Below are 249473 nucleotides of genomic sequence, written 5' to 3'. Positions count from 1 at the left end.
CGGCTGCTTCCCACTAGTTATCTATTTTACATTTGGTAGTGTATATATGTCCATGACACTCTCTTACCCTGTCACAAGCTTCTTCTTATAGTAAGTTACTTTAGAGCTGCAGAATTCTTAGCAATGCAAAACGTGCACAGTGCCTCTCAGTTGCAGAGTATGAAGTGGGGAGAAGGTGGTTCAGGGCCAATCTGGAGTCTCTTGTTATAGGTTAATTTTGGGGGGATTTTCCATGCTTCAATAGTTGTGTCTGCTGTTGGTGGGTAACTAAATTGGTACAGCCACTATGGAGAACGGTATGGAAGTTCCTCAAAAAACTAAAAATAGAGCTACCATATGATCCAGCAATCCTACTCCTAGGCTTATATCCAGAGAAAACCATACTTCGAAAAAATACATGCACCCCAATGTTTAGTGCAGCACTATTCACAATAGCCAAGACATGGAAGCAACCTAAATGTCCATCGACAGAGGAATGGATAAAGAAGATGTGGTAGATATGTGCAATGGAATATTACTCAGCCATAAAATAGAATGAAATAATGCCATTTGCAGCAACATGGATGGACTTAGAGATCATCATACTAAGTGGAGTTAAGTCAGAGAAAGACAAATATCATATGATAGCAGTTATATGTGGAATCTAAAAAAAATGATACAAATGAACTTATTTACAAAACAGAAATAGACTCACAGACATAGAAAAGAAACTTATGGTTACCAGAGGCGAAAGGTGGGGAGGGATAAATTAGTAGGTTGGGATTAACATATACACACTACTATATATAAAATAAATAATCAACAAGGACCTACTGTATAGCACAGGGAACTCTACTCAGTACTCTGTAATAACCTATATGGGAAAAGAATCTGAAAAAGAATAGATACATGTATATGTGTAACTAAATCACCTTGCTGTACGCCTGAAACTAACACAACATTTTAAATCAAATATACCCCAATATGAAATTTTAAAAAATAGTTGTGTCTGCATCAAAAAGAAAGTTTCCTGCAATTAAGATTTAGAGCCTTGTGCGAGTAGCCAGAGGAGGTGGTGAAATTATCTCCTTGAGTCTCTGCAACTGTTTAGTTTCTGGATGGAGGAAGATGAAAGAATTAGGTCAGCTCTAGAAACCACCCAGCCTTAAGATATTGTGATGCTGTGAATTTCAGATTTTATATCACAAGTTCTGAGCCTGCTTTCTCATACGTCAAAAAAGAATAATATAAGTGCCTCTGTCGTCGTGTTGTTTACGTGCTCTGGAACTTACATAAGACAGTGTACATGACGGTAGAATGCCTGGTATGTACTAAGTACTCACAGATGTTAACTGTTATTATTCTTATTTCTGAAGCTAAGGTCACCAGGCTTAGAAGTAAGAAACCAACATAAGAAATATTTTAAAAATATAAGAAAAAAATTTAAAAAAGAAATGCCCACACATCCTCCTCTGGGTCCCCGGCCATCGTACCCCCTCCAACCTACATCCTTAACAGTAGAGAGTAGATAAAGTAATGGCACAAAGTCGGCAGTGATGAAATCTCCTAAATGGGTCAGGGGATGTCTCCCAAAGAAGCAGTTCAGGGACTGTTACTGCATAGGTTTCCGAACACGAAGTTCCTTAAACTCTGCATGGTGCTGTTTAAGTAACCTAGAGATGTCCTAAAAGGAAGGAAATCCTGCAACATAGGGAATATCTTACAAGCCAGGCTGTAGATTTGAACTTTATCCCACAGGCCATGGGGAGCCTCAGTGTAGCTGCCCTCTAAGACTCGTGACCTCTCTATGAAAATCAAAGCAATTGATCTGCTCAGATTGGCACTTCTTGTTGTGGGAGATTAGATGTTAAAAATAACTTCTACAGTTATAGAAGCAGAACCTGGGGTCATGGCATTGTCCCTAGAAGCCTGAGGGCTAGGGCTTGTAGCCCAATGACAGGGCTAGTCATTGGTGTTCTTGGACCAAGTCACCTTGCCTCCCCATCCTCCATCTTCTCATCTGTGAAATGACATTTTCCATTAAGCCCAGGCTGTTCTCCAGGAAACCTTTGCAGACTCATGTGCTGACCGACACTGCCATCTAGTGGGAATCTTTGGAAATCATCTTGCAGGATCAACCCCGGCTGCCTCTGTACCTCATCAACCTATCTAGGAGTCAGGGGCACCCCATCCTCTCTGCCTGGTCCCTCAGTGATTGTCTCTTTTTAATCAAGGTTCTTTTGCCCTAGTATTCCTAGTTCCATGCACATGAACACAACTCCTCCCATGGGAATAGGGCTCTACAGCTTACAAGCTATGCTCCTTTACCAGCCTCCACGGTCATCATCATTAACAGAGACATAGGATGGCCATGCTAGCAGAACATGGCGTTTCTCTGGGTCCCTCCCTGGCTATTTTGAATGACCTCCAGCCCCCTCATATTCCTCCTCGATGGTTTTGGGAATTGTCGATGCCAGCTGATAACTCCTGGCATCTTGCTAACAGTAATGTCTGCCATATTTGCTTTTAAAAACAAAACAAAACAAAAAACCCTACCCTAACTCACTGGGCTGATGTGTCCTTTTGCAGTTCATTCATGAATATCACCCCCCTCCCCATGCTTGATGAGCTACCAAAGCCTATGGGGGATATCAGGAGCCCTGGTATCTATGCTGAAAGGGCCACCATCACCAGATATCCCATAATGTCTGATCTATGGGTGCCAAAGTCAAGGACACTGGATATGCCCGAGTTGCTATTACCAGGACAACACCCCTCCCCATGTCTCCTCCACATCAGCGGTTGTCACCAATGGCACTCACACACGTCCTGTGAAGACATCAGAAAACAAGGTATCTGCTCTACAGTCCAAATTTTGGCAAAATATTCCTAATGGGGGAAATTATCCCTACTTCCAATTCTTCTAGCTTATTTCTATACCCCACCTTCTGTTTACTTCTCTTTTCAACCTGGGGCCAGAATAGCAACACCTCTATTCGCAGCCTTGGGCACAGTTCCACCAAAGCAAGCTGCGATTCTTGCATTCCCCAAAACATAAATCTGGAGCATGGCCAGACCTGAGGCTGGCTAGAAGAGCAACCAGAGAGCCATGCCTTAGTGGTTTGTCTGTTCCTCATCTTGGGAAAAGGGCAGGCGATGTAGGATCCACTAATCAGGACTCCTGGCACCACTTTGGTGGATTTCTAGAACCAGGAAATTCCTTGAATATCATCCACTTCAACCTGGACCCCAGTTGGAGGGGGAGGGGAGAGAAGAGCTGGCAGAAGGGAGAAAGAGTAAGGACAAGTAGGATATAGTCAAAATTCCATGGAAAAAAAAAAAACTATCCACATTTTCAGGTCATTTGTTGGTCCCTTAACATGACTCCCTGCCTTCTTTCACGTAATGTGGAATTGAAGTCATTGAAATTGACTGACTTAGCGTCTGTTCAATCCTGCCAGCAGTGAAACAGATACACACACAAAAACAACAAAAACACCCTTCCCTCTATTTTTGGTAATGCATTTTGCAAGGTTGCTGCTGTCAGTATAAATCCCAAGGATTATGTTTATTCTCTCCTGTGGGTGCAAGACTCCACCCTGCTTTCCTGAGAAGCTGGGTCTGTTTTCTCCACCCATCACTTGGGATGGAACATGGAGGGAGGGGACGGAAGAGGAGGGGAAGGTTGAAAGGCTTTCCAGAGGTAGAAATGGGACTGGCCTGAGAGGAGGCAAATGGTCAGCTACATAGAACTGAAGGCCTGGCTTTTAGCTCACTGCCCCTGTGTTGAACACTGTTCAGTTCCATCAGCAAGCTCTCACTGCATGCCTACTGTGTGCCAGGGACTGTGTTGGGTGCAAGAAACCTATACCTCAGCAGAGAGCGTCCTGGTTATGAGGAAGTACCTAGAAGATTAATCTGGATGCATTTTGCAAAACTGTAGGATCAACGAAGGAGGAAGCTATTCAGTAGTGAGGAGAGAAGTAGCCTGGAACAGTAGAAATGGGAAGGGCAAATTCAAAAAGAAATCTTGCAGAGGCATTTAGAACTAGTGTGTGTCTGAAATCCTCCAGTGTCAAAAATTGAGGAGAATTTGGGGAACACTAGTGGAATCCACTCATTGTGCCAATGAGGTGACTGAGTCTTGATGCTGCCACCAGTTTCTGGGCAAGATCAGGCAAGTTTTTCTACTTCCAACTCAGAGGGCCTGTTTCGCTTCATCCCGGATTCCTCTAAGAAGAAGGGAAGAGCCCAGGTGGCAATGAGTAGAAGGAATCATTGACTGTAAGACATGAACACGGCATGAGAATGTGGTGTTCTTGTTGCAGCATTTGGAAAACACAAGGAACCAGGATAAAAATGTACACCTGCAGAGCCTGGAAATTGGGTCTCTTCGTTCACCAGTGGATTGAGTGTCTGGTATGTGCTAAACTCTTTACAGAGGTTAAAAAAAAAAAAAAAGTAGCTCCTGTTCTGAAAAAATTCATAATTACTCAATGTATTCACATTTTCTTTTCTCCAGATTATCTGACGCCAGCATTTGAATTTTGACTAGAGCTCCTTTCTTCTGTTCCTCCCTCTGTACACACTTACTGATGCCCGATCACCCCCGCCACCCATCACCAAGTTTACCCAGGCTCCTGACCTCTCCCCTTCATATCTGCCTTGGAATCCATGGCCAACTGTGCCAGCTGTATTCTCACCAACTCCCTCAACTCCCCAGTGCCCTTGACCTTTGATCTCTTCCCTGCCAGTTTCCAGTTTGGGCCCAATCATACTTCCGTCTGTTATTCGAATAAGTACTCCTTAAATACCTATCACGGGTCAGATACTTTTCTAGGTGCTGAGGCTACATCAGTGAGAAGCAAACTTCCTCCTGGGGCTTATGTTCTTGTGGTGGCAGACAATTTTCATTGAAGGAATAAATATATAGTAAAAAGTAAACATGTAATATAATGTTGTGTAGTGATTAGGACTACAAAAAAATAATAAAACCAGGTAACAAGAGTGGTAAGGGAAAGACTCTTCGACCTGAATGAAGTAAAAGAGTGAGCCAAGTGAATATCTTGGATAAGAACATTCCAGGAAGAGACCCTGAGGTGAGAAATGTGGTTGGAATGTTTAAGGAACAGCAAAATGGGGGGTGGCTGGTTGAGCTAATGGAGAGGAAGCGAGGTAGGGAATGGAAGCTGGGGCAGCTCAAATGGGGCCTTGGGGGCCATATTGAGTTTCTACTCTAAATGTGATGGGAAGCCATCCCCAGAGGGAGTATTTGAGTAGGAGAGTGACATGATCACTGGAGAACAGATTCCTATTGCCGGAATCCTGGGGAGAAGCGTTGTATTGGCTTATTCTAGGAGGTGGCCGTCATTGGGAGTGGTAAGATGTGCTCAGGGGCAGGACAGAGATTCATAGGTAGAACTGACAGCATCTGCTGATGAATTGAATATGACTCAGAAGGGAAAGATGACCAGGTAGACCGGGAATGACTCCAAGATGAAGAGAATTGTCATTTTATGAGATGGGGAATTATGGGGGAGGAGGGGTAGGTTGGTGGAGGATGAAGGGGGAATCAAAAATTGTTCCTTTTACTTGTTTGAGTTGCCTATTAGATATCCAACTAGAGATATTGAGTAGGCAGTTTGATAGATAATATAAATAGGAGGTCCTCAGGTTACCAATGACATTTAAAGCCAAGATGCTGGAAGAGATCATCCAAGGAGTGGAAGTAAACAGAGAGGGGGTCCAGGGCCTGGGCCTCGGGGATACCCCGACATTTAGAGGTCTAGAAGAGTGGAACCACCTAACCAAATAAAGAGACTGAGGCCAAGTAGCCAGAGGGGTAGAAGGAAAACCAGGTGAACACAATGTCCTGGAAGGAAAGGAGAAGATGTCAGAAAGGAACCTTTGATTTTCTGCACACCTGCTTGGCAGCCACTAAGATCATTTGCAACCCACAGAGCTAGGAAACTTGCTTCTCCCACACATTCATCTTTTCCTGCCCCAAGTGGGTTCTCTTCTTAGTCCTTCCCAGGTAGTTTTCTTGGCCATGTCCTACAGCTTTTCTTCCACTTTCTCCATCTTCCGTGCCTTCACAGCTCACAAATGGCCTCTTCCTTCTCTCTCTCTGTTGGGGGAGCAGAACAGTACTCTCCTAGTTTTCTTCTCTGGGCTTTCCTGGCTTTGCCTCCTTGATTCTCATTTTCCCAGCCTCCCAGCTACCAAAATCCTGGACAGATAACTAACTGCTCACCCTGCCCTCGACTGGCTGCCCAGTCCCAGCCTTGAAAAGAGAAATACTGGTTTGCCCTAATGTGGACAGTCTCCTGTCTCCCTTCTCTAAATTTACCTTCCACCAGCAGCATCTTAATAAAACCCAAATATGGCAGTCATGGCACTTCCCCTTTCAAAAACCTTCAGAGGGTTCCTTCAGGAGAAAGTCCACATTGATTGCAGGGCATTCAGGTAAGGACCCCCTGCAATCTGACTACCCAGTTCTCCATCCCAGCCTTGTCTCCTGCTGTACATGAATCCCCCACTTACATAGGGGAACATAACCCTCTCCAAAACTACCATGTACTTTCTTGACCACAGGCCAAGTTAATCCCTATGCCTGGGTTCTACAATGGAGCCTTCAAATGCCAGCTCAGACGTCATCACCTTTGTTTTCCAGACCATCCCCTCCCACAAAGAGCTCAAGCTCACTGGGTCCTGAAAAGAGGGGAACACGAAGGCTTTCAAATACAGTGAATTTCCCCCATCACTCAGTTATATATTCTCCATAAATTTAGAAAATATAGGGACTTCCCTGGTGGCGCAGTGGTTAAGAATCCGCCTGCCAATGCAGGGGACACGGGTCTGGGAGCCCTGGTCTGGGAAGAGCCCACATGCCGCAGAGCAGCTAAGCCCGTGCACCACAACTACTGAGCCTGTGCTCTACAGCCTGTGAGCCACAACTACTGAGCCTGTGCACCACAACTGCTGAAGCCCACGCGCCTAGAGCCCATGTTCTGCAACAAGAGAAGCCACCGCAATGAGAAGCCCACACACTGCAACGAAGAGTAGCCCCCGCTCACTGCAACTAGAGGAAGCCTGCGCAAAGCAATGAAGACCCAATGCAGCCAAAAAATTAATTTAATTAATTAATTAATTAATTTTTAAAAAAGAGAGAGAAAATATAATTTGTACTGAAAGAAATTCTCCCATAATCACAAAGGGCGTGTTTCCAAGCTCACAACTATACCGGGTGAGAATCCAAAGCCACACACACCTGGCCTGTTATCTGCTTTCCTGTGGTTCTCAGGGCTTCTCTCCCGGCAAATCCTGTTCTGGTTCTACAACCTGCCCTGGGCTTCTCATATTCCAGAACCAACTACCACAGAAGACAAACAAAACCCAGCTCTTTTGCCAAAACACGTAGTTCTCAGGAGTGTAAATCCAGGAAGTTCTAAGAGAAGTCTCAGAAGAACAGAACAGAGAAAATGAGGGTGGGACAGAGGAAAGGAAATTATTAAGAAAGTAACAGCTAAGAATATGTCTTTAAATTGAAAGAGCCCATCAATTATTAAGCAGAAAATAAAATCTAAAATACACACATCTAGGTATATACTAGTGAAATTTCTGTATCTCAAGAATGAGAAAATTTCAAAATATTTTTTTGAAAAGAAACAAGAATAAAGACCTCATCAGCAGTTCTGGATACTAAAGGACAATGGAGCAATGCCCTCAAAAATCAGAAAATGGCTGGGTATAGAAATCTAGGTGCCAAAAAAACAAATCAAATGTGAGGAGAAATAAAGATGTTATGCAAGTTCTGGTCCTGTAAGAAACATGCCAAGACAGAATTATGTGTGTAAGAAGTGTATGAGGGCAAACACCTAAAGAGACAAAGGAGCCCAAGAGGGTGGGCGAGCTGTCAGACCTCAATGCTGATCCTCCAACTCCAGGGAGAGGGGAGAGGGAAGGAAGAAAGGGTGGGTGGGAGTGTCTTAGACTGCAGTGCAATTTTAGAAGAGTTCAAAAAGACTTCCAGGGGAATTCCCTGGCAGTCCAGTGGTTAGGAGTCCTGCGCACTTCCTCTGCAGGGGCCTGGGTTCGATCCCTGCTCAGGGAACTAAGATCCTGCAAGCTGCACGGCGCGGCCAAAAAAAAATAAAAAAGACTTCCAGGAAGTCCTTAAGCCCGAGTGGGGTCCCGGATCGCCCTACTCATCATTAGCTGGAGGCAGCCTAGGGGAAGCCTCAGCCTGAACTCCCTGAGGGATCTCTGGAGGCAGCAGTGGGGACCACGGATCCTTTATTCTCTCTGCAGCCAGAGATCCAAGGGGCGTGCACTCATGGCAGCCACTGGTGATGTACAAGGATCCAGAAAGTTTGCCACCCACTAACCCTGTGTGTTAAAAATGAAAGATATATGGTACTTTACGAAAAGGATTCCAAAAAGATGGAGTGAAATATGAGATATGGTAGGAGCTGAGTACATCCCAGAACCAGCAAAGGAAGCTGAATAATTACAAAAAGAAAGTGTCTGTAACATCAGTGCCTGGTCCCGTCCCCTTCAAGGGGCACCGATTAAGTGCTGCACTTCCTTCTATGAAGGGTTCAATCATACTCCTTGGGATTCTTCTACAAATAAAAGCTAAATAATTATAATTTTATAAATAAGTTGATTTAGTTTCAGTTTTCAGAATCTGTAGAAAGAAAACAAGTAATTTTAAAAGAATAACAATGTAAATCTTGACAAAGTGAAAAGGATAATAAAGTCAAATGGGGGAAAGCGAGAAGGGACATGGAAAGAAGTATAAGCTCGCTAATTTTCTCACCTTTATAACACAGGTCTGTCTAAATGTGAGCAGTCAAGAATATTTTACTACTTAAAATGACATATAGGGACTTCCCTAGTGGTCCAGTGGTTAAGCATCCGCCTTCCAATGCAGGGGACACGGTTCGATCCCTGGTCGGAGAACTAAGATCCCACATGCTGCAGGGCAACTGAGACTGAGTGCTGCAGCTACTGAGCTCACATGCTGCAACTGGAGAGCCTATGTGCTGCAACTACAGAGCCCATGCGCTCTGGAGCCCATGCGCCACAACTAGAGAGAGGCCCATGCACTGCAACGAAAGATCCCACGTGCCGCAACTGAGACCCGACGCAGCCAAAAATAAAAAAATAAAAAAAAATATTTTTTTAATGACATATAGATAAATACCAGAAGTAAAGTCAGAAATTTAAGTGGTGGTTCTGGAGAAATAAGGCTGAGGAAGGAGATTCTAATTTGTTTTGTCTACAGATCTTCCTCAACTTACAATGGGCTTACGTCCTGATTAGCCCACTGTAAATTGAAAATATCTCAAATTGAAAACACATGTAATGCACCTAACCTACAGAACATCAGAGCTTAGCCTAACTTATCTTAAATGTGCTCAGAACACTCACAGTAGCCCACAGTTGGGCAAAATCATCTAACACAAAGCCTATTTTATAATAAAGTGTTGAGTATCTCATGCAACTTAGTGAATAATGTACTGAAAGTGAAAAACAATGGTTGTTTGTTACGGAATGGTTGTTGATATCATGGCTGACTGGGAACAGCGGCATCAAGCGAGAGTATCATACCACATAAGTCGAGCCCAAGAAAAGATCAAAACTCAAAATTTGAACTTCGGTTTCTATAGAATGCATATCACTTTCTCACAATTGTAAATTGTAAGTCAAACCATTGTAAGTCAGAGACTGTCTGTACGCTACATTACTTGGACTAGGTACATGGATTAATTTTTGTCATTTTAAGATGTTAACTATATAAAAGGCCTTCTAGGAATAATAAAGAAATATATATATATGTTATTTTAGAAAAAGTATAGGGAATTCCCTGGCGGTCCAGTGGTTAGGACTTGGCGCTTTTACTGCCCGGGCCCGAGTTCGATCCCTGGTCGGGGAACTAAGATCCGACATGCCTCACAGTGCGGCCAAATAAAAAAAAAAAAAAGAAAGAAAAAGTGTAAAAATAGAACCTTTAATTACTCAAACCTCAACCCATCTATCATTCTTAGAAAAAATTGAAGTCAACCTTAACCTGAGTGCAGACATTTTAGACTGAGTAAGATAGAGATGGTAAGTGGTCTGATTACTATTGCTAAGTATGGTATTGTTGGAACTTCTTTTTGTCTGCACCTGTTAGCAGTTTGGTTTCTGGAATACTCAGCTTCAAATCTGGTATTTATGAGGCAAAAAGAAAACCCAGGAAACTGACTACTTTGTGGTTCCTAGCTGATCTGCCTTCTTTCAACCTTTCAGAGTCATCTTATGTTTGTTTTATGTTTGATGTTCAGGGTTCTTAGTTGTACTTTGAATATAGAATAGGGAACAGTATATTTATTCTATCATCTACTCCATCAGAAGTCTGAATTACTAGTTAATTTAAAAAATAGTTATACACTTATTCAGATTTTCTATTTTTTCTTTCAGTTGATTTCAATAAATTGTTTTTCCAGGACATTGTCTACTTTGTTTCCAAATTTATTGGCATAAAATTATTCACAGCATTCTTTCATTTTAGAGCTCACTGATATATTTATAGCTATGTCTCCATTTTTATTCATCATTTGGTCATTTGTTTCTCTCTCTCTCCCCTCCCTCTCCTCCTCCTCTCTGTCCCTCCCTCCCTCCCACTCCTCCCCCCACCACTCTGGCCCCCAATCTTCCATTATGTCTGGCAAAGGTTTGTAATAGATGTCTTTTCAGAAGATCGGATTTTATGTCTGGCAATGCTCTACTATATATTTTCTGTTTCATGAATGAATTAGCTATTGCTGCAATACTACATATCAAACCACAACTCAGCATTTAAATAACAAGCATTTATTCTTGCTAAAGGATATGTGAGTCAGCTACATCAGCTGGGCTAGGCTGCAATCCAGGCTTCAGACTCCAAGTTGCGGGTTATGTTCATGTCTCATCCTTCTCAGACCAGCAGCTGTGTGAGGCTTGCTCTTCTCATTGGGAATGGCAGGCATGCAAGAAACCAAACTAAATTGCACAAACCTATTTAAGTCCCCTGTTCCTATCAAATTTACTAACTTTCCATTAGGTAAAGCAAGTCGATGATAAGGCCCCTTTTCAATGAGGCAAGGAAGCATATTCTGCCTGATAACTTTGCAATATCCTCCCATTGTGGGTAAAGGGTGTGGATGTATAATCCTATTACAGGTGAATGAAGAACTGAGACCAATAATCCAATCTACAACAATTAATTGCAGATCCTATCTTTATTATCCTCTATTTAATTTCTTTGAACTCTGTTCTTTCTAATTTCTTGAGTTGGGTGATTAACTCATAAATGTTCAGACTTCTTTGAGCATATGAGGATGTAAATTTCTCTAAAGGTACTGCTTTAGCCATACCCCATGAGTTTTGACATGTAGATTTTCCTTATCGTTTAGTTGAAATATTTTTTAAATGTCCCTTACAATATGGTCTTTCACCCCAAAACTACTTAACAGTGTGGTTTTTAAATTTCCAAATATATTTTTATATGATCTTTGTTATTGCTTTATAGCCTAATTGTACTACAGTCAGATAATGTAATCTGTATGATATTCTTTTAGTATTTGTAGAGATTTGATGTGTGGACTAATATGTAGCTAATTTTCATAAATGTTCAATTTATGTTTGAGTAAAATTTATATTTCTCAATTTGAAGTATAAGGGTTCAATATATGCTCATTATATCACAATTGTTATGTCATTAATATCTTCTAAATATTTATTAATTTTTCATTTGCTTGCTCCATCAAAACCAATATATGCAGGATAGAAAGCCCAGAGATAAACCCACGCACATATGGTCACCTTATCTTTGATAAAGGAGGCAAGCATATACAGTGGAGAAAAGACAGCCTCTTCAATAAGTGGTGCTGGGAAAACTGGACAGGTACATGTAAAAGTATGAAATTAGAACACTCCCTAACACCATACACAAAAATAAACTCAAAGTGGATTAAAGACCTAAGTGTAAGGCCAGACACTATCAAACTCTTATCGGAAAACATAGGCAGAACACTCTATGACATAAATCACAGCAAGATCCTTTTTGACCCAGCTCCTAGAGTAATGGAAATAAAAACAAAAATAAACACATGGGACCTAATGAAACTTAAAAGCTTTTGCACAGCAAAGGAAACCATAAACAAGACCAAAAGACAACCCTCAGAATGGGAGAAAATATTTGCAAATGAAGCAACTGACAAAGGATTAATCTCCAAAATTTACAAGCAGCTCATGCAGCTCAATAACAAAAAAACAAACAAGCCAATCCAAAAATGGGCAGAAGACCTAAATAGACATTTCTCCAAAGAAGATATACAGATTGCCAACAAACACATGAAAGAATGCTCAACATCATTAATCATTAGAGAAATGCAAATCAAAACTACAATGAGATATCATCTCACACCGGTCAGAATGGCCATCATCAAAATATTTAGAAACAATAAATGTTGGAGAGGGTGTGGAGAAAAGGGAACACTCTTGCACTGTTGGTGGGAATGTAAATTGATACAGCCACTATGGAGAACAGTATGGAGGGTCCTTAAAAAACTAAAAATAGAAATACCATACAACCCAGCAATCCCACTACTGGGCATATACCCTGAGAAAACCATAATTCAAAAAGAGTCATGCACCAAAATGTTCATTGCAGCTCTATTTACAATAGCCAGGACATGGAAGCAACCTAAGTGTCCATCATCGGATGAATGGATAAAGAAGATGTGGCACCTATATACAATGGAATATTACTCAGCCATAAAAAGAAACGAAATTGAATTATTTGTAGTGAGATGGATGGAGTTAGAGTCTGTCATACAGAGTGAAGTAAGTCAGAAAGAGAAAAACAAATACCGTATGCTAACACATATATATGGAATCTAAGGAAAAAAAAAAAAAGTCATGAAGAACCTAGTGGCAAGACGGGAATAAAGACACAGACCTACTAGAGAATGGACTTGAGGATATGGGGAGCGGGAAGGGTAAGATGTGACAAAGTGAGAGAGTGGCATGGACATATATACACTACCAAACGTCAAACAGATAGCTGGTGGGAAGCAACCACATAGCACAGGGAGATCAGCTCTGTGCTTTGTGACCACCTAGAGGGGTGGGATAGGGAGGGTGGGAGGGAGGGAGGTGCAAGAGGGAAGAGATATGGGAACATATGTATATGTATAACTGATTCACTTTGTTATAAAGCAGAAACTAACACACCATTGTAAAGCAATTATACTCCAATAAAAAAACAAAGAAACAAAACAACAACAACAACAAAAAAAAAAACTAATATATGTGAAAAATTCCCTTCTATTGATTTCACATTTTTCCTTGTTGGTCTCTCAATATTTTTGTATTATATATTTTGAGGCTATGTTTTAGGTGTATAATATTTAGAAATATATCTCATGAATTGAAAATTTGTCATTATGGAGTGACCCTCCTTAAAGCAAAAAGCATTTCTAGAGACAAAGTCTGTCTCATTTTGAGTTAGCTGTACCAGCTTTGTTTGGTCAGTATTTGCCTGGTGTTATCTTTTTCAGTTCTTTTACATGTGACCTTATATTTTATGTCTGAAGTATGTCTCTTATGTACAGTTTCAGCTAATTTTTTTAAAAATAGAAACTAATTAGACAATCTGATCTTCTACATGATTTTAGTCCCTTCATATTGTGATTATTGAATATTAACATTTATTTCTAAAATCTTACTTTGCACTGCCAAATTTCATCAATTGTAAGACACATATTTTTCCCCACATTTAAACATCTTTGAAATTAGAATACCTCTATAATTGAAGTCATCATTAGAAGCTTTTTTCTTCCTTAGTAGCATGCAAAATTTAGGTGTATTTTACAAGTGATGTCATCTTACAGTCTATGAAATATGACATCTATTCTCTTAAGTTTCTCTCCCCCTCATCCCTTTTCTATCTTTATTGACTTAAGGTTGTTTGTTTGTTTTTTTTTAATTTCTCCTTTTCACCTATATTTGTTTGGAAGTTACACATTCTGTCTGCACCATTCTAGTGATTACTCTTAGAATTGTAACAAGCATACATGAAATAAATTCTAAAACTAATCAGTGTCTCAGGTTGGATTCTCCCAAAAGCTGCCCTTACGACCTGACCTTGAGTACAGGCATTTGGGAAGTGACATCAGGAAGCACAAACAAGGGAAGGGGGAAGTGAGGCAGGGAAAAGAGAAAAGCAGGTCTGGGAAATGCTCATGAGCAGGTTATTGTGGGTAACGGGGTCTCAAATCCTCTGAACAACCAAGTGGAACTTGTTTCAGAGTTGTCCTACAAGGAGATAAGGAGGTGGAGTCATTTATCTACTGACTCCCCCATTGGTTGAAATTTATCCCTGGAAGTGTTAATGCCCCTGCACTTCCAGATTACACCTGCTTAAGTCAGAGAAAGTTCTATGATGCAGGAGAAAGACATCAGGCATAGAAGAGAGACACATGTGCTTGAGCAACACCTGGCAGCTTGTTACACTGTCTACCCCATTGATAAGTGAACTTAGGTGGACAGAGAATATGGGTCGGGTGTCAACAATGTCCACTACAATCAACATTCCTAAACTCCGCCTGCTCTTTGCCAAACATTGAAGTTGCTCATTCCTATCACCTATCCTACTTTACATGTTCATCAGTATATACTTTATTTGCATAGTTTTTGTATTCCTCTAAAAATAGTTGTTTTTTATTATTTTATTATTTTAATCACTTAAATTTACCTATATGCTTATCAGTTTCCTTGCTCATCAGTCCTTCATGAGCCTCACTTCTTTCTTTGTGAATTAGTTTCTTTCTTCCTTTAGTATAAGTTTTTTTCGTCATCTGAATTTTTTGGTTCCTAGATTTGGATAATGAGTTTGAATACTGAGATTGAAAAGTACACCATCTATTTCATTCCTGAGTTTCAGATAGCAAATAGCAAGAGTTTTCATACAGAAGGATCTATGTAGTTCAGCAGTTTTTTCAGTGTTTGTTAATGAATTTAGTCTTTGCCTTTCTGAAAATGACTTGTTTCCCCATTCCTGAATGATAGCTTGACTGGGTATAAAACTGTAGATTCATTGTTTCTCTTGCTTCAAAGATATTATTCAAGTGTTGTTGATTAGAAGTCTGCTATCTATTTATCACTTCACTTTGGTGATATGTCATTTTTCTATTTTTTTTAACTTAACCTCAAGATTTTGTTTTCTTCATAACACCAAAAGATGAAGCTTAGAACTGAATTACTTGGCCCTTTCTCTTCTTAAATCCTCCCAGTTCAAAGTGTTTACATCTCTTAATAGCCAGAATTCTTTGATCTGCAGCCTCAGCACAATCTTTGTAGTTTTAGCTTTTTCCCAGAAAATTGGCTTAGTCTGCCCACCATATCCACTGTGCTTCCTGTCATAATGCCACTTTCCCTGGGCATATGGATAATCCTTGCCCTTCTTGTAGCGTGCCACTTTGTGGGATTGGAGCTTGCCACACTTCCTACAGAAAGTCCCGCCGGTTTTAGGCATGTTCACCATGTTTGTAGGAGCACTATTGGCACAAAAAGCTGTGGTTGTTTCAAGATGTTCTCTCTGTTTTTGTTGTTCTTCTGCACTTCAGTGTGTCTTAGTGTGCATCTATTTTTATTTATGCCACTCATGATTGCTGTAATCATAAAGCCAGTCAAAGACTATAGATAAGGAAAGTCTGACTAGATTCTGCCAAAACCTTGTGGTCCAAAGACAGAGGAAAAAAATAATGAAAATAGAGTTCAGCCAGACAGTAATGAGATGAATGAACAAAATCAGGTGCAATCTGGTTGGAGGTTGAAGAATTCAGATGATAAAATCTTGTCATCCGAACAGAAGGAGGTTACAAAAAGTATTGTGTGGTTGTGTAATTGGAACAGGAGGTATCAACCCCACCTGAAGGGTATAGATTTGGGGTCTCCTATAATTTCAAGATTACTGAAACTGGACTCAGTATGTCAATCTGTGATGCAGGAAAGACCATACTGGACATAGGCAGCTGCAGGTCTGGCATCCCTGTACCAAATATGTCTGTTCAATATGCACCTCCAACTTGCCTCAGGTGACAAGCATATTGTCATCATGAGTTTATTGGCTCAGGAATTTAAAGTCACAGTAAACCTTACTGGATTGTGTCTCTTAACCCCAGAAATATGAAATTATGAAGTATGTCAAACCCATGGCATTAATCATTTTGGGTTACAATCAAGATAATCACTGTGTTTGGCATTTAAAATACTTGTAAAATATAATTGAATTTGGCATATTAAAATGTATAACAAATTGGCCTGCAATTCCAAATTAAATGCTTGATTCGAAGTTGAATGGTGTAAGTGATTTAGTTCATAAACAGTGGTAGAGTGGTTAAAAGAACTTGCATTAGAGAGCTGTTGATAATGTGGGAAGGATTAGCTTATTGGGTCATAAGTTTGTTGAGTTTAGACATTCCAGTGTCTTAAAGAAAATTGAATACATTAATGTATACATATTATTTGAAGTAGTTAAAGGTAATTAGCCTGTCCTATTCAAGTTTACTTAACATTAATTAAAATCTAATTCCCTTAAGTAATCAGTCCAATTTATGTGAAAGTTTCCCTGAAAATTATTTCTATTTTATATAAAATTTACTGGATTTAAAATCGTGTAATAAAACTTATAAGATGAATTTAGGAGTTTAAGAAAATCTAGACTTTTAAATTTATAATTTTAGTAAGTAAAGTTTTAAAAACCAAACCCAAATAAATGAAAATAAACTTCTCTGTGTACAGAAGCTGCCCTTGGGCATCAAAAATATCACATAGAAACTGAATCTAAGGATGCATGCTCTTTATCAGTGTAACCTCTTATTCTCTAATCTCACCTTCTGAAATTCCTATTGGGTATAAATTGGACTTTTTACTCTTTCATGCCTCTTTTTTTTTCCCCCTTTTTTCTTTATCCAGAATACAGCACATAGGTATAATTTAATTTATCTCTTTATATCCACAATTTTGTCTTCATCTGGATCCAATATACTGTTTATCCACTGGAGAGTATTTCTCAATTTCAATGACTGCATATCTAATTTAACATCAGAAACTAACCTTGTTCCTTCTCAGAGTCAAACTGCCTCCCTATTCTCAAAGTTCTTCCAACTGCCAGTAACTCACACAAGTGTACAGGTACTCTGCTGAGCTCCCCAGGCTGGCTGGAGGCCTGGGATTGCATTGCTTCACCTTCCACATGCCAGGGTGTCTGCACCAAGTTGCTCCTCTACTTCTGAACAGAGGATCTGGTTTCCTGAGTGACATCAAAGGATGAACAGTGCAACACCTATGGGTTAGCTCTCTATGGAGTGGATTTGAGCAATAGGAAATGGGAAACAGGAGGGAGCTGGGCAGATAAATTCTCCTTCCAATCAGAAGTCTGTTTCCTTTTGAAAACCTTCCAGAGAAGTCCTGGGTGCTAGGCAAAGAGACAGTGGCCAGCTGTCTCTTCATGGCTTATCAAACAGAGACCAGCACTGTAATGTATCATATCACCTTGCTTCACATCTTTCCTTGCCCTACTTCCCCTTTTCTTCTTTGCCTTCATCTCAACAGGCTTCATCTCAACAGGCTTCATCTCCTGAATAAAAAATCAGCATCCTAATCCTTGCCTCAGGCTCTGCTTTCTAGAGAACCTCAGAAAAGGGAGTCTTTAAAACTTTTGTTTGGTTCTTTTTGAACCAAAAAAATTGAGATTTTGAGAATCTCAATCTTTTGTTATGTTTTTTATTTTTTATTTAATTTAATTTTTTTAAGCATCTTTATTGAAGTATAATTGCTTTACAATGGTGTGTTAGTTTCTGCTTTATAACAGAGTGAATCAGCTATACATATACATATGTTCCCATATCTCTTCCCTCTTGCACCTCCCTCCCTCCCACCCTCCCTATCCCACCCCTCTAGGTGGTCACAAAGCACTGAGCTGATCTCCCTGTGCTATGTGGCTGCTTCCCACTGGCTATCTATTTTACCTTTGGTAGTATATATAAGTCCATGCCACTCTCTCACTTCGTCCCAGCTTACCCTTCCCCCTCCCCATGTCCTCAAGTCCATAATTCAAAGAGAGTCATGTACCACAATGTTCATTGCAGCTCTATTTACAATAGCCAGGACGTGGAAGCAACCTAAGTGTCCATTGACAGATGAATGGATAAAGAAGATGTGGCACATATATACAATGGACTATTACTCAGCCATAAAAAGAAATGAAACTGAGTTATTTGTAGTGAGGTGGATGGACCTAGAGTCTTTCATACAGAGTGAAGTAAGTCAGAAAGAGAAAAACAAGTACCGTATGCTAACACATATAAATGGAATCTAAAAAAAAAAAAAAAGGTTCTGAAGAACCTAGGGGTGGGTTAGGAATAAAGATGCAGTTGTTATGTTTTTTTAAATTCTGTTCTTTAATGTGATAGCTCTATCAGCCAGAAATTATAAAATATTTAAAATAACTATCTTAAGTTGTTGGAAATCTAATCCTGCTCCTCATATTGCTAATGCTCACTCATGGTGGAGTATTTCCTTGTTTGTTCTGCAATTTTGGATTGTGAGTTCATCTTCAGCAGGGCTATATTGAAGAGAATCCTGAGAATCCTTAGCTGAGGATTTGTCCCTCCAGAGAGGACTTGTATTCACTTTGTCACAGATATTATCAGCTTGGGAGTTCTCGGCCACAAGACTAGTATTAATGCCAAACTCTGCCTTCAGTCTTGAGGGATCTTTTCCCTTTATCCAGATACAAGTGAAGATGGACAAGCTTCCTTTATATCTCTCTTTGCTGATGGTTTGGCTTTTAGTCCCCACCTTTTTTCTAAAGCTCTTTGACAATTCTCAGCTTTATGTTCAAAGGCTCCATCAAATTCCCTGGGGACAGCTGCAGTGTGAACTCAAGACTACTGCTCTGTTTTTTAGGTCTCTCTCCATTTTGCCCCTAGGATTTATATTTTTTATAAACTCAGCTATGCAGGTAGAAGACTATTTTCTATATTTCATCATACTTTTATGGTATTTAATAATGGAAGATTTTGGGGGTTATCTAATCTGCTATAATACTAGAAATGTAAGATCTGGTCTCTCTTTAATAACTGAAATGGATTGAATTATTACTATCTGTCAAGCACTATTGTAAGCACAGTAAATGAATTAACTCATTTATCCTCTCAACAACTCAGTGAGAGGTAGGAACTAGTATTATCCCCACTGTGTTAGTCCGGGTCCTCCAAGAAGCAGATGCCAAGATCAGAATAAGTGTGCCAAGATTTTATTAAGGAAAATGTCTGTGAAAAAGGAAATGAAGGGGAGCTGGTAAATGGCTGGGAGAGTCACTAGACCACAGCCCAAGTCTAACATTGAGTGAAGAAGAAAGAGAAGGAAGGTTGGTAGAAGTGTCTTAGACTGCAGAGCAGTCTTAGTGAAGTTCATCAGAACTCAGGGAGGGGGTTGTCTTCGAGCCAAAGTTAGCTGATGGAGTCTAGTGTCTTCCAGAAATGGGTCTGCCTTGGTCTTCCTGCCATATTACATCATTGGTGGGGAGATGCCCATGGGAGAAGTGGCTCTGTCACAAATGTCACAGTGGATTCCAAAGTGCAGCAGCAGGGGCCCTCAGCCAATACGCTCCCTGAACTAGAAGGTCTGCCAAGTGCCTCCTCGTGGCCACCCCACCCACTTTATGGATGAGGAAACAAACACAGAGGCTAGGTAACTTGCTCAAGGACACACCACTGGTACATGTGGAACCAGATTTCAAACTTAGGTAGTTTAGCTCCAGGGTACAACTTCTTAACAACTATGCTATGCTTCAAAAAAAAAAAAGATTTTATTGCGTTGGATCTTTGTGTAGAAAGAGTATTGTTAAACAATTGTGCGTATGGTTTATGTGTGTTTTTTCAGAGTTAAAAAAGTCTATTTTTAATCAGATTCTACAAGAGGCTCTTTAAGACGGGGGAGAAAAAGACTTTCAAAGTTTGGGACTTTCAAGGGCAGTCACCTATGAATTTGACAGTGACCTTTAAAATGTGACTGTTACTGGAAATTCAATGATTGATGCATTGTCCCTCCATCCTCAGTCTGGTTGATTGCAAATTAATATTGTTTCTCACAGGGCATCTTTATTTTTCCCTCTAGTCCCTCCTATGACAGAACCATCTAGCTGCCTACTCAGTATCCAACTTTCCTTCTTCATTACAAATGACCAGGCCCGAAAAAACCACCACCAACAATAAGCCACCTGTATATCCCTCCCTCCCTTTGTAAGGATGGCCATCTAACTTCTAACTACAAATTGTTGGGTGAAACTTTTAGGAAATTTTCTTAAAAGAGGCTGACTCAACTAGCTTGTGACTTGTATCATTCAGAATCCCAGCAAGGGAACAGCGGGCACACTATGTATAGAAATCATGAAGGATACAAGATTCGGGTCAGCCAAGCTGTTATCTCTATTTCTGAACTGGTAAGGAGAGGGTTGGGTAGAGCAGACTGCCTTGAGAACAGTGGCCTTCAGGTAAAGAGAGGCAGCCAGCCAGATGTGACTTTGTAGGAGGGGAGTCAGGGGGAAAGAAATCCTGAGCTCATTCTCTTCTCACATTCTCATCTCCTTCCATGGATCGTATTGGCTGAACCCATCACAATGCCAAAGGCAACAAAGCCACTGATGTAGCCCACACAAGCCAGCCTGCTGAAACAGAGAGCAGATAGAAAAGCAGAAGGGCAGAGAGTTGATACGAATTAGGATAAATAGGAGATAGCAAGCACATGCACTGTTGCCCTTCCTTCTGTCTTTGGTATATGGATATGATGGCTGGAGCAGCACTCGCCATTTTGCTACCTTGAGGCAACCTTCTAAAGATGGTAGAGCACAAATATAGAAGAGGCTTGAGTATTAATGACATAACTGAACAGCTACATCAGCCCTTAAATGCTCACTCAGACTTCTTTTATGTGAGAAAAATATAAATCTTTGTCTTAAGTCACTATTATTCAGATTGCTTGTATTTGTAACTAAGCGCAATTCTCAATGATATACATACCCACTATCTGAATCTATGTCTTCATTTCCTGCACCCCCACCACCAGACTCTTGTCATTTCTTCTTAGTTGACAAATGGCCTTTTGTTCCTCCCGCTTCTTCAGTCTCTGCCTTGTTGCCAGAGTGATCCTTCTCAAGCAGTTCAGACATAGGGGACCCCCAACAGTGGTTCTCTCTCACGGAGGGAACTTGGTGTCTGAGGGTCAGGGGTTGGACGGAGACTTATTTTTCACTGTATTCTCTGTTTCACAGTTTGGATTTTGTATTGTGTATACATGTTACCTAAAATAATTGAAAACATAGTTCTCTGAAAAAAATTACAACACTAATTAAAAATAGTCCGCCATGTCACTGTCTTTGACAGGATTTTCAAAAGGGCCTTTGGAGTCCAGCTTCTCCGCTTCTCCCAGTAATAATATCTTATCAAATGGAAGATGAGCATTTCTCACATTTTAATACCCCTGAAGTTGACATTCGTGGAATTGCTGTTATGCATGTGGCAGCCACAATGTAGTTGTTGTTGTCTGCCTGTGCACAAACGTTAGATGTTAACCCACATTCACATTGTCTTTAAACGGTCTGTTGACTAAAATGTACAGGATTTGCAATTGACCAATATGCCACCGGAAATATGAATCCTGATTGTTGTCTGCAAACCTTCTATTTGACAACTGTTAGTAAGATCAATAAAGACCCAGCATCAAAGCTTGTCAGATGAGCATCAGCAGCTTGAAAGAAAATCCCAGAGACAGTAGTAGAGCCCTCTTAAGAATATTACCGGGGCTTCCCTGGTGGCGCAGTGGTTGAGAATCTGCCTGCCAATGCAGGGGACATGGGTTCGAGCCCTGGTCCGGGAAGATCCCACATGCCGCGGAGCAGCTAGGCCCGTGAGCCACAACTACTGAGCCTGCGCGTCTGGAGCCTGTGCTCCGTAACAAGAGAGGCCGCAATAGTGAGAGGCCCTCGCACCGCGATGAAGAGTGGCCCCCGCTTGCCACAACTAGAGAAGGCCCTCGCACAGAAACGAAGACTCAACACAGCCATAAGTAAAAATAAAAATAAATTAATTTTTTTAAAAAAGAATATTACCAAACCTGCTGATTCCCCAGAGGATGATAGAGCGTGAAAAACTCTGACATCAACTCTCACTGAAAATAATTCGCTTTGTTGTGCAACAGAAACTAACACAGTATTGTGAAGCAATTATACTCCAATAGAGATCTATTAAAAAAAAAAAAAGAAAAGAATTCAGAGGACTTGGATTCTATGGGGAAAAAAATAGGGATTCCTTAACCAATTTTTAAAAATTTAAGTCAGATTTATTGAGGTATAATTTACATATCGTAAAATGCACCCTTTTTAGGTATACAGTTCTATGAATTGACAAAAATGTGTAATGTCATGTATCCACCACTGAAATCAAGAGATAGAATATTTTTAACATTTCTTAGTGCCCCTTTGTATCCAATCCCCAACCCACACTCCCAGCCCTTGGCAACCACTGCTTTCTATCTCTATCGTTTTCTCTTTTCTATAACATCATGCAGCATTTTGTGCCTGGCTTCTTTCACTTAGCATCATGTTTTTGCATTTATCAGCAGTTCATTTCTTTTTATTGTTGAGTAGTATTCAATTGTGTGATTATACCAGGCTTTATTTATCTGTTCACAATAGAAGAACATTTGGATTGTTTCTCATTTTTGGCAGTTATGAACAAAGCTATAAATGTTTAGGTATAGGTTTTTGTATGGATATACAGTTTTATTACTCAGGGGTAAATACATAAGAGTAGGATTGCTGGGTTGTATGATGAGTCTGTGTTTAACTTTATAACAAACGGCTGAACAGTTTTCCAAAGTGTCTACACCATTTTACGTTCCCACCAGCAATGAATGGAAGTCCTCATTACTCTGCAACCTCTCCAGGGCTTGGTATGATCAGCTTTTTAAAAGTATAGTCATTCTCCTAGTTTGTAGTGGTATCTCACTGTGGTTTTAACTTACATTTTCCTAATGATGTTGAGCATCTTTTCGTGGCCTTATTTGCTATCTATGTATCTCCTTTGAAGAAGTGTCTGTTCAAATCATTTTTAGTTGGATTATATTCTTACTGAGTTATGAGAGTTCTTTATATTCTGGGTATCCTTTATCAGATGTTTCGTGAGTACTATCTTAGTTTCTGGCCTGTTTTTCATTTTCTTGACAGTGTCTTTCCAAGAGCAGAATATGTAATTTTCATGAAGTCCAATTTGTCAAGTTTTTTTGTTTTTTTTTCTTTTATGACTCATGGCTTTTTGTGTCCTATCTAAGAAATCTTTGCCAAACTAGATGTAACAAAGATTTTCTCCTGTTTTTCTGTAGAAGTTTTATGAGTTTTAGGTTTTTACAATTAGGTCTATACTCCATTTCACGTTAAATTTTGTATATGGTACAAGGTATAGGTTAATGTCCAATTATTTCATTACCATTTGCTGAAAAACGTTTTCTCCATTTAAATGCCCTTTCAACTTTATTGAAAATCAATTGAACATATAAGTGAGCCTATTTTCTGTTCTATTCCACGGATCTATTTGTCTATCCTTTGGCCAATTCCATACTATCTTGATGGCTTCAGCTTTACAGTAAATCTCAAAATAGTGTAAGTCCTCTAAACTCATTCTTGTTTTTCAAAATTATTTTGGCTATTCTTGTCCCTTTGCTCTTCCTTATAAATTTTAGAATCAGCTTTTCCTTTTCTACAAAGAAAAAAAAGCCTAGAATTTTGGAATTTGGGGATTGTGTTAAACTTACAGATCAGTTTGAAGAGAATTGATATCTTGACAATATTGAGTCTTCCAATCCATGAACACAGTATTTCCATTTATTTAGGTTTTTTATTTCTTTCAGCAATGTTTATAGTTTTAAGCATAAACCTTTCATATATTTGATTTATCTCTAAGTATTTCATGGGCCTTTCTGGATGTTATTGCAAATGGCATTAATTTTTAATTTATAATTGTTCATTGGTAGTATAAGAAAATAAAATTGACTTTTCTGTATTCATCTAGTATCCTCCAACCAGGATAAACATACTAGGAACTTATTTTAGATTCTTTGGGATTTTCTGCATAAACAATCATGTTGTCTGCAAACAGAGACAGTTTTATTTCTTCCTTTCCAATTTTTATGCCTTTTCTTTTTCTTGCCTTATTGTACTGGCTAGACCCTCCAGTAATGTTGAATAGGAACAGTTATTTTTCTTCCTATGTGTACACAAGGTTGAGATATGATAAATCCGTCTAAATAAGTATCAAAGAGATCTTTCAATAAATATACAGTAAAACATCAAAATAATAGAGAACATTTTTGTCATGGTTTAATTGGCAGGTTTTTTTTTTTTTCCCACAGTGGCATCTAAAATAATGGTGTATTTTCCCATAGATGGTGTTAGAAACAATGAAGTATTGCAATAGTTAGAGCAGCCACATTGCATATTTCTAGACTATGATGTGAATGGTGCCCTGGGGCTCCACGATGCGGAGACCCTGATATTAGGTTACACGTGCCTATAGGGGCTTCACTGTCACCACTGATGTCATTTCATTTAACTGAGCACAGGGTGTTCAACTTAAGTGTGAGTCAGGTCTGCTACTTGGGGTCCCATAAGTCTAGAGAAGGTTAATGAGCCAGAGGCATCTACTAGATGTTGACCACGATGCATTTGATCAGGTAACTCTCAAAAACCAAAGGGTCTGAGATTTAACCTTACTTGCAAGCTGACAAGTTAGCCTGGCAGTTTGATGGTTGCTTCCAGAAGACACAGAATGCCTGGCTGGAAACAAGGGACTTTATTACTCACAGCGCAGCAGGCAGCATGAGCTTCACGTTAGCACTGGTTCTCCTTGCCCACCAAGTGCCATGGGGCAATGCAGGGCTGAGCCCAGGTGGATGCTGAGCTCATAATAGATTTGCATCACACCTGAGAAGCCCCAAACTTAGGAAACCTCAGTCTTTAAAGGGGCTGCAAGCAAATGTGTCTAACCTTTGCCCCAGAGGGATGCACTATCTTTTTAATCCTGGACATCAAACAAATGTGCCCTCTGCTCTGGAGGGAGACACTGTTTCCACCTTCCAAGGATCTGTAGGACCTCCATGAAAAGATAGCCCAGGGTGCTGTCAGTTTCTCTGCTCAGAAGACGAGACCCATAGAGAACTGTGTCCCAACAGGAACACAGACTCAGTTGTCAACCGGGAAAGTAATTCTGAGTAGAGAGTAATGTCTGTCACTCAGTTCATCCCCACCTGTCATAGCCTTCCTATATGTTCAACAAACCTGTTTCTTCTTTGTCTGGACCCACAGTTTGACTACATTTCCCAACCTGCTTTGCAGCTAAGTTTGGCCATATGAATTGGTTGGCCAAGGAAACATAAATGGAAGTGATGTTACCATCTTTAGGCATGACTCATAAAAATCTCCCTACAAAATTCTCTACTCCCTCCTTCTCCCATCTTTTTCCAGCTCTGGTTGAACGCAGAGAAAGGCAAATTCCTAAAAGATGGTGGCGTCCTATGATGTAAGAAGATTGGGTCTTTGAATGACTGTGTGGTTTGCCCCAGAATGCATCAAACTGTGATGTAGATGAAAAATAAACCAATGACTTTTTAGTGGCTTGACAATAGAAGTTAATTCTAGCAGCTAGCAATAGATATTCTAATACATCAGCCTTACCCTCATGCCATCCCCACATTAAATCTCTCTCCCCATTACATCAGGCCTAAATGGACACCAGTTTACCTGTTTTCTTTTTAATAGCCCTCTATTAGATGTTAATAACATGAGAAGCTTTCAACCCTATTTGCTATGAACATAGTGTAATTTGTGTAGTTTTTGACAGCATACGATGCTACCATCTGGTAGTGCAGGGTAGTACTGGGCACAGGTGAGGGCAAGGGGGTGAGGGGCTTGGCATCTAAAGGGCTGAGGGTCTTTCACCTGTCAGAGCAGGCCTTAGTTACTAACAAAGTAAAGGTGTGTGTGTGTATGGGGGAGATGAGCAGGAAAAAAATAGTCTGTTGTATTTATTAGCATCTTTGAGACAGCCACTGGGCCTCCCAGAAACATCTAGGTGAGAGAGGTTGGTTTAGACCACAGAGGTGATGAGTCCCCATTAGTGGCCAAAGCTAGGTCAAAGGGACCCAAGAAACAGGTTATGTGCTCCCACATTGCCCTTTTTATACTTCAAGGAGTCAAATCCTGCCTGCTGCCTGTTTTATTTTATTAAGACTTTAATTTTTTAGAGCAGTTTTAGGTTCATCGCAAAAAGCCAGGTGAAGGTACAGAGATTTCCCATGTAGAACCTGTGCCCACTCATTCACAGCCTCCCCATTATCACCGCCTCCCACCAGAGTACTGCACTGATCCATCAGAGTTACCCAGAGTCCATAGTTCACGTTAGGGTTCACTCTTGGTGTTGTACGTGCTACGGGTTTGGACAAATGTATAATGACATGTATTTACCATTATGGGATCAGAGTCTTTTCACTGCCCTAAAGATGTTCTGTGCTCTGCCTATTCATCCTTCCCCAACCTCTGGCAGCTGCTGATTTTTTTTACCGTCTCTATGATTTTGCCTTTTCTATAATGTCATATACTGAGAATCATGCAGTATGTAGCCTTTCCAGATTGACTTCTTTCACTTTGTAACATGTATTTAGGGTTCTTTCATATCTTTCATGGCTTGATAGCTCATTCCTTTTTAGCAGTGAATAATATTCCATTGTATGGATATACCACAGTTTATGTATTCATTCGCCTACTGAAGGACATCTTGGTTGCTTCCAAGTTTTGACAATTATGAGTAAAGCTTCTAGAAACATCTGTGTACAGGCTTTTGTGTGGACATAAGTTTTCGACTCCTTTGGTAAATGCCAAAGAGCACAATTGCTGGATCGTATAATAAGAATGTGTTTAGTTTTGTAAGGAACCACCAAACTGTCTTCCAGAGTGGCTGTATCATTTTGCACTCCTGCTGTCAATGAATGAGAATTCTTTTTGCTCCACATCCTCATCAGCATTTGATGTTGTCAGTGTTTTGAACTTTGGCCATTCTAATAGGGGTGTAGAAAAATCTCATTATTGTTCTAATTTTCATTTCCCCAATGACATAGGATGTAGAACATCTTCTCGTATGCTTATTGCCATCTGTATATCTTCTTTGATGAGGTGTCCGTTATGCTCTTTGGCCCATTTTTTAAGTTGGGTTGTGTGTGTTCTTACTGTTGAGTTTTTTTGTTTTGTTTTGTTTTGTTTTTTATAATTCTTTATTTTTATTTATTTATTTTTGGCTGTGTTGGGTCTTCGTTTCTGTGCGAGGCCTTTCTCCAGTTGCGGCAAGTGGGGGCCACTCTTCATCGCGGTGCGCGGGCCTCTGACTATCGCGGCCTCTCTTGTTGCGGAGCACAGGCTCCAGACGCGCAGGCTCAGTAGTTGTGGCTCACGGGCCTAGTTGCTCCGCGGCATGTGGGATCTTCCCAGACCAGGGCTCGAACCTGTGTCCCCTGCATTGACAGGCAGATTCCCAACCACTGCGCTACCAGGGAAGCCCCACTGTTGAGTTTTAAGAGTTCTTGTATATTTGGGGTAACAGTCCTTTATCAGATGTGTCTTTTGCAAATATTTTCTCCCAGTCTGTGGCTGATCTCCTCATTCTCTTAATATTGTTTTTCACAGGGCAGAAATTTTTAATTTTAATGAAGTCTGTATTTTTCAAGGATCGTGTCTTTGGTGTTGTATCTAAGAAGTCATTGCCATACCCAAGGCTATCTAGTTTCCTCCTGCATTATCTAGGTTTTCTCCTACGTTGTCGTCAAGAGTTTTATAGTTTTGCATTTTACAATTAGTCTGTGACTGCCTGTTTTCGTAAATGGAGTCATATTGGGACACAGCCACAGTTACTGGTCGGCATATTGTCTGTGGCGGCTTTCCTGCTACAGCAGCAGAGTAGGTGTAACAGACACTGTATGACCCACCAAAGCTAAAATATTTACTCTCTGGTCCTTTTCAGAGAAAGTTTGCTGACATCTGGTATAAAGCCATAATTAAGCTCATTGTGTATATGTAGTAACCGAGGGTCTGTTTATTTAAATAATTGGATTTAATTGACAGAGCACGTCAGTGGTCAAGCCAGTCAACTAGAACTTTAGATTCCACCTAAGTCTCCTTTTGCCTGCTCATCCTGTAGAAATTCTGTGCACATCCCCTTAGCCCAGAGTATGTGTTTGATTAAAAAATAAAAACGTTAGAGCATACAGTGTGTTCTATTCCTGGCATCCTTCCTTTCCATTCTTTTCTGTCTCAAGAACCAAGGTGCTCTGAACCATCCTGGAAGAAAAAGGCAGAATAACAATAACAACAAAACAAAACAAACTCTTCCAGAGCCCGTGGCTGAAGGAAAACTGTGAGGTGGTCTCAGAGTTATATAGACAGTTTCGGAGACAGGGAGATGGCCAGTAGCCCCCAGTGGCCCTTCTGCCCAAAGAGCCCAGCTGGACTGACATTTGGGGGACAGGACACCCAGGCAGATGAAACCTTGGTGATATGTCTCAGATTCCTGAGGCTGGTGTGGGTTTTTTGTTTTCGTTTTTTTTTGGTGTGGGTTTTTAGATGTTTACTATGTTGCTATCGAGCCCACTCTGACTTGTCATACGTGTGTCATGATGTCTTCATTGAGAAAATAGAACCCGGGAAACCCCTTCCCATCACTGCCTCCCTCTGAAGTTTAAATGCCAATATGTCACCCTCATTCTTTCTCGCTAGCTTTCTCTGTCTAGCCCACTGCGTCTCTCTTGCCGTCTCCCGGGGACACTTCCTGTTCCTCCCAACCCAACCTTCTCTGAGTTCACCTGCAAGTTCAGTCCCTGAACCGCTCCATTTAAGCTTAATCTCTCAGCTCCTTTCCAAATTCCCTGCTTCCCCCACCATCACTTCAAGCCCTCTAGTACCCTCGGCTCACATCTTGCCCAGTTGTCCTCACAGGTACCTGGCAGGCCTCTAACTTTGGATCAATCCTGTTGTTCACTTTCTCCCCTCCTACCACCAGGCTGCCACAGACAATCATAAAACCAAGAGGCATGAAGCCACTACAGATTTCTCTGCTCCACACACATCAAAACCCCGCCTGAGCACAGCACGCCTTTGAAACCACACTCCCTCTCGGGTGGGACTCAAATCCAGCCAAAACTCAGATTGGGACTTAAACCTATGGGCTGCGACTTGAACACCCGCCCCCGCAGCTCAGATTGAGACCTGAACCCACGATCCCTGACTAGGAGGAGATTCGAACCTAGTGTCTTTTTTTTTTTTTTTTAAACATCTTTATTGAAGTATAATTGCTTTACAATGGTGTGTTAGTTTCTGCTTTATAACAAAGTGAATCAGTTATACATATACATATGTCCCCATACCTCTTCCCTCTTGCGTCTCCCTCCCGCTCACCTGGTGTCAGGACTTACTGAAGCTCAGGTTCTTTTGTCTCAGCACCGGAAGAATTCAGCGTGAGGCAAAGCAGCAGGCAAAGAGTGAGTTTATTAGCATAGGATGCATGTGAGAGATACAAGCAGGCAGGCAAGGGAGAGCAGCCCTGAGAACAAAGAAGGCAACACTTTTATAATCAAAGAAAAAGCGGCAGGGTTGAGGGGAGAAGGCCACGTTCTTCCTCATTCTTGGGCAGATGTCAAGGCTTACATCATTAATTCCTCCTTTGGCCCTATATGGTTAAACCAGGACCATCATGGTGCTATCTAAATCATATGTATATTAGCAAAAGGGTGGTAACATATACTAAAATACAGTAGTTCATCTCAGGTTTCAGTATAATGTCCCCTTTCACCTATATTTCTGTCGTGACTACATGTAGAAATGCTACTCTTCAAGGACAGTTAACTCTCTGACTTCATGTAACAAGACTCAGACCCCATATCTACTGTCTTGTGTTTTAACTATCAGGGTTTGTGGCCTGAGTGTGTCTGGCGCTTGGGTGCACCTGGTCTTCCTTCAAGGTAGTGTAGATGGTTGCTAGGTTACTGGATTCTTTTCTTGAGTGGTCATTAGTTTACAACAGTCTCCAGAACTCTCTTAAAATTCCCTTTCTGTCCTTAATCCCCTAGTGGGATTTCTAAACTGACTATTTAATTATCCTACTCTATCCCTATCACCTTGACAAATGTTTCAACAATTGCTTCTCACATTTTCCTCAGAAACGAACTATGGTGGACCTTTGTTGGTTGACTTCCCAGCATCTGTTCCCCCGGCTCCCCCACCTCAAGCATTTCCTCCCAAAAGCACCCAAATTTTCCTTTGAGGCAGTGCCCCTCCCCCATTCTCAACCATGTTGTTTGGGTGGGTTTGACTTCATTCGCATTTCCAGGGGTGGACCCTGATGGGCTTCAGCCAATCAGCTCTCCCATTTCTCTGGCCACAGTGATTGGTTCGTCATGGATGAGCCCACCACCCAATTTGGGCCAATGAGACACCAGGAGACAATTGTAGAGGCATCTGGGAAATAAGCTTCCCTTGTCTTCTGCAGGAGCCCCAGAGGAGACCACCTGGCTCTGGGTGTTGCAGTGAGGGTACGGTGTCTATAACTGCTAAAACATGAGGGGTGGGGGGGATAAGAGAATCGCAGGAGTCAGATGGAATCCTCAACCTCTGGGCCAAAGGATGCCTGCATCCAAGTCTGCCTTTAGACTATCAAGTTGTATCAGTCACTTAATCTCCTCCTTGTTTTCTTGAAGCCAGCTTGTGTTGTGCTTTCCATTGCTTCAGCCTAACTCATGCCCCATTCCAAAATTTTACCTCCACTCTCAAATCCTCCATTTCACTCCACCCCCAGCAAGTGATCTTGCCCCCTGGTTCAAGGAGGAAACAGGCCAACTAGCAAGGATGCCATCAGCGTATTTCCCTGGCACCTGCAAGTATTTCTGAATCTGAACCTTTCTTCCTCCTTCCTTCTAGTCTTCCCACTCTGCCTTCTCAGAAAGCTTCTCCTGTATCTTTGCTACCTTTCTTTTCACTAGTTTTTTTCCATTCACCTTTCATTTTGCTTAGATTGCTTCCCAAGGTAGAGACGATCATAACCTTGTCCAACCCCACTTCCTCACATTCCTGCCTTTTTTCTATCCTTCTCTGACAGATTTCTTAGAGGAAAAATGTACCACCACAGAGACGTCAGTTGGGAGCCTGCCTATCTGAGGATCCATGGAACATAGAAGAGGTTCGATCCAATAGGCAGGTTTGCACAGGAGGGGGCTCAACACGGAGGCCTGGGTGGGATGCATGGATGGGGGCGTTGCTGGCATTTGTGGGAATGGAAGCCAGTGAAGTTGGTGGCCCCCAGTGAGTGTGAGGAGTGAGAACAGAAGAGGGTTAAGGAGGGGCTTTGAGGAATGTGGACGCTTAAGTGGGAAGTGGAAAAAAAGGGCATCTTTGAGACCATGACAGAAAGCTCAGTGGTAAGAGGAAAATAGGAGAGAAGGCTGTCCCAGAAACCAGGAAAGGAGCGTGCTCCAAGGAGGAAATGGTCGGTTAACTGCTACCAAGAGGTCAAGTGTGAGAGGACAGAATCACTGGATTTGGCAAGATCTGGAGTTTCAAAGTATCAGGGACGGAGCCAGCTCTCCGTGGGATGGAAGAGTGAATGAGAAGTAACAGGAGCAGAGAGCAACTGTAAATGACTTTTTTTTTTTTTCCTTTCCAACTGTCTTAGTTTATCGAAAACAGACCCTGGACAGGTACTTGGGTACAGGTAGTCTGTTTGGGAGGTGAACCCCAGAAGCACAGCGAAGTAGGGTAAGGGAGGCAGGGAAGGGAGAAAAGGCAGGACAGGGGGCACCCATGGGTAGCACAGCCACGCACAGCCAGGGTGCAGGCCTTCCGGGGACCCCTGGGGACCTGTGTGAACCAGGCCTCAGGATGGTTCCCCTGGTCATGGATCTACCGCCTCCCGTGCCCCGCTAGGCGAGGGGCGCCTCCGGAGGCGTCCCCTCACCAGTGCTCACCCCCTCACCCTTGCCAGTAAGCTCTTCTGGCATCTGAAAAAACCCTCAGGCTCCAGGTGGGAAGAACTTCCGTGCTGCAGATGAAAACCACAGCTACTGTGTACACTGGAGGGTCCAGGGAGTGTGGGCTACGGTACCGGCCTGGTGTCTGCCACACCCACCCAGCCACGGCCCCTTCACCAGGTCACGTGGCTAAGTCAATAGAAGTCACATGGCTAAGTCAATAGAAGTCACATGCCTAAGTCAATAGAAGGGGGCCTTTTGAAGCGTAATTAAAGGCAGGCATGAGATGGAGGTTTTAGCATAATCAAGGAGAGGAGAAATGCAGTGTGCCAGCAGGAGATTAGTCCTTGCAGAGATGGGAGATGTCTGGTCCGGGATGTATTGACAGATAAAAGCTTTTCTCAGCCTCACGTTCTCGTCTTCGAATGGGGGCAGGAGGAGAGAGAGGTGCAGGTGCTATGGCAATGCTTTGCCCTTTGACCCTCCGCTGCAGAAGCACAAGGAGGGACACGGTCATCCCCATGCTTGTTAGGACATCTTCCTGCATTTTTCCTCCCTATGACTGAGCTCTATCTACTCTGTGTTAAAATAGAGAACCCGATGACTTGACCTTTCTTCTGTTGCCTGTGCTGCACCGTGTGCTAGGAGCTGGGGAAACAGTTTGTCCTAAAGTTGAGCAGTGAACCAAGAAACGGCTGGCTGCGAGACCGTGACAGAGCAGCCTTGAAGCAAGCATGGAAGTCAGATGGACCAGCAGGTATCAGCTACTCCTCTTTCTCTCTCTCCTCTTATCGCTTTCCCCAAAGGTCAAGGGTAGACGAAAAACAAGGTGTGATTGGGGAAAGAGTAGAACAGGGAGGGCTGGAAGGGGCTGGCAGTGCCGGAAGCTGGTAGAGTTGTGAGTCCCGTGAACAATCTCCAGTTGCCCAGAGTTAGGTCTCCCTTCTAGTGTATTGTAGAGGCAGAACTCTGAGGGCACATCCATGCCTTCTGAATACAGTCACTCTGGGGGAGGGAAAGGCAGCCAAAGAACGAAGAGCCAGATGACCAAGGAGTCATCTCTTAGGAAAAATGATTCTTGCAGAGGCCATAGGAAGTGAACTGAATGATGGGATGCCTGCCATCTTGGGTCTGCTCTGGATGACCTCGCCCTTGACATCTTTGCCTGATCACCCGGCCCCTCACACATTTCTGGGGGCCTTTCTTGTGTCTCAAAAAATGGACCCATGGGTAACAGCACACAGGGAAGAAGCATGCATATTTATGAAGTTTCGAATGCTGAGAAATGGGAAAGGGAAAGCATAAACGTAAAGGTGTAGGGAAACCCCAAGGGGAAGTGCAGTATCCTGGAGCTGGAGACTCTGTGTGTGTGTGTGTGTGTGTGTGTGTGTGTGTGTGTGTGTTTGAAGGGTGGTAACCACTCCTAGGCCTGAAGGAACAAGGACGGGGGAATGGATAACCGACCCCAGGAAGGAGAGAGCCACATGGGGAGGACACCTTGACAGAGGCTGTGACTGCAATTGAAGGACACGGCCATCCCAGGGCAGCCACTCAGGACCTGAGAGACTAGCACCCGGCCACTGTCCTTCCCTTGCTCTGATCTCCTGCCAGGACTCCCCGCTGGACAAACTCAGTCAGAAACCAGAGGGCACAGGTCGCCTCTACAGGTCAGCCTCCTGAGGCCCGGAGCAAGGTGGAAAAGATGGAGAAGGGGGTCTGGAGGTGCAAACAGAAGCTATCCCCACCCCCAAAAGCAAAAACTCTGATTTCTTTCTTAGGGTCAGTGTTTCATAGCATAAGGACAGCCCCAGTGCACCAAATCTCAAGGGGAAAAAAAAAAATCTCTTTCATCTTGACCTGGGGAGGCAACAGAGCTGGAATCTCCATCCTCCTCCCTGAGGAAGTAACCAGAACTAGAAGGGGAAAGTGTGTACTCCTCTCTCTGATGACAGTTTATTAGGTTTACTATCCTTGGCCCGATTCTGTATTACTTCATGTCCACAAACCTTTATCTCTAATACCAAAAACCAAACTACTTCTGAAAAATAAAGTTTTTCCATCCTTCATTTGTCAACAAAACGTGACCTACTGGCATGAACTACTTATAAGCATTATCTATCCCGCTTAGTGTGAATGTCTGTTTTCTTGCAGAAAATTTGTTTGATTCCTGAAGGCTTTCCTAGACCCTGTGTTATGTAATATATTCAAACACTTTTGCATACACATACAGTGTGTATAATATATTAAATAAGACTTTTCAAAACTCCAAAACATTTTAAATTCCAAAATCTATCTGGCCCCAAGGCCTTCAGATAAGAGATTTTGGACTTGTGTTATCATTCATGTTAGCTTCATAATATTCTTTAGAAAAGAGCTAGGGAATGGAATTATTTTTCGCTTATAATTAACAGACTTTCTTTACCTAGAATCTGGTTTTGATATAAAATATAAAGTTCTTTTAACTCAAAATTAGTTTCTTAAGTATGTCCCAGTCCCTTCTGAATCTTTTGTAAGATTGTGAAAGACAATAGACTATAGTACAGAATTACAGCAGGAAGGAGGTGAGAGCTCTAAAGAGATACTCAGGGAATTAACTGAAGGGACTATTTGAGGGGTGTGGTCAGGATCAAGGCCACCAACGGGGCATAGTGCTTAAGAGCATGGATTCTAGAGCCGGACTTCTGGGTTCAAATCCCAGCTTCACACTGTCCATGTGTTCTTGGACTAGTTGCTTAACCTCTTTGTGCCTCATCCTTTTTTTCTAACAGTTTTTTTTTTAATAAATAAATAAATAAATTTATTTATTTATTTATGGCTGCGTTGGGTCTTCGTTGCTGTGCACAGGCTTTCTCTAGTTGTGGCGAGCAGGGACTACTCTTCGTTGCCACGTGTGGGCTTCTCATTGCAGTGGCTTCTCTTGTTGCGGAGCACAGGTTCTAGGGTGCACGGGCTTCAGTAGTTGTGGCAAGCGGGTTTCAGTAGTTGTGGCTCTTGGGCTCTAGAGCGCAGGCTCAGTAGTTGTGGTGCAGGGGCTTAGTTGCTCTGTGGCATGTGGGATCTTCCCGGACCAGGGCTCGAACCCGTGTCCCCTGCATTGGCAGGTGGATTCTTAACCACTGTGCCACCAGGGAAGTCCCTGTGCCTCACCTTTTATTTAATAATCTAGCAAAATCCTATTTAATTGATTTTTCACAACCACCATCCTGTGCAGTAGATAAGACAGGCCACTTTACTTCTGAAAATCGAAGAAGTTATTTGCCCAAGGTTAGGCAGTGAATTGCCAGTGAGGACAGGCAGCCAGATCTTCCTGCTGCCAAGCCAGGCCTCTTCCCAGTCTGGCAGCTGTCTTATCACTAACACTTGCCCCTCCTTGACTGCTCTAGGAAGGGAACATGTCACATGCAGTGTTCTCAGCCCAATCAATTTTGGCTGTGTCCCAAACGAGCGGGAAACACCTTCTGAGGTGTTTCTAGAAATATCAGCCTTTGATACACTTTGTTTCATTTCTCCACCCCGAAAATTACCCCAACTTAATTTAATAAGCAGCAATCATATAATCCAGACAGTGGGACTTGATTTTGCTAGCAGAAGAATCAGGTTTGAGTGAGTGGATCTGATTGTCTTCGGGGAATTAGAGGCTGTTTTCTAATTCAAAGGAAGAACGAAGAGGGAGTTGCTTTCTTTTAAATACATGGACCTTAACATAGTGAACTCCACCTCTGCAGGTTTGAGTAGAATAAAGTCAAGTGTAATATCATCCCCTGCCTCCTAGGCTGGTGGGAGGGAAATCAGAGTCAGAGGGGTAGATGTCCAGACCTCTCTTTCAGCCTGCCCTCTGCTCCCCTGCCAATGTTTTCCATGGATAGAAACCAAACAGAAGCCCAAGGGCAAGGGAGTCCACGGAATCAACCTCTTACAGCAGAGAGCGGGGCAAAACGAGGTGAAAAATGATCCCAGGTAAGGGTGGAGCAAATGGAGAACAAACAACCCAGAATTCTACTAATACAGATATCAAAGGGCATTCCTTTCCTGTAATGGGGCCAGGCAATATCTTGAAAGAAATAGTAACTCACAGGAGAAATTCATACTTATTAATTATCCATTGCTGTGTAACAAGCTACCCCAAGTGTAGTGGCTTGAAACAAACATTTTCTCACACGGTTTCTGAGGATCAGGACTCTGGCAGTGGCCAGCAGTGTGGTTCTGGCTTGGGTATCCCATGAGATTGCAGTCAAGATACCCACAAGAGCTGCAGTCAAGCTTCGATTGGGGGTGGAGGGTCCAAGTCCAAGATGGCTCACTCACACGGCTGTTGGCTGGAGGCCTCAGTTCCTCACTGGCTGTTAGCAGGAGGTTTCTGTTCCTGGTCTTGTGGGCCTCTTCAAAGAGCTACTCACAACATGGTAACTGGATTCTCCCAGAGTGAGTGATTCAAGAGAGAACAAGGAAGAAGCCACTTGTCTTTCACAGACTGCCCCCAGAAGCCTAATACCATCACATTTGCCACATTCCATTTGCTAATGTTCCTAAGTTCAGCCCACATTGAAGGGGAGGGGATCTAGGTTCCACCTTTTGAAGTGAGGAATATTTAAGAATTTATGCACTGATTTTGAACCACCATACACTCAGAAGGAGATTCGGAGGAGAAAGAGTTCAGAGTGATCTCACAGTAGTGATGAAGAGCCAGTGTACAAAAGGTCTGGGAAGGTCTCAGAAGAAGGTTCTCAATGCCTTCCCATGCCGTCCTCTTCTCCCACATGCTGAAGGTCCCAGGGCTCCCTGGTAGTTGGGGTGCTGTTGGGACCCATCCTTTTTGGCAATCCCTTCTCAATCTTCCCAACTCATTATTATACCCACCTCATTTCCCATTATTGCTCTCAGCGACCTATTCTTGGAAAGCAGCTAAGCTAATTTGATTTGAGGTATTCATGGTTTATAATGGACCCACAAATCCCTCATGGGGATTACCTAATTCTAATAAGAGCTCGCCTGGAGGCTTAATGAACCCGACGTAATCAATCTCTCTAAGCTCTTTCATGTGGGGCAAGGATGGTTTTGGTGACCTAGTAAGGCACTCCTTGCTCCCCAACAATATCATAAAAGCAATAGAGCACTTGCTTATGCATTATATGATTTAATCCCAATAAAACTGAAGACCCGTTTATGATTCCTAACTGATGAGGAACCTGAACCAAACCAATAGAAAGAGACTAAATCCCAGAGGTTACACCCGAGGTGTGGGTTTGGTTCCCCGTGTGGGGCTCCTGCATTGAACTTGGTCTGCTAGGGAGGAACCCCCTGAAACCATCGTTTCAGTATGCAATGCAACCCACAGGGATGAATAAAGGGAAGACTTGCCCAGGGGAGTAGAAGAACCTGGATGATACATTAAAGCACAAGGGGAAGTTTGTTCCCTTGGTAAGATTTTTATTGTTCACCAATATCTGCTTCCCCTCTCTGCCAGAGGGCTAAGCTTCTCTTCCCTTTGAAATTAGATGTGGCCACGTGACTTGCTTGAGCAGAGTGATGTGTGGCATTTCCAGGAAGAAGCTCTAACCACCAGTTTGCTCTTTTGCACACTCCTTCCCTCTTTATTTATTTGTTTGTTTATTTATTTACTTATTTTTAACATGTTTATTGGAGTATAATTGCTTCACAATGGTGTGTTAGTCTCTGCTCTATGACACAGTGAATCAGCTATACATATACATATATCCCCATATCTCCTCCCTCTTGTGTCTCCCTCCCACCCTCCCTATCCCACCCCTCTAGGTGGTCACAAAGCACCGAGCTGATCTCCCTGTGTTATGCGGCTGCTTCTCACTAGCTATCTATTTTACATTTGGTAGTATATGTATATAAGTCCATGCCACTCTCTCACTTTGTCCCAGCTTACCCTTCCCCCTCACTGTGTCCTCAAATCCATTCTCTACGTCTGCGTCTTTATTCCTGTCCTGCCCCTAGGTTCTTCAGAACCATTTTTTTTTTCTTTTTTTAGATTCTATATATGTGTTAGCATACGGTATTTGTTTTTCTCTTTCTGACTTACTTCACTCTGTATGACAGTCTCTAGGTCCATCCACCTCACTACAAATAACTCAATTTCATTTCTTTTTATGGCTGAGTAATATTCCATGGTATATATGTGCCACATCTTCTTTATCTATTCATCTGTCGATGGACACTTAGGTTGCTTCCATGTCCTGGCTATTGTAAATAGTGCTGCAATGAACTAACGTTCTCTGTGGATATTAGCTGCCTCATTAGCTTGGGGCTCAGAGTGAGGACAACACTGATGGGAAACAATTCCAAGCTAACCCTTGCTAGACATGTAACACACATGAGAAACATTTGTGGTTTTCAGCCATTGTGATGTTGGAGTTGTTTGTTATAACAGCACAATCTAGCCCAATCTGACTGACATAGACACCTTGTTGGAAAGGCAAGTCAAAGATGTAGAATGTACTATTTAATGCACATTTATTGGGAGGTTATTGTGCATTAAACACTATGCTAGGTGCTGTGATTACAGATGACTTAGATTTGGCACCAACCCTCAGAGGGCTTATATTGCAGAAGGCATATAGGTAAATATGGCCCTTCATCACTATTGTGAGATCACTCTGAACACTTTCTCCTCCGAATCTCCTTCTGAGTGTATGGTGGTTCAAAATCAGTGCATAAATTCTTAAATATTCCTCACTTCAAAAGGTGGAAGCTAGTTCCCCTCCCCTTCAATGTGGGCTGAACTTAGGAACATTAGCAAATGGAATGTGGCAAATGTGATGGTATTAGGCTTCTGGGAGCAGTCTATGAAAGACAAGTGGCTTCCTCCTTGTTCTCTCTTGAATCACTCACTCTGGGAGAATCCAGTTACCATGTTGTGAGTAGCTCTTTGAAGAGGCCCACAAGACCAGGAACAGAAACCTCCTGCTAACAGCCAGTGAGGAACTGAGGCCTCCAGCCAACAGCCGTGTGAGTGAGCCATCTTGGACTTGGACCCTCCACCCCCAATTGAAGCTTGACTGCAGCTCTTGTGGGTATCTTGACTGCAATCTCATGGGATACCCAAGCCAGAACCACACTGCTGGCCACTGCCAGAGTCCTGATCCTCAGAAACCGTGTGAGAAAATGTTTGTTTCAAGCCACTACACTTGGGGTAGCTTGTTACACAGCAATGGATAATTAATAAGTATGAATTTCTCCTGTGAGTTACTATTTCTTTCAAGATATTGCCTGGCCCCATTACAGGAAAGGAATGCCCTTTGATATCTGTATTAGTAGAATTCTGGGTTGTTTGTTCTCCATTTGCTCCACCCTTACCTGGGATCATTTTTCACCTCGTTTTGCCCCGCTCTCTGCTGTAAGAGGTTGATTCCGTGGACTCCCTTGCCCTTGGGCTTCTGTTTGGTTTCTATCCATGGAAAACATTGGCAGGGGAGCAGAGGGCAGGCTGAAAGAGAGGTCTGGACATCTACCCCTCTGACTCTGATTTCCCTCCCACCAGCCTAGGAGGCAAGGGATGATATTACACTTGACTTTATTCTACTCAAACCTGCAGAGGTGGAGTTCACTATGTTAAGGTCCATGTATTTAAAAGAAAGCAACTCCCTCTTCGTTCTTCCTTTGAATTAGAAAACAGCCTCTAATTCCCCGAAGACAATCAGATCCACTCACTCAAACCTGATTCTTCTGCTAGCAAAATCAAGTCCCACTGTCTGGATTATATGATTGCTGCTTATTAAATTAAGTTGGGGTAATTATCGGGGTGGAGAAATGAAACAAAGAGTATCAAAGGCTGATATTTCTAGAAATACCTCAGAAGGTGTTTCCTGCTCGTTTGGGACACAGCCAAAACTGGCTGGGCTGAGAACACTGCATGTGACATGTTCCCTTCCTAGAGCAGTCAAGGAGGGGCAAGTGTTTGTGAATAAGGCAGGTGCCAGAGTGGGAAGAGGCCTGGCTTGGCAGCAGGAAGATCTGGCTGCCTGTCCTCACTAGCAAGTTCACTGCCTAACCTTGGGCAAATAACTTCTTCGATTTTCAAAAGTAAACTGGCCTGTCTTAGCTACTGCACAGGATGGTGGTTGTGAAAAATCACTTAAATAGGATTTTGCTGGATTATTAAATATAAGGTGAGGCACAGGGGCTTCCCTGGTGGCGCAGGGGCATTACTCTGTTGTAATTACCACTGTCAACAAGGGTGAATCTAGGGTACTACGGGAGGGAGAAGTCCTTGAATCCTTTATCAGTCATGGAACCAGCAAGAAACAGACAGCACACTTAGGTGGGGTTTTTGAAGGGACCATTTTTTGAGGTGTGGGCAGAGTTAGAGTGCCCAGGGATGTTGAGGCATCCGTGACTATCAACAGAGGAAAGCCAACCCCCCCCCCAACCTGAAGGGTAATGTCTAGAAATGGTGTTGTTGGACCTGATTAGAGCTGGAGTCATGGTAGAAGGGCCATGCAATGCCAGGTGTAGTTGTAGAAAAGCACAGTCAGTGCCAAGCCACAGCAAAACAGGCAGGAGAAATAAATACTCTGACTTCTCTTTCTGCTCTCTAATCTCCTGCCTGTGCCTCCTACTAGCCAGATCCACCTGGAAACCAGAGACAAGGGTGCCTGGGTGATGCCATCCAAGCAGTTGGTAGACGTCAATGTCCTAGTCCCCAGAGCAGGGTGGGGAGGGTCAGGGAGTGGGTCTGGAGAGGCAAATGGAGAACATCGTGAACAAGGTCCAAAAGAGGAGAAATGATAGGAATTGTTGAAACAGTATTTTCTAAAACTTTTAAAAATTTCATTGCTTAATTAAAATGCCTAAATTAGCAAAGAGAGTCCACAGCTACTGGTGGAATGAGGAGGGATCTGAATGAGTATAGAAGGCTGGATACTTGAAGCTCCTATTATGAGAGAGAGGCAGTGACGGGCATATGCCCAGAAAACCAATCCTGGATTGTTTTAAATAAAGGCTTTAGTTTTTAAAGAAGTTCTGAGTTCCAGAAAAATTAAGAAAAAGCTACAGAGATTTCCCACATACTCCCTGCCTCCACACATGTACAGCCTTCTTGGCTATCAACATCCTGCACCAGGTTGGTACATTTGTTACAACTGATGAACCTACATTGACACAACACAACTACCCAAAGTTCATAGTTTACAATTGGGTTCATTCTTGGTGTTGTACATTCTGTGTGCTTGGACAAATGAATAATGATCTGTACCATCACTGTGGTATTACAAAGAATAGCTTCACTGTCCTAAAAATCCTCTGTGCTCCACCTGTTCATCCCTCCCCACTAAGCCCTGGCAACCACTGATTTTTTTCCTGTCTCCATAGTTGTGCCTTTTCCAGAATGTCATGTAATTGGAATCATAACAGTAGGGAGCCTTTTCAGATTGGCGTCTTTCACTTAGTGACATGCATTTGAGGTTCCTCCATGTCTTCTCATGGCTTGATGTCTCATTTCTTTTTAGCACTGAAATAATATTACATTGTCTAGATGTACCGCATTTTATTAACCCATTTACCTACTGAAGGACATCTTGGTTGTTTCCAAGTTTTGTCCTGGATCCTTTTGGATGGGGGGTGGGGGAGGGAAGACAGGCATCCAACTTAGCCATGGACAGAGCTTGAACAGTCCTCCATGGTCCTCGGGCCCTTTGCAAATAGACTTCTGTGAGGCCTGTCCTACTGTTTCAAATGTACTCAGACACACTCTCACCCCCTGCATGTATTGTCTGAAGTTTGACTGAAATATACTAGCTGCCAAGTGTATATTAGGAAATAAGGATGTAGATCCTGGTCTTGAAGAATTGATAGACCAGTGGAAAGGAAAAGATAACTGACTACAACTGGCTTGTACAAATGCAATGAGACTTTCAGAAAAGCTAGGATTTTAGCATCAGACTAAAGGTGAGTTTCCCATGATGTTATTCAGTGTTTGGTTCTTGCAATTCCGTGGTGATAGTTTTGGATACAACAGATAGGCCTATTTGAGCATAAGATTCTCAGTACATAGACTCATTACTGAGCATGCATTCCATGAAAAACCTTAAAGACTATAGCTCTTTGTTTTTGAGAGAGAGAAAGGGACACCCCCCACCCCGCCCAATTCCTGATACATACTGAATCTTGACTCTAGGAATCATATTGTCCTGGGTTTAAACCCCAGTTTTGCCACCTATCAGCCAGGTGACTTTGGGAAAATTACCTAACCTCTCTAAGCTTCTGTTTCCTAAGTTGCAAAATTGACATTCTAGTAACTGTAGGATTATTGTAAGTATTAAGTGATGCTTACCATGGTGTTTGGTGTGTAGGAAGCATTCCAAAGATGATATCCACTCATTTTATGACTTCTTGCTACCTACTTTTTTAAACAGAGAGGCCAAGATTGTTAGCTTCCTTTGGGGGCACAGTTGGAGAAGTGCATCTTTTTTTTTAGCTTTTTTGGTTAAAAAAAAAGCATGTGGGATCTCAGTTCCCCTACCAGAAATGGAACCCACAGCCCCTGCAGTGGAAGTGCAGAGTGTTAACCACTGGAATGCCAAGGAAGTCCCTGGAGAAGTGTATCTTGAAGGAGGGAGCTGACCATCCTACAATCAGGGCCTAGACAACAGCGAAGGGAGTTAGGTAAGTCGTAAACATGCAGGATCAGTTATTGTTTTTATATAAAATGTTGATATTTTGTTCATTATGGATTTTTTTGCATTGATTCTATTTTTTAATTTATTTTTAAAATTTTTATTTATTTATTTTTTGGCTGTGTTGCATCTTCATTGCTGCACAGGGGCTTTCTCTAGTTGCGGTGAGCTGGGGCTGCTCTTTGTTGCGGTGTGCAGGCTTCTCATTGCAGTGGCTTCTCTTGCTGCAGAGCACAGGCTCTAGGTGCCCGGGCTTCAGTAGCGGTGGCATGCGGGCTCAGGAGTTGTGGCTCAGGAGTTGGGCTCTAGAGCCCAGGCTCAGTAGTTTTGTTGCTCTGCAGCATGTGGCATCTTCCCAGACCAGGGCTTGAACCGTATGCCCTGCATTGGCAGGCAGATTCTTCACCACTGTGCCACCAGGGAAGTCCCTGACTTTTTAAAATATTGCATTAAAATATTATTTATCTTGATAACCCGCTTTTTTGGTACCTCCTTAAATTTCATTCACCTGGCCCTAAAGCACTTAGGTCGTGGTGTGACTGGCACAAAGTCCAGAGCTGCCTGTAGGAAAAGACTCAAGATCTTTGGGTGAGTTTGAACTTGTGCTTTGCAAGGCCTAGAACACTTAGCCTCCTGGGATAGGAGCAGACGGTGTGGACTACAACTCCCAGAAGGCCGCGCGGCACGGCGCCCTCACCGATTGGATGGTATGGCCCCGCCCCCACCACGCCCCTGCCGCGAGGACCCGGGGCAGCGAGTCCCGGGCTAACGTGCTTCCGAAGCCGGCTACCCCGTGTAGTCTCGCCCGGGCCGACAGACTTCATGGCGGCCCAGCCAGTGTCCCGGATGCTGCGGCGGGTCCTGAGGTCCAGCGTCCGGAGCTGCAGCTCGGGCGCTCCGGTGACGCAGCCACAACCCGGGGAGCCCTCCCAACCTGCCGTGGAGGTGAGCCTCCTGCATCCACACTTTCCTGGGGAGGGGGTGGCCTGGCAGCTGCACCTTTTGCCCAAAAGCACCCCGGCCCGTCCGCGGTAGCTGCTTCTGGGCGGGGTGTCCGCCTCTGCGAGGGACTCCTCAGCGCTTATTTAGGGGTGGGGAGAGGAGTGGAATGATGTTTTCTAGATAGACTGACCGGTCTCACCTGGTATCCCAACGAGGGGTGGCGGGGTGCGGCGCTCCTTGGGGCCTGGCTTAAAAACCTCCCTGCCAACCCATCCGTGCAACTCCCTTCCAGGTCTGAGTGACTCCCAGAGATGGGGGAGCAGGCGGCAGGACTCTGGGACCAATGAGATGTTATTAGTACCCCTTTCAGCCCTGCCTCACACCCAGCCTCTTCTTTAAACATTTTCCTCCCTGCCCTCCAGTGGAGGTTGTGTGTGATCAGGTGTTTTTGTGACATCCCACTTCATAGTGTGGCACTGACTAAAAATGTCACCTTGGTGCTGCCAGTAGTCAATTGTCACTTTGTAGTCACAGGGCTGTGTGACCCGTCCTTCACTGACTCTTTTTGTTTCATCGTCATTTCCCTTAGGAGGGTTCAGTCTCTTTCTAGAGCAGAATGGAGTCAGGACCTGGGCCCTTGCAGGTTAGGGACTCCGCTGTCTCTTTAGGGTTGGGATAGTCCCCCCTCAGTCCTTAACAGCATGTCAGAGGAGTTTACGGCATAAGAAGTTTTAAATTTGTTTTGCCCATGTTGTCAGGGAATCAGTTGGGGAGAAGCATCTCTTTTCATTTGGTGACACCTTTTCTAGGCTGATCTGGTCATTCTTTTCCCACCTCCTGGCTCAGGGCTTCAAGTTCTGGGATTCATCAGATCATGCACCTGAGGGTGAGGGCCTCAGCCTAACTTGCTTTCCCCAGATCTGATCCCCCCCTTCCCCTCACCCCGCCGGGATCCTCAGATAAGCAGATCCCATTTCTGGGAGGTGGAGAAGTTTGTCAGTATCCTTGAACTCTGAACTTCGTGGAGGGAAAAATGGGAAAGCAAAGATGAGAGATCTTTAAAGAATTCAGGAAAAGGGAAGTTTCTTCTCCCCCTTGCCTCTAATTTACTTTGTGCCTTTCATCCTGTGCTAAGTGGCTTCATTCGTGGTCTCTCTCAGTCCTCACAATAAACCATGTGAAGTGAGTAGAGTTTGTATTTTCAGGTGAGGGTGCTCATGGAAGTTAACTTCCCTGGAGTCCCTGAGCTGTAAAGTAAGGGAACCTGAGCTCAAACTCTTAACACTTGTGCTCCTGCTTCTTTTCTGCGGGGAGAGTGAAAGAGAGGCTGCTCTTACCCTTTCCTTTACACCATGAGGGCAGGTAGAGTTAGCAGGTAAGAAGGTGGACTCAGAATGCCTCGGTTTGAATCCCAGCCCTACAACTTATTAGGTGTGTGAACTTGAGCAAGTCTTCTCAGTGCCTCAGTGTTCTCCTCTGTAAAATGGGAATAACAGTGTCTACTTCATAAGGTGGTTATAGGGCTTAAAGGAGTTAATATAATTTATATATATATATACTTAGAACAAAACCTGGCACATGTACGTGCTGTGCACGTGTATTGCACATGTTTGTTGTAATTATTATGCTTGCCGCCATTGCCACATACTGTGTCCCCTAAGTCCCCTCCCACCTGGACACTCAGGATAGTCATTCTGTCAACTATCTGATCACAGACTTCCCACCCTGGACATTCCCCACCAGGGTTATCCTCAGCAGACAGGTTGCTCCTTGGGTGCTGGGTGCTCCCCTGCCTTTCTTGGTACAGTGCTTACCTGGTGCTCTGCAGGCAGTAGAGTTAGCAGGTATTTTTTGGCTGTTTGAAACAGATCTGGTGAGGGTGCACGTGACAGAGCACTGGACAGGGACCCCCAGGCTTTCATGCTCGCTTTGCCCCTAGTTTGACGCGGCTCCTGGGCCTGTCTCTTCCCCTCTCTTCCTGTCTTTAAAACCAGTGGGATGGACTAGCCCATCTGTACTCAGTGGGGGAGGGCACAGAATGTCCTTAGGAGAATCTCAGAGGTATGTTCAACCAATCCACCGAGCTTGCCAGTTGGCAGGAGCAGGGGTGGGGGCATCTGGAACCCCTGTCCTCCCTTCCCTTCCTGTAGGGTGCCTTTCCCTATACCCTACACGGGGCCCTGAGGTCTGGTTTGGGATGGGAAGCGCTTGGAGAGGCGGGGGAAAGCCCCTGGGTGTTGTCTGTGTGTCGGGGTGTAGGTGTGGGAGAGATGTACAGTGAGGGGAGGGAGCTGGCTGTGAGGACAGTGGATGGGGGCATTGGGCTTGGTCCCGGGGCAGATCGAGGAACTTCTGCAGGGGCAAAGGGGAGGCGGGTAGGGGAGACACAGCTCCCTCCGGCCTGGTTGGGGCAGCAGGACAGAGGGCTTCCCCCAGTTGCAAGCACTACACCCTTGTTTCTCCCTCTCAGGCTCCCTGCAGGCTTTGTTGGGATGACAAGGGGCTGGCCTCGGGTCCGGGGCCTGCTTCCCTGGGGCAGGGGCAGAGGAAAGGATGACTCTGTGTCAGGCAAAGGCACCCAGCTGTTCGGGGGGCCAGAGAGAACACACGTGGGAGAGGTCTGTGCAGGAAGGGACTGGTACATGAGGAGGGCCGGGGCGGGGCAGTCACACGCGGAAGGAAAGGAGACCTTTCAGGGGGCTGCCTGGACTTCCAACCTGCCCAGCTCCTCAACAGCTTTGTTTCAGCGAAGCGTGACTTATCCTTGCTGGGAGCCACAGGTGTGAAGGCCTCACACTTAGGGTGGGGCTGGAGGGGGAGCAGAGGTCAAGGCCTGGGGCTGGGCACTTTGCCAGGTCCCCTCATTTAATAGAGATTAATTTTGAGCCACCCTGGGTATACATCCTCCCAAAGAGCAGGTAAATCAGGGCCACTGATATTTGGGTTTGGCCTGTGCTCTTTTTCTCCTGCTCCTCTAGTGTCTACACTCCAGACCTGTTTGGGGGTTGGCCTTTATCATTCAGATCAAAGGCCCAAGGTTAGTGAATATTAGAGAAGGCACTCTGAGGGCAGGGTCCCTCCTTTAACTAACTCCTTCCTACCACTTCCCCACTCCATCCCAGTCTGCACTGGGTCGGTAGACAAGATATAACCAGTAGCATGTGGTAGGCTGCCTAGTTCCTGGTTGTAGCACTAGTATCTGTGGTTCTTGGGAAGCTCAGACCTCACTTGTCCTGCTTTGAGTGGTGTGACAGCAGGTCTGAAACCCCAGCCTTGGGCCCTCTCCCATTGAGTAGGGCTTTGCAAGACGAGGGAAGCTGACAAGAGTGGGAAAACTAGTCACAGCACACACACACAGTGCCCCTCCATGGATACATGGTGAATGGATGTTTGTACGTAGGAGTTAGATTAAGAGAATGGGAACAGTCACTTCCCGAACACCTGCTGTGTGACAGGAGCTCCTCCGGTTGAGTTAGGTAGGATCATGTCCACACTTTATGGACGAGGAAGCTAAGGCTTAGAGAATGGTAGGCGACTAGCTCTACAGCTAGCTGGGAACAGAGCCAGCCTTCTAATTCAAGTTTGCCTGCTCCCCAAGCCTATGCTCAGAACCGCAGCCACCCGGATTAAAATGGCACTGGGTCCTGGTGTGGCAGGGCCAGTGGTTCTCAGCCTGGGCTGCAGAGCTGAACAGGGACGTTTCAGACAAACCACTAGGGCCCCATCCCAGAGAGCAGTTGAGTCCGCGTCTTTGGGCTGGGGCTCTGGCATCAGCACGTCTTAGAAGGTCTTCAGGTGATTTTGATGTGTAACAAAAGCTGAGAACCACTGTACGAGGCTAAACCATTTTGACAGTAGAGACCAGCCTAGAAATGAATGGCAACCCCAGTGTAACTGGGTTTTCCACGCACCACCTTTCCCTCTGGATTAGGGACCTGCCTGTCTGTTCATTGACACAGCGGTTCGACACCTGCTATGACACCGGGAAACAGAGTCAGGCAGGAAGGCTTCCCACCCAGGGGAAACAGCCTGGTCCAGGGCCAGGGCCGGGAAATACGAGCAGCTAAGGATGTTCTGCTTCTGACATGTCCCAGCCCCTCCTGGGCAAGAGGCATTGCCGTCTAATCAGCCCAGTAATTCTCCCAGGATTCTGGGCTCCTTTGACTGGTGCTGATATTTTTTCCTCCAGGGAGTTTAAAGGGAAGAAAAAAAAATGGAAGAAGGAAAGTAGGGCATGCAGTGTTGGAGGAGAGAGGAGGCAGGGATGAGGTGTGTTAATACCCAAGTGCGGAGTTTGCAATCCTGGCGGGGAGAGAGGGCGAGAGAGAGAGAGTGTGTGTGTGTGTTTAGGAGGCTTCGTCAGCTACTGGCTGTACAGAGTCTGAATGAATCTAGATAAGGTTACTCCAGGTCTCAAAAGTGAAATCTGGCCTGCCCCTCCCATGGCCAGAACAGAGGGCCTAATTCCATTCTCCGGTTTCTGCTGAGTCATGCTCCTTGGTCCTCTCACTTGCTCCCTATTCCTGGCTTTATTTTGGCTCCTCCCTCACCCAGCCACCTCTCCCAGGATGTGAAGATTAGGGTGAGGAGGGCATCTTGGCAGGTGAGGAGGTGAGGTCTGGGGGGACTAACAAATCACTGACTTGTGAATAGCTGCTGATTCCCAGGTGTCTGAGCTCCTGGACTGTGGTGGCCGATGGGGATGGGACTCTTTTTTTTTTTTTTTTTTAATAAATTTATTTTATTTATTTTTTTGGCTGCGTTTGGTCTTCATTGCTGCGTGCGGGCTTTCTCTAGTTGCAGCGAGCGGGGGCTACTCTTCATTGCAGTGCGCAGGCTTCTCACTGCCGTGGCTTCTCTTGTTGCGGAGCACGGGCTCTAGGCGCATGGGCTTCAGTAGTTGCGGCGTGTGGGCTCAGTAGTTGTGGCTCGCGGGCTCTAGAGCGCAGGCTCAGTAGTTGTGGCACACGGGCTTAGTTGCTCCGCGGCATGTGGGATCTTCCCGGACCAGGGCTTGAACCCGTGACCCCTGCATTGGCAGGCCGATTCTTAACCACTGCGCCACCAGGGAAGTCCCGGGATGGGACACGTGATTCTGAAGCGTCCCTGCCCCACCCCCAGGGGTACTGGTGGAAAGGCTGTGGGGTGAGTAGGGAAGGAGGAACACTGTTGTTATTATTTCAGACTGCAGTTCAGAGAAATGACGGCTACTTTCTCGTCACGGGGCTGTGAGCAGGGTTTCTTAGAGGACGTGGGAAACTGGTCTTGGGGCGGGCAGAGCGAGGTCAGTTTTATGGACCCAGGAGAGTCATGAAGCACCCCCTGCTCTCTCTTGTATCCCTTCCACCTCCTGAGTCAGTCAGTGGCCCTTGACTATACATTAGAATCACCTGGAGAGGTGAAAAATACAGCACCTGGAGATCTGAATTCAGCTGGTCTCCAGTAGAATTTTTTTCTTCAACTCCCCAGATGGTTCTAACATGTAGCCAGGGCTGAGGAGGTCTCTGAAGTAAATGTTTCTTCTTCCTGGACCTTAGGAGGGCTGGAGGCCTGCTTTCTTAGGTTACAAGATCATGAGAATCCTGGGTGTTTCCCTACCAGTGTCCTGACTAGCCCCGTCCTTTACAGCAAGACAACCTTAGCCCACAACTGTGTTCTTATTTAACAGCTGGGAGAGCAGGCCTGGAGGAGTTAGAGAACTTTCCCAGTGTGTCCCCAGTCCAGAATCTTATCCATAGACCTCACGGATGACCACCACAGTCATGATTTCTTTGTTCTAAAGATTCTAGAGAAATGACTTCTCCCCGCCCTATGTACCATCCCGTGTACCTTCTTGGACACACCCTATGCAACTACGGGAAAGAATTTAGAACTTGGAATCAGAAGACCTGGATTTGCATCCTGGTTCTGCCAGGGGTGTTCTTGGACCCCATTCAAGAGTTGGTTATAATAATCCCTTTAGGTGTGGGGATGGAACAGAGAACATTCTTTGGAAACCTTAAGATGCCTTGCAAACGTTAACTTCTGTGGAGCAGTTATCTCATCAACATGTCATGACCCAGGGCTGTGTTCTAAATGGGGGGGTGGGGAAGGGGGGAGAGAGCAAGCTAGTTCAGATTTAGGAAAGGATAAGATTGGCTGCCTCCTTTCTCTCCCCAGGATGAGTTTGGGCCTTGCGGGGAGCCTCGGGCAATCTCCTCCCCTTATACCCCAAACAGTGGGTCCTTAATCCTTTCTTCTGGCTATGGGTGGGTGAAGGATAAGGACTAAACTGGGCACGGGGTTAGTGTGGTGGCCATCCTGGCACCTCCATTCTCCCTTCCTGGGGGCTGGTGGCCTCATTCCCTCTGCAGGTCCCTCTAGTGTGGTGTCCTCCCCGCAAGGCCTTCTGTGGGAGGGGAGCCTTCCCCGTGGGTTTACCCTCCCCAGCTGGGCGTGGCCCCCGGCTGCTCCTGGGGGTGTGGCCTGTTGGGTCCTCCTGGGTGGTGAGGAGGCCCCAGAGAGCCCCCCATCCCCAAGGGGGAGGCAGCTTGTGTGACACCCCCTCCCTCACAGTGAGTGACTGTTTCGAGCTCAAGGTAAGGAATAGGAGGCCTGGGTTGGACAAGTGGCTTCCGTGTCCCAGGCCACCTTCCCTCTCAGCTACCTGCTGTCTCCCTCCTCCTTTCTGGACATACTTGTCTGGTGGCATGATTGCCAGGTGCCAAATGGTACCTGCCCTCCCAGTGACCCATCCAAGAGATGCTAGAGATGGCTGTTCCTGGATAGGCTTCCTTTGAGGGAGGGGTAACAGGGAGGAGGTGGGGGCCGGCTGGGGCTTAGTGCCCTTCCCTCTGCCTTGCTGCCCAGCCGGTAGGCAGCTGCACCCCTGCAGGGGTCCTCCACCCTGGGGCTGAGTGTAGGACCTTGGAGGGGCAGGTCCTTCCCTCCAGGCCTGTTTCCCAACCTGTGAATAAGAGGAGAATACCAGACCCCCAGGACTGCGGAGCCCATGTGGATGGAAAGGCTAGCAGTGTGCGCGGGTGTCAGAGAGGAGGGAGGGGATGGTCGAGGGGAGGGGCTTGCTCTCCCCAGGTGGGCTCCCCTCGCACCTCTCCCCCAGCCCCTGTTGTCGCAGGTGCCGTCCGGACGGAGGCGGTTCCTGAGGGAGCATGCAGCCCCCTTCTCTGCCTTCCTCACCGACAGCTTCGGCCGGCGCCACAGCTACCTGCGGATCTCCCTCACCGAGAAGTGCAACCTCAGATGTGAGTCGCCCTTCTGGGCTCCTGTCCCTCTGCTGCAGTAGCCCCTCACATCACCCCCTGTCTAGGAATGCTTCTCAATCCTCCCCATTCCTCTTTCTAGAAAACTCCACCCGCCCTTCTTCCTTGCTTGCCAGGTGGGGTTCAGGGGCAAGGTAGGGGTCAAGGGTGAGTTTTATGATCCTGGAAGCTGGGTTCTACTTGGGATTAAGTTGGAGAACAGAATTGCTGTTGGGTTTAGGATTGAGGTTGGCCTGGGATCTCCCACTCTTCGGGGCTCTTTCCCCTCCCTCCTGTTTCCTTGCGGTCCCCACGGTTCAGGACGTGGCATGGGGACTGCTGGACGGTGTAAACAAGTGAGATAGGCAGCAGTGCCAGCTATAAAGACACCCCAACCCCAGTCCCATGAGACGAGTTGTCTGGGGCCAGGCTAGTACACAGAGTCCTTGTTTCATAACCCCACGCGGAGTGCTCTGGGCCAGATCCACTGCTGGAGGGACTTCCGAAGTGTGTTTGTCCATCTGTCCTGCCTTCCTTCCCTCCCTCCTTCTCTTCTTCCTTCCTTTCTCTCACTGTCTCACAGTAAGAAATATATTTACTTCATGGCCCAGTAAATACGTGCATGTGTAGTAAATGTTTAACCAAACAATATTCATTACGTGCAGTACCGATGTTCTGATGTTGTTACCTAATCTGTTCCATCTTAAAAGACCAATTCTGGACCCTTCACTGATTTGACTGAATGAGCCCCTAGCGGATCCTGACTGCTGGTACTGATTAAACCCGTACCATGGGATCTGATGGGAGGAGGTGGTGTCCCCCTCACCGGCCAGGGCTCGCCTCATTTATCCCCTTCTGCTACCTCGCCCTGAACAGGCGGTACCTCAGTTTTCCAACCTGTGAAATGGGACTGATGATCACCTGAAGGAGATAGGCTGGGTGTGAGAACATGTGTAGCCACAGAGGAGAGCAGCTTTGCCCAGGCCAGGGAGCACCTCCCAGCCTCCTTCACCTTAGGACACACAGAGAAGGGTCCCTGTTTGTCAAAACCAGATGAAATGAAGGAGGTGAACGATGGCAGAAGGAATGGGCCCAGGGCCCTGGCCTTCCAGGCAGACCCCGCCCAGCGGCCCCTCGCTGAGGGGCCAGTGTCTCGGCCTGCCCTACCTCCAGCCAGGCTGAGCTGTCAGCCTCATTTATCATCTTTAAGCCCTGAGGGACAGCAAGGCCAGCTGGGGAAGGGGTGTTAAATTCTGTAGGTGAGAGTGGTGAGCCCCAAAGAGAATCTGGCCTAGGGTTTGTGCCACCTCAGACTTGGCCGGGTCTTTCCTCATGGCTGGGGTGGGGTTCAGGAGACACTTGTGGCCTGGTGGGGGAGTTGGGGACTGGCGACATCGCAACCTGATTGCTGCAGTCACTTCCTTCCTCCACGTCCCCTCCCTCCCCTCAGGTCAATACTGCATGCCCGAGGACGGTGTCCCTCTGACCCCCAAGGCAGACCTGCTGACCACAGAGGAGATCCTAACCCTGGCCCGCCTCTTTGTGAAAGAAGGCGTAGACAAGATCCGACTCACGGGCGGGGAGCCGCTCATTCGGCCGGACGTGGTGGACATCGTGGGTGAGTTGGCAAAAGTTGCCACCACCTCTCCCAGCTCGTGCCTCATCCAGCTGGACTCCAATATTAATATCAGAAGCTAACACTCCTTTCAGGCGTTATGCTCACAGAGTCCTATGCCTTCTGAGACAGGTACCATTATTATTCCCATTTTGTAAAGAATTGAGGCACAAAGAAGTTCAATAACTTGCCCAAGGTGACAAAGCTAGTAAGTGCCAGAGCCCAAGTGGTTTGATGTCAAATTTAGACTAAAGTCCTCACCAGGGCTTGGAGGCCCACGTGATCTGGTTCCCGTCAACCGCAGAGACCTCTCTCCTGCCACTTGGCCTCCATCCTCCCCTCCATTCACACTGCCAGGCCTTTGCACATGCTGTTCCCTTTGCCAGGAACACAGGGCTCCCTGCCTGCCTCATTCAGGGGTCTGCTCCAGTGTCATCTGCTTGGGGAGACCTCCTTGGCCGCTCTGTCTAAATTCCCCCTCACATACCCCAGCTGCTCTGTCTCCCAGGAGTTGGCACAGTACAGCCCATGGGCCAAAACCGGGCCACCACCTGTGTGTGTGCGGCCTGCAAGCTAAGAATAGTTTCTATATTTCTAAATGATTGAAAAAGAAAATCAAAAGAATAGAATTTGTGGCGCTTGAAAATTATATGAAATTTTAAATTCACTGTCCATTAATAAAGTTTTATTGGCACATAGCCACACCCACTCATTTACATATCTCCCCTGTTGCAGAGCTAAGTTGCCACAAAGACCATATGGCCAATAAAGCCAAAAGTGTTTACTGTCTGGCCTTTTAACAGAAAAAGTGTGGCGATCCTACTCTACCACGTGGTGTTATTTGGTTGGTTTTTATCTGTCTCCTTATTAACTAGCATGAAAGCTCTCACAGAGCTGGGCAGGTTCTGTTCACAGCTGTGTTTCGAGCACCTAGGGAAGCGCCTGACACACAGTTGGGGCTCACTGGTGTTTGCTGGATGAATGAAGGTGGTTCAAAATACGATCTCTGAAGGATGACGTGTCCACGTGTGAATCTCAGCTGCACCTCATACTAGTAGTATATCTTGAGCAACTTTTAAAGTCCATCCTAAGCCTTCAGACAGAGAGGGTAACCTACCTTATAGGGTGGACCTTGGGAGGAAATGAGAAGGAAATGCCCAGCTAGTGGCGAGTGCTGTGTGTGACCCAGCAGAGCCTCTCGCCATATGCTGGTTCTAAGCCCCGAGGTCAGGCAGAGACCATGAGCATTTAATTGTAAAAGATGGAATCCGAGGAAAATAAGTTTCCATGTTCTTGACTGCTGAGGCCCCGGCTCCAGCTGCTCGGGGTGGGATCTCCCAGCCCCCAGCTCTCTGCCTCACTTGCTGGTTCAGTAAACGTTCTCTGGAACGCCTTCTTAAGTGCCCGGCACTGTGCTGGCATCAGAGGGGAGTGAGCCGCAGGCCCTGCCTTCAGGGACCCCAGCCTATTGGTGGAAGCAGCCTCTGGAGCCTGCCGCCATCTGGTGAGGAGCCCAGGTGCTGTGGGAGCCCCGAGGAGGGGCCCAGGGACCCTTGCAAGCTCTTTCCTCCCTCCTTCCCTGTGGCCAGCTCCCTCCCACCCCCACCGATCACTTGACCTGGAATCCTGCCATCATTCCTAGGCTACACATGCTGGCCCAGGGGAGTTGACCTGACCCCCTCAGAGCCTGAAAAGCAGCCTGGGTTCCAGGAAAGGGCCAGACCTGGCTGGCTGCCAGGCCCCAGCCCCCTCGGTCAGGGCACTTCATCTGCCCTCTGTCCAGGGCCTGTGGGCGAGCCTGTGATCACTGCTGGTCAGAGAGGGGTGACTGAGCGCAGACGGGAGGACGCAGAGTCTCCACGGAAGCCACCACCTTGCTCAGTAGGAGGCCAGGGAGCCAGGAGAGGTGGCAGCCCTGTTCCCGCTCTGGGCTCTTCCACCCCCTGGCCGTGTGAGCTTGTGCAGGTTCCTGCCCCGCCCTGGGCCTCAGTGTCCTAATCTATGCGCTGGTCACCTCCCAGGCTTTCCTGCTCTGATGGCCCTGGGTTGTTGGTCCTGGCTGATAGCGTGAGGCTGGCAAGGGTTTATCACCACACAGATGCTGGTTAGGACAGGGACCAGCTGCAGTGACTGACCTTGGAGGATTTATCTCTTGCTCTAAGGGTGTGCACTGATGGGGCAGGGGTTGGGGGCTGGGAACTCTACCCCTCCCCAAGCCCTCCCCCAGTGCTCCAAGACGAATGGCAGCTGCTGTGCTTGCTAACACTTTGACATCTCCCAGCCTAGCTCCTTTGATCCTCCCCAGAGGTACTTCTTCAGAGCAAAACCACCCCGAAGGGCAGGGCAGGTGGGGCTATTAGGGAAGAAGGGCTGGGGTAAGGGGAGGGGGATGTTCATAAGCACTTGTCCCGCCCTCCCAGCTGAGAGTTTCGAGGGACCCCATCCTGGGGGCGCAGAGTGAAGGGGCTGCCGGTTTCACCGAGCAGGCTGTCCTGGTCACTCCGGGTCCCTGCCTGAGGCTGTCAGCCTCGGGACGGGTGTTGTCGATCTCCGCCTGAGAAGTCCGCTCAGCTCTCTGTCAGCCATCTGTGATCCCCTCCACCAACCCCAAGACGCTCCAGCACTCCTCCAGCCCGGCTTGTGTATGAACAAGTTCCTCTCCTCTCTCCTTTTCATGGGTGTAAGGCAGCGCTGTCCAATGCAACTTTCTGGGGTGATGGAAATGTTCTCTGTGTTGTCTGATGAGGTAGCCAGCCTTGGGCTTCACAAGCGGCTATTGTGACTGAGGAACTGAATTTGGAACTTTATTTTCATTGATGTAAGTGCCCACGTGTAGGTAGCAGCTGCCACGTTGGATGGTGAAGGTTTGAGATTTTCCAAAAGAAATTAAAAGAGGGAAACTATAGGCACACCTTACTTTATGGTGCTTTGCTTTACTGCTCTTCACAGATACTGCGTTTTTTTACAAATTGAAGGTCTGTGGCAACCCTGCATTGAGCAAGTCTATCGGCGCCGTTTTTCCAACAGCATTTGCTCACTTTGTATCTCTGTGTCACATTTTGGTAATTCTCACAATATTTCCAACACTTTCATTGTTATTATTTTTGTTATGGTGATCTGTGATCAGTTATCTTTGTTACTACTGCAACTCCCTGAAGGCTTAATAGTAGTAAGTTTTAGCAATAAAGTATTTTTTAATAAAAGTATGTACATTTTTTTAGACTAATGCTATTGCACACTTAATAGACTAAAGTATAGTGGAAACATAACTCTTACATGCACTGGGAAACCAGAAAAATCCATGTGACTTGCTTTATTGTGATACTTGCCTTATTACAGTGGTCTGGAACCAAACCCACAATATCCCCAAGGTATGCCTGTAAACATACAAGTATCAATACTGTGATAGTGTCGGCAGTGTTTGCAGAGGACTTATTTTGGATTCTAATTTCAAGACTGACTTTCGCTGTCAGATGACAGCTTAGTTGGAGAATCAGTCAGTCCTGCAGGCTTTCCCTGTTTTGTTGTTTTGTCCTTCCTTCCTCCTTTCCTTTCTTCCGTTATGTTGAAGAAATGAATTATGGAGTATCCAGTTCTCACAGCTTAGAGCCCACAAGAGGCCTAATGCAATGGAGAGCCATTAAAGGTTTTTGAAATGGCGTGAAGTTTTTTGTTTCATTTTATTTTTGATGGACTCTAGTTACCTTGAATTAGATTAAATCATAATCCTGGGTTTGTGAAATAATCTCATTATTGATCCATGCATGGCCTTTTTTACTTTATTCATACAAATTTATTTACATGTTTTAATAATGTTATGAATTCCTAAGGAAACCCACTACCTCATCAATTTTTTTGGAAGAATCAGAACCCTGGCAAGAATCTTTAACCACCTCTGTGGACTTTCCTACCCTGTACTTCCTCCCTCCCAAGGAAACACTCCTAAATGTGGTGTTTATCATTCCCTTGCTTTTTAAAAATGAGATGGTGTTTTTGAACTTTATAAGAATCGTGCTGTGTGCAGTCTTTCAGGAATTACTCTTTTTGACGCAACTGAAACTAACATACGTCATCCAGAGTTGCAGTTCATTTTCTCTGCGATCTCCTGTTCCATTAAATGAATATACCACACTTCCTGTTAGTGAACATTTGGGTTGTTTCCAGTTTATTGATATTATAAACAGTGCTGCTTTAAATGCTTGTATTCTCATTCATGTGTCTTGGTACACAGTTTCTCTAGGAGTGGAATTTGCTGGGTTACTGAATATGTGAATGTTTCATCTTGGCAAACAATTTGGCATTGTCTTATAGTGGTTGTGCTACTTTACACTCCCCCCAGCAGTACATAAGAATCCCCTGGATCCTCCCCAACATTCAGTATTATCATTCTGGACTTTCGCCAGTGGACTGGGTATAAAATGCTATTTTATTGTGGTCTTGATTTGTACTTCCTTGTTTAGAATGAGGTCAGTCATCTTGTCACCTATTAGCCATGTATATTTATTTTTCTCTTTAATACCAAATCATATCATGTGCCTATTTTTCTATTTGGTTATTTATCCTTTCATATTGGTTTGTTCCAAGTTCTTGATGTATGTTGCAAATGTCTTCCAATTTGAAAAACAAGCCATACTTTGTGTAACAATTCTTTTGACAATAGTAGTTCTTGAATTTGTCAGTTCTGTCTTTTATGGTTAGTGCTTTTTTTTTTTATTATTAATTAATTAATTTATTTACTTTTGGCTGTGTTGGGTCTTCGTTTCTGTGCGAGGGCTTTCTCTAGTTGCGGCGAGCGGGGGCCACTCTTCATCGCGGTGCGCAGGCCTCTCACTGTCGTGGCCTGTCTTGTTGCGGAGCACAAGCTCCAGACGCGCAGGCTCAGTAGTTGTGGCTCACGGGCCTAGTTGCTCCGCGGCATGTGGGATCTTCCCAGACCAGGGCTCGAACCCGTGTCCCCTGCATTGGCAGGCAGATTCTCAACCACTGCACCACCAGGGAAGCCCTGGTTAGTGCTTTTTGTACTTATTAATGAAACACCTCACCCAAGGTCAGAACAACTACCTGTGTTTCTACTAGAATATTTAGTTTTGCTTTTTGCTTTTAAGTCTAGTTAATCTGTGGATAATTTCAGGGAATCCAGTTTCATTTTTTTCCATGTGAATGGTCATTTTTTCTAGTTCCTTTCATTGAATAGTTCCCACTTCCTCCATAAATCTACCATGTGTGCACTGGTCTGTTTTGGGTTCTGTTCTAATCAGTTTGTCTACCTCTATGCCAGTATCATACAGTCTTAATCTCCGTAGCTTCATAGTAAGTCCATTATCTCATAAGGCAAGTCCTTTTTATTCTTCAGCAGTGCTTTAGCTATTCTAAGCTTTGTCCATCCATGGAAAGTTTAGAATCTGCCTACCAAGTTCCCTGGAAAATTCTGTTGGGATATTTTTTCTTTTTTTATTGTGTTAAAATACACATAACAAAATTTACCAGCTTATTTAAATGTACAGCTCATTGGTATTAAGTATTCACATTCACATTTATGCAGCCATCACCACCATCTATTCCCAGTCTCCTGTAAATCTGAAACTCTATACCTATCAAATAATGACTCCCCATTCTCTTCTTCCCCAGCCCCTGGCAACCACCATTATACTTTCTAGCTTTATGATTTTGGATACTGTAAGAACCTCGTATAAGTGGAATCATGCAGTATTTGTCTTTTTGTGATTGGCTTATTTCACTTAGCATAATGTCCTCGAGGTTCATTCATGTTGTGCCATATTGAGGAATTTCTCTTTAAGGCTGAATTATATTCCACTGTATGAATACGCTACATTTTGGTAATTCATTCATTGGTCAACTTGGGTTGCTTCTATGTTTTAGCTATTGTGAATAATGCTGCTATGATCATGGATGTACAAATATTTCTTTGAGACCCTGCTTTCAGTTCTTTTGGGCTTATACCCAGAAGTGGAATTGCTGGATCATGTGGTAATTCTGGGGTTTTTGAGGAACTTCAATACTGTTTTCCACAGTGGCTATACCATTTTGCATTCTTATCAGCAGTGCAGAAGGGTTCCAGTTTCTCCACATCCTCACCAACACTTGTTGTTTTCTGGGTTTTTTTTTTTTTATAGTAGCCATCCTAGTAAGTGTGAGGTAGTATTGCATTGTAGTTTTGATTTGTATTTCCTTAGTGGTTAGTGATGTTGAGCATCTTGTCATGTATTTATTGGCCATTAATATATCTTCTTTGGAAAAATGTCTCTGAGTCCTTTGCCCATTTTTGAATTGGGTTGTTTTTGTTGTTGTTGAATTTTAGGAGTTCTCTATTATTCTAGATATTACTCCCTTAACAGGTATATGATTTTCAAATATCTCCCCCATTCTGTAGGTTGCCTTTTTCCTCTGTGGATAGTGTCTTTTATGTACAATTTTTTAAAATTTTCATGAAGTCCAGTTTGTTTTTTCTTTTGTTGCCAGTGCCTTTGGGTCATTGGATTTGGCAGCGATTTCTTGGATATGTTATGAAGCTTTATTCCTATGATTTCTTCTCAGAGTTTTATTGTTTTACATTTAGGTCCAACTGCATTCTTTTGCATGCGAATATCCAGTTTTCCCAACACCATTTGTTGAAAAGACTGTCCTTTCTCCATTGAATGGTCTTGGCACCCTTGTCAGAAATCGTTTGACCGTGTATGTGAGGATTTACTTCCTGGGCTCTGTTTTATTCCATTGGTCTTTATGTCTGTCTTTATGCCAATACCACACATTTGATTACTGTAGCTTTGTAGGAAGTTCTGAAATTGAAATGTGAGACCTCCAGTTTTTTTGTTCTTTTTCAAGATCATTTGGGGTCCCTTGAGATTCCATATGAATTTTAGGATGGGTTTTTCTATTTATACAAAAAATATCATTGGGATTTTGTTAAGGATTGCATTGAATCTATAGATTGCTTTGGGTAGTATTGACATTTTAACAATATTAAAAAAAAAAACAAAAAACAAAAAAACAATATTAAGTCTTCCAATTCATGAACATGGGATGTGTTCCCATTTATTTATGTCTTTTTAAATTTCTTTCAGCAGTGTTTTGTAGTTTTCATTGTACAAGTCTTTCACCTCTTTGGTTATGTTAAATCCTAAGTATTTTATTCTTTCTGATGCTGTTGTAAATGGAATAGTTTTTGTAACTCCCTTTACAGATTGTTCATTGTTTGTGTATCTGTTGGGATTTTAATTGCATTGTATCAAGTTGGGGGGAATTGACATCTTTTTTGTTCACATACCCACCTTCCCACAGCCATTTCCCTCCTATGCCCTGTTCTTTGCTCTAGGTAGTTGGCCCCTAGGCTCTACATCACCCAGGGTCCCTTGCCTGTTGGGTTCCTGATGGGTTTGGCCAATGAGATCAGGTTTTGTTTTGTTTTTTTTCTGCTCCTTGCTCTATTTCTACACTGGGTTTTTGACTGTAGCTAAGTTCCCTTCAGAGCTGAAACTCCTACAGGGCAGCCGATCTTCCATGGTGACTTAACTGGACTCCTAACTTAATTTCCTCCCCAGGTCCTTTTGGCCCAAGGCATGGTTATGGATCCCTAGTGTTGCTAGTCTGAGTGCTGTACTATTCATTGTTGAGACCATTAAGTCTGCCCACACCTTCGTGAGTAGTCCTTTCATTAAATTCTTTATTTTAACCATCTGGGATGAATTCTGCTTTATGCTAGGATCCTGAGAGTTACAGTGCCATGTTTAAAATCATATTTTCTATTATTGTCGTGGTTGATATTCTTATCACTCTCTTATCAATGCTGTAATATGTCTGTTTAGAGTCCTTGGAGTTTTCTCCACTAGCAACCACATCATCTGCAACTAAAGACAATTTTTTCTCCTATCTTTAGGCCTTTAATTTCCTTTTCTTGTCCTATTGCAATATCTAGGATCTCAAGTACAATTTTGAATAGTAGTGGTAATAGAAAAATACTCCTAATGTTTCCCCATTTAGAATGATGTTTCTTTCTTTCTTTTTTTAATTTTTATTGGAGTATAGTTGCTTTACAGTGTTGTGTTAGTTTTAGAATGATGTTTCTCAGAAGTTTTTTTCACAAATTACTTTTTTTTCACAATAACTTTTAGGTAATGAAGTTCCCTTCCTAGTACTAAGTTTGTTTTTTTTTAATTATATACTTTCTTAATGTGTGTTAGGATGATCTATGATTTTTCTTTTTTACTCTGTTACTCTGAATGACATTGATAGCTTTTCTGATATTGTACCTGGAATACACTCAACCTAGGCATGGTCTGCTATGCTTTTGTCTACTGTTAGGTTCAGTTTGTTAATATTTTGTGTAAGTTTTTGCATTTATATCCATGAGTGAAATGGGTGTATGATTTTTCATTTTCATGCCTGCCTTAACTGATTTGTGGTATTAAATTTCAAAGAATGAGTTAGGTAGTGTATCAGGCTGCTAAAACAGAATGCCACAAATTGGGTAGCTTACGAACAGCAAATGATTTCTCACAGTTCTGGAGGCTGGAATTCAAGATAAGGGTGCCATCATGGTCAGGTGTGGGCTTTCTTCTGGGTCACAGACTTTTCATTGTATTATATCTTCACAAGGCAGAAGATACTGGAGAGATCTGTAGGATCTTTTTTATAAGAGCACTCATCCCTCCATCCTTATGACCTAATCACCTCCTAAAAGCTCCACCTTCTAACACCATCACATTGGTCGTAATCACTTCTTTAAAAGTTTGGTAGAGCTCACGTGTAAATTGTCTGTGCCTGGTATTTTATTTGCAGGGAGATTTTTAATTGCAGCTTCAATTTCTTTAATAGTTACTGTATTATTCAAGTTCTCTACTTTTGGAGTCAGTTTTGGTAGGTTTTTTTTTTTTTAACTTATCATTATGTCAGATTTGTTGTTTGAAATTGTTGGTAATATTTTCTTATTATCTTTTTATCTTAGTTTTACTTGTTTTGTCTTTTTTATTCTTAATATGGTTTATTTGTGTCTTTATCTCTTTTTGTTGTTAAGTCTTGCAAGAGGTTTGTCCATTGTGCTATTCTTCAACAAACCAACTTTTGAACTTGTTGAACCTCTTATTGTATATTCGTATTCTATTTCATTATTTCTGTTTCTGTCCTAATGTAGCCTATTGTTTTCATAACATTTAGTTCTAAGTATTTCTTAATTTTTATTCTGATTTTTTCTTTGATCTATGAGATATTTAGAAGTGTTTTTAATTTCAAAATATGAGGATTTTAATTCATGTTTTTATTAAAGTGTAATTATATTGTGGTCAGAGAATCTTATCTCTATGAAACTTATCCTTTTAAATTTATTGAGAATTGCTTTATGACGTAGTATATTGGCAGTTTTTATAAATGTTTTTTATATACTTGAGGAGCTTGTCCTTTAATTATTACAGAAGAAGTCTATATTTGTTCATTGGATCCAGCTGGTTAATTTTATTTCCCAAACCTTTGGTTATGTCAATCTTGGCTGGCTTTTTATCTGCTTGGCCTGCCAATAATAAATAAGTAGGTGGATTTGTTAGTTTCTCCCAGAGGTCCTGTTGCTTTTATTTTATCTATAGTTGAGGTGGTTTTATTAGGTTCATATGTGGTTAGAATTGTTATGTCTTCTTCATAAATTGGATCTTTTATCACTATGTAGTAGGTCTCTCTCCATAATGATACTTTTAGTGTTAAGGTCTATGTATTTTATTTTACTAAAGCTATATCAGCTTGCTTTTAGCTTTAGTATGCTGTTTTATCTGTTTTCATCTATTCATTTTAAACCTTTCTGTATCCTTATACTTTAGATATGTCTCTTATAATAGCACATAGCTGTTACTTTGATCAAATTTGACAATCTTTGACTTTTAACTGGCAAGTTTATTCTAGTTGCCTTTGTTGTAATTATTGAAATAGTTGGACTCATTTCTACACTTTTTTTAGCTGTCATACTTTTTTTGTGCTTCTTTTTCCTCCTTTTTGACTTTTAAATAAATGACCCTCCCCCTTTTTTCTTCCTAACAAGGCAAAAAGTTTAGCACACTCTTAGGCCCTTGATTTTTTCAACCCTCCCCCACCTGTATTGTTGATATTTTCTATAATTTTTCTTTCAGGTCATTACAAATAGTCTGCCCCTCTGTATCTCTTGTAAGCACATGCTCTGCCTTTTTTTTTTTTTTTTAATTTACTTATTTATTTATTTATTTTTGGCTGTGTTGGATCTTCGTTTCTGTGCGAGGGCTTTCTCTAGTTGTGGCAAGCAGGGGCCACTCTTCATCGCGGTGCGCAGGCCTCTCACTATCGCGGCCTCTCTTGTTGCAGAGCACAGGCTCCAGACGCGCAAGCTCAGTAGCTGTGGCTCACGGGCCCAGTTGCTCCGCGGCATGTGGGATCTTCCCAGACCAGGGCTCGAACCCGTGTCCCCTGCATTAGCAGGCAGATTCTCAACCACTGCGCCACCGGGAAAGCCCCCACACGCTCTGCCTTTTAAGATAACAACAAACTTTACCAAGGTATTTGATCATTCATAATTTCCATAATTCTTACAGCATCTCCTGAATTTGTTTCTCTTCTTATTTGAATATTTCCTCTAAAAGTTTTTTGATGTGGGTCTAATGGTGACTCTAATTTTGATGGTGAATCTAATTAAATCTGACATACCAGGTAGTTTTTAAAATGTTTTAAAGTAGTAGTTTTATAATATTTTGAATGCTTTTAAAATCTTATGTTCAAGGTTCATTCCTTCATTATGTTAAGAATGTCACTGCATTGTCTCCTTACAGTCAGTCTGGCTGTTGGGAAAAGTCTGATGTCAGTATGGGTTTTGCTCTTGGTAATATACTCTTCTTCTCTGGAAGTTATTAGAGTGTTGCCTTTGTTATTTGATTTTCTTAAATTTTACTATAATGTGTCTAGGATAGGCTTTTCCTCATCTGTCCTGTTGGCATTCAGTGAAATCGTTCTTTCATTCTATTACATTTATGTTACATTTGGGGAAATTTTTCTTCATTACTCTATTATGTTTTCAGATATTACTTCCTTCTCTCCAGTTTAATTTTTTTCTGGGACTTCTATTATCTGGTTGTTGCTCCTTCTACTTAGGGCCTCCACAGTTCTTAAAATATATTTTGGTATCTTATTCTCTTCCTCTTTTTTCCTGGGAGAGCCCTTTAATCTTACCTCCCAACTCATCAATTTCTCCTGTGTTGATATTACCATTTAACTTATTTCTTGTGTTCTTTATTTCACAATACTGTTTTTAACTACTACTTTCCCTTGTTCCCTTTTATAATGAAAAATTTTGTTTCATATTGTTAATATCTTCTGTTATTTCTTTTATTGTATTTATGTTTATCTTAACATTCTTGGTCTGTTTGATCATTTCTTTTCTATTGATATATATAGAGGGTTGGGGGTGTTTTGGGTTTTTTTGTTTTGTTTTGTTTTTGGTGGGGGAAGCACTGGTTGTACTTCTCAAAGGTCTCCTTAGTTTAGCCAGTAAGTTTGTTCCCCTGAGGATATTAGCTATTCTGTATGGCACTGCTTAATGGGAAAAGGTTTAAGACCAGATCTTGGTCTTCAATAGGCCCAGTGAGCTGAAGATCCCAGAAAATCCCAGTTATTCACCTATGTTTGTAATCTCCCCACCAGTGACCAGCCTGGCCACGTAGGACAGCGCAGGTTGTTTACTTGCATAACTCTGGGAGATGCTGTTGACTTAGAATATGATGAGAATGGCACCTCCTGGAGTGATATAATATGACAGTCTGCAGACCTTCACCTTCAAACCCTCAGGGAGAAACAGATTTGGAAGGAGGCAGTTACTCTCCGTTTTAATCCACCAGTCCTGGGACTTTGGAGGGGGAGGGTGGAGGAATGAATCCCAGCAGGGCTTTGGCAGTTTCCCTGAGCTGACCTCCTAAGCTAGTCTCTGGAGCTCTTACCACCAAATTCTTCAGGAAGGGGACAGCATTGATTGTTCTGAGGCATCAGTGGATGAGGGTAAGGAGAGAGCTTGAACTGCTTTGCTTTCCTTTAACTGCTTCCATTCTCTGCCAGTCTCCTTCAACCCCAGGCTACACACCCCCTCCCCCATACCAGCTCAAAAGGACTGTCCATCTTCCTGTGAGTTTCTCGAGATTGTCTTTTTTTTAAATTCCTGGATTCTGTGTTTCTTCAGGGTTGATTTGGTGGAGGGAGCCAAAAACTACTACAAATTTTCCGTATTGTCAGAGTCCCAGAGGAAAGTTCTTTTCTTTGTTTTTAAAACAACAACTTTTATCTTTAAACTTTCATTTTCTTGCTACAAAAGTAATACATGTTTATTTCAGATAAGCAAAAATAGTATCACTACTGCCCAACCGTAACCACTGTTAACATTTTGGTTTGGCGACCTTCCTTTCTTTTTTCTTCGCACCTAGTTTTCAACTACTGTTTTTAACCTGCCCTCTGGATTTAATGTGACGTGTATTTCCCGACATCCTAACTTATTCTTTTACAGAGTCATTTTTAGTTGCATAATACTCCATCATCATTTAGACAAAGCATAATTTAACCAGTTTTCTGTTGTTGGCCATCTGGATGTTTTCCTACATCCCTTTATTATGTATTGCTCAACGATCAACATCCTTGTAGATAAATATTGTTCACATCCATGACTATTGTTTGGTTTGGTTTTTTGGTGTGTGTGGTTTTTTTTTTTTTGGTTTTATTTAGATTCCACATACAAGTGAGATTATACGGTATTTGTCTTCTCTGTCTGACTTATTTCATTTAGCATAATCCCCTCAAGGGTTATCCATGTTGTCACAAGTGGCAAGATTTCCTTCTTTTTTATGGCTGAATGATATTCCATTACACACACACACACACACACACACACACACACCACGTTTTCCTTATCCATTCATCCATTGATGGACAAATCTTGGTTATTATAAATAATGCTACAGTGAACATAGGGATGCATATATCTTTTCGAGTTAATGTTTTCACTCTCTTTGGATAAATACCCAGAAGTGGAATTGCTGATCATATGGTTGTTCTGTTTTTAATTTTTTAAGGAACTTCTGTGCTCTTTTCTATAGTGGCTGCAGCAATTTACATTCCCACCAGCAGTGCACAGGGGTTCCCTTTTCTCCACATTCTTGCCAACACTTGTTATTTCCTGACTTTTTGATCATAGTCATTCTGACAAATGTGAAGTGATATCTCATTGTGATTTTGATTTGCATTTCCCTGATGATTAGTAATGTTGAGCACCTTTTCATATACCTATTGGCCATCTGTGTATCTTCTTTGGAAAAATGTTTATTCAGATCCTCTGCCCATTTTTTAATAGGTTTTTTTTTTTTATGTTGAGTTGTATGAGTTCTTCATGTATTTTGGATATTAACCCCTTGTCAGATGTATCATTTGCAAATATCTTCTGCCATTCATTAGGTGGACTTTTCATTTCGCTTGCTGTGTGGAAGCATTTTCGTTTGATGCAGCCCCACTTATTTTTGCTTTTGTTGCCTTTGCTTTTGGTGTCCAATCCAAAACATCACCAAGACCAATGTCAAAGGGGCATACTGCCTGTTTCCTCTTAGGAGTTTTATGGTTTCAGATCAAGAGTTAATCCATTTTGAGTTAATTTTTGTGTATGGTATAATATAGTGGTCCAGTTTCATTCATTTGTACTTGGCTATGCAGTTTTCCTGGCACCATTTATTGAAGAGACTGTCCTTTCCATTCTTGGCTCCTTTGTTGTAAATTAATTGACCATATGTGCATGGCTTTATTTCTGGTCTCTCTTCTGTTCCATTGATCCATGTGTCTTTTTTTATGCCAGTGCCATACTGTTTTGATTGCTATAGCTTTGTAATATGGTTTGAAATCAGGGAGTGTGATGCTTCCAGCTTTGTTCTCCTTTCTCAAGATTGCTTTGACTATTGAGAGTCTTCTATGGTTCCATACATATTTTAAGATTGTTTGTTCTATATCTGTGGAAAATGCCATTGGAATTTTGATAGGGATTACATTGAATCTGGAGATTGCTTTGGGTAGTATGGGACATTTTAGCAATATCAATTCTTCTAATCCATGAGCAGAGAATATCTTTCCATTTATCAATATTTGTGTTGTCTTCAATTTCTTTCATCAGCGCGTTACGGTTTTCAGTGTACAAGTCTTTCACCTCCTTGGTTAAATTGATTCCTAGGTATTTTATTCTTTTTGATGCAATTGTAAGTTGTAAATTGTTTTCTTAATTTCTGTTTCTGATAATTTGTTATTAGTGTATGAAAATGCAATGAATTTTTGCATATTAATTTTGTATCCTGCAACTGTACTGAATTTGTTGATTAGTTCTACTGGTTTTTTGGTGGAGTCTTTGGAGTTTTCTATGTATAATATCATCTGCAAATAGTGACAGTTTTACCTCCTCCTTTCTGATTTGGGTGCCTTTTATTTTTCTTTTCCAATTTCTGTGGCTTGAACTTCCAATACTATGTTGAATAATAGTGGCACAAGTGACCATCCTTCTCTTGTTCCTGATCTTAGGGGAAAAGCATGTAGCTTTTCACTGTTGTGTAAGATGTTAGCTGTGGGCTTGTCATATATGGCCTTTATTATGCTGAGGATCATTCCTTCTATACCCACTTTATTGAGAGTTTTTAATCATGAACTGATGTTGAATTTTATAAAATGCTTTCTCTGTATCTATTGAGATGATCATATGATTTTTATTCTTCAATTTGTTAATGTGGTGTATTGCATTGATTGATTTGTGGATGTTGAGCCATCCTTGCATCCCTGGAATAGATCCCATTTGATCATGGTGTATGATCCTTTTAATGTGTTTTTGAATTTGGTTTCCTAATAATATTTTGTTGAGGATTTTTTCATCTATGTTTATCTAACTCTGATTTTTGAAAGAGTCATCTTCTGTTATCTCTGTCCTTCCTTCTTCCTCTTTCACTCTTCTGTTGGGTTGGCCAAAAAGTTCATTTGGGTTTTTCTGTAACATCTTACAAAAACCTGAATCTCCTCCCTCTTGCGTCTCCCTCCCACCCTCCCTATCCCACCCCTCTAGGTGGTCACAAAGCACTGAGCTGATCTCCCTGTGCTATGCGGCTGCTTCCCACTAGCTATCTATTTTACATTTGGTAGTATATATAAGTCCATGCCACTCTCTCACTTCATCCCAGCTTACCCTTCCCCCTCCCCATATCACAGCATTCTTTTAAAATGTTTGCTGATTCTTTTTTTTTATATTTATATTTATATTTATTTTTATTTTTGGCTGCATTGGGTCTTCGTTGCTGCGTGTGGGCTTTCTCCAGTTGTGGCGAGCAGGGGCTACTCTTCGTTGCGGTACATGGGCTTCTCATTGTGGTGGCTTCTGTTGTTGTGGAACATGGGCTTTAGGCATGCAGGCTTCAGTAGTTGTGGCTCACGGGCTCTAAAGCGCAGGCTCAGTAGTTGTGGTGCACAGGCTTAGTTGCTCCACGGCATGTGGGATTTTCCTGGACCAGGGCTCGAACCCGTGTCCCCTGCATTGGCAGGCAGATTCTTAACCACTGCACCACCAGGGAAGCCCATATTTACTGATTCTTAGCTGTGTGTTCATTTCAGTGCCCAAGGCTTCTGTTGGCCTGGCTGTCAGTGCTATATCTGTTTATGCTGGTTGCCCCTGAGTTTGTGGAGAAGGGAAGTGAAGTTCTTCTGGACTCCAGGGATCCTGTCTCCTGAGTATCTGCAGCTACTCAGGGCTGCCCGCACCCCTTCAGCTCGCTTAAGTACTGTAGCCTTGGGGTAAAAGCTGCTGCCTTCCTCCTGCTCACAGGCATGGGAGAGAGACCAATGCACCCAACTCATCCATATATAGTTCCCCAGACAGGCACCCTCCTTGACAGGCCCAGGGCCCCTCCTGCTCCTTGCCTAGGTGACTGCTAAGCTGGATGCAGCTAGTTACCCTCCCACTTTGTATAGAACCGTCTCCTGAGTGCACTTTGGGCTCTGCTCTCCTTGATCCATCTGATCCCATCTGCACTCTAGCAAACTGAGCACTCGGTGTTTGATCTTTTGGAGTTTCTCCTTCCAGCCCTTCTCCTGGCCTCACCAAGAGCAAGAAGGCTGATACCCCTTCCTGTTCTCTCTCCAGCACAGCTCCACCAGCTGGAAGGGCTGAGGACCATTGGCATCACCACCAACGGCATCAGCCTAGCCCGGCTGCTGCCTCAGCTTCAGAAAGCTGGTCTCAGTGCCATCAACATCAGCCTGGACACGCTGGTACCAGCCAAGTTTGAGTTCATCGTCCGCAGGAAAGGTGATCAGATGGGGTTCATGGTGGACGGTGACCCTCCCAGGCCCTCGTAGCTGGGGAGCTGTGGCTGGTGCAAGGGGCCTGGTCTCCCTCTTGGTGTCTGGGCTAGAGCTAAGCCTAGGCATTTACACCTCACCCCTCAGTCTTGCTAAAGGCCCCTTGTCTCTGTAGCCACACTCTTGGGGACATTTTGGGATCGGATGCTAATGAGCTGTGGTGACCAGCCTCCCCCTACCCTGCCCCCAGTTTGCCCAGGACTGAGAGGGTTTCAAGAACACAGGACATTCCGTTTTAAAACCAAGACAGTCTCTGACAAACTGAGACAAGTTGGTTACCCTATAGTGAGCTCTGAGGAAATGTGGGGCAGCCTGGGGTGAAAGCAGCTGCCCTGGGGTTCCAGGGACAGGGCCAGCACTGCCAGCTGAGGGTCCCCCAGCACCTAAGGATGCTCCCTGAGCCCATCCTTTTGTAAGCCTCTTCCTGCAGCAAGCACACCCACAGCCTCCTCCTGCCAGACTCCATCAGAGAGGGTGGCAGTGGAGAGTGGAGGGGCCCGAGCCCCGGGTCTCACTAGGCCAGTGCCCACCATCCGTGGGCCCCAGGTTGGGATGGGAGCTTCTGCACGGGCTCAGATGCCCTTTGATTTGGGGAGGGTGGTGCATTACTGAGACCTCTCTGGAGGATCAGAGAGATGCCGGGGAGACCCAGCTCTCCCTCTGCTTCTCTGGAAACAGCCTCCAGCTTTCAGCCCCACCTCCTCTTTCCCCCCTCCCCCAGCATGTGACTTCCTGTTTATATCTGGCAGTGTGCTGAGGAAGTGCTGGGGGTGGGGGGGGGGCGGGTCTTTGCCCTCTAAAGGGCTGCTCCAGGTGCTGTGGAGGGGACAGACGCACAGGACACTGTCCTGCCTTACAGGTTACAAAGGGCCGAAAGGTTTGATGCCACGGAACCACCTTTGCTTGTCTTGTGGTGTCAGTTCAAGCACTTCAGAGAGGAAGAGAGAACTCTTTCTCTCTAGGGCTCTCTCTCCCAGCAGGGGGAGACTGGGAGGGCTTCAAGGAGGAGGCATTCATGCTTGCCCTTGAGGAATGGGGTGTTCAGATCAAGGGAGCTTACTCTGAGGAGGAATGTCAGTCGAGAACCGCAGGGGCTCTGAGGTGGGAAAGTGGAAGGTATAACTGTGAGCTTTACCCACAGAACCCCCCTGCCCCACTTCCCCATGCGCCCTGCCTCCTTGACTCCTTCCTGGAATGAGGATCGGAGGCAGTAGATCCTGATGCCAGATCTGCCTTCCCGTTCATATCCCTGTGTCCCCTGCCTCCTTTTGGAGGGAGAGGGCTTGACGGAAGAGAGAACTTCTAGATTATCCTAACGGCATTCTGTATAAAAGCTGTACAGTCTTTCCTTTGCCGTCTCTTCCTGCTGTCTTACTCTGACAATGCTGCAAGGAAACGGTGGAGGCTGGCTGGGGGTGGAGGAGGGGCCGGTATGCCGGAGGCGCTTACATGTTTGGATACATGAGTGAGCTGGGCTGGGGAGGAGAAGCCAGCCTGGGATTACATTTACTGCACTAACCACAGAGATAGGAGAGAGCCACGTGCACGGGAATCGCTCACCAGCCCTGGCCCAGCACCTATGCTTGGTAGGTGCTCGGTGTGAATATGAAGAGTGGGTGAACGGACTGGTGAGCAGGCGCCGGGAGGGAGTTGGGGCACCTGCCTTCTGTGCGAGGCCTCCAGCTGAGCACTGCCTCTCTCTGGACCTCGGTTTCCTCGTCTGGACTATGAGAGGGTTCACCTAGATCAGGGTCCACACACTACAGCCCACCAGCCAACTCCAGCCCCCTGCCTGGTTTGTTTTTTTTACAGCCTTCGAGCTAAGAATGGATTTTGCAGATAACATTTGCAATGAATTTAATGATAGGGAACATTAACCATGAATCCCGATTAAGCAAAATATTATCCCTGCAAAAAGAATTCCACTCTTTCATTCTATTCTAGAGTGGTGTTACAAATATTATACTCAATTATTACCATATTCTGAATTTAGTCAATAAAATATGATGTATATCTACATAATATCCTCAATTTTGCCTCTTGGCCTCCAGAGCCTAAAATATTTACTGTCTGGTCCCCAGACTCGGCAGTCTCTGAGGTTCCTTGTGGCTCTGGTGCTTTCTATGGGTGTGAGGACGTGGGGGAGAGGAAGGCAGTGCCTGGACCCTGTTCCTCTCCCTCCCCACAGGCTTCCGCAAGGTCATGGAGGGCATCCACAAGGCCATTGAGCTGGGCTACAGTCCTGTGAAGGTGAGGACTTCCTGGCCCCAAGACAGCCCCCAGCCCTGGCCAGTGCACCTGCGGTGTACCCCTCACCACTTCCTGGCCCGCTCCATCCAGCCCTGCCCCCCACTCCCCACAAGGGAGGGGAGAAAACCAGTGAGCCATGGAATCTTCCAACCCATGGAGAATTGGGGGAGGGACACAAGGAACGGGACCCTGGATGGAGAGCCTTAGGCAGGTGTCAGATCCCCGACAAGGGTCATCCCTGGAAAAGAACGCAGTGGGGATAGCCCTTGTGGTCCCCTTATCCCTGGGCCAGGTGAACTGTGTGGTGATGCGAGGCCTGAATGAGGACGAACTCCCGGACTTCGTGGCCTTGACCGAGGGCCTTCCCCTGGACGTGCGCTTCATAGAGTACATGCCCTTTGACGGTCAGTGCTGCAGGGCGGGGTGGGTGGGGGAAGAGGAGGCCAGGCCTGTCGGCAGAGCTGGACCAGAGCCACGCTGAGAGCACGACGGGGGGCTGTCAAGAACCCTGGGAAAGGCTGAGTAGGGCAGACAAGGTCTGGCTGCCCCTGTGGGTGCTGCTGACCCCGGAACCCGCTGTTTGTGTAGGAATTTCTCCAGGGATGGTGGGGAGGGGCCTGGGCAGGCACCGGGACTGCGATGGGGGTCGGAGGCTTCTCAGAGTGGGCATGGCTGTGATTCCATCCACTCATTTCAGGCACCTTGTGCCCTCCTGGCCCGGCGGCGGAGAACTGGTTCCTGGGCTGTGGGAGGGTGAACTTGAAGCCCCTGGGTCCCCGCAGCCTGTGACTCAGTAGCTCCCACTCCCCAATACAGGCAACAAGTGGAACTTCAGGAAGATGGTCAGCTACAAGGAGATACTGGACACCCTCAGGCAGCAGTGGCCGGAGCTGGAGAAGCTGCCGGAGGAGGAATCCAGCACAGCCAAGGTTGGCGGGCGGGCAGGGATGGGGCCGGGAGAAAGGTGGTGCTTCCACCCTAGGACGGGAGAGCTGGCAGGGCTGCTTTGGGGGTGGAGTCAGTGATGCAGGACAGTGCCTCTTAAGCAGGAAGTGTTACAGGGCCATCATAGCAGCCTCCCTGCTTCACTGACGCAGAAGCAGGCCCGACGTGGGGCAGGGGTTAAGGAACTTGTTGTAGGATGCACTGGACTGAGTGGTGGAGCGGGTGCTTGTCTGACTCTTCCACGTGGCTGTCCCTGGCCGTGCTGCCCTCAGGTTCCTCCTGCATCTTTAGTAGCCTTTGTTTTGGGCAGGCCAGGTGCAGGCAGAGAGCTCATGGGCTTCATACTGGAGTCTTCTGTTGTCCGAGGGCCTTGGGGGCGGCTTTCTGCAGGGCTCCTGGGGAGAGGGCCGAGAGGTAAGGGCTCTGATGTCAGGGAGAGAGCTGGCACTCAGCTGCCCATCCCCCTCCCCTCCGCTGCTCACCCACAGGCCTTTAAAATCCCTGGCTTCCGAGGCCGAGTCAGCTTCATCACGTCCATGTCTGAGCATTTCTGTGGGACCTGCAACCGCTTGCGAATCACAGCTGACGGGAACCTCAAGGTGAGTGTCCCCTTCCCCACGGGCACCCCTGTCCCTTCTGCGCTCTGTTTATGTCTTCCTACCCACGCCCCCTGATTGGAGGTGAGGCTAGCAGGGTACACGGGGTGATGGTGAAATAGTGTCAGATATGGGGGGATCGTGGGAGCAGCAGATCAAGGTGAACTCGTGGCTCCCATGGAACCATCACCCTGGTTCTTTCCTTCCTCGGGTCCCTGGTTGATCAGGAGCCACTCTCCAGGACTCAGTGCTGTGGAAGGGCTGGGCGGGGGTCGATGTGCCCTTTGCCCCCAGCCCCCACCCTGGTTGGCCCCTCCCGCCAGGCCAGGGGTTCATTCCTGAAACCAGCATCCGTTACTCGTATCTAATATCTCATCAGCACATGCTGTGCGTTCAGCCCTGGGGATGGGTGGGTGGAAGGGAGGTGTGGACATGCCCATCTTCTGTGAGGTCACAGAGACTCCCCGTGACACCAAACAAAGAGCTAATGGGTGGCAGCACGGGATTCTTCATCAAATGAGGGGTCGGAGAGGCCTCTGGTGGTGAACCTGGAGGGAGCGCAAAGGGACCTCAGTGAGCCATGGAGACTGGGCGGGGGGTGGGAGGGAGGATGGATGCGTATCTGGGGTTCATCCTGATTTGGCCAGAGCAGATTAAAGTCAGCTATGGGGAGGCCACCTCGTGGAGGGCTTGAGTGACCCCATGCAAGGTGCAGAGTGTGTCCTGTTGACAGGAGGACACTGGGCAGAGTTTTTATACAAGGGGGGGAGGCAGGATCCCCCATTCATGTTTTAGGAAGAATAACTCCCGGGTTGAATTTGGAAATAGAAAGACAGTTAGATGGCCACTTAGTGATGTTCCAGATAGGTAAGAGTTAAGGTGAAGGTGGGAAGGAAGAGTGAAAGAACTTGGAGCTGCAGGTGTGGGTGGAGAGAGAGGTCCCCGGCTGTCTGGTCAGCTCTGGGACCCGCTTGGGATCGGGGGCGAGGGTGCTGGTGGGTGGGTTTGGACCGTCAGGCTGGACACCCGCTAGAAACCGTGCGGCAGGTTGTTGTAAAGCGAGGGGGTTTTCTGGGCTGGAGGCCCAGGACTAAGCAGACAGTCGGTGGTAACTGTGTCAGTCAGTCCCGTCCACGCCCCTGCAGGAGGTGGGGGGAGGATTCTAAGGAGAATGTGAGGAAGAGGCTGTTTATAGCGCACGGTTAAGGGGGCCTGTAAGGGCACTGGATGAGCAGCAGCAAACTGCCGTCCCACCCCTGGGAGGAAGGGGCAGGGGCGGAGTTGGCGTCACTGGGCTCCCAGGAGAGCTGGAGCGGCCGCCTGGCTGGGGCTGTGATTGTGGACGGAAGCACCACTGCCGAGAAGTGCCCGGCCTTCTTCTGCTCTCACCCTCTGACCTCCCATCAGCCAAACCCAGGCGGAAGCCAGCAGGAGGGGGGCTCTGGTTGCAGAGAAGGGCAGAGAGTGGAACCTGGGGGCTGGTGGGGAGCGAGGAAGGGGGACTGACCAGCTCGGGGAAGTGGATGTATCTTCCGCTCAGATCGCGTTCATAGCTTCTCTGATGGTCTCTGCTTGTCAAACGTGCTTCTATGCCCACAGCACCCTGTACAGAGCTGACACGTGGCAGGTGCTTTGTGGGGCTTCATGGGAGGAAGTAGGTGTCCCACTTTCTGGGACTGCCCCATCCACCCCGAGCCCCCCAGAGCTCCCAGCCTCTCCCAGAATCAGGGGAGCCTTGAGTCAAGTTTGAATGACCTCAGGATGCCATCTCCACCAGCCCTCTGCTGTTCAGCCCCCAGTCAGGGACCAAAGACCAGAGCAGGGGCAGGCGGGCAGGGTCCGGGCGCAAAGGGACTGGAGGAGGATGGGGGGAAGTGGATGCACGTGCCAGGCCTGGAGGGGCTGCCAGGACTCAGCTCCCACTGACCGGGGTCCGTCCTCATGGCAATGAAGAGGCCTTGCCACGGAATGTCTCAGGAGAAGGTGTGGATCTAGATTTTGATGTGCCATATCTGCCACTGGCAGTTATTTGGTTTTTTTCAAGTACGCGCCACGCGCTGAAGGAAACATGACCGGAAGTCAGATGCAGGCCTTGGGGTGTGTCTGCTTTTGCCTCCTGCTCTTCCAGCCCCTCCGACTCCTCCATCTGGCACCTTTGGCCCCTCATTGCAGGAAGACCTGCTTTGAGTATGACCAGCCACGGGAGGCCCTCATGCCCAGCCCAGGGGGGCTCCAAGGATGGAGGCCAAGGCTCAGGATGAGGGGGGCATGTTGGCCTCACCGCAATGTGACCTCTCCAGGTCTGCCTCTTTGGGAACTCAGAGGTTTCTCTACGGGATCACCTGCGGGCGGGGGCCTCTGAGGAGGAGCTGCTGAGCGTCATCGGGGCTGCCGTGGGCAGGAAGAAGCGGCAGCATGCAGGTAAGGGGGTGGGGAGGCCAGGCTGGGTGGTGAGTGGGCCGTTGTCAGCAGGAGGGAGGTCTGGAGTGAGCCAGTGGCACTCAGTGTGGTCCGTGCTCTCCATCACTCGTGCTGGACCTCTAGACTTGGGGTGCGGTGATGTTTCTCCTTCCCAGGGGAAGCTGGCAGAGCCTGCACAGGACGGGGGACCCCACACTCTCTCGGGCTGTTTCACTGGGTGGTGGAGAAAGAGGGGTGTCATTGCCCCTCTCTCATCCCTGACAGGGAGGGCAGAGTCCTGGCATCCAAAAACTGTTACGGGCTCCATCATGGGCGACCTTGCGGTGTACGGCGGGGGTTTATTGTCGGGGTGTGGTAGGTGAGTGCGTGTCCCCGGGGCTGTCATACCGCTGTGTCCATCGTCCGTTTCAGTGAACTCTTTTCCCCGCCCTCTTTCTCTCCCGCTTCCCTGCTCTCCTCTCCCTCCCCACCCTTCCCTCGCCCCAGGCATGTTCAGTATTTCCCAGATGAAGAACCGGCCCATGATCCTCATCGGTGGGTGACCCATCAGTACGTAACCACTCACCCTTGTCACGGGGGAATCCCGTGGGGCGGGGCCCCTGCTGTAGGTACCCCCCCCCCACCCTGATCCTGCACTTCATCCTGAGGTTCTCATCCTTCACCTTTTCCTACCCCTTCAAGCCTTTACTGCGGCTTTTCTTCCCTTCCCTGGCTCCCTCTTACTGCACATGCCACAGAAATCATCGTTCTGTCTCACCAGAAATCCGGTCGGGGGGTCCTCCGGGTTGATGATCGCTATGTTAGTTGTCCCCTGAAAATGGAGCTTCTGGGTAAGACAGAGATCTTGTCCTCGGCTTTAGAATCTCCCAGCTTGGATACGGTCACAGGCGTCCCTTCCCTTCCGTCCTGTGGGTCAATCCGCGTGCGTGTCCGGACCGTTAGTGCCCGTTGGTCCTTGTGTTGTTACGCTTCTGTGTGGGCAGCGCTTAGGCAGCAAGCTAAGAGTGCTACTCAGCTTTCTAGAGAGGACAGAGCCAGGATCTCAAACTGCCCAATTCCTTAACTCCCGGGAACTTATGTGCCCAGGGCGTCTCTTATGCGCACAGGATGCTTCAAACAGAAACACCTTTTTATTGAGCCATATGTGGTCTCTAACCCTGGGGAACTAGCTGGTCCGGGCGGAGCTTTGGGGATGCTGTTATCGCTCTGGCGCATGCCCAGGCTAGAGCAGGGGAGGCCTCGCCCCCTTGGCCACAGCCAGATCTGGGCCCCTGAATTGTGCCCTAAGCAAGAGAAAGCAGTGAGAACAACCAGGGGAAGGGATTCTTTTCTCCAGCACTTGGAGCAGAGTGAGCCCTGAGGCATGTGGGCCGGAGTGGGCCAGAGACAGCCCAGGGACCACACCAGCCACCCAGAGAAGGAAGGGCGGCTCGCCACAGCATGCCATCGGGAAGAAAACTGTATCACCTCTCTTCTGCCCTCACCTCCGCCGTCCTCATCCTCTTGTGTTGGGCCTTGACCCGTGCTGACACGCCTTGATGGCAAGGAGTGGGGGGTGCCTTGATAACTGTACCTCTGACACTGACAAGGTAGGGGGGCCAGAGCATGATGGAAAGCTGGAAGTTGGGAGGCCTCATTGCTTCAGAAGGAATAATAATACTGTCAAGGATATCGAGTAACTAAAGTGGTCTGATCTCTGTAAAACCCAGAGTTGCCTAGAACGGGGCCTCTTAGACTTTCACGTGCCTGTGAATCCCTTAGGGATCTTGTTATTTCAGATTCGGATTCGGGAGGTCTGGGCTGCATCTCTAACAGTCCTCAGATGGTGCTGGTGCCGCCGGTCCCTGGACCACCCTTTGAGTAACAAGAGCCTACAGGGTCCCCGAGGCCCCTGAGACCATTCAAGTCAGCCTGTCGTTTTGTGTATGCTTCTGATCTGCTTGAGACGTTGTTTGAATAGATTAAATATTTACCTTAGTATGTTGTCCATAAACTATATGATTTCTGTTAGCCCTTCCCGGAGGATGTGAAGATGAGAGTAACTAATTGGTAATTCAGGCTGAGGCCTCGCTATCGTTTTAAGAAAATGAAGGGACAGAGCAGTCATCTGATCGAGGCTTCAGTCTTCAGACCTTAGGGGTTTCTTAAGAGAACTTGGGCAACGGGAAAGTTGTGAGGAGGGGAGCCCAGGTGGGAGCACCCACAGACCCCACTGCAGGGCAGGCAGAGCCTGCGGGCCCCTTGCCCTGTGCACCTCCTGGTGAGGAGGGCTGCACGCTCGTATTCCGGGGCCCCCTCTCTGTGTATCGTCTCTTTTTCTCTCTCTCCTGGCTGTGCCTTTCACCCCTCATTCCACTTTCCCCAGCGTGAAAGGGAGAACTCGGGGTTTGGTGGGGAGAGGCTTGGGGAGGGAGGTGGGAAAAAGACCTACCTTTTGGACTGAGTCTTTCTTCTCTTTCCTTCTTCCTTCCAGAGTTATTTTCGATGTGCCAAGATTCCCCACCAGCCATTCCAAGCATTTCCTTCAGGGACTCCCTCCATGTTCAGGGTCTGAGACACAGAGTGAGTTTCTCCAGCCAGATGGTGACTTTGTGGAAAGGGGGCCGGCTCCCCCAGATCCCTCTCCTCGCCCAGCGGTGGCTGGGGTCTGGCCTCCCTCAGAGACATTACGGTTCCCACCTCGACTCAGATGCCAACCCAAAGTGCCTTAGCCCAGAGCCCCGGGCTCCTGCCACCCCCTCAGGACCTCTGCCCACCTCAGACCAACTGACCCACGTGGACAGGGAAGGACAGGCGGCTATGGTAGACGTGGGTGGGAAGCCAGACACAGAGCGGGTGGCCGTGGCCTCGGCCGTGGTCCTCCTGGGGCCTGTGGCCTACAAGCTCGTCCAGGAGAACCAGCTAAAGAAGGGAGACGCCCTGGTGGTGGCCCAGCTGGCAGGTGTCCAGGCGGCCAAACTGACCAGCCAGCTGATCCCCTTGTGCCACCACGTGGCCCTGAGCCACGTCCAGGTGCAGCTGGAGCTGGACAGCACGCGCCACGCTGTGGTGGTCCGGGCGTCTTGCCGGGCTCGGGGCCCCACTGGGGTGGAGATGGAGGCCCTGACCTCCGCTGCCGTGGCCGCACTCACCCTGTATGACATGTGCAAGGCCGTCAGCAGGGACATCATGTTGGCGGAGATCAAGCTCGTCAGCAAGACCGGGGGTCAGCGGGGGGACTTCCATCGGACATAGAGCTCCTGCCCCCTCTCACCCCTGGCCCAGCAAGGTCAAGAGATGGGATGCGATTTCAGCCGAGGGAAAGATGTCAAGTTCCTTTCACCCCATCACCAGTTACCTTCAACCGGTAGGAACCCCAGGTCAGCCCACCCCTCCACTGCTCGATGACCTACACTGACCTGCGAGGTTTCCTTTCTTCCGAGAGGAAACCAGCAGGCCCGTCAGCCTTCCTGGACCCTCACTAAGGTCGTGGGAGGGGGCTGGCCGCAGCGAGCAAGGCTAGATAACCCCAAAATCACATTGAGTGACTTGTGGACTCTCTCCGACAGTCGAGCCCATAACCTCCCCTTCTCTCTTGGGTTTTCTCTTCTCCTTCCTTCCCCAGGAGGGAACAAGGGCTCCTAAGCAGGAGCCTCGTGGGCCGCAGCCCTGAGGCCTCCTGACCAAGCACACCTCCCACACCTGCCCCACGCATGGCCTTTCCACCTGCACCCCTTCGTCCTGGGACACACCAGGGGAGGAGGAGCGATGGAGCTCGCCTTTACCCTCACAGTGCACAAAATAAAGCCACGATGCCCATTTTGGGGATGCAAGAATGAGGACTGTGTCTGTGCCGAGGGCACTGAGCCGCTGTGATGGCAGGCCCACCCCTCAACCCGACGCCCCCTGGGGGAAGAGGAGCAGGAGAGACGCTGGAAAAGCAAAGGGGCGTGTTCTCCGTGCACCCCCGCCTTCCCTGGGGGAGAAGGTAGGAGTGGAGTGGGAGGCCCAGAGATGCAGCACTGCCAGGTAGGGGTGTCCGAAGCTCATCCCGTCGCCGGCTGGTAGAGGTCAGGGGGTGCAATTAGAGGCTCCTGGTTTTCACATCCCCAAACGCTGGACGTGCTTGCTGGGTCCTCTCAATGTGAGTAGGTGTCTCTAGTTCTAGCCTCAGTCCCCCCACCCCCCACCCCCCCCCAGCCCCCTGCCTGCCTTTCCTCTGCCCTGCACCCAGGTGTGCTGGCAAATGTTTAACAACAACTAGCTCTTGGAAAAGAAAAAAAGGCCAATTTCCATGGTCTAAGTCCTCCCACCTTGGCCGATTTCAAGCTACCGTGCGACGTGAACTGGCTTGCGGAATTGCTGAGGATGTAGCAGTCGGGGCTCGCAGAGCTGGTAGGATCTGCGTCCAGCACACCGTGGGCTATGCCGCCCCCCAGCACGCCTCACGTCCCCGCGTGGGAAGAAGGCACAAGTTTGAAGGCAGGTTAGGTAGGGGTGGCGTGGATTTAATATTTTTTAGTATTACAATATATTCTTATAAAAAAGGTGCAGGCGAAAAGGACACTGCAGATTTTGTACATTAGCCTCATTTGTCATCTGAAACAGCTGGTGAGAACAGCCTTGGCGTGGAGGTGGTAGAGGTGGGGGGGAGAATGGTCACGGCTCCCCCAGCGGGTGGAAAGGGGATGGGGGTGGGGAAGAGCCTGGACCAGACCCTTCCCCATCCACCCGGAGAATTTTCTCCTCCCGCCGCCCTAAAGACGCCTCCCTTCCCTCACAGGGGAGGGGGAGCGGGTGTTGCTGCTGAGAAGGGGACAGGTTGCATCCGATTAACTGAATTTTACATTGTACACAAAATTAGCTGGAGAAATTAACCCAAAGGTGGCAGGAAGGGCACCTGGGAACGACCAAGGAACAAATACAACAGGCGTAAACGTTTAGGGTATCAAGGACCAACTCAGCCATCTCCTAGGCACCAGCACTTCTTGCTGAGTCAGCCGTGATGGTCTGTGGTCCAAGGCACTGTTGGCGATCTGGCTACAGTGGCGTCTGGTGTCAGAGCCACTGGCCAGATCTAGAAAAATAATAAATAGAGAAAGCAAAATCTTTAGAGGTGAGAAGCCTGAGCCCTGGAACAATCAATATACGTGTCCTCTGTAAACAGTTAAACCGAACTGTGCTTTTCTGTGGATCCAACGTGTCTCGAACGTCTTCCATATTCCTTCTTCCCTGGTGCGTATCCAGTCTTCCACGGTGGGTGGGAATGCCGGGGTTTGGGCAGGCCTGTTGGCTAGACGTGGAGCCCTCCCTATTCCTGGTCCCAGTGGGTGAGGTGGACCTCAGCCTGGCCAGTCTGGGGGAGGACCCTGCGAGGTCCCACCACAACCTTCCCATTGTCCCAATGCCGGTTTCTTCCAGCGGAGGCTTGTGGGTATCACACAGCTCTGCGGCCACTCTTCCTGGTAAGCCTGCACCTTACCCTCACCTGGACTCCAGGATGGCTGCTTCACACTGGTCCCGACCAGGCTTACACTTGCTCAATCCCTCCCCCTTGAACCAACACACATGTTGGGCTCAGCAACCCTGTGTTTCTTCCCCTGCAGCTACTGTGGTCCCACCCCCAGAAAAGATAGGCAGCTGAAGAGTGGGCCCAGCCCACCAGTCTGTCCACTGGCAATAACCCTGAGCTGGAGGAGGAGGTCAGAAGGTGAGAAACAAAAGGGAAGGGCAGGAGGATAGAAGGGCAGGGAGCCTGTTGATATGGGGTTGCAGGGAGGGTCAGGCAGGTCTCCCAGATACAGAGGATGAGAGGTTAACTCTGGGGGGTTGGAAATGTATTAAAAATGAGCCTTGATGGAGTTCAGCTCACCTCTGTCCTTTTAGAAAATTTGTGTAGATACCAGCCATCATCCTGCCCCACAAGGACAGCTCCTGGTGGACAGAATGAAGGTGAGAACGGACAGGAGAACCAGAATGGAAGTCGGCTGAACCAAGTCAGGTCCCAGAGCTGGGGGGTGGGACCCCCTCAGCTTTCCACCCCTGCCTGCTCTGCCCGCCCCCCCCATCTGAATGCCCCTGAGGAGGTCCCCTTACTCCCTTAGAGGTGGCATGTAACTGCAGAGGGCAGCTCTTGCCCTTGGAGCCCTCGGAACCGGTGCCCCAGGGCCAGCCTCAGCCAGACGAACGCAGTTGGAAGCGTCTCCTGCAGGCTGGACGGAGCAGGAGGTCACTGTGCCTACTGCTTGGCGGCAGATGTCAGAGGAGTACGGGGTCCGAGTAATGTTCAGTGGTAACCCAGGCGCTCTGGGTGGAGCTGGCCATTCAGGTGCTGCCCCCTGGAACCCCGAACCAACGTGTGAGGTCACTGTCTCGCTTCAAGACAATGGTCAGGTTGTACAGGGTGGGGGTGGGGAAGGAGAGTTTCAGTCCAGGGTCCCTGTGCCCAGCATACGAGGTGTGGTGATGAATGGGGTCTTCTTTCTTGAACCCCTTCCCTTAGCAGATCCATCAAGTACCTGATAGTGAGCCCTAATGGGAACCCAAAGGTGAGTTTTCCGGGATTCTGGATTAGTATAGGATGGAGATGGCAGGAGGGAAGGGAGAGAGACTTAAGACATGCAAGAGAGGGGCCAGAGGGCTCGTGATGTAGGAAACGGGCACTGTCACCCTGTCCTGATGACTTGGTCCCTGCATCATCCTCCCAGCATCTTTTTTTTTTTTTTCCTGGAACACATCTAGCTAGCATATGTCACGCCTCTTCCTTTCAATAGGAAACTTCGCCCCAGATCAACGTTCCATTACGCCTACTCTTGAGAGATGGGAGCCTGGGTGCCCCCGCCCATTACTCCCCACGGCACGTGAAATCTGGACAAGGTCCGTGGACCTCTCTCCAGGCTAGATATGGAACAGCTCTGTGCCAACATTTGGGTGTCCATGCTGGGGGTTAGGGAGCAGGGTCCCTTCAGCCAGGGCTGGCCAGGGATGTCCAAGTCCGCCTCAGAGAGTGACCCCTGGGGCCAGGGTGCAGAAAGAATAATGGGAAGAGGAGATGAGGGGAGCCCCTTCAGGTGGGGAGACACCGGGTCCTGCCACACAGCCCCGCTCCCAGGACCCAGCCCAGGGCTCTAAATCCAGCACCGAATTGTGTTAAGTATCACTAGCACGGCCTCCTCCACTCCGCCGCCCTGGGCCCGTCCCTGTCTCCCGGCCTCCCACTGCGGCCAGTCCCCAGGTCAATAATTTAGCCTGTTTATGGCCCGCTCCCGGGTGGCTTCCAGGGCCTGGCTCCCTGATCGCTTGCGGCTGCGTTTGAGTTTGCACAAGTCCTTGTCGAAAACTTCGCCCGAGCGCAGGGCTGACACCAGGTCATCAAACTCGCCGCCCTCCTCCAGCGCGCTGCCCGCGTGCACCTTCCGCTGGCGCTGCCACCGCTCCCTCTCGCGCTGCTCCTTCAGCTGGAGGGGCGAGGGGGGTGGGTGAGAGGCCGCGGCCCAGCACATCCACCACGGTCCAGGTCACAGACACCTGCTTTCCTTCGCGGGTGGATGCCTGGCCTGGGCTGGGTCTACCAACTGGCCCCACTTCCCTCCTTGCTAGGGCACCCTGAGCCTCCGCCGCCCACTGCACTCTCCCCTCCCTCAGCCTTGCTCAGGCCCCGGCCCCGGCAGCACCCTCACCATGGCCTCCATGCGCGCCCGCCGCTCCTCCTCCTCCTTCCTCCTCCGCATGGCCTCCAGGTCCTGCCGGGCCTCCGAGAAGGCCTGCAGGAAGGTGTCAAAGATGCCAAAGAATTCATCCGGCTGCATCTTGCTGTCCTGCTCCCCAAAGTGCATCAGGGCCTTGGAGAACTGTCGAAGAGAAGGGTCGGTGAAGAGTCACCCCCAAGCCTGGTGGGCAGTTGAGTTCCAGCCAGAGCAGAGTTCATCCAGGTGGGGGGGGCTCGGGGGGCAGGGCTAGAGAGGGGAGACGCCCTCCCCCAACACACTGTCATCAGGGTAAGGACAAGGCTGAAGGAAAGGCTTGAGGCTGACACCTGGGGAGGAGGAAGACGCAGGCTGGCTGACAGAGGCTGCCCAGAGTGACCTCTGGGTCTGTTAGCTCTGGGTCTGTTAGGTACAGGACCAGGAGCTGCAGACCTTGGGAAGCACTTCCTAAGGTCAGGACCAAAAGGATGTCAGATCATCTAGTTATCGGGCTAGTTATTTAACCCCTCTGTGCCTCGGTTTCTTCATCTGTAAAATGGGGATAATAATAGGACCTACTTTATAGTGTTGGGAGGTGTTAAATGAGTTAGTGATGCAGAGTGCTAGCTACATGCCTGGCACTATTACTGACAGCTACCATCTCTAATTCAACCCACTGAAAACCCTTTAAGAAAGCCCTCACTACTCTTAAGTGTGCTCCCTCGACCAGCAGCAGGGGTGTTTCCCGGAAGCTGGTTAGAAAGGCTGAATCTCAGGCTCCACCCCCGAACTCCTGAATGAGGACCCACATCTCAATAAGACTCCCACAGTTGGGGTCCAGAGGCATGTCAGAGTGCGAAGCGGGAAGAGGCAGAGCAACCGAGAGCAGAGTCAGGCTTCTAACCCAGCTCTGTCTATCACAGCTGGGCAACCCTGGGCAAGTTACTTAATGTCTCTGGAGCTCAGTGCACGTATCTGTGGAATGGGATAATAGCCTTTCAACAAGCCCAGAAGGTAGGTGGTGGGACAGAGGATGGAAAACACTTAATGGGGCGCCTGACATCTGGTCAATGGACTGCGAACTTTGCAACAACGTTGCTGTCGCTTTTCTTGTAGGAGTGAGGAAACCGTTTCTCCTCAAAGCTCTGTGCCTCTGGGTGTGTCCCTTCTGGGCCACCTGTGGTAGGACTGGTGAAGACAGAGAGGGGTGGGGGCGGGGTCAGCCTGGGGGCTTGGGGCGCCCTTACCTTGGCCCTGGCTTCGTTGAGCTGGTCCTCCAGCTCTGAGAAGCTGAAGCTGGAGACCGTGATGAAGTCGCTCATGACCGGGACAAACTTGTCATTCGGATCCCACACCTGGCGTTTCTGATATTCCAGCTCCTGAGGAGGGAGAGCCAAGTGCTGGTCGGACCAGTGCCAGGACAAGAGTCAGGGATGCTGGGACTCACCACATCCTCCACCCTCCTTGCCAATCGCAGGACACTGAGCCTTCCTTTGGAAGAGGGAACACCCTGAGTCTCAAATTCTAAGGGTGGCAAAGATTGTGAGGTATCACCCAGTCCCCCCTGCCATATTTCTTTCTCTAGATCCTGCTACCCAAAGAGTGTTCTGGGACCAGCAGCGTGAAATTTTAAGAAACAGCCTCTCAGGCCCCACTCAGAATTAGAATCTGCATTTTAACAAGACCTTTGGGTGATTTGTGTGCCGATTAAAGCGTGAGATGCATTTCCAAATCTCCCAGTTGATGCGATGCTGCTGGTTCGTGGACCATGGACCACATTTTGGGTAGCACTTTAAAGGGCTATAAACTAGAAAGCAGCCCCCTGCCTCATCCCCCCACCGCCATAATGGCAACAAAAGGCTCCTTTTCTCATACTTCTTTCTCGAAGCCCATTATCCCCTTAGCCGCCTCCCCACACATGCCCAGTGAAGATGAGAAGGCTCTCTAGTTCCTAGATGGGAACAAAGGAGTGGGCCACCTCCACACTGGGCTAGAGAGAGTATCATCTGAGAAGCCCTTAGATCAGGAATAGTAGAGATCTGGGTCTCCAGCAAAAAAAAAAAAAGTATAGCCCCTGGGTCCTCTACTGGCCCAGGGAGGAGGTGAAGAGACATAAGGAAAGAACTTCTGGGGACAGTGGTCCCCAGTGTCACACTAGGTGTTACCTGCCCTAAGTCAGCCTCCAAGGCATGCAGATCCTCTGTCCCATCGATTTGAATCAACCTTAAACATGTGGCAGATTTCTCATTCACTCCACTCCACTGTACAGTGATAGGCTACAGTCTCAGGTGGATGTCCCCTCTTCAGGAGTCTAAATTTAAGCCTTGGGTAATTCAGTTATCCTTTCCTGAGCACTCACTCTATGCTACAGGCTGTACCTGCTGTGCCAGCTGTCCCCAGCCAGGAGCTTTGGGTCACATAGGCATAGATGATGTACTCACCACCTCGACTGCTCTGAGGCCCCTCCTGAGGTTGCCCACCTCCTTCTCCAGCTCTGCCAAGCTATGGGGGGGGGGGGACACAGAGGGAGGGAGAGGAGCTGGGGTTAGTACAGGACAGAGCAAACCCCAATGGCTTTGGGAGTCAGTGCACCTGGGTTCCAGCCCTGCCTTGGCTATTAACACATTGCCCTGGCAAATCACCTCCCCTCTGTGGTCTGTCTGTGCTTCTATAAAATAACGGGTGAAACTTATGTCCTATAGATCCTTCCAGATCGGAAATATCATGCTGCGTATTGGAAGGTTTCCAACACACTGCCTCTGGCTTGGATTTATTTTTATTACCATCAGGTAATGTTCATCAGCTCTTAACATGGTATCTTGCAAGCAGTATGCCTTTGATGTGTATTAGCTATTTACCTCTGCGTTTCTGCTTCTATTGGAGATGCTTCTATCAGCCTGTATACGTTCAGGTCTGACGTCTCGCCTGTAGCAGATGCCCCTGGAGCCCGCCACCCCACCCCCACCATCTCCTTGGACCATCCGTCGTAGTGGATAGCCCTGACTTCCAACCACTGAGCACTTTTTCTGCGGGCCAGAGCGTTACTGCCCGCCCCCAGCCAGTGAGTGACAGGAGATGGTAGATGATGCCCATCTTACCCCTTGTGGGGATAATGGAGTGAGTATCCTACACTGTCTCCCACACCCTGCAGGCAGGATTAAGCTCTGATTGCCTGCAGTGGTAAGTGGCTTAATAACAACCCCATTGCCGGCATTCTCCCCATCCCCGTTGCAATTCCCCACTCCCCACTTTGTTTCCTGAGAGCATCTCTGAGATGAGGATTTGAGAGCAAAGACTGTCTTTTGTTGGGTTCTCCCAGAGCAAACCCTCAGATGCTGTTCATTCTGAGGCAGCTCAGGGTAGCCCCGAAGGAGGAAGTTACGATGAGAGAGCGCGGGATCACAGGGAGAAGGAAGCCTCAAGAGGACCCCTTACTTGACTTTGGCGGCTTCTGGAAGATGCTGCAGCTCGGAGGGCATGTTCAGGATGTCAGGGAAATGCTTCTCCAGGATCATGATCAGATAATGTAGCAGAGAGATGTTTCTGTGGGTGAAAGTCGGGTCAGGGGTACGGGGCCAAGGGAATTGGGAACGAGGGTCCGGCGGAAACTAGGATGAGGTGTTAGGGGAAAGTTGTGACATATTTTGGGAGAGTAACGGGGAGGAGGGGAGAGGCCAGGGTGGGGCGAGACGGGGGCTCCAGAAGCCGGCAGGTCCCCACCTGTCGATGCTGGACTTGGTGTCGGCAATCTTGTTGAGGCTGGCCACCCGGAACCCGTAGGCACTCCCACGCTGCCCTTTGTTCATGAAGTTGCCGATGGCCAGGACGACCTCTAGCATCTGCGCTAGACGCTTGCTGCGGATCAGCTCCCGGGAAGCCAGCAGGATGGCTGGGGGAGGAGGGACAGGTGAGAGCCCCACATACACCAGGCCCTTGAACCCTAGGATGATGCCACCACAAAGTCCAGAAAAGGCGCCGTTAAGTATCAGCTTCAGAGGGGCAGAGGCTATGCCCACCGCCCAGCAGACGATCTTCTCCACATCTGCCCGCCTCCAGGGGAAGCAAACTCGCAAAAAGCCAATTCACCAAATAACCCTTTCTCAAACTCAAAATGTGCCAACTCTTCCGAAGACTATATTGGAGAATGTATCTTTCCTTGCATATAGTTAAAGACTCTTAACATATTCTTTCTGTGGATATATGCAAGAATATAATACTTTGGGCTTCCCTGGTGGCTCAGTGGTTAAGAATCCGCCTGCCAATACAGGGGACACGGGTTCAAGCCCTGGTCCGGGAAGATCCCACATGCTGCAGAGCAACTAAGCCCATGCACCGAAATGACTGAGCCTGCGCTCTAGAGCCCGTGAGCCACACCTACTGAGCCTGTGTGCCGCAACTACTGGAGCCTATGTGCCTAGAGCCCATGTTCCGCAACAAGAGAAGCCACTGCAGTGAGAAGCCCTCGCTCGCCGCAACTAGAGAAAGCCCGCACACAGCAACGAAGACCCACGCAGCCAAAAATAAATAAAATAATTTATAAAAAAAAAAAAAAAGAATATAATACTTTTACTTTTCTAAACCTAGTGATTAAAATTTTTAATTTCAGCATTTTACATACTATGGGACTGTTTCTGCCTCTTTTGAAGTGCTGAATTTTGTTGATTTTTTTGGAAAGAAAAAAATCCCTGTCAAATTATAACATCATCAATTGCAATATTTTCATATTTTTGTTTTATAAGATAATGGTGTGCTTTGCAGTTGATGGTGTCTTAGATTTGATTAAATAGGTTACTAGACAGCCTACTGAATATCATTTAAAAGAATTTTCCAACCTTTAGGCATTTAAAAATTTCCCTCCAATTCCTTAAATGATACCTTTCTTGGAAATACAAACTAAGGCTAACAGTAGCCAAAACTTCAGTATTTCATTCTGATGTGGGTGCTCTGGCCCTTCCTCAGTTATTCTGTATTTAATGGTGGATGTGCAGAATTAGGATACAATCCTACACTGAAAATTTGGCTGCCACTTACTTATAGAATATGATTTTGGATTATTAAATGTGGTGGTGAGAAGATCAAACCATTGTATTATGATCTTTGGCTTCTGCCAAATTGAACATTCCTTAAGATGTTGCTATGAAGATTAAATGTGAACCATTTGACTAAAAGTTTGCAAAACTGTTCAAAAGCAGTTAAAGTAACTTAAAAAAAAAGCTGTACAAAAATGAGTAAGAGGTAAGGTTGGTCAGTGGCTTCTAAACTCAAACATCTGCCTATTCTGTGACCTAACAGTGGCAATACTCTTGATGAATAATTGAATGGTTTCTAGTTTGTGTTTTTAAAAAATTCCATCTAGATTGCTTAAGTAAATTATGGTATATTCATAAAATGGAATAAAACGCAGCACTGAAAATAAATAATCTACTGCTCCCTGTAATAATAGGGATAACTTACAACATAATGCTGAACAAAAGACCAGCATAAAATTATTTGTACTATGTTATTCCATTTATAGAGAGTTCAAGATAGACAAACCTTCAGAGGATTTGGAGGAAGTAATGTTTGAGAGGGGGACATGAAGAAGGGCTCTGGGGGACTGGAAACATTCCATTTCTTGACCTGCGTGCTATCACACAGGTGCATTCACTTTTGGATGATTCATCAATTAGGACTCTTAGGATTTGTGTACTTTTCTATGTGCATATTTCAATAAGTTTTTTTTTGTTTGTTTTGTTTTGAAGTAAACTACTTCAGAGTTTCCGGCAACGCATATTGGTTGGGATAGTTTTTCTAAGGTTGATACGCTGCTATTTGAAAAATCTGCAGAGGAATCCTAAAAATGCTAAAATGTTGGCAAAACAGAAACTGACAAGAGTTCAAAGGGAATCAGTGTAAATGGGAAAACTCCCATACGCAATGCAGACATTTTAGATATAGTCCTAAGAATAATATATTCATAAGAATGTTTACATGTGAAGCCATATTCATCTTGACTACACTCAGTGCATGTGTTCATAATGAGCATTGGTAAATTTGGCATATTCAGCAATGAACATATGCATAAGAATATATTCAAGAATATGTTCATGAATATATTCATAGAAGAATTGGTAAATTTGTCAGATTTGATGAATTGGCTTTTGGCAAATTGACCCAGAGGCCCTGCCTGGGGATGGAGGGATGCTGGGGACAGGGGTCAACAGCTCACCAACCAGCTGGGACAGGCCACATCTTAGCTCTTCCAGGAATATTTCCTGGGAGAACTGGAGGGAGAAGCGTGGACCCCAACTCCTGCACCATCCTCACCTCTCTGCCCCCAGTCAAGCCCCCTGACCTGATTCTGTCAAATACCACTTCAGCCACCTCCTCCCAAGTCTGGGACAGAAGAGACCTCCAAACCATTCTAGAACAGTAGCCATGGCTATAGCAGAGTGACTGTTACTTTCCTCAGCAGGCTCTGCCATCCCAAACCCGTCTCACTCTGCTTAGCTCGATATTAAAGGGAAGCTCTTTCCTGAGCGTACACTGACAACCTCTTAGGGAGAGTTTAGGAGTGAGCTCCTAGGAGCAGGAAATTATCTGAGAATAAATCTACCTGGTGGCTAAACTGCTCTGGTTCCACAGATCCAAATGACAGGCGATTGCTCACATTTGCTCCACTGACCCAAGATACACAAATAGTTGAACACATGCCTTGGGCTGAACCCCTTTATCTGTGCCTGACGCCCCGAAGGCAGTCAGCAGCAGGACAAAGAAGGCTGTGTGAAAATAAGGGCTCACCCATCACCAGGGAAGGAGGTGCCTTCAGACCTGCAGAGTCACTGCTGAACCCTTTCCTTCGCCCTCAGACCCGTTATCTATGACAACACAGCCTGTGGACCCCTTATTGCATGCATGCACATGTGTACGTGTGTGTGTGTGTGTGTGTGTCCGTCCGTCCAGATTACAGAAAACGTCTGCCTCTAACCCTGCCATGCTCCACCTTACCCCGGGAATCCTCCTGAAGCAGCTCATCAAACTCCAGGAAGGACCATTCTCTGGCCTGGGCCTCCCAGGGAGTGCAGGCAGCTTGGTGTCCAGCAGAGGGGGCCCATGCTCTGCTCTGCCCCCAGCCTGACCCCCAGCATCCTGGACACTGGCTCTCTCATTCCAATCTGCTGATCCTGTTTTCACCGGAGATCAGCCTCACAGCCTCTCCTGCTTCTTCCCTCTGGGGTCCTCATGGCTGCCCACCCTCCTGACCACCTGCCTTTCCCCCCAGCTCCCTGTGCCTCCGTCCTCTGCCATCCCCAGGCAGTTCCAGGGACATGCCCTCTGGGAAGTACTACAGGACAAGAGGGAAGGGATGGATTCTGAAGAACGACATCCGCGTTCCTATCCTGGCTTCACCACCTACCAGTAACACAGCCTTGGGCCACTAACATAGCCTCATCTTAGAGATGAGAGAATGGCCCCCATAGCGTTGTGAGGACCAAATGAGACCATCCACGTGGAGTGTTTCACACAGTACTTGGCATGTGGTTCTCGTTTAATTACCAAGTTCTCACCTGAAAAAGGGTGGGAGGGGTTCTCCACCCCAGCAAATCAGATACCTCTGGGGATCCCGTTGCCCAATTTCCTACTTTCTTAGTAGCTCACTCTTAAAATAACGTGTCCAGAGGTCTTCTCTGCACCTAGGACCTCTCAAGCAGAACAATCTGTGCCAAGAAGTGTTCTAGGTGCTTACTGCCATCATCATTTTTTCAGCATTTCTGTTCCAGGCTGGGGCAGATGTCAACGGATCCCCCCGCCTTGGGGAGCCTGCATGCTGAGGCACAGGGAATGGGGTGCATGGCCGGCACGTGTGCCCATATGCACAAGTGCACACGTCTGCAAAAATCATAGATTTACATCTTGTCCTTGACTTTGGTTTTCTGGGGGGAACCAAGAATAAGGAAGGAGGTTTCCTCTGTGCCTGTCCATTGCCTCCCACCCCCAGGTCTCCTCCCCAGCCCTCAGCCATACCTTCCACTTTGGGCTTGGCCTCAGCCAGCCGCTCCTGGAACTTCTTTTTGAAGAAGAGGGCCTGCAGCCGCTGCTGGTAATGGTCGATCCTGTGGACAGGGAGGGCTGCATCGTGAGGCAGGGCCCCCTCCCCCCACCCCGCCACCAGCCCCAGAGCAGCTCCAGCCCCCTCCTTGGCCCGCCCACCGCCGCCCCCTCCTGGCCGCGCCTGCTGCCCCCGACCTGCTCATCTCATAGAGGAAGCGGTCCGCACGGGCCATCCGCTCTATCTCATGCTTGTGCTCCTCCAGGAGGTCAATGTCACTCTTCTCCGGGATGAACTTGAGGAGCTGCAAAGAGCAGGCGAAGGTCAGACAGGAAACAGGTGAGAAACTGACATGGGGGGTGGGCAGCCCATGGAAGCCCACACACTGACCAGGCTCAAGATGGGGAGGGCCCCCCATAAAAGAGAGGTGCATCATCATGGGGGTGGTTTATGTTTCACCTGCCCCACCCAAGGAGACACAGGACACCCAGCTCTAGACTTCTTTTTATTTTTTTTTACTTTTTAAAATTGAGATATAACTTACTTACAGTAAAGTGTACTGTTCTTAAGTGTACAGCTCAATGATTTTTTTCTTTTTAAACCAACTTTATTAAGGTATAATTTATATAAAATAAAATGCATCCATTTTAAATGTGCAATTCAATGAATTTTGACAAAACTACCCACCCACTGAACCACCATCCAGAGTAAAAGAAGAAGATTTCCATCCCCGCAGAAAGTTCCCTTGTGCTAGCTACTTCAGTAAGCCCAGCCACCCCCGTCCCCCAGTGTAGCCTCTCAACTGAACTCTATCACCTTAGATAAAATTTGGCTGTTCTTGAACTTCGTACAAATGGACTCATGCTGTGTGTTCTCCCTGGGGTCTGGCTTCTTTCACTCAACGGAATATCTGAGGCTCCTCCGTGTAGGTATTGGCCATCCATTTTTCATTCGTTGCTGAGCACTATTCTATTGTAGGGATATACCACAGTCTAGTCACTTTCCTACTGATGGGCAGCTGAGTTGTTCACAGTTTGGGGGTTTTATAAATAAAATTGTTATAAATATTCCTATAGTCAGTGTTTGTGCCCAGTGGGATATACCACAGTCTAGTCACTTTCCTACTGATGGGCAGCTGAGTTGTTCACAGTTTGGGGGTTTTATAAATAAAATTGTTATAAATATTCCTATAGTCAGTGTTTGTGCCCAGTGGGATATACCACAGTCTAGTCACTTTCCTACTGATGGGCAGCTGAGTTGTTCACAGTTTGGGGGTTTTATAAATAAAATTGTTATAAATATTCCTATAGTCAGTGTTTGTGCCCAGTGGGATATACCACAGTCTAGTCACTTTCCTACTGATGGGCAGCTGAGTTGTTCACAGTTTGGGGGTTTTATAAATAAAATTGTTATAAATATTCCTATAGTCAGTGTTTGTGCCCAGTGGGATATACCACAGTCTAGTCACTTTCCTACTGATGGGCAGCTGAGTTGTTCACAGTTTGGGGGTTTTATAAATAAAATTGTTATAAATATTCCTATAGTCAGTGTTTGTGCCCAGTGGGATATACCACAGTCTAGTCACTTTCCTACTGATGGGCAGCTGAGTTGTTCACAGTTTGGGGGTTTTATAAATAAAATTGTTATAAATATTCCTATAGTCAGTGTTTGTGCCCAGTGGGATATACCACAGTCTAGTCACTTTCCTACTGATGGGCAGCTGAGTTGTTCACAGTTTGGGGGTTTTATAAATAAAATTGTTATAAATATTCCTATAGTCAGTGTTTGTGCCCAGTGGGATATACCACAGTCTAGTCACTTTCCTACTGATGGGCAGCTGAGTTGTTCACAGTTTGGGGGTTTTATAAATAAAATTGTTATAAATATTCCTATAGTCAGTGTTTGTGCCCAGTGGGATATACCACAGTCTAGTCACTTTCCTACTGATGGGCAGCTGAGTTGTTCACAGTTTGGGGGTTTTATAAATAAAATTGTTATAAATATTCCTATAGTCAGTGTTTGTGCCCAGTGGGATATACCACAGTCTAGTCACTTTCCTACTGATGGGCAGCTGAGTTGTTCACAGTTTGGGGGTTTTATAAATAAAATTGTTATAAATATTCCTATAGTCAGTGTTTGTGCCCAGTGGGATATACCACAGTCTAGTCACTTTCCTACTGATGGGCAGCTGAGTTGTTCACAGTTTGGGGGTTTTATAAATAAAATTGTTATAAATATTCCTATAGTCAGTGTTTGTGCCCAGTGGGATATACCACAGTCTAGTCACTTTCCTACTGATGGGCAGCTGAGTTGTTCACAGTTTGGGGGTTTTATAAATAAAATTGTTATAAATATTCCTATAGTCAGTGTTTGTGCCCAGTGGGATATACCACAGTCTAGTCACTTTCCTACTGATGGGCAGCTGAGTTGTTCACAGTTTGGGGGTTTTATAAATAAAATTGTTATAAATATTCCTATAGTCAGTGTTTGTGCCCAGTGGGATATACCACAGTCTAGTCACTTTCCTACTGATGGGCAGCTGAGTTGTTCACAGTTTGGGGGTTTTATAAATAAAATTGTTATAAATATTCCTATAGTCAGTGTTTGTGCCCAGTGGGATATACCACAGTCTATTCACTTTCCTACTGATGGGCAGCTGAGTTGTTCACAGTTTGGGGGTTTTATAAATAAAATTGTTATAAATATTCCTATAGTCAGTGTTTGTGCCCAGTGGGATATACCACAGTCTAGTCACTTTCCTACTGATGGGCAGCTGAGTTGTTCACAGTTTGGGGGTTTTATAAATAAAATTGTTATAAATATTCCTATAGTCAGTGTTTGTGCCCAGTGGGATATACCACAGTCTATTCACTTTCCTACTGATGGGCAGCTGAGTTGTTCACAGTTTGGGGGTTTTATAAATAAAATTGTTATAAATATTCCTATAGTCAGTGTTTGTGCCCAGTGGGATTGTTGGGCACTAAGATAGGTATGTGTACTGCCAAATCGTTTTCCAAAATGGTTCTACCCAATGAGAGTTCCAGTTGCTTCACATCCTTGCCAACACCTAGCATTGTTGGCCTTTTCAATTTTAGCTATTTAGGTGGGTGGATGGTGCAACCTCACTGTGATTTACCATATTTCTCTGATGACTAACAGTACTGAACATCTTTTACCGTATTTCTCTGATGACTGATAGTGTTGAACCATTTGGAAATTCTCTTTCATGAAGTACCTATTCAAGTCTTTTGCTCATTTTTAAGTTGTTTGCCATTTTCTCACTGATTTGTAAAGTTCTTTGTTCCGAATATGAGATCCTTGTGATCTATACATAAAGCAAAGGTCTCCTAAAGCTTGGCTTGCCTTTTCACTCTAGTAATAGTGCCTTTTGATCAACAGAGTTCTTAATTTTAATGTCCAATTGATGGTGGTTTTGCTTGGTGTTTTCTGGGTTTCTCTTGAAGGACACAACAGACTGATGTGGAAGAGATTTGGGGGAGATATGGTAATGGGTCACTGCCTTTGCCCTGAGGCCCATGGTGGGGGGGGGGTCACTCCTCATATCTCCTTTCTGGGGGCCTCAATCCCCTGAAAAGATGCAGCCTTTTCTGGTCTCCCCTCAGAAAGGTTGGCCCAGGGAAGTTTCTGTAAACCTCTCCCTCACTCCTCCAGCCTCCAGCCCGATTTCTCCTTGACCTAAGAGACTCGGCCTCCCTGGGGGCTGTCGGGAGGGGGTCCGGCTGCCCCCTAGTTTCAGGGGCCTCACCTGCTCCAGCATGTCCTTAGCGAGGTCTTCCTGCTCGTCCATCTTCAAGATGGCCTGCCGGATCTCCTCGTTAGACAGCTTCAACCTAAGGCAAAAACCCCACCTTGAGCAGCCTGGCCTGGCCCCTCTGCTCAGGACAGACCCCAGACCTTCTCCTTCAGAAGCCAGAGCCCGGGCCTTCTCTCTCTCTCGCTTACATTTGATAGCACTCCCTCCTCTGCAAAGCCTTCTCAGACTAAACTCACATGGTTCACTCTATAACTCAATCCTGAGATATTTTAGTCTCTAGAGACGTGAGTCTCTGGTTTCTTGCTTGAGTCTCCATCCTAATGGAGAGGGACATTTGGAAGGAAAAGGGCCATCTTCAGTGTAGACTGAGACAGGGCGAAGAGGTTCTGATCCTTCTCCTCATGCCAAAAATGCCCACGGCATCTCCACGGGAGGATGGGAATATGGGCAGGTCACTAAGGGGGCAGTTTCCTGTTTCCTTCAAGACAGAACAGGTCTCAGTCTTCCGACAGCGCCTCGGGTCCCGCACAGCTGTTCCAACACGTCTTGCTGTCTGGGAGAGGGAGAAGCAGCCCCCTACACACACGTGCACACACACACACACACACACACACACACACACACACACACACACACACACACAGCCCCTCCAGATGCACACCCATTGGGAGGCCCTGGGGAAGTATTAAGGGGGAGAAACTGAGGCTTAGGACCTTGTGGGGAGGAAAGCGGGAATGGACGGCCCGGGGCAGCTGGGGCAGTGCTAAGAATAGTATGGGAGGCGGTGACCTCTGACCCCGGCTCCAGCGGGAGGCCCCGCACAGAAGCTATGCTGTTAGTGCAGATACTGCCCTGTTTGTTCTGCAGCCGCGGGAAATGCTTGGGGGCTGAGATCATGCTGCTGTGTGGCCTGAGCCGAGCGGGGCCCTCCATGGGCTTAGAGCAACTCCGCTGCCAGACGCTGACCAGGCTGGTCAGGGGCCTCGTGATGGGGCAGTTTCCTGTCTGCAGAGCCCCGCACTGCCGCTCAACACGGGCTCCCGGGAGAGGGTTCGAGATCAGGGGCCCCCTGCCGCCCCAGGGGACAGCCAGGAGATGGGGGGGAGGCCAGAGACTGCTATCACCCCATTCCTCTGCCAGGCACCTCTCTCCCCCAGGCACTCACCTCCATTATATTTCTCTCTAGCCCCAGCTCAGGCCTCTGCTTCCTGGGGACCCAGTCCCTCCCACCTGCAACCTACTGTGGAGCAGGGGCCGTAGAGGCAGGACGAGCACCTACTTGGAGAGAAGGATGATGCAGTTCTGCGCCCTCCGGCCGTCAATGACTGACAGCTCTTTGACCTTGCGCGAGGCCAGGTAGATATCCTCCGTGGAGCCCAACTCTTTCTGCAACCGACAAGCCAAGTAGAAAGGGTAAAGTGTGTGTTTTCCCCAGTCCTCTTCCTGCCTACCCCCCACCCCAGGAGCCAGCCCCGTGCCAACCAGGGAACGCTCCTGGTGTGAGTGGAAGAAAGAGAGGGAAAGAAAAAGACAGGAGAGAGAGAGGAGGGTGGTTAATATCTGACTCCAATAGGAGGCTCTGGGGCTTTACCCCGGGCTAGAATGGGTCAGGGGCAATGAGAAGCCCCTTTATCAGAGACTGCCCTTCTGTGGGCAAACTAGACGGGGAGTGACTGACCCCTGTGGTTGTGTAGTGTGATCTACACTGTGTCCCAGACAATCAACCCCTACCCCCTCAGCCCACCCAGAGAGCCTCCCCAATCTTATGACGAGAAGCTGGTTCCAAGTCCCCGTAAGGTCACAGTTCCTGGACCCCTCCCTGGGGACTTCAGGCACAGCCCAGTGTGCCCAGGGTAGAGGGCATCCACAAGTTCAGAGGTGGGGAAACTGAGGCACAACTCCCTGCAAAGTTCTCTCCTCTGGAGTTTCAGCGGGCAATTCCCAAGAAATCGTAGATCGCCTGGCCTTCTCTTGGCCCCTGGTGAGATAGGCAGGAGACTGTTTCTTCCTTTGGGAGGTCCTTCCAAGCACATGCTCCAGGTTGGACGACTCCAGGGGCTGCCACTCACATCACTGTCTTTGTGAATTGTGCCCCTGGAATTGTGCAGTGCCCAGCCTGTGCAGTCTTACAGGACGGCCTTGCCTTGGGCCTAGTGGGTAAGACAAGAGACCTAGAAGCTTTCTCCTCACCCCAGTAGACATTCACCTCCACTGCTGGCAGGGGTCTGCTTGCATTAGCTCCCTTCCCTACATTTCTGCTTTTTCTTTGGGGACACTCCCTGACGCCACCCTGTTAAGATGGGTAAAAAGGAAGAAGGTAGAACTGACAAGCCCTCTCTTTTGGGCCCAGTACAGGGCAGCAGCCCAGCACAGTGGTTAAAAGTTGGAGTGTCCAGAGCCCCAGGAGTGACTCACCTGCTGGCAAGGATTAGTTATCAGCTCCTAGGCAGGTAGCAGCCACAGCCAATAGAGAATTAAACATGCACAACGTTAGCCAAGAGGTTTGGGGACCGAAGAACAGTAGGAAAGACATGGGGACCCCTCAGCATCTACTGTCTGCCCCATCCCAGTGAGACCCCCGTGGTTGGAGATGGAGACCTGCAAGTAGCACCGAACAGGAGCTGCTTCTAGCAGACATGCACTCACAGAGAAGCCAGACCAAGCGGAGGACAGGCAGCCTCTCCTGAGTGCCCTGCGCCCAGGGGGACCACCACTCCCCAGTCGGACCAGGCCCCCGAGTTGCCCCACCCCAGGCCTTGGCTGCAGTTCTTCCTGCTCCTCTGCTGGGAATCTGCCCAGAGGGCAGAGGGCATTCCTGCACCCCTGCATGACTTCATCTTTCAAAATAGGGGAGGAGACACAACCACAACCGAACTTGAGCTGAAAGCACGTGAAAGTTGCATTCACTGAGACAGAGGAAAGCAGGCGTCCCTGAACTTTGCCCCTTATGCTTTGCCCCTTGTCTGTCTTTTGATCTCCAAGGGAGCAGAGGGGGCAGAGCCCACCCCTGGTCCTCCCTTCCTGACCCGGGTGAGGTTGAAGTCACTAACTCAGGACACGCAGAGGGCACAGAGGGAAGACCACGCTCATAGGACCGTCCTTGTCCCACGCACCCCGGACCCCAAGACAGAAAGAGGAGGCGACCAGGGCAGCACAGCCTCTGGGTCTCCAGCCTTGCTGCTGTGAATTCAACACCCCAGAGTCCGGGCGACCTGCAGAGTGACAGTAGTGCAGTTGAGCCCAGCCCTGAAACAGGGTGCTGGACTGAGCAGGCTCAGAGAGACGAGGGGAGGCAGAGCAGGGCACTGTCCGTCTTCACTCTCCTCCACTCCCCAAACTGGGAGGCCCCAGGCCCAGCCTGTCCTAAACCCCGGAGTTCCTCTTTCCCCCCGGCCTCCACCGTAGCCCTACCTCAGGGCCCTGGAGACTGGGTGGGCCAGGCTGGAACCCTGGCCCGGAGGAAGACTCCCAAAATAGGGGGAGGCGTGTGCTCGCCCAGGTCTGCTATCCGCCCGGCACACACTCCCTCCATCCCTGGCTCGGAAGCACTGATCACAGGAGCAGCAAATGCTCCAAAGAACTTCTTCCTGCCCCAGCCGGGCCACAGCTGCCGCCTGTACCATGCCAGCTGGACACGGGCACAGGGCTAAAAGTGCTTCCTGGAATTAGGGGCAGAAAATCAGAGGCCTAGGGCACCTACATTTAAGTTAAACAAACAACCATCCGGTTTTCCTAGACCCCTAAGGCAGGGCCAGAGCCCCGCACCCCCCCCGCACCCCTTTGGCTAGTCCCCCGGGAGCAGTCACACGTGCTCTCGGTCCTGCCCGCCCTCAGGAAGGGTCATCCACAGCTCTGGCCTTGGCAGAAAGCAGTGGGGAGACCAGCCACGACATGCTGCCTCTGCCCAGGAGCCAAGAGGGCCCAGACCCCACTCACAGGCACCTGGGGAAAGTCCTCAGGGCTGGAACCTGAAGTCAGTGGAGAAAACATGGAAGAAGACAGCACAGCCTGGAGAGGAAACAACTCCTGGGAGGCGGGCCAGAGACAAAGCAAACGCTCCGAGGCCTCTAGGCTGCTAATGCCCAGGTTGGACCTCAGAGGAAGGCCCCCAGCTCTGCAATGCAGATTCCCAGGCCCTCACATTCACGGGAGGGTGAGGTCAGAGAATCGGCATTTTTGGCCATCCCAGCAGGTACTGCCTCAGGAGCGCCCGCGTCCTGACACCAAGCCCAGCCCCTGTCCTGCCTCGGGAAGAGTAGGCTTGCTGGTCAGCCTCTGTACACAGTGTCTGCAGAGCAAAGCCAGGGCCTCTCTTGGCCAGCCCCAGCCTCAGCCCCGCAGTGTGACCTGAAGCAGCTTCACCTTCCTTGAAACATTACCACCCTCTGCTCGACTCCTGGGAGTGTTGGGAGATGGAAGTATAGCAGAAGAAGTGGTGGAAAGGTTATAATGCCTTGTAGGTGTAGTTCCTAGGTCCCAGGGCCAGCAAAAGAGCAAGGTCAACAGTGGCCTGGCCCTGCTACTCCACCTTCAGTGCTCCAAGACCAAAGAGAGAAATGGACAACGTATTATTTCACCACTTGATGTGCAAATACGAACTAATACAATGGGATGTTTCCCCCTATGCACTGCACCCCCCTAACTCATATCTATGTCCCCAGAAAGAACATGGTACCTGATAAAGAATAAAATCAATTCAGTATATGTGGAAGGGAGGAAGAGAGGAAGGGAGAGGCTGAGGGTCGAGTTCGAAGGGTGTGTGTGAAGTCAAGACCAGAAGTCAAGACTCAAGACGCTAGAGGGGGCAGGGTGTTACCTGATGCCTCTGATAAGCTGAAAACATTTTTTCAAAGTCCGCGAGGTCCAGAATCCGAAACACCTGCATGTCATCAATCTCATTCCATATGGTGCCAGGGACACGTTCCTAAGATTCAAGGAAGGGAGGAGACCCCGTGGCTGACTCAGCTCCTTCATGATGGAGATGCCCGAAGCTTCCCTAACCCCACCTGTCCTCCAGGTGCACACAGGCCCATAGCCAGGCTCTCAGACCTTCAGAAGGGGGTCGATTCCTCCCCCTCCCCTCCTCTTCAATACTCTGCTCCAGGGGAGAGGCCACAGACAATCTCCTTCTCCTCCTTTTCACCTGGGGCTACATGTAAGCACGTTCCAGAAATCAAGGGAGTGCTGGAGTGATGGGTGGGCAAGTATGAAAGGAGGGTATGAAACTCCTTCCAGAAAAACCAAACCAAACCAGTGTTCTCAGAGCACTTTCCCCCAAGGTCAGGGTTGGCTGGAATCATGGCAGGAAGAGTGCCCACACATACTTGGGATCCTCAAATCTTCAGGGCTGACTGTATTTCCTGGATCTGAGATGGTCATTTTCTCTCCCAGCGGTCTTCCTCCCACTTTCCCAGATTCCCAGAAAGTGGACGAATGCCAAAGGCTGGGACATCCTGGCCCCTTTTTAGTGACTGCTCAGGCCAGCAAGACTCTGCCACAAGTTCCCATTGGTCAGAGGGTGTCCCATCCCTCATAACTGGAACCGACCCAGGGGTTACATTCCAAGGTCTCTCAACTCAGGCACTGCCCACCTCTGTGTAGGACCCTTGCACTGAACCCCACTCCGGGAATCTGGGGAAGAGCTGTTGGCCAAGCCAGGAATGCCCTAGTGGTCTTGTAACATCCCAGTAATGGCTTCGAGGGCCGAGATGAGAGTCCCCCTCCCAGGACCCCTCACCTCGTCCAGAGCTTCGCTGTCCTTTAAATTCGAACCTCCCCACCCCCCCTCTGCCTGGGGGGCAGCCGGGGACCTTCCTAATGCCGATGCCTCCTCCTCCCTCCATCACCCTCAGCAAGGCTCGGAGAGAGAAACGTACCCTTCACTCACTTTTATTTTCTTAAACTCTGGAAAGGGGAGGCGAGGCCAGAGCAGGGCGGGTGGGGACATTCCTGTGGCCTTCCTAAGGCCAGGGACCCTCTCGTGGAATGCTGGGCTGGGAAGCTCAGAGCAGCAAGGGATGCAGGCAACCGGCCAAACCCAACACAGACGCATTCTTCTCATGGCAGAAACAACCACTGTGTGTGTGTGTGTGTGTGTGTGTGTGTACAGGAGCATGCGTGGGTCAGGGGAAGGGGGCTGGGAAGAGGAGCCAGACTCCTGGACAGAGAGAAGATGGGAAGGGGAATTGGATCCGGGAAGGCGGGGAGGGGGAACTTCTAACTCGTTCTCCATCTAATTCTAGACCCAGGGTGGAGGAGGGTGGAGAGGGAAGGCCCGTAGAGGTAAAGCTTCCCACTGCTCTTATTCTCAGTGAGGCCAGGATGAGAAAGAAAGGGCTGGAATGACAGAGCTGGATGTTCAGCATCCGGAAGAGTTTCCCCTGAGACAACAGACAACCCAGGATCCCCCTCACCGTTTCCCAAACACTCTCCCTTCCCCACGGTCACCAGAAGGACCTGCGACCCTTCTTGAAGGTGCAACTGAGGTCTGAGGCCAGAGAGATGTACATCCATTCCTAACATCCTCTACATCCTAAAGATGCGCCCACGTCATACAATCATTCTTGAATTTTTATACCCCTCTGGCCAAGACCTCACCTCTCCCAGTCTAGATTCCTGGGGCTTCTGCCCCTCTAGAGACATCCTTCACAAGCCAGGGAACTCTTTCTCAAAAACACATTTCATTACATTTCCCTCCTCGAGCGTTTGGGGTCAGACAGCCCCTAAGTGAAGCTGTTGGCAAACGGAGGGGTTCTCTTCTCTTCCCATGTCCCATGAAAGGAAACTGAGTCTCAATCACGTTTACCTGACTGAACTGGAGTGAGGATTAAGTGAGAGAACACACTTAAAGCACACATGGTAGTCCCACTAATAATAACTCATCTAATATTCTTATTTTAAAGGTTTTCTATGTGTCAGTCACTGTTCCAAGTACTTTGTATGGATTAAGTCAATTCTCACAACAACACTTTGATCTGGTTATCGTAATTACCCCCATTTTACACATTGGGAAACTACAGCCCAAATGCTGAAATAACCTGAATTTAGTCATGCAACTAAAAGACTGAGAATGGGATGATAAGTTCACTAATATGACTCAAAGCCCCCCCTCCCTCACCCCTGCTGCTACATCTCCCACAAGGGCTCCTTATCATGTGTTCCATCAAACCTGGACTTTCCAGTCTAGGAATGAGACTCCGGCCTGCTCTGGGCCCCTGAGGAATTGATATAGGCTTTATTATTACTGGACCCCAGAGAAGATCCTAAGCACAAAGCTCTTTAAGATAAAAATATTACAAAAACATTAGGTGCCTTGTTTGCCTTCCTTAATTGTTGAGATGCCTAATCAACCCTTCATTACATGTTTAAAACTTTAAATTATAAGTTGTAAGCACAAGAAGCAAAAACAAAATTCTGTCTTTTTTTTTTTTTCAACCACAATTAAAAAAATATTATTTCTGATCATGAACAATGAATGTTTCCACACCGCCTACGACCTTTGGTTCTGCAGAGCTGCTTGCCTGCTCGTATGCAGCTGGCCTTTCTGGCTGGCCTTGTGACCACGGAGAAGTATCCACAGGGCAGAACTGTGTGATGCAGTTGTTACGAACTTTAACAATGTCCCTTCAAAATGCTGCTAACAGGTGGCTCTACAATTTGAATAACTCAGACTGGAGATGTTATCAGAAGCCCAGGAGTCAATGAATGGGCTATATTCATGCTTCGTCTTTCCTCTTAGATAACAAAACCAGAGGTAGAAGGAATCAGAGATCATCTCGCAGACAAGCAAACAGGTATGAAACGAATGATTTCTACAGATCACACCATTAGTTAGAGCCAAACCTGATTTGGTTAGAGGTTAGAACCTCTCCTGCAACCCACCCCCAGGACCTCAGGGTGTTTCCTTGGACACACTTCCTAATTTGCCAGATCCAAAGCTCTTTCAGGGCAACGTTATGTCTCACCTTTTATTATTATCCATCACAGCCCCCAGCAGAAAGCTTTACACAAAGCAGGCCTCAGACTGACGGGCTAGCTGGTCTACCACCAGGAGAAGGCACCTAGCAAACTAGCTGACCATCTACTTAGAAATCTGTGTCTCCTCCCACTCTAAGTCTCCACTGGAGCTAATTTAAGCTCACAGAGTGCTATGGTAATGAATTCCCCAAGAATTAGTCCCCTGGCCCCATACAACAAGGTCAGAGGGCATCCATCAGTCCCAGCTCCAAACTGTTTTTGGAGGGTGAATGTGAGTCAGGCTAACTGAGGCCAGTTCTCTTGTATCTATTTACCTCAAGGATGAAGCCACTGGTCCTCTTAAGAGGACATAGTACAGAACCAGAGCAGTGCTTGGCCCAGGCTGGAACTGGCCTTCAATTATCAGGGGTCCAACGTGACCCAGGGCATCTCTACTCTACACTCATGAGAATCCAATAGAGGAGTCAATCCCCACATGTGGGCCTGGGATGGGTGGTTCTTAGTGGATAATATTCAGGAGGGCCTCTCACTGCTGAGCAGTCTAGAAAAGTCGCCAGTGTTTGCACCTTCCCCTGGGACGATGCCAAAATGGCTATACCTTGATATCAAACTCTTCACTGCCCCTGCCCTTCTACCCTGTCATGGCCTCATCATTTCAGTCCTCTGTACACACTGCCCTGCTCTCTACCATCTCTAGACCCAGGCCCAAGATCTTCACCTATATGTTCCACCCTTTTCCTCAAATCAACCCAACCCTTAACATTCTAGCCAAGCCCTTGTCTCGACTAGAAAGCGCCCCTGCTTGGCCCTGCATTACTCCAGTCACCCTCAGCACGCTCATCTTCCATTTGTAGGTGGTTCTGCCAAGGTGAGCATCACCGCATGCCAAGCCATCTCCTCCCGGTGCTCTTCCCAGCAGACAGCCTGGCATCAGCAGCCCCATCTTCCGCATCCACTGCGCCTACACTTACCCCCATCAAAGAAAGCACCCAAGACGGAGATCTGCAAATAGCGGGCTCTCAATCCATAGGGCTAACTGCCCCAGGCTGCAGGAGAACGGATCCACTGACCTCTTCCTTGCTACTCACCTCATTCAGCTTGACCCAGTTGAAGGACTTCAGTGGGTGTGAAGGCTGGGGGACACACTTCTTCCTGAGCGGGACATCACTGCTGGGGAAGGGGTCTGGGGGGAGGGGCAGGCCCATGCTGAAGCAAGGTGGGGCACCGGGGGGAGTGGGAGGCCCACCAGGGGGCAGGGGGGGTGGTGGCGGTGGGGGACAGCAGGCGAACGGTAGAGGGGGTGGGGGTGGAGGCAGGTCACTGGTTGTCATCGAGGAAGACAAGGTAAGTGGGCCCCCAGGGGGAGGTGGGGAAGATACAGGTCCTGTCTGTGGGGAGACAGAGACATCAAAAAGACAAAGCATCAACAAGGATGCCTTTCGAGTCCCCCATCACTGTGCCTTCCCTTACTCTTATTCTCCACCTAGACTAGACCCCGAAGCCTGCTCTCACCTCCCACACACATTTAAGCCCTGTTTTCTCCCTCTGCATCCTGAACATCCAACACACAGATACACACACAAGGCAAACACAGACACAGTGGACAAAGTCACAGTCATCACATGCAACAGCGGGATTGATACAGACAGGCCTGCACAAGGGTACCCAGCTGAGAGGGGGAGGGGAGCCAAAAGCCCACCCGTGCTCTGCTTTCCACGGTGTGCTTCCTGGGACAGTGTCACCCGGAGGAAGGAACACTGTTTTTGTCTAACACAGGCGCCAACCTTGCAGCCTCAAGGGTCCCCTCTATCCTGGTCTGAGGTCTCCTCCATGCTGGGGTCCTCGCCTCCTCCCCACGCCTGCCCTTACCCCCACTGGCCTGAAGGCCTCGGCTCAACTATGTAAAAGCAGAGGAGGGGCCACGTACTGAGATTTCACTGAGTTGGGCCACCAGCTCTGCCACTTGTCCCCGAGCCTGGCGCAGCTCCTGGGACTCTCGGGCCAGCTTGTCCTTCATCTTGTTCAGTGTCCGCATCATCTCTTCCCTCTCCAACGTCTTGGTCTCGCATTCCCGCTCCTTCCTCTCCAGCCTGCTCACCAGCTCCGCGTGTTCTGGGATGGAGATAGGACAGGAGGGGAAATGGGAAGAGAGGATGTGAATGCGTGTGTGTCCTTCTCCAAAGGAGGAAATGGGGTCCTGGGCTGGGCAGGGGAGGGGTGGGGAGCAGGTAGCGGGTTTGGGCGGAGCCCCTCACCTTTCCGGAACTTCTCTGCTTGGTCTCGCCACTGTTTCACTTCGTTCTCATTGATGAGCCTGGTGGGGAGTGAAGGGTCTCTTGACTGTTTGCTCACAGCTTCCCAGAAGACGTGGCATCTTCCAGTTCCCCACATTGGTACCCTGATCTCCAATCTGTCCAGCCACATCAAGGAGGCTAGGATTTTGACTCTCCAGATGTCTCTCCAGGTCCCATCCCTGACAAGTTCTCATTACCTGTCTCTCCATGGTCTGAGAAAACTGAAAGGACCCTTAGAGTCCAACCTCTCTGGGATAGAGTTGAAGCTCCTAAGACCAGAAAAGGAGATGACAGCTAACTCGTGGTAAAGCCAGGACTAAATCCCAGGCTTCCCTTAGTTGTACAATGATTTGTACCCCTTTGTAAAAATAGGTTCTTGCATCTGAGAGACATCAAAATATTGGCCTTACCATGGTCCAGACTTCCAATGACCAATGTGTGAGAGCAAGAGAAATCACCCACCCCAGTAACACAGAGTAAGTGGGTAGAGGGTAAAGAGGGGATGTGTCTAAATCATAGGAAGCCCCTTCATTCTTGTCAAACTCTCATTACAAGCGGTGAAAATGAAGCTTTTACCCAGACATCAAGGTATAAGAGAGGTGAAATTCCAAGGTGAGATCTCAATAATCATTTCTTTTGTAAATCTGAAAACAGAGGAGTTAGATCCATGACTCTTGGCCTCCTCAACCAGGTCAAGGATATAAAGAGGGAGTGAAGTATGATGGGGGAAATAATTTGCGAATAGATTTCTTTGGAGAGAGCCATTGTCATCCTCTGGCGGGGGACGGTGGGGGGGGGGGGTTCCTCCTTCAGCATCATCTAGTGAAGTGACTTCTTTGCGCCCACCCAGAGAGTCTGACCCATGTTCCCTGACATTGGGAGGGAGGCATGGTGGACTGGGGCTAAGCAGGTCCAGAGGGTAGGCGGAGACCCGTGACACTCCAAGAATCTGTTAGTATGAGAGATTGCATGAGGGTTTCTCATGAGCCAGAGAGCATCGTGGAGGAATTAGGCTGAAGCTATTTTAAGTCTCATCCAAAAAACCCATCTGGGAGAAAACTGGACACTTCAACAGTGGACGTCTATGTGTATCGTACTGCCAGTGAATCAGGACCTGATGGAAGGGATGGTGCCAAGTAGGCCTGGAGGAAAAAAAGAAAAACATGTGTCGCCAGTGACCAGGGTTTTGTAGCGAGAGGCACCCAGCAAGGAACTTCTGAAGACCCCAGGAATACATGTCATATCTTTATCCATGTGCCAAGCCCAGAGAGCAGGAAGCCTGCTTACTAAATTACCTGATCAAGTAGGGCCTTTTCCCTTTCTCCTTCCTGCCCCCATGCTGCCTCTGGTGGGGGTCAGAAAATGGTTAGCTAGAGGAAAGGGGGGTGGGGTAGAAGGGGCTAGAAGAGAAACAACACAGAAAAAGAAGCCAACCATCACACACACACACACACACAAACACACACACACACAAACACACATGCACACACACACACACTCTCTCACACTCTCTTCCCAGTGCAGCTTCCAGACCCAGTCCAGGGAGGAGAGAGATTTAAGGCTTAATCCAATCTAGAATATTGATGCACGTCTGAGACTAGCCCTTCTACTTGCAGACTTGAGACTACGTTGGCAGCTGAAAGTGAGCTTAGGACTCCCATTGTCCAAGAAGCAGCAAAAACTTCATTGCACCTGAGGCGTTGTCATCCTCTGGCAGAGGAAAAGCTTCCTCACTAAGTAATCTAAAGAATTAGTAGAAGATAAAAATAAAGCTGCCTTCACTATTTACAACAGCCAAGACATGGAAGCAACCCAAATGTCCATCGACAGAGGAATGGATAAAGAAGATGTGGCACATATACAATGGATTATTACTCTGCCATAGAAAAGAATGAAACAATGGCATTTGCAGCAACATGCATGGACCTAGAGATTATCATACTAAGTGAAGTCAGACAAAGACGAATATCATATGATTTCACTTATATGTGGAATCTAAAAAAATGATACAAATGAACTTACTTACAAAACAGAAACAAGACTCGAAGACTTCAAAAACAAACTTATGGTTACCAAAAGGGAAAGTGGGGGGTGGGGCGAGATAATTTAGGAGTTTGGGATTAACGTACACACTACTATATATAAAATAGATAATCAGCAAGGACCTACTATATAGCACAGGGAACTCTACTCAATATTCTGTAATAATCTATATGGGAAATATGAATCTGAAAAAGAATGGATATATGTATATGTATAACTGAATCACTTTGCTGTACACCTGAAACTAACACACCATTGTAAATCAACTATACTCCAATATAAAATAAAAATTAAATTTAAAAAACTTCAAAAAATAAATAAAGCTGCCTTTTGATTACTTTGCTAGTTGTACTTGTCCAACATACCAGTTAGGATTTTGACTACACCAACACCCAGCTATTTGTGCAAATGAAAACAGTAGCATGAATAGTTCAGAAATCATTTGCTCCTTGGCTTTGCAATGCAGCACAATGAATCCTTGAGAGCCAATTCATCTCCTTAAGGGCAACTGACTTAGGCTTATACTGAAAGTAAAAGTTTAAAATTAAAAATCAGTGTGCTGGGGGCTTCCCTGGTGGCGCAGTGGTTGAGAATCTGCCTGCCGATGCAGGGGACACGGGTTCGAGCCCTGGTCTGGGAAGATCCCACATGCCACGGAGCAACTAGGCCAGTGAGCCACAATTACTGAGCCTGCGCGTCTGGAGCCTATGCTCCGCAACAGGAGAGGCCGTGATAATGGGAGGCCCACGCACCGCGATGAAGAGTGGCCCCCACTTGCCGCAGCTGGAGAAAGCCCTCGCACGGAAACGGAGACCCAACACAGCCATAAATAAGTAAATAAATAAATAAATAAACCCAAAGTTTAAAAAAAAAAAAAATCAGTGTGCCAACATGAGGCCTGATTATTAGCTGACATGACTTTAAACTCATTTCTCGGTGTTTCTCTACACCCAGGGTCAGTCAAAGATGATAAGCTAGAGACCTTAGGCTCTGACATCGTTTTCCAACAGCCTCATAACTAAATTGTCATGCTTTATTTTCAGTGGTTGGCAGACCTTCTCTAAAGAGCCAGAGTAACTATTTTAGGTTTTATATACTATGTACAGTCTCTGTCATATATTCTTGTGTTTGTTTGTTTTTAACAACTCTTTTAAAATGTAAAACTATTCTTGGCTCGTGGACCATACAAAACAAGCTGGAGGACGGGGGTTAGCCTGTAGCCACAGTTGGCTGACTCTTCCTCTGTGTTAATACGTGTAATTCCCCCTCAATCCACTGAATGCAGTGGGTCACGGGGAGTTGCGTACACCCCCCTTAAACCTGTGCTATCCAGTACGGTGGTCGCCAGCCATGTCACGTGACTACCTGAATTTAATGAAAATTAAAATGTAAAACTCAGTTCCTCAGTCACACTAGCCACGCGTCAAGCGCTCAGCAGCCACTTTTGGACGGTGCACGTACGGAACATTTCCATTATCTCGGGGGGTTCTGTTGGATGATCTTACTCAAGGCCCATTTGGAGGTGTCTGGGCTTGAGAGAGGGAGCCGAGGTTTCGCTGGTGAGACCCCAAGTAGGAGAGGGATGGGGAAGGAAGAGGAAGACAGGTGAGGGATGGCCACTGCTCACATGTTGACGATATTCTTGACGTTGAAGTTCTCCAAGGGAGCCAGGTCAGGATCCATACCCCTCTCATCCTGGAGGACAATCTGCTGGAGGATTCGGTCCAGGAGCTGCCACTGCTGGAAGTTCCGCTTGTCTGAGGGATGACAGGCATCGTATCTTTACTGAGCCCTGGAACCCCCTGGGGCCCTGCCCTAGCGTCACTCCCTGGGGCCAGGCTGGGGAGGTGTGTCCCTCCCCTCCCCTGACAAGCTCCCCTTCTGACTGGGGAGGCAATGAAACTGCTGATAATGAAGACTCATAAATCCTATCATTTCTTGCTGATCTGCAACTGACCTTTTGTGAATGTGTCAACCCTCTAGATATATTTCTCTATTCCCTGAAATGCTTTCTGGCCGTCTTCTTCCCTGTTGGTACCCTGAGTATCCCTATGCCTGGGGAATGCAAATTGCTTTTTTACAATTATCTTAAAAAAGCACATTTAAGAAAGTAAATCTGCTCCAAACATTACGCGCTGAATAATGAAGTCGCCAGGGAAAATTTTTTTTAAAAGAAAAGGTTTTAGGATTATCAATGCTATTGTCCTACAGAGGAAGATGAACGGAAACTCATTACAGGTGCACACTGAGAGGGGGTCAGAATGGGCTGAAGAAGTGGCTGTGGAATCCTGGCAGATTTCGTGGTGAAGGTGACCCCGAACTGTGAAGGCAAAGGCACTGTGTGTTGCGCCTGCACAGGGCCCCACGGGCATCCCCTCTAATCGTAGTCTGGCTGGACATGGACTTTCTTTTCATGTGATGGCCATAAGCTCCTCTTCCTTGGTTCTTGATCCAAGTACTTTGTTTCTACTGACCACCAAGGGGAGGTCCAGCAGCATGATCCTGGCCTCAAAGGCAAACCATAATGCCTACAAAGTGGAAGGTCACATCTGCACAGCCCCATTTTGAGGCAGAACGGAGGTACCCATTCACAATGCCCTTGGAGCACTAAACACAGGAAGTCATGCGAGCAGAAGTCAGATTTCCCACGTCTTCCATGAAGACTTTCTAGACTGAGTTTTGGAGAGCTGGCAGCTTCCGGGTCCAGGTCACTGTGTCTGTCCTCCTTTCCATCACTCCACTGACACATGCATTGCAAAGTGGTCATCGTTTTCCATTTCCCTTTCAACCAGGAACACAGGGTAAAGCCCTGTGTTCACAGAAGTAGAATGTGTTTCATCTAAAGCCCTGACCCCAAAGAAACAAAATTCCTTCATATGTACAGACTCACTGAGCCTCAGGTTCATTCACTGTAAACTGGAGATAATAACACACACTCCTTAAGCCATTCTGAGGTTTAGAGACACTACCTTAATAGACCTCGCATCACACCCAGCCCAGAGTTGGCAACAATAAATCGTAGTTGTCACCACCACCTCGATTACCAATAACAACATCGCCACCACTAAAGAGAGTCTGTCTAGGCTGACCATTATGTTGGGCCATGCCAGTTTCCAAATATTCTATTTTATGAAGAGCTTAAATACCAAATGGTGCAGTTATAGCTCATTTCAAATTGCATGCTGGCGTGGCTATTAGTAATTATGTATAGTTTATTCAGTCACCGAGCACACCTGGATCCTAAGAGCTCAGCATCTGCTCCTATAGATACTGACATTTGGTATTTGTAAAGTGAGTCAGGAACAAGGGTGGTAGGATGGGAGCCAGCAAGGGCTAGATAGAGGCGTTGATAAAATCTTAAAGAGAAAAAAAAAAAAAAAAAGGCATGCTCCTTCCACAGCTGTGCTGCTCCCCGCAAACACAAAACTTCTTTTTGGAACGCCCTGAGAAGAATGATCACAACCCTGCCACGAGCTGGCAGTCAGAGCTGTTGGATTCTTCAGGGATCAAGCTCCCGCTTGTTGGACCGGGACGTTGGCATTGCTCAGGGCTGAGTTCCCCGCTCCTCTGCTGGGGGACATTGCCAAGTCCTGACCCCCAGGAGGAAGGGAAGAGCACGGGCCTGAGTCCCATGGCCTGGCCTCCTGGGAACTGGGGTGCAGAGGGAGACATGGGGAGACTTCCCAACCCCGGGAGCTTCTGACACCTTGTCTCCAGCTGCCCCGGGCCAGGGGCTCAGGCCGGCTGAGGGGGCTACTCACAGGGCATCTGCAGGCAGTGGTGCAGGACAGACAGCAGGCAGGGGTAGGCCTCTGTGTGCTTCAGCTTCCTGTGGATCAGCTCAAACATCTGGGAAGCGCTCTTGGTGTCGATGTGGACCTGAGGGTGTGGAGGGCACAGTGAATGGGGAGGGGGGAGGGGAAGGCAGCAGAGGAAGACAATGGGGAGGGAGAAGACCCTGCTTTCATCCACTGAACCCCGTCCCGCAGAAGCATTCCTCTCCTGCCTCTGGTCCAGGCTTAAAAAAGAGACGGGCAGAGAAAAGGAGGAGAGAGCTGTGCTAATTGTATAACCCAGGGTTTCCCAACCTCGGCACCACTGGCATCTTGGACTGGATGATTCTTTGCTGTGGGAGGCTGTCCTGTTCACTGTGGGCTGTGCAGCAGCATCCTGGCCCTATATCTACCAGACGTCAGGGGATCCTCCTCGCGCCTGCTGTGACAGCTAAGAATGTCTCTAAACATTGCGGGTGTCCCCAAGGGAAGTAAAATCTCCCCTGGTTGATTCAAACTAAGGGAAGGAAGCAGGGGCCTGGATGATTCAAGGAGCACATGGCATAGGTTCACGGGTGCAAATTCCAGACCGACCCTGTCGCTGCGTGACAACAGCAAGCTGCTCGTCCCTGCTAACATCAGTTTCCTTCTCTTTAAATTCAGCGCTTTTTTTTAGAATATAGAGGGATGGTGCTTGGCTACTGAAGCATCACCTCAAAGGAGGTCTCCACGTGGATAGGGATTTTATAACACAATATTTAAGCAGCAGACGTGTGGATTTTTCAGGGTTACCAAGACTAAAATGGAAATGATGTTGTTTACCAAGCACGATCAGGTTAGTGATGGGGAAAGGTATCTCAGGAAATTACTGGAAGACACGGAGAAAGTCATCCCAGGGGAGGCATTTGAGAGTAACCATGTGTAAGAATTGTCTCTCTTTCCTTTGGGGGTTGCAGTGGGAGATGCTCTCCTCGGTTAGGGTCTGCTGGTGGTACCTGGCAGAGCCACCATACTGCCAGGGCTCCAGAAGCAGGACCTGGCCGTGGGGGCACCCACCAGGGAACCCGGCCAACAGCGGACCTACAGCACGGCATCTGGGACCCACTGCAGTCGCCCTACCCTTGCAGGCTCCTCACCATGTCAAACCTCCTGGCCAGCTCCAGGTCATCCTCGTTCCGGACCATCTCGAAGAAGTCCAAATGCCTAGACAGGACGGGGGGATAGAGGGAGTAGACATCACCGCCAGGCCAGCCCCGGGTGAGGGTTACAGCCCTTCCAAGCCCCCCACTGACTCAATCTGAAGGCTTCATTCAGGTGAGGCCAAGGCAAAGCCAGAAAGAAGCCAGCTGCCTGTATGTCAACACTCTCCTTTATAGAATCCCACGTCCATCCCTCGGGGAGGCCAACCGAGGGTCCTATCACCTTCCATCGGGCTTTCACAAGTTCGGAACTACTGACATTTGGGGCTGGGTCATCCCTGGCTTTGGGAGGTGGGTGTGTGAGTTCCAAGACGTGCACCAGCATCCCTGACCTCTACCCACCAGATGCCAGCAGAATCCCCCACTTTGTGACGACCACAGATGTCTCCAGGAGCTGCCGGATGTCCCCTGGCACCTGCAGTCAAGGACCACTGCCCTACATCTACCTTCCCCAGTGTTCTTTTTTTTTTATTATTGGAGTATAATTGCTTTACAATGTTGTGTTAGTTTCTGCTGTACAACAAAGTGAATAAGTGAATATATATATATATATACCCCCTCCCTCTTGGACCTCCCTCCCTCCCCGTCCCCCATCCCACCCATCTAGGTCACCACAGAGCACCGAGCTGAGCTCCCTGTGCTATACAGCAGGTTCCCACTAGCTCTCTATTTTACACATGATAGTGCATATATGTCAAACACAATCTCCCAATTTGTCTCACCCTCCGCTTCCTCCCGTGCCCGCATGTCCGTTCTCTACGTCTGGCATCTCTATTCCTGCCCTGCAAACAGTATTGTCCCATGTCCCCACTCAAAGCCAATCTCTCATCTTCTACCCCATCCACTCCTACACGCCACCACAAAAGGACCCATTTTCTCTCCCTTAAGACCTAACGTAATAAAATAGCCTGTGCGAGTGAGGTGGAACCAGAGGGGCTCACTAGTGACGTACAGGAGCTTCACTGTGCCCTTTGCTCAACAAAGGCCTTGATGGCTTGCTTGCACCTTGGCGGGGAGCATTTCTTGGCTGAGCAGCGGGGCGCTGCGGGACGTTTAACATTCCTGACTCCCTACAACCCATGCCAGTGGTGCCCCCCACCGGCCAGTTTGAAAACCAAAGAACACCCCTACATGGTTCCAAATTCCCCCCCAGCGGGCAGTACTGCCACAGCGGAGGACTACTGGGTCCACCTGCCTATAACATCAGAGGTCAGACAGGAGGTCAGCAAAGAGGACGGGCAGGGGCATAGGTGATGTGGGACGAGAAGGTGGGGAGCTGCCCACCTCCCGCCCCCCGGAGCTGCTTCTGAATCGACGCTGGGTGCGGCAGGCGGTCTCCAGGGGAACAGAAACCTCTACAGGAGTCCTGACCATGCCCCACCGAGGCGCTGTCGCCGTAGGTTTGCATCGGGACGGGTGACTTGGGCCTTACTTGTCCAGGATGGCATTCTCGTGCTGCCGGAGTTTGTCAATCACAGGCTGTATCCCCAGCATCAGGAACTCGTACCGTAGATGTAGACGGAACTCCAGATTATCCTGGGGGTCACCAAGGGAGGACCAGACTCACTGACTGGTCTCGATTTCCACAGGAGTCCCCAGTGGCCCCCTCATTGCCACTCCAGTCCCACCACATCCCCTGCAGCAAACTCATGAGAACTGCTTTGAGTCCCAGAGTTGCAAGAAAGGGTGGGAGGAGACATCCTCTGACCTTGTTATTTACTCCCTTTAGCTCTCCTGCCTCACTTCTTTTAAGTCCTTCACCAGTTTTCTCTAAGTTTTTGGCCTCAGAGAGCAGTGTTGAAGAGTGATACAGAGCACACAGTTTGGAACCAGACATTTCTTGGTTCCAATCCCTACTCTGTCACTTACCGGTTTTGTGACTTTTGCAAAAGTCTTAGTTTCCTCATCAGTTAAACAGGCATGATATTACTTACCTACAGGAATGACATTCATAAGAACTGCTTGATGAGGTATGGTTAGCAACTAACCAGAACAGGTGTCAGCATAAATAGCTAGTACTGACTCAGGTGACATCAGCATCTTAGGGACAGGTAATTCCCCCAATCCACCCCACCCAACTCAGGTCATCAGGACGGGACGCAAAAAAAAGTATGCTGGCAGAAAAGAGGGAAAAGCAGAGATCATTAAATTGCCCCTTTTGACCTTCAACAAGCTGACCTTGGCTGGGGCATCTGATTGCCCTAGAATTGGGGGAGTTCACCTGCTCTTCAAGTTCTTCTTCGACTGTTGCTATTTTTAAGGTCTGGGAATCCCATTCTGACCCCAAAAGAAGGAAAATCAGAAGTCACACCTGCTAACAGAAGGTGCTAGAAGAGCATGATCAGCCACCCCAGAAATCAGTCCAGAAGCAGGTCTTTAGAAAGCTCTAGAAAGAAGGGCCAACACTTGCCCTCCTCCCATAAATGATCCCCACCATCCTAAACAATCATCAGCCAGACAAGCTTGGGGTTTGTCCATGACACACATAATGCATGATGCGACCTAGGCAGGAAGCTCCCCAGGAACCGCTCATGACAGAGAGATTTACGACAAGCTGTGCTTTCTCGGCCCCAAGTGAAGGAGGCAAGAGGTGATACAGATAATCTGAGGACAATGATGGTAGTGCCAGCCACACCGACCCTCTGCCACTTCCCCAGGCAGCACTCACGCCCTCTTCCCCAGGTCCGGAAAGCCAGGGCCCAGCAAGGGCACGGAGAAGATGTCTCACCTCTCCAGCGCCAGCATTGAGGACAGCGTTGATAAAGGACATGATGGCTGTTTTCAGATTCACTTCATCTCGGTATCGGCCCAGACTTCGGTCCAGCTCATTCAGCAGTGTCTGGACGGAAAGGCAGGATGGAAAAAGAGAGGAGGGCTCAGGATCCTATGAGTCCAGCCTCTGTGCCTTTGCTCCTGCCATTCCAATCACCCAGAATGCCCCATCTGTTCTCTCCACCCAATCTACCCAACTCATCTTGGACCTTCCCTAAAGCTCACCTTTTCCAGGAAGCATCCTTTGCCTCTCTACATCTCAGCCCCAGTCCTACCTTATTGTCCTGTCCACTCAGCCTTGGGGACTTGCTTTATTTTGCTGGGCGATGCTGAAAAGATGCTTTAGCACTTTACAGCTGTTTACAGCTCCTCAGCCCTCCCTATCTGTGGCTCCCATGTGTGCAGATTCAAGCAATGCCAGGTTGAAAATATATATATTTTTTAAATTTCAGGAAGTTCCAAAAAGCAAAATTTGAATTTGCTGAACACCAGTCACTGTTTACATAGCACTTATATTGTATTTACAGTTATTTACAGAGCATTTGCATTATATTAGGTCCTATAAGTAATCCAGAGATGATTTAAAGTATACAGAAGGATGTGCATAGGTTATATTCAAATACTGCACTATTTTATATAAGACATTTAAGTATCCACAGATTTTGGTATCCACGAGCATCCTGGGACCAATTCCCCGAGGATACCGAGAGTAACTGTATTTGCTGCCCAGCTCCTTGATAGCATGGACATTACCTTTTATCTCCTTTGCATCTTCTGCAAAGGGTCAGGGGTCACTTTCTGAACAGAGTAGGTGCTTTAAAATGTTTGATGACAGAATAAACATATAGTCTATAGTGGTGGATAAACCATAATGTTTGTGATAACAGTTCACACCTATTAAGACTTAGTACCAAGACACTATACTTATTGTCTATCTCTTTACCTGGAGCAGGTCAGGGAGAAGAAAAGAGAATAGCATGGCCTGAGTTCCCAGGACTGGTCCCAGTGTCCTTATAGTAGGCACTGGCCCAGGCATAGGGCCTAAAATCTCCATTCCAGCAATGGCATTCGATTCAATATTTCTTGACTGAGCCCCTTTATGAGCCAGGCGCTGGGCTCAGAGATACTGAGCCACAAAAATGAAGCAGACCAATATTCCAGTCTCAAGGAACCCATGGTCTAGTGAGGAGTCCATTTTCCCAGCCAAACCGCCCCTCTCTTAAGGCTCCTCAGCTCTTTTTATATAAGCCCTCCACCAGCCCCGCACCTGGAAGCGCGTCCGCTCGGCTGCGTACACCTGGTAGTGTAGCATGGCCTGCAGCACCTTCTTGTGGCCGCCAGGCACCAGGCACACGGCGCCCAGGATCTCCAGCACGGCCACCTTGGTCTTGCTGTTCTCCGTGCGCAGGCTCTGTGCGATGGTGCTGATGGCCTCGGGCTGTGCCAGCACGTGCGCCCGCCCCTGGGAGTTGTTCATCAGAGCTTTGATGCAGCCGATGAGGGAGGTGTGGATGCGGCTTTCACAGGTGGCGTGGTCCATGCTCCGGAGGAAGTTCAGCAGACAGGTCAAGCCCTCCAGCTCGATGAAGCGGGTCACAAACCTGCCCAGACCAGAGCCATCAGCAAAACAGGTATCCTGCAGTTGCATATTATTCTGTATGCATTTTGCAAATAGCTACCCCCTTACCTGGGTACCGCTGTGTCCCACCGGCAGTAGCCACTTGGTTCAGTTGTAAAGTTTATCTAAAGCACTAAAATCCTATCACCTCACAAGACTCAGATCTTATTTGCATTTTAAATACCATGCATTTGCACGTCGTTGACTGTGGGTTACACAGCTATGAAGGTGTATATGTGAAAGAGATGATCATGATAATTATTAGGATAATTATCATGGCTGTTAAACCTGAAGACTCATCACCAACGAGGATGGGAATTAAGAGAATTACAGTCAGACAACAAGGAGGACTTGCAGACATGGGAGTCATCAGAGTCACTGCATCAAGGGATCAAGGCTGGGGAAGGCACTCTTCAAGGGATCCCTAAGAAAACATCTGAGTGATCTTGAATGTCAGCAAAAAACATTAAAAACCCTTTAGTTTAGGGGTTCTTAACCTGGAATCTGTGTTCCCCTAAGGGGTCTATGGCTAACATTCAGGGGTCCATGAACTTGGATGGGAAAAGAAAATTACACTTTTATTTTTGGTAACCTCTACCTGAAATTTAGCATTTCCTTCAATGATGAATGTAGGCAATAAACTATAGTGGCATTAGCAGAATCTGTGACTTTGTCACACAAAGAAATCACAGCTATTTTCATCTCTAATTACAGTTGCTATGGGTATCTCAAAATATCATTTCCACTCATCAGGGCTTCAAAATTATGGTGGTTGCTAGTTCTTATTATTTAAGGCATAAAGAAGTACATTTATTGCTCTCTCACAAATGTTTAAAATTTGGTAACTGTATTTCAATTTAATTGGTTCATTTTTAACTTTATCTATTCCTATCTATTTTATTATTTAAAAACATCACTCTGATAAGCAGTCAATAGGTTTCATCTGGGTGGCAAAGTCATCCATGGCACACACACACACACATATACACACACACGCGTACATACACACGCACACACACCGAGGCTTAAAACCCTTGATTCAGTAGAACAATAATTAATGATCTGAGGAAATGTCATAAATGAAGGTGAGGAAAGCACTACATATAATTAGTACATTTGATCCCCAGTGCATTTGTATTTCTACATGATTATAGAAATATGCCTAGAAAAATAGAACGTACTCTTAAATTGTTAAAAACAGGTATTATTTATTTTCTAGTTTACACTTTTATGTATTCCACAAAATGTCCACCATGACTGTGTGTGACTTTTGTAATCAGAATTTTATTATGGGAAAGAAAAATAAATGGAAGTGGGAGATGAAGCTGGCACCCTCCCCTCAGCCCTTCTACTTCCTGACTTCCTCATCCTTCCTGTATCCCCTGCCCATACAGACCCCCACCCCACCCCGCCTGAGCAACAAGCAGGGATTAGGGGGCTCCCGTTCTCCTTGATGCTATTTCCAGGCTGCTGGGTCAACCTAGACCACACACGTGCACGTGTGCACACACACGCGCACACACACACACACACACACACACACACACACACACACACACACAGGAAGATCAGTGTGCTGGTAACAACTGGAGCTCTAGAGAAAGAAAAGAAAAAGGCCTGATTGTGGTGTTTGCCAATTTCCATGGTATAAATACCGCCAGCATAGCTGATTTCAAAGTATCAATGTGTGTCATTGAACGTGGAGCTGGGAAGAGATGCACCGTTTACGTATTCCCACCAGGCACACACAGTGGGTGTAAACTCACTGAGCACACGTAACAGGAAAGAGCATACAGGACAGTAAAATGTAGTCAAATCATCAGGTAATTAAGGAGTGATAAGTTTCAAGTACTTAATTACCTTTGTTTTTGATAGCATTTATTTAATCATGAGTTGATGTAATTTACATTTTCATCACAGCTATGTTTAACAACCAGCTTGCAAAACTGCTGAAAATTTTGAGAGTTGGCTCCCACAAGCCAGAATGAGTTGCCAGGCACAAGAGGAGCCTGTGGCTCTGTTGGGCCCTTTCACTATGTGGCCTGGGACGCGGGGAGAGGCTCTTTTCAGCCCTTGAGACGCCCATCCCCCCCTTCCTTGCCTGCTCCCACGCTAGATGGAGAAATCTCATCCAGAGACACCACATCGCCCCCTAGTGGCTGGAGTATTTCTCACCCACACTCACCCCTCTGGCGCGGGGCCCCTCACGTGCGCAGCTCTTTCTTGTGTACCTGTCCGTATGCCCACCACCCCCACCCCCGCATCCTGTTCTGTCTTCCCAATAAAACAAGCACCTGTCTTCAGTTTCTCTTCAGAATCTGAGGTTGATCTCACCTTCCCGTGTTCATCTCCCCTCCCCAACAGGCCCATCCTCTGGCAGCATCCCAGCTCCTCACAGAGGGGGAGTGGGAGCCCGGATGTGAAAGGAGGTGAAGCGAGCTCTAGGGGATGCTGGAGAGTGGAGGTGGCCAAGGGGACTGGGATGGGAACACAGCTCTGCGTGAAGCTTCGGGAAGCTGAGGGGACCGCTGGGTGAGGGGACGTGGAAGGAAGTGAGGGAAGGGGACATCACCTCATGGGCTGTGTCCGGAGGGCCGTCTTCAGGTCTTCCACGACTTGGTTCCTCATCTCCGTCTCCTCCTCATCAAACGCGTACAGACTCTGCATCTGAGGTCAGAGAAGGGGGCAGAGGTCACGCTGGGCTGCCTGTCTCCCGGCTCCCTGCCACTCCCAGCCCGAGTGTGACCCAGGGGCCGCCCTCGCCTCAGGAATGGTGAGGTCTCAGGGAACGGTTTACTAAGACAGAGTGACAGACTCTGAGAAGAGCCATTCCCAGGCCTCACTTTCCTCATCTGTAAAATGGGGAGAATGATCAGCCCAGACTATTTCCCAAGGCTGCGTGATGTATACATAATAAATGTTTCAATGGTTTGGGGGGCTCTGAAGTCACACAGGGGAGGGAGGGATGAGGATAAAATCTTGAGAATAACTGGAAAGCTGCTGATCCCCAGAGGGGGTGGGCTGTGGGGTGCAGGGGAAGATGATGACCACTCTCCCCAGAGCCTTTCCAGGCAGGGCCGGGGCAGGACAGGGGGCGAGGCTCACCGCGGCCATGGAGTTGATGCGGTCGATGTAATAGTCAGGCCAGCTGGTCGCCAGCTTGTTGGGATCCTCCTGTTCCTGGAACAAGATGAAGGACTGGATGGACCACCACCCCCGCCCCCCACAAGACAGGCCCACAGTCTGAGATCCTGAGCTTCGTCCCGGGTCAGCATTCAGATTCATCTCCCAGCCCAGCCTAGACGGGGTGACTTTGAGGAAGTTACAAAATCTCCCCAGGCTTCCATTTCTTCCTTGGCAAAAGGCAGATCGCGGACATCCAACCTCAGGACCAGCCAGTGACGTGGGCAGAAACCACGCAGGTGTATACACTTTCAAACAATATATACAATTAAAGATAAATTCTTTTTTTTCCCCTGTTACATTTGTTCTGACTCTATTTAATAAAATACAATTTTAAGTCTGTTGAATCTAATGAAAATGTGTGCTTATATTTTGTACATCTCCTTTTTCAAATTTTATTTTTTTTCTGATAATATCATTCCCATTGTATTTTACAAAAGTATTGGTCGGTGACAGTTTGGACCTTTAAAAACTTGGTCTTTTCTCTCAGACAGTTTGGGAAGCACTGATTGACATAAAGCATTTGGTGCAGCGCCTGGCACCTAGTAGGTACTCAGTAAACTGTAACTTTAAAAAAGGAGGGAAAGAGACACACCCAAGGCCCTGGGTTTGGAAAGAGGAAGGGTCTGTGCAGCTGGGGGGCAGAGCCCAGATGAGACCTGGCCCTCAGGTCCCAAGAGAAAGCCTCAAGTCCTCCCCAAGTGTGGGCAGGAATGAAGGGAGCTGGACAAGCACTGATGCTGACTGAAAATCCAGTCCTCTCCTCCGGCCAGTGGATCTGCTTCTGGGCATTACACACACCCTCCTCCTTCCTGCCCCTGTCCCTGTTTCATTTGGATGTTCCCTCTCATCTGCTTTCTGCCAATTTCCTGCTTTCAAATTAGCATGAACATTTACTTCCTCCAGAACCTTCCTGATGAACCACCTGCCTGCCAGCTGGCCTGGACTTTGCCCTGCATCCCTCAGCCTCATCCACTCTGGCTTCATGATTTTGTTTCTTAAAATCCAAATTTTAGATCAGTGAGAAACCTGCCTTGATCGGGTCTTTGTGACTTCACGTGGATATATATGACCGAAGTCCCCAAATTCTAGCTTCCGCCTTAGAGAGGAGATCACAGAACATAAACGAACGTATCACGAAACACATACTTTCCTGCCTTCACTGGCTCCCCGTTTAGCCATTTCATATGTCTTTAATGAGCACCTACTACATGCCAGTCACTGCACTGAACCCTGAAAGTACTGAACAAAAAGTCATCCACGTAGTAGTCTGTCTTGTGCCGGAGGCAGGGTGACCGGTGCTCTATGGTAGGACTGTCCATTTGTGGGCCATGGAAACCCAGGGTGGGGGGCATCTAACACAGAAGGCTCATGCAGGGGCTGGGGTAGGGGGTCTGAGAGGACTGGGCTGAGTTACTCAAGATTACTGAAGCTAAGAAAGGGGGAGGGTGTTAGAGACAAGAAGTACCATGTGGAAAGAGAGGGGGGTGTGAAAGTGTGTGGGGAGATGACACACAACTTGGTTTGGAAGGTGGTGAGAGACGTCCTTACATTTTAGTGCATTTTTTAGTTTAGCTGCATAAGGGATCAACGTCAGGGACCCCCAGAGTAAATCAGTTTGGAAAGTGGAGAACCACGAGATAGGATGAGTTACTCCTGAAATTAATTTTCTCCTCCCTCCCTCCCTCCCTTCCATGACTTGAGCTTTTTAAAGACCTGCTTTCCTCACAATGAGATTCCTAAACACAGAACACAGTATTCTGCAGGTGCTTAATACATGCACATTGAGTTTACTAGACAGTGGTTTGCAGTGCGTGCAGGTTCTCAGACCCTGGCAGGCCTGCATTCCAGCATCATTGCAGCACTTGCCATGACTGGCTGGTGACTTTGCGTGAAGGCCTCTCTAGGCCTTCCTTGCCTCCTATTTAGAAAAAAAGACTAGATTGGGTTGCTCCTCAGTTCCTTCCAACTCTAGAATAGTGACCAATTTTATAAGCTCGGTCTGGCCCAATATGGAGCCCAGGATGGAACAAATATCCTGAGCGAGAAGAATTATAAAAGAGCCAGGAATGGGCTTTAAGGAGCACGAAGGAGAAACAGCCCCAAGCCATCCCAAACCTGCCCGTCTTCTCCCAGGAGGGAGACTTCTGAGCCTCAGGTGCAGGAAGAACCAGGTCTTAGCTCCCAAACACCTATACACTCTTGAGGTCAAGCGAACAAGCTGCAAGCCTGAGAAACGAGAGGGTGGAGGGGTGGGGAGGAAGGTGGGCCAAGAAAAGAAAAATAGAGTGAAAGAAACAGGCTCAAATAGAAAGGAGGCAAGAGAGACGTCGAGAGAAAGAGATGAAGCAAAGAGACATAGAGATGGAGGAAGACAGCAGAAAGCACAGCCGCTGGGAAAGCAGAGGGGAGGAGACAAAACCCAATTAAGCCCTGACTGCGGCCCGGCACATCCTTCTAGGGAGGACCGCAATCAGGGGACTGACATCTTTTAATGAAGGAGAGGAGGAAAGGGAGGAAAGGGTGGAGAGAGTGGAGACCAGTGTGTGTCCCTGATGTGTATGCTGCCCTGGGACAGGGACACAGCCTGGGATGGGGGGGTGGGGGCTAAAGATCCAGAAGAGACCACTCACTTCCCCCAAATGGAGTTCTTCCAACAGAGCTGCCCCCAGGTATGGCCCAGGGCGCACACCTTCCCCGCATACGCACAGACACAAGAAAGGAATCTAGACTTTTTTTTTTGGGCCGTGCAGCTTGTGGGATCTTAGTTCCCTGACCAGGGATCGAACCCGGGCCCATGGCAGTGAAAGCACGGAGTCCTAACCACTGGACCGCCAGGGAATTCCCTAGACCTGTTATCGTACAGCTCCCTTACCCAGCACCAACTCCTGGAACCCAGTGGGCACCTGCTTACAGGATTTTTGAAAAACAGAATCCTATGTCCCTGAGTGTAAGCTCCATGACAGCAGGGATTATTTTTGTCCTGATTTATTCACTGTCACTCCTCCAACACCTAGAACAGGACAGGTGTACAATAAATACTGGTTAAATGAACGAGCAAGCATGGAGGCAAGGGCTGCCCGCGCTGTGGACCCTGAGTGACAGCAGAAGGGAATCAGAGAGGGCACCTTCTTCTTGCTGCAGTAGATCTGCCATTTCTTCTCAGGCGGCAGCGCAAACACAGCCTCCCGGTTTTTGTCGGTGAGATCCAATTCATCCTGCAAAGACAACAAGAAATACGTCTGAAACCCAGACACGGTTGACCTTCGAATATTCAGCCCTACAGGAAATTACAATTGCCTCGAATTCCCTCAGAGCCCTCAGCCTGCTGTCTTCCTCCAAAGAGCATCAAAGATATGATAGGGCAATTCTTCTTCTAGAAGTTCAGCCCCATCCTCCCATCTCCTTGCAGCAAGCCCTTGAGCTTCCATCCAAGCATCTTTCACTTCCTGTCCCCATCCCTGGCTCCTCCTATCCAGGCCCCCTGTTCCCTGCCCATCTCCTGCATTGCTTTGCTAGCTCCTGGTCCCCTTGCCTGGAGTTTCCTGTCTTCCTTCCTTGTCCTTCTTAAGCTTGTCAACACCACAAATCAAGGCTCGACAAAGAAAGAAATCAGTCTACTGATCCAGTTTTTGCCCTCACCCTTCAAGTCTCTGTGCCCTTTGAGTGTCTCCCCCAGAAAGTCTCTGGCTCCCCTAACCTCAGCATGGGTCCCAGCACAACTGAGGAGACCTGGTAAAGATGATGAGCTGAGCAACTCTCTGGGCAACAAGGGCACGCCATGCCGCGGGAGGTCTGCTGCCCAAGGAGGTGTGCCTGCCAGGGACAGCCCTCCGGCTGCACCACCACCAAGACGAGGCCGTGCACACGCAGGCTGGGCTCCAGCAGCTGGTCCACGCTTCCCCAGGAGCAGGACAGGGCAGTTTCTGACGTCATCAAATTTAGGGTAACTCTATAGGTAGTTTGGGATGATTTTATAGGTTTGGCTGCGCTGAATGGCCCCTAAAAAGCTCTGTTATTGAAAATTCTTCTCCTGTGATTCATGAGTTATGCAGGGGCTGATCAAAAAAAAAATAGTTAATGGGCCATGGGAACATAATGTGCTTTTCAGCTCAATTCTTGTAAGGTTTTTTTTTAAAAAAAAATAAAAGCAAAACTTACATTAAGACAAAAAAAAGCATAGTATTACTAATCTTTATATTTTCTAAAGTGATAGTGAAAGTAATATCTAAGAAGGTACAAGGGTCTTAAATATCAATAGCTATTCTGTTTGTCCTTTACTTTTATTCAACGAGAACATTTTAGACTTTCCTTCACATAGATCAGAACTGTCCAATAGGAATATAATGTGAGACACATGTATTTAAAAAAATGTTCTGGTCACATTAAAAAAATTAAGAAGGAGTAGTTGAACTTAATTTTAATAATACACTGTACTTAACCCAAAATATCTAAAATATGGTCATTTCAAAACATAATCAATGTAAAAAAAAAAAAAAGGATCAATGAGGTATTTTACATTCTTTTTTTCAAACTAAGTCATCAAAATCTGGTGTGGATTTCCCATTACAGCTCATGCTGGTTTCAGACCAGCCACGTTTCAAGTGTCAGCAGCCCCACGTGACCAGTGGCTGCCATCCTCAACGGCACATTCAAAGAGAACTTGAAACTATGCCCATCGGGTCACCTGCCTTTCGAACTAAAGACTCCAGCAGATCTAATGCTAAAGGAAGGTTCTTCCCTAGAACCACTCTCTTCATATCCCGGGAATGTCCCCAGACCCTGCTCAAGGTTTCTGAAGCATTTCCTTTCCATGGTCAGAATCAGAAATAAAAGAAAAAGACAGAGTTCTGTGCACCTGACACTGCCCAGCACAAACTGCATCTCTTCTACTTTTGCTTATGCAGTTAGTTCCACCCGGCCTGCCCTCCTGGCCCACCCACCCTGTGGACCCTGGTCTAATTCCCCAGCTCAAAGTTACCATCTTCCCGCAAGCCTTCCACAGCCCCTCCCAGGTAAGAACACCTCTCCCTTCCTGAACTCCAGAGCAGTTATGTTCAACCTTGTATTCTGGCTACGTACACACTTGTCTTTTCTCACCAGTGGTCTCTGTCACTAAATCGAAGGACCCTTCTTGGCGATTTGGCTCAGCCCAGGTAGCCCACGACTCTGCGGACCATCCACTCCTTACTGAGTCTCTCTTCCTTGGTTTCCTGGACAACCACACTCTTGGGCAGTCCCTCCTGCTTCACTCTATGTTCCTCTTGGGACCCCCGACTTCTCCTCCTCTCTCCTACCATCCAACGTTGAAGTCCCAAAGGGCACCATCCTGGGTCCTCTCCTCCCCTCCATGCTTCCCCGGGTGAAGCCTTCGTAGCCATTCCCAAGGACTCAGTGACGATCCTAAACTCTCTCAAACCTGTACCTCCAGCCCACCAGTGTCCTGAGCTCCCGATCCTGGCACCCAGGTGCCTCCTATACTGATCAACTTTGGTGACCCTCAGGTACCTCCCACACTCATGTAGTGTCAAGATGTGCCAGGCACTGTTCTCAGTGCTTAAGGTTTACTCATTAAACTTGCAACAGCCCATTTTACAGGTGAGGAAACTGATGCACACAGAACATATGCAAACTGCGTTCCTCATCCCAGTCCCCTAAGTCTGGGTCTCCACTGGCACATCCTGCCCTGTACAGGGTCCCACCATCCACCCACAACCTCACGTAAGAAACCTGGTGTTTCCTGCTCATTCACCAATCCCAACAAATCCTGTTATACTTCCTTCTCAGTAGCTCTTGAATCTGTCCACTTCTCCCCATTCTCACTGCTAACACTTTAGTCCAAGCCACCATCCTCCCCAGCTCGGAGTGCACCAAGAGCCTCCCAGTGGTCTACACAGAACCCTTCTTCAACAGGGTACCCTTCTTCATGGAGGGACCCTACTTTTTTTTAGGCAAGTAGATTGGATCACCTCAAACCCCTGCTTAACCTCTTCGGTGGCTTTCTATCACCCTTAGGATCGAATCCAAAATCCTTGGTTATTCTCATCGTGATGGTGTTCTCCCCAAAAGGACCCAGCTCTTTCCTGACTTGAGACTCTCACATCTGCTGCTGCTTCTGCAGGGGACTCCGTGGCCCTATTCTGCACCTCCATTCACTTATCTAACCATCGCTCTTGCTTTCAGATCTCAGTGGAAGTGTCACTGCCTCAGGGGAGCCACCGTGACCCCGGATCTAGAAGAAGGCTCCCTGCTAGACACTCCCACAGCTCCCCAAACATTTCCTTTCAAAACACCCACCACATTATCACTACTGTTCAAGATCGGCCTTCCCGTTCGGTATCACGTTCTTGGGGGCAGGAGCTGCTCCTATTGGTTCGTCACTAAATCCCTGGCAGCCCCACGGGGCCCAGCACACAGCAGTCTCTCAAGAACTATTTTTCATTTGTTTGATCAATACCTCACGCTAGTCTTCCTGCAGGCAAGATGGGTCTGACTCATCCTTGTTTGCCAAAGTACCTTGTAAAAAAAAAAAAAAAAACCCTGCCACTTAAAATGCTCAGTAAATACTTGGTGACTAAAAGGGCCAAAGGAAGGAACACCCCTCGACATGTCCTTCTTTCAAAACTCACGTGCTGTGCTCAAGAAGATGTCCCTGCCTGGGATAATGTAAGAAATATATTTTTCATCTTCATTCCCAGCTCCTATCCTAGAGCTCTTAAATCCCTTGGAATTTCATGAATGATAGAAGTGATAGGAATATCTTTTGTTCCTGACACAGAGCTCCTAAATCCCTTGGAATTTCCTGGGTGATAGGAGCCTCTTTTCTCCTAGGGAAGTGACTCTTGGTGGACCCTAGATAGCTTCGAGGTGGAGGTTGGCCGCCAGAAGGATCAGGCCTTGATTAGAAGCCTAGAACATTCAGCCTCACTTCCCAAACTCTGGGGAGAGAAGCGCTACAGATCAAGTTGAAAACCTATCATGTCGAAACTGCCATAAAAGCCCCTAAACGGCAAGGCTCAGAGAGCTTCCGGCTGGGTGGATGCATCCATGGGCTGTGAGGGTGGGGAAGCCCAAACTCCACAGGGCAGACTCCTGTGCTCAGGACAGGAGCCTTACGCTTCTGGGTCTAACCCTACGTACACCTTCATCTGGCTGCTCACATGTATTCTTTAGAATATCCTTTATAATAAACTGGTAATAGTAAATAAAGTGTTTCCCTGAGTTCTGTGAGCGGTTCCAGCAAATTATCAAACCTGAGGAGGGGATGGTGGGAACCCCCGATTTGTAGCCACATTGGACAGAAGTGTGGGGAAGCTGGGACCCACCACCTGTGGTTGGCGTCTGAAGTTGGGGGCTGTCTCGTGGATCTGAGCCCTTAACCTGAGGGGTCTGCACTAACTTTGGGTAGTAAATGTCAGAATTGAGTTAAATCGTAGGATGCCCAGTTGATGTCTGTATAAAACTGGAGAACTGCTTGGTGTGGGAAAACCCACATATTTTGCGTCAGCAGTATTCTGCATAAAAAACACAGATCTTGCAGGACTAACATGGATCAGGCTGTTATAGAATAGCTAATGCTATTCCACGCTAGCAAAGGCTTTGTTCTCTCCCACCTCCGGCCCCACCCTGAGGAAAGGCATGAATCATGACAATGAGTTTTCCTGAAGCTGATATGATGAGGAAGGTGGATCACTTTTTCTCATCACGTGCATGGTCCCATCTTACAGTGGTCCTGTGATTTGAAGAGCTGGATCGCCTCAATCAGATACATCCATGACCGAATCCAAGTATGAAACCCCGTTCCCAATCACACTGCCTTGTTTCTCTACAGGCCAGCCATGAGAATGAGTGACCAAGAACTAATGGTAGATGACCTTGTGCTTATTGCTCTCTGCCAGGGTTCAGGCCCAAGTCCTGGGCAGGGGTCCTGCTCCCCAATCCGGGATTTTCTTTGGTGTGCAGGCTTTGTCTCACCATCAGACCTCCCAAGAGAGGAATCATGCTTCTTTCCTGTTCTGTCTCTTTGTGGTCAGAGTATGACATGTCACACACAGGGTGCTGCTGTGGTCTGAACGGGTATCACAAAGGGTCAGGAAGAGCTGCTACCAGTATAAACGATAGAGCTTCTGTCTTCCCCAGGCTAGACATGGGATGTCATCATCCCAGACCCTACCCACGTTCCAGGTGGGATACAGGCATCTCTACCTTCTTGTTTCTAGTTAATCATCCCCTGTTCTGAGACTTGTGGTTGCCAAGGGGGAGGGGGTTGGGGGAGGGATGGAGTGGGAGGTGGTGATGAGCAGATGTAAGCTATCATATATAGAATGGATAGACAACAAGGTCCTACTGTATAGCACAGAGAACCATATTCAATATCCTACGACAAACCATAATGGAATAGAATATTAAAAATGTATACATACGTATGACTGAATCACTTAGCTGTATAGCAGAGATTAACACAACGTTGTAAATCAACTATACGTCAATGAAAAGAAGAAAATCATCCCCTGTTCTGAGGTACCCGGTGTCCGCCTACAGAATTCCACCCTGTCTCTTCTTTCTGTGCTTGAGATAAAAGGATCCCAGGGAAATTCCAGCGAGCAGAAGAGAAAAAGGTGCCAAGTGCTCTGATGTTCTCTGAGGCCCCTCCCTGCCTGATTTCACAAAGGCCTGGACCTGCTTCTCTCATGGGAGCCTGCTGCTACCCCGCGAGGTCTAAAATCCAATGGAGATACGACGGAGGTCCACCTTTCATGGTGCCCACCCCAGTGAGTGACTCTGTTTCTCCCCCATAGCTGAAATGTCCTTGGGGCCCACCTCAGCCCCAAGCAGAGTTTCAGTAGGTGAAGATGCCAGCACATGGGCCCTTGCCCTCTGTCTGGCTCTGCCTGCTCTAGCCGTGGCCCTCCCCATTGCCAATCCCCCTCCCCTCCCACCCCCTCACTCACCACCAGCTCTGCAAAGCGGACGTTCAGCTCCTCTGGGTTGGGGATAGGACTGGAGAACTCCATGTACTGCAGGGGGTGGCTGTCCCGGAGGTTGATCTCAGGGAGGTCGCTGCCCCCAAAGCAGCACAGGAAGCCCAGGCCATGGCGGCTCCTCTTGCGGGGGGCCATGGTCACTGCCAGCTGGGGGGACGGTCCGCAGGCAGATGCCCTAGGTCCTCATGGTGATCTGGGTAGAACAGAAAGCACAGAGTGGTCAGGCACAGCAGCCAGGTGAACAGGGACGTGGCCTGCCGCCATGACTTCGTTGTCCAGCTGTCAGGAGCCTTCAACCCAACAGCCAAGCCCCTTCCTTCTCCCACAGCCATGAACACTTTCAGATTCTCCCTCTGTGCCCCTGGAGGAGACAGGAGGGCTGTCATCACAGAATGTGACTTCCAGGAGGTCAGAGCTGGCACTCAGCCTACCCTCTCTCTGACTGTACAGACGGGAATCCTGTTCCCTGTCCTCTGGTCCCCTGCAGACCAGTTTCCAGCAGGGATCCCTTACTCGCTTGATTCACTCCAGGGTCTGGGGATACCTGCTTTAAAGGAGTCATCCAATAGGGAGGGAAGGGCTGAAGTCGGCTGGCAGGGGAGACACCGAGCTAATCACATGGCATGGTTCCTGGAGTGGGGGCCTCCATGGGAGCAGAGGATGGAAGGCTTGCACAGCTTTCTGCCCAGTCTGTTGCAGCCAGGCATGTTTGGATGAATGTGAAATATCAACAGGGCGTGGGTTCACCCACCCACCCAGAAAGAGGGGTGAGCTGGGGGAGCCATTAGAGTGAACCCTCAGTAAGGAAATGGGGCTGATCATTGGAATGGTGTTCAGCCAAGAGTGAAGGGAATCTGGTCAAATCTGCTTTCCATACTGACCAAGAACAGAGGACATCACTATGGCCAGAGATCAGAACTGAGGGCCACCCAACAGTTGGGTGGTTGTTGGAACAGAAAGGGTTAAGTCTTTGCCACTGGGAGAGCCTAGTTCTATGGTGACCAGCATGAGGCTGAATATTGGCCCTAGTCATTGATGTCACACAGCTACCAGGTAGGTTAAGCCCAATTATCTGCACATGGGCTTCCTGAAAGGGCCAAATGATCCTTGACCAATGGTTCCTAAACATGGTTTCAGATCTGGGCGGGTTCACTAGAGAGAGCATTGCTTATCCACCACCCTGCTACCCAGCCATATTCTCCTCATATTAACATATCCTAATTTTTTGAATATAAATAAGATTCTGCCTTTATCCTTATTGAATATTACATCACAGGTTTAGGGTCAAGATTTTTTCTAATTGTGGCAAAATACATAGAACATAAAATTTACCATTTTACCATTTTTATGTGTATAGTTCAGTGGCACTAAATACATTCACATTGTTGTGCAACCATCACCACCATCCATTTCCCGAATTTTTTTCCATCTTGTAAAACAGAAACTCTGTACTCACTGAACAATAATTTCCCATTTCCCTTTCCCCCTAGCCCCTGGCAACCACTATTCTACTTTCTGTCCCTGTGAATTTGTCTACTCTAAGTACCTCCTGTGAGTAGAATCCTACAGCATTTATCCTGGCTTATTTCACTTGGCATCATGTCCTCAAGGTTCATACTTGTGGTAGCAGAAATATCCTGTCTTTTTAAGGCTGAATAATATTCCACTGTATGCATATACCACACTTGGCTTATCCATTCATCTCTTGACAGGCACTTGGGTTGCATCCTCCTTTTGGCTATTGTGAATGCTGCTGCTATGAATGTGTACAACTATCTTATTGTGTCCCTGCTTTCAGTGCTTTGGGGTAATACACCCAAAGGGGTCAAGGTATTTTTGAGTCATGATTCTTAGTTGTTTCTCCTGGATTTGGGTCATTAACAGAATGATCAAAATGTCTCCATGGTCTTTACTTACACTGTTGCTAAAAATCTTGACCACAGCAAGGATAGCGACAGGCCCAGATGACGTAGCTACCTTGTCTGGGAATGCCAAAGAAGTAGTCATTAACAGTCTCAGGGGATAGTCCTTCAACCAGCTCTGAACCCATGAACCCATGCGCTTATCTAGCCCTCATTTCTTAAAGACACCCCAGGAGATTGTTTCCTAAGTCCTTGTGGACCTCCAAATACGTCAAATCCAAGGCATTCCCTTGAACCAAGTTCTAGAACCTTATCAAAAAGAGATAAATGTGGCGTAACTTGTTCCTAGTAAACCCAAGGTTACTCAAGGAGAACATTGCTTTATTTCCTAAGCCCTAACAATCTAGCTAATAAATTAGTCATCTGAGCTGGCCTCTCATAAGACATGATGCATTTTAATCATCACTCAAGAGTTTTTTACTGGCTCCACTTTTTCTTTCTTTATAAACTTTGTGACACTTTTTAAAAAATGTTTGCTAGCATTTATTAAATGTATCTGAACACAGAACTTTCAAAAAATTTTCTACAGAATTATTTTCTACCAAAGATATTTTAAGAAATATTGCCCTATACAATCCAAGAATTATACATCTTTTCTACAATATATACAAACCTCAGGTTATTCACGCAAAGGGATTTGATCCTTCCTTCCCTTTATCTATCTATCTATCTATTAAATTAGGAGTTTGGGATTAACGTATACACACTACTATATATAAAATAGAAAACCCACAAGGACAGACTGTAGAGCACAGGGAACTATACACAACATTTTTTAATAACCTGTGAGGGAAAAGAATCTGAAAAAAAATAGCTATATATGTATGTGTAACTGAATCACTTTGCTGTACACCTGAAACTAACAGCACATTGTAAATCAACTGTATTTCAATTAAAAAAAAGACTTTTTTAATAGACCCAGGAATACCTAAAATAACACACTATCCACGGTTGCCTTGTATTATTGGTCATCTTTTCTGGGTTTACGTATTGCCTCTCCACAGCTACAGTGAAGGCTCCTTGAGGGCAGGGGCCATGCCTCCTGCTTCTTTGACATCTCCCCCCTTTATGGCTAATAAAATGCCCTGTGCTTAGTGGGTGCTCAGTAAATATTTTTTGGTCAATTGGCAAACAACCTGTGCTCATGGAAAAGGAGAAGAGGGGTCTTTATCAATCAGTCAAGAGATATTGATTGAAATCTCTGATTCCTAGTAGTTAAGCTATCAGGAACCCTTGAATGGAACAAGGGGACAGTCTCGAGGCTGGGGGTAGAGGAAGCAGCCGGCAAACTAGTGCAGAATCCTGGTTTATGTTGACAAAGGGCTGCAATAGGCTGGCGGTTGAGGAATCAGGGAGGAAGGGAGACATTAAAGCTCTCCAGGCGACTTGATAGCCAATGGGCAAGAGTGGGTGGGACGAAACCCTGGCATCCCACTGTCAGGCTCAGTAAAGCACTAATTCTGTAGGTAGATAGGGGTGGACTCGCCTGGGTCCTCTGCCCATCGTCAGTTTAGGATGATGATGCAGAGTCCAGACCAGGTCCCCTTGGTTTCATCAGCTTCCAAAATGCAGCTGCAGCTGGCGGGCAAGACTGCTTTGTTGAGGGTACAAGCATGGGAGCGCAGGTCCTAGAGGCGTGGTGAGGCTGGGTGGACGGCATGACGGGGCGGGGGATGGGCTGACGTCTGGGAGGACCTGCGAACTCTCTTCTGCCTTCACTTCCTCGACTTCTCGCTCCCTCACTCTCCCTCCTTGTCCTTCTTTGCCTTCAGCCTCTGAGCCAGGCTTTCCCAAGGGCAGTCAGGGTGGGGGCCGGGGGCTGGCATATAGCTGGCCTACTCCGTTAGTCTTACACTAGCTGTTCACAGCTCTGACTGCTCTGATTGGTTGGTGCCAGGCCATAACTGTCTTGAAATATTTTTAAGGTCTCCCCTGAGTACAAGAAATGAGGTGGAGTGGCCTCAGGAGGAGGGAAGAAGGAAGAAGTAGACACAGACCCTCCAAACAGGAAGTGCCATCCCCACAGAGAAGGGCCCTAACTGCACCCCCTTCGGCCCCCACCCCGGGAGCGACGCATTCTTGCCCTTTTAAGGGCAGCCTGCTCACAGCTCCTCAGCGTGTTTATGTTCCTGAGGATGCCCTCCTCTCCAGGAACCCCTCTTCAGCCTGTCCCTTCCTCCCTTTCTTGGGGCCCCTTCTGAAGATCCAAGGCTAAAACCCCAGGCCCTCAGCTGGAAAGCATCTAACTTCACAGTAGAGATCTGAAAATTGAGGTCCAAGGAGGAAACGTCTTATCTGAGGTCACACAGCTATGGGGACAGAGCTGGGGTTGAAACCCAGGACTCCAGCGTTCAGGCTGTGGTCTGGTCACTACCCTCACCAGAGCTCTTCCTCCCATGTTAATGCCCCTTGTCCCCATCTTCCCCCAGCCCCCCTGCAGCCTTCCCCCACCAGAGAAGACCGGGCTCTACAGCTCAGTTTAGAAACAGCTCCAGGAAATTCCCTAGTGGTCCAGTGGTTAGAACTCAGCACTTTCACTGCCAGGCCCCAGGTTCGATCCCTGGTTAGGGAACTAAGATCCCGCAAGCCACATGGTACGGCCAAAAAATAAAAAATCAAAATAGTATTAAAAAAAAGAAAGAAATGTTTAAAAAAAAGAGAAATAGCTCCAATAAACAAGGTTCGCTGTAGACCAGGAGATGGTATGGAGATCCCAAAAGCCCCCTGCTTCTCCTCCACTGGGAGGAACTATCTCCATCTCCTACCACCCCGGTTTCTCTCCCACCCCTGCTCTAACCCCCCTTCACTCCAGCAGAGGCTTTGAAGTCAGACGGACTGGGATTTGACTCCTGGCTTTGCCTTCCCATCTGGGTAACCCTGAGCAGGAGGTCTTAACCTCTGAGAACCCCAGGTTCCTCATCTGTGACACCAAGGTAACAATGGCATTTTCCTCATTGGGTTTTGGTGAAGAATAAACGATATAATATAAGTAAAATGCCAGGAGCACCGCAGGCATTCAATAAAGAAGGCCAGCACTGCTACTGTGGCTTCATTATCACGATCACCGGCAAGGTGAGACTTGCCCTGCCCAGAGCCTGAACCGTGAGCCCTTCTCTGGGCACAGACGGGGCCACCAAGGCCTGACATTGTAGGAATTTGCTCAGCCAGATTTAAGAAGCCACCCATCTTTGTCTTTGGTAACTGGGACGTCTGAACCAGAGGATCAGGCCTTTTCCTCAGGCTCTGAGCTACCTCTAGTTGGAAAAGTAAACCCTTGTCATTGACCCTGGGCAGGGAGTGGAAATGTGGAGGTGGCCAGAGCGATTCATTTCTGCAAAATTCTTTTACAAAGAGGAGCCATGGAGGGTCTGCCCATCAAAGGAGAATTGAGAAGCAACATGGAAAAACAGGAAGCAACAACAGAACAAAAGCCAGTGGACTTGAACTTGGGCCTGAGAAATTGACCCCACCCCCCCTACCACCATCACCCACCTTTCTCTCCATGGAAACTTCCCCAACACCAACAGCTCCAAGTCCTACATTTCCTGTCTGCCTGCCCCCTCCCCTTCTCCCCGTGGGGACAAGGTCCTCCCAGGACTATCAGTCCCTAAACCCAGACCAAGTGGCCCATGACGCCAAACTATCCGGTCACCACCCATAAGCCCTCCTGTAACTCTCTCGGGGTCTCCAGTCCTCTGGGTCCGGCCAGACTTCACCTCATCACGGTCGCACCCTCCCACACTGTGGAGAAAACATAGCTCCTTAACTCAGGGGACAGGGCTAGTCACGAGGCAGCTGTGGGTCGGGGGCCACAATGCCATCCTCTCTGGGCCTCAGTTACCTCTCTGTCAGGGTTCAACTGAAGACCTCCGAGGGCCCCTTCAGGTCTAACCGTCCACATTGCCTGGCTCAATCTCCTTCCCAAAGATCCCCTCAGGGGCTGTCCTCAGCCTACACTGGGCGCTCCTCCCACATTCCATCCCAAGCCAGGAAGCACTTCCTATTACTTGAGTCCAGAACTCCCATTTGGTTTGCAAAGATGAGAATCTTAACCCTTAACCCCAAACCCTGGCCCCAGCTCCTCGACAGACCAGTTTTTATTTACATTAATTAAAGCTTCAAAATCCCCGTATCATTAGTGCTTACTCCTAAGTCTTAAGTTAAAGCGGAACAATATTAGTACTTGAGGCTTTGGTATTTGCCAGACACTGGGCTATAGCTACCTCTCATTCTGTGAGATGGATGGCACCGTTTTAAAGAAGTTATTTAAAGAAAAAAAAAAAAAACACCTGTGGTTCAGAGAAGTTAAGTAACTTGCCTAAAGACACACAGCTAGTGATGGCATAGCTAGGATTCAAACACATGACTGTTTGACTCTAAAGCTACAAAACACTAAGCCATAGGGCATGTGTCCAAGGAATACCTGATCTGAGACCTGCTCAGAGCTTTCTCAAGTGTTCTTTAGATCCAGACTCAATAATTCATGATTGAGCATTTCCTATGGGCTGGGCCAGGTGTTTTCACAGCTCCGCAATCTCATTTCAGCTTCACAGTGACCCTGTGAGGTGGTTATTACTATTATCCCCCCTTATAGATGTTGAGATTGAGGCTTCAGCAGCTGTTACACGGCTTATCAATGACACCCAGCAGCTAAGGGACACAGCTGGAACTACAACGAAATACTCTGACTCCAAGTTCAGTGCTTTTGGCACAGAACCAAAGCTGACTCATAAACCCTTCCTTTAGCTCTTGGGATTGATGCTGTCACTTTGGGATGTTCAAGTTGCCTTTTCCTATCCCCTCTCCTGAGCTCCATACGTGGGGGTAACAGGGCAAGGATATGCTGTTGGCATCTCTCCTTGGCCACTTCTCAAGTGCCAACTAGGAGCCAGGCCCTGAGCTGATAATTTTGTGCTTTATCTCATTTATTGCCCCCAACCCTCCAATAGCATGACTATCCCTTCTTACTGATCCTTAAGCCTCCCAAAGATCAGGCAGCTTGCCTAACAACCACATCCTGTGGGTGAGGGGCTGGATTCTGAGGACAGCGGTGTCGCCCTTGAACATACACGCTTTTAACCAGCTTCTAGATCGTGTGCTGGACACTGACCTGGGTGGTGAGGGCACAGGAGTAAACAAGGCCTAGTCCCTTTCCTGGAGCAGGTCCCCTTCTAGCGGGGAAGCCAAGGGAGTTAAGGCAGTAACAATTCAGAAGGATGGGGTGAGAGAGACTGAGAAAGGGGACCTGGACCAGCCTGGGGGGTGAAGAAGAAGTCAGGGAAAGCTTCCAGGAGAAGGTGATATTGAAAAGGTTTTTTTTGGTTTTTTGGTTTTTTTGGGTGTGCTACACGGCTTGTGGGATCTTAGTTCCCTGACCAGGGATTGAACCCAGGCCCTCGGCAGTGAGAGCATGGAGTCCTAACCACTGGACTGCCGGGGAATTCTTTTTCTTTTTTTTCAATTTTTTTCTTTCTTTTTTTTCTTCTTTTGGCCGCAGCTTGTGGGAACTTAGTTCCCTGACCAGGGATTGAACCCGTGCCCCGTAGTCTTGAAAGAGATAAGAGAATTAAGGGAGGGTGCAAGCGGTGGGAGAAGGCATTCCAGGCAAGGCAACAGCATAAGCAAAGGCACGGAGGGAGAAACAGCACAGAGTGCATGAGGCCAGCATCCTGTTAATTTGTGGCTACGCTGGTATGAAAAGGGAATCAACAGGGTATCCAGGTACCTTGACTTGACGGCAGAGCTCAGGAACCCTGGGGAGCCCACTCCTTTGCCCTCTTCTCCCGACCAGGTCCCCCGGGGCCCGGGTCTGGGAATAGAGCCCAGAGCTCCCCAGAGATGCTGCACGAAACATAAGAAATGTAAACCATGTCCAGTTCCCCAGGCAGGAGATTCCTCCCTACATACTGACCCTTCCTGTGCCACTGGGCGTCACCTGGGAAATGGCCCCAGGCCCACCTTATCCAGGACCCGGTTTCCCAAGCGTCTATGCTTTTCCATCCCAGGCCATACTTCCGGAGCCTTCTGCCCCCCCATCCCTCCACCACCCCGCTACAGCACACCTGCTTCCACTTCAAGCCTCTGAAGACCCTCCCCTCATGCTCCGTGGATAGCAAACGGGCTTGGGACCCCTCACAAGCTTACCCCTGCTTCTACCCTGAAGCTGCCTGAATTGCCAACATCCAACTCTACCCCACAGACTTGGTTGGGTTCTGTCCAACTGCCATGAGCTCTATGTGACTTCAGGTAAGTTACTTAGCCTCTCTGAACTTCGGTTTCCTCATCTGTAAAATGGGGAAATAATAATAGTACATACTTCATAGGGTTTTCATAAGCATTATTAGTTAATATTTGTGAAGTACTTAGAGCAGTGCCTAATAATAGTAAACACTATTAATAGCTATATAGATAAGCTACTGTTATAATTATGAAGAAACCTGAAAATGTCGACTGTATGTATTACAGAAAGGTTCTCTATGTGAATGAGTCTTACATATTATTACAGGGGTTGACAAATATCACAGGGGGTCAAATCCAGCCCACAGCCTGTGTTTGTAAATACAGTCTGATTAAAACACAGCTACACCACCTATTCATCGTCTATGACTGCTTCATGCAACACAGACCCTAGGGCCCACAAAGCCAAAAATAGTTCCCCCCTGGCCCTTTACAGAAAGTTTACTGATCCCTGTGTTATTAGGTTGAATCATATGTAGCTGACAGTGTTCAATTCTTTTCAATCTACAAAACCATCAATTTCATATGGTTCAACTTAGTATAGCATATGAGCTCACCACGAATCCTGTCTTACCCATTAAAACAGGAAGTGCCCTGCTTTAAATCCAGTGACTCTGATCATAATAAAGTTATAATGATCAGTTTTTGAACATCTACCATGTTCAAGGTTTATCTCAAATGTTTACCACACTCCTGTAGGGTAAACGGGATCACCGCCCTGCTCCCCTCCTTTACAGGTGGGGAAATTTGAGGCTCAGAAAGATGCAAAGTGTGAGCCTAGGACTCAAGCCAGGTCTCCAGACCCCACGTCTACCATATTGTCCCCACTGGGTGCTGTCTAAGAGGCTGCTGGGAATGAGATCCACCTCTTACTAGGACAAAAAATGGAGATTGTGAGCACTCCTAGACAGCGCTCGGCCACGTGGTGGACAGGGCCCAGTCGTGACTTCCCTGTCGGCCTCAGGACAGAACGCAGAACAATCTGACTTGTTTTGTGAGCCTCAGGCAGGGCTGGGGAGGGGGCGGGGAGCACTTTCAAAAATAAGCAAGCTCTCTTTCCAGGACTGGGGAGCTATTTTTAGCAGCCGCGTAAATTATGGTTTCCCCTCTGCTCTGGGAAAGGCAAGAAAGTAAAAGTAAACTCTCATAGCCCCAGGGTCCCCGCTGCAGGGTGGGAGAAGAAGGAGAGAAAGGGGCGTCTTGCTGGGAAAGTGAAACTGAAAAAGTCCCCAAAGTGACATTTCTCTGAATTGGGGGCGAGTGTGGAAGTTGTGGATTTTCCAATTGGTTTTCTCATTTTGAGAAATGATAAAGAGAACATAAGTTTCTTTGTCTCACCAGGACAGAAAACAAGCAGATAGTAGCTCTCCAAGGCCATGGTCAAGCATGCATTCGTTCATTCATTCACTCACTCATTCATTCATCCATCCATTCATTCCCTGAGTGACTGCCATTCACAAAGCAATTTTCTGGGTGCTTTAGATGAGCCAAACATCAAATCCCATCCTCAACCGGGTTTACAGTGTTATTGGGGAGGCACGTGTATAAACCACCAGGATGCAAGGGAGAGAAGGAGGGAGGGAGTTCCAGGCTCTGGGACTGCAAGGAGGGGAGAGTGGCTTCTGGCTGGGGTGGTCTGGAACATTCACCAGAGGAAGTGGCACTGAAGCTAGGTCTCAGAGGAAAGAGGTCAACACGTGCCAGTGGGAGGGTCCAAGAAACCCATTCACGACAAACGCGTGCCAGAGTGAGGACCTGGCATCCAGGTAAGTGAGGAGCCAAAGGAAGTCGCTGTACCAGGCTGCGACGCAGGGCTCAAAGAGGTGCAGCGGAACACAAGATGGGGACCAGATAAAGGCAGGCTTTGAATGGCAGGCCAAGGGGGAGGAGGAGGAGGAAGCAGCTCAAGGATGGTTGGTTTATTGGCTGATTAGTTGATTGGCTTATAGTAAAGGAGAGCCCGTGAGGCGTGATCTGAGCTGGGATTTGGACGAACAATTCTGGTGGCATTGTATCAGGGTGGATTACAGGAGAGACGGGAGAGGGGGAAGAGTCTGGAAGCAGTTCTGTTTGATTCAGAGTTAATGAGGCCCTGAGCTGCCAAAGAGGAGAGGAGGGAACAGATGCCAGGGATGTCACGGAGGGGCGTGCGTGCCCGCACGAGTGTGACAGCATGAGGGGGCTTTGGCAACACACAGACTGGGCACAGAAAGCAAGGACTTGGGCTGAGAAGGGGAGGGAGCTGTGGGGAGCTCTTTGGGCAACAGCTGTGAAGTAAAAGGGAAGAAGGAATTTCAACACCCAAGTCTCTGCTACCCATTAGAGCCAGAGGCCCGGGGCTCCCGGCCAAAGGGAAACCACCCAACACGTGACAACCCATCCTCACCCCCTTCTGCTTCCGGGAAGCCGAGCCCCTCCCCTGGGCCACACCAATGGGGCTGCTTTATTGAAGGGCTGCAGGGAAAACTACCCCCAGCTTCCTCCTGGGCCATCCTGCCAGGTCTCCCACCAGAGCGCCCAGCGAGCCGAGAACTCACACCATTCTAGGCAACCCGGGGCCTGGGAGAAGCTCCCTACTGCCCACTCCTCCTGGGGTCCCAGACAAAGGCATTCCGTCACTCATGAAGGTGGGACCTCGAGGTCCCGTCAAGGCAAGCCGGCCCTGGGACCCTCGCTGGGCCTGTGCACCTGGTCACACTCTGGACCCTGGGCTGTGTCTTCCCCAGATGCAGTGCCTCCTTACAATCCTGCTAGCCCCACTCTGCGTCCTGCACTCACACCAGAAAAGGCCCTGCGTGTGTGCCGGGGCCTGGCTGGACATAAATCCTGGACCGCAGGCAGTTTTCACCTCTCCAGGGTGGGAAGAGTAGGGGAGGGCGGGGGCGGGGGGAGGGGAGCTGAGCTAACTCCTGGACGCAAGCGACTGAAAAGGCAGACCCAGGGGGACCCCTCACCTGCCCGTCACTCTTGTTCATACAATTTCATCCATCCATTCATTCACTCTGACAAATATTTGTTGAGCACTTAAGTACCCAACTAATAAGAGCCGGAAAAATACAAGGGTGAAAGAGTTCAATGTGGCGGGGAAGGGAGACAATCAAATGAACATCATAAAGTGTGGATATGGTTATGATAGGGGTAGTGCAGGTGTGTGGGTCTGGGAATGTCTGCAGAGCTCTCTCCCAGTGAGGGGGGGTGTTCCATTCTACTCTGAGCTCCCTGTTCATACAAAGGGTTTAGAGGGGTCATCGTGTAGTGGAAAGGACACCGGAAGATAATCAGAGAAGTCAGCAAGGGTTCAGGACCAGACATGCATCCCAGGGTTACTAACGCTATAAATGACTGAAAACTGCCAAAATGTTAAAATATAAGGATTGGTTAGATAGATGATAGATAGATAGATAGATAGATAGATAGATAGATAGATAGATAGATAGATGACAGATAGGCAGAAAGACAGACACACACACACGTATGACAGCTTGAAGTAATTATCTTTGGGTTGCTGGAGTTTAGGGTTATTTTTCTTATCCTTTTCTGGATTTTTTCAAATTTCCTACAGTGAGCATTTATCCTTTTCATCAGAAAAGATAATATTATTTTTAAAAGAAGAAGATAAACACTAGACTAAAAATGAGGAGACTCAGGTTCGAGTCCCAACTCTGCCCCAGCAGGTTACCTGCGCAAGGCAGGAATGACCTTGGCTAAGAGCATCATTTCTCTGAGGCTTGTCTGTGAATGAGGAGGTCAAACCACACGCTTTCCAGAGTTCCTTCCACACCAGACACTAGGCTCTGTGCCACAGAACACACGAGGTGCTAAATGATGCTGGTTGAATGGAATCCTATCCCCTGAGCTCCATTAGTTCATCCTTCATTCAATGGTTCATTCATTCCACCTCCACCGTTTTCAGTAGTTACTCTATGCCTAGCACTGCTCCTGGTGCTGGGGATTTAAGGGCAACTACGCAGATATAGCTCCTGCCCTCACAAAACTATAGTCTCCCAAGCTCCCAGTCCCCTTCCATTGTTCTTTTTCTTCCCGCCCTAACGCCCCATCCTTTTAACGCATCTTTTACCTTTTTGCCAAAATGCCTCAGGTGCATCTGTTTCATTCTCAAACACCAAGCTCCAGACCTGGTCCAGCCCCACAGGATCTCAGGCTGGGATCAGTGCCGAACTCTCATTTTTCCCCTCTCCCAGCATTCTGCAAACAGCCCTTTGAATAACATTTCTAGGAGCACCTGATTCTACATTCCTAGGTTCAGCAACCCTCAGGGTTCCCAATCCAAACTGAAAGCCAACCACTTACATTTTAGGATTAGCCATTTGGTGGGGCTCACAAATTTCATACTAAACCAGCTTTGAAATCAGATCTATATCCATGTGTCAGGGAGGACTGGAGCACTCCTTACTGCTGGTGAGACTGCAGAATGGCACAGCCATTACGGAAAACAGTTGGGCTGTTTCTTAAAAAGTTAAACTTACACCTCCATATGATCCAGTCATCTCATGCCAAGGTGTTTTCCCAAAACAAAGGAAGCATATGCACATACAATGTCTTATTCATGAATGTTCAGAGCAGCCTTATTTGTAATAGCTCCAAACTGGAAACAACCCGTATGTCCATCAACAGGCGAATCAAGAAAAAAAAATTGTATAGTGTATCCATAAAATGGAATATTACTCAACAATAAAAAGGAATGAACTATTGATATATGCCACACGTGGATGGAGCTCAAAATAATTACACTAAGTACAAGGAACCAGAGCATAACAGGGTACATACTGTATGAGTCCACTTGTCTACAATTTGAGAAAATGCAAACTAATCTATAGTGAATAAACCCGGGTGGGTGATTGCCTATGGAGAGGGTGGAGGGCGGGCAGGGAGGGGGTGGATTATAAAAAGGCACAAGGGAACTTTGGCGGATGATGGTCAAACACGATCTTGATGGTAGTGATGGATTCAAAGGTACATACATATGCTAAAATGTATCAAATTACGTACTTTAATTATGTCAAGTTTATGGTATGCCAATTATACCCCAACAGAGTTGTTAACAAACAAAACAGGTCTGTTCCTAGCCTCACCATCTCCAACTGCCAAGGGCTCTGGCCACTGCAGCTGGCAACCCTCTAGAAGATTGCTAGTATCATAAGCTGCTCTACAGGTTCTAGGAAAGACCTCACAGCCCAGAGGTGGGGGGAAGGGGAACAAGGAGCTCCCTCCAGGCCCAGGCCTCAGCTGATCTGGTCTGGTCTGGTCTTCCAGGAGGCGGGTGGTTTACTGTAAGGAGTGTGTGCTTTCATATTAAGCCTGTGGCTAAGTTACTTAGGGCCTGTGAGCTTCACTGCCTTCACGGGCACATGGACGACAAAGCCCACCTCCCAGGGCTACTGGGAGCATCAAACAAAGAGCACATTATCAAGAAGCTGGCACAGCACTGGGCACATCACAGGCCCACCAGCCGGGTTCCCTTCCCCTGTCCCGGCCCCAGCCTCCTCCCAGTGGTGGCTAAGGTTCAGCGCTCTGCCCACGGAAGCACGAGAGAAGCTGAGGGGCCCCCAGGAGCCTAGTGAAGCACAAGCCCGGTTTTCACTCTGGGGGTAGACCTGAATTGACAGCAGCCCCAGGCTTCTGGGTGGGTAAAAATAAGGCACTTTCAGCCTGGGAATTTGTTAGAGGCAGATGAGATGGCAAAGGGGACTGAGAAAGGTGGCCATGACTTGGAGTTTCTAGGACAAGACATCAGGAGGGATGTGGGTTTGGGGTGTGGGGATACCCAACCCTTGCACACTGGACAAGCAAGTACAGGAGATACTCAGAAATGACCAAAGAAGAAAGGGAGGGAGGGAAGATATTAATGCATGTTGGCATGTGAGAGGGTTTGATGCTATGGTGCAGAGGTATATGTATGGGGTGGTGTGTATGTGTATGTTTATAGCATGATATGTGTAGTGTGTGTGTTTATGTGTGTATGTGGTATAGTATGGACGTGTAGGTGGTGTGTGTCTGTATGGTGTGCGTACATGTGTGTTCATCCCCAGGAAACAAACACACAAGATTCTACTGACTTTCAAGTCTCTGCAGAGAGAAGACCCAGCTAGCTTCCTGAAGTATATGAGCAGAGGAAACAGTAATATCACTGATAATCAGCCCCCACGTCAATTTCAAATCAGCCCATGTTTAGTTTATAAGGAGCTGCCCAAGCATAATAGTCAGGAAATGTTACTGTGGGGAAGGCAATGTCTTGTCTTCAGTTTCCCATGAACCACACTATGGCCTGGGAGCAGAGATCCACCAAAAGATGCTTGTGCCTGCCATGGACCAAAGACCAGGTGTTCACATCCATCATCTCATTTAATCCCAAGACAACCCAGCAAGGTCAATATTTTTGACTGATAAGGACATTGAGGTTCAAAACCAGGAGATGACACCCACACTAGGACTCTCTCCTGTAATACACCATCTCATTCCAACCTAGTTTCAATTCAGTTCCGGAGCGTGTATGTACACATGCACGTGTGCGTGTGCACATTCCTCTGGGTGTATGTGTGTGTCCAGCAGATGCAACTGGGTGTCCTTTGGTGTATATTATAGTGGGGTGTACACTCCCTCTGCCATTTCACATTTTGGTGTTATATTTTAGCCACTTCCCCAATAAGCCTGAGGTGGAAAAAAACAAATAGCTGACAATAATGTATACCCAATCTATTCCATGCTCCATATTTTACAAGACAGATATTCAGCACATTTTTAGAAAGAAGGATACTAACATTTACTAAGAGCTAGGCTAGGCTCAAACTTGCACATTTATTATTTCACTTAATTTATCCCAACATCCTACAAAGATGATATTGTGCATTTTTACATACAGGGAAATTAAAGCTTAGCGAAGGTAAGCAACTTGCCCAAGTTAGCAGGGTTCATAAAACATGTGAACCTCAGTCTAATTGATTCCAAAACTCAGACACAGCCTTCCCATGGCACAGAAATGGCAGCATCATGGTAAACGGTCGCCTCCCCACCCCCCCCAGCCATGGAAGCCTCTCCATCCCTTCCCCATCACCCATCCCAACTACCTCTCAGGGAAGAACTCAGCACTCGTACAGAGAAGCCCTGTACCCCAGCCGCAGACAGCAATCCAGCCCCATCATCTTACCGCACACTGAGTCACAGAAAGATCCAGGCTATCCCATCTTCTGGACCAGCCTCTTGGGTATGCGAGCTGGGCACCCTCAGAAGGGCCCCGGGCTTGGTTTAAGGCTCTGCTGTTGCCGTCTTGAAATCTTTAATCATTTTTGAACAGGGAGCCTTGCATTTCCATTTTGCACTGGGGCCCGTGAATTGCACAGCTGGTCCTGCCCATCTTCTAAGGCAGCCAGCTCGGGCAGCCTTTCCCAGGAAGAGCAGCCCAGCCAGACACTCCCTGTGTGTTTCCAAAAATGTTACCCACAGTCCCTGAATGGTCAGGACAGAACAGAGACAAGTTACTTTAATCTGGGGTGGCTTCCTGCCCGAAGGGCCTTGATGGGCCACTCAGTAACTGCTGGGCTGCTCTCCACCCTGATCTCTCCTCCTTATCCCACCTCACCCCTCCGCTGCAGGCTCCCTGGTCACTCCTCCCTAAACACGCCATTGCTCAAGGGATTAAAATTCCTAGAGGGCTTGGACACTTCCACTTTATCTCCGACTCCCCCCACCGGGCTCTTTCCGCACACACAGCAAGAACTCAATAAGAGCGGATGGATGAGATACGTTACAGTGTGTACTTCCTGAATTCTTGACCCTATCCGTTATAAAACCTATCATCAATGTGATCGCTTTACGTAACTCAAAGACTGTGTGTCCTTCTGCAATTCGATAAATACTAAAAGCGAGAGAATGTGTCAGCTTTGAAATAGAGTTAAAAAATTGGTTCTGCTGGTTCTCTTGGGTTGGCCAAAAAGTTCGTTCAGGTTTTCCCGTAAGCGGCTCACGAATGAACTTGTTGGCCAACCCAATACATTTGGGTCGGCAATATTATCCCTCACCCCATCCCCATGTCCACCTCTGCTTCCTGCTCCTCCTCTCCCTCCGCTATGCAGGTCCTTCCTTCTCCAAGCAGCCTTCCTACCCATCCTCATCTACCTGAATTCTCCCAAATAAACTCAGAGCCCCTGTTGTCTACTCTGTTTCTAGGACACTGCATCATATACTACTCTGTGGCACTTGTGTTATTTAATGTATTAATTTATCTTCTTTTATGCCAAGGAGCTTTTCCCCCATCTAGACTCTGAGCCCCCTGAGAACATGACATAGTGCCATGTATGCAGCAGGTCCTGTTCCTGAATGAAAGTTAGCTCATGGCAGGGGGTGGGAGTGGGTGAGAGAGAGAGAGGAGAAAGTTATTAACCCCAGAAATAAATCTGCATGGAAAATGCAATGAACTCAGGTCCTTCAACCTTTCCTCAGAGTCCAATGGAGGTCAAAGGCATCCAGACCTCGGCCAGACACCGTCAAGAGGTGTCTCAAGCGGCACTCAGCGAGGCAAAGGTGTGCGCCTTTACAGACCTGCGTGGTTAAATGAGATCTTGGCATTCCCAGACGCAACTCTGGACATTTTCATTTCTGTTTGTTTCTACTCTCCCCCCTACCCTCCAGCAAACAAAAGGCATCTTGCATATAAAAGGCATAGGATATTTTTCCTCTCTGTGCTTCCAGGAACGGGATGTTTCCTCCAAGGGAAACGAGACCTTGGCTGTGAGACCTCAGGCTACGGACGCTAGGGTTTCCTCTTTGGAACTCAGACCATCCCCTCCATAGTTCCCAGTCTCTGCATGGACTCCCCCATTCCTAAATCACCTTTCTCTGACCCTGACACCCCTGCAAGCTGTGCCCCGATTGTCTCCATCTAAGGGGCTTTATTTACCCAGCAGGGCCCCTCATGTCTCCCCCTCGCCTCCCTCCTCAGTGCCCACCTCCCCTGAAAACTGCACTTGGGCGCATCAGTATCACCGCCTTCCATCCTGTTCCCCCGCCAGAGGCCCTCTTCCCAGTTCCCTCTTCGTGGTGTTTCAAACAATGTGAAATCTGAGCCGTCTGTCCCCATGCTCCACACACACTCACTCTCTCTCTCTCTCTCCTTCTTGATTTCAACCAGCTGATCCCCGTCTGGAACACTCCGTCCTGGGCCCTCCCCCTCCTCCTGGCCACTCACCTGGCACCCCGCGCCCTTCCCCACAGGTGTGGGTGAAGGGCCCCTCCTCAGCATCCTGCCTCTCTCCCATCAGAGCCACGACTGCTTCCTGAATTAGCGTCACTCTCACTGGGCTGTGAGGTCCTTGAGGTTGGGGACAGTGTAGCAGAGTCTCTCAGGAACCCTGCGCCCAGCACAGGGCCAGGCCCGCAGCAGCTGTGCTGGGGCTTTGCCAAGGTTCACACCTCGGGTCTCTGTCCTTCTCCCTCACCCTTCTCCCTCCCAGCAAACCTTCCATCTCTTTATTTCAGATAAATTCAGCAGCAGTCCCTCTCGAATCCTCCTCTCCCCCATCTCCAGCTCACTTCCAACTACCCACATTTCTGTTCAGAAGCGCTGGCACCACTCCCATCAACTTCCTCTCAGACCGCCTTCACCTCCTTCCCCCTTCGGACCACCCCTGCTTCTCTCTGTGAATGACACCACAGTCCGAGGTTCAAACCACAGAATGATCCTTAACTCTTCCTCTGTCTTGAGAACGGCTACATGCCAGGTATTTGCATGTATTATCTCATTTCATTCTCACATCAAACCCTGAGAAGTGGGTATTAGCATCCTGAGTTTACAGACAAGGAAACTGAGGCTCAGAGAAGTGACCTGCCCAAGGTCACAAGCACATAACTGACTGGGCTGGGGTGAGAGGCAGGTTTTGACAGGCTGTCCAAAAGCCCACCAGGTGCGTGCGCGTGCACACACGCACACGCACCCACAAGCTGTTCCCTCCTTTACATTATAAATTATCCAATCAGTCTCCACGCCCAATCGATTCCACTTAGAAATGCTTCCTGCATGGGCCCTTTGATCTCCCATGTGGACGCTCAGGCCCCACTCAGACACACAGGACGTGGCTGTGTGGTCACAGAGTCAGGGGGTGGGGGGCCATGAGTCCTGCACATCCAGCTGGCAGCACTGACCTCACCTCGCGCTCACTCAGGGAGCTGGTACGTGCTCTTAGCTTGGAACCATTTCTTCAAGGCCCCATCCCTTCTTACTGATTTGGTTGTCCTCCAGCCGGGCTGAGGCTGACCCCTTTCTTCTGACTCCACCTGCACCCTGCTCACATTCCTCTTGGCCTCAGACCAAAAACCCTCAACAAGCTACCCACCTGGAGCACAGCCTGGGTCTCCAGCTCTCTTCCTTCAGTTTAGCTCTTGGTTTTCCCACTCGCAGCAGATCTCCAAGGACAGTGCATCCTAAGGGGCTTCTCAATGATGCAGATCCCGGGGCCCTGCTCTCAGAGCTTCCAGGTCAGTAGATCTGGGTAAGGGCCCAGGAATCTGCATTTTAACAAGTTCCCCAAGGGACTGGGATGCAGGCGGTTTCATTCACTCTCCATCCCCTTCCCTTCTCTTTCACCGGCATTTGCACCAACCTTTTCCACAAGTCACCCCTTCTTTCCAGAGTCGTGATCAAATCCCCCAGGTTCTCATCCCGGGCTGCACAGTAGGATCATGGGGCATTTTGAAAACTATGCCTGGATCCCAACCAGAACCAATTAAAACAGAATCCCTGGGTAGGTGCGGGGGAGCCACTGGGGTGAGCGGCTCATCCTGCTTTGCCCAGGACTGTCCCAGTTTTAATCCTGAAAGTCCCACACCCCAGGGAAGCTCTCAGTCCTGGGAAAATGGGATCAGTCATTCACCCTACAGGGCTCTGGAATTTGCAAATCTCTCCAGGTGATTCTAATTTGCAGCCAAGCTTGTCAAACACTGGACCCTATCTGGATCAAGAGATGCCCCGCCCCTCCCCCCTCCCCCCCCACCCCCGGCATTCCCTCCAGCCAGCGCTCACGGGCCTTTTGTTTGCACTTAGCTCAGGTGATCTCAAAATGTGTCTCTAGACCAGCAGCATCAGTGTCACCTGGGAACTTGTTAAAAAAAAAAAAAGGTACAGCCAATTCTAAATAATTTGCTCTTCTCTCAGCTGCAGAGAGATCCTTTGTGAACCCCTACCCAGAGCCACCGACATTTACTGACTTGAGTGAAGTGAGGACTAAGGAGTTAACTGGCGGTGGAGGTTTGAGGGTGGGAGCTCAGTCCTCCCCAGGGAGGTTTAGTGATGACCAGAGGGGCCTAGGTTTTGATTCATAGGCAACAAACTTTTACTGACCACTAACTAATTAGCTGGCTTGTTTATGGCATCTCATTAAATTCAACACTAAGTCCGTCCAACATTTGGTGTTGGGATTTTGTGGGGTCCATACATAAAACTTTCCTCTTCTGGCTCAAGTTCAGGACCAGTTGAGAAACAGATACATAAAGCAGACAGATGGAGGTCACGATATCAGCCACGTTCCTGACAGAGCTGTGGGAGTAAACGGCTGTGTCTCTCTGGCCCAATGGACTTCCTAATGTCTCACCCATGAGTGAGGCCAGCTGACACGTCCAGTCCTTGGCATAGGAGGGTGCCCGTGGACCTTCCCGTAGGAGCGGGCTCCTGACCTCACCCCCCAGAGCTGGCCAGATGCGCCCCCTGCAGGTGGCAGAGCCCAGGGAAGGGAGGGAGCGTTGGCAGACCCAGTTCATAACCTCCCAGAGCCATTGGTTAGAGGTGCCTCACTCCTTCCCCTGAGGAAGTGATGGGGAGGGACAGGCCAAGGTTCTCCACCCCTACGTCCACTTCAGCCACTCATGCCCTGATCCCACCCCAAGACATGCTGGCCTGGTCCGGGGAGGGAGCCGGGCACCGATATCTTGTAAAAGTTCCCCAGGTGATGCTAAATGCTTAAGTGCCTTCAGTGTTGAGTAACCGCTCTTGGGAGACCCTCTCCTGGAAACGAGAAGCCAGGGATGCTCCCCTCTAAGGGTGGGGTTGCTTCTCTTTCACAACCAGGGGAACAAGGTCTCGGGAACCTTAAGCATCTTGCCCTATGCCCGGAGCGGGTCAATGGAATCTTAAGGATGAGTAACAGCAGTGAATGAATCAGCTTTCTCCAAATCTTGGGTGCACTTGGAGGTTTTCAGCCAGGTCGCAGCCAGATCAGCTAAAGCACTGGTTCTAGAATCTCCTGGACGGCTTGTTAAATGCAGCTCACTGGGCCCCACCCCCAGAGTTTCTGATTCAGAGGGAGGGCTGTGTAGCTGTGAGAAGAGAAGGGCACAGGCTTCTGAGTTGGGCAGATCTTTGTCACCAACATTAAGGATGGCCTTGCCTGGGGTTCACCCAACCTCTCTGGGGCTCAGTTTCTTCACTGGTCAAGTAGCGATCACAGGATTAATGAACTCATGTGTTTCTTGTGAGTTGAACCAGGACACACGGAGCACCTAGTGTGGTGCATGGCACATAGTAGGACTGGAGATAAATTGCAGATGTTGATTATTATCTGTAGATGTTGCTGTTATTCAGGGATAGCTTCTTGGAAAAGGTTGAGAGGTTTTGGATGCAGGCAAGAATACCAAGAGGCAGAACACCAAAGAGAGAAAGAGCCAAGTCTGAAAGGATGCAGGAGGGGAGCCAGAAACAGAGCAGAAGCCAGTGCACAGAAGGTACAAGTGAACTGTGTGCAGAGGGTGGGGGTCTGCTGCAGATCTGGCTGACAGAGAGGCTGGGAGTCAAAGTCACCCAAAATAGAACTCCCTCTTCTCCAAACTCTCAATTCACTCCCCCCTCCCTACTCCCTATCTCTCTGGGCCGCAGGCCACATGCCTCTGTCAGACTCGTTTGTTGGAACTACCCCCCTACTGCACCCCGACCCCTGCCCTAGGGACTCAAGGAATCCTAGAAATGTGTTCAGTTCCAAGTGCTGGAGGAAAAGGAGCAAACTAAAAAGGGGAAAACCTTCTCTCTAGGCTTGTGTCTTTGTAGGACTTCCCACAGCCCCCCAAGTCTTCCTCTCCCTCAAGAGATGGCCATTCGGAGTCAGCATCTGGTTAGAAGTATCCAAACCAACGGGTACCAATGGCCTGTCTCCCCTCACCTGACCACAAAGCCCTCTCTGCCACCTCATACTCTTTCCTCTTTCATAACTAGACTCAAAGCTCATCTCCCTGAAGTCTTCCCTGATGAACTTCACTTGACTGCAAGAGTTCCTTCCTTCATGTGTGCATTCATCCATCCATCCATTCATTCCACAAACGTTTACTGAGCATCTGTTCTTGTAACAGAGAAGAACAAACCTGACTCCATCTTGGATCTGTTCCTTTAGCTCTAACCCCTGTACTCTGTTGCCTGTGCTTAGTCATGCTCTGCACATCTGCACATCTGCAAAAGAATGTTGCCTATAGCCTGAAATATACATGATAGGCCATTCTCAAGGCTCCGACCTTTAAAGGTACAACACTTTTCCATTCATATAGAGATACATGGATAAAGGTGCAGAACAGAGAACCACAAGTGTCTTGTTGGATACTGATAGGAACAGTGTGACCAGACCTATGTGGACAGCTGCAAGAACAAAGGATTCTAGGACCAGGTCTGCAACAACCAGCCACACCCCCTCCCCCTTTAGCATGAAAGCAGCCTGAATTTTAACTCAGGTAAGAGGGTTCTTTGGGACACTAGCCCATCATCTTCTCAGTCTGCTGGCTTTCTGAATAAAGTCACTATTCATTGCCCCAACCACTCATTTCTCTTGACTTATTGGCCTGTCATGCGGCGAGCAGTACAACTTGGACTTGGTAACACTCTGTGACTAGGCACCGTGCTGGGCAGCAGGGATTCGGATACAAAAGAGACACAGCCCCTGCCCTCCCGCAGCCTAAGGAAGGCAGCACTAGAGTGGGAGCTCACAGTCCTAAGGAGATAATGGGGCCCCCTTGTCATGTTCTTCAAGTTCATGCTCAAGCTCTTCAATCCTCTTTTTTAGCATGAGAAGAGACCTAGCAGCCACTGGTGAGATGGCACCCTCTTTGTGCTGCACATACAAACCACACCAAAGAAAACACACCCGTATCAGACACGGATAACACACTTCATGGTTCCATGTTGCTTTCCATCCTATAGACTTTAGAAGTTTGTCTGAGCCTCAGTGCATGTCATCATCAGTAACTGACTCAGCCCCTGTATTTGGCATCGTAAGGACCATCTCAAGTGACATTTATTGACCTGCTTGGATGTACCAGGCACCAGAGATAAGAGATGAATAAGATATGTTCCTGAGCACCTAGAGATGACAGTCTAGTGGGAGAGCCAGGCACATAAACAGTCATAATACAATATGGGACGCACACAGTAAGGCACTGTGATGTGAGTGGAGAGCCTAGTTGTTGACTAGGAGGACACCAGGGGAGGCTTCCTGGAGGAGGCAATGAAGAGAAAGCAGTAAGTCTGTAAATGACCCTGTGCAGCGGCTTGGCTCCCGCCATTTCAGGTCATCTTAATCACGTCCCACTGACTTTGTTCCCTTCCCTTTCTCACCCCTCCATCTCAGAATGCCCCGGGCACTGGGGCTTTTGGGAAAATGAATCCATGTGCATGTGGTGTGACTGTGGGGGGATTTTTTCTCCTTCCTTTATTGAAAGGAAAAAAAAATAATGTTATAACACAATAACTGATTATGTAATAAAAGCTAAATATACAAAGCAAAATATTATTTCCCCTGGCTATTTGTGGGTAGTGCTCAGATACCCGCCTTGGCCTTTCAACTCCAGTGCCAACGGGGGCCAGAGCTGAATTTTCAAATGTTGCACCACGGTCCTTCATAGCTGGAAAACAGCTACTGGCAGACAGAAAAGGGCAGGGCTTGGGCTGACTTGAGAGCTGAGTCAGGGCTGTACCAGGCTCTGCACAAAGCAGCTACAGCTGCGACTCGAAGGCCTCTTTACTTAACCAGGGAAGCCGAGCGGAGGGAGGCTGTCACATCACACTTTTTGTCAAGCACAGTCATCCCAACAGGTAGTGAAAATCACTGCTCGTGTCAAGACCGAATGAGAACAGAAAGATGAGAGTTTTCCCATACACAGGAATGGGAGAGAATCTGAAGACCAACAGCCCTTGCTAGCATGGAATGAGATTTCCTACGACATGAGGCGTTTGCCCTGATATTTTTACCCCTGGCTGAGTCCACTGAAGCCAATCCCCCTTTCTCTGGGGATGATATATGTTATTCAAGGGGCAACATTTTATTTTTACTGAGTGCTAAAGAACTTTGACCCCAAGACTCCTTTCTGAGAAGCAAAGGCCTCAGGAATAGGATGGAGTTGAGAATCTAGAGTTTTCGCTTCTATGCTTGGCTCTGCCACTAACTAGCTCTAAGATCTTTGGGAAAGTTAACTTCCTTAAGCTTCACCTTCTTCGTCTGTCATGACAGGATATACCCCATAGTGTAGTCATGAGGAGTAACTGACAATTCAGGAATAATACTGCATGTCTGATACAGAGTACTTTACAAGGAAAATATTGAAAATATTTCCCAATATATTTTGCCTTTGGGAAATCCAGGTATTTTTTTCTTTTTCTTTTTTTTTTTTTTTACTTTCCTTTCTCCTGTACCCTTCCAATATCAGTGCTAAGACATAGCCTTATTTTCTCTGGTCAAAGACTTATAACCCCCAAAACAAAAAGGTCAATAGAGCAGGGAAGGGTCACTAAGAGTTAATGTTGTTTTCTCTGGACAGGATGAGGAATAGAAAACCTTTCTAGGACTAGGAGGGAAAGGAATTAAATGGCCAGGATTTCACTCCCTTCCACACCAGGGGGGAGGGACATCTTTAGAAAGGAGCCAATGACTTGGAGAATCCCAGGACAGCGATGTACACCTGGGGAAATGCCACACCCCTTGGAGAAGCCCTGCCTTCAGCTGGGCTCAGAGCAACAGGCAACAGCTGGACACTGGGGCCCTCCAGGGGCAGGCGGGAGTCCCGGGAGAGCCACGGGGCCTGAAGAAGTCGCAGCTTCAGCAACAGGTGCCAGGTAACCCTTCAAAGGCCCCGGGACAAGACCAGACCTGGCTCCTTCAGTGGATTTCAGCACAGGGGCCCAAGACGCAGAGGGAACGCAGCACACATCAGTGGACGTCAGCAGGGACCCTGCAGCCTTGAGAAAACTGGAGCCTCCTCAGCAAGCAGATCGCAGAGGAGGAGGGCCCTGGAAGACACCTCACAGGGGGGCTGAATCCTGACCTCACTGGACCATGAGCCCCTGTCTCACATCAGAAGAGACTAAAGTACCTTTATTTACTAAGATAAGATTTTAATTGCAAGTTATCAATTAGAGCAAATCATTACTTTTTCCTGCACATGTGAGTTGTACCGTATACATGTTCCCCAGCCATTTTAGGAAACCTATGATCATCATCATAACTAAATAGGGTCTTCTTGGATTGATTTGGAGGCAGGGCAGATGCGGACGAGAGCAAGAAACAGTCCTACTTGTTTCAGATCTGAGTCCTAGGAGAGCTGAGGGAGCCTGGAGGGACCGGGGTGGGGAGGGGAGAGTTGCAGCCTCTGAGACTCAGCCCCTCGCCTGGAGTTTTCACCCTCTCCTACTGTTCTCTGCAAACACAGTCACGCCCTTCCTTCTCACTCAGGTTTAACTCTAATGAATCTGCCCACTGCTCTGCCCTTTCCTCACCAAGAGGGCTGCAGAGGAGGGGGTACCAGGCCACTTGCCCCCTTACACCTGCCTGGCCTGTCGGGATAGGGTCCTGCAGGGCCGCTCACCTGCCCACTCACTCACCGTCTGTGCAGGCTTAGCAGGACAGCATAGTGGTTACAAACCAGAACTCAGGAGTTGGGCTGCCTGAGTGCCGACCCCAGCACCACTGATCTGCTGTGTTATCTTTGGCCAGTTACTTCACCTTCCGGTGCCTCCGTTTCCCATCTGAAAATGTAATAGTAATCTGCCTCCTAACGTAATTGCAGGGATTGAGTTAGTGGTCTTGTATACGGTGATCAGGGTTGTGTCTGGCTCCCAGCGAGCACTGTCTGAGAGGCAATGATTGTTCACCTTCTCAGTGAGATTATTTAAAATAACCCCTCTTCCATGTGGAGAAAAGGGAACCCTCCTACACTGTTGGTGGGAAGGCAAATTGGTACAGCCACTATGGAGAACAGTATGGAGGTTCCTTAAAAAACTAAGAATAGAGCTACCATATGATCCAGCAATCCCACTCCTGGGCATATATACCCAGAGAAAAACATAATTCGAAAAGATACATGCACCCCTATGTTCACTGCAGCGCTGTTTTCAATAGCCAAGACATGGAAGCAAACTAAATGTCCATCGACAGAGGAATGGATAAGGAAGATGTGGTACATATATACTCAATGGAATATTACTCAGCCATAAAAAACAATGAAATAATGCCATCTGCAGCAACATGGATGGACCCAGAGATTATCATACTAAGTGAAGTAAATCAGACAAAGACAAATCCCATATATCACTCATATGTGTAATCTAATTTAAAAAATGATACAAATGAACTTATTTACAAAACAGAAACAGACTTACAGACACAGTTACTGTGACCAAAGGGGAAAGATGGCAGGGGTGTGATAAATTAGGAGTTTGGGATTAACATACACGCACTACTACATATAAAACAGATAATCAACAAGGACCTACCTTATAGCACAGGGAACTCTACTCAATATTCTGTAATAAACTACATGGGAAAAGAATCTGAAAAAGAATGGATATATGTATAACAGAATCACTTTGCTGTACACCTGAACTACAACACTGTAAAGCAACTATACTCCAATATAAAATAAAAATTAAAAACAAAATTTTAAATGCATGGAATATAGTCAATGATGAATATCCAATAGCACAAATAATGGTTTTAAAAAAAAAAAAAAAACCTCTTCCAGCACCGTCCACTCCCTTCTCCCGCCTCATTTTCCACATAGACCTATCACCATGTGAGATGCTATATATGTTATTTATTATCTCTCCCTGAGACATTTTTGTCCATCATTCACTGTGTATCCACAGTGCCTAGAATTACTGCCTAGCACATAGCAGACCCTATAATAAAGAATGAATACAGGAAACTTTTCTTACTAACTGTATAACCTTAGGCAGATTATGTAACTCCACATGCCTCAGTTTACTCATTAGGAAAATGGGGTTGACGTGAGGATGAAATGAGAAAACATTTGTGAATACGCCCACTCCGGCCCTTGGTACAAGGTGGATGGATGACGGCTGATCTGGGAGGACCAGTCTCGGCCTGACTCAGGCAGGGCCTGCAATGGTTAATCCCCAAACCTCTTCCCCCCGTGGCAAGGCAAGGCTGGACTGCAGGGCCACTGGCAGCTGTCCAGGTGGAGGAATGAATGTCAGAGGTGGGTGCCTGTGGAGCTGCCCTGGTCCTGACGTGGAGTCTTGACCCGGGCAGCTGCAGTCTCTCCCCACCCCCTCCTGCTGGGAGACACTGCCTGAGCCTGGAGCGTTTCGGGTGCAGGAGTGAGCGGTGGGAACCTCCGCCTGCCTGGGTCCCACGCCACATCCTGGCCTCGGGGGAGGTGGGTCCAAGGCCTGGCCTTCCCAGCCATTCCCAGGCGGCCTGCTCTCCTGCAGGCCCAGCTGGGCTGACTGAACCAGAGGCCTGTAGGGACAGGTCTGTCCCTCAGCATTGCCTCGTCCCTAGCCACGAGGAGGGAGCTACAGGCCTCAGCACAAGGAGGGTCTGTGTTCAGAGCTCAGCTCTGTTGGCTCTGAGCCCTACCCACCTTCCCAGCCCGGGGGGAGGGAGTATTTCAAAGGCAGGCGAGCCTCATGCCGCCAAGTCACAGAGAGGAGGACCCCCAGAAGAGCTGACTCCAACTGGGGTCTTCTCCCGTGTCTCCATTCCTCCCAAGTCTTCATTTCCCCCAATGCTCCAGCTTTCCAGCAACTTCCCCAAGAGTCCATCCCTCTCCAGGACTGACCCAGAAAGAGATGAACACAGACGCACAAGCTTAGCATGCATGAGGAAGATGAACAAATGAAACCCAGCGTTTACCCCATGGCTCATTCATTCCTCAGTAGCATGTGGAAGCCCCACTCTGTGCCAAGCACGGCACAGAGCAGGGAGGTGGCCGTGAATAAAACATAGAGTTGGTCATCAAAGACGTTCTTGGTCAGTCAGGAAAGGGAGGACCACGGGTAAGCTGGCTGGGGAGCGGGCAGAGCGGCACAGGGCAGGTGGGAGTCTAGGGGAGGGGTCTCTAACATGGCCTGCGGAAGGAGGGAGGGCCAGGAATCTGGAAGCGTGACACCGAGGTGTTTCTGGCAGGCAACGTCTTGGGGAAGAATGCAGGGGTTGATGAACGGAGAAACGATATCCCTCACCAAGGGGCCAGCTCAGAATCACCTTGTGGGGGAAACTGGCCTCAGCCCCCATCCTCTCAGTCTTCAGGGACTTTCACTAGAAAGTAAGCCCCCCACCGAGGGCAGGAACATGGTCAGGCTGCACCCTCAGAGCTTAGAACAGTGACGGGCACACGTGGGAGGCACACGGCAAACGTGCCTGAGTACGCCAGTGCAGAAACTCCCCGAAGGTAAGCTCACTCCTGACCCCCAGGAACCCTTGCTCTCTTCTGATCCCCCCGGCATTCGTGGGAGTTGATATTGCCCAGGTCCCTCTTGATAAGCATAAAAAGTTCAACATGCTAGAACTCTCTAACTGGTGCCAGACAAGGTATCTCTTCAGCCTCCAGCATGGGCATCCTTCACAGGCATAAGCAGTGGGGTTCTCCCCAGGTGCTGCTGGAATCACAGGCCACTGGGGACCAAGGCAAGGAAGAGCAGACAGCTGTTGCACCTTGGTCTCTACAGAAGGACAGCACGGTGCTGGCACCCACTCCAGCCCTGGGCTCACTGCAGGCCCATCCACACACGCTCCCAGCCCCTGGCATGGAAGGGATGGGTGGGGGGAGGTGCCGATTAGCGCACTCTGTTCAGACACCACTGTGAAGCTGGGCCCTGGGGAAATGGCCCAAACACCAGCCACTCCTGCTTGCCTCCTTCTCAGGGGAAAACTGCAAAGAGCACAGGTTCCCTTCGCTTGTCATTCGGCCAATATTTAATGAAGACCTACTATGTGCTAGACCCTGTCAGGGGGACTAGGAAAGCACAGTCAACCTGCCCGAACCCTTGCCTTCTGGAAGCTCATGGTCTAGAGAGAGCCAGGCAGAACAGTGGTTTTCAAGCCTCCTGCTAAGTGCCACATCAGGGACAGGTCTGCCGGGATACAGAGAGGAAGAGAACTTCACCTCCCTGAAACTGCGGGGAGGAGATTTTATGGAAGTGGTGGTGTTCTGAACTGAGCCTTGAAGGATGGCCAATTACTTCACCAGGTACCAACCTTCAGGCAGAGGGAAGGGCAAGAGTTAAGATACAGCCGGTGAGAGGCGGGGGCGTACAAAGCTGCGTGTGGCCAGACCTGAGAAGTAGCCCAGGGCTTGGTCCTGAGGGAACCACCCTCCTTGGACTCTGAAACTGGGTTTGGGATTTTCCAAAGTCTCCTTTGGTCCATTAAGAGAATCTATGCTCAGACCAAGGAGGTCAAGGGGAAGCATACTGCACACAGAGACAGAGGCCCTGAACAGCAGCCCAGGCCCGAGCCCCACACCCCGCCAGGCACAGGGGTGTCTCAGTGGACCTCTACTCAGAGAGCCAAGTCACGAGGGCCACTGTCCTCTGGAGTGACCAAGTGCCATTCCACAAGCTTGGGTGCAAAAATCTGACCCTGGAAAAGACTATCCTGTTCTGCTTCTGGAAGGCTCCACCTCCCCACCCCCCAACCCTGCCTGTGTGTAAGGAACTTGACTCCTTTCTCTGACTACCCTGCAGGGAAGCTCCCTCAAGGCTGCTGGGAAGCACAGGGTGTTGAGAGTGGAGGTGACGATACTTTTCAAGACCACTCTACAGAGGAGAAAAAGCAAGGCCACTTATGCCAGGACCCAGAGCAAACTCATGACAGCCCACGTCTAGAACTCCATCCTCAAATTCTCAGCAGGAACTCTTCTTTCCTGCTAGAGAACAGCGGCACACAAATCCTGGTTTGGTCCTTCAGTTCTTGGTTTCCTCTAAACGGTTCTACATACGCTGTCTTCAGCAGAAACAACAACTACAAAAATGTAATTTAAAAACTCCGAAAACCTTCACCAAGATTCCTCAGTGAATGTTTCCCTAAAGATTGTTGAGTCCTGCGAGGGCCCAAGCTATACCGCCTCTCTCTTTGGATGATGTTCCCTAATATTCCAGAAACAAATTCACAACTTCTCCCAGTCTTCACCTCAGATTTTCTCTTTGAAGCCTGGAGAATATTTAGAAACCCTTTAAAAAAGAGATGATCTTCCCAACAGTCAGCCCAAAAGGTTCTGACCTGCCAAGTGGATGTCACAGAAACCTGCGACTTCACACGCGATTATCATTATTCATCTACCATCGGTACCTTTTCTCATATTCCACACCTCATTTTATGTATAGTTTCCTTAATTTTGGCATGCAAAATGGCTCTAAGGCGAAGTGAGAAAAAGCGGCAGCAGAAGCTGAAAGCAAACCTACCTGGTGTCCAGGGATTTGGGAGTTTGGGGAGGACCAGGTGGCATTTTGGATATGTTTTCCAGGAAAGAAGAGCTATTGGTCATACCAGCTACACAACTTAAGGATTGTGTTGGAAGGGAAGGAAGGGAGGAAAGGAGAGAGAGATAAAGAAAAAAAAGGAAGGAAGGAAGGAAGGGAGGGAGGGAGGGAGGGAGGGAGGGAGAGAGGAAGGAAACAAAGATTTGAAACTCTCCCCAAAACTTCAAATGACTTCTCTCCCACTTTAGAGCACCACAAGGATATTCACCTTTTCAGAGACTTGCTTTCCCCAAATGACCCCTCCTGCTTGCAGAATGTGGCCTTGCCCTGTGAATGATGGAGCAATGAGATGGAGAAGGCAAGGAGCCCTGAGATTCCCCAGGGGATAAAGAGAAGGCTCTCAAAAGTCAAAAACTATCTGCCACCAACTGTTGGTTATTTGGACAGTTAAACCAGATACCGAGAGCTGACCCTACACCCCTTCCTCCCCAGACCTCTCCTCCCCGAGCTGAGCAGAAACTCATCACATCTTTGTTATTTCTCCCCAGTATCTTTTCCAGGAGCCAGATACCCAGCCAACAGGCAGGATGGACCAAGACAGACGTCCAGTGGGGAAGGAAGCCAGGTTCAATGAGCCAGGCCCAGTAGGCATACGCCTTATCCAATATTTTCCAACACACCTACACCTTCCGGACACACATTCTATGTGAGCCTCATCCCCATTTTCCATTAGAAACCGGGTTCACAAAGGCCAAACAATTTGCCCTGGACCCTTCAGTAGTGGTAGAGGAGGACTGGGTCTCTCTCTTGCCGCACTCTGCCCAAGGGGCGCCAGGACCACCGTATGCCGTGTCCAGGCTGTGACCTGCAAGAGAGTCCCACTTGCACGGGGATGTGTGACTCCATCGTGGCCGCAGGGAAGGCACACCTGGGAGAGAAGGTGCAGGCCAGACCCTCACCACCAATGCCTGGTGCCCCTGTGCTCCTGCACCACCCAGAGGCCCAATTCCAATCCCCACCAGCTGAATGACACCCGGGTCAGGGAATGGTGCTGGTGGAGGCCCAGCATCTTCTCCTGGGTACCACAGAGAGAGTGTGGGCAAGGGAGAGGGTGGATTGGGCTGCTCCTACAGCAGTATATTTAGCTACGTTTCCCTTAAGGAAGGATGCCCTTTTTACGTTCACACCAAGGCTCTGCATGGGGGAGGGGTAGCCCTGACTGGGGCTCCCCCTTGGCAGGTCAGCTCCCGTGGGCTCAGCTGAAGCCATCCCCAGGCCACCTCTCTCCACTGTCCTCCACTAGCCAGGCAGTTGGAATAACCTGGCTCTGGAGCAGAAGAGTGGCAAATTCCAGGCTCTGGAATCCCCCTCTGCTCTTCTCATCCCGCTGGCTTTGCTCCATACTCCATCCATTCAGAAGACACCCCGGGAGGGGCAGGGGGAGCAGAAATTCACACTCTGGGCCCCGTCTGGAGCTGGCTGCCCAGGATCCAATTTCGGCCGCATCTTCTCTTGCTGAGAAGGCACGGGGGGGCACCCCTCTGGCTCACCCTGCCTGCAGGAGCTTGGAGGCCTCTCCTACACGTTGACATGCATCTTCTGTCCTGAATCTGCAGAACCATCGCGGTCAGGGATTCGGGGCTTGTTTTCTTAATTAACTGAAAATGCTAACACAGGAGCCTTGGAGCTGGCAGGGGCCTGGCCTACAGCGGCTATAAGAGAAAATTCTTGCTTTGAAATCTGGATCTCTCGTGTTCCCACTCATACCCCTCTCGGGATGTCAAAACAAACAGGGCCACCCAATCACGGGGCGCAGGGAATAAGCAGGCTCAGGTTACAGGGCCAGAGATGGATTTGGCACCAGGATGCTTCAGGGCCTGACACGTGATGAGATCTTGATTTCCCAAAATGGCTCAGCTAGACCCCAAAGAGTCACCAGCTGTGACAGGGGCTCTAGAGGGGGAAAGGGAGAGGTCATGAGCCTTTGTGCCAACACTACTTCCTGCCTGCCTACTGCCTGGCAGGCACGGAGCCAGGGATGGGGGAGGTGGCGGAGATAGCCAGGTCCTATCCTATCAATTCCTGCCCTTGAGGAGATACAGTTAGGAACAACAAATTACTAAAGTATAGCATATGAAGGGTCACTTCCAAAGCAAGAACGAAGTGACAGAGTCACAGAGGAGAGGAAGAACTCCCTGTGTTGGAGAGGGTACAGGGGTTCAGGGTCATGGCAGGACACAAAGAGGGAACATCTGACCTGAACAAGGAGTCAAAATCTTACGAGTAGATAGGACTGGGCGGGGGGACTGAACAGGCAAGGGCTCAGAGGCAGGAAAGGGAAGAGTAAGTTCAAGGAAAGGCAGGCTGGGTGGGATGGATGGAGGCTGGGGCTCACGGGAGCACAGGAAGGACTCAGTGAAGAAGATGCACCCAGAGATGTAGCAGGGGGTAGGCCCATCATGCTAAGGAGTCCAGCCGGCCACAGGCAACTAGCAAATGTGTTCCGCACAGGCTAACTCCATCTGGGTCAGGGTTGCCAAAGCTGGCCCACTGTCCGCCAGTTTTTGTAAATACGGTTTCACTGGAACACAGCCACGCCCATTCATTGCCATACTGTCACGGGCTGCTTTGGTGCTTGAGTCAAGCGAATGTGACAAAGACCTTACGGCACCCCAAAGCCAAACTCTGTGCCCTCGGGACTTCAGAGCTTGGCGACTCCTAACGTAGAAGATGGACGGGGCCAGAGAGAGGTCTGGAGAAAGGAAGCCCAGGATGATCGCCCAGGATGATCGCCCAGGATGATCGCCCAGGATCTAGGGGAGGGACAGTAACGAGAGAGTAAAGATTCACGGGATCGTTACTCAGAAGGAGGCGTGACCACATGGCAAGACCCAAAACCTCAGCAGCAGGAGGAGGAGGAGAAAAAGGAGATGGACGAAGAAGAAAAGGAGGTCTGGGTCCTGGGTCTCTCGTCTCCGGCCGCCTGCACTGGGGGGAGTTATCTGATCCACACCAGCCGCCCAGCCCCATCCAAGGGCCGAGGCACCAGGCCAGCACGACATGCCTGCTCATACTCGGGGTGGTGAGGCCTGGATCACAACTACAGTTCCCTATGTCAGGGATCCTGCCACAGCCTTGTCACCCAACAGCTGGACCCTCAGAGAGGTCCGAAGTTCTGGGGTGGCCAGAGGACACCCCTCTTGGAGAGGAGATCACACAGCGCTCCCGGGAGGCCTGGCACTTTCCCTTCCCAGCCTCGGCACAAGTTGCCCCATCTGGAAAGGCTCAGAGAGGAACATCCATTTGCTAGAGGTCAGAGATGCTGTGTTGGAAGAGGGGCTGCTGGCCCCTAATTCGGGGACTTTCCTCTTTCCTGACTTGCATGTTCCTCCCTGAGTCTCTGGGCTGGGTGCCCCCTGATCCTGGAGACCAGGAGGCTGGAAGATCGGAAGCCCACGCTGCTTTGCCCCGGCTGAGCCCATTTCACTCTGCCCCAAGGAAAGGGGATGTTGAACCCTCTGCTCGTGGGAGACCCTTACTACACCGCACCCTCCCTGCAGTAGAATCAGTGAAGCCTCTCTTAATCTTTGGTATTTGGACCTTCCAAGCGTACAATGTAGAATCCGGTTTAAGAAACAAAGCATTAAAAGTTAAACACTATCATTTTAGGAAACCACACGTGGTGCCAACTTGCTCAGAAACATAAACTCGGGGACTAAAATCTCAGGCCAGTAGTAGGTTCTATGATGGCCGTTCAGATGATTCACAATGAATGCATTCAATTTTCAGATTATTATTAAAGTGAAAACAACAGGAAACATTTCTTAAGGAAAAGAACATTCTCAAGCTGAGTCCTCAACACAACTCTCCCCAAGGGTCTCTGGGCTCATCATCCGAAAGACTCTGCATGGGGCTGAGGACCAGGTGGTGGAGTTAGGCTGGCCAGGCCTTCCCCAGTCTAATGCCCAGCTGTGTCTTCAGTGTCCATTAGAATGGCTGGCACATAGTTTAATAAAGCTGAGCCTAATGGCCTACTAACACATGAATGAATGATTAAATGAATGAAGAAGTTCAAGTCCTGGTTCCGCCATTTGCCAGCTCTGTGTCCTCAGGCAAGGTCCTTTACCTCTCCGAGCCTCCGTTTCTTCATCCATAAAATCTCCGCAATTATTCATGACTCCAAGAATTACTGCGAGAATTAAATGAGACGGTACCCATAAAGCCCTTGGCACAGTGATTGGCACATTCAAGGTACAGAATAAATGGTAATTATTGTTACTTTTCAAAGACAGCTTTAATCTCACATCCAAAACATCTTTCCAGATCTTCGCACCCTCCCAATTCCATCATGGCATTTTTTTTTTTTTTAATCTCGGTAAACCCGCAGCCAGAGCCGGGCACACGATAGAGCATAGGAAAGAGCTCTTGGAGCAGAATTTGGCAGACAGCATCTCTGATCTGGAGCTCAGGGACTGGGTAAGTGCAGGGGCTGAGGCTGCTTCTGTATCCTGCCTTCTCTGTGGGAGGCTACCTCCCAGCCCTCCAAACTGCACCTGGGCATTCAAAGCCAGGGAGCTCACCTGTGCCCATGCCACAGGAAACAGGGCTGGGGGACCGCTTGCTCTGCAGAAGGTAGAGGTGCCAGCTCAGTCCCGTTCTGCCTGCTGCAGGGAGCCCTCCCCCCGATTCCTTCTCACTCTGAGCTGGGGCGGCAGCGTGGGCCTCCCTCCAGGGCGGCGTTCCCAGGCTTCAGAACAACAGGCCTTCCATTCTTCCCGGCCCGGGGCAGACCTACCTCCTCTCGCTACAGCCCTGCCTGCTGCTGCTCAGGGGCAGCTGCCCTGTCCAAGGGGCCTGGAGAACAAGCCCGGGGCCGGGTCTGTCCCCTCACCCCTGAGTCCCCAGCTGAGACAGAAATCACAGTGTCACTCACTGCATTTGGCCTCGGGCATCTTTGCAAACAGCCCTTACTCACCACACTTTGTCTTCCCCAAATGAGAGAAATCTGACATCTGTCCCTCCCTGATCTTCACCCCTTGGGCCAGGCTCCAGATATTTCCAGATGTCAACCTTCAGCTCCCTGCCTCAGGGGTGGCAACCACTGGGAGGAGGGGAGGGGGCTAGCCCCAAGTCCAAGGCTCACTACCCACTGGGAATCCCAGCACCAGCCCCCCACCCCACCACCCCCGTCTCCCTCCTTCCCACGTTTGCCCATCAGATTCCATCCGGCAAGAATCACCAGATTCAACCCCAAAACTGCAATCCACAATCCAAGCAGGAAGATATGACGGTTTCTTTCACTTCCCAAGTTTATCCAGCTATTTTCCAACTTTCTTTTTAGGGATCCTGAGCTCAGTCCTTAAGAATGATCCTTGTATGTCCCAGAGCCAGGGCGGAGGGGTGGGAGTCCAATGCTGCAGTGGGCGTTGTGGCCAGGAAGTCCTTCCTTGGGCATGGATTCTTGGGGAGTGTGCACTTGATTCAAAGCAGCCTCCCTCCGCTGGAGGGTCCCAGCTGCAGCCCAGGGAGGCACCGAGCAGGGGAGGCAGGGCCACGGAGGAGCAGCAAAGAGTGTGGCTGCTTTCTGAAAGGGACAGCCTGCCTGGGGAGCCCACGGGGAAAAAGCTATAGAGGAAGGAGCCAGTGGGGATGAGCCAGACTCCTCCAAGGAAAAGCCAGGGACAAGCACTGGGACCCTGGCTTTTTCACAAGTCTAATCCTGAGGACTTGACAAGCTTGACCCCTCTCCTGCTGTGTAGGACAATGAGACAGACTGTTCTCATAGGGAAGGTCGTCCACCTACAGCTCCTCCCTCAGGGCTGGACTCACCCAGAGGGCAGTACAAAAACCAGTGACAAACGTGAATCACTTACTGTGTGCGAGGCCCCTTCCTATGCGCTTGGCACAAAAGAACTTATTTGGTCCCCACACTTGAGTGTGTAGATACTGTTATTTTTGTTGTTCCAATTTTACAGATGAGGACACTAAGGCCTAGAGAGAGGAAATGGCCAAGGTCCTGCAAGTTATGAATGGAAACATTAGGATTTGAACATATGTGGTGCTACTCAACCACTAAGCTTTCCCTAGAGGGGTCTAGAGGAACCTCACTGTATCAATCAACAATGCTGATGAAGCGCCTACCAGGGCCAGGTTCATGCTGTGAACAAGGCAACATGCAAGACAAGGTGTCTGCCCTTCAATGCTCACTGGAAGGAATTACCCAAATGGTAGCACCAAACTTGTCTGGAGGGTAGAATTACTTGTGTTCGTTTTGTTTTGTTTTTTTCATCTTTACCATTTTATTTTCTACACTTTCTAAAATAAGCAGCTCTTCCTTTTATAAAGAGAAAAAAATAAATATTCTGCCTCCTATCTCCTACCTGAATATTTAAAATGACCAAAACTATAGAGCAGGAAGATCTCTCTGCTCTATTCTACACGGCAGTTCTAAGAGGAAGGAGAGGAGCAAAATGTCCTGGAACAGGACAGCCCGGCAACACTGTGATGAAATCTATTTACATTTTGCCCATTATCAAGCGACAGGCAGACTTTCAATAAAATTAAAGCAATAGCTTTTTTTCAGCCAAAACTGAAATTAAAACTTTTTCCATACCTGGTAATTAAAAAAAAAAAAAAAAACTCAGTTAAGACCCAACTCCTCATATGTTATTCCAGACCCTTCATAACGTACGTGATCACCAACCCCCTCTGATGCTTCCCTTCACTTTGTCCCACCCCACCCAGCAGCCAGGCCAGGCTTCCAGAGGTTTCCCTAAGCCTAGCCAGAACTCTGATATTTGCTCATGCAGTACCTTCTGCCTACGATGCCCTTTTCTTCTTCCCGTAAAGTCCCTGACACTAAGACCCGGCTTAATGGTCCCCGTTCCTATGGAGGCTTCCACCCTGACGAGAACAGCTGATTGCGCCCTTCTCTGAGCTCCCGCAAGCTCTGCCCATCCACAGCATGCTTAGGGTTGGCATCACTCTGTATTCTAATTAATTTAGTGTCTTTGTTCACTTTTCCATCCCTAGCACCAAAATACCTATGGAATAAGGCAGCACATGATAATAGTAATTATTATTGTTTGAAGAGCATGGATAGTTTTCCAGGCCCTTCCTCTAACATTATCTCGTTTAACCTAAAAAACAACTGGTTGGAGTGGGTAATGGAAGGGTCAAATATGAATACTGTGGAAGCAAGTAGTGCTGAGGTCCTTGAAACTCTGCCCCTTGGGCATTAGGTTTGACCGAATGGCCATGAAGGGCTGGCCTGGCTCCCAGACCTCACTTTCAGGTAAAACAGATGGTTCCCACCTCCTGGCCCTGCCCTCTGCATGCTTCCCAGTGCTCCAGCTTAACACATCCTTGCCCTGGGCTCCCCTACCTGCCGGGCAGGGGGATGGTGCTTCCCAGCTGGGCTGTAGAACGGATTCTCTCTGGGCTTGTGAACACAGCATGGCCAGGGCACTAACGAGGCCACAGCTTCAAGTGAGAACCCAGAATGATCCTGCCAGTTTCACGGAGGAAAACTGTCCTGCAGCCCCCGCTGTACCCAACCAGGCAGCCAGTTCACAAACCCTGGCTCAGGGTAGGGGTGGCGGTAGGGGTCTTTAGCAGAGGGTGTGGACCAAAGGCACACAGAACATTAGAGCCAGAAGGAAACTTAGAGACCCCGTTGTTCAATGCCCCTCTAGACAGCTGGGAAAACTGGGCCCAGACCGGGAAGGGACTTGTCAGAAGCACAGAGTGACACCGTGGCAAAGTGAGGGCTGACACCCGAGCCGTTCCTGATCCAAGCAAGAAAGACACAACCTGAAGACTCTGTACTAACACAAAGTCACAAAGGCTAAATTATTTTTCAGGGCATTCTTCAAGTACACAACATACAAGGATTCTTGAATGTGACACCACACACAGAAAACACGTAATAAAGAAATCAGTAAAGAAAAGACAGAGGAAGGTGTTCAGTAACAGTCTTAAAATGTAGTCCCCTAGAAGTCAGGCTGTGTTGTAACCCACCCACTCCAGAACCTCTCTTATGAGCAAAGAGGGCAGATAGGTCTAAGTCTAAAACTATTTCCACATCAAAAATAAATAAATAAATAAACAATCAAAAAATGGGCAGAAGATCTAAAAAGATATTTTTCCAAAGAAGACATACAGATGGCCAAAAAGCATGTGAAAAGAAAATGCAAATCAAAACTACAATGAGGTATCACATCACACCAGTCAGAATGGCCATCATCAAAAAAGTCTACAAGTAATAAATGCTGGAGAGGGTGTAGAGAAAAGGGAACCCTTCTACACTGTTGATGGGAATGTAAACTGCTGTAGTCACTATGGAGAACAGTATGGAGGTCCCTTAAAAAACTAAAAATAGAGTTAGCATATGATCCAGCAATCCCACTCCTGGGCATATATCCGGAGAAAACCATAATTCGAAAAGATACATACACCCCAATGTTCACTGCAGCACTATTTACAATAGCCAAGACATGGAAGCAAACTGAATGTCCATCGACAGAAGAATGGATAAAGAAGATGTGGTACATATATACAATGGAATATTACTCAGCCATAAAAAAAAACAATGAAATAATGCCATTTGCAGCAACATGGATGGACACAAAGATTATCATACTAAGTGAAGTAAGTCAGACAAAGACAAATACCATACAATATCACTCATATGTGTAATCTAATTTTTAAAATGATACAAATGAACTTATTTACAAAACAGAAATAGACTCACAGATTTCAAAAACAAACTTATGGTTACCAAAGGGGAAAGGGTGGGGGGGGGGGCGGGGAGGGATAAATTAGGAGTTTGGGATTAACATATACACACTACTATATATAAAACAGATTACCAACAAGGACCTACTATATAGCACAGGGAACTCTATTCAACATTCTGTGATAACCTATATGGGGAAAGAATCTGAAAAAGAATGAATATATGTGTATGTATAACAGAATCACTTTGCTGTACACCTGAAACTACTACAACACTGTAAATCAACTATACTCCAATAAAATTAAAAAATATAAAAAAACAAAACCATTTCCACATCGACTTCGCAGAACGCATCGGAATGGGGACAACACAGACTGAGGCTTTCTTTCATCCTCAGGTAACAGGAGTCACAGCTGTGATCATTACTGATGCTCCGTCAAATATCACTGGTCCCCACTCCTCCCTCCAGGCACACAACAGATCATACTTCCTGGACACTTGTGTCTGAGTGGGGCCGCGTGACTAATTCTGGCCCACGAGCTGAGAGTTGAAGCTGAGTGTTGTGATGGTTAATGTCATCTGTCAACTTGGTTAGGCCATGGTCCCAGATATTTGGTCAAACTAGATGTTGGCGTGAAGATATTTTTTTTAAGATGAGACAAACATTTAAATCAGTAGACCTTGAGTAAAGCAGATTACCCTCCAGAATGTGGGTGGGCCTCATCTAACCATGTGAAGGCCTTAAAGAAAAGACTGACGTCCCGAGGAAGAGGGAATTCTGCCTCTGGACGGCCTTTGGATTTGAGCTGCAGCATCGACTCTTCCAGGAGTCTCCAGCTTGCAGGGCTGCCCTGCAGATTTTGGAATTGCCAGCTCCCACAATCAAGTGAGCCAATTCCTTAAAATAAATAAAAGATAGGAAGGGATGGAGAAAGGAAGGGAGGAAGGGAGGGACAGAGATATATACATCCTATTGGTTCTGTCTCTCTGGAGAACCCTGACTAATACAAGTGTCATTAGTGGTCTAGAGCATTTAATTGGCAGAACCAGACCCTCTTTAGCCCTCTGGCACAGCAATCGTCTACACTTAGGGAGGTGCCTGTTCTGCCAGCCTGGGTTCCTGAGTGACTGTAATGAGTACAGGTCCTGTGTTGACCTGCTACAAACCAGGTAGCATGAGTAATAAAGAAACCTCTGTTGTTTTAAGTCACTGAACTTTAGGGACTATGTGTTACCACAGCATAATATAACTTATACTGACTGAAACACTGTCTGTTCGTCTTAGATTTGAGATGCTAGAGTGTAAGGAGAAAAAAAAAAACCAAAAAAGTAATGGAACCATAAGAGGATTTAAATCACAGCCTCCCACTGAGTCCCAGATATACAGCTCTTCCTCCAGTTTCCCTCGTTGTCTACCTTAGGATCCTGGGACGTCTTAACGCAGAATCCAACCTCAGTCGTGTAAATGTATCAAAGGTACAATCTCACTGGTGAAAGAAACTTCCCTAGAAAACGTTCAGAGTTCCGCTGAGGAATCTGACCCTGGGCCTGGAATGGGAAACTCTCCAAAGAACAAAAGTTTCCACTACGGCAACAAGAATGTTAAACATGATAAAAAAATTTTTCTCAGTAAGAAAAATGAGACCGTGAGTATTTATAAGCCGAAACCCAAAGGCCATTCCTAGTTCTTGTGAGGTTCCCTGCTGTGGCGGTGGGGGGAGTCAAGCGGATTAGAGGGGGTACTGGGAAGGGAGCAGGATGTCCTTGGCTTAAATGCATGTGGGTTAAGTGTGGAGCCTTAAAGGAAATGCAGTTACAAAGCATTGATGATTCTCCTTAGGAATCACTGGTGACCCAGAGGCTGCCGGGACCCTGCATCCTTCTTCTCAATGGATAAATCCAGTTCCCTAACCATAAATACACTACAGAGGTAAACTCTGGGACAGATTAAGATGTAATGGATTTAAGCTATTACAGAAGAACTTAGCTTAGACCAGTCATTCTCAACTGGGGGGTTGGGGCAGTTCTGAGGACATCCAGCAATGTCTGGGAACAGTTTTGGTTGTCACGACCAGGGAATGCTACTGGCATCGAACCGGTAAAGACCATGGATGCCGCTAAACATCCTATAATGCCCAGAACAGCACCACTTCTCCCCAGCAAAGGATTATCCAGGCTAGCACCAAGACTGAGAGACCCTGGTTGAGACTAAATCCCTAGTTGTGCAGGTGTGAAGGTTTACAACAAACAGCAGGGAAAACATTCACGGAGCGACATGCTCCAACAGGAAAAAAATATATATATATACAGATAAGCAGATCCATATCAATATTCACATACATATATAGATAAACCAAAGCTGACCGTGCCACGAAAGCACCCTGAGAGGCAGTGTAGCTCACGTGGGAAGGGAAATACATTTCACTGCTGCTCTCTCCTCCCTGACGGGGCGGAAACCAGCATAAGAATCAGATAAGAGGGTCCATTATTTAGAAGTTGTCCAAGGGAGGCAAAGAGCAAAGTTTAGGAGTGGGGCTGGAGAGGAAAGGTAGCTGAACCACTCAGCACAATAAACAGGGAGTCGGTTGAGTTGCTGGTGAGCACCAAGAAGCGCAAACCACAGGACTTCCGGCCGAGCAGTCAACCTCTCAGAACAAGGTTGCCCAACCTTCAATGTCAATTGTTTGCATTGTTGTAATGTAAACACCACTGGTCTCCTCAAACCTCCTTAAAGTTTACCATGTTCACAAAGCCCTTGTATAAATGGTATGTGTATGTGTTCTGTAAATCAGGGTATAAGGACTAAATTTCACAACTGGGTTAATACAGTGCAAAAGAGAGCCCATGTGCCTGAAACCAGTAATAATAGTGAACGTTTATTGCAGGCCTACTATGTGCCAGGCACTATTCAAGTACTTGACATGCAAACACACCAAAGGTTCCCAGCTGCCCTGTGGGGAATGTCATGGTTAACCTTATTTGGGATAAGAGGTCTGAAGCAGAGGGAATTTAAGCCACCCACTCAGGGACAACAGTGAGTGGAGGTAAAGCGAGAATTCAAATCCAAGTGGTCTAGTTCCAGAGCCCGTGTTCGTAACTTCATGGTCACCCTGCTCATGACCAGCAATAATTAATAACCTTAACTAGTTGGATGGAAATAGGAACTCAGAGCCGGAGGTGACCGGAAAAATTGAAGCCATCACTCTTACTTGGGAATCTCTAGACCAGTGTGGTTCTCAGACTTTGGTGTGACCAGGATCACCCGGTGGGCTTGATAAAACACAAACAGTTAGGCTGCACCTGCTGCTTTTGCTGTAGCGGGTCGGGGGGTGGGGGGCGCCCAAGGACTTGCATTTCTAACAAGTTCCAGGGGATACTGATTCTGCTGGTCCAGAACCATTCTTTGAGAACCACTGCTCCTTTGGAGGGATGCCAGGCTTCCTGTGTTTGCGCGGGCTGGATCCAGCTAATTTATTCTGAATCTCGAAGACAGGGCTGCTCAGGTGACAACTGGCCACAAGATCAACTACTGAGTAGCTGGAAACTGGAGAAGGCTACTAACAAAGAGAATGGAGGAAGGGAGGGACGAGTGGCAATTGGACTTCAACCTGGAAGACTTCCTGGAGGAAGAGCCTAGTGGTGAGTAGTGGCAACACTGGGATTACTGATTTGATGCCCACTCCGGATGGCAGGGCTGAGGCTTTCGAGTCCCGCCCCAGGGAAAACACAATAATTCTGATTACCTGCCCTCCCTGGAACCACTGGGAAGGTGTTCTCTTGTTCTTTGGTGAGTCCATCCAGAAAGTCTGAGCAAGAAACGTTTAACCAGGAAACACCCTCTATCATGGATGGGAAGCTGTTCAGGGCAGTGGTTAGAAGATAAACAAATTCAAATCACAGCTCTACTGCTGTGGAACCGTCCTTGCTAAGGTTCTTCACTATTCTAAGATTTAGTTTCCATACCTGTGAAGTGGAACAACTAACCACCTAAAACTCAGAGTTGTAAAAACGAAGTGTATGTGACGGGCTCATTACAGTGCCCACCCTAGAATAAGCTTCAGTAATGGCATCAGAGCTAAATGTGTGGCCAGGGAACCCAAGCCTCGGTCAAAGGCTTTGGGTGCTCACAGCCCATGCAGGAGTTGGGAGGTTGAGCTTGAGATCCTTGTCTCCCTCCATCGTTTAAAAGCTCTTTCATCCCAGTGGGTACCTTCCAGTGTTGAAGCGCCCTTCCTCCAGTTCTGAGCTTTCTCTCCGTCAAACCATGCCTCAGGACCTCTTTCCATACCTAGCTTAAAATTCCTCTCATTTACAAAGTTGGTGACACTAAGGGGAGGGGACAAAATCAATGCACAAAACTGTCTAACATCTGCTCAAACAGTATGTACTCAACCTTGCTTTAAAAATGTGCAGAGAGACCGGAATGCGAGTGACCAAATATTCACTGGACTGGGGAGGGGGTCAAGTTCTCCAAGGGTGTTGGTGGCCAGGAGTTGGGGGGCAGGGGTGGAGGCACAGAAAGGTCCAAGCCCCTTTCAGTCCTCCAGTGATGGGTTTACAGGCTAATTTTATTTTTGTCTTTCTGCTTCTATGTATTTTCTGTATTTTCTATAATAAACCTGTATTTCTTTTATAATCAAGGAGGGAAAGTTGTGCGTGTGTGTGTGTGTGTGTGTGTGTGTGTGTGTGTGTGTGTGTGTGTATTTTACCTTCATACCCTTCCAAAGCTTTTCTTGATTATATCCCACTCTGCACCTGCTCTGCCCTCTGTTCACACGCTGCCTCTTGTCCTCTATTTCTAGCCTGTAAATTTGTAGCCATGAGAGGTTCCTTTCTCAGTGTCCTTGAGCACCTTCCCTTGCATTGACCTGAGACACTCTGGTAGGCGGAGCTGCCCCCAAGTAGAAGGAGATGACCAGCTGAACTCACTGTCTGCCATTCTGTATCCTGGGATCCACTCCCCCCAACCAAAACTCACTAGAATGTTCTGCATGAGGTGAGTGGCTCACACCAAGAGGAACTGCACAGAAAGAGACCTGCAGGTGAGGAGATCTATGTGTACACACACACACACACACACACACACACACACACACGCGTGCACCCCAATCCGCCTCTTCCTCACTTCTGTATCCGGAGGAAAATGTCATCCGGTGAATGCCCTCAGATGAACTGGGAAGGCAAATTCCCCAGATGTGGTTTGTGAGGGGGTGAGTAGCCAGGGGATGGGGTGTCAGGGAGAGCCAATCCACTTCCATCTGGCTCTGAAATCCACAGTTATTTTCCTGGACTGGCCTGGGATCTCATTTCCCAATGTGAGGAATCTCTCTCTCTCGGTGACACACACTTTCCCCAAGAATGCTTGACTTTTCAATGAGGAATTCTTGTATATCTGGGATTCTTGGAAATAGGACAAAGACTAATGAATTGCTGGCTCTACCCTAGGGTTGGAAACCCTCTAGAACTCACAGGAGTGGAAAGAGGAGGGACGCAGGAAGAGAGAGTGTGGTGGGTGCATGACAGAGAGGAGGGCAGCAGGATGGAGGTGCAGGACCCGAGGGTTCAAGGCACAGGCTCTCCAGAAGCTCCCCACTGACCCCCAGATCAGAAGGCACCTTCCACTCTGCGACTAGAAGCCTACCAAGGCAGGGTGGGGAGGCGGGGATACAGAATAATGCTTGTTGATGCTACAGAGTTACAGGATGGCGGAAGTCACAGTTGGTTATTCAGCTCATGGAGAAAGGAGATGGTTACGATGTATAAGGGTGCAGTACAGAGGGCGTGATTCTTGGAGACAGGCCCTCTGTGCCCCTACCTATCTACGTGGCTTCAAGCAAGGTGCCTAAACTCTTAGAGCCTCGGTTTTCTCTTCTGTAAAATGGGATAACACCCACTTTGCAAGTCTGTTATGAGAATGAGGTGTGTTGAAGTGTGCAAGTGCTCAGCCCAGTGCTTGGCATGCAGTAGGCCTTCAACTGATGGAGAGATTGACGAGTGGGAGTTTACAAAGCTCTCTGTGCAGTGGGCCAGCTGCAGGAGGCCTGACAGCCCTGGGGATGGCCAGGCAGTGAGAAGACTCAGCTCCCGGGGTCACGGCAGCTAAGCTTACTAAGCGCCCTCCATCGTACACCCCTCGGGTGCTTCGAATGCTCTGGCAGGTTAGGGCCGTGCACCCCTCCCCAGGCCACAGCGCAGACCCTCTGCAGCCCCAGCTACTTTAATCCAAAGTGCTAATGTGTGGGTTCCAGGTCACCAGAAAGAAATGGTAGACGGTCTACAGGGGTCCTGGGTCCCTTGGCCTCCTCAGCTGAAATGGTCAGGAAGCACTCCGGCCTCTCCGTAAAGATCAGGTCAACACCCCGACCTTGCTGCCCAGAGAACCCCAGGAGTTCTTCATCCATCTAGAGAAAGCAGGGGCCTGAGCATTTGCCACGCCCACCCCAAGCTCCCCACACAGCCGCTGCCAAGAGCTCAGACTAACCTGGGCAAACAGACCAGGCCCCCGGGGTGTTTTCTGTCTAACCGAGAAGGCAAAACACAGACATGAAAGGCTTAAGAATACCGAAAAACAAGGGGGAAAGAAAATAGTTGTCTTTCCAAGGAGCTCATATGCGCAGAGGGATCATGGGGTGACCTGGGGAATCCACATTCCACAGAGTTAATCCGGGGAGACTTTCTAGAGAGAGTGGTGACGGGTGGGGCTGCCACTTAGGGTCACCCGCAAGCTCGCCCCAAAAGTATCCTCTTAGGCCCTATGGCCTAACTGGGGCAGAACCGGCGCTTTTGCCTGAAATAGTAAATTTACATAACCTCACCATTGCAGCGATGCTCTACGCGGCTCTAGTTACAACAACAAGGGTTTAAGAACTGGAGAGTCTGCGATGGCAAAGGCGGGGGGCGGGGGGGGGGTGCGACAAAACAAAATCCACATGAGGTTTTCATTTTCTTTAGCCATGTGAGAATGGCCCTGTAGATCCAGCTATAAATACCCCACTGCCATTGCCACAAGATGGAAAATCGCGCGCGCGCACACGCGCACGCACACACACACACACACACACACACACACACACACACACACACATGACAAGTCCTTTCAAACAGTTCGTGGGCTTAAGAACGCAAATCAATGTTTCTAAGAATATCTGCCTTGAGAAGATAACAGTGCTAGACTCTGCTTGCTGAGTGTCCTGCACTGAGTTCTCCCCAAACATATTTGACAGGATTTGCAAAGATGCTGTCCCCCCACAACCATCACCAGGGTGAAATGCAGAGCTATCCCCACGGCACCCAGGCTAAGTCCAAGTGGCCACAAACAGGACCGAGGGGACGGGTTTTATACCAAATCCCTTAGAAGGAGGTGAAGACCACACACCCCCGCCCCCCGCTTGACCCAGGACACCTTAGATCTAGTTTCCTGGAAGTAGAGCCTGAGACAGAGATTCATCTACATGTCATGTACTGAGGCCGTGCTCTCAGGAGAAACCAGGAAGGGAATGAGGGAAAGAAGAGAGGGCAGGGGAAGGATCTGGAGAGAATGTGGTTTTAGGAGACGTCTAGCTTCAGCCTGATCCTGTGGGGAGCTCTGGAGAAGGAAGGGCACTGCCACATTTGCCTCCCGGCCCCCGCTTGGGGCAAGGGAGTGGGGCCTTTGTACCTTTTCCCTAGTTAGTCACTGGCCACAGGATGCAGGAGAGGGTAGGGTAAGCATGATGTACTTCCCAGGCACCTCGGGGTGAGGGGGTTCAATAACCCCAGGGCAGTCCCCACAGGTGTGAGCCATTAGCTGGAACACCCACGGCAGCCCCGAGACCTGCACGGGGCACCAACAGCATCTTCCCAATGAGTCTGTGGGCCCAAGTGCCTTGTTGCTTAGAATGTGTGTTTTCTATTGATTACAAAGGTTGGTTGGTTTCTTTGCTTCCTTTGTTTTTATTTCTTTTGCATGGGATGCTTTTAGATTCGACCCACTGAAGAGAGAAGCAAAGGTTTGATCAATGAATGTGGCACATGATGTGAATTGCCCACCTAACATTAATTCTCTCCTTCTTCCATACTAAGAGGTCCCTGCTTTGGTTTGAGGCAGCAAAATGCCCATTTAAAAAGCTTTTAGCTTCCCCCCAGATTCCCTTTTAGTTTGAAGTCTCTCCTTAGCACAGTTTTAACCAGTTTCTAGAGGTTAAAAAAAAGCTTGTTAAAAGCATTTCAGAAAAGCTTGTTAAACAGAAACAATTAGCTGACATGCACTTTTTGTGCTTTGTCCTTCTCTTTCTTCCTGCCTGGAATGCAGATGTGAAGCTAGTGGTGATGCAGCCATCTTGTAACCAAGAGGCAGTGAGAACAAAGGCAAAAATCTCATTCTGAGGAAGGCTGAAGTAGAGACATAGAGGCACTGTGGTGGCACTCTACCAACTCAGGACTGCATCTGCTGTCCTGAAAATGAGAAAAATAAAGAAACCTAGTTAAGCTTCTGTACCATGTAGTTGGGCTTCTGTACCGTGTAGCTGAACACAAATTCTAACCGATATACGCCTGAAAACACTAGTCCTGTGGGTTGTCCCATGGAAAAAGTCCTCTTTAGATAAATAAATTGAGAGAATACTCGTTTAAACAACGTGAAACCAGTTTTTGACTGCAGTGCTTCTCTGAGCATTGTAGCTCCGTGAGAGAAAGAAGAGCAAAGATGGAAGGGCTGCTTCAACTTCTTTAACCACAGAACTTTCTTCCCAGGGCCACTGTGGGAACCCAGTGGTTTATCAAATGCGGTTTGGGAAATGCGAGACAAGATGACCCTTCATACTTTTCCTCCTGAACATTTCACGATTCCCCACCTAGAGGGGACCAAGCCGATGGACAGGTCCACAAGCACCCATGTCACCCTTGACGGGACATGAGTGGGAGTCAAAGAACTGAGGCCTGTGAGGTTGGCTGGAATAGGGAAATGAACTAGGTCAATTAAAAGACACAAGGGGGTGCCAAGTCTTCTGGAATCTTGGAGTCCTCACTCCTCTTTCCAAGTGGTGACTGGCATTCACCTTCAGGAATAATAATGATGTTGATAATAGCCAACCTTTACTGTGTGCTAGGTAGGCCCTGTGCTTCACATCATGTTCCCGTGTAACCCCTGCAGCTGTCTAATTAGAAATAGACCTTTAGTTTGCCCACTTTACAGATGAGGAAACTGAGGCCTACTTCGAGATGTCAAATGTTTAGCCAAGGTCAGAGGGCTATTACTCTCTCTGCTACCAAAGCCCACCAACTTCAATGGCTCTATTCTCCTACCCTTCTTTACCAAGTACACATTTTGTTCGTATATTGTGAACTTTCTCTTGATATGTTGCTTTGCAGGTGCCCCTTATCTTTGGCATGTACATGCTGGATTGGGAATTCTCCAGGGCAGGCCCTGTACGCCTATGAGTTCAGATATGTTATTTTCTCCTTTCTCTGTACCTTGCCACAGTGTTTAGAGACCATGTCTCCACAATTAGGGTCATTCGATCAAGGCTGCCTCTCTGACATTTATCACAGCCTTCACAGGTGAGATGTGTTCAGGTGAGCCTCAGGGCGAGGGCAATGAGTGATGTGGATGAAAGTGGAGCCAGGAGGAAAACTCCGGGAAGATTAGCTCCAGCTAAGGGCGTCCTCAGCCTCACATGCGTCTCCATCAGGGCACTCAAGACCAACGTGGTGTGTGTCACTTGGGTTGGGCTCGGAACAGGTCTCAAGACCACAACCTGCCACCTGAGACCACCAAGCTCAATCATTTTAAGGTATGATAACTATCTGGAGCATGATAAATAGCCAATCCCTGAGTCTCATTCAAATCATCTTCCTTTTCAAAGCACGGAACAAAGTGCATGACCCATAACCACGAATCTCAGTTCCTTTCCCTCCCAGACCTCCTTCCTTGCTTACCCATAGAAGCCAGGGGTCAACCAGTCCCCCAAACCATAGCCCAAACCGCCTAAATGCTATTACAGGTTGAATCACAGGGGACTTCTCATTACACCTGGTCTTTCTAGTTACATGATGACTGAATAGAAATATACATAGAAATATACAAGGTGCTGCCTATTCTCTGCTTGCCCCTCTGCCTCCATTCCCTGCCCTTCTCTGCCACGATCCCACCCTGGGGGGAATGGGAAGGTTGGCCTCTCCAGAATGCATCACCCAGCTTCCTGGGCTTCTGTTGCCCAGTGGGACTCGACCAGTTGGAAGCAACAGCAGGTGATTGGAGGGTGGGAGGAGAGAGATCTCAGGTGTTATTCCCTTATTGTCTCTCTGCTAAGCCACGGCTCTGGCAGGGGCTGTGTTCCTCTAGGGCCACAGCTCCAGCCAAGCAGCCCTTCCTCCTCAGCTCCAGCTGGCACAGGGCTCTGATAACACCTCACCCCTTCAGGGGTAGGAGTGTTAACAGCTTCCTGTTGTTGTTGGCCCCTGGGTGCCTCACCATCTCCTTAGCCCTTCATCTCTCTGCAAATAGCCCTCTCATTACGTTCTTATCAGTTCAACTCTTTTGGGAGTGCCAACTGTTTCCTGCCCAGAGCCTGACTGATATGGACTACAGTGTCCATTCTCAGAGCAACCACGTACCTAGGATTTGCTCCCCGAGGTCCCAGCTTTGTGCAACTTTCTCCCATTTAATGAAGGTGAATTATATGACGTATAAATAAGCCGAAGGCAGAGAGGAAAGCCACCCCCAGCTTCAGTCCCCAGTGCAAGCACCACGCAAGCCAGAGAAGGGGGCTCACTGGTGCAGAACCACTGCGCATTGAGGTTCACGGGCTCGGTCAAGGACAGAGGCCGCACAACACAGGACAGGGCACTCAAGGCCAACACAGTATGTGTCACTGGGATTGAGCTCGGACCAGATTCCAAGGGAGAGGGGGCTGCAGAAAAGAGGAAGGCACATAAAAGAGATGGATGGACTGCATTTCAATAGGCACCTAGGGAAGAAGTCAGCACGGCTTCATTGTCAAGTAAAAGTAAGTGAAGCAATTGCCAGTGGTGGGTGCTTTCCCACTTGAGGATGTTTGCAAGAGCAACAGAGCCAGGGCTGAACTGATGGAACTCAGAAGGGATGGAGAACTTCATTGAAACCAGGAAGTTATGGTGCAGAGAGGGAAATTCTTCCTCCTCCCCAACCCAGGCAGTCAGAAATACTTGAGAATGTTGGTCCCACGTCCTTATCAAAGGGATGTCAGGACTGTGGCCATGGTCACCTGCCAGCACCAGCAAGGGATCCCAGTAACTCCCAAGGGAGAGATGGGAGGAGAGGAAGCTCCAGCAATTCGCTAGAAAATGAGCCAGAGAGCTGCTGTTTGGTTTCTATTACTATGGCCCTGTTCTGCATCTCTACCAACATATCAAAATATGATCCCAACAAACCAACAGGTCAGAAAAAAATAGGTCAAGATTTTAAGTTCAAAAAACAGTGAATACTGTGTGCATACAGGGTCTAGTATAGATGTTTGGAGAACGTTCCATTTGAAGATGATCACATCTACCTAAAATGTCCCATATGGACCTGGAGCAAATGGAGAGCAGTTTCACAGTCACTCTACAGTGTGTCTGCCAACAGGCAGAGGGGATGGAGCAGGAGTTTGTGCCCATTTTTAGAAATTACCTTGTTTTCAATTAGAAAATATTTTACCTCTCTACAAAATATAGATAATAAACATCTGTGTAGCCATCACAAGCAATAAAATACCGCAGATACAAATGGAAGCCCTGCGTACCCCTCCCTGGTCTTCCTTCCTGCCTTCCCTAGGGGGAGCCACTTCTCTGAATTTGGTGGTTATTCCAAAATAATGGGTTTTTTACACTTTAATTACACAGGTAAATATGTGCAAATAAAAGCATATTATTTTGTATGATTTAATAGCAATGGCATTCTTCTGCAACTTGCTTTTTCCACTTCATATTGTTTCTGGGGTTATATCCCTATAGCACAGTCTATTCATTTTTCACTGTAGTCTGTAGTATTCCATTGTACATACAAATCAAATTACGTCATCAGTCTTCTGGTTGATGATAGACATTTGGGTAGTTTTCTAGCTCTTAAAAGAAACATGCCATCATGAATATAGCTGAACATGTCTTTTTTTTTCACAAGTATTAGAGTTTCTCTAGACTTACATAGGAATGAAGTCACTGGGTCGTAGGGTAAGTATATCTTCAGTTTTACTGGATAGTGCCAAATAGCTCCCCCAAGTGTCCGTACCAATTTAATTCCTACCATTGGTGAATGGGAGTTGTCTTCGGCTCTACATACAATGGGAGGAGTATACTTTGGGGGGGGGGGGGGGCAATCTGATGAGTGTGAAATGGCTGTCTCCTTAAGACTTCAGTTTATGGTTAATTCCCTGATTCCGAGTCAGGTTGAACATTTGTTCACGTGTTTACTATTCTACAGCATCACTGCAGTCTTAGAATTGCATTTGCATGCTTTGAAAAACCAAAAGAATTTTTCTTTTAATTTATAAAAGTTTGAACAAGTTGGATAGTATTTTATCACTTCTTAACTTGGAGAGGGAGGAGGAGCTGTGGCCGGAGCCAGAGGGAAGACTTCCTCTTGCAAACTGGCTTTGAGATAGAGATTTTTAAAATGAGTCATAACATTAGAGATGAAGCCCATGAAACAGAAATGCCAACAATCCCTGGGCAACGTGGGAAATGCATTTCTGTAGACCTTGTCAACACTGTCTAGGAAAAGTTCAGAGTGTGTTCATTGTGCCCTTTACCTGTAAGACACACAACTATGTGGACATCACAGACGCACCGAAGGAACCACAGGAACCATTTGTCCATCCTCCTGCTGCAGGAAGCACCATGTATTTACCATCCTATCATCACAACAGAAACTGGGAAGGAGATTCCATAACTTCTTCACATTCCCAAACACTCTTAAATGGAATCTAAGTTTCTCAACTTTGAGCATCTCCCACTCACGGCACTGATGACATGGGATAGTATTCTTCACTTTTAGATCCTTCCTCGACAACACCGTTAGTACTTTTGGAGGACTCATCTTAATATGCCCTGTCCCTGGCACAAGGATGGATGAACCAGTTTGAAGTGCATGAGGGCAGGGAACACATGCAAAGTTCAACTGCAAAGTTCCAGGAGGCATTCAACTTATGTCTCTTAAGGAAAGGAATTTCTTCCATGCTAAATCTTCTTCTCTGAGCTTTAAGAACAGAGTAATCATGGACATGAACTTTTTGCCTTTTTGCTCCAGGTGTAAAAGAAGCCAACCCTGGGGGTGCCTCTTTTCCACGAAGCCTTCCCTGACATCATCCCCCATCGCAAAACAATCTTCCCTTCTCTATGTATTGCATCAGCACATACAGTACCTCGTATTCCAATGGAAAACAAATTATTTGGCCAATAATAACAACATAGGTTTATGGAGTACATACTTGTGCTCTAGGCACTGCGCTAAGTACTTTACAAGTCTTAACTTTTGTCCTCATTTGGAGGTAGGTACTATTATTATCACCATTTTACAGATGAGGAAACTGAATCTCAGGGAACAGGATAAATACTTGCCCAAGGCTACAATTCTAATAAAGGGTGGAATCTGAACTTGCATCCCAGCAGTTTGACCCCAGAAATCTGCACAAGAAGCCACCACACTATACCAAAGATACTGCAGGACACACATAAGCCCTTAAATGCTTCTTGCTGTTGCTCTGGTGAAAATGCAGCTGTGGGCTTAATGAGAAATTAATTATCCTTTGCATCCTTATCTTTGACACCCACATCAAATCCCTAAGACCTTGAAGAATTTGCTGATCCCTTCCTCGTTTATTAATAAAAGCTCCCAGCCACATGGGGTTGCCACGTACGCGCTGATGCCTCACTGAGAGACCAGAGGTCCTGGAGGGGGTGTAGATTTTGCTCACGGGGGATTCACTGCACAGGACCTGCCTCAGCACACAGCGCCTCCCACTGGTGTTTCTCAAATAGCTGTTGAACCACCACAACCACTAACAACTAGGAATTACACAGCACTTCACAGTGTACTGAGCACGTTCCATATACCCTGCATCATAGATTTACTTCACTCCTCTACCCCGGGCATTACTGTCGTTTCCACTGCACACATGGCTGAAACGGAGGCTCAGAAATGCTAAATTGCTACATCGCTTATCTAAGCCAGTGCAGCTCATTAGTGGATGGCTGAAATTCAAACCTAGATCCTGACACCAAATTCCATGATGCATTTGCTACTCATTAAGTTGATCCCTTTTATTCTTTGTCCTTTGTGTGCATGCACACACACCCCCCCCCCCCCCACCACACACACACAACTGACTTTTCTTTCTGGACCAGTGGAATAGGCGTCAGATCAAAAAAAGAGGACAGAATCCAAACTAAGCTCTGGTTTTATGAACTATGAATGAATGAATGAACAAGCACATGGATAAATGTCATACACAGTCAAATATTCCTGGAGTGCTAACTCTGTGTCTGTCACCCGGCTAAGTGCCATAGATACCACAGTGACTAAGGCACAGCCCTAGACTTCTAGAAGCTTCTAGTCTGTTGGCAAATGCATCTCAATGGTAACAAGATCTGTTAAAGGAAGCTCACCTTGTCAGAGCCCCATCTGAGCGGGGAATGTTGTGTAGAGGGGAAGAAGAAAACCAGACTCATTTTTGAGATAAACAGAGGAGACTAGAAGTACATCACATGAGGGCAGAGTCCAGAGAGACAGTGTTCTGAAAGAGTTAAAAAGAACCTGTACAGCCCACTGACCAGGAGAGGGATGCCGGCTCAGACTTCCAGGGGAGTGAGCAAAACTGGGACAGTCCCAATTCACGCCTGCTTCCCAGAATCCTATCCAGTTAGTGCCCTTTTCCTCTTGAAAGAGTCCTGGTTTACGCAGCAAATTACATGGTCGCCCTTGCATTCCAGGAAAGTTATGACTTTCTCCAGCTGTCCCTGGGCAGGAAAACAATTTGACCTCCCAAGGTCATTGAGTTGCCTTATTTCTGCTCCATCTCACAGAACGTCTTCTCAAAGCCACCACCCACAGCTGGCACAGGTTCTAGCGGGTCTGTTTTTCTCTCCGGTGTCAGCACCAAAGCCAAAATGATTCACCATCAGATCCTAAAATGGCTTTAGATGCAGGCACACCTGTTTTACATGCTCTGACAGTTTCTTCCTGTAGGATCTTAGGTATCTCATTCAATTGCTCTGAGCCTGTTTCCTCATCTGTAAGAGGGATTAATAACACCAAATCTCAGCTCATGGAATGGTTACGAGGATTTGGTGAAGGAGTATAAGTGAAACACCTAGTACAGTGCCTGGTAAAAAGGACATGCCTACCCCCGCCCCGAGGATTTCTAGAACATGTGAGCTCTCAGATACCAAGAGCTCGGAGGATATGCACATTTCAGGAAGCCCAGGATATTACCAGGCCTCAAGCCCCTACACTACCAAGTTAGAACGCCTTCTTCGTCTTTACAGAAAGTGGAAAACATGGTACAACCACTCTATAAAGCTGTTTGGCAATATCTCCTAAAGTTGAACATATGCATTCCCTAGGTTCCAGCTGTTCCACTTCCAGGAACACACCAACAGAGAAGCATTCCTACCTTTACCCGTGAACAAGTGCACGAGTGTTCACAGCAAGGCCTATTCACAACAGCCCCAAACCTGGAAACCACCCAAATGCTCACCAACTGAAGAGTGGATAAAGTGTGGATAGTCCCATAATGGAATACTACACAACAATGAGAAGGAGTCATCGACATATCATGCCGAGCAAAAGTAGATGAACATAAATGAGTACACACTGTACAATTCCATTTACTTGAAGTTCAAGAACAGGCAAAATTAATCTTTGCTGTTAGAAGTTAGGATTATGGAAGGGGAGTAACCAGAAGGGGACACGAGGGACTTCTGGGGACGGGGGAGGTGGGAGCTTTGGAATGTTGTGTTTCTTGATCTGGATGTTGGTTACACAGGTGTGAAAACCCATTGAGCTATATACTTATAAGCTGTATTTTTCTGAATCATGTCGAACTTCAATAAAAATTTTAAATGAACTAAACATTCTAAATGTAAAACATATTTTTTGGTAGAGAGTTGAGCAGACTAAGCAGGCAGTAGACACTTAGCAAAAGGCAGTGGCATATTTTACTTGATAAATGCTCATCGGGCCCCAGCTCTGTGCCGAGCATCGTGCAGGATGCGGGGCCAATAGCGCTAATGAGGCTGGGTCCCTGTTCTCCATCATCATCTCCATCATCATCATCACTAACACTTCCTAGCACTTACTATGCGACAGCCATGGTTTCAAGTACTATTTTTTTTTCTTTTTACCAAATCATGCATTAACTTTATCTTCATAACAAGCCATTTTACAGGTAAGGAAATGAAGGCACAGAGAGATGAAGTAACTCACGCAAGGCCACACAGCTAACATGTAGTGGAGCCAGAATCTGAAGCCAGTGCCTACGCTCTGACCCACAGCTTTCTACTCAGACGTCTGGTCTGTTTATCAGCTGTAAGTCCCAGCTTCCATGTAGGCAGCCACAGACATCAATAACATCACCTCTGTTCAGGGCAGTGGTAATGGTAAATTATCAACTGAGTGTCTCAGAAAGGCAGAGGCAATTCCTAGCTCTCTCTCTGGGCAGCTGCCAGCCCAATATCACATGATCGGGAACAGACTGATAAATATATTGATGGAGATTAAAAAAAAAAAGAAAAGAAGAGTTAAAATGGCTTGGCCTTTCTACTGCCCAAAGTCCACTGACCAAAGTCCACAGAAACTCTGAATTTGCTTCAAAAGAACTTCAAAGCTGCCTCTGGCACTGTGGAGATACTGCGGGATCTTCCCACTGACCTGGAATCACTCCCTTCCCTCGCTGCCTGATCAGGGGAACTTGAGGCTGGGGGCAGTGGTGTCTGAGGGGAAGTGAGGGAGGGAGTGTTGACACTGACCCCCAGGAACGGGGTCAGACGTCAGCTGTGAGTTGGGGTCCCCAAGTCTGGCCCATCGGGAATCCATCATGCAGGCAAGCTTTGCTTTGGCACTCAGGCAGCCGATCAGTGTACATAATCCGGAAGGTGGACTGTTCAGTACACAGCACCAAAGACCTCCCTTGCTCGGGACAAAGCAGTAAGAAACAAACACCCCCGTAAGGACGAATCAGATCTGGCAGAGACCCAGGCAGGCATGATGTGAATACCTATACAGGCAGGAAGGTGGCTCCCAGTGGGCCAGAAGAGCCCCCTGAGACCACCCCCTTTATATAGCAGAAGCACTGGTAAGATAGAGAGGAATTCCCAAAGGGCAACTTGTCCAGCCCGTCTCCAGGCAGGATGCCAACAAAGCCATCTGGTCACGCTTCCAGCCTGATACGCCTACACCTCTCAGCCTAGCATTGGGGGTTCGGGGGAGGGAGCAGGGGCAAATACAAATTTGGCAATAAAATCAAAATATTTGTTCAGCCTTCCCAGTTATGAACAACTCTATCTGTAGAGAAATCAGCTGGATCTCACCTAGAAAACACACAAAATAGAGCACAAGAAAAAAAATGCACTTTTTCATATTCTGACATAGCCACCACCAAGTATCTGGAAAACAATGGACCCTTCCAAAACAATTTCACGTAAAATAAGTAAAACTTCTGGGGCAGGTAGGAAGGGTTCTTGGAATCAATCGCTCATGGGTGGGAGGTTCGGGTAGGAGGTGGCACCGGGCAGAGGGAGAAGTACAGCTGCCAGGGAGCCTCAGTGAAGGCTTCAGCCGGCCCCATGGGGAGCCCTGAAGCTGGGATGCCCTTTAGAATTTCCCCACATTGGGGCAGAGGGGCCCCACTGGTCACTGAATGCAGGTGACCCCGTAGAGAGACTGCCGCTGGGGTAATTCTCTTCAGCGAAGGCAATTCCAAAGAGGGCTGGCCAGCACTGCCCGCCACTGGGAGTCGGTCCTGCGGGGTCGGGGGGTGCAGTGCGCTGATCTGAGCGCAGGGTCCACACACCTGACCATTACCCCGCACTGCCTGACTTGCTCCATCAACACCGTTCTCCAGTCCAACGTACCCGTCTTTGGTGTTTCCTGCTGCTCTTCCTACATAGTCAGTGACTGAGGAGACCCAAGGAGGGAAGACTGAATCTGATGAGAAGGAGGGGGCAGCCACGGGGCCTGATTCTCAACAGCCTCCCTAGGGGACAAACAAGGGCCACACACAGCATGCAGCCATACCCAGGACGGTCACAGACTAGGTACGTCAGTCACTCAGCTCTCCTGGGTGATGGATGCTTGGTATGTCAGACTCAGGGACCCAAACTGGTGATCATCCAGGATGAAACCACGTTTAACAACTGACTGATAAAAAAAAAAATTGAACCTCGTTAGAAGAATGGCATGATCTCAAATATTGATATACAGAGCTGTGTGTGTCTAGGCATAAAGAAATCAGAAAAAAATAAAGAGTTCCATCCATCATAGGGACAACCTTGATAAACGGTCAAAGGGAAGAAAAGTATACTGCAGAGTAATAGACGCAGATTCCATCTCGGTGAAAAACACTCAAACAAGACCCCACCGTACATGTATACACACCTGTAGTATTTGTATGAACAAAGGAAAAGATAGGGAATGATTAACTCTAGACTTTAAACATTAATTCCCAGGGTGTAGAGATGCTATTCGTTTTCCACTTGTCTTTTTGTATCTCTGCATGATATTGATTCACGTGTTTAAGCAAGGGAGAATTACTGTCATAATTTTGAAAAATCAAATAAAGAATACATTTTAAAAAATTATTTTAAAAAATTATCAACACAGTGCCATGTGCATAGTGGGGAGCTCTATAAAAATACTATTTCAGTCCCTCTGTTCCCTCCCCTTTAGAAATCAGCTTCTAATTGTCCATTTGGGGTTGCTCAAAGGGAATATTTAATTTAAGGCTGAGATTTTTCTATGCCTTCTCCTTAATCATTAGAAAATAACAATTTTAATATTATTCCATATACAATATATATTTGCCACCAACATAAATCTGCCACTAAAATCCGTAAAAATTATACAACACCAACTTATGTATTTGGATGGCAATGCTGTGAATTATCTGCTGTTTGCTATTATCTGTGACCATGCCTCTCTCTGTTACCATGCTAATGAAAGCTGACCACACCAAGCCAACTCGCAATTATTTCGGCACATAGACATGAAAAGCCCAGAGAAGCCAAAACCCAACTGCTCACCACATCTGCTGACAAGAAGTCAAAGAGTTGGTTTTAAGTTTCTTCCCTCTTTCCCTGTCCCTGGCTACCCCTTAGGAGAGGTGTTCCAGAGGGCAGGAGCCACCGCAGCACAGAGGGATGAGGACACGAAGGGTCCACGGAGTCTATAAACTGGACCACTCTTCTCTATCTGGTTGGCTATGGGGATTTGCTCCTGGGCAAGTCCCATACGGATTCCCCAGGAGCTAACTCAGCTGTCACTGAGTTGAACCAAGGGTTTAATTGACACTGTTTGGCTACCAGGTGTGGCTTCTACAATGCAATTTGTCTTTAATGCGCTCCAAACATGCAGAAGGCCAAGACAGAGACTCAGTCCTGCCTTGACTGTGACGCAGCGTGTTAGATGTTACGTCAGAGCTGCAGGCTAAGTCTGTGGGAGGGAGGAGGGAGGGGTGACTGGGGGGGGCAGGGAGGCTTGCTAAGGGAGCTTGGGAGCAAAGGGGCCCCCTGAGCAAGCCTCGCAGGACAAGGAGCCCAGGAAGATGAGGACTGGGGGAGGGCCTTTCATGTAGAACAAGCTACGAACAAGGGCATAGAGGTGGGACATGCTTGTGACTAGATTCAGTGCAATAAAGCCTAAGTTAACCCTTGAGGGATGATGGGCATTACTGGCTGACAGAGCCGTCAGCCAAGCAGCACCTCACTCACACGTCGGGGGGCCTGACCTGTGTTGTCTTAAAAAGACCCGCTTGGGCTTCCCTGGTGGCGCAGTGGTTGAGAATCTGCCTGCCAATGCAGGGGACACGGGTTTGAGCCCTGGTCTGGGAAGATCCCACATGCCACGGAGCAACTAGGCCCGTGAGCCACAATTACTGAGCCTGCACGTCTGGAGCCTGTGTTCCGCAACAAGAGAGGCCGTGATAGTGAGAGGCCCGCGCACCGCGATGAAGAGTGGTCCCCGCTTGCCACAACTAGAGAAAGCCCTCGCACAGAAATGAAGACCCAACACAGCCATAAATAAATAAATAAATAAATGCATTTAAACAAAAAAAAAAAAAGACCCCCTTTACCTCGAAAGCCTCACGTCAGTCCTTCTCCCTCCCACCAACTTACCGACTGATTATTTTTCCTACCACATCCCTTATTCTGTTCGTGACACTAGATTTAGATTCTGACTTTAGTTTTCCTTCAGACTGGGGAGTTGCCAGGAACTACAACCACGGCCATCACAGGTGGGATAGCTAACGTCTGCTGAGCGCTTACTCTAGGCCAGGGGCTGGCAATCTTCGCAACCATCCTGTGAGGGCGGTATTACTTATTATCCTGCCCATTTTTCAGATGAGAAAACTGAGGCTCAGAGAGGTGAAATAACATGCAAGGTCTTACAACAGGTAAGTGGCGGAGACAGGGTTCCAACACACGTCTGTCTGATTCTAGAATCCGTATTCTTGACCACCAGGCTGTAACAACCCTCCCTACGCTACCCTTGCTCTGGTCACTCTGAGAACCAGGGCAGGAGCCATCAAAATTTTTCTGTTAAGGGGCCAGACAGTAAATATTTTCAGCTCTGTGAACTACACAGCCTCTGTTACAACACTCAACTCCACCCTTTTCACATGAAAGCAGCCACAGACAACACATAAAGAAACGCCATGGCTATATGCCAATAACATACAAGGCTTGTTTACTTACATGACAAGGCGACAGGCTGGACTTGGCTGCTGAAATTGTCGGCTCCTCATCTATAGTAGTTCATTCATTCAGCCAGTGTTCACTGAGTGTCTACCTTATGCCCAGAACGTTCTAGGTTCTGGGTAGAGAGAGAACCACGCAAGTCTCCACCCTCATGGAGCTTAAATCCTAGCAATGATTTGGTTGTTTGTTTCACCTGTGCTTGATACCCTGATTCCTCACCTTGGTCCTCTTCACGATTCCCTTAGACCCGTGGCTCTCAACTTACACTTCACATCACCTGGGGCGCTTGTAGAACAATCAGTGCCTGGGCCCCCCACCCCAGAGATTCTAATTTAATTGGCCTGGGGTGGGGGGGGGGGTCTGGGCACTGATAATTTTACAAGCTTCCCAGGTGATGGGTTGAGACATACTGCTTGGGTAGCTGCTTACCTCCTGTTTCTTCCACTTACTGTGTGAAATAGAGGAAGCCTTTTTTTTTTTTTTGAAAGGTAAAGATGATTTTTTTTTAACATCTTTATTGGAGTATAATTGCTTTACAATGTGGTGTTAGTTTCTGCTGTATAGCAAAGTGAATCAGCTATACCTATATATATATCCCCATATCCCCTCCCTCTTGCGTCTCCCTCCCACCCTCCCTATCCCACCCCTCTAGGTGGTCACAAAACACCGAGCTGATCTCCCTGTGAGGGGAAGTCTTTTAAGCCCCCAGTTTGAGCTGTAAAATGTGGATAACACGCATCTCATAGGATTGTTATGAGGATGAAATGAGGCCACGTGCTTTTCAACCTGTAGGCTGCTATACAAATGTCAGGTATTATTGTCATCGTGCCATTATTTTTCAGTTTTAATGCTAGGTCCTACCTCAGTGGTTTCCCTCCCCTGTTTTGACCTCGATTCTTTGGACCCAAGACAGTGTTTGGGATTTCTAAAGCAAGCTCTATGCGCAGCTCACTAATGGCCCAGGTTTATGGGTAAGTGAGCTGGTGGTCTTCCCTTTGTTCTAGTAGAGCATCGCATGGGACTGCCACTTGTCTGGCATGGGGAGCGCAGATCTGTGCCCCCCTTTTATAGTGAAGGTCTCCATCTCCAGGCAGGGATAGCTGACCTTTAAGCACTGTTGTGAAGCCTTGAATAAGTGGCTTATTTACTTTAACTCATGGACAAATGTCCAAACCCATGTACTTCCATGAGCTTAGAACTCAAAAGGGAAGGACATTACCATTTTGCTGAGCACTGATCAGTGTGCTAGGTGGTTCTTCCCATATATTATTCCATTTCATCTTCAGAACAACCCTGGGATGTGAGAACACCTCTTGTTCTCATTGGACAGATGAAGAAGACTCAGAGGCTGAACAGCTTGTGACCCGACGGTTCCGGAACTCAAACCTGGGTCTTGTTGATTCTGAAGCTCTTTGCACAGACCCGTGGGGCATCCTACAAATAATTTAGCTCCTCTTCAGCCAGGATTCAAAGAGCTACCAAACTCCCTCGAGTTTCTCTTTCCCAGGTTTCTTTCTTTTCTTTTCCTTTTTTCGAGGGGGAGACCCAGAAAGAACTCCACAACACCTGCTAATGCCCATAGTCTGACAAGTCTCATCCAGCACTCGCATGATGATCCGCGGGTCGAAAGAAAAGGCATTTCCTCACTGCACAGCACTTGGATGGTGCAGTTTTAAAACCTCATAATGAAACAAGAAAACAAACAAACCAGAAAAATGTGAGGAGAGAGTTTGGAGAAATAGATAGTGCCAGGAGTGAGGAATTCACTGACCCCCAATCTGGGCCATCTCAAGAGAAGCTGGCCACTGGCTGAGCCTCTTAAAAGCTGAAAAGTCATCCCAGGCCATGGTTAAAGAGCGAGTTTGTACAAAGCAGAAACAAATGCGATCTTCAAAGTCTTAAATGTCAACTTGAAGGATAATTTAGAAGCTCTGAGATGGGCCAAGAGAACCTGCAGCTGCTTTCTCCACATCAGATGCTCCTTCCATCCTTTGGACCAGCCACGCCGCACCAGCAGACAGTGTGTCGATCTGGGAGGGGGCAGCCTCCCCAGCCCATGCCCACCACGATGTTTACAGATGGCTAAAGCTTCCAATTTTACAACCCATCAGATTCTCCCCTCTCACTCTGACCCAAGCACGCTTGAGGAGCAGTGACTGCCTCTGACCTCGGGCCTGTCCTTCAAGACTCCATTGGTCCTTGATCTCCCCGTCTCCCTCCCACCTTCCCACCCGCTGCCCCGCGCCACACACATACAACTGGCTCTGCTGCCCTCTTCCCTCCCAAGAGCTCAAACACAGGAGTGGTTTCCAGAGCAGATATCCAGGATGCCTGGTGCCCTCTCCCGCCCCTCAGGTTAACGAACCGGCCACGCTCCCGGATAATCCCCACTAGCCGATGTTTCTAGAGGGAGGAAGTAAGGGTGACCTGAGCCCTAGAAACTCCACCCAGCGGCCTTCAATAATGGAAAATACGTAGCCAGATTTGGGGAGAGGTCCTTTCCAAACCACACGGGCTCCTGATGGCTAAAAAACTGGAAAATAAAATTATGGGATTCTCTTTATTAAGGGTCTACAACATTCCTAGCTCTGTTTTAGTCCCTTTGCATAAATATCATGTTTGTGACAACCTTGTGAGGTAAATATCATCTGAGGCTTAAACTCAGATGGAATAAGTAACGTATCCCAGGTTACTAGTTCTCTCCCGGGGCAGACTGCTCTGATGTCTGTACCATTCCTGTTGTGCCAGGCTGCATTTGAAGTCCAGAGCCGAAGGACACAGGGTCCCTGAACACAGAGACTCTGGCTGTGGAGATTCAGAGGGTCATCTGCTATCAAAGCCAAGGACATCCTCCAAGCGGTTCTTTCTGTCAGGTGCCTTTGCCCCTTGGACCTTCTGGAGAGCCTGAGAATGCACCCTAAGCATTCTGATCTCAGAGAGGTGACCAAAGAGTGGGCCAGAAGCTTGAGCTGATAGAAGAGCCAATGAGCAGGCTTCCGTATCGGCCCAAGAGTCAGTGGCCTGAGAATCCGTCCCGGGTCTGAAGTTGGTGAAATGTCCCCCGGAGCAAACTGAAAAGGGTCAGGATGCCACTGACCCTCCAGAGAGGGTGATGAAAGAGGTGAGAGCCCAGTTCTCACCCTCAGCTGTCCCCGAGGCATCCTGTGCTGGGACAAGAGACCACCCTAGATTCCCAGGTGGGTCCCCTCCACCCCTGGGTACTCAGCCTTTTATGTGTAAATGGTGGGGATGAGTGGGAATATTTAAATCATTACTTCCATCGGCTGCACTGTAAGAAAGACGCCAGCCTGGGCCTACTGATGATCTTTGCACCCTCCTGACCGCCTACACTGCGCCCCGCCCTCTTCTTTACCTCTGGATCCAAGGCTCTTCAGTAATGGCAAAAGTTTAACCTGTTTTGTGTCAAAAAACTTTGGGGACAGGGGGTTGGGAAAGAAGACTGGGGAGGGGACATTTTCCCACAGAAAGCAGTAGTCTTTCAACCTCCCCTACACTCACCAAAACTAAAAACCTCCACCTCCACCGGCCTTTCTATTGGTCACCCCCCTCACACCCTCCCCGTTCCTGAACTCCTGACTCTCTTCTCAGTTCTAAGGCCCAGGAGAAGTTTCTCTCCTCTTTTTGTCCTGATGGGGGCACGAGTATTCCCTCCGCATCTGAGGGTCTGGACGAAAAGCTCCGTAAACTCAGCGAGGAGTTAGGAGCCGCAGCGTGCAACTACCAGGGAACAAGACAGTCATAGCACAGTTGTTGTTTTTTGTTTTTAAAAAGGGAGAGATGGGGGTCGATGCAGCTCCCAGAGCAACTGAGAAATGGCCCGTTTACGCTTCCAGGCCTGAGGCCACGACCACCCCACGCAGTCACCGATACAGAAACAAGCGCCTACACGTGCATCTCGCGGGTACCCCACTACCCATGCACACGCACTTTTGTTTACACGGCCCTCAGCGCGATTTCCTTCTTCTTCTCTGCACTCAAGTTGAAGACATACTCCTGAAGTTAAAGGAGTCTATAGCTGACATTGCTGTCTGCTCCGTCTTTTATAGCTCTTCCCTAGGGGTCAATTTGTATAATTTCTAAAATCCTTCCCAAATCTTCGACTTCCTGTGGGTCCGTTTCTGTATCCAGATTTCCTCCCTGTCCCTCTATTGTTATTCTCTCCTTTTTTCTAGGACACACGGAGAGTCCAGTAATCTTCCCCCCACCCAAACATTGTAGGTTGGTTCTGTTGCAAAATACAAAACCAGAGACGCGGGTGGGATGAAGCTGAAAGGGCTCTCTTTGTGGAACAACTACTGACATCCAGTGCGTGCACTGGGCAACCCAGGGCTGGTGGATCCATACAGCCCCGCGTCCGCCTACACTCAGCAGGGCACAATTCCCGCTCTACGACCTAGGGGAAATCCATTCCCTCCTTCTGCCAGCTTTTCAGAGAAATCCAAGAAACTGACACCAAACTCGGAAGGGCCGGGAGCAACACAAAACTTGAAACTATTTAAAGATGAGAAGTTGCTCCCTTTCCCTTGTAGGCTTTAAGGAAAATCTCCAGGGACTCTTTCCTGGAGAGGTGTGATTTTTTTTTTTTTTTTTCCTTCCCACCTTCCCAGGAACTTTGCAAATCCACCACAGGAAAAAGTGGCCAAGGCAGAGAGAGAAGAGTTAAATCAAGCCCAGACCTCAACAATCTGTGTTCAATTTTGATAAAAATCTCTCTCCCTCTCCCCCACCACTCCCCTTCCTCCACCCCACAGCTCAGACATGTTTCTTTATGTTACGAGCTTGCATCTTGTTTGGGGCACCAGGGCGCTCCCAGAAAACCCTCAACAGCCCCCACCGTGGGCACATGTGGCAGACACGTCCCTTCCACTCTCCGGCAGGGCTGGACACAGAGCCTCAGTCCTGGCCACCACCTCCTCCTCCTCCTACCTCCCCCCCACCCCTTTGCAATTACCTGCCTCCAGACCAGATCCTTCCCGGTTAAGTCAAAGCCGCAATGCCTGGCGCTGTCAGGGCCACAGCAGGCGGACGGATGGGCAGCAGTCGCAGGTGCTGGGATTCCCCACTCAGGACCCCTTTCCTGGGATGCTCCTTCCCTCTCCCGAGTCCCACTGCTTCTGAGAGCAAGAACCTCCCCGCTCCCTCTGCCCAGCCTGCTGGCCAGGAGCCAGGCTTGCAAGTGGGAGCCGGGGGGCTTGTAAAGAGTTAAATCACCCGAAGGAACCGGGAAAAGCCACCACCAAAAAGTTGTCAGTTTGGGGGGCACCGGCTATGTCTGTCCACTTGTGACAACAAGGAATCAGATTTCAAAGCCACAAACATTGTTTTTTAAAGTTTTCCAAAGACATTTCCTGTGTCCAGATGTGCCCATCCAGATAGACACGCAAATCACACCCATCGGCGCAGACGCGCACGCAGGCCCGGGGAGCCCCACTCAAGTATCCTCGGCGGCTCCTGCAAGCACTTTGGAGAAACAAAACAGGCAGCCCGCGGAGCCGCTGCCTTTCCAATCCCCTTTCAGCGTCGGAAAGAAAGTAGAGGGGGAGAGAAGTGGGGAAGTGCCCCGGAAAGTCTCCCGCGGTCTCCCCGCCCCCGGACGCGAAGCAGGGAGGAGAGCCGGACGGCCGCACTTACCCCGGGGCGCCCATGGCGCGTCCGCCGCTCCCGCAGCCCCGCGCCCGGCTGCGCGCCCGCCGCCCGCCGCGCCGGCTCCGCGCTGAACTGAGTTCGCAGTCTTCCGACCGAAACCTCGCCGCTCCCCCTGGGCCGGCCTCGCGCCCGCCCTCCCCGCTCTGACGTCAGGCGTCTTGGAGCGGGATATTTACGGCAAGGATACTCTGAATTCTCCCTAGGTAGAGTTCTGATTGCAGTTCCTTGGGATTTGTAATTTTCACACTTTCAGACAGAAAGCAGGGGAGGGAGGAAGGGAGAGCGCAGCCGGCAGGGCGAGGCAGACAATGAGGGTAGCTGTTTCTAACGCTGGCGAGGAGCCTTCTCAGGGCTCGCTCTGTTTTGCAAACATGTAAGGGTCAAGGAGGCAGAAGTGGTGACCTAGGGGGTGGGTGGGTTTCTCCTCCCTCCTCCCCTGGTCTGAGCCGGCTGGGAAGTCAGGTGCTGGGGGTAGGTGGGGAGACTTCTCCTTCGACCAAGTCCCTTCATGGGACACTAAGTGCCAGGAAGGTGCTAGGGCAAGAAAGGGGATAAATCAGGAAGAACAGAACAGCTAATTAGAAGCCCTGGTCCACACCCTGACAACTTTTCCATTTCTTCTTTGGGAGTGGGTGCGTGAAAAAAAAGTTTCTTTTTATTCAATTATGTTTCACACTCCCTGCCTCTGTATAGCTTTACCAACTCAGTACCAGTCAGTTCATCTTACTTCATTGCTTACGTACAGAGTTTGAGCCGTTTACAATAGCTCTTATTCATACTTTTTTAAATTGCTTTTAATTTTTTTTCTTAAATGTGATTGTGATCCATCTGCTGGTCTGGACTGGAAATTGCCTTAGTTAAGAACAACTGTCTCCTCCATGACTGACACCATCCTCAGGGTGAGTCTGGATCTTCTCTGTTTACCCCCACGCTCCCAGGAGTGAGCAAGCAGATGGTGCCCATGCTGGGTGTTGACCCAGGTAGAGTTTTCTAGGTCTGGGTTCTGATGGTCATCTGTTTCTCCATCTAGCTGAAGGGGTTTAGGGAAATGGCTTGGTTTAAAGGCCATCTTTGAAGAGTAGAGAGAAAGAGAGTGTAATGCCTTATCCTACATGGTTCCCAAAGATTGGAGAATGAACTGAAAAATGACATGCATGGGATGCAAATTGCTTGTACAGTTGGATAACATAAGTGTGTAGGTATTCAACTCCTCATTAAGGAGAATGAGCACGGATAACCACAGATCATCAGGAAAACAACACAACTCCAGTGAGCTTCCTGTTAGCCCAGGTGGGGGTGTGGTTCTAACCACAGTTACGGTGAAGCAGAGACTCGAGGACTTGGAATGCGTTTACCCCTTTGGCAGCATTTGGTTAGGGCTGATTGCCAAAAGGAGCCAAGCCTTGGGGCTGGGCCTCTTGGTGGGAGACAGCCAAGATGTTCTGGTCCAAGCCACAGAGGGCCCAGAGCCCTGCTGTTTGGTCACTGTCAAGTTGCCCTCCTAAGCATCATACCCACTGCCACATCCCTCCATCCCCTTCCTCACATCAAAGTTCCATTGGCAAGGTGAGCTCTGCTCTGTGGTGGACACTGCACATTGGCTTCCAAAAGCCATTGACAAGCCCCTTCTCCCTTGCCTTCCTCAACTAAAGAAACTGGAAGCCTACAGTATTCACCATCCCAGACTCCCTTGTAGCTAGAGATGGCTATGAAACCCAGTTCTGGACAGTGAGGTTGGCATGCAGAAGGCGGAGGTCAGCTTCCACAGAGACTCTTTAGGAAAAAGTCAGATTCAGATGGCATGCCCCTTCGACACTTTGACAACTCGCTATTCCTCCTTCCCCCATTTCTTCTCTCTTAGGACATAGATATGATGCCTGGAGGTACAGCAGCCATCTTGCAACCTCGAAAACAAAAGCCACTCACTTCAGGATGGCGGAGCGGGAAAGTAAAAGGAGCTGAGGCCCTAGATGACATCCATAAGTGGCTGAACTTTCCTCTGACTCCTTGTCAGGTGAGAAAAACTCCTATGTGTTCAAGTTATAATAGTTGAGTCTTGTGTTTTTTACAGCCAAGTATAATCTTACCTGATATACTCCCATCTATCCACCAAAATATAATATTGTGACGGTTCCTGAGCATTAGCTCATGAGCACGACAGTTCTTTTTAACCTTATGCTGACATCATTCTTTATAGTTTTCAAAGCCTATTCACATATATCTCCTGTGAACCTCACAATCTGGAGAAGTATCACTATAACCTCCATTTTTTATATAAGAAAAGAAGCCAGATTTGATAAATATCCTGCCCAAGATCACACAGTCAACAAAATAAGGGACCCTTGGATCCTAACCTAGTTCTTTTGACTCCAATTCTATGTATTTTCTGCAACAAATTCAGTAACACAACAACAAAGTCCAATAAAGAATCCTTATTACTGCTAAGTCGGCATGAATTCAATTTAATTCAACCAAGAAGAAAGAGATTGAAAGTAAATTCTGGAACTAGAAAGTGTCACAGCCCACCTGGGGAATTAAGTCCAGTCCGTCGTCACCCTGAACCCCTCTCAGCTTCCAGCTATACTCTGACATCCTGCCCTGAATCCCTTAGAAAGTTGCTCTTTCTAAGGTCACATGGCCTTTTAGTTGAATCCAGTCTTGTCACTCTTCATTGTCACATCCTTTGAGATGTTTACACCACCCCTTTCTTGAAGCACTCCCCTCTCTCAGGGACATCTTCCCAGCACGACAACTTCCCTTGTGCAGTTTCTCTTCCTGGTCCTTCTTCCACCTGGATGCGGATATTCCCCAGGGATCTGTCAGCCACCATCCTTCTCTTGCCCATCACTGACTCTCCTCTTGTGATTTCCTCCTTTCTTGTGAATCCCACCACAGGCTCCACGACTGTCTGGGAAAGTCAACCATTGTCTCTACGCCCAAATCTACATTCCAACCACCATTTCCTCTCAACTTTAATCCTGCTTTCCAACTATTTTTGTCTATATTGCCCAGCGTATGGCAAGTAGTAGATAAATGGTATCTATTTTTAATGATTAGTGTAAAAAAGATGCAGGAAAGTGACTAAAGCATAAGAGGGTTTTGTGACTGACTCGTTTCTAGGATCAGGAGCTGTGGTGTGATCATTCTCCCTTAGAGATCACCCCACAGGCCAATCTACTTGTCCACAGTCAGAAGGAAATGTAGCAGAATTAATGGAAGTTAGCAGGAGCAGACACAACAGTAATGAAGAGGCAGACCTAATGAGAAATAGAATAACCTCGTTAACTCCTTTTAGAATGAACTCCCTTTAGAATATCCTCGTTAACTTATTCCAGGCAAAGTGAGAGAAAGAAAGGGATTGAAGATGAGGTGAGAAAGGGCCAGAGACTTAGAGGTGGTGGGCGATGATGGGAACAGGGGAAGAATATTCCAGGTCTGGGGGAGGGGGCGTGTCTCCATCCCTCCCCAGGTGAGCTTACTTGGGTTCTGTTGGGAAGAGGAGCAGGTGAAGCTTATAAAATATGTGGCTCTCAATGCTAAGAGGCTGTTTTTGAGGTTGGTGAGCCCTGAAGAATCTGTAAAGTGGGAGGGCCCCTTCCAAGATCATCTGGTTCAGATGAAAGATGGAGCCCCTACCCCCAACACTATCACACACAGAACCCTCATGTAGGGGGTGGTAATCTCCTATTCTCAAGACTGCCCCAGGGGTTGGGGGTGGCTCCATCTTTCTTCATGTCAGTCACCTGCATATCCCAGGAATGTTCCCTGAACACACAGTGAGGCTCTGTGCAGCACACTGCTCATCTGGAAAATTCCAGCTGCTCCCAGAGGGATCCTCAAATAGTTCAGCAAGCTTGTCCCTGCTTCCAAAGCCAACCATGTACTTCCAAGGCCCAGCTGACTCGTGGGAGAAGTAGGCTTTACAAAGGTCCCTCCTTGCCCACTTCCCAGGGCCAGAGCTCCTAGTCTATACCACACAGATCCCAGGAGCACTCAGCAAAGACCTTGTGAAGGATCAGTGAGAATCCCATGAGTAGCCATCCAATCAATGTGATGATTAACAGATGCCCTTCCCCAATTTACTGACACGGGCTAAAGAAGATGGTGAAGAGAACTCAGGTGTTAGAGACACTGGTTAAATCCCCAGCCTTGCCTCTCACTGCTATGTGAGCTCAGCATAGCAGGTAACTTTCTGAAGCTTAGTGTTTGTAATGGTTAATTTTATATGTCAACTTGGCTGGGCCACAGTGCCCAAATATTTGGTCAAACATTATTCTGGATATTTCCATGAGGGTGTTTTTTGGATGAGATAAACATTTAAATTGCGGAACCTCTATAATGTGGGTGGGCCTCATTCAATCAGTTGAAGGCCATAATAGAACAAAGGCTGACCTCCAGGATTCTGCCAGCAGACAACCTTCAGACTTGAACTTCAACTCTTCTCTGGATCTCCAGCCTGCCAGCCTACCACATCAGATTTGGAGCTCATCAAGCCTCCACAACTACATGAGCCAATTCCTTAAAATCTATCTGTCTATATCTATTTATACACACACACACACACCACACACACACACACACACACATCCTGTTGGTTCTATTTATCTGGAGAACCTTGACTAATACAGTTTCTCAGCAATAACATGGGATGAAGAACATTCCATCCAAAGGATTGTTGACAAGTTTAAATGAGGCAAATGGATTGAAAGTCCCTACTTCAACGAGTTCTTCTGAGACTGGAGAGGAAGAGGAACACTCAGAATTGTGAGGTCTCTCTCATTCCACCACTGAGGCTGTCGGAATCCACCTGCTGACCCCAGGCTCTGCTCAGGGAAGTGCCAAACTTTGTATCAAGGGTGCTGGTAATGCCTAGAGGGCAGAAGAAGCTTGTTGTAAACTGGGCCCAGTTCAGCACAGACACATCACACATCAGGTGTTTTGATCATGGGCCCGTCCTGCTTCTTTCACCTATATTGAGGGATGTAATCTCCATTGATTAGAACAGGCCTCCTGGACTTCCATTAACCAACAGTAACTTCTAAAGCTACAACTTAAGAAAGAAGGTCAGAGGTATCACAGTTTCTTCCTGGAAAGGACCTGCCAATAGGACATGAACTGCTCGAAGATGTTTTAGGTTCTCATCATGGTGGGAGGTTTGTAGAAAGGCATTAGAATATGGCATCAGAAATGCCTGGTTTCTAATCCCAGCTGTAGCTCTCACAGCTAGTAAGAGCATCATTTAGCTTCTCTGAAAATATATGGAATAATAGGAGGATCAACCCCATGGTGCCAGAGTGAGGATTGAATTATAGAATGTTTGTAATTACAGATGGCCATTATTCTTACATGCCTCTTCCTCTCTTTGCCTTTTCCCATCTCCCCCCCCAACCCCACACACACAGCTCTTCTGTTAGTTAATACCAAGAATGCACTTAACATTAATGTACAATTCACTAGGTTCCTGACATCCAGCTCTCTGCAAACATCTTTGCCTGGAGTTTGCCAGGAAACCTCCCCTGGCTCAGACATGACCACACCAAATAGGCAGCGATTGGAAAATTGCCCCCATAAAGGCTGTCTCCTTCCGAGGAGCAGGACTGCATTTCTGAGAAGGCTTCTCAGGTTGTTTGCAGCGGCTTTGAGGGTCGGCTCTGCTGCCTTGCCTACGTCAAAATCCTAAGTGTTTAACCACAAGACACACAATCCTGGGACATCGTGGCGGCAGCCCTCCACCCCCACGGCAAGGCAGGCTGTGCGTGTGTCTAATCCGGTATGTGGCCCCCCCGGCAGAGGCCACTAAGGCACTACACCTGGCCAGATGTGGGATGGGATATGGTACACAGTGTGCAGAGTGCTTGAGTGGGTGAGAAACGGGGTGGAATTCCTTCCTGACCCCCATAAACAATGTGTGATCAGAGCCCAGGGTCCCCAAGGCCATGCCCACGAGTAGCCACAGCTGCTTATGTTATTTCTGGAGCCAGAGTCCTTGCAGTCAGGGCTGCATACAAACTCCCATGACAGTCCCATTTTCAGTAGCTCAAAACCCTTTGAAAAATAATGCTCAGGGCTAAGTGCTCCAGTCAGCTTCAAGGTGACATTGTATTTTGAAATGTTTGAGAGAAAGAAATCTTCCCAACTGACCTATACTGGGAATGAAAATGGGTGACACACACACACACACACACACACACGCTCATTTTTCTCCATTGAAAAATAATTTGAGACTGCTTACAATCTTTGGGTCTGTGTGACTTTGGGCTGGCGTATAGGTGTGTATGCAACTGAGCAGGGATTTTTGGAAGACTAAGGGACATCAGGAGAAGCATGACACATTTCATCATTCGGTGGTTTTGTCTTTTAAAGGAAAATATCTTAAAAATGGTAGAGTGATGATGTTAGGAATCTGTTCTTAATTACCACTCAGTAACTTGGCAATCTGTTTTATCCCATTCATTTCTTTTGGAAAGTTCTCAGCAATTCATCTCTTCAGCTGTGTGTGTATACAGTCACACACACAGAAATAAAGAAAGAGAAAACCCACCCTGGTTGCCCTTGGAGAAAGCAAGGACATTTGCGCATCTACTGAATCCTCCTGCAAATAGTCATAAGCACAGATTTACAGACACTGGGGAGTTTCAAAAACACCCAATAGGCTTGTTTGATTGATGCATATATGTGGTTTGGGACTAGTATAGGGACCTTTTCTTACCTTCTTTAAAAGAAAGAAACAGTAGCAGAAGCAGCAGCAAAGAAATCCTTCTCGAATGCTATTTATTCACTCATCCTGCTAAGTCTGAGGCACTGTGGTAAGCCCTGGTGATGCAAAGTTGCATTAGATGGGATTTCCATCAATAAGAAATTCAATCTAGTGGAGGGAAAGAAAGCTCAGCTACATGCAGGTTAAAAAAAAAAAAAAAAGTAAAAGCACATGAAACTTTCAGAATCACTGTGGTTAGGATGAGGTGAAGGTCAATAGTACACTGCCTGTCTTTGGATGAATAAGAAAATACCTTCCCTTTCCACTGGTACCTTGCAGGCCAGTTGCAATTCCAGGCCAAAATGCAGTTTCCAAAATACATTCTATAGAATGCTAAGCCCTTTAAATGGCTTGCCGAAAAAGGCAGAAGGAGTGTTCCTCATGATCAAATAAGTTTGATAAAAACTACATATTCTACCCCCATCCTTGGAACTGCACAGCGCCTATTAGCATATGGAAAGTTCTGAGAAGGCCCACAGCAAAAGAGATCTGCTGAACTTAGCTCAGTACAGTATTCCCCAAAGTTATTTCCTCACAGGACCCATTTCTCACATAACATCTATGAACATCCCATGACTTTCAGAAACATTGTTTAGTCTGAAGGGGACCAGAAGAAGTCTCTAAAAATAAACACAATTGTAATGGGATGCTGAATTGGAATTTTTAATGAGGCAGCAAGATGCAATAGATAAGAAATTATAAAATAATGTTTCAGAGTGAGAAGTGGATTTTCAAAAGGAAGTATCTAGGAACTGGTTTCATGTCTCCAAAAACTCCTTCCTCTAAGAAGAACTGGAAGCATGGAAATTGAGAAAGAATGTGATGAGGAAGATTTCCCTGAGATGCCTGCACCAGAATTCCTTCTCTTCACCCCCACAGTGAGAACAGCTTGAGGGGAGTGACTCAAGGACCTAAGTGCTTCCTGAAGTTGGGAATTGTGGACAGTGTCAGACTCCAGCCTGGAAACCTAGAAGGCAAGAGACAGATGGTAAATTGATTTGGTGGTGGATCAAAGGAGAGCAGTTACTTTATTGGGAAGGCTGGCACTCCCAAGGCTTGCTAGGACAAGGATTTATCCATGTGTCCTGACAACCATATGTGGGCCACATGGGTGAGAAAGTGAGCCAGGAGACCTATTTAGATACTATCAAAGAGGACTACCTGGAAGAATTATGGGACCACAATATCAAGAGCTGGTACAGAGTGGGCCACTGGCAAACCAACTAAATGGGAGAAAATCAGCTGAAGGAAGAGAATGCACAAGCCCGTATTGTAGGAGGTTCAGTTGAAGGGACCCAATTGAATGGTCTCTGAAGAACCCACCAAAAGCTCATAGGGAAAATAGCCTGATATATGCAAAGCATTTTATAACCATACCAGTCGAGTAAAAACTTCTTTGTGGAAGGGGAGACTTCTAACTATGGCTGAGTAAGGAGATAAGCAAACAGTCTCCCCAAAGCAACTATAAATCTGGATTAAATTAACAAAACAACCATTTTGGCACTATGGAAATCAACCAAAGGCATATGACAATCTGAGAAGTGTTTATACTTTACAAACTGATGAACTTTGGGTAAGAATACTGGGAATCTCTGGTATTTGGACTTGAGGCTGTGTGAAATCACTGACTGACCACTGCACTAGGAAGATACAAGGGTGATCTTTAGGAAGCCAAGCTTATGAATGAAAGTAAGGGTATCAAAACACAACTGAACTGAACTGAGACATCACTATCCATATACTGCAGGTTTCACAGATTTAGCCAAGGCAAATGAGAGCAACAACAACCTTCACAATCCAAAGTCGCTATAAAAAAATTAATCTAAAATGTCCAGTTTTCAACAAAAAAATTTACAAGACACACAGAGAAACAGTAAAGTGTTACCCATATGCAAGAAAAAAAGCAGGCGATAGAAACTTTATGAGTATCCTCAAATGCTGGGTTTAGCAAAGACTTAAGAGCACCTACTATAAATATGTTTTAAGAACTGAGGAAAGCAATGTTTAAAGAATTAAAGGAAGAGTGACAACAAGGACTAAACAAATAGAGATTCTCAATTAGGACACAGATATTATATTTTTAAAAACCAAATGAAAATTCTGGAATTGAAAACACACCTAAAGTAAAAAATTCACTATAGGGCTCAAAAACAGATTCAAGATGGCAGAAGAAAGAATCAATGAACTGGAGGATAGATCAACAGAAATTACCAATCTGAAGAATAGAAAAAAAAAATGAAGAAAAAGTGAATGGAGCCTCAGAGACCTCTGGAACAACATCAGGATACAATGGGAGTCCCAGGAGAGAAGAGAGAGAAATGGACGGAAAAAAAAATTTTTTTTGAAGATACAGTGGCATAAAATTTCCAAAATTTGATGAAAATCTACTGATCTACTTAATATACTGATCCAAGAAGCTCAAAAATCCAAGTAGAATAAACACAAAGAAATTCACACCTAGACATATCATAGCTAAACTCTTAAAAGCCAAGACAAAGAGAAAAATCTTGAAAGAGAAAAAAAACTCTTTACATACAGGGAGCATCAATATGTTAATAGCTGACTTCTCATCTGAAACATTGGAATGACATATTCAAAGTGCTGAAGAAAAATATTCCTAACCAATAAATTCTAAATCCAGCAAAACTATTCTTAAAAATTTAGGCAAAATTACCCACAAAGCATAGTTAAAATAAACAGATATTAAAGTGACACTTCTTAAAAATGTATTTAACATGCAAAAAAGCAGTGAAGGAGGAACAGAAAATATACAGAAAAAATACCAAAATGGTAAATATAAATCCAACCATAAAAATAAGCACATTAAATGTGAATGAACGTATAGAATCAACTACATGCTGTCTGAAAGAAAAACACCTTAGATTCAAAGACGCAAACAGGTTGAAAGCAAAAGGTTGGAAAAACAATATACTGTGCAAACAGCATCTGCAAAAACTCTAGAGTGTCTATTAATATCAGACAACATAGACTTCAAAACCAGAAATAGTATTAGAGGCAAAGAAGGATATTTCATAATTATTAAATGGTCAAATCATCAGGAAGATATAAAAAATAACAGAACCTCAAAATTCGTAAAGTAAGAAGTGACAGAATAGAAAGGGGAAACAGAAAATTCAATAATAATAGTTGGAGACTTCAATATTATGCTCTCAAGAATTGATCAAATTACTAGACAGTAAATCAGCAAGGATATAGAAGACTTGAACAACTCTATCAACCAACCTGATATAACTAACATTTTGTGTACATGTGTATGTGTATCTTAAAGTCTATTTTGTCTGACACTATAATTTAATTTCCCTGTGGTCAAACACCACACTTTGTATGACTTCAATCTTTTTAAAATTTGTGAGGCTTGTTTTATGGCCTAGCATATTGTCTTTGCTGGACAATGTCTCAAGTGTGCTTGATAATCTGCAGCTATTGGGTGACCATTTTATCATTAGGATATATCTTCCTTGTCTAAAACTCCATTTCTAGTATAGCACACCTGGTACCTTCTCTAGGAAAGACCATATGCTGGGCCATAAAACAACTTTTAATAAATTTTAAAGGATTGAAAGCATACAAAATATGGCATCTGATCACAGATTACTGAAGTAAATTATAAAAAACAACAAAAAGAAATCTGGGAAATCCCTAGATATTTGGAAATTAAACAACATACTTTTAAGTATTCTAGATTGGAAGACTCAGTATTGTTAAGATGGCATTTCTCCCCAAATTGATGTATAGACTCAATGCACTCCTATCAAAATCTCAGCAGGGTTTGCTTGTTTGACTTTGGCAAAAAATTAAATTGGCAAGCTTATTTTAACATTTATATAGAAATGCAAAGGAACTAGAAGAACCAAAACAAATTTGAAAATGAAGAACAAATTTGGAGGATTTATATTACCCAATTTCAAAACTTACTATAAATCTACAATAATCAAGACAGTGTGGTGTTGACATAGAGTGGGCATACAGAATCTACATATCATCTATATTATAGATCAATGGGACAGAATTAAAAGTCCAGAAATAAAACTTACATTTCTGTGCAAGTGATTTTCAACAATTCAGTGGGAAGAGGATAATTTTTTCAACAAATAGTGCTGAGCAACTGGAGATCCACATAAAAAAAATTAACTTGAATCATAAATAGACTTAAATGAAAGAACTAAGACTACAAAACTTCTTAGAATAAAAAGAGGACAAAATGTTTGCGACCTTGGGTTTAGCAAAGAGACTTTAAATAGGACACTAAAAGCATAATCTATAACAGAAAAACATGATAAACTGGACCTCGTCAAATTATTAAAGTTTTGCCTTTCAAAAGACACTGTGGAAATGAAAAGACAAGGAAAAGACAAGCCATATATGGAGAAAATATATGCAAATCATATATCTGATAAAGGTCTTATATCCAAAAATACAAAGAACTCTTACAACTCAATAGATAGAACAACCAACCACATTTTTAAATGGGCAAAATATTCGAACATTTTATAAGAGGAGATACACAGATGGCTAATAAGTACATGAAGAGATACTCAACATCATTGGTCATTAGGGAAATGAGATTTAAAATCACAATGAGATACCTCTATACATCTACTACAGTGGCTACAATCAATAAGACAGACAACAGTAAGTGTTGGTCAGGATGTGGAAAAACTGAAATTTTCATACCTTGTTGATGGGAATGTAAAATGGTACAGCCCCTTTAGAAAATGGTTTGGATGTTTCTTAAAAACTTAAATATAATACAGGCTAAAGGAACTTCTCTAGGTAGGAAACACAAGAGAAGGAAAAGACCTACAAAAACAAACCCTGAACAATTAAGAAAATGGTAATAGGAACATACATATAGATAATTACCTTAAATGTAAATGGATTAAATGCTCCAACCAAAAGACATAGACTGGCTGAATGGATACAAAAACAACACCCACATATATGCTGTCTAAAAGAGACCCACTTCAGACCTAGGGACACATACAGACTAAAGTCATGGGATGGAAAAAGATTCCATGCAAGTGGAAATCAAAAGAAAGCTGGAGTAGCAATTCTCATATCAGACAAAACAGACTTTAAAATAAAGACTATTACAAGAGACAAAGAAGGACACTACATAATGATCAAGGGATCAATCCAAGAAGAAGATACAACAATTGTAAATAGTTATGCACCCAACAGAGGAGCACCTCAATACATAAGGAAAATGCTAAAAGCCATGAAAGGGGAAATCAACAGTAACACAATAATAGTAGGGAACTTTAACACCCCACTTTCACCAGTGGGCAGATCATCCAAAATGAAAATAAATAAGGAAACACAAGCTTTAAATGACATATTAGATAAGATGGACTTAATTGACATTTATAGGACATTCCATCCAAAAACAACAGAATACACTTTCTTCTCAAGTGCTCATGGAACATTCTCCAGGATAGATCATGTCTTGGGTCACAAATCAAGCCTTGGTAAATTTAAGAAAATTGAAATTGTGCCAAGTATCCTTTCCGACCACAACGCTATGAGACTAGATATCAATTACAGGAAAAAAACTGTAAAAAATACAAACACATGGAGGCTAAACAATATGCTACTAAACAACCAAGAGAACACTGAAGAAATCAAAGAGGAAATCAAAAAATACCTAGAGGCAAATGACAATGAAAACATGATGACCCAAAACCTATGGGATGCAGCAAAAGCAGTTCTAAGAGGGAAGTTTATAGCAATATAATCCTACCTCAAGAAACAAGAAACATCTCAAATAAACAACCTAACCTTACACCTAAAACAATTAGAAAAAGAAGAACAAAAAACCCCAAAGTTAGCAGAAGGAAAGAAATCATAAAGATCAAATCAGAAATAACTGAAAAAGAAATGATGGAAACAATAGGAAAGATCAATAAAACTAAAACCTGGTTCTTTGAGAAGATAAACAAAATTGATAAACCATTAGCCAGACTCATCAAGCAAAAAAGTGAGAAGACTCAAATCAATAGAATTAGAAATGAAAAAGGAGAAGTAACAACTGACACTGCAGAAATACAAAGGATTGTGAGAGATTACTACCAGCAATTATATGCCAATAAAATGGACAACCTGGAAGAAATGGACAAATTCTTACAAAGCACAACCTTTCAAGACTGAATCAGGAAGAAATAGAAAATATGAACAGACCAATTACAAGCAATGAAATTGAGACTGTGATTAAAAATCTTCCAACAAACAGAAGCCCAGGACCAGACGGCTTCACAGGCGAATTCTATCTAACATTTAAAGAAGAGCTAACACCTATGCTTCTCAAACTCTTCCAAAATACAGCAGAGGGAGGAACACTTCCAAACTCATTCTACGAGGCCACCATCACCCTGATACCAAAACCAGACAAAGATGTCACAAAAAAAGAAAACTACAGGCCAGTTATCACTGATGAATATAGATGCAAAAATCCTCAACAAAAGACTAGCAAACAGAATCCAACAGCACATTAAAAGGATCAAACACCGTGATCAAGTGGGGTTTACCCCAGGAATGCAAGGATTCTTCAATATACGCAAATCAATCAATGTGATACACCATATTAACAACTTGAAGGAGAAAAACCATATGATCACCTCAATAGATGCAGAAAAAGCTTTTGACAAAACTCAGCACCCATTTATGATAAAAACTCTCCAGAAAGTAGGCATAAAGTGAACCTACCTCAACATAATAAAGGCCATACGTGACAAATCCACAGCCAACATCATTCTCAATGGTGAAAAACTGAAACCATTTCCTCTAAGATCAGGAACAAGATAAAGTTGCCCACTCTCACCACTATTATTCAACACAGTTTTGGAAGTTTTAGCCACAGCAATCAGAGAAGAAAAAGAAATAAAAGGAATACAAATCGGAAAAGAAGAAGTAAAACTGTCACTGTTTGCAGATGACATGATACTACACGTACAGAGTCCTAAAGATGCTACCAGAAAACTACTAGAGCTAATCAATGAATTTGGTAAAGTAGCAGGATACAAAATTAATGCACAGAAATCTCTTGCATTCCTATGCAGTAACAACGAAAAATCTGAAAGAGAAATTAAGGAAACACTCCAATTTACCACTGCAACAAAAAGAATAAAATACCTAGGAATAAACCTACCTAAGGAGACAGAAGACCTGTATGCAGAAAACTATAAGACACTGATGAAAGAAATTAAAGATGATCCAAACAGATGGAGAGATAGACCATGTTCTTGGATTGGAAGAATCAACATTGTAAAAATGACTATACTACCCAAAGCCATCTACAGGTTCAGTGCAGTCCCTATCAAACTACCAATGGCATTTTTCACAGAACTAAAACAAAAAATTTCACAATTTGTATGGAAACACAAAAGACCCCGAATAGCTAAAGCAATCTTGAGAAAGGAGAATGGAGCTGGAGGAATCAGGCTCCCAGACTTCAGACTATACTACAAAGCTACAGTAATCAAGACAGTATGGTACTGGCACAAAAACAGAAATATAGATCAATGGAACAGGATAGAAAGCCCAGAGATAAAACCATGCACATATGGTCACCTTATCTTTGATAAAGAAGGCAAGAATACACAGTGGAGAAAAGACAGCCCCTTCAATAAGTGATGCTGGGAAAACTGGACAGCTACATGTAAAAGACTGACATTAGAACACTTCCTAACACCATACAGAAAAATAAACTCAAAATGGATTAAAGACCTAAATGTAAGGCCAGACACCATCAAACTCTTAGCGGAAATCATAGGCAGAGCACTCTACGACATAAATCGCAGCAAGATCCTTTTTGACTCACCTCCTAGAGAAATGGAAATAAAAACAAAAATAAACAAATGGGACCTAATGAAACTTAAAAGCTTTTGCACAGCAAAGGAAATCATAAACAAGATGAAAAGATAACCCTCAGAATGGGAGAAAATATTTGCAAATGAAGCAACTGACAAAGGATTAATCTCCAAAATATACAAGCAGCTCATGCAGCTCAATATTAAAAAAACAAACAACCCAATCCAAAAATGGGCGGAAGACCTGATAGACATTTTTCCAAAGAATATATACAGATTGCCAACAAACACATGAAAGGATGCTCAACATCACTAATCATTAGAGAAATGCAAATCAGAACCACAATGAGCTATCATCTCACACTGGTCAGAATGGACATCATCAAAAAATCTACAAATAATAAATGCTGGAGAGGGTGTGGAGAAGAGGGAAGCCTCTTGCACTGTTGGTGGGAATGTAAATTGATACAGTCACTATGGAGAACAGTATGGAGGTTCCTTAAAAAACTAAAAATAGAACTACCATATGACCCAGCAATCCCACTACTGGGCATATACCCTGAGAAAACCATAATTCAAAAAGAGACATGTACCCCAATGTTCATTGCAGCACTATTTAGAATAGCCAGGACATGGAAGCAACCTAAGTGTCCATCGACAGATGAATGGATAAAGAAGATGTGGCACAAATATACAATGGAATATTACTCAGCCATAAAAAGAAATGAAATTGAGTTATTTGTAGTGAGGTGGATGAACCTAAGGTCTGTCATACAGAGTGAAGTAAGTCAGAAAGAGGAAAACAAATACCGTATGCTAACACATATATATGGAATCTAAAAAAAAAATGGTTCTCATGAACCTAGGGGCAGGACAGGAATAAAGACACAGACGTAGAGAATGCACTTGAGGACACGGGGAGGGGGAAGGGTAAGCTGGGATGAAGTGAGAAAGTGGCATGGCCATATATACACTACCAAATGTAAAATAGACAGCTAGTGGGAAGCCGCTGCATAGCACAGGGAGATCAGCTTGGTGCTTTGTGACCACCTAGAGGGGTGGGATAGGGAGGATGGGAGGGAGGCGCAAGAGGGAGGGGATAAGGGGATATACGTATACATATAGCTGATTCACTTTGTTGTACAGCATAAACTAACACAACATTGTAAAGCAATTATACTCCAATAAAGATGTTAAAATAATTAATTAATTAATTGTAAAAAACTTAAATATAAATTTACCATTAGACTCAGAAATTCCTTTTCTAGGAACAAACCCAAGGGAAATAAAAAGATATATCTACACAAAGACATGTACGTGAATGTTCATAACAGCATTGTTTATATCTGCAAACTGGAAATAATCCAAATGTCCATCAGCTGGTGAATGGATAAATAAAACATGATACCTCCATACAATAGAATACTATTCAACAGTAAAAAGAAACAGATTTTTGATTCATGCCACAATATGTATGACCATCAAAACTTCATACTGGTGAAAGAATCAAGACATAATATAGTACATAGTGTATGATTCCATTTATAGGAAATATCCAGAAAAGGCAATTATTTATAAAGACCAAAATCAGATCAGTGGTTGCCTTGGACTGTGGAAAGGAATGGGGGTTGACTGCAAAAGGGCTTGAGAGAACTCTTTGAGGTAATGGAAATGTTCTGACAGAGTTAAAATTATGATGGTTGCACAACTCTATAAATCTACTAAAAATCACTGAATTATATACTTACACTGAGTGAATTTTATGGTTATAAAATATGATATGCAAAACTGTTTTAAAAAAAAAATCACTTTCCTGCCTCTCCTCCTTCCTCCCAACTCCAATCCTGAGGGAGGAGGGGGGGCGAGAATCAGGCCAGAAAGAGAAGAGAATGCTAACCACATCCTTTCCCCAAAGGTAGGCAATTAGACTGCAGCCAATTTTAGCTGGGGAAGAGGTGGGTGTAGGGGGTTCAGAAAAGAAAGGAGTCTTACTCTAAACAAATTGAAGTGCTAATTAATATACAGGATTAAATATTTTAAACCAAGTCTATGTTTTACCCTCTAACATATTTGTAGAACTTTCTATTGCCTACTAATGAACTGAAAAGTCACTTGGCCTGAGATTTTACCTACTAGCAGGGAAAAGACACCCACTACATTGAAGGAGTGAAAGGTCAGCGGGAGGCAAAAGTACAGTTGATTTTATAATCATCCCCCATGAAAACTAACTTTTTAGCCTCTGGTGACACAAGGATCAGAAACAGCAACAAGGACACAGATTCAGCAATATAACAAAGTGTAGATTCAAAGTTGTTTGGAGAACAGAAGAATTTTGAACTCAGAATCTGTTAGACCTGGCTTTGAGTCCTGGCTTGGCTATTTAATAGCTGTGTGATTTGGGGAATGTCACTTAACCTCTCTGATTTCAAATTACTTATCTCCAAATTGATGATAGTAATATCTACCTCAAGGGGTTATCATAAGGATTAAATGGTATGATGAATATGAAAGGATTTTGAGAGAGGACTTATCAGTCTAGGTGTATCAGTCAGGGTTCTCTCAGGGAAGATGAACCACTATGAACTATATAGAATAAGGGATTTATTATAGGGATGAGACCTAGCACGGGGGTGGTAATGTAGTCTATTTAAGGCTATCACTTCTGCATCTCACGTTGGGCCCAAAGTCAACAGAGCTGGGCAGTTATGAAGGGAAGGTGCATATGAAGTGGGGAGACTAAGGTTTAGCTAGAACCTGGAAGGACAGACTGGAACTATGTCTGTGTCTCGCCACCTCTACCCTAGATGACCCAAGTGGCCTGCAGGATAAGCTTCACATGGACCTGGTCCAGGATTCAGAGACGGAAGGAGGATATCAGGTGAGCTGTGTGCCCAGCCTCTACCCCTCACGCATAAGGTGAGCCAGCAGATCAATCACAAGATGCATGAGTTACAATAGTGCCTGCCCTACAGCAACCTTCGGAGCATAATAAAAGGACCACAGCTTCACATCTGCCTTTCAAATCTTATGCAAATTTCTCCTGTGGCCAGGCTTAACCTGGAACCATGCAGAGAAGAGAATTCTGTGAAACACAGTTTCAGCTTAGCTAAATTGACATAATACAGTGCCACCACACTACACCCCATGACAGCTTGGCATCCAAACATATTTATTTTCATCATCATATTTAACGTCCAAATAAGACAATAACAAGATCATGCTTTGCCTTACATGATGCAACTATCTGTAAAAGAGGATACAGAGTTCTTTTATCCATCTTTGGCAGATGTTCATTCCTCTTCCAGCTGAGTCATGCTCATCTAGAGATATTTGGTAAATTACTGAGGCATAAAGTTAACTACTGTTAACACATCTTATGTTAGATGGTAAAGAAATGGGAGCGGTAAAGAAAATTAGGTTAATATATTCATAGTAAAATAAGGAAGAAATACTCATAACCATTATAGTCATCATTTCTGCAACTGGTTATATGGTCAGAGCTGGTGTTTACCTTCTTCTACTGTCCATTCAATATTACCTTTGCCCTTAATAAGCATATTCAGGTGATCAAAGTTTCTTACCTGATGAGGTAATCCCATCTTTATCTCTCAAGGGTATGGAACACCAGCACTCCAGCATGTACTAGGTTGCTGTCATTTACCATTGATCTTTATCACAGGACATTGGAGAACCAAGAGATGCCCCAGGAGATCTCCTGCATCCAGACATACTAGCGTACTCTGCCTTTCCTCCCTGGTACAGTAGCCATCAATTTCCCCTTGATAAGATCAATCACCTATGCTTGCACAGTAGTTCCCCTTCTTTTCCTGTTGATTCCCTAGCATGAAGAGCCCAAAGAAGTCAGGAGGCAGTTCCAGCGTCCAGTTTAATGGAATCATCACTAGTGGTGGACATATTTCTTTTTTGTCTAAGTCCTCTAGACGAGAAGAGTCCAGAGATGCAGAAACAAAAAGCAAAAGTTTCACTAGAGGTAACAGAGAATCCATTCCCCACCCTTTGATTCAAGAACCCATGAATCCTGGCTATGAGAGAAAGAGCGCTATACCTTGGTCACCCATTTAGGGCATATACCTTATCCTGTAGGACATTGCCTCAGCTGGGACCATAACTATATCTGCAAAAGGGCCAGTCTACTGTTCTATCAGTCAGTTGCTTCAGAGTGATGGGGAACATGGAAAGATCAGGAAAATCCATGAGCAAGAGCCCATCACTGTATTTCACTGGCTGTAAAATGAGTTCCTTGGGCAGTAGCAATACTGTACTGAATACCATGACAGTGGATAAAGTATTCTGTAAGTCCACATATAGCGGTTTTGACAAAAGCATTGTGAGCAGGAAAGGCAAGTCTATATATATACTAAAAAAAGTATTTGCTCAGTGAGAACAAAGTGCTGTCCCTTCCATGATGGAAGCAGTCACTGTAATCAACCTGCCACCAGGTGGTTGGCTGACTCCCCCCAAGAAATGGTGTACTATCAAGGGCTCATTGTTGGTCTCTGTTCTTGGCATACTGGGGACTCAGCAGCGGCTGTAGCCAGATCAGCCTTCATGAGTGGAAATCCATGTTGCTGAGCCCAACCATAACCTCCATTCCTGCCATCATGGCCACTTTGTACATAAGCCAATAGGTTAAGGAAAGGTAGCTGGGGAAAGAGGCTGTCTGACCTGCAGAATGAGTCGTCTTGTCCACCAAATTATTAAGCTCTCCCTCTGCTGAGGCCATTCTTTGGTGAGCAAAGATGCAAATGTCTTTACTTTATGTGCCCATTCAGAGAATCTAACCGTATACCTCTTCCCCAGGCCTCCTTGTCATCAATTTTCCAAGTCTTTGACCACCCGGTCAAACCATTATCCACTATGCATGAATCAGTGTAGATCCCAGCCTTTGCCCTCTCTTCTTCCAGGCAAGATGAACAACTCCGTACACTGGAAGGATATTTATTCACCATTGTCCTTCAGGGACACCCAGGAGTGGGGCTATGGTTTTGTACTCATCTACCTTCACATACTGTCAGTATCTTGCAGAGAATCATATGTAAACCAAGTCCAATTTTTTTTTCTTAAGTCAACTGATCATAGAAAAAACCCCATGCAGCCATGGAGACAGGTTGAGAGGCAGGAAGCAAGGTGACAGGAACAAAACCAGCTACATAATTTGTGGAGCCCAGAGCAAAATGAAAATGAAGGGCCTGTTCCTCCAAAATTACGGATTTCAACACAGTGACAGTAGAGCATTAAACCAAATGTGGGGCTCTTTTGTGCCTGGGCCCTGTGAGAATGCCCAGGACCCTCGGCAGAAGTATGGGCCTCGGCATCTGGACCACTTGCTTACGCAACTTACTTGTGCTTTAGGACCTGTTTGAGCCCAATTTCATGTATGCCACTTCCATTTGATGACAGAGTGGTCCCTGCATGCCCAACATTGTGTTTTAATGTGTCAGACACCTGACACCTAATTCATGATGTGCCGCTCAAGTAATATGGTAACTTGGTGACCCATGGTCAGGGGTTTTCAGCCTCTACTAGGACCCAGGAGCAAGACAGAGCTATTTCTCAAAGGAGAATAGTTATCCACATAGAATGGCATATCTGCTCAAAATTCTGACACTCTGTGCTGTGATTCACCTATCAAGGCTGGCCAAAGGCTTCATAGAAGCATCCCAATCTGCCTAGACACTTCAAGCATCATTGGATGTGCTGGATCACACAGTCCAAGAGTTTGTACTGCAGCCTGGTTCTGTTGAAGTGCCCTCTGTTGTCCTGGCTCTCATTCAAAACTATGCAAGCAGGAGCTGAGAATTTATACAAGCTCTATCCATTAAACATGGGCCACAAGCATGGCCACAAAGCACAGCAGACCAGAAACTATGAACAGATCTATGTGACTCCATCATCACCAAAGAACAGTCACTCCTGGTATGTGGTCTGTTGATGTTTGGTGAGTAGTACTAGATTCCTTGAACAGAAAAGTTAAAACCTTTTAAGTCTGGAAAGCCATATGGTACAGTGGTTAAGGCTGGGGACTCCGGGGTCAGACTGTAAGAATCCCTGAGCTCAAATCTAAGCCCCATCACATTCAAGTCGTGTGAGTTTGGGCAAGTCATTGATAACTTCTCTGAGCCTCAGAGGGGATAATAATAGTTATCAATTATTTGCAACTATTACGAGTTATGATAGTTACCTAATAGTTATATCAACCTTGGAAGGTTGTTATAAGGATCCAATGAGCAATGTGTGAAGTACAGGGCTGAGGCACAGAGTGAGGGCTCAATGAATGATTAGCTTTTCTTAGAGATGAACGGAATATAGAAGTCACTGGATTTGGGTAGGAAGAAATCACAGGTGTGGCTCATGGGAGGACTGCCCCTTAAATATGGAAGTTGGACTCTCTATGCCTCTGACTTGAGGTGTCAAAGGAGAGAGGGGAACCAAGAATGTGTTCAGGTCACCGTTCTGCTTTCCAAACTGTGAGACCGTGGCAATTCCTCCCCCATCTCTGCATCTCAGGTTATCTCAGGTGTAAAACGATAGGGCTGATCTTTATGATTTCCTGGTCTCTCTCATCTCTGACAGTCTATGACTATGATGACTCCTACCTTCCGTGAGATGTGGGATCTTCCCCACCCACCCCCTCCCCCCACAGCCATGAGATCCCACCCACAATCCCAGGAGAGAGTGCTTCAGACAGGTCCCTGCAGCTTTTTGCCCTAAAAACAGGTCTGGCAAAGACCAATAAGAGGCTTTCGGTATTTATTAAAGCTCTGGCAATAGCTCCCACATATACAACTGAACTATTTTCAGCCCCAGCTATTTTCTTTTCCTTTTGAAGAGTGGGTGGATTTTAAGAAAAACAGACTAATTAGGTATATATTAGCATTGCCACAAAAGCAAAACAGTCAGATTTCCCAATACAACACCATGTCAGGGCTTGGGATTTGGAGGATTAGAAGGGAAGCCTGGCGGTCTTTCCATTTCTCACACCCAGGGGTCTTGTCTTTCTGACCAACTGGCCTCTCCCTGGGCCAAGTAAGGGGAGCTTCTGTGAGGGTCTCCATCCTGGGGGTAGAGAGTCAGGGGCAGCACGAGTCCCTCCTTCCACTCTCCAGGCCCCCAAGTTAAGAGCAAAGACACCACAAACACTTAAGCAATTAGAGAATAATTTAAAACAAATGTGCACTGGAGTCCACACAGAGCAAAGTAGGCTCGGCTTAATGTGCAATGTGGAAGAGTCTTCCTAGGGCTTTATCTTTCACTGGGGAAAAGAGGTTCCTTCCTGCACCAAACACACCCAGGATTCCGGTGAAACACCCACCCCCGCTGCCCCCAACACCTCCCCACACTCAAACACACACAGGACCTTCATTACTTTGCTGTTCCAAAGCAGCCTCTAGCCCAGTGGAGCTGCCCTTGAACATAAATTCCCTGGCATATAAACCAAATAAGTTTTGGCCGCATATGGCAGAAAATCCAAAATAACAGTAGCGTAAATGAAATAGAAGGGTATTACTTGTTCATGTAAAAGAAGCCCAGAGGTAGAGAGTCCAAGGCTGTGTATGGTATGGAGGATGGGAGGAGGTACCCAGGGGTAATCAGGAATGAGGCTGCCCTGTCAGACCTTCCAAGGACATGATTCTGACCTTGAGATTGTATCAGGCCAGCAAGGAGGAGGGCATCGGCCCCAACCTGCCTATTGTCTGCCTATTGGGCATGCATGTATTATTTTTCATTCATTCATCCCACAATGTATTTACTGAGCAGTCACTATGTGCCAGGTACTATGTTAGGTGCCAGGTCATAATGTGACTAAGGCAACTATGTCCACGCTCTTGTGAAGGTCACAGTCAAGTGGGGAAGACAGATAAGAAGATGTAAACAAAAAAAAATGAAATCTCTGGCTAAGTGGTACGTAGGAAACAGCCAGGATACTGTCACAGAGAATAGCAAGGGAGACCGACTTAATACAGGGTAGTACAGGGCACAGCTAGAATGCTGCAGAAGTGGCGGGGGAGGGACATCCATGGAGAAGGTCGTCAGGGCAGCCAGGGTTCTCAAGAAGCAGATAGAAACGATGGCAGATCTTTTGAACATGGCTGCTGCCAATCAAGTAGTCACCAGCCACACTGCAAAGGGACCCAGATAGACCTAGGAGAACACACGTACACTCTAACCACATGCCAGTCACAGCCAGCCCTGCACAGTTCGGTTCAACCTATATGGTAGAGGTGATGAGGCCCATTTAACGCAACCAAGATGCACTCAGGGCAGCTGCAGTGACCGGCCCGACTTCATTAAACAGCAAGAAAGAAACAAAGCTGCAGTTTGAACTCAGGTCCTCAGGATCCAGGCCCTTTGTACCTACAGCTACTCAACTCTTAAGGGGAAACTGATGTATTTCAGCGCATGCATTTGGGTTAGGGAGAGCAGGATACTGGCCCGAAAAGCCTGGTGCTGGTGCCCATGGAGAACTAACAGGCCAGACCCACAAGGGCACAGAGGCCAGCCAGCCTACAGCATCACGTTACACTCCCCAGACCTAATTGCTTTACAGACTAAACAGCACAATTTACAGCCAGCTCTGGGATAATGACGTCTCCCCGTCCACTTCTGCTCCCTTCCGGGGGATTCCAGCATTTTCCTCAGAGACATTAGACAGAGGCCCACAAGACTGAGGCTCTCCGGACTCAAAGGCAACCATTGTGAGAGAGGCGGAGGAGGGGCCCGTGGGAGGTAGAGGGACTAAGTGCTATCGCAGGCCCAAGTGCGGCGGAGGGGCCACCCCAGATAAATCTCACCCGCGCTCATCTGGAGAGGACACGGTGACACAGAGGTCGACCAGAAAGCCAGCAAATTAACTGCCTCGTGCTCATTCAAGTTTTTAAGTAATCAAATAACTCAAACCCAGGTAGACAGTCTTAATCCCCAGAAATAGCTTGCTTTATAAATCACCCACAGAAAACTGTTTCTCCTTATTCCTCCCAAGTCTCCCTTTTTAGTAGAAAGTCGTTATTTTTAGATTAAAAATAAGCCTTTTGAACAAGTCAGATGATCTTTCCGTGTCATTGCTTTAAAATATAAAACCTGAACTTCAAAAAGGGTTCTGCCCTTTTTCCAGAGTGTCATCTTCATCCATTTCTAGGCCATGCCTTTTACTTATAACCAGAAGGCCAAATTTTATGAACGCCACGACCTTATGTACAGAGATGGCAGTGTGAGAATTCTTACCGTTCTTACGTAAGTGTGCACTCAGAGTGTGCTTGTGAGTGCAGAGCCACGGTCAGCAGGCTTCCCTGTTCTCTTTATTCCTCTCATTTGTTTTTCAAGTTCCCTTTGAAGCTAAGAAAAAAATGCTTACATATTGGACAAAATTAGGGGAGAGTAAATGAGAATAGGGGTCGAAGCTAAGTTAGTACCATATTTATCTGCTCACGGAGTTTCATCAGTTGTTCAGTAGTCTATGCTTCTGGGAAGATTGGGCATATGCAACCATCATCAGCCTTATGATGAGGCCAGATCAGAGTCACTCAAAGGGCCAAGACTCTGTTCACTTTATTCTTATTAAGTGTCCCTTGGGCACCTTCTCACTTTCTTCCTGAACTAGCAAGTCCAGAATTCTGCTGGTTTTGTTTTATCAAACTTCTCAGCATTTCTACGTCTGCAACAGCAGAGCTGTGTGGTTATGATCAAGCTACCTAATCTCTCCATGCTTTGATTATCTCTTCTGCAAAAGGGGAATGACAGGAATAATGCCAACATAATGTATGTGAGGCACAGTGCAGGGCACACAAAACACTAGCTACTGTTGCCACAGTATTAATAATTATGATCATTATTATCCACATGATCAACCCTAGAATGGATAGTACTGATGTATGTTCTTTAAACAAAATGGATTTCCTCTCTCGACAAAATCACACACACGTAAATTATTGATATATTATTTTCTACCTTTTCTCCTGATACATCTCAACAGTAAATAAATCCATGAACATAGATGAAAAACCCTTTAAACAGGATACTGGAAAGGAGCAGTGGTGTGGGCAATCCTAACTACCAGCTAATCTGTACATGCAAGACCTGTGGTGTAGACAGAATCAGGGCATTCCTTGCTGGTCCCTACAATAGGGTGTGGATCCAAACAGCAGGGCAATCATGAATACGGGCTGCTTTCTGCCTCGGCGAGAGGGCTCCGTCTAGGACAGGCCATCAGCATCCGGGCCCCCGACTGAAGAACAGGATCTTCAGGTCAAAGGCTGAGTGGCTGGTTCCAAACCAGAGACAGGGTCTGACCAGGCCAGAGAAGCCAGGAAAGAGAGAAGAATCCAGGCAGGGCCAGACAGTGGTTACCAACCTCACCAACAAGTCCCCTTTCAGCACTCTTTCTGTGATGGGTAGTTCAACCTTGGCCGTCCTTCTGCATCCATATGTAGTCTGCTCTAATAATGAATGAGATAATAAACGACATTCCTTTGGCACTGGGGTTCCTGATCGGCCCCACAACTTGGCGCCTCACTCGGAACTCCTCCCAAGGAGGCTTGGCCTATATCCAGGGCCCACACCGAGGCCCCTGGAAGACAAAGTCCTACTGAGTTCCTACCAACCCCCTTGCTGATGAGATGTTTACAGAAGACAAGTGAGGAGACCAGGAAAGTTCTTATCCTGTGCTCTCTCTATTCTTCACTCATGTGAAGACTTTCCCAGCTTGGGAAAGAACAGAATTCAGGAGCTCCGAATTCAGCAGTGAAGCAGGTGTTGTACATCTCAGAAACCTAAGCAAAAAGTGATGACTTGGGTAGGATGCACATTGGGAGAGAAGGGGGAAAATAGCCTGTGGCTCTAACAACCAGATCTGACGCCCTAAAAAAGTCCCAGTGAGTCCTAAGGTGCCATCAATAGCCAATCAACACTCATGAACAGGATGTAATAGCATCGTGACATCCTGAGTTAATGTAATGCTAGCAGTAAGTGAAAGACCGACTCTTTAACCAATACATGCAGTGCTATTGCCAAAGAGGTAAACTTTTTAAAAAGCTTCTTGAAATACTGAAAACAGTTCTAGGTATTTTCGCCATAAGCTTCTTTACTGTAAACATTTTGCTGCATTTTTGCCACAAACGTTTTTGCCACATAACTAATTGGCCATAAGGCAATTTTACCATGAAAAATAAAAGAGGAACATTAGAAAGGACACAATGGAACATGAGAAATAAATTTAAAAAATTAAAAGACTTTATTGTGAAATACAAGATATCTGAATACATTTAAAATGGGTGTAGATTCATGCCAGTCTGTGCAAAGAACTGATTTTATTTTTATTTTGTGGGTTGTGCCTAAGCTCTTGTCTTCCAAGTCTTTCATAGTATCTTCACTTTTTTTTTTTTTTGCTTGTTGATTTGTCTCCTCATTTGGCATCACACTATTTCTTTTTTTGCTAACATTTCTTCCTTCATTAAGGGAGGTATCAGCTTCCCAACACTAGGATGCATGTTTGCAACTGAGCTTTACCGGGTCGTGAAAGCTTTACACTGCTGTGTATTCTTGGCATATTGTCAAATGTCCATGGATAGACGTTCCAAAATTCTATGGGAAATGTGGGTTCAACTCTGTGCCCTTGAGGCCTCTTTCTCCTCCAATGTAGTGTGTTTCAAAATTAAGAAATCAACTCTTGGGCTACAGTGAGGGTGATGGGAATGCCTACAGGTAGACTTTGGGGATCAGGGCCAGACAACCTGATTGAGGTGGCTAAAACCTCCATGGTTTCCAGTGGCTCAGAGGGGCGGAAGGGTGGACTGCACCAGAATCCAAAATAACTCAGTCTTCCCTGTGACTCTGGCCTCACCCAGTGGGACCAAGCCATTCCCCCACTGGCCAACTGCATGTCCACGTTGGCATTTTTCTCTGCAAAAAAAGTGGACAGATAAACATGGGCAAACCTACCTTGTGGGCAGGTTAAGGAGCACACTTCAAAAAAAAAAAAAAATCACAGGGAGGAAACAGGTAGGGGTCTTTTCCTGGTGTGTCCCAGCATCCATCAATGGCACTTCCATGGACATCAAATTTGCTGCACTCAGGCAACTGGAATCCCCAGACAGCAGACTCCGGCTGGGTAATTTGGGTCAGGGATATTCTGCTGCAGTGCAAATGGCTTCACTCCATCGTGCACTACTTGTTTCTTTTTATCCTGCCCCTAACTTTTTATGGAATCCTGCATGTAAGGCCAAAGTTACAGTGCCAGCAAGCACACAATGTATCCATGGGGAAATCATTATTCTTGTGTGTTTGAAGCGCTTGTTTGAACCGTCTTTAAATTATTTCTCTGGAAATCGGTCTGGCTTAAATGTGTTTATCCCTCTGCCTTTGTTAGGCCTTGTTTGCCTTCGCCGGGCATTGGTAACAGATGAGCAGAGTCATCGTAAGGTATTTAGCCCTTTGAGGCACTGTAGTTGCTTCCACATTTCTAGCCTAGATAACATCAACAAGAACTGGGAAAGGATGAGATGGCTAGATGCCCAGGGAGGGGAAAAGGAGAGTTTGGGGATCAAGAACTCACTACGGAGAAGCTAGAAGAGAGATCTTCAGCTATAGAATTGAGTGTGTGTGTGTGTGTGTGTGTCTGTGGGTGTGGGGGTGTGTGTATACACATACACACATTTCCCCCCCTTTCTTTCTGAAATGCAGTAGATATTACAGGAATCCCAAATCAGAAGCGAGATAACTAGGAGCTAATGAGCGATAAATTAAGTCCAGAGACATAACACAAAAGCAGAGTGGAAGTTCTATGTTGGGCCCTGCCCTTCTCTTGTGTGATTCTGAATAACTCACTTTCCCTCTCTGAACAGTGGAAAACCTGAACCAGAGCCAAGAGGCCTCCCAGTTTTGATTTTCCATGGTTCTAAAATACAAGGGAATTAATGGAGAAAAAGATCCCTGGGGTGCCCAGGCAGGGGGACTCTCCCTAACTCAGAAGGTGTATTGCGAGGGGGTAATGCAGCACAGGAGGTATGGCATCGTACTTAATAGTGTGAGTTCTGGAGTCCCACAGCAGAGGTTCAAGTCTAGGCTTTGCTACTTCCTACCTGTGCAACGTTGAGCCGGTTCTTAACTTCTCTGTGCCTTTATTTCCTCATCTATAAATTGGGGCTAATAATAATGGCTACCTCAGAGGGCTTGAGGGAGGAATAAATAATGCATATAAAGTATTTAGAACTGTGCCTACCTACCTAGAAAGTGCTCAGTGGGTACTTTTTTTTTTTTAATTTATTTATTTATTTTTGGCTGTGTTGGGTCTTCGTTTCTGTGCGAGGGTTTTCTCTAGTTGCGGCGATTGGGGGCCACTCTTCATCACAGTGTGCGGGCCTTTCACTGTCACGGCCTCTCTTGTTGCGGGGCACAGGCTCCAGACGCGCAGGCTCAGTAGTTGTGGCTCACGGGCCTAGTTGCTCTGCGGCATGTGGGATCTTCCCAGACCAGGGCTCGAACCTGTGTCCCCTGCATTAGCAGGCAGATTCTCAACCACTGCGCCACCAGGGAAGCCCAGTGGGTACTTTTTAATATAAGTATATATCTATATACGCACTGATGTGTGGATGTATACATCTATATGTGTATCACTCCAGTGGTGTTGGAAGGTCTATCAGTGAGTGTGGCAGAGACTGCCAGATGCCTCCCAATAGCTTTTCACCCTTAGGGAATAATTAAAACAAAATAAAACTCTTGTTTAAGATGCCAGGATTCAAATCCCAGCAAGCTGGTTCCAGAGCCTTGAGGCTCTGCAGGGTGCAGAGTGTGAGGAGGGTTGAGGTCAGGAAGTTTACTTGCAGGTCAAAGTGTGAGGTACAAGTGAGCCTTGTCTGTGTCCTGCAGACAGCATGGAAGCAACTAGAGCTACAGAGCAGGGGTGTGGGTGGATCTAGAGGATTTAGGACAGGGTGGAGGGTGGAGTCAATGATGGGCAAAGGCTGCGGTGGGGAAGCCAGTGGCAGGTTGGTACAGTCCTCCATTGAGATGGGCGAGACCTGAACTAAGACAGTGGCTGAGGGCGGGCTCTGGGCATCAGAAGGGACAGAGGATTTGGAATTCTCCCACCTGGCAGAATTGGTACAAGTCACGCCAATGACCAATGCGGGGAACAAAGGAGAAACATTTTTGAAGAGGAGAAAACGGTCATCTCGGTTTGGGATATTAAACTTGAGGAGCCTGTGGGGTCTCTGGGGAGATATGTTCAGGGGTTGTCAAAATAGAAGTGTGTTGCTTAGGACAGTAGTCCAAGCTGAGCGTGGAAATTCGGGTGGAGGGAGGGCAGTCTCGATCCAGGTGAAGACTGAAGCCCTGGGAAGGGATGTAACAGCTCAGGGAGGTCTCACGGAGCAGGGGAAGACAGCATGGCAAGAACCCAACTTGCATGGGTCTGCTCTTCCCCCAGCACACCCAGGGTGTCAGATGCCAACAGTGGGAAGCCAACCAGCTCCCAGATCTTCGCAGCATCCTGGTACCCACTGTGGCTTCCTCTGAACCAAGCCCAGGGCCTGCCATCTAGTACCTTGGCTCCCTTTCAAAGCCTTGTGAGTTCTGGACTGGAATTCTGTTACCAACCACTGACCAGGACATCCAGCCCTCCCTCTGATCTCTGGCCATGGGAGGCAGCCTCCCTCTTCTGGGTTTCCATTCCCAAATGAGCCTGAGGCTCCTTCAGAAGAGACCAGACATGGGGGAGACTCTGCTTTGATCTTCGAAGTGCATGAGAGGCTCCATCAAGCTGCTCACATACTCAGCCAGGTGTGTCTAACGACCTCGGAAGTGCTGGGCAGGAGAGGTAGCCTCCCAACTTCTCCTGGCCTTTTGTGCTTCTATCAGCTTGATCTCCACGAGGACACTTTTCAGCAAAGTTTAATACAGCAATTGATGTTTACATCCAACTCAATTCAGCCTGATGTCCAGTTTCTCTTTCCCTATATTTTAACTCAAGGATGGTGGGGAATAAGCTGAGTGTGAGGCCACAGGGTCGGGGGGAGAGCAGAGGTGTGAAAAAGATCATTAAGAGTACTAAAGATTTATTCCAAGTTGGACTTTTAGTTGGGAGAGGCCAGGAAAGGTTAAAACCTATGCTGATAGAGGGAACTTTCCTCAACATAATAAAGGCCATGTATGACAAACCCACAGCCAACATCGTCCTCAATGGTGAAAAACTGAAACCCTTTCCACTAAGATCAGGAACAAGACAAGGTCGCCCACTCTCACCACTATTATTCAACATAGTTTTGGAAGTGTTAGTCACAGCAATCACAGAAGAAAAAGAAATAAAAGGAATCCAAAAATATTTTTTTTCTTTTGGAAAAGAAGAAGTAAAGCTGTCACTGTTTGCGGATGACATGATACTATATATAGAGAATCCTAAAGATGCTACCATAAAACTACTAGAGCTAATCAATGAATTTGGTAAAGTAGCAGGATACAAAATTAATGCACAGAAATCTCTTGCATTCCTATACACTAATGATGAAAAATCTGAAAGTGAAATTAAGAAAACACTCCCATCTACCACTGCAACAAAAAGAATAAAATATCTAGGAATAAACCTACCTAAGGAGACAAAAGAACCTGTATGCAGAAAATTATAAGACACTGATGAAAGAAATTAAAGATGATACAAATAGATGGAGAGATATACCATGTTCTTGGATTGGAAGAAACAACACTGTGAAAATGACTCTATTACCCAAAGCAATCTACAGATTCAATGCAATCCCTATCAAACTACCAATGGCATTTTTCACAGAACTAGAACAAAACATTTCACAATTTGTAGGGAAACACAAAAGACCCCAAATAGCCAAAGCAATCTTGAGAAAGAAAAACGGAGCTGGAGGAACCAGGCTCCCTGACTTCAGACTATACTACAAAGCTATAGTAATCAAGACAGTATGGTTCTGGCACAAAAACAGAAATACAGATCAATGGTACAGGATAGAAAGCCCAGAGATAAACCCACGCACATATGGTCACCTTATCTTTGATAAAGGAGGCAAGCATATACAGTGGAGAAAAGACAGCCTCTTCAATAAGTGGTGCTGGGAAAACTGGACAGCTACATGTAAAAGAATGAAATTAGAACACTCCCTAACACCATACAAAAAATAAACTCAAAATGGATTAAAGACCTAAATGTAAGGCCAGACACCATCAAACTCTTAGAGGAAAACATAGGCAGAACACTCTATGACATAAATCACAGCAAGATCCTTTTTGACCCACGTCCTAGAGAAATGGAAATGAAAACAAAAATAAACAAATGGGACCTAATGAAACTTCAAAGCTTTTGCACAGCAAAGGAAATCATAAACAAGACGAAAAGACAACCCTCAGAATGGGAGAAAATACTTGCAGATGAAGCAACTGACAAAGGATTAATCTCCAAAATATATAAGCAACTCATGCAGCTCAATATCAACAAAACAAACAACCCAATCCAAAAATGGGCAGAAGACCTAAATAGACATTTCTCCAAAGAAGATATACAGATTGCCAACAAACACATGAAAGAATGCTCAACATCATTAATCATTAGAGAAATGCAACTCAAAACTACAATGAGATATCCTCTCACACCGGTCAGAATGGCCATCATCAAAAAATCTAGAAACAATAAATGCTGGAGAGGGTGTGGAGAAAAGGGAACACTCTTGCACTGTTGGTGGGAATGTAAATTGATACAGCCACTATGGAGAACAGTATGGAGGTTCCTTAAAAAACTAAAAATAGAACTACCATACGACCCAGCAATCCCACTACTGGGCATATACCCTGAGAAAACCATAATTCAAAAATAGTCATGGGGCTTCCCTGGTAGCGCAGTGGTTGAGAATCTGCCTGCTAATGCAGGGGACACGGGTTCGAGCCCTGGTCTGGGAAGATCCCACATGCCGCGGAGCAGCTAGGCCCGTGAGACACAACTACTGAGCCTGTGCGTCTGGAGCCTGTGCTCCGCAACGGGAGAGGCCGCGACAGTGAGAGGCCCGCGCACTGCGATGAAGAGTGGCCCCCGCTTGCCACAACTAGAGAAAGCCCTCGCACAGAAACGAAGACCCAACATAGCAATAAATCAATCAATCAATAAATAAATCTTTAAAAAAAAAAAAAAAAAAAAAAAAAAAAAAAAATAGTCATGTACCAAAATGTTCATTGCAGCTCTATTTAGAATAGCCAGGACATGGAAGCAACCTAAGTGTCCATCGACAGATGAATGGATAAAGAAGGTGTGGCACATATATACAATGGAATATTACTCAGCCATAAAAAGAAACGAAACTGAGTTATTTGTAGTGAGGTGGATGGACCTAGAGACTGTCATACAGAGTGAAGTAAGTCAGAAAGAGAAAAACAAATACTGTATGCTAACACATATATATGGAATCTAAAAAAAAAAAAAAGAAAGAAAGAAAATGGTCAGAAGAACCCAGGGGCAAAATGGGAATAAAGATGCAGACCTACTAGAGAATGGACTTGAGGATACGGGGAGGGGGAAGGGTAAGCTGGGACAAAGTGAGAGAGTCACATGGACATATATAGACTACCAAACATAAAATAGATAGCTAGTGGGAAGCAGCCACATAGCACAGGGAGACCAGCTCGGTGCTTTGTGACCACCTAGAGGGGTGGGATAGGGAAGGTTGGAGGAAGGGAGATGCAAGAGGGAAGAGATATGGGGACATATGTATATGTATAACTGATTCACTTTGTTATAAAGCAGAAACTGACATACCATTGTAAAGCAATTATACTCTAATAAAGATGTTAAAAACTAAAAGAAAAAAAAACCAAAAAAACCTATGCTGAGTTCCTACAGAGGAGATTGATTTTCTTTAGCTGCTCTGTGTCTGGTCTAAGAGGATGAGTTCTCCCCCTCCACAGAGGGGAGGGGCCGGTGAGCAGCTATTTCACAACCCACAGGTCTGCGAGGTGCTTTTATATTACGCTGCTCTCCCTCTACAGTAAGAGCATAGCAAGAGAGAAGGCTTCAAAGTACAGCAAGAAAAACTCGGGGCAGACATAAGAAGGAACTTGCAGGCAGTGAGAACCATTAGGAGAAAGTTCTAGAAATAGTATTTATCTGTAGTAATTTGGATGTAGTGTTTTGTTTTTTTGTTTTTTTGTTTTTTTTGCTCTGTTGGATCTTTGTTGTTATGCACAGGATTTTCTCTAGTTGCGGCAAGTGGGGGCTACTCGTCGCTGCGGTGCATGGACTTCGCGTTCCGGTGGCTTCTCTTGTTGCAGAGCACAGGCTCTAAGTGTGCAAGCTTCAGTAGTTGTGGCACGTGGGCTCAGTAGTTGTGGCTCACGGGCCCTAGAGCACAGGCTCAGTAGTTTTGGCACACGGGCTTAGTTGCTCCGTGGCATGTGTGATCTTCCCAGACCAGGGCTCGAACCTGTGTACCCTGCACTGGCAGGTGGATTCTTAACCACTGCACCATCAGGTAAGCCCTGGATGTAGTTTTATTGGAAGGCAAAAGAGTGGATAAGGCAAGAGTTTCCTTCCAGCCCCAGTAATGCATCCCCGAGAAGAAGGTTAAATATCCCTAAATTCCTCGGAAAAATTAGTTGGTGTGGAAGTGTGATGAAATGGCTGATGCCTAGGGTTTGGAGCCAGATGGACATAATGTTTTATTCCAACTTCAACACTTGTTAACGGGGTGGCCCTGCCCAAGTGAAAATAACCACACCAAGCCTTGGTTTTCTCATCTATAAACTATGGATAGCAGGGATCATAATAAACATGCAGGATTATTTTTACCTGCTAGAGAAAAATATATGTAAAGCAATCCACACATAGTGGGGTTCAATTTTTAAAAACTTGGATTGAGTTTTTCACTTACTTCTGTCTTTCTGTGCACATAATAAAGCCTCAAAGCACTTAGCTCTGGTTTCTATTACACTTGAAAATGCATTCAGATCTGACTGGGAGAGAGAGCGGATTTTCAGGGCAAAAAACAAACTCCATTGTCTGCTTGTTTATAATTAGTGACATATTTCCCATTACGTCTAGGACTGGCTGTGACTGGTGAGAGAAACAAGGCCCTGTGAAGTGTCTAGTTTGTGCTCTGGTTTAAGCTGCAGAGTTGTTATGACACCAACATCCATGGCTTATTGTCATGGAAGCATGATCCACGTCCCCGTGAAAACACCCAACACACAAATGACCCCTGGGGAATGTAAATCAGGGGAGATATCACTTCAAAGTAACGTGAAAGCCAATCCTTTGTCTTTTCATCATGACTCCAGTGTTTACCATATTGCTTCTCTAAAGCACAGCCTCAATTCCCTCTCTTGGACCAGAAGCTGATTTTTAAAAGTCTCTATATTGGGAGCCTCTCAAAAGCCAAGGCAATGATGCTGTGTTGTATTTGTGAACTCAGGGGAGCAAGGACAGCAGGACAGCATCTTGTGATGAAGTGTATTTGGCAAATGAAAAATACCCACCACCTGCAAGCCTCTCACTGGCAGCATGGATCCACTTACACCATCTCATCTGGACCATGGGGGAACTCCATGTGTGAGACAGCTGGCAGGACTGGGTGTCCTTCATGCTCTTGAGAGATGGGAATGAGCTGTCTACACTGGGATCAGACCCTTCAGTCTTACACTCCGTGCAGTGACCTGCCCAGCCGACCTTGGTACATAGGTCTCCGAGTAGCTGAGCTCTTGAGAACATTTTGAGGCACCAAATGTCATGTCTTTCTGATTTTTGTTCTCATCCTATTCCAGAAGGACCTCAGAAATCCCAGGCATAAGAGCAGCAAAATTCTCTTAGATCACTGACCCCACACATAAAATCTCCATTTGGTGTTAAAATCCCCACTATCAGTTGATAGGTGCTGGGCTATATGAGACACATGGCTTATATACACGGATGAAACCTATTACACTTTGTATTTCAAGAGCATGTCATGACCAGGGTTAATATCCAAAATATATAAACAGCTCATACAACTCAATATCAAAAAAACAAACAACTTGATTAAAAATGGGCAGAAGACCTGAATAGGCATTTTTCCAAAGACATGCAGATGGCCAACAGGCACATGAAAAGATGCTCAACATCGTTAATCAGAAATGCAAATTAAAACCACAATGAGATATCACCTCACACATGTCAGAATGGTTATCATCAAAAAGACCACAAATGTTGGCGAGGATTTGGAGAAAACAGAAACCTTGTATACTGCTGGTGGGAATGTAAATTGGTGCAGCCACTGTAGAAAACAGTACAGAGGTTTCTCAAAAGCCTAAAAATAGAACTACCATATGACCCAGCAGTTCCACTCCTGGGTACATATCCGAAAATAATGAAAACACTAATTCAAAAAGATACATGCGCCCCAATGTTCATAGCAGCATTATTTACAATAGCCACGATATGGAAGTGACCTAAGTGTTCATTAACAGATGAATGGACAAAGATGTGGCACATATATACACAATGGAATACTACTCAGTCATTCAAAATGAATGAAATTTTGCCATTTGTAACAACATAGATGGACTTGGAGGGTCTTATGCTAAGTTAAATAAATCAGGCAGAGAAAGACAAAATACTGTATGATATCACTTATATGTGGATCTAAAAAATAAAACAAACTAGTGAATATAACAAAAAAGAAACACTCACAGATATAGAGAACAAACTAGTGGTTACCAGCAGGGAGAAGGAAGGGGGGAGGGGCAAGAGAAGAGAGGGGATTAAGAGGTACAAACTACTATGTATAAAATAAGTAAGCGGGGGTTGGCAGCGTGAACACAGCCTGAAGGGGTTAGCGCACCACAGCTAGCCGGGAGGGAGTCCGGGAAAAAGTCTGGAGCTGCCGAAGAGGCAAGAGACTTTTTCTTTGCTCTTTGTTTCCTGGTGCGCGAGGAGAGGGGATTCAGAGCACTGCTTAAAGGAGCTCCAGAGACGGGCGCGAGCCGCCGCGATCAGCGCGGACCCCAGAGACGGGCATGAGATGCTAAGGCTGCTGCTGCCGCCACCAAGAAGCCTGTGAGCAAGCACAGGTCACTATCCACACCGCCCCTCCCAGGAGCCTGTGCAGCCCGCCACTACCAGGCTCCCGTGATCCGGGGACAACTTCCCCGGGAGAACGCACGGCGCGCCTCAGGCTGCTGCAACGTCACACTGGCCTCTGCCGCCGCAGGCTCGCCCTGCATCCGTACCCCTCCCTCCCCCCGGCCTGAGTGAGCCAGAGCCCCCGAAGCAGCTGCTCCTTTAACCCCGTCCTGTGTGAGCGAAGAACAGATGCCCTCAGGCGACCTACATGCAGAGGCGGGTCCAAATCCAAAACTGAACCCCGGGAGCTGTACGAACAAAGAAGAGAAAGGGAAATCTCTCCCAGCAGCCTCAGAAGCAGCAGATTAAAGCTCCACAAACAACTTGATGTGCCTGCATCTGTTGAATACCTGAATAGACAATGAATCATCACAAATTCAGGAGGTGGACTTTGGGAGCAGGATATATTAATTTTTCCCCTTTTCCTTTTTTTTGTGAGTGTATATGTGTATGCTTCTGGGTGAGATTTTGTCTGTATAGCTTTGCTTTCACCATTAGTCCTAGGGTTAGGTCCGTCCTTTTTTTTTTTTTTTTTACTTAAAAAAATTTTTTTTTCCTAATAAATGTTTTCTTAATAATTTTTTCCTTATTTTCTATTTTTAAAAAATTTTAAAAATATTTAATAAGTTTTTTCATTTTTTATTTTAAAAAAATAAAAAATATTTTCTTAATAAATTTTTTTCTTAATAATTTTTTTCTTATTTTTTATTATAAAAAATTAATAAATCTATTTTTAAAAATTAAAAAAAAATTTTCTTAATAAATTTATTCTTAATAATTTTTTTCTTATTTTTTAATTATAATAGCTTTATTTTATTTTATTTTATCCTCTTTCTTTCTTTCTATTTTTTCTCCCTTTTATTCTGAGCCGTGTGGATGAAAGGCTCTTGGTGCCCCAGCCAGGCATCAGGGCTGTGCCTCTGAGGTGGGAGAGCCAAATTCAGGACACTGGTCCACAAGAGACCTCCCAGCTCCACGTAATACCAAACAGCAAAAATCTCTCAGAGATCTCCATCTCAACATCAAGACCCAGCTTCACTCAACGACCAGCAAGCTACAGTGCTGGACACCCTATGCCAAACACCTAGCAAGACAGGAACACAGCTCCATCCATTAGCAGAGAGGCTGCCTAAAATCATAATAAGGCCACAGACACCCCAAAACACACCACCAGACGTGGACGTGCCCACCAGAAAGACAAGATCCAACCTCATCCACCAGAACACAGGCACTAGTCCCCTCCACCAGGAAACCTACACAACCCACTGAACCAACCTTAGCCACTGGGGACAGATACCAAAAACAATGGGAACTACGAACCTGCAGCCTGTGAAAAGGAGACCCCAAACACAGTAAGATAAGCAAAATGAGAAGACAAAAAAACACACAGCAGGTGAAGGAGCAGGGTCAAAACACACCAGACCTAACAAAAGAAGAGGAAATAGGCAGTCTACCTGAAAAAGAATTCAGAATAATGATAGTAAAGATGATCCAAAATCTTGGAAATAGAATAGACAAAATGCAAGAAACATTTAACAAGGACGTAGAAGAACTAAAGAGGAACCAAGCAACAATGAAAAACACAATAAATGAAATTAAAAATACTCTAGACGGGATCAATAGCAGAATAACTGAGGCAGAAGAACGGATAAGTGACCTGGAAGATAAAATAGTGGAAATAACTACTGCAGAGCAGAATAAAGAAAAAAGAATGAAAAGAACTGAGGACAGTCTCAGAGACCTCTGGGACAACATTAAACACACCAACATTCGAATTATAGGGGTCCCAGAAGAAGAAGAGAAAAAGAAAGGGACTGAGAAAATATTTGAAGAGATTATAGTTGAAAACTTCCCTAATATGGGAAAGGAAATAGTTAATCAAGTCCTGGAAGCCCAGAGAGTCCCATACAGGATAAATCCAAGGAGAAACACGCCAAGACACATATTAATCAAACTATCAAAAATTAAATACAAAGAAAACATATTAAAAGCAGCAAGGGAAAAACAACAAATAACACACAAGGGAATCCCCATAAGGTTAACAGCTGATCTTTCAGCAGAAACTCTGCAAGCCAGAAGGGAGTGGCAGGATATACTTAAAGTCATGAAGGAGAAAAACCTACAACCAAGGTTACTCTACCCAGCAAGGATCTCATTCAGATTTGATGGAGAAATTAAAACCTTTACAGACAAGCAAAAGCTGAGAGAGTTCAGCACCACCAAACCAGCTTTACAACAAATGCTAAAGGAACTTCTCTAGGCAAGAAACACAAGAGAAGGAAAACACCTACAATAACAAACCCAAAACATTTAAGAAAATGGGAATGGGAACATACATATCGATAATTACCTTAAATGTAAATGGATTAAATGCTCCCACCAAAAGACACAGACTGGCTGAATGGATACAAAAACAAGACCCATATATATGCTGTCTACAAGAGAACCACTTCAGACCTAGAGACACATACAGACTGAAAGTGAGGGGATGGAAAAAGATACTCCATGCAAATGGAAATCAAAAGAAAGCTGGAGTAGCAATTCTCATATCAGACAAAATAGACTTTAAAATAAAGACTATTACAAGAGACAAAGAAGGACACTATATAATGATAAAGGAATCGATCCAAGAGGAAGGTATAACAATTGTAAATATTTATGCACCCAACATAGGAGCACCTCAATACATAAGGCAAATACTAACAGCCATAAAAGGGGAAATCGACAGTAACACAATCATAGCAGGGGACTTTAACACCCCACTTTCACCAATGGACAGATCATCCAAAATGAAAATAAATAAGGAAACACAAGCTTTAAATGATACATTAAACAAGATGGACTTAATTGATATTTATAGGACATTCCACCCAAAAACAACAGAATACACATTTTTCTCAAGTGCTCATGGAACATTCTCCAGGATAGATCATATCTTGGGTCACAAATCAAGCCTTGGTAAATTTAAGAAATTGAAATCGTATCAGGTATCTTTTCTGACCACAACGCTATGAGACTAGATATCAATTACAGGAAAAGATCTGTAAAAAATACAAACACATGGAGGCTACACAATACACTACTTAATAACGAAGTGATCACTGAAGAAATCAAAGGGGAAATCAAAAAATACCTAGAAACAAATGACAATGGAGACACGACGACCCAAAACCTATGGGATGCAGCAAAAGCAGTTCTAAGAGGGAAGTTTATAGCAATACAAGCCTACATCAAGAAACAGGAAACATCTCGAATAAACAACCTAACCTTGCACCTAAAGCAATTAGAGAAAGAAGAGCAAAAAAAACCCAAAGCTAGCAGAAGGAAAGAAATCATAAAGATCAGATCAGAAATAAATGAAAAAGAAATGAAGGAAACAATAGCAAAAATCAATGAAACTAAAAGCTGGTTCTTTGAGAAGATAAACAAAATTGATAAACCATTAGCCAGACTCATCAGGAGAAAAAGGGAGAAGACTCAAATCAATAGAATTAGAAATGAAAAAGGAGAAGTAACCACTGACACTGCAGAAATACAAATGATCATGAGAGATTACTACAAGCAACTCTATGCCAATAAAATGGACAACCTGGAAGAAATGGACAGATTCTTAGAAATGCACAACCTGCCGAGACTGAAGCAGGAAGAAATAGAAAATATAAACAGACCAATCACAAGCACTGAAATTGAAACTGTGATTAAAAATCTTCCAACAAACAAAAGCCCAGGACCAGATGGCTTCACAGGCGAATTCTATCAAACATTTAGAGAAGAGCTAACACCTATCCTTCTCAAACTCTTCCAAAATATTGCAGAGGGAGGAACACTCCCCAACTCATTCTACGAGGCCACCATCACCCTGATACCAAAACCAGACAAAGATGTCACAAAGAAAGAAAACTACAGGCCAATATCACTGATGAAGATAGATGCAAAAATCCTCAACAAAATACTAGCAAACAAAATCCAACAGCACATTAAAAGGATTATACACCATGATCAAGTGGGGTTTATTCCAGGAATGCAAGGATTCTTCAATATACGCAAATCAATCAACGTGATATATCATGTTAACAAATTGAAGGAGAAAAACCATATGATCATCTCAGTAGATGCAGAGAAAGCTTTTGACAAAATTCAACACCCATTTATGATAAAAGCCCTGCAGAAAGTAGGCATAGAGGGAACTTTCCTCAACATAATAAAGGCCATATTTGACAAACCCACAGCCAACATTGTCCTCAATGGTGAAAAACTGAAACCATTTCCACTAAGATCAGGAACAAGACAAGGTTGCCCACTCTCACCACTATTATTCAACATAGTTTTGGAAGTGTTAGCCACAGCAATCAGAGAAGAAAAAGAAATAAAAGGAATCAAAATCGGAAAAGAAGTAAAGCTGTCACTGTTTTCAGATTACATGATACTATACATGGAGAATCCTAAAGATGCTACCAGAAAACTACTAGAGCTAATCAATGAATTTGGTAAAGTAGCAGGATACAAAATTAATGCACAGAAATCTCTTGTGTTCCTATATACTAATGATGAAAAATCTGAAAGTGAAATTAAGAAAACACTCCCGTTTACCATTGCAACAAAAAGAATAAAATATCTAGGAATAAACCTACCTAAGGAGACAAAAGACCTGTATGCAGAAAATTATAGGACACTGATTAAAGAAATTAAAGATGATACAAATAATTGGAGAGATATACCATGTTCTTGGATTGGAAGAATCAACATTGTGAAAATGACTCTACTACCCAAAGCAATCTACAGATTCAATGCAATCCCTATCAAACTACCACTGGCATTTTTCACAGAACTAGAACAAAACATTTCACAATTTGTATGGAAACACAAAAGACCCCCAGTAGCCAAAGCAATCTTGAGAAAGAAAAATGGAGCTGGAGGAATCAGGCTCCCTGACTTCAGGCTATATTACAAAGCTTCAGTAATCAAGACAGTTTGGTACTGGCACAAAAACAGAAATACAGATCAATGGAACAGGATAGAAAGCCCAGAGATAAACCCACGCACATGTGGTCACCTTATCTTTGATAAAGGAGGCAAGCATATACAGTGGAGAAAAGACAGCCTCTTCAATAAGTGGTGCTGGGAAAATTGGACAGGTACATGTAAAAGTATGAAATTAGAACACTCCCTGACACCATACACAAAAATAAACTCAAAATGGATTAAAGACCTAAGTGTAAGGCCAGACACTATCAAACTCTTAGAGGAAAACATAGGCAGAACACTGTATGACAGAAATCACAGCAAGATCCTTTTTGACCCACCTCCTAGAGAAATGGAAATAAAAACAAATGGGACCTAATGAAACTTAAAAGCTTTTGCACAGCAAAGGAAACTATAAACAAGACGAAAAGACAACCCTCAGAGTGGGAGAAAATATTTGCAAATGAAGCAACTGACAAAGGATTAATCTCCAAAATATACAAGCAGCTCATGCAGCTCAATATCAAAAAACAAATAACCCAATCCAAAAATGGGCAGAAGACCTAAATAGACATTTCTCCACAGAAGATATACAGATTGCCAACAAACCCATGAAAGGATGCTCAACATCAGTAATCATTAGAGAAATGCAAATCAAAACTACAATGAGGTATCACCTCACACCAGTTAGAATGGACATGATCAGAAAATCTAGAAACAATAAATGCTGGAGAGGGTGTGGAGAAAAGGGAACACTCTTGCACTGTTGGTGGGAATGTAAATTGATACAGCCACTATGGAGAACAGTATGGAGGGTCCTTAAAAATCTAAAAATAGAACTACCATACGACCCAGCAATCCCACTACTGGGCATATACCCTGAGAAAACCATAATTCAAAAAGAGTCATGTACCAAAATGTTCATTGCAGCTCTATTTACAATAGCCAGGACATGGAAGCAGCCTAAGTGTCCATCATCGGATGAATGGATAAAGAAGGTGTGGCACATATATACAATGGAATATTACTCAGCCATAAAAAGAAATGAAATGGAGGTATTTGTAATGAGGTGGATGGAGTTAAAGTCTGTCATACAGAGTGGAGTAAGTCAGAAAGAGAAAAACAAATACAGTATGCTAACACATATATATGGAATCTAAGGGAAAAAAAAAAAGGCCATGAAGAACCTAGTGGCAAGACAGGAATAAAGACACAGACCTACTAGAGAATGGACTTGAGGATATGGGGAGGGGGAGGAGTGAGATGTGACAGGGTGAGAGAGTGTCACGGACATATATACACTACCAAATGTAAAATAGAAAGCTAGTGGGAAGCAGCCGCATAGCACAGGGAGACCGGCTCGGTGCTTTGTGACCACCTAGAGGGGTGGGATAGGGAGGGTGGGAGGGAGGGAGATGCAAGAGGGAAGAGATATGGGAACGTATGTATATGTATAACTGATTCACTTTGTTATAAAGCAGAAACTAACACACCATTGTAAAGCAATTATACTTCAATAAAGATGTTTAAAAATAAATAAATAAATAAATAAATAAGCTACAAGGATATATTGTACAACCCAGGGAATATAGCCAATATTTTATAATAACTATAAATGGAATATAACCTTTAAAAATTCTGAATCACTATGTTGTACACCTGAAACTTATATGATATTGTACATCAACTATATACCTAAATAAAAAATGCAAACATCAAATAAAAGGGAAAAAAAAAAGAACATGTTATGACCACTTAGCAAATATGTAGATGAGTATCTTTAGGGCTTTTAAATAGAGCCCGGCATGTGAGTCAGGGTCTGGGCAGGAAAGAGGCAGCCATTCAAAGGCACAACTGAAAAGAGCCTTTGACATGGTGTAGGCAGAGTTAAGGGGGCAAGAGGGGACCATGCAGCATCCAAAGACTAGCAACAACGGAAAGCCGTCATCACCTGTATTCATTTTCTACTGCTGCCATAACAAATTACCGAAAATTTAGTGGCCTAAAATGATACCTGCTTATTATCTCACAGTTATATAGCTCAGAATTCTGGTTACATTGTTACTCAGCTGGGCCCTCTCCTTGGTCTCACAAGGCTGGAGACAAGGTGTCCGCAGGCCTGTGTTCCTTTCTGGCAGCTCTGGGGATGAGCCTGCTTCCAGGCTCATGCAGGTTGTTGGCAGAGTCCAGTTTCTTGCAGGTGTAGGACTGAGAGCTGTTTCCTTACTGACTGACAGCTGCGGGTAGAGCCTCCTCCCTGGCCCCTCCATCTCAGAACGAACATTGAATCCTTCTTACACTTGGAGTGTCTCTGGTTTATTCTACTGGGGCATCTATCCTATTCCAGCTGGAGAAAGTTCTGTTTTTCAGGGCTCGTGTGATTAGATTGGGCCCATCTGGATAATCCAGGCTACTCTCCCTATCTTAAAAGGGCCATTACCTTAACCGCACCTGCAAAATCCCCTTTGCCATGTAATGTAACGTATTCACAGGTTCCAGGGATTAGGCTGTGGTCATCTTTTTTTTTTTTTTTGGCTGCATTGGGTCTTCATTGCAGTGCGCGGGCTTCTCATTGCAGCAGCTTCTCTTGTTGTGAAGCACGGGCTCTAGGCACACGGGCTTCAGTAGTTGCAGTACGCGGACTCAGTAGTTGCGGCATGTGGGCCCCTAGAGCGCACGGGCTTCAGTAGTTGTGGCTCGCAGGCTCAGTAGTTGTGGCGCACGGGCTTAGTTGCTCCGAGGCATGTGGGATCTTCCCCGAGCAGGGATCGAACCCATGTCCCCTGCATTGGCAGGCAGATTCTTAACCACTGCACCACCAGGGAAGTCCCTGTGGTCATCTTTGGGGGGCAGCTATGCCCACCACACATCCCTAGGACTAAGGAGTGGGGGCACTCTTGCCAGAATGCAGCAAAAGCTGTGGCTCTGGTGAGGGCAACCTGGTAGGTACTGTAACTATATGTAAACAACTACTACCAAACTGCACCCCAGCTGGGTGGGGAGGGGAGTAAACACTCTGAGATCTCTCTCTGCTCACCCTCTGATTTCCTGCCACTGCCTTCCATTGCCTGAGCCCAAATGGCACTGAGAGGGCAAGGGAGCCTGGGTAATGGAATCCATAGACTTTAGCCTTCCCGAGCACAGATTGATGCAGATAAGCGTAGAGGGTGGGTTTCTGGGGCAAAAGTAGGATAGCCAGCAGATGAAGGTATCGAGTGAATCTAAGTTGAATTCCCCTTAGGATCCAGATATTTCTAGGCAGGTCTGGAAGAATAAATAACAGGACAGCCCAACAGGGCACTGTTTACATGAGAAACTTGACTCCTGAGAGAGAACACTTCCCAAGGGAAGGATAAATGGAGTTGAGGAAGTTGGTTTAAGGACAAGGGGCTAGTAAACCAAAGGGATGCCTGATTCTAAGATCAGTGCATTATCTCTCACTTACACTAAACTCTGACCCATTCCACTGGGCTTATGACCAAGTCTCTGGCCAAGGGAGTTCTGATAAAAAGCAAGCAAAGATAAAGAGTATCATTTCCATGGGACACTGAGAGTGGAGGAGCAGAGCATAGCAGTGGCAGCCAGGATTGGTGACGGCAGCTGCAGTTTGAAAGCCACAGTGTCAACTTTAGAGTCCACACCAGGGACCTTGGCCCAGACACTGCAGCAGCTGACCTAGGGGAGCCATCAGGGGCAAAGCTGGCACTGCTGCCTTTTCAGATGGCTGGAGTTGTCAGCATACTGAGCCGGGGCAGGAAGGGAGGAAGGCTGTGTATCCAGAAGGTCAAATCAAGGGGACTTCTTGTTAGGGCACCAAGGAATTGAAATTTCTGCAGGGAGCATGGGGGCAGGGGAACTAGAGAAATACTCTTTTGTGTTATTATTATCCCATTCCTACCTGCAGCCTGGGACACATGGAGTTACATACAAAGAGGAGCGGGCTAAGTCTGTGTGTTTATCAGGGTTCCAGCAGGAGACAGGCCATCGTACTCACTGGGTTACTTAAGGCCAGCTTAACAGAGGGGCTACTTCCAAAGGTCTGGGTAGGAAAGAGGATCCACAAAAGGTATTACAGCAACCTGGGGCTAGCTGGAGCAGGAGTTATTACAATTCCTAAACCTGAAGGGAGAGAGTGGTTACCAGAACACAGAGGCAGAGTGGGCTGCCCCAAAGAAGCCACTGACTTCAGTAGAAGGAAGTAGCTACCAGCTAGGTTAGGAACCAGGAGTGGGAGGGGTAAATCTCCTGATCTCCCTTTCTTTGAGTCTCCCAATGCTGTGTCTCCCCTCTCTATTGGGCAAATCCAAGGTCAGCCTCCCTGGACACAGAGAAGGATGGAAGGGGGTAGGGAATGGATCTGGAGGGGCAAGTCAAAGACATCCAGAGCAGTCACTGGACAGAAATACATGCTACCACCAGCGGCCTGGCACTGTGTAGCCTGTCTACCTAACACATTAAACTCAGTAGGGTTTGGTCTGTTACACAGCTCACTTCACTGGTCTTGGGAAATGGTCAGAAAGAACCCCATGCACTGTGATATAATGAGCATTACCACGATGGAGTTTTCTTAGGTTTTGGTGAACTTCTTAGCAAGACCCAATTTATGTATCTGGTTACCAGAGTCTAAGACAAGTGATGGTATTAAAAGGCAGTGTCAGGTTTATGCATTCAGTGTAAAGGGTCATGGTAGCTCCTGAACTGCATTTGAATTTGCCACAGAAAGATCAGGTCTGATGTTCCATGTGCAGTAGGAGGTCCACAGGGCCAGAATCAGTGCAATGAAGTAAAAAGCCACTAAACGGTTCCCTAGTGACTGGAGTTAATCAGATTTCACCAAATGCTTAACCACATTGTGGAAAAGAGTTTACATATGGGAGACACTGCCTGTTGCCTCTACATTTAATCTCTTTCTCCTTTGAAGCAATGTATTTCCCACAGGGTAAGTTTCTAAAACTCGAACCATTTAATTTGGGGGAAGAATTTTTTTTATAAAGGAAAAACTTAACTTTGTGTGTTTTCCTCCAGATCTCCTGACTTTCTGAGATTATGTATTGTGCTGTTGGGGAGCTTTTTCCTCCTTAGTTATACAATAAACTCTTTGTTGTTTAACATTCTATTAACCACAACCCTCTAGTAACCAGTACCTCTGTAAATCTCCAGTACAATAATTGTTGTTCATAACCATGACCCTGGGGCTCTGCGTGGTCTCAAATGCCTTCCAAGTCATCAAAGAGGATGCACTAAAATGATTTTGCATTCCCAGAGCACACATCAACCAACCACAGAGGGAAGGAGTCCAGATAAGTGCTAGGTAGAAGAAGAAATAAAGTGGGGATTTCAAGTTTGCCACAGGTAATTCACTGTATGGATGATAAAAATCTATACTACATGTGTTAGAGCTTGCCCCTCTCAATGACTTTCTTCCTGGTCAGCGTGAACTCAATCAACATACTTGTGCACTATTTTCAAAAGTACACGGCTGTAAAAGCAGATGTCAGTGTACCCAGTTAAATCACTGCTGTTTGTGCCTAGTTTGTATTATCCATTGACAAATTAGAGGTCGTTAAAAAGCTTTTAAAATTTGAAACTTAGGAGTGGGTGAGACATATCCATCTGCTGACCACACAGCAGCAGACACCTAGGTCATTTCCAGACCTTGGGATGGACAATACCAAGCTTCACATGGAACGCTTTCCTCCCTCTGAGAAAAATCTCTGTGTTAGTCACAGCTACACAAAAGAGGAAAAGCATAAAAAGAAACAAAGAAGGAGGAATAGAAGAAAAAGATTGATGTTGGGAGGGACAATTTTATGATCCGGACTCCCAAATTCAAGCTCACTTCTTCAATGTATCACTGCAAGAGAAAGGCTGCAGAGTATGTTTCTGCAACATGATGTGAATTTCACTCTGGAGGAAAAGCACCATATTAGACCCCATGTAAGGTTCTACATAAGTCAGGTTCCACTGCCATCAAAGACTGGATTTGACAGACAATGTAAAACTGGTTGGCAGGTAGGGGAAAATCAGTTGGATTAGGGAAGAATAAAATAGGATTCTATACATGTTAACAAAAACATCTCTTCACTGCAAAACTGAACATATTTGATTCTGAACAAGAACAACAAAAACAAGATGCCATAATTTCCACAGATAGAGATAAGCCAATCCCTAGAAAGAAGTTTTCACAAGGTTATGGTACAGTCTTATTTCTATGAAAAAAAATCATAACCTTTCTTGATTCTCCATCTAACATTTCAGAATGGTTGCGATAAGTGAGGAAATGCATGTTTCCAAAGGTGGCCATTTTTGGGTACGTGATCTAAAGAGTGTATTTTCTATAGGCACCATACTTCCTACAGTTTAGTATCACTTCTGACTCTGGTCTTACCATAAGACTACAGCCTATTGTGGGATCTTACAGTCCTTGCATCTTCCAAGTTAAATATTTTCCACCCAAATAGTCTATATCACCCCAATTGTCTACTTTGTATTTCTCAACTAGGGTGCTGCTGGCATTTGGGCTGGAACAAATCTCCTCAAGTGTGTGGGGTGTTTGGATGTTTAGCATCCCTGGCCCCTATCCACTAAACGCCAGTAGCACTCCCATCAGCAAAGGTCTTTAGGATGACCACATCTACAAGCGCTCCCTAGGAGAGCACTTCCTCTCCTCAATGAGACTTCATGTCAAGGCTCCAAAGCAGTGATGGGGAAGCCAACTGAAACCAGGACAAGGTCAGGCAATTGACTGTGCTTTCCTGGCCCCATCTTTTCTGAGCCATTTATCTCCCTGCTCTTCACCTAAAGTCATAAGCTTAGAGTCATCAGTGAAACAAAGATGATGCAAAAAGACCTTGTTTTTGTATAGATGTTTAACTTTAAAAAATCCATGGTATCACGGAAAGCCTGATTTGTGTTGGTATAATTTCCCCAGATTCCTTTTCTCCTTTCCCCTATGATTCCTTAGGATCAACTTCCCATTGCACTATCTCTGAACTTCTACCCGCAGTTTGGTGCCCAACTGCCTAAGCTTTAACAAGCTTCACACACCAGCTATGCCTCCAGATATGGCCGTCCCCTGCTTAGCCTGATTTCATGCTCTTCTCCAAAGTCATCAACCACCAGCCCCACTTTTTCAGACTACGGTAGAGACTCCCCAAAGAGGGCTGCCATCAGTTCTTTTCCTCCTTGTACATGCATGCTACTCCATCAAGATGAGGGATCCATGTCTCTTCCCTTTCAATCTATACTGGCCTTATGTCTCGCTTTGATCTACAGAATGTGACAAAAGCCCTGAGTGGTAACTTCCAAGACCTGGCAAAACCAGCTGCCACGTAGGCAGCCAGACTACCCTGAGAACGCCATGCTGTAAGGAAGCCCACGCTAACCACATGGAGAGGCAACATGATGGAGCACCAAGTAGACAGACCTGTGAGCATGCCTTCCTGGACCTGCCAGCCCAGCTACCAGCTGAGTGCTTCCAAGTTCCCCAGCTGACACCTCTTGGAGAAGAAAACTACTCAAATGAGTGCAGAATTATGAAAAATAATAAATTGTTGTTTCAAGCCACAAGTCTTGAGATCATTTGTTATGCAGGAATAAATGACTAAAACACATGCCGAGGACTAAGGTTAAAAAATATCCCTCTGCCAGGTTGCATTGGGATGTGCTTTAAATCTCTTAATTTGGGCAGGACTCCCTTAAACATCTTAAACAGTCTCTCAGCTCACACCAGGAAAGGAGGCGAGAACTTGCCTGCTGCCACTCCAGCTGTGGCACTAGCCCTCATCTAGTGGCATTTCTAAAACTCTTCTGGTAGGATTCCACTTACTTGCTGCACTTTGTCAAAAAAAGGAGGTTCTTCCTGTCACCCCAGGGATAACCTCTCCTTTTTGTACAAAGTTACATAAGGATCCGCTGTGGCTCAGCTTCCTAGGAATTGGCGTTCCACCTCATGTGACTCCATCCCAGTTTTATCTAAGTAGATGCAATTATTCATCAAGGGATGTCCAGAATTTCATTCTGTTCCTCAGAAATCATTTTTCCCTGAAGTATAGACTCATGTTTGAATAAATCAATCATATAATTTGTATGATTTATTTCACTTTGAACATGAATTGCTTATCTAGCAAATTTTTAGAATATCCCAGCGTTTTCATTCTCAGTGCCAAAAAGTTTTTGTTACATCTCTATTTCTGTTTTACTAACTTGCAGGAGTTCACCATCACACTTGAAAAATAGCAAAAAAACGTTATGAACTGCCCATTACTATCTTTGTGTAATCCTACCCATCACTTCAGAAAGCTTTCAAGTACTTTCTAATCCATTTTGGGGGACTAACTTTCTCTTTAAGCTTGGAAATCTGTAAGAAGCAAATTTTGATTTGCAATCTCCGTTATGTAACCTTACCCCATAGCAAACCCCTTGCAAACCAGGGTGGAAAGAACAATTCTAAATTAGGCAACATTTTGGCAACTACTTCAGGAAATGTCCTAATTTTTTTAAAAAATAAAATTTATACCAATACATTTATACATTCCTCTGAAATTTGGACACATCAAAGTCCAAAGCATATTAGCTTGTTGAAAAAGATTATTTTCCCAATGACTGCTGCTTTGGTGATATTACTGTCCTGTTCCAAAGTTCACTTTGGAAACTTCGAAAACATTTTGAAGACATGTTTACAGAGGCCATATGTGCTTAGCATTGAGGCAGAGAGCAGGAATTCGAAATCACGTTGACGAAACCAAAGTCAAAGTTTGGGGAAAGAATTGGGTTTGTTGACCTGACATGTATTTCTATCAGTATTTTTAAATGACCCTGGAACTGCCACTGCCGATCCACAGGAGTAAAGGACAAGATAATACACGTGTAAGGAGTGACAATTCTCATGCACCACAGAGACATCCACAGTGGAAATGGATTATCTGAATTATAAGTCTGGCAGTCTGGGGAGCCTTTAGGGCCTTGAAACTCTCCCCTCACAGAGATACAGCTGGGCTCATCCATGCTCTGTGGGTAGGTTACTCAGTGAACTAAAAACTAAAATCTATCTCAGTGAACAAAAACAGTCCTAATGAAACAAGGTGGGATGTCCATTTCTTCAGCCCCCAGCATGTGCCAGGGAGTTTACATACATCATCTCAGTTAAGCCTCACAATAGCCCAGAGAGGTAGAAAACATTCTGAAACTAAGGAAACAAAAGCTCAGAGAGCTTAAGTAATTTGTTCAAGGTCATTCACTACTCTAATGAGATACCCTGGGATTTGAACTCTGAACTGATGACTCAGAGACTCTTTCCTGTACATCTCAGAGCCTCTCTGAAGCCCACATCAAAGACTGTTAAGCTTGTCTCTGCACCAACAACAGAGCCCACTCCTAATCCCGGCAGATAGCTACCTAATGAATGCCCTGGGTGATGGAGATTAGACGGGAGAGCGTGGATGGGTAAAGGAAAAACTCACCTAGTTCTGAGCAGATGGTATGTTGTGCTCACTTCTATATCTTAATCCTACCCCTCAAAAACACACTCTGTCCATACTAGACCCTAGCATAATACCTGGCAGGTGCTCATGATTTTGTTGCATTTGATCTGTCACTAATGAGACTTATAATGGTGGTGATAATAACAATACCAACAACAGTACAAAGAGTTCAGATTTCATGAGCAATTTACTACATCACAGACACTGTCCTACACATACTATAACCATTAACTCCTTGGGTGCTCACGGCAACCTATGTGGGAAGTACTATTCATTATCGCATTTCACAGATGAGAAAACTAAGGAACTTGTCCAAGATTACACAGCTAGCAAAGGTCAGAATTTAGAATTAAACTAAATCAGGCTGGCTTTAGTACTTGTATTCTTAACCACTCTACCAGTATTTCTCAAACATCCTGAGAATTACTTGGGGGCACTTGTCCAAAATAATCTTCCCAGTGCCTTTCTCTGGAAAGTCTAGTCTAGGAGGTTTGGGTTGGGACTCAGAGCCCTGCAACTTTTTAAGAGCCCCATGAGATTCCTATGATGATAAACACTGCACGTCCCCTTGCTGTCTCTCACTACTGACAAAACCCCTCCAACGGCACATTTGAGCAGGGTCCGGAGCATCGTTTTTTGCAAGGAAGAGTGAATTTATTTATGGGTACAAGGAGAATAACTCCCCGTGGAAAAAGGGGTTTTCTTTCTTTCTTCCTCCAACACACATAGCTCAAAAGAAGGTGTTGGGGGTACATATTCTTTGGAAGGGCTGAATTTTCTTTGGAGTCCATCCTCTTCTTATAAGGCTTCTTCATATAAGGCTTCCTCAGCACATTATCATAGCGTCTCTAGTATTGCAGATGGATTTTTCTTCTGCTGCCTCAGAAGTCTGAACAAAAGAGAGGAAGCTGGGATATGGCAGAAGAAGCCCTGGTTCCCTCCATAGTCATGATATTGAAAGGAGAAGGCACAAGCTCACTGATGACTGAGGAGTCAGTTGGGGGCTGGATCAAGAATGGCCTTGCCTGTTGTGTCAGATGGGTCCTCTGAGAAACAAATGCCTAGATAGGACTAGACAGGCAAGAGATTTATTGGGAAAAACACCTGTAAGGATAAAGGGAGAGGAAATAGGAGAAGGCTAGGAGAGCCTTCAGATTGTGATGTAGGTTTGGCACCTGTGAAAGAGGAAAGACGGGATTGGGTCAGAAAAGCTTCAGACGGCAGCAAAATCCTGAGAAAGCCTTGGCAAGGCTGATTAGGAGCTCCCGAGCAAGGGTCGTCTGTTAGGAGAGTCTTGCATGGTGCTCAGTCACTGGCTTGGTGCAGGTTGGAGCAAGAGTGGCCTTGGAATGAGTGCTGTGGCGGATCCACAACTGTGGTAGTTGGAGGCTGTCAGTCACTATGCTCTCTGCAGCAGGTTCTTCAGGGAGAGATGTGAGAGGCATCCCTCCATAGCTGTCCCATATGTGTGGCTACAAAATTTATGTTTCGTCCTGAAAGCAAAAGACATTTTAGAAAATGCAATGGGGAGATAAAGAGACTAGTTATTAGGCTACTACAAAAATTCAGCCAAGAATGGGAAAGAGCTGAACTCAAGGAAGTGGCTGTGGGAAGAGAGGCATGAGCCAGATTCAAAAGAGCTTAAGAAGTTAAATGTTGGATCTTCAAAAGACACTACAAAGAAAATGAAAAGGCAAGTCACAGACTCTGTGAAAATATTGGCGAAACATATACCCGGTAAAGGATTTGTATCCAGAAAATATAAAGAACTTTTACAACTCCATAATAAGAGACAAACAACTCAATAAAAAAGAGCAGAAAATATTAACACCAAAGAAGATAAACTGATGCAATTTCATGAAAAGATGCTCAATATCATTAGCCCACAGGGAAATACAAAATAAATGGTAATGAAATGCCCTGCTACTCCTATTAGAGTGGCTACTATTAAAAGACAGACAATTCTAAGTGTTGATGAGGGTGTGGGAAAATGAGGATCTGGAATCTAAATACACTGATGGTGGGAATGTAAAATAGAGCTCCAGTTTGTAAAACTATGGCAGTTTCTTAAAAAGTTAAACATACACTCACCGTATAAACTAGCAAGTCCAGTTCTAGTTATCTATGCAAGAGAAACAAAAACATATATCTACACTAAGACTTGTATGAGAATGTTCTTAGCAATATTAGGCACAATAGCCAAAAACTGGAAAAGCAATCAAATGTCCATAAATAAGCAAAATGCGGTATACTCATACAAGGGAATACTATCAACTATAAAAAGGAACAAACTATTGGTACATGCAACAACATGGATGAATCTCAAAAGCATCATGGAAAGTGAAAGAAGCCAGATACAAAAGCCGTCATATTATGTGATTCCATTTATATGAAATTTCTAGAAAAGGCAAAACTGTAGAAACAGATAGGTGGTTGTTTGAGGCCAGGGTGGGCATGCGAAGAGGCATAGGGAACTTTTCGGTATAAAGGGAGTGTCTTAAAACTGGATTGTGGTGATGGTTGCACAAGTATATACATTTATTGAGACACATTGAAGAACCTATTTAAATTGAGTGAATTTTATGAAATGTAATTTCATAAAATTTCAATTTCATGAAATGTAAATTAAAATTCAAAAAACTGTTAAAAATAAAAAGAGCTAAGAAGGCATACAAGATGGGATATGGTAACTGATTGTATCTCCAGAGAGTGAGGTTGAAGAAAAGGTCAAGGATGATGCCCGGGTTTCTGGCTAGGGTCCAGTAGGGAGGATAATGTTATAAAATAGCATTTGGAATAGGAGGAAGAGCAGATTTAGAGTTTAGCTTTGCACATATTAACTTTGAGCTGGCTGTTGAACACTCAAGTGAAGATTTCCGAGAAAGAGTTGGAATGAGTGGTCTAGAGATCATGAAAGGGATAGGAGTTGGAAAGCATTTTGAGAATCATCCACTTTTAGGAGGTAGCTGAAGCCGTAAAAGTGGCTGAAATCCTCCAAGGAGAATGTACAACTGAGGGATCCTAGTTCAGCTGAAATACATTTTCAACTAATTATGAACAACCTCTCAGCTTCCCTAGAGAGTATTTCACTATTTGTGTGATGATAGGAGGGAATTTCTCTATGTTTCGTATATTTTTTTGGTAGCTTGAGATCTTAGAAATTCTGCTTTTAAATGTCAGACCTATTATATAGAGGTAATTTAATCCAGCCTGTATTATCAAATATTTATCTTACGTCACATAACTGGAAGCTGAACTATGGCTAAATTAACAGTATCTGAGGACCCTACCCTACACATGATGACGTGTTAAACACTCTTAGGATTTAAGTCTCAGAAGCTGATTTCAAGAAGTTTACAATCTGGTCCGGTAGATTCTATACCTTTCAGAGTATGAATTCTGGAGTGGGCAGAGAATGGTGGAAAAAGACTAGAGAATCCATTGCCCTACTAGGAAAAGTCCACAAGTACTATAATAAGAAAGAACAAATCTGATGACATATTAGCTCTGTTCCTTTTACTTTAAACTTTGTATTCTATTGCTTTTGCTTCAAGTGAAGAATGTTGCCTATGGCCTGAAATATACAGGATAGCCCATTCTCAAGGCTCTGACCTTTAAGAGTGTAACACTTTTCTATTCATATAGAGATAAAAAGTTGCAGCGCAGAGAATAACATTTGTCTCCTTGGAGGTTTACAGGAACATGGTGACCTGACCCATGGGGACAGCTGCAAGAACAAAAGAATCCAACACCAATAAGTTTGCAGCAACCACCCATGCCCTTCCCTCACCTTGCCTGTAAAAATGCTTGCTGAAACCCTTCAGGGAGTTTGGGGTTTGGGGTACAAGCCACCTGTTCTCCTTGCATGCCCTGCAATAAACCTTTCTCTGCTCCAAAATCAGACCTTTCAGTTTGTTTGGTTTCACTGCTCATTGGGCACACAAACTTGCATTCGGTAACAGTATCTGTTGGGTTATTTGTCTCTATGATAATCCTTGACTGGAAATAAATTTGAGGACATTGCTCAGGCCAAAAGGGCTTCTGTTTTGTTTCAGAAAGTGAGTTCTTGTGGGTTTCTTTTTTAAGCTCAACTTGGTCATTTTATTCGAAGTGAATTTTATCGTGATTTTCCAAGAGACACGGTAAGCATTATTTTCAGAAGCCATTAATATGTTGTATAATTCCGTGCAATGATGGGTATGCTCCAGACAGTGGAGAAATGAAGCAAGCCCCTTGGCCTTTTATAAACAACCTCCCTATGTGGACATACGGATGCAGGAGCTTGATCTGGGTCCGACAAGTGATTTGAGAGAGAAGGGCAGCTCTATAAAGTCTGTGGCCAGAAGGAAGGCGCTTATTGGCTGAGACTGGCAAATGGATAATGAGGCCTTTGAAAGCCATTGAGGAGGGGGAAAAGCAGCAGCTGTTAGGAAGTGGGAACACAGAGAGACAACATATTCTGATGATATTGGGCAGTGGGTGGCGTCCCCCTGCAGTGTGGTAGGTAAGGAGACTGCTGTGTGGACAACTATGACCCAATATGGCTAAGTGAGAGAGGACCAGAGCGGGCCATTGGTTCCACTATCAGGCAGGGAAGGAACTCACATAATGTGTTAGGTCCATGTTGACTATGAGTGAGATTGAAATAAAACGTCATTTTTCAAGTTTGCTCCCCAAAGAACGGCAAGCTTCTTCTGTCTTCCAGGAGAGGGTCAGCCAAGAGCTCCAGGATGACCCACAGGAAGGAGGATGCACTGATCAGCATCTGCAGCTTGCACTGCAGCAGAATCCAGACTCCGTGCCCACTAAGCTGGATATGTCTCCAAACACACACTTTCAGAGCTGTCTGGCAATTGAATACCACTGCAAAGCAGCAAAATGCATAAGCAGCCTTTGGAAATTTCTTTTTCCTTTTGCAGGGAAAATGAGTTTTCCCAATAACCGAGTTTTTTAGCTCAAGAGTATATTCTTAAATTATTTAAAAATCACTTAGTTCAACAGGAAGAATTTTATATAGTCATCCTCTAGGTTTTTTTTAACCCACATGTAAATTTAGATTTACTTCCGATTTACACAAGCTCTATTAAATTATATTCACAGTATTCCTTTACTACTTACCAATCTTAAACAGACTCCTGCCACCATAAGAGAAAACCTTCATGACTTAAAAAAACAGGCAGGGGATCTCTGCATAAACTTGCCAATTGCCAGTGGTCACGATGAATAATAGACACACAAAGAGATTCTTAAGTAGTTATTCTAATCATCACATCTTGCCTCAGAATTGTCTTTGTTGTTGTTCTTAAAGGTATTGCTACTAGGATGCCAGGGACCAAACAACCTGGCATGAGGTGAAGGAGCTCACACATTCCAGAGGGCTTGGGTGGGCATGAGGAGTGGTCCAGCAGAGGTTCCAGTTCTTCCTGGTCCTCCCTGCCACCGTCTTAGCTGCACATCTACTGAGCTTCCCATAAAGCGTTTGGTCCAACCCACATATCCACCTGCCCTGGATAGGATTGTGCATTCTTGTGCCTGTGTCTGGCTTTGATGCCTCTGAATTTTATAATTATGATCATTTTCTTTAAGAAATATCTTGCTAATAACTCACAGCTGTTTTTGCACAGGTTGAGAATTCGGATTTTATTTTAATACATATTGATTTGTTCCTGAATAGGATTTTATTGAGCCTGTTTGGTTTGAAA

The 249473-nt window shown here is 46.5% G+C and overlaps 2 protein-coding genes and 1 pseudogene across 20 annotated transcripts; 1 reads left to right on the top strand and 2 right to left on the bottom strand.

Moving 5' to 3' along the window:
* Positions 1-13931: 13931 nt before the first annotated feature.
* LOC309608268 (large ribosomal subunit protein eL42 pseudogene) lies at positions 13932-231898 on the bottom strand (annotated as a pseudogene). The gene is made up of 3 exons (XR_014249670.1): positions 228696-231898; positions 225686-228581; positions 13932-18417 (listed from the first exon to the last, which is right to left on the bottom strand). The product of XR_014249670.1 is annotated as a large ribosomal subunit protein eL42 pseudogene (transcript).
* MOCS1 (molybdenum cofactor synthesis 1) lies at positions 43460-88241 on the top strand. 13 transcript variants are annotated; one of them, XR_014232767.1, is made up of 18 exons: positions 43500-43715; positions 50815-50956; positions 52404-52571; positions 68728-68892; positions 71134-71195; positions 71488-71599; positions 72012-72124; positions 72629-72739; positions 75037-75157; positions 75644-75691; positions 77631-78503; positions 80743-80846; positions 81023-81088; positions 83745-83835; positions 84198-84368; positions 85524-85610; positions 85705-85882; positions 86766-88241. XR_014232767.1 is itself a non-coding variant. In XM_082347832.1 (11 exons), exons 1-11 carry the CDS (start codon positions 43593-43595, stop codon positions 78389-78391), a joined length of 1911 nt encoding a protein of 636 aa, XP_082203958.1. In that variant the 5' UTR covers positions 43500-43592; the 3' UTR covers positions 78392-78972. The 13 variants fall into 13 exon arrangements, 9 of the variants coding, with proteins under 9 accessions (XP_082203961.1, XP_082203958.1, XP_082203953.1 ...); XR_014232768.1 differs by lacking the exons at positions 80743-80846; positions 81023-81088; positions 83745-83835; ... (2 more) ...; positions 85705-85882; positions 86766-88241 and adding an exon at positions 78930-78972; XR_014232769.1 differs by lacking the exons at positions 80743-80846; positions 81023-81088; positions 83745-83835; ... (2 more) ...; positions 85705-85882; positions 86766-88241 and adding an exon at positions 78762-78972.
* Positions 79624-193870, bottom strand: DAAM2 (dishevelled associated activator of morphogenesis 2). Of its 6 annotated transcripts, XR_014232764.1 has the most exons (27): positions 193618-193870; positions 128436-128661; positions 122613-122702; positions 119407-119481; positions 118874-118968; positions 115951-116284; positions 114640-114750; positions 113344-113447; positions 111849-111915; positions 110701-110818; positions 108567-108696; positions 104858-104916; positions 104530-104714; positions 103691-103990; positions 99442-99549; positions 97041-97067; positions 95905-96011; positions 94617-94701; positions 91048-91154; positions 90826-90914; positions 86542-86710; positions 86257-86364; positions 85263-85323; positions 84069-84200; positions 82816-82986; positions 81009-82593; positions 79624-80213 (listed from the first exon to the last, which is right to left on the bottom strand). XR_014232764.1 is itself a non-coding variant. In XM_082347807.1 (26 exons), exons 2-26 carry the CDS (start codon positions 128601-128603, stop codon positions 82372-82374), a joined length of 3222 nt encoding a protein of 1073 aa, XP_082203933.1. In that variant the 5' UTR covers positions 128604-128661; positions 193618-193870; the 3' UTR covers positions 79624-82371. The 6 variants fall into 6 exon arrangements, 5 of the variants coding, with proteins under 5 accessions (XP_082203933.1, XP_082203934.1, XP_082203935.1 ...); XM_082347807.1 differs by having other exon boundaries at positions 79624-82593; XM_082347808.1 differs by lacking the exon at positions 193618-193870 and adding an exon at positions 192938-193507 and having other exon boundaries at positions 79624-82593.
* Positions 231899-249473: the final 17575 nt, after the last annotated feature.

Source organism: Balaenoptera borealis (genome assembly GCF_965194805.1).
Source record: "Balaenoptera borealis genome assembly, chromosome: 12".
Classification (NCBI taxonomy): domain Eukaryota; kingdom Metazoa; phylum Chordata; class Mammalia; order Artiodactyla; family Balaenopteridae; genus Balaenoptera; species Balaenoptera borealis.
Note: the sequence above shows the minus strand (reverse complement) of the source record. Positions and strands in the feature narration are given on the sequence as shown.

Bases quoted from the DNA above. Each gene is read 5' to 3' on its own strand.
- DAAM2 (XM_082347807.1), bottom strand. From the start codon at position 128,603: ATGGCCCCCCGCAAGAGGAGCCGCCATGGCCTGGGCTTCCTGTGCTGC. The intron at 119,482-122,612 runs GTGCCCTCTCTG...ATCTTGTTCCAG, and splicing joins TCTACTGCAGCAAGAAGAAG to GAACAGGAGGATCCCAACAA. The intron at 103,991-104,529 runs GTACGTGGCCCC...GTCTCCCCACAG, and splicing joins CCCAACTCAGTGAAATCTCA to ACAGGACCTGTATCTTCCCC.
- MOCS1 (XM_082347827.1), top strand. From the start codon at position 43,593: ATGGCGGCCCAGCCAGTGTCCCGGATGCTGCGGCGGGTCCTGAGGTCC. The intron at 52,572-68,727 runs GTGAGTTGGCAA...TTCTCTCTCCAG, and splicing joins GGACGTGGTGGACATCGTGG to CACAGCTCCACCAGCTGGAA. The intron at 71,196-71,487 runs GTGAGGACTTCC...TCCCTGGGCCAG, and splicing joins TGGGCTACAGTCCTGTGAAG to GTGAACTGTGTGGTGATGCG.